The 282,992-nt window shown below is 43.7% G+C and overlaps 4 protein-coding genes and 1 non-coding gene across 12 annotated transcripts; 2 read left to right on the forward strand and 3 right to left on the reverse strand.

Moving 5' to 3' along the window:
- Positions 1–17,125: 17,125 nt before the first annotated feature.
- MORF4L1 (mortality factor 4 like 1) lies at positions 17,126–47,715 on the reverse strand. Of its 6 annotated transcripts, none has more exons than XM_040414352.1 (14): positions 47,590–47,708; positions 44,542–44,673; positions 41,821–41,867; positions 40,021–40,130; positions 39,186–39,253; positions 35,777–35,863; positions 33,003–33,083; positions 32,354–32,379; positions 32,170–32,258; positions 29,345–29,446; positions 25,421–25,509; positions 24,825–24,997; positions 19,982–20,066; positions 17,127–18,578 (listed from the first exon to the last, which is right to left on the reverse strand). In XM_040414352.1, the coding sequence occupies exons 7-14, from the start codon at positions 33,059–33,061 to the stop codon at positions 18,494–18,496; spliced, it is 708 nt and encodes a 235-aa protein (XP_040270286.1). In that variant the 5' UTR covers positions 33,062–33,083; positions 35,777–35,863; positions 39,186–39,253; positions 40,021–40,130; positions 41,821–41,867; positions 44,542–44,673; positions 47,590–47,708; the 3' UTR covers positions 17,127–18,493. The 6 variants fall into 6 exon arrangements, with proteins under 6 accessions (XP_040270285.1, XP_040270286.1, XP_040270287.1 ...); XM_040414353.1 differs by having other exon boundaries at positions 44,514–44,673; XM_040414354.1 differs by lacking the exon at positions 40,021–40,130 and having other exon boundaries at positions 44,514–44,673.
- Positions 47,716–48,095: 380 nt separating this feature from the next.
- TRNAK-CUU lies at positions 48,096–48,168 on the reverse strand. Its single transcript has one exon. It is a non-coding gene; the product is annotated as a tRNA-Lys (tRNA).
- A 6,714-nt stretch (positions 48,169–54,882) lies between these two features.
- Positions 54,883–133,371, forward strand: ADAMTS7 (ADAM metallopeptidase with thrombospondin type 1 motif 7). 2 transcript variants are annotated; one of them, XM_040414356.1, is made up of 24 exons: positions 54,884–55,298; positions 68,844–69,199; positions 69,629–69,779; positions 70,731–70,936; positions 71,197–71,280; positions 71,593–71,717; positions 71,904–72,053; positions 72,499–72,642; positions 77,226–77,370; positions 77,569–77,661; positions 79,223–79,368; positions 99,950–100,119; positions 100,654–100,787; positions 101,126–101,246; positions 102,792–103,036; positions 103,497–103,638; positions 104,707–104,833; positions 104,954–105,167; positions 105,324–106,763; positions 108,789–108,941; positions 109,559–109,732; positions 109,828–109,974; positions 110,203–110,362; positions 131,805–133,371. In XM_040414356.1, exons 1-24 carry the CDS (start codon positions 55,238–55,240, stop codon positions 131,966–131,968), a joined length of 5,052 nt encoding a protein of 1,683 aa, XP_040270290.1. In that variant the 5' UTR covers positions 54,884–55,237; the 3' UTR covers positions 131,969–133,371. The 2 variants fall into 2 exon arrangements, with proteins under 2 accessions (XP_040270291.1, XP_040270290.1); XM_040414357.1 differs by lacking the exon at positions 110,203–110,362 and having other exon boundaries at positions 54,883–55,298.
- Positions 133,372–139,604: 6,233 nt separating this feature from the next.
- Positions 139,605–170,825, reverse strand: CIAO2A (cytosolic iron-sulfur assembly component 2A). The gene is made up of 5 exons (XM_040414360.1): positions 170,677–170,825; positions 167,586–167,750; positions 144,170–144,219; positions 142,616–142,661; positions 139,605–139,981 (listed from the first exon to the last, which is right to left on the reverse strand). Exons 1-5 carry the CDS (start codon positions 170,765–170,767, stop codon positions 139,884–139,886), a joined length of 450 nt encoding a protein of 149 aa, XP_040270294.1. The 5' UTR covers positions 170,768–170,825; the 3' UTR covers positions 139,605–139,883.
- A 16-nt stretch (positions 170,826–170,841) lies between these two features.
- SPG11 (SPG11 vesicle trafficking associated, spatacsin) lies at positions 170,842–242,852 on the forward strand. 2 transcript variants are annotated; one of them, XM_040414358.1, is made up of 41 exons: positions 170,842–170,945; positions 181,088–181,302; positions 181,639–181,826; positions 182,688–182,915; positions 183,020–183,194; positions 183,271–183,369; positions 185,099–185,454; positions 195,176–195,321; positions 195,397–195,514; positions 196,763–196,918; positions 198,751–198,911; positions 199,028–199,204; positions 204,866–204,937; positions 205,009–205,142; positions 205,225–205,385; positions 209,570–209,783; positions 211,891–212,073; positions 212,471–212,574; positions 212,661–212,806; positions 212,898–213,062; positions 213,859–213,925; positions 213,997–214,162; positions 214,449–214,657; positions 215,020–215,122; positions 219,739–219,883; positions 219,966–220,202; positions 221,773–221,970; positions 222,130–222,237; positions 222,332–222,497; positions 222,581–222,795; positions 224,291–225,008; positions 225,265–225,398; positions 225,496–225,694; positions 225,768–225,905; positions 236,780–236,913; positions 236,999–237,106; positions 238,234–238,402; positions 238,613–238,701; positions 239,562–239,717; positions 240,307–240,458; positions 242,144–242,852. In XM_040414358.1, the coding sequence occupies exons 2-41, from the start codon at positions 181,115–181,117 to the stop codon at positions 242,322–242,324; spliced, it is 6,963 nt and encodes a 2,320-aa protein (XP_040270292.1). In that variant the 5' UTR covers positions 170,842–170,945; positions 181,088–181,114; the 3' UTR covers positions 242,325–242,852. The 2 variants fall into 2 exon arrangements, with proteins under 2 accessions (XP_040270292.1, XP_040270293.1); XM_040414359.1 differs by having other exon boundaries at positions 170,845–170,946; positions 181,095–181,302; positions 242,144–242,324.
- Positions 242,853–282,992: the final 40,140 nt, after the last annotated feature.

Raw genomic sequence — 282,992 nt, forward strand, 5'->3', positions numbered from 1 at the left:
GCCTGCCAGCGGCGATCGTTCGCTGGCAGGCTGGAGATGCGATTTTAACCCCTAACCGGTATATTAGACGCTGTTTTGATAACAGCGTCTAATATACCTGCTACCTGGTCCTCTGGTGGTCCCCTTTGCTTGGATCGACCACCAGAGGACACAGGCAGCTCTGTAATAAGTAGCACCAAACACCACTACACTACACCCCCCGCTGTCACTTATTAACCCCTTATTCACCCCTGATCACCCCATATAGACTCCCTGATCACCTCCCTGTCATTCATCACCCCCCTGTCATTCATCACCCCCTTGTAAGGCTCCATTCAGACATCCGTATGTTTTTTACAGATCCACTGATACATGGATCGGATCCGCAAAACACATACGGACATCTGAATGGAGCCGTACAGGGGGGTGATCAATGATGGGGGTGATCACCCCATATAGACTCCCTGATCACCCCCCTGTCAGGCTCCATTCGGACATCCGTATGTTTTTTACGGATCCACAGATACATGGATCGGATCCGCAAAACACGTACGGACATCTGAATGGAGTCTTACAGGGGGGTGATCAATGACGGGGGTGATCACCCCATATAGACTCCCTGATCACCCCCCTGTCATTGATCCCCCCCCCCTGTAAGGCTTCAGACATTTTTTTGGCCCAAGTTAGCGGAAATTATTTTTTTTTTCTCTTACAAAGTCTCATATTCCACTAACTTGTGTCAAAAAATAAAGTCTTACATGAACTCACCATACCCCTCACGGAATCCAAATGCGTAAAAAATTTTGGACATTTATATTCCAGACTTCTTCTCACGCTTTAGGGCCCCTAAAATGCCAGGGCAGTATAAATACCCCACATGTGACCCCATTTCGGAAAGTAGACACCCCAAGGTATTCGCTGAGGGGCATATTGAGTCCATGAAAGATTGAAATTTTTGTCCCAAGTTAGCGGAAAAAACTAAAAAAAAAATCAATTTCCGCTAACTTGTGGCAAAAAAAAATAAATTCTATGAACTCGTCATCCCCCTCATTGAATACCTTGGGGTGTCTTCTTTCCAAAATGGGGTCACATGTGGGGTATTTATACTGCCCTGGCATTTTAGGCCCTAAAGCGTGAGAAGAAGCCTGGGATCCAAATGTCTAAAAATGCCCTCCTAAAAGGAATGTGGGCCCCTTTGCGCATCTAGGCTGCAAAAAAGTGTCACATGTGGTATTGCCGTACTCCGGAGAAGTTGGGCAATGTGTTTTGGGGTGTCATTTTACATATACCCATGCTGGGTGAGATAAATATCTTGGTCAAATGCCAACTTTGTATAAAAAAATGGGAAAAGTTGTCTTTTGCCAAGATATTTCTCTCACCCAGCATGGGTATATGTAAAATGACACCCCAAAACACATTGCCCAACTTCTCCTGAGTACGGCGATACCACATGTGACTTTTTTGCAGCCTAGGTGGGCAAAGGGGCCCACATTCCAAAGAGCACCTTTCGGATTTCACCGGCCATTTTTTACAGATTTTGATTTCAAACTACTTCCCATACATTAGGGCCCCTAGAATGCCAGGGCAGTATAACTACCCCACAAGTGACCCCATTTTGGAAAGAAGACACCCCAAGGTATTTCGTGATGGGCATAGTGAGTTCATGGAAGTTTCTATTTTTTGTCACAAGTTAGTGGAATATGAGACTTTGTAAGAAAAAAAAAAATCATAATTTTCCGCTAACTTGTGACAAAAAATAAAAAGTTCTATGAACTCACTATGCCCATCATCGAATACCTTAGGGTGTCTACTTTCCGAAATGGGGTCATTTGTGGGGTGTTTGTACTGTCTGGCCATTGTAGAACCTCAGGAAACATGACAGGTGCTCAGAAAGTCAGAGCTGCTTCAAAAAGCGGAAATTCACATTTTTGTACCATAGTTGGTAAACACTATAACTTTTACCCAAACCATTTTTTTTTTTATCAAAGACATGTAGAACAATAAATTGAGAAAAATTTATATATGGATGCCGTTTTTTTTTGCAAAATTTTACAACTGAAAGTGAAAAATTTCATTTTTTTGCAAAAAAAAATATTTAAATTTTGATTAATAACAAAAAAAGTAAAAATGTCAGCAGCAATGAAATACCACCAAATGAAAGCTCTATTAGCGAGAAGAAAAGGAGGTAAAATTCATTTGGGTGGTAAGTTGCATGACCGAGCAATAAATCGTGAAAGTAGTGTAGTGCAGAAGTGTAAAAAGTGGCCTGGTCATTAAGGGTGTTTAAGCTAGGGGGGCTGAGGTGGTTAAGGGGTTAAAGAGGATCTGTCACCAGGATCAACCCTATTAAACCAGACATACTGGCTGGTAGGGCTCACCATGCAGATTAAAACTATACCTTTCTTTTGTTTGTACAATACGTAGCTGCAGAGAGATCTGCATTTTTATTCATATGCGAATGAGCAATTGGAGCACCAGGAGGCAGGGCTGAATCATCTGAGCACTGCTCTACACGCACATCAGGCTGAGGGTAGAGCCCTGTCCAAGAGCTGTGTGCTAGCAATATGATATCACTATATACTATAGCTTTGCCACACAGAGCTGCTCAGAAAGCTAATATACAGTGCGGAACAGAAGTATTTGAACACCCTGCGATTTTGCAAGTTCTCCCACTTAGAAATCATGGCGGGGTCTGAAATTCACATTGTAGGTACAGAATAAAAAAATAAAATACAATTCAGGAAATCACATTGTATGATTTTACTTGTCTTGCACTGCTGAACATAAGTATTTGAACAACTGAGAAACAGCAAGCATTCTGGCTCTCAAAGACCTGTTACTGTGCCTTTAAAAAGTCCACCTCTACTCCACTCATTAATCTAACTTAGTAGCATCTGTCTGAGCTCTTTAAAGACACCTGTCCACCCCACAGTCAGTTGCCAACTACTACCATGGGCAAGACCAAAGAGCTGTCAAAAGACACCAGAGAAAAATTGTGGACCTCCACAAGGCTGGAAAGGGCTATTGCCAAGCAGCTTGGTGAAAATAGATCAACTATAGATCAAGCAATTGTTAGAAAACGGAAGAGGCTAAAGACTACTGTCAGTCTCCCTCGGATTGCGGCTCCATGCAAAGATCTCACCTCGTGGGGTATCACTGATAAGAAAGGTGAGGAATCAGCCCAGAACTACAAGGGAGGAGCTGGTCAATGACATGGAGAGCTGGGACCGGTTTCAAATCATGCATTGCACGGAAGGTTCCCCTTCTCAAGTCATCACATGTCCAGGCCGTCTGAAGTTTGCCAATGACCATCTGGATGATCCAGAGGAGGCATGGGAGAAAGTCATGTGGTCAGATCAGACCAAAGTAGAACTTTTTGGTCTAAACTTCACTCATCGTTTTTGGAGGAAAAAGAAGGATGAGTTGCATCCCAAGAACACCATCCCTACTGTGAAGCATGGGGGTGGTAACATGCTTTGGGGGTGCTTTTCGGCAAAGGGGACAGGACAACTGCACTGTATTAAGGAGAGGATGAATGGGGCCATTTATTGTGAGATTGAGCAACAACCTCCTTCCCTCAGTCAGAGCATTGAAGATGGGTCGTGGCTGGGTCTTCCAACATGACAACAACCCGAAGCACACAGCCAGGATAACCAAGGAGTGGCTCCGTAAGAAGCATATCAAGGTTCTGGAGTGGCCTAGCCAGTCTCCAGACCTAAATCCAATAGAACATCTTTGGAGGGAGCTGAAACTCCATGTTGCTCAGAGACAGCCCCAAAACCTGACAGATCTAGAGATCTGTGTGGAGGAGTGGGCCAAAATCCCTGTTGCAGTGTGTGCAAACCTGGTCAAGAACTACAGGAAACGTTTGACCTTTGTAATTGCAAACAAAGGCTTCTGTACCAAATAATAACACCGATTTTCTCAGGTGTTCAAAAACGTATGTTTAGGAGTGCAAGACAAAAAAAAACTATTTATCAACTTTCTAAAAAACAAAAAAAAAAAAAAAACACAATTTTTAAGTCTCTGCCAAGATTCAAACCCGGGATCTCTACATGCAAAACCAATTACTCAACCACCAAGTTATAGCATTAACACTTAAAGGGGTATTATCAACACGCTGTTTCATACTTACCTGCTCCTGGCGCGCTGTCCACTTCCTGGTTTCGGCACTCAGCAGGGGGCGGGCTCCATCTTGATTGAAGTCTTCTCCTAGCCGCGCGCTGGACTGAACGCGCCCTGGTGACTTCTTCCTGGCAATTATACTATACTGGCCAGGAAGAAAATTACCATAGCGCATGCACGGCCTCGGCGTGCGCTTTCGGGACTGCGCACGGCTGGCCGGGAGAAGAGAAAAAGTCGTCTGCGCAAGTGCGGCCACCGCGATTCCCGAGAAGAGCGGTGGCCGTAACCAGGGAAGACAACAGTCAGGTAAGTATATGTTTATTTTCTTCTAAGGGGTGGGAATTAGTTAATTAAATATATTTAGAAAAATGATCACTGTTAGGCTACTTTCACACTTGCGCTTGATCGGATCCGTTCTGAACGGATCCGATCATATTAACCACTTCAGCCCCCAGTGCTTAAACACCCTGAAAGACCAGGCCACTTTTTACACTTCTGACCTACACTATTTTCACCATTTATTGCTCGGTCATGCAACTTACCACCCAAATGAATTTTACCTCCTTTTCTTCTCACTAATAGAGCTTTCATTTGGTGGTATTTCTTTGCTGCTGACATTTTTACTTTTTTTGTTATTAATCGAAATTTAACGATTTTTTTTGCAAAAAAATGACATTTTTCACTTTCAGTTGTCAAATTTTGCAAAAAAAAACTACATCCATATATAAATTTTGCTCTAAATTTATTGTTCTACATGTCTTTGATAAAAAAAAAATGTTTGGGTAAAAAAAAAATGGTTTGGGTAAAAGTTATAGCGTTTACAAACTATGGTACAAAAATGTGAATTTCCGCTTTTTGAAGCAGCTCTGACTTTCTGAGCACCTGTCATGTTTCCTGAGGTTCTACAATGCCCAGACAGTACAAACACCCCACAAATGACCCCATTTCGGAAAGTACACACCCTAAGGTATTCGCTGATGGGCATAGTGAGTTCATAGAACTTTTTATTTTTTGTCACAAGTTAGCGGAAAATGATGATTTTTTTTTTTTTTTTTTCTTACAAAGTCTCATATTCCACTAACTTGTGACAAAAAATAAAAAGTTCTATGAACTCACTATGCCCATCAGCGAATACCTTGGGGTCTCTTCTTTCCAAAATGGGGTCACTTGTGGGGTAGTTATACTGCCCTGGCATTCTAGGGGCCCAAATGTGTGGTAAGGAGTTTGAAATCAAATTCTGTAAAAAATGACCTGTGAAATCCGAAAGGTGCTCTTTGGAATATGGGCCCCTTTTCCCACCTAGGCTGCAAAAAAGTGTCACACATCTGGTATCTCCGTACTCAGGAGAAGGTGGGGAATGTGTTTTGGGGTGTCTTTTTACATATACCCATGCTGGGTGAGATAAATATCTTGGTCAAATGCCAACTTTGTATAAAAAAATGGGAAAAGTTGTCTTTTGCCAAGATATTTCTCTCACCCAGCAGGGGTATATGTAAAATGACACCCCAAAACACATTCCCCACCTTCTCCTGAGTACGGAGATACCAGATGTGTGACACTTTTTTGCAGCCTAGGTGGGCAAAGGGGCCCATATTCCAAAGAGCACCTTTCGGATTTCACAGGTCATTTTTTACAGAATTTGATTTCAAACTCCTTACCACACATTTGGGCCCCTAGAATGCCAGGGCAGTATAACTACCCCACAAGTGACCCCATTTTGGAAAGAAGAGACCCCAAGGTATTCGGTGATGGGCATAGTGAGTTCATGGAAGTTTTTATTTTTTGTCACAAGTTAGTGGAATATGAGACTTTGTATGAAAAAAAAAAAAAAAAAAAAAAAAATCAGCATTTTCCACTAACTTGTGACAAAAAATAAAAAATTCTAGGAACTCGCCATGCCCCTCACGGAATACCTTGGGGTGTCTTCTTTCCAAAATGGGGTCACTTGTGGGGTAGTTATACTGCCCTGGCATTTTCCAGGGGCCCTAATGTGTGGTAAGTAGGTAAATGACCTGTGAAATCCTAAAGGTGCTCTTTGGAATATGGGCCCCTTTGCCCACCTAGGCTGCAAAAAAGTGTCACACATGTGGTATCGCCGTATTCAGGAGAAGTTGGGGAATGTGTTTTGGGGTGTCATTTTACATATACCCTTGCTGGGTGAGAGAAATATCTTGGCAAAAGACAACTTTTCCCATTTTTTTATACAAAGTTGGCATTTGACCAAGATATTTATCTCACCCAGCATGGGTATATGTAAAATGACACCCCAAAACACATTGCCCAACTTCTCCTGAGTACGGCGATACCAGATGTGTGACACTTTTTTGCAGCCTAGATGCGCAAAGGTGCCCAAATTCCTTTTAGGAGGGCATTTTTAGATATTTGGATACCAGACTTCTTCTCACGCTTTGGGGCCCCTAGAATGCCAGGGCAGTATAAATACCCCACATGTGACCCCATTTTGGAAAGAAGACACCCCAAGGTATTCAATGAGGGGCATGGCGAGTTCATAGAAATTTATTTTTTTTGGCACAAGTTAGCGGAAATTGATATTTTTAATTTTTTTCTCACAAAGTCTCCCGTTCCGCTAACTTGGGACAAAAATTTCAATCTTTCATGGACTCAATATGCCCCTCACGGAATACCTGGGGGTGTCTTCTTTCCGAAATGGGGTCACATGTGGGGTATTTATACTGCCCTGGCATTCTAGGGGCCCTAAAGCGTGAGAAGAAGTCTGGAATATAAATGTCTAAAAATTTTTACGCATTTGGTTTCCGTGAGGGGTATGGTGAGTTCATGTGAGATTTTATTTTTTGACACAAGTTAGTGGAATATGAGACTTTGTAAGAAAAAAAAAAATAATTCCGCTAACTTGGGCCAAAAAAATGTCTGAATGGAGCCTTACAGGGGGGTGATCAATGACAGGGGGGTGATCAATGACAGGGGGGTGATCAATGACAGGGGGGGTGATCAATGACAGGGGGGGTGATCAATGACAGGGGGTTGATCAATGACAGGGGGGTGATCAATGACAGGGGGTTGATCAGGGAGTCTATATGGGGTGATCACCACAGTCATTGATCACGCCCCTGTAAGGCTTCATTCAGACGTCCGGATGCGTTTTGCGGATCGGATCCATCTATCAGTGCATCCGTAAAAATCATGCGGACATCTGAATGGAGCTTTACAGGGGGGTGATCAGGGAGTCTATATGGGGTGATCACCACAGTCATTGATCATGCCCCTGTAAGGCTTCATTCAGACGTCCGGATGCGTTTTGCGGATCGGATCCATCTATCAGTGCATCCGTAAAAATCATGCGGACATCTGAATGGAGCTTTACAGGGGGGTGATCAGGGAGTCTATATGGGGTGATCACCACAGTCATTGATCATGCCCCTGTAAGGCTTCATTCAGACGTCCGGATGCGTTTTGCGGATCGGATCCATCTATCAGTGCATCCGTAAAAATCATGCGGACATCTGAATGGAGCTTTACAGGGGGGTGATCAGGGAGTCTATATGGGGTGATCACCACAGTCATTGATCATGCCCCTGTAAGGCTTCATTCAGACGTCCGGATGCGTTTTGCGGATCCGATCCATCTATCAGTGGATCCGTAAAAATCATGCGGACGTCTGAATGGAGCTTTACAGGGGGTTGATCAATGACAGGGGTGTAATCAATGACAGGGGGGGTGATCAGGGAGTCTATATGGGGTGATAACCACAGTCATTGATCACGCCCCTGTAAGGCTCCATTCAGACGTCCGGATGCATTTTGCGGATCCGATCCATCTATCAGTGGATCCGTAAAAATCATGCGGACATCTGAATGGAGCTTTACAGGGGGGTGATCAATGACAGGGGGGTAATCAATGACAGGGGGGTGATCAGGGAGTCTATATGGGGTGATCAGGGGTGATCAGGGGCTAATAAGGGGTTAATAAGTGACGGGGGGGGGTGTAGTGTAGTGTAGTGGTGCTTGGTGGGACTTTACTGAGCTACCTGTGTCCTCTGGTGGTCGATCCAAACAAATGGGACCACCAGAGGACCAGGTAGCAGGTATATTAGACGCTGTTATCAAAACAGCGTCTAATATACCTGTTAGGGGTTAAAAAAAACACATCTCCAGCCTGCCAGCGAACGATCGCCGCTGGCAGGCTGGAGATCAACTCTCTTACCTTCCGTTCCTGTGAGCGCGCGCGCCTGTGTGCGCGCGTTCACAGGAAATCTCGCCCATCGCGAGATGACGCATATATGCGTGACTCTGCGGAGGGCTGCCACCTCCGGAACGCGATCCTGCGTTAGGCGGTCCGGAGGTGGTTAATGCAGACGGAGGCTCCGTTCAGTACGGATCCGTCTGCATTAATAACTTAGAAAAATTTCTAAGTGCGAAAGTAGCCTGAGCGGATCCGTTCAGACTTTCAATGTAAAGTCAATGGGGGACGGATCCGCTTGAAGATTGAGCCATATGGTGTCATCTTCAAGCGGATCCGTTCCCATTGACTTACATTGTAAGTCTGGACGGATCCGCACGCCTCCGCACGGCCAGGCGGACACCCGAACGCTGCAAGCAGCGTTCAGCTGTCCGCCTGGCCGTGCGGAGGCGAGCGGAGCGGAGGCTGAACGCCGCCAGACTGATGCAGTCTGAGCGGATCCGCATCCATTCAGACTGCATCAGGGCTGGACGGAAGCGTTCTGCTCCGCTCGTGAGCCCCTTCAAACGGAGCTCACGAGCGGACAGCAGAACGCTAGTGTGAAAGTAGCCTAAAATCATTAACAGATTTAACAGTGATCATTTTTCAAAATATATTTAATGCCAGTTTGTCCTATGCTTATAAGCCAGTGCTTTAACATTTCGCACCCCCGCGCGACTGTAAATAGTATCATTTGTCTCTAAAATTGTTATAAGTACACCTCTGCATAACACTGTATCCTTATTAACGTATAAGAGAATAAAAAAGAAAGAAATGTGGATCTGACGGACACTTATGGGGGGGGATCTGTGGATGACGGACACTTATGGGGGGGGATCTGTGGATGACGGACACTTATGGGGGGGATCTGTGGATCGACACACACTTATGGGGGGGGATCTGTGGATCGGACACACACTTATGGGGGGGGATCTGTGGATCGGACACACACTTATGGGGGGGGATCTGTGGATCGGACACACACTTATGGGGGGGGATCTGTGGATCGGACACACACTTATGGGGGGGGATCTGTGGATCGGACACACACTTATGGGGGGGGATCTGTGGATCGGACACACACTTATGGGGGGGGATCTGTGGATCGGACACACACTTATGGGGGGGGATCTGTGGATCGGACACACACTTATGGGGGGGGATCTGTGGATCGGACACACACTTATGGGGGGGGATCTGTGGATCGGACACACACTTATGGGGGGGGTTCTGTGGATCGGACACACACTTATGGGGGGGGATCTGTGGATCGGACACACACTTATGGGGGGGGATCTGTGGATCGGACACACACTTATGGGGGGGGATCTGTGGATCGGACACACACTTATGGGGGGGGGATCTGTGGATCGGACACACACTTATGGGGGGGGGATCTGTGGATCGGACACACACTTATGGGGGGGGGGATCTGTGGATCGGACACACACTTATGGGGGGGGGATCTGTGGATCGGACACACACTTAGGGGGGGGATCTGTGGATCGGACACACACTTATGGGGGGGGATCTGTGGATCGGACACACACTTATGGGGGGGGATCTGTGGATCGGACACACACTTATGGGGGGGGGTCTGTGGATCGGACACACACTTATGGGGGGGGATCTGTGGATCGGACACACACTTATGGGGGGGGATCTGTGGATCGGACACACACTTATGGGGGGGGATCTGTGGATCGGACACACACTTATGGGGGGGGGATCTGTGGATCGGACACACACTTATGGGGGGGGATCTGTGGATCGGACACACACTTATGGGGGGGGATCTGTGGATCGGACACACACTTATGGGGGGGGATCTGTGGCTGGCACTGTTACAGGGGGATCTGTGGCTGGCACAGTTACAGGGGGATCTGTGGCTGGCACAGTTACAGGGGGATCTGTGGCTGGCACAGTTACAGGGGGATCTGTGGCTGGCACAGTTACAGGGGGATCTGTGGCTGGCACAGTTACAGGGGGATCTGTGGCTGGCACAGTTACAGGGGGATCTGTGGCTGGCACAGTTACAGGGGGATCTGTGGCTGGCACAGTTACAGGGGGATCTGTGGCTGGCACTGTTACAGGGGGATCTGTGGCTGGCACTGTTACAGGGGGATCTGTGGCTGGCACTGTTACAGGGGGATCTGTGGCTGGCACTGTTACAGGGGGATCTGTGGCTGGCACTGTTACAGGGGGATCTGTGGCTGGCACTGTTACAGGGGGATCTGTGGCTGGCACTGTTACAGGGGGATCTGTGGCTGGCACTGTTACAGGGGGATCTGTGGCTGGCACTGTTACAGGGGGATCTGTGGCTGGCACTGTTACAGGGGGATCTGTGGCTGGCACTGTTACAGGGGGATCTGTGGCTGGCACTGTTACAGGGGGATCTGTGGCTGGCACTGTTACAGGGGGATCTGTGGCTGGCACTGTTACAGGGGGATCTGTGGCTGGCACTGTTACAGGGGGATCTGTGGCTGGCACTGTTACAGGGGGATCTGTGGCTGGCACTGTTACAGGGGGATCTGTGGCTGGCACTGTTACAGGGGGATCTGTGGCTGGCACTGTTACAGGGGGATCTGTGGCTGGCACTGTTACAGGGGGATCTGTGGCTGGCACTGTTACAGGGGGATCTGTGGCTGGCACTGTTACAGGGGGATCTGTGGCTGGCACTGTTACAGGGGGATCTGTGGCTGGCACTGTTACAGGGGGATCTGTGGCTGGCACTGTTACAGGGGGATCTGTGGCTGGCACTGTTACAGGGGGATCTGTGGCTGGCACTGTTACAGGGGGATCTGTGGCTGGCACTGTTACAGGGGGATCTGTGGCTGGCACTGTTACGGGGGGATCTGTGGCTGGCACTGTTACAGGGGGATCTGTGGCTGGCACTGTTACAGGGGGATCTGTGGCTGGCACTGTTACAGGGGGATCTGTGGCTGGCACTGTTACAGGGGGATCTGTGGCTGGCACTGTTACAGGGGGATCTGTGGCTGGCACTGTTACAGGGGGATCTGTGGCTGGCACTGTTACAGGGGGATCTGTGGCTGGCACTGTTACAGGGGGATCTGTGGCTGGCACTGTTACAGGGGGATCTGTGGCTGGCACTGTTACAGGGGGATCTGTGGCTGGCACTGTTATATATGTGCCATCCACAGACCCCCCACCCCATAATAGTGCCATCCACAGTGCCCCCCCCAGCCCATAACAGTGCCATCCACAGACCCCCACCCCTTAACTGTGCCATCCACAGATTCCTTGTGCCCGCCGCCACCGTTTAAAGTTATTAAACATGACCCCCTCACTCCTAATAGTACCGTATATCTGAATTTCTTCTGTATAATGCCTGCCGGGCGTCCCTCAGTGACGTCACTTGTCTGCGCCGCCTGCTTCATTCATAAAGCAGGCGGCGCAGGCACGTGACATCACTGACGGACGCACCGGCCGCCCGGCCTGCATTATACAGAAGAAATTTGCACACCCCAAAGGCCAGCCCTGAACGAGCCCCCCTTTACGGAGCCTGGCGCGCCCCACTATTTGAGAAGCACTGCTTATAAGCTAACACATATTACCGATGCGTTTCTAATCACATATTGTGCCTGTGAATAAAGCAGTAATATGTAGATTAGCTTTCTGAGCAGATCTCAGTGTGGTGAGGCTATAGTACATGGAATATATGATATTGCTAGCACACAGATCTGCCCTCAGCATGTCTAGCCCTGTCAATCAATGGGAGGGGGCATGTGCAGAACACAGGGGGTGTTACAAGGCAGTGCTCAGACTATTCAGCCCCGCCTCAGAGTGCTTTAAATTCTAATTTGCATATGAATAACAAACGCAGATATCTTTGCAGCTGTTTATCGTACAGACAAAAAAAAAAAAAAAAAAAAAAAAAAAAAAAAGGTACAGTTTTAATCAGCATGATCAGCCCTACCAGCTAGAATGATTGGTTTAATAGGGTTGATCCTGGTGACAGGGCCTCTTTAAATATGGCATCCGCTCTGGAGCAGAGCAAGCGCCATAGCCGCCGGGTGCCTGCTGTTTCATACTGCAGACAATGTCCGCGATCGACCTTACTGCTAACATTGGACATTTAACCCCTCAGATGAGAGGGCTAAAACCCAGAAGCACTCATTTCCAGGTAATGGCTCTTTCACACTTGCGTTCTTTTCTTTCGGCATAGAGTTCCGTCGTCGGGGCTCTATGCCGGAAGAATCCTGATCAGGATTATCCTAATGCATTCTGAATGTAGAGAAATCCGTTCAGGATGCATCAGGATGTCTTCAGTTCCGGAACGGAACGTTTTTTGGCCGCAGAAAATACTGCAGTATGCTGCGCTTTTTGCTCCGGTCAAAAATTCTGAACACTTGCCGCAAGGCCGGATCCGGAATTAATGCCCATTGAAAGGCATTGATCCGGATCCGGCCTTAAGCTAAACATCGTTTCGGCGCATTGCCGGATCAGACGTTTAGCTTTTTCAGAGTGGTTACCATGGCTGCCGGGACGCTAAAGTCCTGGCAGCCATGGTAAAGTATAGTGGGGAGCGGGGGAGCAGTATACTTACCGTCCGTGCGGCTCCCCGGGCGCTCCAGAGTGACGTCAGGGCGCCCCACGCGCATGGGTGACGTGATCACATGGACACGTCATCCATGCGCATGGGGCGCTCTGACGTCATTCTGGAGCGCCCGGGGAGCCGCACGGACTGTAAGTATACTGCTCCCCCGCTCCCCACTACTACTATGGCAGCCAGGACTTTAATAGCGTCCTGGGTGCCATAGTAACACTGAACGCATTTTGAAGACGCATCCGTCTTCAAATGCTTTCAGTTCACTTGCGTTTTTCCGGATCCGGCGTGTAATTCCGGCAAATGGAGTACACGCCGGATCCGGACAACGCAAGTGTGAAAGAGCCCTAAGGAATGCCTTCCGGGGTGGAGATCAGGGAAGACATTCATTCATACTAGTGAGCGTGAGCCTGTAATAGGCCTCCAGGTGGCAGCACTGAATGGTAACAGTGATTTCTGTATAGAATAATGGAGCAAATACCATTATTCTATACAAATTGCCGTCTGATGATTATAAGTTGGGGTCCAATTGGGGACCTAACAAAAATTAAAAGTTTTGAAAAATATTAAAATTTTAATCATCCTCCCCCCCAAAAAAATATATACAGTGGGGGAAATAATTATTTGACCCCTCACTGATTTTGTAAGTTTGTCCAATGACAAAGAAATGAAAAGTCTCAGAACAGTATCATTTCAATGGTAGGTTTATTGTAACAGTGGCAGATAGCACATCAAAAGGAAAATCGAAAAAATAACTTTAAATAAAAGATAGCAACTGATTTGCATTTCATTGAGTGAAATAAGTATTTGAACCCTCTAACAAAAAAAGACTTAATACTTGGTGGAAAAACCCTTGTTTGCAAGCACAGAGGTCAAACGTTTCTTGTAATTGATGACCAAGTTTGCGCACATTTTAGGAGGAATGTTGGTCCACTCCTCTTTGCAGATCATCTCTAAATCCCTAAGGTTTCGAGGCTGTCTCTGTGCAACTCTGAGCTTGAGCTCCCTCCATAGGTTTTCGATTGGATTAAGGTCCGGAGACTGACTAGGCCACTCCATGACCTTAATGTGCTTCTTCTTGAGCCACTCCTTTGTTGCCTTTGCTGTATGTTTTGGGTCATTGTCGTGCTGGAACACCTATCCACGACCCATTTTCAGTTTCCTGGCAGAGGGAAGGAGGTTGTCGCTCAGGATTTCACGATACATGGCTCCGTCCATTTTCCCGTTTATGCGAATAAGTTGTCCTGTGCCCTTAGCAGAAAAACACCCCCAAAGCAAAATGTTTCCACCCCCATGCTTGACGGTGGGGACGGTGTTTTGGGGGTCATAGGCAGCATTTTTCTTCCTCCAAACACAGCGAGTTGAGTTAATGCCAAAGAGCTCTATTTTGGTCTCATCAGACCACAGCACCTTCTCCCAGTCACTCTCTGAATCATTCACGTGTTCATTGTCAAACTTCAGACGGGCCTGCACATGTGCCTTCCTGAGCAGGGGGACCTTGCGAGCCCTGCAGGATTTTAATCCATTGCGGTGTAATGTGTTTCCAATGGTTTTCTTGGTGACTGTGGTCCCTGCTAATTTGAGGTCATTAACTAACTCCTCCCGTGTAGTTCTAGGATGCTTTTTCACCTTTCTCAGAACCATTGACACCCCACGAGGTGAGATCTTGCGTGGAGCCCCAGAGCGAGGTCGATTGATGGTCATTTTGTGCTCCTTCCATTTTCGAACAATCGCACCAACAGTTGTCACCTTCTCTCCCAGCTTCTTGCTAATGGTTTTGTAGCCCATTCCAGCCTTGTGCAGGTCTACAATTTTGTCTCTGACATCCTTGGACAGCTCTTTGGTCTTTCCTATGTTGGAGAGTTTGGAGTCTGCTTGATTGATCGATTCTGTGGACAGGTGTCTTTTATACAGGTGACTAGTTAAGACAGGTGTCCTTAATGAGGGTGACTAATTGAGTAGAAGTGTCTAACCACTCTGTGGGAGCCAGAACTCTTAATGGTTGGTAGGGGTTCAAATACTTATTTCACTCAATGAAATGCAAATCAGTTGCTATCTTTTATTTAAAGTTATTTTTTCGATTTTCCTTTTGATGTGCTATCTGCCACTGTTACAATAAACCTACCATTGAAATGATACTGTTCTGAGACTTTTCATTTCTTTGTCATTGGACAAACTTACAAAATCAGTGAGGGGTCAAATAATTATTTCCCCCACTGTATATATCATGGGCACTGCCATGTGTTTAAACTACTATTAAAATATATTTAAAAAAAATCCTTTTCTGTGAATGTGGTGAGTTATAGGAGTCAGAATAACAGCAGACAAGAAAAAAAATATACATTTTCAAAAGTTTATATTTTTTTGAATTAAAAACACAAGAAAAACTATACCTGGAAACAGGGATGGACTGGGACAATGAAGTGGCCCTGGACTTCAGCCAGACCGGCCCACTTTATTTTTCCCCAAACACACAAAAAAGGGGTTATGTCTCTTCAGCAAGTGGCATTTATCTTGTAGAGAAAGTTAATACAAGGCACTTACTAATGTATTGTGATTGTCCATATTGCTTCCTTTGCTGGCGGGAGTCATTTTTCCATCACATTATGCACTGCTCGTTTCCATGGTTTTGACCACCCTGTAATCCAGCAGCGGTGGTCATGCTTGCACACTATAGGAGTAGCCGGGATTGTGGGAGTGCACATAGTTTGGTGCTTTTTTCGACCACCAATGCTGGATTACAGGGAGGTCGTAACCATGATGACGAGCCATGTATAATGTGCTGGGAGACATTTTGTCTCTATGGCACTATCTGCCCTAATAGTGATACAGTGCCCACATAGAGCACAATAGTGCCCTCCTATTCACAGAAAAATAGCGCATTTGTACCCATATAGTACCTACCTAGGTGCATAGAAAGTGCCATACTTTGGCTCTATGTCGGCACTGTATGACTGTGGCCAAAGTACTGTAGGTTTTCACTTTAGGTAGGTACTGTATGGCACCATAAGCAAGAAATACACCACTTATCTGTGCATAACATGGCGCTATCTGAGCACTGTATGACCGTGGGAAGACCTGGGCATACTATGCTCAGATAAGTTGTGTATTTAGTGTCTACAGTGCCCACAAAGTGCCATATCATACCTACCTAGAGCTAAAACGTGGGCAGAAAGTGCCATACTTTGCCTATAATTATACTCTGTCTACACAAGTATGGCGCTTTCCGAGTATGGGTTCTATATGGCACTATGTGGGCACGACAGGCACTAAATGCGCCATTTATCTGTGGATAGTATGGCACTATCTGCCCACAATCATACAGTGCCCACATAGAACCAAATATCGCCGTACCCACACTATTATATGGCAGTGCCCAGAGCGCCATATGTTGACTATGTGGGCAGATAGTGCCCTACTATGCCCAGATAAATAGTGCCCTTAGTGACTGCAGTGCCACACTGTACCCACCTAGAGCCAATCTGTGCACAGAAAGTGCCATACTTTGTCCACAGTGACAAAGTGCCCTTTCTGTGCACAGTCTGGCTCCAGGTAGGTATTCTACTACACGTGGGGGCACAGCGCTAATCTCTTTAGTAAAGAGTTTTTACTACCTTACATTCAGCTCCCGCCTCCAGTAACAAGTGCGGGCGGCAGCGCTCACTCACTGACGTCACGCGCCTGCGCCGCCTAGTGGGAGGAGCAGGCGTGTGACGTCAGTGAGTGAGCGCCGCCCCCACACTGCCTGCTGTTACTGGAGCTTTACCCCCCTGATGGTGGCCCTGGCCGGCCCATAATTCGATCGGCCCACCGGGATTCTCCCGGTACTCCCGATGGCCAGTCCATCGCTGCCTGGAAAATGAAAAGCACAAGTCACTTTTACCGCATAGTGAACGCCGTAAAAACAAAACCCATAAAATTGTGGCAGAATTTTTTTCTAATCCCATCTCCATTATAATTTTCTTTTCCAGCTTCCCTCTACATTGTATGCCATATTAAACGGTGGCATTAGAAAGTACAACTTGTTCCGCAAAAAACAAGCCCTCATGTGAGCGGAAAAATAAAAAAAAGTTATGGCTTCGGGAAGACTGAGTGAAAAAATGAAAAATGCAAAAACAGAAAATCGCAGCGTCAGGATAGGGGTTAAAGCTCTCCATAGGTGTTCCTGTATTCTGTCCCAGGCTGGAGCTGGTTTCTCAGGATGCTGTCATGGGCACCCCCCTCCCCTCCCTTTAAAATTGCATATTTGGATTAAGACTAGGACACACCAAATTAATAACAGCACCTTTATTTTATAGAACCTCTTTTGTACACATTTTTAAAGCAATACATAAAACAACTCATGCATAAAAAATGTGATTAACCACTGAACATATCACATGCCGCCAAAAAAGTGACAAATCTCTTGCTGGCATTTGTGTTGCTACGGAGGAGAATGAATGACACCCCATGGAATGATGAAGAATAAAAGCTTGATGTGACTGCTGCCTAACAATGACAATAGTCAGCCAAGACTACCATTCTTCAGGATGACAAAGTCCCCCCCCCCCCCATCCATTTTCAATAATGAATATTTAATCCACTAGAATAGTTTGTACGAAGACCTTGAGGTTAGTTTTACCAAACCTTAAGTATTACCAACCAGGTGATTTCTGCATAAACTGGACATTGGTCTAATCTTCTGCCGATCTGAAGGCAAGAACATGTAAGAAAATCCAACCAAACCTTGATTTCAGCTGCACAAAACTGTAGAAATAACACCCCGAGAAAAGGACAAGCAATTGCTCTTCTATCACAAAGATGGCCAACTTACCAACTTCAGGAACACACTTCTAGAAGGTGACCAGCATGAGTCAACAGGTCTCCTTAGAAAAAAATAAAATAAAAATGGCTCTCATCTTGTTTAACAGCCACTGCCAGCCCTTTGGTTAAAACCAGGATATAGAGAGTTTTTAATCTAGCGATTCCCCATGTTCTGTACAGAGCGCGTTTTTCTTACTTTAAATGTAGAACTTTGCCAAGAACAGCAGTACTTCTATCCAAGAGATTTTTCAATGACAGACTGCAGTAATACAAAAGGATATCAACTGAAGTGCTAAAAATATAATACAAGTTGATAGCTATAATCCTCATAGTGGACTTAAGCAATACAAAATGTGAAGGATGTGAAATGTCAGTCATGAAACACTATTTTAATATGCAAATAAAATAAAACGAGGACAGAACACTTGTTTTCCGATGAGGACATTTGCTTCATGGCTGGTAAGTATGGCCAGGTTTGGACGGGAGCGGTCGAGCAGAAGAGTACATAAAGACAAGATGAACAAGTCAATCTCTGACGTACTGCAAGCAGCATATTAGGAAACTGGGCCCATTTCTGTGTAGCAGTATTCTTTAGCCACACATCCCCAATGAGTCTAGAACAGGAGACACCACCGGTATTCAGTCTTCAGCAGTTACTGCCACACAAAGACAATGGTATTCAGTCTCCCCTTAAAATCCATAAGATCACCCAAAAGTTCAAGCGTACATGTTCATTCATCAGTCACTTGCACAATGTAACACTCAAGAATGATCTGGTAAGGAATCCTTGGACACTCTGAGAGGAACAGATCGAAGTTTAAACTATACAGCCTTTCTGTGGTATTCAGGTGGTGCAACCTCGTAGTCGCTGGCACTGAAGAGAGTGGTGGAATTTTTTGCCAAATATCTGGAATTTGGAAAGAAATGAAGTTAAGCAGCATGAATGTTAAACAAAAAAATTATGTACACAACAGTAGTCAGCTAAAAGGGGTTGTCCCACAAATATTCTAGTTTTCAAACCAGCACCTGGATATGAATACTTTCGTAATTGCATGCAATTAAAAATTTAGCATAGCCACTGAGCTATTCAACAATAAAATCTCTGTATAGCACCACCTGCTGTTTTTATTTTTTTTATTTCTTTGACCGGCTCACTGAGATGGCCGCACATGCTCAGTTTCATTCTTCAACTGCCTCCTGAGCTGTGATAGGTAGAGCACAGACACGCCCCCTGAGCTGCAGCAGAGAAGACACTCCCCCTGAGCTGTCAGCTTGATATAAATCTAGCAGAGCAATGACTGGGGAGATCTCTGGATCCATGTGAGGTGCAAGACCTGGTTCTAGCTTTGTTAGAAAAAAGGTTGTCCTGTACTAAATTAGGTCTTTCACATTAGTCATGGGATAACCCCTTTAAGCCTGGGTTCAGGTTCACACCTTCTGCTAAGCATTCCACCAGGGCATATGTTTGAATACCTGAAAATGGTATTAAAGGGGTTGTCCAGCATTATACAAGAAATGCCCCGTCTTCAGGATAGGCCATTACCATCTGAATGGCTGGGGTGCGACACCCGCTGTTTCAGTGTAACGCCGGTGCTTGAAGCTGGCACCGAAACTACACCGCTCTATAAATTCTGTAGTAGACTGTAGTTCTGGTACAGTTAATTGCTGGGGTGCTGGAATATCTGTCCCCCTCAGTGGATCTTTTAAACTTTAATGATGCAAAATGTTTGATATACTATGCTATTCTGTCCTGAGAAAAAGGACAGAAACTGTTCAGAGTTTAATCTTTTGGATTCTGTTTGACATATTAAAAAGCTAACTGATCAGCTGCAGGACATGTCTGAATACAGTTTGGTATTACACCATAATGCTAGGAAAACAAAGGGACCGAGGTATCTTCAGCATGTAGTCGGCACAGCAGCTTTTCTGGTGATTTTACTCTTAGGCAGGACCACCCAGGGGAGAGAAGTATCAAGTGGGCCGAGTTTCGACACCTAATCCTTTTATTCTCCTGGCAGATGAGCCGCCACCAGAGTTGTCCTGCAGCTGCTTTCCTCTCTCCGCATAGAAAACATACATGTCTGGCAGAGGGCATGTATCTATGGAGGAGGTGGGAGACAGCTATCATAGGTGTATGGGCACCTTTAGGTTCATGGAATGCTGGCAGCGAGCAATATGCCATCACTTCTGTGTGAAAAGCCCTTTTAATATTAGGCCACTGTAACTGACTAAATATATTAAAGAGAAATATATGGAACAGGATTTATATGGTCACAGGTACTACATTTACAATGAGATAACATTACTTACTTCAGAAAGTCATGTAAATAGTTCAGAAGCAAAGCCAGGCTTTTCTCATCCAAGGGAGTGTAGGATAACATGGCTCCAATACGAACTGAAATATAGAAGTATTATTAGCAATAATGGTGAGGAAATCCATGTGCACATTTATAGTATATTACACTTTTCTATGTGCTGAAGACTATCCACTTCAGTCTATATGGTATATGTCTGCACAAGCCCAACTGATCAGGACACTCTTAAAAGGAGTACTACATGACTAGTAGTGCTGCCACCGACACCTGAACACTAATTTGTATGTCCACACTCACGCCTGTTCCCCCTTAAACTGGAATACACAGAAAGGACTTGTCCTGGAGTCTTCTATTATGTCCACATGCTAGGCGACCTCTCACTGTATATCAGGGCTACAAGTGCACAACAGGGGGAACAGCAGCGAGTATGGAGATACAAGTTAGGCTACTTTCACACTGGCGTTTTGGCTTTCCGTTGGCGAGATCCGTTCAGGGCTCTCACGTGCGGTCCAAAACGGATCAGTTTTGTCCTATTGCATTCTGAATGGAAAAGGATCCGCTCAGAATGCATCAGTTTGCCTCCGATAAGTCTCCATTCCGCTTTGGAGGCTGCTTGCAGCGTTTTGGTGTCCGTCTGACAAAACTGAGCTAAACGGATCCGTCCTGGCAGACAGTGCAAGTCAATGGGGACGGATCAGTTTTCTCTGACACTAGAAAACGGATCCGTCCCCCATTGACCTAATACAACCGGATCTGTTCATGACAGATGCATGCTGTTGTATTATAGTAACTGAAGCGTTTTTGCAGATCCCTGACTGATCCGCAAAAAACTCTAGTGTGAAAGTAGCCTTAGAGATCTGGAGTTGTGCCAGCAGTACTATTGAGTAAACTATTTCACTTAAAGAGGACCTGTCGCCTCTCCTGACATGGCGGTTTTTAGTAACTAGTTGCATTCCTCATGTACTGTACTAATTTTTGAACACCTTTTCTTATGATCCTTTTCTTATGATGGTCGTTCCATTCTTTTATTATTCCTCCTGGCAGCATGGATTGGATAGTGTCAGCCTGTAGGTACACCCCCCCCCCCCCCCCCCCCCCCCACCAACAGGTAACACCCATCTGGACATTAATTCCAAACTAATGGTAAATCATTTATAACCGTCCATAGCAGGAATAATAACGGAATGGCACTTCATAGAGTCATAAGAATAGATGTTCCAGAATTATTACATGGGGAATGCAAGTAGTTTCTAATAGACATTTCATGCTGCTATAACCACAGGCAACATGAAATAGCAACATATTCCTTGATGACACTGAACTGTGTGTTACTATGAAGCACTGCACTTTTTAAGACGTTTCAGAGAAGTTTTCACAGGGTGGCTCCACTCCAGCTAGACTAAGCCTGAAAGTAGAGTCTATCCCAATTAGTGTGTAGGAGAGATCTGTAAATTAACCTGGAGGAGAAGCCGGAGGGGAGCAGCAGTGCTTTACTCCTGTGGTTAGTACTAACTGAACCATCATTATTTAACCCCTCCATTGCCAAGGATGTATGTAATATGAATGGACTTAAAACGCTTAGAATATTAGGGTAGATCCCGATACAATAAAGATTAGAATATTGAGCCTGGTATCACCTGAAAGCCAAGTACCGTATTTTTCACCCCATAAGACGCACTCCCCCCCCCCCCCCCCCAAAAAAAAATGGGAGGAAAATGCCCCTGCATCTTATGGGGCAAATGCTGACCAGTTTAACATCGCTGGCTGCGATGTGCGAGCGGAGGAGTGACTGGGAGGAGGAGCTGGGGGCCAACAATTGCAGCGGGGCGGTGCAGTCACTGTACTATAGCCCCGCCGCTCCAGTGCTGCACAAATATAAAATGTATTATTCAATTAAAAAGTTATTAAACATGCCCCCCTCACTCCTAATAGTACCGTATATCCTAATAGTTTCTGTACAATGCCGGCAGGCAGGCCCGGCGGGTGGCAGCGTAACTCCCTGATGTCACGTGCCTGGACACGCCTACTTTATGAATGAAGCAGGTGGCGCAGGGAAGTGACGTCACTAAGGGCTCTTTCACACTTGCGTTATTGTCTTCCGGCATAGAGTTCCGTCGTCGGGGCTCTATGCCGGAAGAATCCTGATCAGGATTATCCTAATGCATTCTGAATGGAGAGAAATCCGTTCAGGATGCATAAGGATGTCTTCAGTTCCGGAACGGAACGTTTGTTGGCCGGAGAAAATACCGCAGCATGCTGTGCTTTTTGCTCCGCCCAAAAATCCGGAACACTTGCCGCAAGGCCGGATCCGGAATTAATGCCCATTGAAAGGCATTGATCCGGATCCGGCCTTAAGCTAAACGTCGTTTCGGCGCATTGCCGGAGCCGACATTTAGCTTTTTCAGAGTGGTTACCATGGCTGCCGGGACGCTAAAGTCCTGACAGCCATGGTAAAGTGTAGCGGGGGAGCAGCATACTTACCGTCTGTGCGGCTCCCCGGGCGCTCCAGAGTGACGTCAGGGCGCCCCAAGCGCATGGATCACGTGATCGCATGAATCACGTCATCCATGCGCATGGGGCGCTCTGACGTCATTCTGGAGCGCCCCGGGAGCCGCACGGACTGTAAGTATACCGCTCCCCTGCTCCCCGCTCCTACTATGGCAACCAGGACTTTAATAGCGTCCTGGGTGCCATAGTAACACTGAAAGCATTTGGAAGACGGTTCAGTCTTCAAATGCTTTCAGTACACTTGCGTTTTTCCGGATCCGGCGGGCACCTCCGGCAACGGAAGTGCATGCCGGATCCCAACAACGCAAGTGTGAAAGAGGCCTAAGTGACGCGTCGGCCGCCCGGCCTGCCTGCAGGCATTGTACAGAAGCTATTAGGATATACGGTACTATTAGGAGTGAGGGGGGCATGTTTTATAACTTAATTGAATAATACATTTTATATTTGTATACTCGGGGGGAGCGGAGTGGGGGGGGTTGGGGGGGGGGGGGGGGACATGGAATCTGTGGATAACATCCGCGGATGGCACAGTTATGGGGTGGGGGGTCTGTGGATGGCACATATATAACAGTGTCCGCGTCATCCACAGATCCCCCCCATAACAGTGTCCGTCATCCACAGATCCCCCCCATAACAGTGTCCGTCATCCACAGATCCCCAGTAATAGTGCCATCCACAGACCACCATTAGTTCCAAAAGCACACCTTTTGGTTAAAAATATTTTTTTTCTTATTTTCATCCCCAAAAACCTAGGTGCGTCTTATGGGTCGGTGCGTCTTATAGGGCGAAAAATACGGTACAATATTTGGGGTGCAGCTCTCTGAAGTCAGGGAGCAGTTTTACATCCTGGTCCAGTGTGTGTAACGGGAGAGAAGTAGGCAATACCAGGACACCGTACGACCCACTGTACGGCCTCCAGTGACCCGTGGTGGGTAAGGAACCCAAACTGTTCTTCAGGTTATTGGCTCCCTTAGGCTACTTTCACACTAACTTTTCTATTTTATTGAGATGAGTCATAGGATCTCAATACCGGAGGAAACGCTTCAGTTTTGTCCTTATTCATTGTCAATGGGGACAAGATGTAACTGAACAGAACGGAATGCTGTAAAAAGCGTTGCGTTCCCATACCGGAGAGCAAACCGCAGCCGGATCCAGCAAGACCGCTAGTGTGAAAGTAGCCTTACAAAAGTATATGGGGAAGATTTATGAAGAGGAGTGCTTTCTGCTCCTGCCTTGATATGACCTGCGTGTTAATGAAGATAAATTTGTTGCAGTGGCTGGTCATGCCCCCTTCCCCACCCTTGACACGCCCCCTTTAAGTTAATTATTATTATTTATTATTAAGTCAAAACTGCAACTTTTTAACACCACTTTTCAGATGCACAGGGAACATTTTTCCACTGCATGACTACAGCATCAGGATCATGGACATTTGTGGCCTGTTTAGTTCTGGTGCATATAGACATAAGTGACATGTATAAACAGTGCACATTTTGTACTTTGGGGGAGGTTGTGCATCTTAGGCTCTGTTTGGGTATGACATTTTCCCACAAATATATTTTGTGCATTAGTTTCAAAATGTTATGAAAATGGCATAAAAAGTGGCAAAAGTGGCTATGAGCATAAAGTCCAGAAATGTTCACATTGTGCAAGAGGTTTGCCAAAAGAATTAAAATTGCCCTGGCAGGAAAACAGTTAAGGCATTCTGTAAATGTTCTACTTTAAAAGGCTTCTTTCCCAGCTATTAGATTCCTTTTGCCTTTTTGTTCAGAGAAGTTAAAGGGGTTGTCTCAGCAAATGCCATTTATCATGTAGAGAAAGTTAATACAAGGCACTTACTAATGTAATGTGATTGTCCATATTGCCTCCTTTGCTGGCTGGATTCACTTTTTCATCACATTATACAATGCTCATATCCAGGGGTTATGACCACCCTGTAAATCCAGTGGTGGCCGTGCTTGCTAAATACTGGAAAAAGCGCCGGCCTCTCTGGTGGCTGGGACCATTGGAACACACACAGTCACACATGCGCAGCTGCTCCCGTCCTGGCCACCTTATATCTGAATTACAGCGGTGGTCATAATCCCTGCAAAGAAGCCGCGTGTAATACAACAAATTTAATCACGCCAGCAAAGGAGGCAATATGGACAACCACAATACATTAGTAAGTGCCTTGTATTAACTTTATCTACATAAATGCCATTAATGCCAAATGCATTGAAGTGAGACCACCTCTTTAAAAAAACAATATTGCTAAAAAAAAAAAAAAAAAATGTGGTAAAACAATACAGAGCTGAAGCAGCTGATAGAGGATATATGTATGAACTTACCAAACAGACGCAACAGATGAGGTGCACCATAAACTTGGGACATGGGGGCATCAGGATGGTCCGCTAAGATGTCTGCATACTGAGGCCGTTCAAACTTGTATAGGAGCTGTGTACCCAGCATCACATTGAAGTATTCCTTAATACCAGCGACCACTTCATTCACTGCATATTCCCTGCAAAATATGCTCAAGTCACAGAAAGCACAAGCTGAACATAACACCTCAATACCTACTATACCTCCCTCTTTTTTGGGTCATCAGTTTTAGGGTCCATCACACGTCTGTAATTTGGGTCCGCATCTGTTCAGCAATTTGCTGAACAGGTGCGGACCCATTCACTTTCAAATCTGGCTGGAACGGATGCGGATCCGCATTGCAGACCAGAAAAGGTATTTTCAATTATAATGTCAGCGATGTGTGGTCCACAAATTGCGGTTCGCACATTGCCGGTGTCAGTGTTTTGTGGATCCACAATTAGCGGATCCGCAAAACATATAGGGACGTGTGAATGGACCCTTAGATAAAAAGGTGTGCCTTAAGGACTAAATGCCTTGGAGCTGTAATCCATACAATCCAACATCACACATCAGAACTTACTTGTTGTCTGTGTTTCCCCGGGATTTTTTATATGTAGCATATTCTTCCAGGATGGTCTCCACAGTTTTTTTGGCAGGAAGGTTAAAAAGCTAGAAAATAAGAAGTTAATGAACGCCATGCATTTTAATCCAGCACCCTGTTTCTAAAAGCTTTTGGTCAGCAATTGCAAAGGGAGCTGCAAGAAGCAGATCTTGATGATTTGTGTGCCAAGTGCATTCAGAACATTCTTCAACCATTAATAACCTCACTGATAGCATGCCAAGGAATACTCTACTTGATACTGAATAAAATCAAGAGGTTTTAAATATTGTTGCCATTATTATAATTTGCTTATCATTAGCATGTCTATTGATCCATTTCCATAATTCCACGACTTTCTTGGAGTTGCAATTTTAATGTTGAGAAGTGTGTGTGTTTGTGGGCTATCCCATTTTGCATGGCTTCATTTATCGTGTACACAATTGGAATAAAGTAGCATATTATCTACAATAAAACTCCCTGGTTTAAAGGCTATGTACACCATTGGGCCAATTTCTGTTATTACAAATTTTGGGCTAGGTCTTTTTTTATTGGTCTTTATTAAAAATATTGAGCTGTTCTGTCACGAAGGGTTAACTGGTTGTCTAGCAGTGTAAACCTTATTTCTAAATTACTAAAAGGTCACACACGTATTTAAAGAGGACCTTTCACCGATTATTACCCTATGAACTAACTATACAGACATGTAGAGCGGCACCCGGGGATCTCCCTGCACCTCGCTCTGTTCTCCTGCTATGTCCTCAGATATCTCCGTTCCCTAAGTTATAGTAGGCAGGGTCTGCCCTTGTTCTGCTCTAGCGCTGGCCAATCGCATTGCAGAGCTCACAGCCTGGGAGAAAATAACCTCCCAGGCTGTGAGCTCTGCGCTGCGATTGGCCAGCGCTAGAGCAGAACAAGGGCAGACTCCGCCTACCATAACTTAGGGACTGGTATCTCCGCCTACCATAACTTAGTGAGCGGAGATACCGGAGGGCATAGCAGGAGAACGGAGCAGCGCCCGGAGATAATAGTAAGTGCAGTGAGATCCCTGGGCGCCGCTCTACATGTCTGTATAGTTAGTTCATAGTGTAATAATCGGTGAAAGGTCCTCTTTAAGCCACATTCCCACCAGTAAGATCAGAACTGAGCTATAATCATTGTTTATCAGGTCAGAGTGCAAAGAAAAGGAGCCCAGGCAGGAACAGAGTGAAAATTCAGATTCTGCTACTAGATAAACTGAAGGCTGCACAAAAACAGTGGATCAACATTTTTAATAAAGACTAATTGCAAAAATGATTTTTAGCTCAAAATGAGTACAAGGCAACAAGGAATAAAATTGCCCCCCTAAGGTGTTACTAGCCTTTAAAGTAGAAATAAAGAGGCAAACACATTTACGCAAGTCTGCCAAGCACCTCAAATATAACAAATGATTTCATGGGATTCTGACTTCTATGAGAAACTTAAAGTGTAAATGTCATTCTTTATTTTTGTAATGTATGGGGCAGTGATTCTGACAATTTTTGTAGTATAGTTTTAATTACTGAAATCATACATTTCTATTAGAAAATTAGCTGTAAAGTGGCCCATTTTGAGCCTTAGCAACACTCCTTTGTCTTCTGTTTACATAACTGTGGAGACTTGCTTAACCCCTTCAGGACCCTGCCATTTTTTCGCAAATCTGACCAGTGTCACTTTATGTGGTGATAACTTTAAAATGCTTTTACTTATCCAAGCCATTCTGACAGTTTTCTCGTCACGTATTGTACTTCATGAGATTGGTAAAATTGAGTCAAAATTTTTTAATTTTTATTTATAAATTAGCAAATTTCAACATTTCAATTTCTCTACTTTTATAATAAATAGTAATAGCTCCAAAAATAGTAATTACTTTACATTCCCCATATGTCTACTTCATGTTTGGATCATTTTGCGAATGCCATTTTATTTTTTGGGAACGTTAGAAGGTGTAGAAATTTAGAAGCAAATCTTGACATTTTTCAGAAAATTTCTAAAACCCACTTTTTCTGGACCAGTTCAGGTCTGAAGTCACTTTGTGAGGCTTACATAATAGAAACCACACAAAATCGACCCCATTTTACAAACTACACCCTCAAGGTATTCAAAACTGATTTTACAAACTTTGTTAACCCTTTAGGTGTTCCACAAGAATTAATGGAAAAGAGATACAATTTCAAAATTTCCCTTTTTTGGCAGATTTTCCATTTGAATCCATTTTTTCCAGTTACAAAGCAAGGGTTAACAGCCAAACAAAACTCAATATTTATGTCCCTGATTCTGTAGTTTACAGAAACACCCCATATGTGGTCGTAAACTGCTGTTAGAAACTCCAAAAAAGTGACTCCATTTTGGAAACTACGGGATAAGGTGGCAGTTTTGTTGGTACTATTTTAGGGTACATATGATTTTTGGTTGCTCTATATTGCACTTTTTGTGAGGCAAGATAACAAGAAATAGCTGTTCTGGCACAGTTTTTATTTTTTGTTATTTACAACATTCATCTGACAGGTAAAATCATGTGCTATTTTTATAGAGCAGGTTGTCACGGACGCAACAATACCAAATATGACTTTTTAATTGTTTGTTTCAGTTTTACATAAAGCATTTAAAAATTTTTTTTTAGTGTCTCCACATTCTGAAAGCCGTAGTTTTATTTATTTTTTGGGCGACTCTTGTGCAGGGGCTAATTTTTTTCAGGATGAGATGACGATGATTTGTACTATTATAGGGTGCATATGACTTTTTGATCGCTTGCTATTACACTTTTTGTGATGTAAGGTGACAAAAAAAATTGCTTTTTTTTTTTTTACACACTTTTTATTTTTTACGTTATTCACCTAAGGGGTTAGGTCATATTTTTATAGAGCAGGTTCTCACGGGCACGGCGATACCTAATAGGTCTAATTTTTAAAAAAAAAATCTTTTTACATTTAACATAATATAAGTATTTTTGAAACATAAAAAATCATGTTTTAGTGTCTCCATAGGCTGATAGCCATAGTTTTTTTATATTTTTGGGGCGATTGTCTTGGGCAAGGGCTCATTTTTTGCGGGATAAGGTGATGGTTAGATTGGTACTATTTTTTTACTTCAAAAAATTAATTTTTTTTTGTAAAACTCTTTTTTTTACTTTTTTCACTTTATTTTTTGTCCCCCTATGGGACAGGGTCTGATCCATTTCAATACAGCACAATACATCTGTATTGTACTGTATTGAACTGTCAGTGTGACACTGTAAAGACGCAAACCGTTGCCTAGGAGACCCAGCCCTGGGGCTGGATCTCCTGGGCTTCCGTAGCTGGCAGTCCCGATGCCTGTTCAAGGCATCGGGGCTGCCATAGCAACCCTGGGTTGCCCGTCCCCGCAGCACGGGGACCCGATGGGGATGTACAAGCTGCCGCAAACCCCTTGTATGCTGCGGTCACGCTGACAACGGCATACAGGGGGTTAATTCACCGGCATCAGTGTTTTCACCGATGCTGGCAGATACAGCAGGGGCCCGGCTGTCAGTATAAGCCGGGCCCCTGCTGCTAATCACGGCAGCAGTTGTGGGGCAGCGCGTTAACCCTAGGACGAGAATGCTCGTCCTAGTGCGTTAAGTACCTGCAAGTTAGGACGAGCATTCTCGTCCAAGGTCCTGAACGTGTTAACACTGACTTATGTAAACAGAAGACAGAGGAGCGTTGCCAAGGCTCAAAATGGGCCACTTTACAGCAATTTTTCTGATAGAAATGTACGATTTCAGTAATTAAAAGTATACTACAAAAATGGTCAGTATCACTGCATCAATACATAACACAAATAAAAAAATAAAAAGTTACGCTTTAACTTCTTGTAACACAGACTTCAGTAGAAAAGTCCGGAAAAAAATGGAAATGTAGGGCCTACCTGTTTCTGTCTTGTTATGAGATCCCAGTCATCAACAAGCCATGGTTTTAACTCTTCAGGAATCTTTACTTTAACTTCAACTCTGTTCATAAAAGTTTCTTCCTATGGATAAGTATAAGGATCTTTAAGGTTTTAAACACCACTGAAGCCATTTTCTTAAAATCAATTTAGATTTGTTTTGGACCAAGTTTTTTTTTTGTCATAACTTATTAAAAATATAGCCTCTATGTTTTACAGCACAAAGCAGCTTAGCCCCTTAAAGGGGTTGTCCGGCTTTCCCATATTGATGTTCTATCCTCAGGATAGGTCATCAATATCAGATTGTGGGGTCTGACTCCCGACGATCAGCTGTTTGAAGGGACTACAACACTTGTGCAAGAGCTGTCTTCTCTTCACTCTTTACCTGCACGCCTTTGATATTGCAGCGGTTGTGCAGTGTGATTACAGCTGATCTGTCCCATTCACTTGAAATCATCGGAAGACCAGACAACCCATTTAATGCAAGATGATGTACGCCATTGGCAGCTAAGGAATGTATGGAACAGGATCACAAGCTCAGCTTGCTCCACACCGGCTGGGTGCTTGCTGTGTAACACGGCTACATGGGGCCGGGTTCAAAGATTACTGGGATATGAGTGATTTAAAACCCTTGGGTGCCACAGTCATAGCGGCTGCGGCATCTGGACACTTAGACAGTGGGAGGTGGTCTCCTCCCTCCTCTGAAATTGTGAGGGTCTAATGGTTGCTATGGCAGCCAAGGCACAAAGGCCTGCAGCAGGCAAGGTTCAAGAGGAAGCCAGTAAAAATCCCATAGACTGAAATAGAATAATATTGCAGGCTATGGTATCAGCCATCAGAGAATAGTCGCATGTTGTAGCCACTGAAGAGGACTAAATATTTACAATATATATAACAAATCTAAAAAAACTATTCAAAATTAGCAAAAATAGATCACATCTAAAATGGTTTGAACTAGGGGTGCACCGAAATTCCGGCAGCCGAAAATATCGGCCGAAAATGCACCTAATCCAATTCGGCCGATATGGTTACATATCGGCCGAAAATATGGGGTGTGGGATTTGTCACCCACCATCTGCGGGCGGGCGGTTTACTTTGTCACTGCATCTTTATTTTACCTTACAATCGTGAGGCTCCAGTAACTAACAACTCTGCAGGCAGAGCGGAGGCCGGCGTAATGTCACTTACTCACGTGACGCGCCTGCTCCGCCTCCTTCATTCATAAAGTGGGCGGAGCAGGTGCGTCACGTGAGTAAGTGACGTTACGCCGCCCACCGCTCTGCCTGCAGAGTTGTTACTGGAGCGTCACGATTGTAAGGTAAAATAAAGATGCAGTGAGTGATGCTGTGAGCAGCAGGGCCGGGGCTGTTATGGGTAGGGGGATCGGTCTATGGCACTGCTATGGGGAGGGGGGATCTGTGCACTGTTATGGGGAAAGGGATCTGTGCACTGTTATGGGGAAAGGGATCTGTGCACTGTTATGGGGAAAGGGATCTGTGCACTGTTATGCCCATCCCCTTTCCATAACAGCGCCACCCACAGATCCCCCTCTCCATAACAGCGCCACCCACAGATCCCCCTCTCCATAACAGCGCCACCCACAGATCCCCCTCTCCATAACAGCGCCACCCACAGATCCCCCTCTCCATAACAGCGCCACCCACAGATCCCCCTCTCCATAACAGCGCCACCCACAGATCCCCCTCTCCATAACAGCGCCACCCACAGATCCCCCTCTCCATAACAGCGCCACCCACAGATCCCCCTCTCCATAACAGCGCCACCCACAGATCCCCCTCTCCATAACAGCGCCACCCACAGATGAATTTCATTCATGAAAAAGAATTATTAATAAAATCATTTAAAAAAAAAGTATTTTAAAAGTATTTGGGCAAAAAGGCAGTTTCGGTTTTCGGTCAAGGGCATCCTGAATTTTCGGTTTCGGACCAGAATTTTCATTTCGGTGCACCCCTAGTTTGAACTATTAAAATAAATAAAAAATTATCCTGCAGTGAACGCAGTAAGGCTCCATTCACACGTCCGCAAAATGTGTCCGCCTCCGTTCCGCAATTTCTCTATGGGGACGGCACACAGTGTGCTGTCTGCAGCCGCAAAAAGATAGAGCATGTCCTATTCTTGTCCGCAGTTTCCGGACAAGAATAGGCATTTCTATGGGGGTGACGGGCTGGTGTGTTGCGGACCCGCAATTTGCGGGTCCGCAACACACCACGGACGTGTCAATGTAGCCTAAAGGAAAACAAAATAAAGTGCAATGCAATAGTTTTTGGACACCTTGCTCCCCCCAAAAAACTGAATAGAAAGTGATCAAAAAGCTGTATATGCTCCCAAATAGTACCAATAAAAACCACACGTCACCCCACAGAAAACAAGCCTTCACACAGCTGAATATATTTATAAAAAAAACTATGGCGAAGCCAAAGGTTTAACATAAAATAAATATGGCATCGCCATAATCGTACTCTCCAACAGAACATGGTAGTCAAATCTCTGTAAAAACAAAATCCCCCAAGAAAGGCAGAATTTCCAATTTATGATAAGCAAATCACAACTCAGCTGTGCTTTGTCATAAATGAACATAGAAGAGATAGGCCATTAGAGAGGACAAATCCTCACCCTTCCCTTTGGTATCCGTCCTGGCACACAGAACTGTGTGGCTACATTCCAATGACATTTCCTATTAAATCATCCTACCCTGCGAGTTTTTAGCCTACAGCTGGTGTGAATGAAACACACACATCCGGACCACCGCACTTTACTTAGAAGCAAAGTTGCACACAGGAACTTACACTCTCTACCGTTGGATCCACTCGGGCCCGTTTCTTTCGTGGTGGTTGAGGAGCATCGCTGGTGCTGCTACCCTCACCACTACCAGGGGCTGTAGAGAAATCACAAGTAAGCAAATAAGCCAAGGACAGAGGGAAGGTGAGGTGGTCAAGGCACATCAACGACGAAAGCAAACAGAAAAATTACCTTTTTGTTTGTTCTTTTTTGTTTTCCTAAAACACAAAATAGCTTGAATTAGAACATCTCTCAGGGGAAGGAAGGTACGAATGGAATACATCATGAGAAAATGAAAGATTTCTTTATGCGACTATCCATATATAAAATTAAAAAAAATATTGAAATACTGCAGTTTTCACAGAGGACAACACAGCAGAGACAACAAGGTAATACGTCTTAGGCCTCATGCACACAATTCTTTTTGCAGTCCATAAATTGCGGATCTGCAAAATGCGGATGCAGCTCATTGTTTGGCCTCAATGGGTCCGTAGTCTGCATTTTTTTGATATATTCTATATTTTTGCGGAACAGACATACAGATGATCCATGTGCTTTCTGAACCTTTATGTCCATGGAGACTACATACATTAGCCACATCCCCCCTCTCTGTACTTCATGTCTCCTCCAACTAGCTAGGAGCATATGCTACATGATTCTGGTCTAAATTTTTGACTAATGACACAGCAACTGCAAAACTTATCTGGGAAAAATTGGTAAAACTAATTCTTGGTGAATCTTCTCGATTTTATAAAATAACATGCTGATCAATGTTTTTACGTCATTTCAGAACATTTTAGTGTTTTCAGGAGTCTGTAGCAGAAATAGATAAGCCACTTACACTTCTACATTCTTCTGTTGAAGTGCAGCAGTCTTCTTTCCTGGAGCGGCTGCTCTCATCTTCCCCTCTGCATACTGATCCCTGCAGAAAGGGTCACACATTAGCAATAACATTTCATTTTTTTTTCTCTTTGGAAGTCAGCAAATGCCAGTCCTTCAAGCTGTTACCATGGAATTGTAAGTTAAAACTGTTTGTCCTGGAATACAACAAAAATTATTCGGACAAACGTGGTGTCCTACAATAAAAGGGACGTTGTGCTTATAAAGTAATATCTGGCCATTGCTCTCAGGTTTGGAAATGCTACCAACGTGTGATGGAAGCTCATCTATGTCTGATTTTTGCAGATTGCATCTGTTGTACAAAAATCTGTAGCAAAATCTGGATGTAACAGACAACCACTTAATCATATTTAACCTCCTAAGGACCAGGCTTATTTTCGCCTGCAGGACACAAGATGTTTCCGTTTTCCTCTGCATCACTGCCTTCCGAGAGCCATCACATTACCTTTTTGCAGATATTGCTGTATGGGTGTACTTTTTAGGTTGTGTGTCTTTTTGTGTAATTTTTTTTTTTTTTTATAAAATGTTGTATTTAAAGAGGCTGTGCAGGAGTTTTATACTGATGACCCATCCGCAGGATAGATCATCAATATCTGATCTGCAGTGGTCTGACACCCGGCACCCCCGCCAATCATCTGTTTGAAGAGGAAGCAGTGCTAGAGGAAGTAGCGTTCGCAAGGAGCCTGGGGTGCCGACCCCTGCCAATCATCAATAGGAGTCATAAATATAAAACCCCTACACAACCCCTTTAACTTAAAGGCTATGTACGCCTTTGTGGACAATTTTTATTTATTATTATTGCATTGCACTTTCAATTTTTTAAATTGGTCTTTATTAACAGTATGGAATCGTTTTTTGTGTATGTAGCCGAGATGCTCTACTAGCTGCCTGTGTATTTTTTGCCTTTTCCGTCATCTGAGGAGCAGACAGACTTCTTATCTCTACTCTACCCTCATTATAGCTCAATCCTTATCTTAAGAATGTGGCTTAAAGGGGTTCTGCACTTTGTTTAAACTGATGATCTATCCTCTGGATATATCAGCTTCTGATCGGCGGGGATCCGACACCCCCGCCGATCAGCTGTTTGAGAAGGCAGCGGCGCGGCCTTCTCACAGTTTACCGCGGGCCGAGTGACGTCACGACTTGTATCAACTAGTGTGGGCGGGGCTAAGCTCCATTCAAGGAAACGGAGCTTAGCCGCGCCCAGGCCAGTGATACTAGTCGTGACGTCACTGGGCCAGCGGTAAGCAGTGAGAAGGCCGCGGCACTGCTGGAGCGCCGCTGCCTTCTCAAACAGCTGATCGGTCGGACCCCCACAGAGCAAATGCTGATCTATCCAGAGGTTAGATCAGTTAAAACAAACGGCAGAACGCCTTTAAATAAGTGTTTATGACCTCTTAGTAGTTTAGAGAAGAGGGTTATTAGATGGCACAAAGTGAAAGTGAAAGCATCAGTCACACAGCTAGAAAAACAGTTAAAGGGGTTGTCTCACTTCAGTAAGTTGCATTTATCATGTTGATAAAGTTAATACAAGTCACTTACTAATGTATTGTGATGACCCATATTGTCTCCTTTGCTGTCTGGATTCATTTTTCCATCAAATTATACACTGTTGGTTTCCATGGTTACGACCACTCTGCAATCCATCAGTGGTGGTCGTGTTTGCACATTATAGGAAAAAGAGTCAGCCTCTCTGGTGGCCGGGCCCATGGGAGCGCACATAGGCTAGTGTTTTTTCCTATATTGTGCAAGCATGACCATCACTGATGGATTGCAGGGTGGTCTGTAACCATGGAAACGAGCAGTGTATAATGTAATGGAAAAATGAGTCCAGCCAGTAAAGGAAGCTATATGGACAATCACAATAAATTAGTAAGTGCCTTGTATTAACTTTATCTACATGATAAATGCAACTTAAGTGAGACAACCCCTTTAACCCTTTGTGAAAGAACAGCTCAATATTTTTAATAAAGGCCAATTGAAAATAAGATTTTTAGCCAAAAAAATGAGTGAAATGCAATCAAACTAAAATTGCCTCCAAAGGTGTACATAGCTTTTAAGAGGAATGTGCAGAAACTCAATTCAGACACGATTTTTTATCCCGTAGTTCTCAGAACACCTAAAATTACATTTTACATTTACTGTACAGGTTTTATTTCCCAGGAATGTCCCAACACGTCTTAGTACAGTGCTCTGGTGGCCTTTGTGAGGCAAGCATTGTAATTAAAGGGGTAAAAGTTCTCTCTATCCACAGGTTAGGGGCTAACTATTAGATCACAAGAATGGGGGCCCCGTAACCCCCACAGCTCCCCTGAAATGACCAAAGCAGCAATATTTTCTATGGCAGTTCTGGAGACTGGTGAACGCTGTACTCAGCTAGCTTCAGAACTCCTATAGAAATAAATGAAGCAGCAGTGCGCATGTGCGACTGACCACTCCAGTCATTTCAGGGGAGCTGTGGTGGGTACCGAGTCCCCGTTCTCATGATCAGTGGGGGTCCCAGCGGTAGGACCCTCATTGATCTAATAGTTAGCACCTACTCTATGGATAGGGGATAACTTACCAAGCAGAACACCCCTTTAGTGTGACACCAGTGTTATTGCCACAGTTTTTCTCCATTACAGAAGCAGAGCAAAGCAATGTGTAGAAACAGAAATAAAGCATCCTCAGGTTCCAATAAAACATAAAATGTGTGTTTCCAGGCAGACAACTTACTGATTAGCTTTCTGAAGTTCTTTTTGTTTTTGCAGATTAGTGTCCACGTATTTGAGTACCCTACTCTCTGGTACCCACTCATCCCAGCTGCAAGAAAAGAAAAAAAAAAAAAAAAAAGAAATAGAAGAACGAACCATCACCATTGTGACCATATTTCTTGTTTAGCAATGAAATCCATTTTCAGCCAACAGATAATCTGTTAATGATGATGAGATGCATGAACCATGTTACACAGTTACCCCAGAATTTCAGATAACCCCTGGCAGTGAAAGGGGTTTCGGGACAATATTCACTCTTGAGGTGCAAAAATAAAGCCTGAAATAAATTATAAAATAAAGAAATATTATGCCCCACACCCATCTATTTTCTGAAAGCAGACACCTAGCACATTTTGAAAAGGTGTTGGCTGAACAATCACTTGACTGCCGATTGTCTAAGGTTGTAAAAAATGTAATAGCAAAAATCTGCCTGCATCCACCTAAAGAAAGCTGAAGTCATGGCCACTATGGGGCTCAATTCCACCTAATTTGCAGTTCACCGCAGCAAGATCCATCCCTGGTAACAGACGGCTGAGAGGAAGTGGCGGCGTGCCAGAGCTAGCAGAGACCGAAAAGAACTGCTTCCACACAGCTTCTGAACAGGACAGGAGCCTCCTGTGTGTCTAAGTGTGATCTAAACCCCCCTATCTGTTCTGTGAGCTGAAAACAAACAGTGGGGAATAATTGAAAGGATGTTACAGCAGAAAAGTGTTGGCAGATTTCAAAAAAGGCAGACACCCCCTGATTCTGAGTGAAATGCATCTAGCTGTGCAGCTGAAACAGGGAAAAATGGCTGAAAAACACAGCTGGTAACCATTGGGTCTCCCTCCGATCTCCTTCCCATTTTTTCACCTCTTAATACAATACTTATAACTGAATTTTGTTCCCAACAATAATATTCTGCATGTACATATGTGACCAAGTGCAATATATATATAAATAAATAAAACACGTATCCATGTGTGTGTGTGTATGTATGTATGTATGTATGTATGTATGTATGTATGTATGTTCCGCGATCACTCAAAAACGCAACCATCGATTTCAACGAAACTTGATATACACATCCCTTGCTACCTGGAAAGAAATCTTGGGGGGGGTCCCGGCTCTCTAGGACGTACCGTTCCTGAGATATTCCTAAAAAATGACCTGCATTAGCCAATACAAGCCTGCAAGTCTTGCTCTTCATATCCCAACTGCCATACACAGTGTCACATGACCCTCATCAGCCAATAGAGGCTTGCAGGCCCTTAGTCTACACATACACAGTTTTACTCCAGGTTTCCATAACAACCCAGCCATTTTTCTTCACTGCTGTAGGTCAGCTTTAGGCTAGGGCTACACGACGACAATAAGTCACACGACACATAGGGCACAACTACACGGCTACATGTGTCGCGCAACATTTTTTTAAATTATAGTCTATGGTGTTGCACTGCGATACGTGACATGCTGCGACCGACGCGACAGTCACAGAAAAATCCATCTTGGATGGATTTTTTTGCGACTGTCGTGTCGCAATCGCAGTGCGAAACCATGACCTATCATAAAAATTGTTGTTGAGACAAGATGTCACATGACATGTCGTCATGTAGCCCTAGCATTAAGGGGGCAGGGCGCTGTGGAGGTCACTGTTAAAGGGGCGGGGTGCTGTACAGTTCATTGTTATGGGGGATACTGTCGATATGTTTTAACGACACACACAAACCTTAAATGAAATATACCTGTGCAAAGCAGGGTCCTTCTGCTATTTATGTATATACTGTAAAGTGGGTTTCATCAGATTACCAAGATCTATTGGGTTCAGGATCATCTGCATTGTCAGAAAGTATTAAGACTACATTCACAACTCCAGTAACTTGATCCAGCATGCGACTGTTTTTGTCCGGCCAAAACCTGGCACTTATGCCAGAAAGCGACTGGATCACATTAAAGTCTATGGGGTCCGTCGGTGAGTGGCAGTATACGGCAATGCTGGATCCAGTGAACTCTGGTAGACTGTCTGTCGGCACAGCCTGCAGAATCAGATTACCGGAGATGTCAACGTGGCTAAGGAAAGAGAATTCTCCCTGTTTAGTTATCTAGGTTACATTCACATTTTTATTCCTTCTTTTTAGTCAGGTTTCATGCTGTTTGAAGTAGTGCAGCTATCCAAGTAAAATGTCAGAAACTGGACAAAACGATTAAAGTGGTTTTCCAGGCTTTTAATATTGATGACCTATCCTTAGGATAGGCCATCAAAATCAGATCAGTGGGGGGCCAACTCCCGGCAACCCCGCCAATCGGCCGTATGAAGGAAAGGCAAGCACCGTGCGTGCCTACTATCTCTTGTCTCTCTTCCTGCTTGCTGCTATGTCTATGGCAAGCAAGAAAAGAGAAAGGAGATGGCAGACACGCTCTCTCTTCATACAGCTGATCGACGGGGGTGCCTGACCCACCGCCGATCTCATATTGATGACCTATACTGAGGATAGGTCATCAATAATAAAATCCTGGAAAACCCCTTTAAAGAGGACCTTTCATACGATTTTATTAAGGGAGATATATACCTGTACTTGCGGGGTACCCCCCGCTGATGCTGCTACCCTTCTTGATTTTTTTAAAATATGCCTCGCCAGATTTCTTCCGCTCAGTATGCTAATACTGAGCATCGGAACAGGGAGGAGGAGACGCCAGGGTTGCTCAATGGGCGTCTCCTTCTCCCTGGCTGTAGCACTGTCCAATCGCAGCGCAGAGCGTCACAGTCAGGGAGAAGGTGAGTTTTATTTTTTCCCTGGCTGTGACGCTCTCTGCTGGGATTTGACCGCACTACAGCCAGGGAGAAGGAGACGGCCATTGAGAAACCCTGGCGTCTCCTCCTCCCTGTTCCGATACTCAGTATTAGCATACTGAGTGGGAGAAATCCGGCGGGGCATAGGAGGCATTTTTTTTTTTAAATCAAGCAGGGTTGCAACATCAGCAGGGGGTACCCCACAAGAACAGATATATATCTCCCTTAATAATAAAAAAATAATCACATGAAAGGTCCTCTTTAAGGGCTCATGCACACAACCGTGATCTGACTGAACGGACCCAAACTGACTATCATAGTAATTTAAGTTTCCTCAGTATATCTATTGTAGTGACATCATTTGAGTAGACTTCAATAGCCCTGCTGACTATCAAAAATTACTATAATACAGTCGCTTGGGGTCAGGGGAGCCGCGGCAGACACAGACTGCAGGTCAGCATCAAATTACAGAACGGATCCAACATGGCTCCTGTAACAAACAGAATCCACGACAGAGCAGCGTCTGTTTGAAGGAGCACAAAATGTATCACAAGAAATCTTATCCCCCCCCCCCCAATATCACACATTTACATCAACTTACTTCTTATTCCACCCGCTGTAGTGAATGAAGTACTTCACCTGCTTGTCCTTAATGGCAACTTTGACACACTGCAGAAACAGACTCAGGATTACATTCACAGTTCATGGAATACAACATTTCATTAATTCAGAGCTTCACTGCCATTCATTTTAACCTGTCATTAAGGTGGAGATTAAACGATGAGATGCATTATTTACCAATAAGTATTAATACTGGGGAGCAGCAATCAGCAGACTAAGGCCGAATGCACACGGCCGTGTTCCGCGGCCGAGAGCGGTCCGTGGAATACCGGGCTGGATTCCTGCTCAGGAGCGGAACACGGCCGTGTGCATTCGGCCTAAGTTATAGAAAACAAGAACATCTTCAAGGGGTATTTAGGCAAAAAGACATTTATCGCACATTTATGGGGTATGGCACATCCATAGATCACAAGCTGAAAGGGTACATTGTCCCCCCCATTGCTCAGCACATCTGCTCATACCCTATACTGAAGGGTGCTGCTCTGCAGACTGTCTATGTTCCTCCAGGTCAAACAGAAGGACCTCATTCTCATGGTCTGTGAGAAGCGCAGCAGTCGGGGCACCCACTACTAGATAATTAATGGTATAATCCATGGCTGTGACATAGCATTTTGTTGGAATACCCCTTTTAACGTAGACTGAAATCCATTTTATAGCAGGGTGTGTGAAATCCTGACCTCCGGGAGCCAACCTTTCAGGACATACTCCGCATGAACGCCTAATACAATTTTTTCCCCACTAACCCTGTTCAGAGAGGAACTGAAAAAAATAATAAAAATGAATACTTAAATCATGTAAGAGACAACTATTCATACCTGTGGAAGGGATAAATGGGTAGTAAATACTGACTTAAATCAGTTCTGCTATCTCAACTTTTGCTGACTGGGGCCTTCTATGATTATCTCTGAAAGGAGCCAGTACCGAGCTGCATACACCAAGAGCAAAGAAAAAAGAACTATGAACACAAGACACATCACTAACATTATCCAGTTTACAGAGCATGAGCAAACAAAATGCTGGATGCTATACATGATCCTATTAGGACAGGCTCACACTGGGCAGCGAAGATACCGACCCCAGGTCAATCAAATGCAAAAACTGGAGCTGTTTAAAGGGGGATTCAGAATGAAGGAATAGTGATAAAAGAGGCAATACTCACAGTAGCCAGTGGTAATGTTCTGGACTGCTGCAGCCAATCACTGGCCTCCGCTGTCTTGTGCCATATACTGCTAGTGACTGGCTGCAGCAGTCACGTCATCACTGCCACCATGTAAATAAAGACCAGCAGGGAGGACTGGAGCATGCCACTGGTGAAAACACCTTTTTATCTGGATTCCTAGCAGTGATTATGGTAAGTCTTTAAATAATTTGGAAAACACCTTTAAGAGACACACTGTCATAACACTAGTTATTTATTGCCTCACATGGTGCAGTGCCACATAATGACCCTTTTAGAACAAGTACTAGATAATGCAGGAGGTGAGGGGCTGGTGTCTGACACCTGCGCTGACAGAAATCCCAATTAACAGTACATGCCTCCTGTGTGTTGGCCACCTCATCCGTTTTCTACATCTCACACGCTCCAGATGCAGGCGTGTATGTACATTTATTGGGAGGCTGAGAATTGCAAACCATCGACAGTAGAGTGCATCTAGAAACGATGTGTCACCATTTATATACTACAGGCTACTTTATAAGATCCTCAGGAATATGCCTCCAACAACCCCCTTCATTGGGGAGCTCATTTCTAGCGCACAATGGCTGTTGCAGGTCCTAACACGCAAGCACTTTGCGTCCTAACGTTACTTTCACACTTGCATTGTGCTGTCCAGTTTTGAGATCTCAAATCCGCAGCACAACGCTTCAGTTTTGTCCCCATTCATTGTTAACGGGGACAAAACTGAACAAACCGGAACAGAGTGCGCCAGAATGCATTCCGTTCCCGTTTGTTGCATTCCCGCGACGGACACAAAATTGCTGCAAGCAGCGTATTTGTGTCCAGCTTGGGATACAGAACAAGATGGATCCGGCACCAAAAAACATGTAAGTCAATGGTGCCAGATTATTATTTTTTTTTTTGGGACACAGACGCAGCCGGCTGTGTTATTTGAATGGAGACGTTTTGCTGTGGTTTTGAGATCCCATGCCGGACCTCAGAACCGTACGGCATAAACACAGATGTGAAAGTAGCTTAACATAATGATGTGACTGATGAAATAGCAGGTCGCAGACTAATTGCATACATATTCTTAACACATTCATATCCATCTCCAGTTGAAGTCCTGATCTTCATGTGGCTCCCAGTCTATTTCTCACCAACAATGGGGGGGGGGGGGGAGAGAGAAAGCATGGAGGCAATGGGCCTCATGCATATCTGTGAAGGGTCACCTCTCCTTTTGGCAATAATTCAATCACTTTATTTTAGTACATAGAGGAGGAAATGAAATCTGACTGGTTGCTGGCCATAGATACTGAAGAAGCAAAGTGAAAGCATGTGTCTTCACTGACGAGAAACCGAAAATACCCAGAAAACATTTAAGGACAATACAGTTTTTAAGATTTGCAATATGTAGCCAAGAAGAATTGTAAGAAAAGAGGTAGAAGAAGTGACGTACCTTAGCTTCATACAGAAGAGGCCCATGAAAGCACAAGACACGCTCACCTGCAACATGAACACAGTCAGGAATAAACCTCAGACATGGAAGAGTTTATAGACAGTATAGAAAATAGACATCACCTTCTATGACCTATACTAGCAGTTTACTACATATTATATTGCAGGTCAGGCTATAAAAATGTCCCCCATATGGCGCAGGGAGTAGGGTATTCACTGTGAGGGGCATATGGGGGACATTTTTATAGTATTGGATAATCCCGTTAGGCCCTTACAGAATCTGGACCACTGCTATACACTGTTACTACTAAACAGTCTGGAAAAATAACCGCAGTCTAGTTGCTATAAGCAGCACGGACTTCACATTTTCTTTTGCCTCACATACGGTAATTAAAAGAAAGGTACAAAAAAAGACTCCATTCACAGATACAGGGAGTAGCTGGTTTACAGCATATAGGGACAGTATATAGTATACATCAGCTACCGGACTGCAAAAATCTGCCTGGCGTCTGGTTAGTTACTCAGCACACCGGGGATACAGGAGAATTCTTCACAGTCAGCACTGATCAGTGTCAATATAGCAGGAGGGCAGAGCAAGCAGGACATATGTTAATATAGGAGCCAGCAGGGAGGGAAAAGAATTAACCCCAGCCGTCTGCACAGTGAGCGCTGATCTGAACGGTGTAGACAGACATGCCTTAGCTACGCTCAGTCAGAGAGCTGTTAAGAGACATTTCAGGGCAAGTTCTCTCAGATAAATAAGTCACTAAATAAAGTATATTAAGAAAAATGTCCCCCATCGCTGTCCCTACACATTAGAAGAAAGATGCCACTAAGTGTCACTTTACTCTAGTAAAACTTTTGAGGTCATGACTATGCAAGCATTTTGACAGGGAGGTCACTTGTGACAGATTCCCTGTAATGGTTTTGAACTGTGGAGGGTCCGGTTGCTGGGACCCCCATTGATTGCTAAAATAAGGAGAAAAACGCTCTCACTGCAGGAGACAGCTCCTCTTCCACCTCGTTCTAGTAATCAGTGGGGGTGTCAGCACTCAGACCCCCAACAATCTAAATTATTGACAGGTCACTATGACAAATGTTTTACTGAAGTACAAGTGTCTAGTGTGCAAAAGCAGTACAGCAAACTACGGTGTGCATTTAGTATCCCTGTAATTGTCCTGAGCAGCAGAATAACACTGACAGGTCATTTATACCTCACAGTGAACACCTAAAAACAACCCCCTCCCTACCTCCAAATAAATGGGTAATAGGCGCCCGGGATAGGGGAATAAGTTGCTGTCATAAGACAACCCCTTTAAGGGGTTAAATATTTCCTATTCTGTGTCTACAGCTGCTGTGCGTCTCCATGGCAACAGCCATCAATCCCTGTGCAGTCTGATCCTGCACTAACATACATCTGCTTGGTAAGCAATAAGATTACGGCTGTACATTGCTGCCCAGCGAGCTCTGGAGATAGCAGAATTGTGAATACAGAATATTAGGATCAGTATACAATGTGGTGCTGCACCCGGATTACTTTACGTTATTCACACTTTTCAAACAAGATGTCGGGCAGGCTGTGTCCCCTTGAAAGTACGCAAACCACTGATCCACAAAACATGGACACCGGCCGTGTGCATGTCCGTCTATAGAAATATCCTATCCTTGTTTGCAGACAAGTACATGATCGGTTTTATTTTTTTGCAAGACTGCAAAATCCCAACCACAGTGCAAACACCGCAAAACCGCACATCTGTACATGCAACTAAAGGAGTAATAGATGGACTGATCCTCAGCAACCAGAACAATGGGGGGACCTGGAGAGGGCTGCACCCCCCTCACTGGTTTACAGGCAGCAGTGGACAGACCGCACATTATAGTTCCATTCATCTGGGGACCAACATGGTTGCAATCCCCAGCTCTCCGACCCTTTTCACCTGCAGATCGCTTATTTCATTACTAAAAGTCAACAAAATGGCGTGTGTGAACACAGCCTCAGGGCTCTTTCATGCAGCCGTGTTACGCCTCGGTTTTGTACAGAGCCACGTACGTCAGGCCTCTACTCCGATGTCACACACATCTGGCCGTACACAGCATCGTCTGTATGAGGAGCAGCCTGTAGTACGCAGGGCACTGACAGAATACAGGCAGCCATATATAACACCTCCATGACTGAACGGCCATTATCATAAAGAACTATTCCAATAACACTATTAAAGAGCTGCTATATAGTAAAGCATTGTCCAGCCTTCTTTTAAATGATGGCCAGTCCTAAGGATCGGCCATCACTAGCAACCGTCCCCAAAAGTTGGGGCTGGAAATAAACTACACTGCCAATGCTGTAGGTAGGTAGTAGGGGTAGTGATGTCCACTACGATGCCGACAGCGCGGTATATTTCCTGCACCGACTTCTGGTGACGGAGCTACACAGAACAGCTGATCGTCGGGGGGTGACAGGTTCCAGACCCTCCGCCCGCTGGTCAGCTAGTGATGGCTTATCCTCACGATAGGCCATCACTTAAAGGCTGGAAAACCCCTTTAAAATCTCTAATGTAATAGTCAAACCTCCCAACTACCAGAGGTGCCCCTACAAAACGCAAGATTTTCAAAGGCTGCATTGTGCAGGTAGTTTGTAGTCCTGTTCGCACACCACCCCAATAGCCAAATATTAAGCAGTTGTGCTGCTTTAAATACCTTCACGGTGATTCAGTTTCCATCATACCTATTCTCCCTTCTCTTCCAAGATGCCCATTATAGAATCCACAAGTTGCTCCAGGCGCTTTTATGCTGTAGATGTGGCTGTCCAACAGTCCTCGCAGCTACTGACATGCCAGGTTTTCAGGTCAAAACACACCTAAACATATTACTAAATTATACACACGGCACTAGTCATTGGGAAAGACATTAATAGCATTCATAACGTCAAACACTGGCAAGTCATTTGCCCTGGGGGACTGATGTGGACAGCCCGTGCCCTGTATCATTGGTATATACCCAAGTAAGGCCTCATGCACACCACCGGATTTTGAATCAGTGGCCGATCCTTTGCAGATTGCACATGGATCCATTCATCTCTATGGGTCCGCAAAAAAAAAAAAAAAAAAAAAAAAAAGACCACGCGGATGTCATCCGTGTGCGGGCAGCATCCACATGTCTGTTCTGTAAATTATAGGACATGTCCTATTCTGGTCCGCAAAATGTAGTATACAGACCTATTGGGGTCAGCAGTGCAGATGGCACACAGACAGTATCCGTATTCTGCAGATCCGTGGTTTGCAGACTGCAAAATACTTAAGGTCGTGTGCATGAGGCCTAACACAGCGCCTGAAGTCAAAGAGTGGACGCGTTTCCTGCCTGCTTACTAATGGCTCACCCCGCTTCCTACATGGAGAGATATTTGATATATTTTAGAATATTTTGCCAAGCAAAGGAATGTCCACTGGCTGTAAGTAATTCACGTGTTCACACTGGCTTCATGGTTTAGTCATCCATGACGGATAACAAATGCGTTTTCTGCCAGGTTTCCCTTGCTTTTTTAAGGTTATACTAGTATAGCCATAAAAATGGAAACCTAATGAACCCATAATGCCGATTTGAGCTACTTTCACATCTACGTTTTCCCTTTCCGTTCTTGAGATCTGTCATAGGATCTCAATAGCGGAGGAAAACGCTTCCGTTTTGTCCCTATTCATTGTCAATGGGGACAAAACTAAACGGAATGCACCGGAAATCATTAAGTTCCGCTTGGTTGCGTCCCCATCTCGGACGGCGTTTTTCTGTCCGCCATGTGGTGCGGAGCAAGACGGAGCTGTCATGACACACAATGTAAGTCAATGGGGGCGGATCCATTTTGTCGGACACAAAAGAAAACGGATCCGTCCCCCATTGACTTACAATGGTTTTAGAGACGGATCCGTCATGGCCATTTCAGAGATAATACAACAGGGGCCGTTCATATCGGATGCAGACGGTTGTATTATCATGACAGAAGAGTTTTTGCTGATCCATGACGGACCCATCAAAAACCGGAAAATAACTGATCCGTCTTATTGTGAGCATCAGTTGTCATCAGTCATTTTTGACAGGAGAAAAAGTACTAGCATGGCTGTATAGCACATGGGTCAGAACATTTATCGGGCCTGGTATAATAAGTATTAGGAAGTAAGGCAATGCAGAAGAATACCACTGGCCACGGTCCATACGTGTCTTACCTTTAGTAGTACCCACATGCCTTGTTCCTCCCTAAATACATAAGGCCATACTGGACCTTCCCCGGCACAATAACCTTTGGATTTATTTTTCTTCTCTTTTTGCAATCAGAACAGTCATTTCTTACACTGCTCTGAAAAAAATGTAGTTATTATCCTTCTTGTGAGAAACTGATGAAACCAGTGCAGATGTTAGACAGCACAGAAATGTTAACACTACTCACCTCTTCTTCCCCCCGGTGATCCAGTACAGACCCTCCAGCGGTCCTCCAGGTAACCTCTTACAAGCAGCCAGCATGTGACCGCTGCAGCCAATCAATGGTAATAGGCCTCATGCACAGGACCGTGTCCGTTTTGTGGTCCTAAACACAGATACCAGCTGTGTGCGCCCTGCACTTTACCCTTCAGCACTTTTGGAGAAATGTCTTTTTTTGTCCGCAATACGGAACAGGACGTGTTTTTTTTTTTTTTTGTGAAGCCGCGGAAGGGCCCTACGGATGCAGACACGCACATCTTTGGCGACTATTGAAATAGATGGGTCCGCATCCGATCTGCAAAAAAAAAATGCAGATCGGATGAGGACAAAAAAATATATATGGTTGTGTGCATGAGGCCTTACTGCCATGATGGTTCTTATCGTTGAATGGTGCTGACCGCTTGTGAGCCACGACCAGGAGGACCACCAGAGCTTCGGTGCTGGATCCCTGGGGAAAGAAGAGGCGACTAGTGGTTATTTTGTGTTTTATCATTCTCTCACAAAGTAGATAACCTCTAAGGGGTTGTCCAGGATTCTTATTCTGATCGCCCATCGATGTCTGATCGGTGGGGGTCCGACACCATGCTGTCCTGAAGGAGCTCCGGCCATTGTGCAGTTGACAAAGCTGCTCCTGTTCACTTCAGTAACCAGCTCCACAATGGCCGCAGCGGTGGAGTCCCACCAATCAGATACTGATGGACAAACCCTTTAAGGCTTTTCTGTGGTCTCTAGTAAAGTACACATATACCTCCCCAAGACGCATACACGGTCTATCTACACCTTCAAAGCCTGAACCCTACTGCCGCCCTGCATGTCCCCAAAAACACAGCATCTTTAGGGTTAATTATATGACATTACTAATCATCGCTTCACGGTGTGGTGACATCAGAAGGTCCTTTACGGCGCCTGAAAATGGGAGAGGAGCAGCTGCCATGTATCTGTAGCAGCCGCTTTTCTCCTGCCACAACAAAGGATCACCCATGTTGTACTCCAGCATGTTTGATCCTCAGCTGCCCAAATTCTGCCATCAAGCGTGCCCTGCTGCCACCGAACACATACAGACATGTGGGCAGATTGGAGGAGTGAGGCCCATAGGACCTCTGAGGTAAAGCCCGGTCCCGGCGGGCGCTGCTGATACCTCACACAGCTGGCCGTGCACACGAGCAGCTCTCACCCCAAACGCCCCCTTTCCAAGGCGCGCCAGGCTGCCCCCTGCTCACCCCGGCGCTGTGGCGCCCCCACTCCTACTTACTGAACATGACTTTTTTTTTTTTTTTTTTGACCGCCGTCACTAACAGTCGCTTACCCTCTTGAAATTTAGGCCTTGGGTCCTGCTTCGGCGCCATTTATAACGTCCGCGGCTCCCGGGAACGGATCCGCCGCATCTACACACCGCGCGGGCCCGCACGTCACGGCACCCAACGCGCATGCGCAAAGGGCAGTCGTCCGGCTCGGCGCCGAGGCTCATGGGAGTTGCAGTTCTGAAGCTTTCCCGCCATCTAAATAAAGCCTCCACCCTGCTGTACTGTTTTAAATGGGGAGAACCTCAGTAAATGGTTATGGTGTGGAAAATAGATGTTTATTCCCGACTGCTGGAAGTCATATTGAATTAAGCGTTTGCCTAGAAGTGCGCTACTGAGTTCTGGTCGGGTTTATAGGGTTAGTCTTGCATATCTTATTGAAGTAAATAGGGTATCGTCTAAAAAAACTAAAAACAAACCTCACATGCTGCATGACAGAAACATTATGTAGTTGGGACGTTATTTTATTAAAATTAATTAATTAATTCTGACAGGGAAAAAAAAAATTCACCGCCCAACGTGGGGCTCGAACCCACGACCCTGAGATTAAGAGTCTCATGCTCTACCGACTGAGCTAGCCGGGCTGCTGTGTTACCTCATCACATCTAGCTGCCAAGAATCTATAATGCTTGACTAAAATAAAGTCCATGTTATAATAAAGAGCAGATTAAACATTATCTTGTCCTTGGAATATATCCATGCCATGTGTTAGAAAGTGTTAACATAAAATTAAAGGGGTTGGAATTGAAAAAGGGAAAGTGCAAAAAAAATAAATGAGCTTAGTTTACATGGCTGCAGTGGTCCCGTGTCTGTGAGCTGTAGTCCCTCATTTAAAATGCATTATAATCAATTAGGGATGAGGTGAGGGTCACTAATAAGGGAATGTCTCCACTGTCAAAGGTTAAATTGCTGAATTAGCATACATTCTCTATAACCTTAGGCTACATGCACACGTAAAGGCTCCGTGCCCGTGCTGCGGACCGCAAATTGTGGTCCGCAATGCACGGGCACAGACCGTGGGGCAGCCGCATGCGGATCGCAGACCCATTCACTTGCATGCGCTACTTTTTTGCGGTGCGGAGGGACGCCCACAAACACCACGGAAGCACTCCATAGTGCTTCCGTGGGGTTCCGATCCGTGCCTCCGTTGCGCATCTCCGTGATTGTGGACCCATTGTGATGCGGAATGCGCACGGCCGGTGCCCGTGTATTGCGGACACGCTGTATGCGTTCCGCAATACGGCCACGGGGGGCAGACGGTCGTGTGCATGTAGCCTTAAAGGGATGTCTTAGAACTAACGTTTATCACCCTCCCACAATATAGGTGATAAATGTCGGATCGCGGGACCACCGCTGGGAGGTTGGTAATCACTAGACCAGGGTTCCTCAGCCCCCCATTCCTCCTCACTGCACGACCACAGCAAGGGGAAGTTTGAATGTAGTATCGGTCTGCGGTCGTACGTTGAGGAGGAATAGGGGGCTTTGGACTAGTGATTGGTAGGTGGTCCCAGTAGTGGGACCTCGAGCAATGAGACACCGGAGAAGCCTTTGGTGCTTTTACTCTGAGGAGTCACTGTGAAACCATATCTTTAGGCATCCTCACAAATCTGGACTCATTTATTTTATTTTTATATTTTTTATTTATCTGGACACTTTTTTTTTATAAATATACAGTATATTATCTCTTTTTTCATTCTCCTACAAATAATAGAATTCGATAGTGACCTTACTAACTAGAAGATGCAGACAGCATTTTAACCACTGTTGCCATGACAGCCTTTAGAAGGACTATAGAAGCGAGTCTTAACCCTAAGGGGTTATGTTGTGGATCCCCACCTATTAGATAGTGCTGGTCTATCCTGCGGATAAGCCATCACTTGTAAAGGAGTAGACAAACCCTTTAAAGGGGTTTTCCGGTACTTTATTTATGGGCCTATAGTCAGGGCATCATTGGACAGGGATTCAGGGAAAGATGACTTAGAGCTAAATTAGCGCTATTGCGATTTAATTCTCAGAGTCTGTGGGGTCCCAGACGCTGGACCACCTCTGCCATCAAGTGATACCATATCCTAGTGATGTGCTTCATGACATAGGCGTGCCCCAATAATTATGTTTATACTTATATAGCCTGTTCATCAGAAGTCAAGAGGGGAACTTACCATATTTTTGGACTATACAACACACTTTTCTTTCCCCAAAAGTAAGGGGAAAATGACAGCACGTCCTATAGTCCGAAGTGCTAATGACCACTTCCAGTATGGAAGCGGTCATCAGTATGCAGGAGGCTCGTAGGCCCCGCTCTGCACTGTTTCCTGCCCTGTGCACGTAAGCATGCTGTGCAACATCAGGTGAGTGGCAGCGCTGTCCGGAGGAAATTAGGTATGTTTATTTTTATTTTTTTCTAATGTCTGATCTGATACTGATGGGATCTGATCTGAAGCTAATGGGGGTCTGATTTGAGACTGATGGGGTCCAATGTGAGGCTCATGGGGTCTGATTTGAGGCGGATTGGGTCTGATCTGAGGCTGAGGGGGGGTCTGATCTGAGGCTGAGGGGGGGTCTGATCTGAGGCTGATGGGGGTCTGATCTGAGGCTGATATGGGTCTGATATGAGGCTCATGAGGGTCTGATCTGAAGCTCATGAGTGTTTGATCTGAGACGGATGAGGGTCTGATCTGAGGCTCATAGGGGTCTGCTCTGAGGTCGATGGGGGTCTGATCTGAGGCTGATGGGTTCCAATCTGATGCTGATGGCGGTCTGATCTGAGGCTGATGGGGGTCTGATTTGAGGCTGATGGGGTCCAATCTGAGGCTCATGGGGTCTGATCTGAAGTTGATGGGGGTCTGATCTGAGGCTGATGGGGGTCTGATATGAGGCTTTTAAAGTCATTTTCCATGCCAGTGTTACCCAGTGTTTTACAGTTTAGTATGTACTAGTGATATGTATGTTTCCTTCCCATGTGCATAACCTTACATTTGTCAGTGTTAAACCTCATCTGCCACTTCTCTGCCCAAGCCTCCAATCTATCCAGATCCCTCTGTAGCAGTATACTGTCCTCTTCCATGTCAAATACTTTACACAGTTTAGTGTCATCTGCAAAAATTGATACTTTACTGTTTAAGCCTTCTACAAGATAATTAATAAATATATTGATAAAAATAGGGCCCAATACTGACCCCTGAGGTACTCCACTAGTGACGGTGACCCAATCTGAGTGTGTACCGTTAATAACCACCCTCTGTTTTCTATCATTGAGCCAGTTACTTACCCACATACAGACGTTTTCTCCCAGTCCGAGCATTCTCATGTTATATACTAAACTTTAGAGTTGGACTAGCTCCCCAGAGGATCATCCAGTGGCCAGACTTTGATACTGAAAATTGGTCCAGGAGAAATAAAAATATTTGGAGTTGGCTTTGAAGCTAATCACCTGCTATTAAGGTCTATTTCTTAGATTGAAAACGTATTATATTGTACTGATGACATAACAGTTGGTTGCCAAGAATAATTTCTTTTGATGGGTTGAAGGAAACCAAGTCCGACACGGCAAACCTTTTCTACGTTATAGTATCAAATGCTGGCAAAATCAATATATATCACATCCAATGACTCACCCTGGTCCAGTCCATCATATAAATTGATCAGATTAACTTTACAGGATGGATCCCACATCAACCTGTGCTGACACAAAGTTACATACTTATTTTTTATTGAGATACTCCAGGATGGTTCCTCTTAGAAAACCGTTAGGATCCTCCATTGCAGATTCTGGCAAAAATGCAGGACAAAATAACAATGCGTGCAGTGTCATTTTGTCCGATTTGCTATCGGTGTCAGTATACGCTGCATCTGGCACAAAGATATACTAAAAAACATGATGCCTTGATCGTTTGCGTTTTCAACTGCATCCAAAATCAACTCCAATGGGGGCAGCACTCTCAATCTTCAAGCAAAAATAGTATCTTTATTCACCCAATGCACAAACAACATTTAGTCCCTGCATGAGTGACCAGAAGAAGACGCCAAGATGTGGATGTTGAGCCACAGACCCCGGGTTACCAGCTCGTTGACCAGAAAAGCAGCTGGATGACTGAGCCACAAACCCTGGGCCACCAGTCTTTAGCCAGGGTACCAGCCTTCTGAGAGAGAGAGGGACGGCTAGCTCAGGTCTTTCCTCAGTATGAAACCTTCTTCTGCCAAGGTTGCTATTACACCAAACCCAGCCACTGCACTAGGAGAGGACCTACCACTCCCAGCAGATGCCAATTATGTTTGGTTGTGTCATCTCAGACATTGGTGGCATATCTCTAGGATATGCCACCAATGTCAGATAGGTGCAAGGCCCACCTCTGAGACCCGCACTTATCTCCAGTACAAGCCCCTCAAAAGTGAGGAGGAGAGTTCAGTGCTCACGTAACCATTTTTGAAAGTCCCATAGAAGTGAATACAGAGCGCACTGTGCATGCACGGCTTCTTCTCCATTCATCATTATAGGACTGCGTGAAATAGCCGAGCCGTGAACGGAGGGTGGCTTCACTTGCACAGTGCACCCTCACTCACTTTCAGTGGCCCATAGATCAAGGTGGGACCCGCACCTATCTGATATTGGTGGCATATCCTAACAATTTGCCACCAATGTTTGAGATAACAAAACCCCTTTAAGTATAAGAAAAAAAATCTGATTCAGATGTTTAGGGACATTTATGTCTATTCTGTGTAATGACCACATTATATACCAGTACTTATCTGGGAAATGCTGCTAACTGGCCTGATGGACATACACTCAGGGCTGCTATGTTTAATTTCACAAAAGGCAAACTTTTTGTGGCGCTCCTAGTTTCACATACCACAGTCTCCAAGGAAAACTATGTCCGCACAGAAATCTCAATGATCCTACCCAGCCATGCAGAAACCCTGGTAACAATGCATGTACCACTTGACTCCCTGGAGAGATAGTAATCCTAAAGAGACAAAGAGCGAGCGCTCTAAGGGAAGAAGGAATTTACAAATCACCACTGTGACCCTATAGTCTGCACCAGCATTTATTACATATAAGAAGAATAACCTGGACCCATTTTAAAAACTGGTGCTAAAATAATCTATAAATCACTTATAGCAATTGACATTACTGCTGTGGCAGGATTAACGTGATGGGGATAAAGTGTATATCCATAGGTGACAACATTTTGTTGACTGTCCCCCATTCATTGGCCATTGAAGCAGATGAATCAAATGGATTTTCAGAAATTTCTGCAACAAATGCCATGTGTGATATATATATATATATATATATATATATACATAACTACATGTTCTGTATTCCGCATTGGGATGTGCTGTGACTGACCCCCTTTTTCTTTGCAGTTTGTACTGGAGTTGTGGCTGACTCCATTTAGTCTTGCACCCCTGGCCAGCCTGTCTGCCCCATAGGCTGATTTTAATTAGTGTAAGTATAAGACTACATGCACACGAACGTGGTTTGTTTCCGTGTCCGTTCCGTTTTTTTTGCGGATAGAATGCAGACCCATTCAATTCAATGGGTCTGCAAAAAATGTGTGCTGTCCGCATCAGTATGTCCGTTCCGTAGCCCCGCAAAAAAAATAGAACATGTCCTATTCTTGTCCGTTTTATGCATTGTTACAATGGATCCGCAAAAAAAACAAAAACGGATGGCATACGGATGTCATCCTTTTTTTTTGCGGATCCGCAATTTGCAGACCGCAAAACACATACGGTCGTGTGCATGTAGCCTAAAGCTGTAGCCTGCTCTCCCTGCACTCACTGGAAGCCTTTTGGCAACAGGAGAGGTATAGAGTGGACTTTCATTGCATTCATTGGAGGCCATCTGGCACCAAGAGAGGTATGGAGTGGGCTCGGCATGCATGTTGGTACTTGCATTCCCTGGATTTAATGGAGGCCATTTTGGCACCAAAAATGACATAAAGCAGAGTGGGCCCAGCATGCATGTGGAACCTGCACTCCCTGAATTTTATGGTGGCTGTTATGGCACATAACAGGTAGAATTTAGTGTTAGGTTCCCGCCTTACAGAGATCGACATTTGGCAGACGGGCCCAAATAATTTTGTACAAAATGTATTTGCCAATAATCTCAAATTTACTAAATAAGTGTAGCATTAGCATCAGAATACTTTTTTGTACTTTATTTGGTTTGCAGAGTGCTGTTGCATTATATATTTTTTTCTATGTCTTTCCAGCGAGCGGGCAGCGCGCACCTGCGCATTGGGATGTGCCGACTGAACCCTTTTTTCTTTACATGTTCTGTATGTCCTATAGCTACGGGCAGGCATGGCCAACCTGTGGCTCTCCAGCTTTTGTAAAACTACAACTCCCACCATGCCCTGCTGTAGGCTGATAGCTGTAGGTAGCCTGGGCATGCTGGGAGTTGTAGTTTTGCAACAGCTGGAGAGCCTCAGGTTGGCCATCCCTGAGCTACGCTATTGATCTAAAAATCATAATAGCTGTAGAAACAAAGGGTTGACCAATGAGACTGTAAGGCTATGGCCATACGGTGCGCCCGGGCCGCAGTGACAACACGGTCACCTTTCAGCCGAGTACAAGCCACTGCAAGCTCAGATTAATTTATTAGCACAGCACTGGTTTAGTCTGTCTTCCGGGTATGGCTACATGGCGACTGTCGCAGCCACGGATCGCAGGGGCATCACAATGCAGCGGTAATCCCATAGAAATGAATGGGTCGCTGCGCATCTCGCATGTTTGCTGCAATCACAATACGCGATACGGCTGGATTTTTTGAGAATCACATGTTGCATTTGTGCAGTAGTATAGTGTGGTGTGAATGCCCTGTAGAAATCAGTGTACGTTTATGTTCAGTTAGATTAGAATGGGAATGCACTGTGCAAGGGGTAGCTTTCAATGGTGGAGAGTAGATTATGGTCTAAAATGTATTTTTAAAGCAACAGAGACCACAGATTTGTTTCCGATGCCATCACCAGATGGCAGCACAGTGCAAGACTGCTGCATCTGTCAGGTTCTGTGGGTGTACTACTGACCTTTCCAAAAAGTGAGAAAATAAGAAGATCAGCTAGTAACTTGATATTCATATTAATGAGCTGGAGGTATCAGCGTCTATGGTAACAGATAAAGAGTTAATGCATGGTATAAAAAAATTCCTAGTATTCACACAAGGACTGTCTAAGGGGGCGGCCGAGAGGGACAGATGAAAGACAAGGAAAGCACAGAGAGTGTGGGAAGGACAAGGGATAAGAGGCAGTGCAAGAGGAGGGGAGATTGGGTGCAGGAGGAGGGTCTGTGAACTTGAGAGCCCTAGACAAGAAACAGATGACAAGAGACAAAAGAGTTGGAGAATCTCCTGGATGTTGGATACATTGTGTCACCAGAGGACAGAGCAGATACTTAGATGTATGGCTCCATGAGACAGGGAACCAGCAAGAAATGAGCCCTCCCATTGTCCACTACAAACATCACCCTAACAAAGAGCACATGTAGACATAGAAGACCACAAAGGGCAGTAAACATTCCAGCACAGACACATAGGTACACACAATTCACACACACCATATACTGGAGCCCTCTCCTACCTCCTGGACCACTACACTAGCATGCTGCCCCAAAGCCTCCAATGATAAAGCCACCACAACCTGCAGTCTCAAGATGTGGCTCCTACTGATTCTTCTATGCTCTGCTGTACAAGAGGTCACCCCACTGATTTCAGGTCAGTATTTTTTTTTCTCATATAGGTAAAACTGGTAAAACTGATATTGATTACTCCTGCAGGACTTTTTTTTATTTATTTATTTTTAAATCTTGGAGCGTCAGCTTTGCTGACAAGAATGAGAAAGTCTTGGGTCTCAATGCTAACAGAAACTAGATCCATGTTATTAAGAGAAATGGAATAATGAGGAGTAATAGTAATTGTAAGAGTGATTGTTATAGGAAGGGTTAAGCGTCAGCAGGGTCTCCTTGTATATCATAGCTCTGCCCACACTCTGCTAGGGACTGTACTCACTTAACCCCATAAGCTATCATCGCCTGCAGAAAGCCAGGCTTTGGTCTTGCTTGACAGTACAAAAATGACAAAAAGTAAAAAAAAATATTGGAAGACTGTCCTCCAAACTGCAATTCTGTCAACCTTACACTTTGGTAATAAGTTATGATTGATGTTCTCCTGTAAGTTATCTGAACATCTGAAAAGGAAGCTCCCACCATGTGAAAAAATGTTTGATTTTTTTTCTTTCCCAACATTTTTTGTGCAAAAATTGTTCCAATCATTGTAAAAGATCCATACGTGTACACTTAGCTCATCTGACCATGGATCACGTTACTGTGTGTACGTCCAGCCATACACTTAGACACTTACAATGCTGATGAAGCTTCAGGATCGACTGTACTTATCCACTCAAGAACAAGGAAACCCCACTGAGTCATCTCATGGATTGGCTTTTGCTCCTGTGAACTAAGTATAACATGTTAGGAGTTATACTTCAACAATAGTCGGAGCACTATAAATCGTATAAGCACAACTTAATTTATGAATGGTAATCGTCTTATCACTACTGTTCTGCAGTTGGACCATGTTGTAATTGATAACGTCTTGGTAGTAGTCTGCATTACATCATTCTGTATGTACAGAACACCTGTAAATGTTATTACAGAAGACATAAATGTGTGTATAGTATAGCACGTCATAGTATTCCAGGTGCTGTGAGGTATATATCCAGTGTTATATATGCTAGTCTTGTACTCTCTTACCGCTGGTAGTAGCTTTTTACTACTTAACAACATACCTACAGGGGCCATCTGCATTTTTAGGGAATACCCTGCTATTGGTTAAAGCCAAAACCTGCATCCTTCTCACTGCAGAGATAGTTATATAGTTAATACTGTTGAAAAAAAGACGTACTGTACGTCCATCAAGTTCAACCAAGGGATAGGTGGGGACGCGAATCCCAAAAGGAATTGAGACTCAGATTTCTACATGTTTTCATAAGCATTAATGTTTTTTACTCTTAAGAATTCGTCTAAACCCTTTTTGAAACTGTCTACTGTTCCTGCTGTGACCATGTCCTGAGGAACTCTATTCCACAGCTTCACAGTTCTTACAGTAAAGAAGCTTTGACTCTTCTGGAGACTGAACTTTTTCCTCTCCAGTCGGAGGCAGTGCCCTCTTGTCTTTTGAGAGCATTTTACATGGAACAGCTTTTCACCGTATTTTTTGTATGGCCCATTTATATATATATGTATAGGTTAATAATGTCCCCCCTTAGAGGTCTCTTCTCAAGACTAAATAAATTCAATTCTTTTAATCTTTCTTTATAACTAAGACCCTCCATTCCCCTTATCAGTTTAGTCGCTCTCCTCTGTATTTTTCCAGCTCCAGGGCATCCTTTCTAAGGTGAGCTATATATTCCAGATGAGGCCGCACCAACGCTTTGTAAAGTGGTAATATCACATCCCTGCCCCGCGAGTCCATGCCTCGTTTAATGCATGACAATATCCTGGTGGCTTTAGAAGCAGCTGATTGACATTGTATGCTGTTATTTAATCTACCACCCACAAGGACACCCAAATCCTTCTCTATAAGTGACTCTCCCAGTGTTACATCACCTAGGACAGTGGTGGCGAACCTATGGTACGTGTGCCAGAGGCGGCACTCAGAGCCCTCTCTGTGGGCACCCACACCATGGAAAAAGTCTATGGTGTTCCAATATTAATACAGTATACAGCACCCCACACTATACAGCACCCCACACTATACAGTATACAGCACCCCACAGTATATAGTAGAGCACTATAGCACCCCACAGTATACAGCACCTCACAGTATACAGTAGAGCAGTATAGCACCCCACAATATACAGCACCCCACAATATACAGCACCTCACAGCATACAGTATACAGCACCCCACAGTATACAGCACAGTATAGCACCCTATAGTATACAGCACCCCACAGTATGCAGTATAGCACCCCACAGTATACAGCACCCCACACTATACAGTACCCCACACTATACAGTATACAGCACCCCACAGTATATAGTAGAACACTATAGCACCCCACAGTATACAGCACCTCACAGTATACAGTAGAGCAGTATAGCACCCCACAATATACAGCACCTCACAGTATACAGCACCCCAAACTATACACTATACAGCACCCCACACTATACAGCCCCCCACAATATACAGCACCCCACAGTATACAGCACCCCACAGTAGAGCAGTATAGCACCCCACAATATACAGCACCCCACAGTATACAGTAGAGCAGTATGGCACCCCACAATATACAGCACCTCCCGGTATACAGCACCTTACAGTATACAGTATACAGACCCCCACACTATACAGCCCCCCACAATATACAGCACCCCACAGTATACAGCACCCCACAGTAGAGCAGTATAGCACCACACAATATACAGCACCCCACAGTATACAGTAGATCAGTATAGCACCCCACAGTATACAGCACCCCACAGTATACAGCACCCCACAGTATACAGCACCCCAAAATATACAGCCCCCCACAGTATAAAGCACCCCACAATATACAGTATACAGCACCCCACAGTATACAGCACCCCACAGTATACAACACCCCACAGTATACAGCACCCCACAGTATACAGTAGAGCAGTATAGCACACCAGCATATACAGCACCCCACAGTATACAGCACCCACAGTATACAGTATAGCAGTATAGCACCCCACAGTATACAGCACCCCACAGTATACCCTGTCTGTCCTCCTAATAATAGAGTCCCCTACCACTATACAGCCCCCCACAATATACAGCACCCCACAGTATACAGTAGAGCAGTATGGCACCCCACAATATACAGCACCTCACGGTATACAGCACCTTACGGTATACAGTATACGGCACCCCACACTATACAGCCCCCCACAATATACAGCACCCCACAGTATATAGCACCCCACAGTAGAGCAGTATAGCACCCCACAATATACAGCACCCCACAGTATACAGTAGATCAGTATAGCACCCCACAGTATACAGCACCCCAAAATATACAGCCCCCCACAGTATAAAGCACCCTACAATATACAGTATACAGCCCCCCACAGTATACAGCACCCCACAGTATACAACACCCACAGTATACAGCACCCCACAGTATACAGTAGAGCAGTATAGCACACCAGCATATACAGCACCCCACAGTATACAGCACCCACAGTATACAGTATAGCAGTATAGCACCCCACAGTATACAGCACCCCACAGTATACCCTGTCTGTCCTCCTAATAATAGAGTCCCCTACCACCAGCATCTGCCTGATCTTTGCTGCACTCCTTTTCCCATCCTTCCTGCAGTGGTCATTCTTCTGGTTGCTAGGAGAAATTCCCTGCTGCAGTGTTGCTGGCCCTGGGCTTTCATCCCTAATATCAGCCAAACAGGCATCCATTGATTATTGTGGACCCCCCCCCACACACACACACACACTTCAAAAAGTGGAATAAAGCGTTTCTAGCCATTAAACCGTTACAGGAGGGTTGGCAAGCTGAAATAACTTTGTATAAATTGGACAACGCCTTTAAAATGAAGCTTCACTTTTGCAGCCAGTTACCATGTATTAGTAGTAGTCTTACTACAATGATGTCCTACTTTGGTTACTACCTACTTAATAGTCACACATCCAGTCCTAAGTTAAAGTGGTTTTCCTTGGACTCTGTCCAAAATGCTTCTCACTATAATAACCTGAAGAACTTTTCACATTTCCATGCTGTCTCTCTTTGGGTCACCTCCTACATCTCTGCTTTTTTGAGAGCATATCGTCCATAGGGAAAGTACTGTGTGATAAAAATGGCAATATCCATCCCAAGTTGGATGAGGTAAGGTGCAGAGAATGACTTCATATCTATAATAATCACCTCAAGGTTTCACCTGAGGTGACATTACTTGCTTCAAAGATGATGCATGTCTGAAGGCAACACCCTGTGTTGTCACAATGTTAGGGCTCATGCACATAAACGTTTTTTGCGTTCCGTATACAGGCCGTATTTTGATTCCATATACGGAACCATTCATTTCAATGGGTCCGCAAAAGATGCGGACAGCACTCTGTGTGCTGTCCGCATTCGTTGCTCCGTTCCGTGGCCCCCGCAAAAATTACGAGGCATGTCCTATTCTTGTCCATTTTGCGGACAAGAATAGGCATTTCTATAATGGGCCTCCTGTTCTATTCTGAAAATTGCGGAAGACACGGGCGGCATCCGTTTTTTGCGGATCCGCAATTTGCGGACCACAAAAACGTCACGGTTGTGTGCATGAGCCCTTAGTATGACAAAAATGTAAAGTGAGTGTCTACAAGTCTCAGACAGAGATGTAACTTGAAGCTCCTAGGTCCTTGTGTAATATCTGTGACTTGTGCCATTTATAAAACTGGTATCTACTTTGGTCCTGCTGAGGCACCAGGGCTGAGTACAGTAGCCATCTCTGCACTCCCTGGTTTGAAGGATAGCTGTCAACCTGTTTCCATCTAGCTATGCGGGTGTAAAATCACAGATACTAGGATGCCATGATAACAAAATTGATCATGAATGTACAGAGCCTCCAGACCAAGGCTGCAAGGCTACCTGCACTGTTTGGATGAAATTCACTGCTACCATAGTTGCCAACAGTCCCGAATTTGAAGAGAATTTTCCTAATTTTAAGAGACAGTCCCAGCAAACACCAGGCTGTTTCAGGCCAAAAATGGTTGGGCTATTTGTAAAACCCATCCATAAGTGGAATTCACGGTTGGGTTTGGGCCTGGGGTGTTCCTGGGTCAGGGCTTACATGTCCTGGATTCACCAACTACAATGTTGGTAAGTATGCCCCTACTTTTATCCAACTTTTTTATTTTGTTTTTGAGTCACACTGAGCTATCAGTAAAGTGGTCATCAAAACAAAGTTAATGAAAATTTCACTTGACCGCCATGGTCATGCAAGTTCATGATGGCTTGAGTTGCCGTTTCTGGTACTCTTTACATTGCAGTTGCTTTAGGTCACGCACTCTGAAGCTCCTATGTAACTTGGACTTGCTACCTACCTCTCTCTTCAGCTCTGATCAAAGGACAGAATGACATGCCCTGATACCGCCATTAGGAAAAGCTCCTATATGCAGCACCAAATAGCAATGCATACGGTTGCTCCAAGAGTCTGGATTTTATTTTGTTTTTTACTACTGACAGATGATACGTCCTGTAGATCTGGCTGATGTATAGGTAGTAATAAAATAGTACATGGTTATCACCAAGAGCGTACACCCATACAGCATGACTGCAAATATAAGACTCTTTGTTGTCCTCTTCTGTCATAGTAACATAGTACATAAGGCCGAAAAAAGACATTTGTCCATCCAGTTCGGCCTGTTATCCTGCAAGTTGATCCAGAGGAAGGCAAAAAAAAAAAAACCCTGTGTGGGAGAAGCCAATTTTCCCCACTTTAGGGGAATAAAAAATTCCTTCCCGACTCCAATCAGGTTACTTTCTGGGAAACCTGGGTAACCACCAAGATATCCTGCATTGCACTTCTTCTAGGATTTCCAGGTTATTAAAGAGACACTCTGGGAAAATGTTTCATCTTTTTCCCTGTTTGTAGCAGGCATTGGGTAAATCGCAATGCAGGTAATGTCCTTGCCCATGGTATCATCTTCAGCTTTGTTCCTCAGTGATGGCCGCACTGACTTTCTAAGTGATATAGTGTCTTCAGGGTAGACTGGAAGTCAGCCTCTCTATGCATTCCTGTAACATTCACATTGAGCGTCTCATAGGAATGCATGAAGAGACTCACTTTCGGTCCTCACTGAAAACACTGTATTATTCAGAGTCACAGGGTTGTCACTGGTCAGGTGGCACCATTGAGGCACGGAACTGAGGATGCTGATACTTTGGGAAGAAAGTGCTCCACAAGAACATTACCTGCACTTCCATTTAAGCGATGTCCGTTACAAATGGAGGAAAATATAAAACTTTTTCCTGGAGTGTCCTTTTAAGTATCTGCTTTCAGGTGGCCATAATAGAGGTACATTTTAGAATCTGTATTATGGTCACAACAGCTGAACCTGTGGTTCTGCTCAGCAACCTGTACATGTTGCCCGTATAAACCAATGGGCATATAGAACATTCAGTATCTAAAGCAGGCAGCAGCGCACATTTTCTTCTTCATCATCATCGTTTTCAGATGGTTCTTCTCTATCTCTGTTAGTTTGGACTACTATACCATTCTTTTGTATTTCTGCAAATATCTCTACAGTAGAAATGTGGGAATATGGAGTCAGCCAAAGAGATTATCAAAAAAGGTTTGCAGGTGGTGATGCCCAATGCTATTGCGAGATCTTTGTATGAGGGATCTTTCAGTATATTGCTCCAGTATGGCTGGATGTGTACAAAAGCTGGTTGTTCACAGTGGTGGGAGGGATTATGAAAAAATGCGGAGGTCAGCTGCAATAGTAATACAAGCAAAGACTGTCGAAATCTTTCAGTAGAATTTTCTGACTAATCTAAAAACGTTTAAGGATATTGGCGAATATGAGCAGAACCTTGCATAGTTACAATCTCAAAATGACAATCGACCAGTGTTTAGGGTTGAGTTATACTTGCGGAGTCTTAACATTACTTTTAGTCATCATATATAGGGTTCAGGCATATGGCATTGTCTGCTCTAGGGCTCTGTCTGGACCTGTAGACACTCGGTGGTTCAACAAGGTGCAGTTTTAACTCTGTATGAAGTCAGAGGCACATACAGGTACAGAATATTTCCACGTGCATATGCCTTTAAAGGGGCTTTCTGGGATTTTTGTATTTAGGGTCTAGGCTCAGGATAGGCCATCCATATCTGATTGTCAGTGGTCTGAAACCCTGCATCCTGCCGGTCAGCTGTTGAGCAGTAGCTCAGTTTTCAAAAGTTGGCGCTGGAACTACACATCTCCATCCATTGTGTAGTGGACACAGCTGGTTACTGCAACACTGCTCCCATTCACTTCAATGGGAGCAGTTCTGTCCGCTACACAATGGACATAGCTGTGTAGTTCCTGTACCAACTTCTGACACGGGAGCTACCCTGAACCAGCTAATCGGCAGAGTAATAGGGTGCCAGACCCTCACTGATCAGATATTGAGGTCCTATTCTGAGGAAAGCCCATCAATATTACAATCCATCCAATACCATTTTATTCTTTATTATGTGGACTTTTGATGTGTTCTTCTGTATAAGTCTACTGTAAAAGGGTCTGCTGGCTTCCAGCCCAAAAATATGTTTTACAACCTGTTGCTTTTGGCTCCTTACATGAACTAGTTCATCCCAAAATAATTGTCTTAAAGTCCTTTTGAAGATGTCTGCTTATTGACACTGATTAACATCCACCCCATGCTGGTAGGTTCATGTACAGTCATTGAAGAGCATATAAAAATAATCAAACCGAAAATCTGTTTCTTTCCAGGAATTTGAGGGCTCAGTGGTCAGGGCTGGTGCCGTGAAGCTCTGGTGTCTTGGGTTCAAATCTGCATGGAGTTTGTATGTTCTCCACATGTTTGCATGTATTTCCTTGCAGTACCAAAAACTTACTTATAGGTTATTAGGCCCTCACTTGCTTGAGATAAGGAATTTAGATTGTGATCTGCACTAGATATGATGATTGATGAGAGAGATAACAATCTCCGTATAGCACTGTGGAATTTGTTTGTGCAACTGAAATAAATGAGAATTATTTTTTTCTCAATAAAAACTATTGTTAAAAAAAATTATAATTCAATCTTTGTGTAGAACCTACAACAACAGACTTCAACCTGATATCTATAGATTAAAGGGATTGTGCAATGGTTTAATATTGATGACAACCCTTTAATTTAGGTGTTTGTGTTGTAAACCCTAGGTAGGTAGGTGGCCCTCATCATCACTTATGTACAAATCACATATTGAATTGTCCACACTTTTGCTAGTATTTTTATTTTCTTTCACTTTGGAGCTTCATCTTGTATTCAGTAGTATGCTGCAGTTGGGAATGTCTCCCAGTAATATCTCCATGCATGTATCTATAAGCTGAAAAAAATTATATAATATACTTTATGTAGAACTATGGCCCCCAAGCCAAGATCTCTGGGTCTACCACTATATGGACAGCTCATGTTTATTCCATATTCTCTCTCGTAGAGCTGACTCTAGGGAGAAGCCTACCTAAATGGGTCTCTGTGTGAAGGAAAACTGGCTTAGCTGTCCAAGCTGACCAATCAGATTCCAACTCTAATTTTCCAAAGGAGCTCTGGAAAATAAAGGGTGGACAAAAGCTATCAATCTTTACAGCCATGGTCTCATAAAAGCTTAGGCCTGTTTCACACTTGCGTTTTGATTTCCTGTTTTAAGATTCAGCAGAGGATCTCAAAACCGGACCAAAACGGTTCCATTTGATGTTAATACATCCGGATGCATTCATTCCGTTAGGATGAGGTTGTGTTACATCAAAACGGAACAAACCGTATCGGGCACTAAAATCATTGAAAGTCAGTGGGTGACAGATCCAGTTTTTTCAGAACTGAAAAAAAACACTTTGATTTTACATTGATTTTGCTGCTGTATCCGGTTTATTCTGTTTCGCAGACCGGACACCAAACCGCAGCTTGCAGCGGTTTTGTGTCCAGTCAAAAAACGCAACAAAACGGAACACATCCTGATCACTTTTGTCTCCATTGACAATGAATGGAAAATGAAAAGGGAACCGTTTTGGCCTGGTTTTGAGATCCTTTTCTGGATCTCAAAACCGGAATGCCACAACGCAAGTGTGAAACAGGCCGAATTAGCAAATACCAGCAATCCCATATTGATAAAACTCCTTGCATTGGCAATAAAGTCAGTTTCCACTGCCAGGAACATTAGGCACGCTACTATTCATGAAACCAATAAGCTATAAATCTGCATATGTGACTTCTTATAATGTTAGCATTATATTCCGGATATAACTGAATCTTAGATCATCCGTGTATCTTCCTCGGATTTAAAACTACAGAACGAGCAAATATAGTAAATGTAGTTTAGTAATTCCTGTATAGATCATCAAATAGATCAAATTAAAAGTCCTCACATCTGAAGGATCTGTACTACCTAAGGCTTCATGCACACGACCGTTCCATTTTTTGCCTTCCGCAATTTACGGAACAGGTGGCCCATTGTAAAACGGACAAGAATAGGACATGCTATTTTTTTTTGTGGGGACACAGAACGGAGCAAAGGATGCGGACAGCACACTGAGTGCTGTCCGCATCTTTTGCGGCCCCATTGAAGTGAATGGGTCCGCACCCGAGCCGCAAAAACTGCGGCTCGGATGCGGACCCGAAAAACGGTCGTGTGCATGAGGGCCTGAGACTAGTCCAGGGATGCACATTGCTTCTGTATAATGCATTTTCCTTGTTTGTTATGGCTTATTTCTAGCAGTCCACACGTGGGTCCTAGATGTAGACGTCAGCTGGTTCCTGTCAGTCCAGCTGGGAGACAGCTGTACATGGGACTTGGATTGCTGTGGACAGTGGAGTGCTAATTAGTGCCAGAGGGGGAAGGGACGACCTAACATTGCAGTCCTGCAGGTTCCCAGAGATGGGAATACATAGACTACAAAAGACTGCTGGCTGCATTTTTTTTTTTCTTTTTACAAAGCTTCTCCTGGGAAAAAAATAGGAAAAAAAGATCACGGGATTTATTAAGGGAAAAACTGCATTATTCATATTGTGCGAATAGCAGTGGTTTTGAATCCTGGCCTAGATCGCACATAGCCACAGGACGGACATTACATAAAGTGAGGAAGCCCCAGTAATCTCCTCTTGTCATGAGTCATAGAAAATAGTTTTCGACAATCCCAGGGAGAACATAGAACAGCTTCTTTTTGCCAAGAATAATAGCTTTTTTTGTTTTTTAATTAAATCATTTTTATTCATTTACAAACATACATAAAAAAAAAAGTAAAACAACTTATATTTTCAAACCTATTTTTCCCCCCTTTACTTGACCCACCCTTGAGAGATAGGGGGAGGGAGAGAGAAAAAAAATATTACCTCTCTATCTTATTATTCAACCAAAAATTCCATACACTAAAAAAACAATCCTTTACCCCTATTATTATAGATTATCCTCTCTATCTTAAAGAGAACCTGTCACCTGGATTTTGTGTATAGAGCTGAGGACATCGGTTTCTAGATGGCAGCTAGCACATCCACAATCCCCATAGCTCTGTGTGCTTTTATTGTGTCAAAAAAACGATTTGATACATATGCAAATTAACCTGAGATGAGTCCTGTATGTGAGATGAGTCAGGGACAGGACTCATCTCAATTTAATTTGCATATATATCAAATAGTTTTTTTGACACAATAAAAGCACACAGAGCTATGGGGACTGGGTATTGCGGATGTGTTAGCGGCCATCTAGCAACCCATGTCCTCAGCTCTATACACAAAATCCCGGTGACAGGTTCCCTTTAATCATATTACTCCGCGCAACAATGATTTTGCTACTGAGAGAAAGACATGTGATTTATACTAAAATGAGCGCGCTGAATCCAAATATGAACTCGGAATTTGCCTGACACATCTAGATTTTAACCTCCCCTTAAGGACCCTGGGATTTTCCATTTTTGCATTTTCGTTTTTCACTCTCCGCCTTCCCATAGTCCTAACTTTTTATTTTTCTATTTACATAGCCTTATGAGGGCTTATTGTTTGTGGGACAAGTTGTACTTTCTAATGGCACCATTTACTGTTGCATACAATGTAGTAGGAAGCGGGAAAATTAGGTAGAATTGGGGAAAAAACGTGATTCTGATAAAGGTTTTTATTTCTATTTTTTTTACACTGTACACTATGCAGTAAAATTGACCTGTTATCTTCATTCTCCAGGTCAGTACGGTTCCAACGATACCACACTTGTATAATTTTTCTTGCGTTTTAATACTGGAAAAAAAAAATGTAAACCTTTGACGAAAAAATATATATTTTAGAACCATATTCTGACCCTATAACTTTTTTGTAGTTATGTGTACGGGGCTGTGTGAGGGCTCGATTTTTGCGGGACGATCTGTTCTTTTCAGTGATACCAATTTGAAGTGTGTACGACTTTTTGATCACTTAAAAAAATATATATATTGGGTAGTTGAAGTGCCCAAAAAATGGCAAATTGGCTGTTTTTATTTTTTTTCCCGTTACGCTATTTGCCATTAATATTGTTATATTTTAATAGTATGAGCATTTTCAGAGCTGAACCCGGACATACCTCAATTTTCACCCAGGTAGCAGCCCCCCCTGACTTGAGCATCGGAGCAGTTCATGCTCCGATGCTCTCCTTTGCCCTGCGCTAAATCACGCAGGGCAAACGCATTTTCAGGAGTTCCGGTGACGAACCTGGCTCTCCATGGGGCTGCCAGGAAGCCCGGTGACGTCACCGGCACTGATGGGCGGGCTTTAGGGCTGCCCTAGCCAGTAAAACAGCTAGAGCGGCGCTAAAGCCCGCCCATCAGTGCCGGTGACGTCACCGAACACACTGCCGGGCGGAAGCTTTCGCCCGGCAGTGTGTTGTTGTAAGCAAAAGAGCCCGTGCCCTGCGCGATATAGCGCAGGACAAAGGAGCCCATCGGATCATGAGATGCTCTGATGCTAGCATCAGGGGGGCTGCCTGGGTGAAAATATGGAACCCGGACAACCCCTTTAAAGGAAGCTTGTCACATTGAAAATTCAGTACAAACTGCAGGCAGCATGTTATACAAGATAGAACATGAGGAGCCGAGCAGTGTGATACATAGCTTTGTAAGACTTAACTGGAAATTGATTCATTTAATGAGGAGCTGTAGCCTCTCCTGACTGGTTTAGTAAATAAGTGTATTCCATATGCAACAACACTGGGGCATTATTCTTATGACTCTATGTTGTGTCATTCTTCTTCTATTCTTGCTGGATGTGTATGGATAAAGATACAGATGAGAGTTACGAGTTTGGGTTGGGTCCCTGCACAGTCTGACATTGTCCAGTGTCAGACTGTGCAGAATTTGGGGGGTACTATCTCTCCTTGTGGAGAAAGGGCCTTAATCGGCGTGAGGAGACTTATAGGCCATACATTCTGGGAAGAAAGGGATTCAAATGAGCTCATTTTTTAGAGGCAGAGCTTGTTAAGAGCTCATTTGCATCCCTTTCTTCCCAGAATTCCAGAGGAGCATGTATGATCTATAAGTCTCCTCATGCCAATTAAGGTGCTCTTTCTCCAAGGAGAGAGAGTACCCCCCCTACCCCCCAAAATCCTGACCTAGGCCTCTCAACCAAGTTAAGCCAGTACTCTCTGCTCTGCACTGATGAGGGCCAATCACCCTGAAACAGCTGTCTGCAAATTAAATGCTGGCTTATTTATTATCCAAGTCATGTCTCAAGGCCTATTTAAATGGGCAAACATTGACCTATAGGATAGCTGCCTTACATCTGGTGGCATCAGAGGCAGAGCTTGTTAAGAGCTCATTTGCATTATTTTCTTCCCAGACTGTGCAGGGGATCACATACCCAACTGGTACCACCCATCTATAACTTTATCCATAAGCTTCTAGAAGGAATAAGAGAAGAACGGCACAATATAAAATCATAAGATACAATTCTCCAGAATTGTTAATGCATGGGGAATGCAAGTAGCTACTAAAAAAGTCCGGTCAAGAGAGGTGATATGTCCTCTTGAAACCCCAACACTTTATATGCTTCGGAGTCCAGTGGGTGGTCCTACTTAAAGCTATCTCGGTATGCACACTTATACAGGGCACCCATTGGACACCTAAGCATAGAGAAGCCAGGGATTTTTATGAATGAAGTTGTACCAATCTTTCCCACAAATCCATATCTCACTCTACTCAGCTCCTCCTGTTCTAGTGTATAACAAGCTATCTGCAGACTGTACACGGGTGACAGGGTTACCAAATTCACACCCAGTGTCTGATGTCTGGTGTACAAATGAATTAGGTTGAATATTATCTAATTCGTCTGGTTTTCATCATATGAAAGATAGGTATTGATCAGATGCTCTCCAAACACCTCAAAGAATAAATGAGGAAATGGTCTTTTCAATCGCTGCCAAAAATACATTTTAGAGATATTGAATGAATATCTGAATGCAATATGGTAACCCAACGCCATCCTTTACCAACCCCATACAGTATTGTAATATCACAAGGGGGCATTACACAGAAACTGAATATGAGTATAATGAGCGACTCAACTTTTGTCTTCTCAGATATTCCTCTCAGCTTTTCCCTGGATGCAGACATTGTGCATCCTGTCCGAGTAGATGAACATGGTAGTTTCCTAACCTATGACCTAACTCCCCGCAATCTACAGAAGAGGGGACTTTCTTCAAGCACTAGCTCCTCTACCTATTATGAGATCAAATACAAAGGAGTTGAATTGACCTTCAACCTTAGTCAGAACCACCAGCTGCTGGCCCCAGGCTTTGTGAGTGAGTGGCGTAATGGAGGCATCCGGGAATCAAGAATTGTTAGTCGGCCTTCAAGCTCATGCCATATGCAGGGTGAAGTACAGACCCATCATCAACATGTTGGAAATGCTGCTATCAGTATCTGCAGTGGTCTGGTAAGTGGAGAACCACTAGATTCATTACTACATGTGGTCATTGAAGCATTTTTCCCCTCAAATATTTAGAATATATTAGCAGAATGTGAAGTTCTGGTACATAACATCTCATTGTTCGTTATGTCCCAGGGTGAATGGGATTTGGTGTGTCTGATGAGGGTTTCCCAGGTGTGCAGAATTTGACTTGTGTGAGGGATGTCTAATCCCAGGTGTGCAAGGTCAGACAAAGTGTTTGAGGGCTGAGTTGCCAGGTGTTCTGGGCCTGACACATTTAAACATCTGTTTGTGTTGTCTTGTCACCGATCAGACGTAAAGATCTATCTTTGCCTCCAGGTTAGAATTTTATATTAGTCGATTACCACAATGACCAGCAACATATTTATCTTTCCACTTAACTTTTTTTTTTTTCATCTTATACTTTTCCACAAGAGAGGCGTCTTCCAGTTGGAACATGAAGATTTCCTGATAGAACCAATGACTACCGTAGAGCCCTCTTTGGAAAAAGGACTACCTCATCGGATCTACCGGCGTCATTTAGTTGAGGATCCGCAGTCAGGGTACAGTAGCTGTGGTGTTAAGGGTAAGTCTATTTCAAATTCTCCTCACTTTTTCACAGAACTTCATGCCCAATTAATCTAATGATCTACTGTGATATTTTCTTATCTGTACTTTAAATTGGGATTTCTGGACAGGAGTCAGTCACCAGGAAATTCACTATTAAATCAGGCACAGAGACTTGTAGAGCTAGCTCAGCTGAATGTAATGATAGAGTTAGAGATTTGTTGCTTCATTCTGGAGAAAAAGTACTTTTAATCCATATGCAAATGAGCAGTTAAGTGCACAGAGGGCATTCCCAAGCCTCTTTGTGCACCCTTTCTCCTCCTGCCAGCCCCTACCCCTCTTTCTTGGTTGACAGGACCAGACAAGATAACTATGCAGGAACCTCGCCCTGTCAATCAAGAAAGAGAGGGGGGTGTGGAAGGAGAAAGCAGGAGGAGCAAGGATGCACAGAGTGTATTGGGCCCACCCATGGTGCACTTAACTGCTCATTTGCATATGTATTGAACATATGTATAGTACTTTTTCTTAAGAATGAAGCAGTGGTTCACCAAGCTAATCTAGCCCTGCAAGGTATTGTGCCTGGTTTAACAGTGAATTTCCTGGTGACAGACTCCCTCTTAGGGTGCATTCACACGCCCGTGCTCATTTTGCATATCACACCGGACGTGTGCACCCCGCATCGCGTGTCGACACATTGACTTCAATAGGTCTATGAGCTGCCAGATGCAGCCAAAGATAGGAGAAAAACGGGCATGGCCGTCAAATGTTCATACAGGGACATAGCTGCAGGAGAAGCGGCTGCTTTGGGGCCCGTTCAAATATTTGCTGTGGGGCCCAGTCAACTGTAGTTACGGCACTGTGTTCATGTGAATGCATCCCAATTCTCAGTATGCTTTTCAATATATGTTAATGTGAGACTTGCAGTTTATAGGAAAATGCTGAACACAGATTTACATCTATATTTTGATAGAGCATCCAGATTCCCATGATAAGTGGGAGAGGAGAAGGGAGCGCTGGGAACAGTCAAAGGCACGAGAGAGAATAGAGCGACTTATATCTCGGAGATCCATTAGCAAGGAGAAGTGGGTGGAAACCCTAGTTGTGGCTGACTCCAAGATGGTGGAATATCATGGAAAAAACAGTGTAGAGAACTACGTACTGACTATTATGAATATGGTGAGAAAGGATGAATATATGTTCGTATTACATTAAGAAGACTACTCCCTTATCCAGACCAGATTTTCTGTGACAGATATAAGTACTATGCATACTGGTCATCTCTATTTTTCTATGCAGTTTTGGGTGGTCATGTTAAAGAGGTTTCACTGTATCTCATACATAGCCCTGGCACCTGGCATCGTCCCCTATTGCTTATTCCATTCTTTTTTTATATATCTTATACATATATCCCTATTGATTTTGATTTTTTAATATAGGTAGCTGGACTTTTCCATGATGCCAGTATTGGGAACAGGATAAACATCGTTGTTGTTCGCTTGATCCTACTGGAGAGTGATGAGGTAACAAGGAGAGGCATCCTATTGACATGCAACCACCTTTGGGGCTGTGGAACAAGAGAATAAAGGGAGGTAAACATCAGAGAGATTAGAGTAGTTGAGTAGCTGCAAGAATGTGCAGGATGGAAGGGTATAAATTGGTTTGACTGAGGGAATGAGTTAAAGGCTGAATGTACTGTATCTAATGAAAGTACATAGAGAAACCTGTAGAATGACTAAGGCTGAAATATGTTTGTCATAAGTGCAGGAGAGGTGAGAAGGAGAGCTTGGCTGGTCTTCCTATTTTTAATATGTCATGGTCTTCTCATCTCTAAGGAGGAGCTGAAGGTTTCACATCACGCTGACAACTCTCTGCGCAGCTTTTGCAAGTGGCAGAAGGCCATGAACATGAAAAGTGAAGAGCATGCTTTACATCATGATGTTGCCGTTCTTCTTACCAGGTCATCGAATATATAGACCATCTAGATCAAGTAACTCCACTTTTCACAACACAGTGGCCATCAGTCTCAGGCCACGTAACACAGCACAAACAAACCCTACACACCCTATAATCTCACTCAGTAAACCTGCAATACTTATACAGCATATCCATAAATACTTATGCATTAACTTTTTTTTAATTGCAGACGAGACATCTGTGCTTCCATGAATCGTCCATGTGAGACTCTAGGTCTTTCCCATGTGTCTGGAATGTGCCAACCTCACCGCAGTTGTAATATAAATGAAGACACAGGTCTTCCAACAGCCTTTACTGTCACTCATGAATTAGGACACGGGTAAAATTTTATTTAGATTTTTGACAATAAAGACTTACATGTTACATGTCTGGTTGCATCTTCATTCATAACATCAGCTTTGCCAATGTTAGACAGAACATATCTTCAGTTAGCAATGTCAGTGGTGTCATACAGGGGCGGATTGGCTATAGACCTTAGAGGGAAATTTTCCGGTTGGCCGATGCCCAACCAGTGGAAGTTTTCCGGATGTATTTTGTGATGTACTGTGGTATTTGGCTCTGTTGGGGTGGTATAATGTGCCACAATATGGTATTGTTGGCCCTGCCTTCCATCAATTTGGACCCGACTACAAAACGGGGCCACTTCTAGTATTTTTTCAAGGGCCACTTTAAGTTCCTAGTCCTCCCCTGATGTCATATGTATAAAAACTGTAAACTGCACCTTTTTGTCTCCCTTGAATAACTTTTATTCCTCTTTGGCCTAGTTTTGGGGTACAACATGATGGCGTTGGGAATGATTGTGAACCCAAAGGAAAGAGACCTCATATCATGTCACCACAATTATTGTATGACACGTCTCCGCTAACCTGGTCACGCTGCAGCCGAGACTACATCACTCGCTTCTTGGAGTAAGTTTCAGAAACTGTTACATGAATGTTCCTCTATATCAGGGATCAACAACCTCCGGCATTCCAGCTATTGTGAAACTACAACTCCCAGCATGCTCCACTAATTTCAATGGGAGTTCTGAGAACAGCCAAGCAAGTGTGCATGCTGGGAGTTGCAGTTTCACCACTCCGGGAGAGCCGAAGCTGGCTGACCCCTGCTGTATATCTTCATATCATGTAATATTGTTTTCCTTCCTTTGCCTTACCGATTTTTTTATATTTTTTTTTTACCACACACTGATGGGATCAGTCTTCAAATCACTGTTTTCTTTGAAAGAATAGCTGCATTCCATGACAAATTTTAGTAGATGTTAGTTTGTTAGTGTATGAATGATGATTTTGTTAGTTTGTGAACTAGGGTGATTTCATATGTGCTGTTTTTATGCAGTTTTTTTTACACAATTGTAATTTAATAGTCAGAAAAAGTCAATTAGCCAGAGTGGAAAATGGCTACAAAGACTGTCTCTATTTGGAGGACTCAACACATATGTGTTTTAACATGGGCAACCCCAGTGCCCCTGTGGTATCAGTGGCGTAGCATGCAAAAATAAATTTGGGTAAGATTTATCATATGCTTTAAACCAGAAACCTGAACTTACAAGTCACAAGTTTTGGTGCATGCATTATTTGTGCTAAATTTGATCCTTTTTACCTTTTTCCGATGCTGCGTTACATTCCTGAAAAATGGGTGGAGCATGGGTGGGGCCTAATGGGAGCGGAATGGCCTCTACCAGATGCCCAGCAAATTTACTAGGACTTACACCAGAAACTGGCATAAATTATAGCACAATACTATTCCAGCACCTAGCTGTTGTAGATTTGACTTTCTGGCACAAAGAGTGCCAGGGATGCGCCTAATTTATTTAGAGGAGAATTAAGTGCATCTCATTCCAATTCCAAGGGGATCAAGACTGGCATACTGGCATAGGAAAGACCAGTCTTAATAAAGCTCCCTTGTATTTTGAAGCGTTAAAGTACTGGTGACCCCGGAAGAACTTTCTGAAATGCGTAGGGTCATTTGAAATAATCAGCTAGAGGGGGAATCATTCGGATAATCTCTTCTCTCTGCTCATAGGATATTGTAATACCTTTAAATATTTATAAGGTCTATTTCAGTTCCCTATGGCTTTTTCAGTGAATTTCATCTGTATTCCCACACTATAAGACGCACTCTTTTGCCCAAAAAATCTGGATAAAAGTTTACTGCGTCTTATAATGTGATGATTGACTTCAACACTTCCCCTGCAGTTTCTACCTGTACTATAAGTGTATCACAGGCCGTTGCCATTGTCACTATGCAGCACAGCACAACCTGTGGTTCTCCGGGGGAGTGTTGAAGGTAATGGGGGAACTCTCACTCCTGCAGCTAGTCAAGATCAATCTCTCAGACCAGGCCCGGTCTGTTTCCTACACATATATACTGGATGTCATGCCACTGTATATACTGTCACTGTATATAATGTAATTGTATAATATTGTAATTGACAATAAAGTCTTTTAGTCCTCCTCCTGGGTGGGCCCCTTCTGAGTTCAGGCCTTGCAGCAGCCACTTCCCCCTGCTTCCATTATAGCTACGCCCCTGGACATGGTGACTTTGGAGGCTCTAATATGACAAGTCACGTGGGTTTTAAACAACCGGGGGACATAAGGCACCAGTAAAAAATTGCTATATGAAAAGACAGGTGACCCATTCTCATGTAGAAATAGTATTATTATGCTACAACAAACACGTGCAACTGAGGGGGCCCTGTATTGCAGCAATATTTTTTTTCTTATTTTCCTTCATCTAAAACATAGGTTAATCCAGTGCTTCTTATAGTATGGCAATATGGTATACATTTTTTTTTTCTCTCTCTTTTTTCTTCATTTACTTTGTCCAGGAATGCAAACATTTAGAGCTTCATGACTTACTGATTTTACTTTTACAAAGCTGGAACATAATTTTGCTGTACCTGCCAATGTGAAGGTCTATATAGTATGAAGGTTAATTATCTACTACTTGCTTGTACGGCTTCACACATTAACGCTTAGTGTTCTACGTGGTATGTAGGTTATGTGGTCCATTAGTTACATGACAGTGGTCTCCTATATGTGTAATATTTAACTAACAAGGTTGCTGACTCCTTCCATGTAGCTGAGCTGAACACAGAACGTGAATATATTTATTCATTTTATTCATTTGATTATATATAGCAGGCATGCTCAACCTGCGTCCCTCCAGCTGTTGTAAAACTACAACTCCCACAATGCCCTGCTGTAGGCTGTTCGAGCATGCTGGGAGTTGTAGTTTTGCAACAGCTGGAGGGCCGCAGGTTGAGCATGCCTGATATATAGGAATTTCATTCATTCTGTAATTATAATCTATAAGACAGTGTCTATAAATCTGATCATCATTTTTACATTATTATATATCATTCCATATCGTCCAACATCTCCAATTAACACTTTTGTCATCTGTTTAGTCTACAGTATGTACCCACTTGTAGTTGGTTTGATTAACTAAGGTTGACTTAAGAAATTATGGAATTGACCTAAAGTTGGTTATATGTGATTAGGAACCCAAGGGAAAAACCTTGACCATGTACTACATGAAGAAGCCCCTACAGGCTTAAAGGTCAAAGAAACCACTTCAGAATAAAGGTGTCATCCAAAATTTTGCAAGCAATGGCCTATCCTCAGGATAGACCATCAATATCTGATTAGCGAGGCTCCGAGACCCTGCACTCCCACCGCTGTTTTGTGGTGGATCCAAAACCGGAACTACTCAACACTGAACATTGTACATTGGGAGCAGCGCTGCCATAACCATCTTCATCCATTACACGTGGATGGAGCTGTGTATTTCCAGTGCCAAAATTACTGCAGAACAGCTGATCAGTGGAGGTGCGAGTTGTTGGCCTATCCTTGGTATATACCATCACTTGTAAATTCCTGGACAACTCATTTAGCTTCTATGAAGATATTTAATGTTCCCGTTCAGCAAACAGTTGTGACCCTATGTGATTATGCTCATTAGGACATTCACAGCTGCAGAGCTATATTTCTGTTCTCCAGGATGTGAACCAAACAATTCAGCTTATTTTCGGATGATTTCCAGCCATATGCTTTTTAATTTTATCTGACTTTTACATGGACATAATAAATCTTTTGCAAACAGCCTACGCACCCCTGAAAACAGGCCGGACAATAGCTGTCCCTGCTTCTCTCCACTCTGACTCCCTCCAACTTGCTTCCTCTAAAGTTTCCAAACACAAACAAGAAGATCAGCCACTTCCTGCCACATCACAATCACAGATAACCATGAAATATGGCCTGGAAAAATAAAGATCACTATGATAGAAAGTGCACACTGTGTCAAGATGCTGAGGGGTTAATCCTCCGCCTTGTGCAGTCACTCATCGGCCCTTTTTTCCATATGCTTGTTGAGTTGTACATTCGTATAGCGACTGAAGCTGACAAAGACATCCAGGTGACCATTATTGAAATTAATGGGGATATCCCTTGATTAATATAATAAATGATGGACATCATATAGCATGGCAACCTCTTTCTAACAAAGTTAGAACCAGCCCTGCACCTCACATGGACCCAGAGATCTCCCCATTCATTGTTTCAATTGCTTTGCTAGATTTATTTTAAGCTGGTAGATCAGGGGGTGTGTCCTTTCTCAGGAGGAGTGTCCTTTCTACTGCAGTGGCAGTTGAACGGTAGAACTGAGTATGTGCATCCACCTCAGGAGATGGACAGAGAAATTAGAAAAACAACAAACAGCAGGTGGCGCTATACAGATACATTTTATTGAATAACTCAGTGGCTATACTAAATTTTTTTATTACATGCAATTACAAAAGTATTCAGATCCAGATGCAGGTTTGAAAAATGTAGAATATGTTTTATGGGACAACCCCTTTAAGCTTTGGAGTCATCTTTAGTGCAGTGGAATTACTTTAGCCAATGTGTGAGACATCTTCTAGCTTGCCCTCCCAATTGGATATTAAATTTTTCTCCAGGAGCTTCCTTTCCAGATCCTGGCAAAAAAAAAAAAAAAGCCAAGACAACATACAGCAGTATTTTGTCCAGCGGAAACCATAACTGAAACCCGATGGATCCGAGTATAGTCAATGTGATCCATCAGGCGCTGTTGATGTCTGGCATTGTCTGGATCCAGAACTTTAGTTTTTTTTTGTTTTGTTTTTCAGTTCTTATAATGGAGCAGAATGGAAAAGTGTCAATGCTGTGAAACTAGCATAACCAAAAAACAAGCTTTTTATATCAATATTCTTCAACTTTCGTTCTCAAGTTCCCTTAATATGTTGTGGACTACTTTAGATTTGCACAGGTTATGAAATTAGTGCATCAGTCTTCACCACAGTTGTTTTCTGGGAAGATCCTTTGAACATGACCTCTGGGAGGTATTTGATAAATGGTGTGTAGTAGCCACCATAGATTATGAGATGTGCACTTTGTAGTCATTAAGTGTGATGCTGTCCTGTATTTATATGTTCTGTAATAATTTTTGTGTCTTTGTGAATTTATTTTAATAGCCGTGGATGGGGTCTTTGCCTGGATGATCCACCTAGTAAAGAGTTCCTAGATTTTCCTTCTGTGCCCCCAGGAGTCCTGTATGATGTTGGACACCAGTGCCGATTACAATATGGATCTGTTTCCACCTTCTGCCAAGACATTGATGTAAGTCAGTTGTCTATAATCAGCTGATAAATTATTTGGGAATATAGTATTCATCTCATACGGCCTCATTCATTGATACAACTTCACAATGTAACCTGCATCACCAGTTAGGGTTGCATCCAAAAATGATAAACAGTTGTTTTTGATGCCCTGATTAAAAGCCATCTCATGCATATTGTCGATACTTCCCTCTTACAGAATGTGTGTAACTCACTCTGGTGCTCTGTGGGAACCACATGTCACTCTAAGCTGGACGCTGCCGTGGATGGAACCATCTGTGGTGATAATAAGGTAGGAAGTAGACACATAGACACAAAGAGAAAACCAATTTTTATCTCTCAGTGGAAAGAATAAAAGTGCAAAGTCTATACTCAACATCTATGACTCCAAATCAGGGTTTAGTGGAACATTGGGTTTCCTAGGAACCTGGCGTGTATAGTATTTACAGTATATGTATAGTTATATACACCATCTATAGTTATGACCCTGCCTGGAAGACAGTATCAGCAAGAGCTGTCTCCTCACAAGAGGCATGGCATAGTTTTAGGGATTCCAAGAGTTGGGAATTATGTCTATATGCAGTATCAAAACATATCAGGGGATCAAAATTTTTTGATGGGAAATATATTCCTGGAGCATGAGAAAATGTAAAAAAAAATTGAAGAATGTACCTATTGGTACGGCAATTGGTGTGGAACCACTGCATCAACCGACAGACTTGGCTTTGGGCTAAACCTAAGGGTGTTATCCAGGCAGTCCCTTGGTTTTCACCCTTTAACACCTATACAGGGATCTGGACTTCGCTGCAGGGACGAAAACAGGCCACTACCTCCTGGAGTAGTTTTCTGTGTGGTTGACAGCTGACCCACGTGGGGGTCAGAGACACCGGTGCAGAGCACCAAGGGATAAGGCAAAATCATAGTCAGGGACAGGCCAAGGTTAGGGCAGTGTATGAGCAATAAATGGTCCGAGTAAGGGCAGGCAGCGAATGGTCAATAGTATACAGAGGTCAGGCACAGGTAGGGTCAGACAGCAGAGGTTCAGAATCAGAAAATCAGGCAAAAGTCTGTTCATGGGCAGACAAACAGATACAGCACACTTTTGAAGGAACTAGCAAGCTAGGTAACCTATTGTTCAGGCACCTTCCCATAGTGTAAGGTGCCTTAAAGGGGTTCTACAGTTTGTTTTAAATGATGATCTATCCTCAGGATAGATCATCAGCATCTGAACGGCGGGGGTCCCCCGCGATCAGCTGTTTGAGAAGGCACCAGCGCCCTACCGCAGGCCCAGTGACGCCACGACTAGTCTGGGTGCGGCTAAGCTCTGTTCACTTGAATGGAGCCTAGCCCCGCCCAGACCATTTGATACTTGTTATGACATCACTGGGCCAGCGGTAAACAGTGAGAAGGCCGCGGCGCTGCTGGAGCGCCGCTGCCTTCTCAAACAGCTGATCGGCGGGGGTCCCGGATGTCGGACCCCCGCCCGTCAGATGCTGATGATCTATCCTGAGGATAGATCATCATTTAAAACAAACTGTAGAACCCCTTTAAGGCACCTTACACTATGGGAAGGTGCCTGAACAATAGGTTACCTAGCTTGCTAGTTCCTTCAAAAGTGTGCTGTATATCAACCCCTTTAAGTACCAAAAGATGACCAGTGTGAATTGGGTTGCATGCACTGGTCCTCGTTCTACATGCAAGGAAGCAGGCTTTGTGCGATTGAGATTTGCTTCATGGCTGTGATAACCCCATCAGGTCTGAGGGACATATTCCTCTAAACTGCATGTAGTGACAATTGTAGATGGTGTGATGACTGTTTGTTTTTGATAAATTTTTATCTGTTTGGTTTGCAGTGGTGCTTTGGTGGTGATTGCATCCCAGTTGGACAACGGCCTTCTGCTGTGGATGGAGCATGGGGATCCTGGAGTTCATGGTCATCCTGTACAAGAAGTTGTGGTGCTGGTGTACAGAGTGCGGAGCGGCACTGCAGTAGTCCATCGTATGTAACACACGTGCGCTGTGTTAATGTTACCTGTCATTTTTTATATTATTATTACTGGTATTGAGAGTGATAGTTGGGTCACAATATAGTGAATCTCTTCAGGAGTTTCCTAGCATAGGATCACATAAGCTATAAAACCCTACTAAAAGCCAACTTGTGTGAATGCGAAGCAACTCTGAACAAAAATATGTAATTACATTATTAGATTATTCCCAAGATCCTAATGGCTATGTAAACTGTTGGGGGCAATTTTTTTTATTATTGCGTTGTACTCATTTTGAGCAAAAATCCTTTTTTCAATTGGTCTGTATTTAAAATTTGGAGCCCTTTTCTCTGTGCAGTTTCTCTAGTAGCAGGCTCTGAATTTTCACTCTGTTCCGTCAGGCAGCTCAGCTGAAAGCTCCTTATCTCTGCTGTATGACAATCTAAACACTCATTATAGCTCAGTTCTTATCTTACTAATAAGAATGTGGCTTAAATAAGTGTTTATGACCTCTTAGTAATTTAGAGATAAGGGTGAAAGTGGAAGTATGATTCTCGCAGCTAGACAAACAGTTAACCCTTTGTGACAGAACAGCTCAATATTTTTAATAAAGACCAATTGAAAAAATGAGTAAAATAGAATCATACAAAAAATTGCCCCCGAAGGTGTACATACTATAGGTATAGCAGCCATAGCATAGGGGCCCAGAGACTGTGGGGGGCCGATTCAGGTGCAAGAACATTGTACCGTTTTGTTGGAGATAACAATATGGTGGCTTTTTGCTATAATGTCGTTTTTCTGATAATGGTGTCATTATACAGAGCTATAATGTTTGCCACTTAGGCCTCATGAACACGACGGTAAGCGTTTTGTGGACCACAAACCGCAGACCCGCAAAACACGGATAACGTCTGTGTGTTTCTCGCACTTTCCTGTTACACATGTCCTTCACTGTTGTAGAAATGCCAAGAATAGGACATGTTCTATACTTTTGCGGAGCGGACATTCGGATGCGGGAAGCACACAGAAATTAATGGATCCCCAAAAAATGCAGATAGGATTCACAAAAAAATACGGTCGTGTGCATGAGGCCTAATGCTGCTGTTTTAATTTTTTTTACACTAGGTGGTGGGGTCCCCCTCGTATTTTGCTATGGGGCCCTATGAATTATAGTAACGCCCCTGTCTAGTTTGCATCCATTTTATATCTTGACAAGTAACCGATTTGATTGTACAACAGTAACAAGTGTATAATTTTTATCTTTAATTGTGACAACCACCTTGACATTAATGAGGTGGAGGAGAGGTTGTCAGTATCAGATACTTCATTTAAGAAGAATCTCCTTCATGAAACCATGCTTATTTCTGGCATTGACTGTACTATAGGCTTCGATGGTTTGCTGTGTGTTATGTCTGTGTCCGTGTTTATCAGTTACTCACAGAATTATGACTTGTTTTTTTTTTTATATAAAGTTGGCACTCTTTATTATCATGTTCTTCTTTTAGGTATAAAATTCTATGAGGATTAATTTCTTATTACATGTTTATTCCAGTCCTAACTTTGTGTTTTTAAACCCCCTGCATGGACATGAATTTAAAGCATTTTTTCCCAGAGACTGTAATGTTGATGGCCTATCCTTATGATAGGCTATTAATATCTGATTGATGGGGTTCCCACTCTCAGCCCTCCCACTAATCAATTGAATGACGTGGCTGTGGTGCTCCACTAATACGTCCTCTAAAGCTACATTCATGTGACCATATTTTGGGTAAAAAAGTTATAGAACATGTCTATTCTTCTCCATTTTGCAGGGATTTCAATAATAGGGGCTGCGGAAAGTGCGGGATGTACACTGCTGGTATCCATATTTTGCGGATCCCAAGTTTGTGGGCCGCAAAATGGATATAGTCATGTGAATGTGGCTTTAAAGGGGGTTTCTGGTTTTGTCAACATCCTTTAAAGTAATCATTTATGAAAGTAGCTGTAATTTTGTAACACATTTCTTTTACCTTTTATTGCCTGTTCTGGGCTGTAGTCACATGACCTTGTCCATGCAGGTCTTTCTTATTTCCTGTGATGTTATGTCCATGGGCGGAGCAGTGATAGGGGAGTGTCTATGTAACTAGCTAGTGGGAGGAGCTATAAACTAGCTGGGTGTTAGGGGCAGTGATAGGGCAGTGTCTATGTAACTAGCTGGTGGGAGGAGCAATAAACTAGCTGGGTGTTGTTAGGGGCAGTGCTGGAGCTGTGGCAGAGAAAGGAGAAGTGCATCATGGGTTTGGTTTGATACAGCAACCGGAAGTGCTACATACAGGATGGAGACAAACCAGAGGGATATGTTTACATGGGGAAAATGGGTCAGGAAAGTCCAAATTGAAATACAAAAACATGGGGAAGTGTGTGAGGTAGTGAACTACATGATCTGCTGAAACCATAGCAATTCCAGAAAACCCATTTAAGGCTACTTTCACATCTGCGTTTTTTTGACAATGAATGGGGACAAAACTGAAGCGTTTTTCCCCCGCTATTGAGATCCTATGATGGATCTCAATAGCGGAAAGCGCAAGTGTGATGTGTGAAGTGTGAAGTTCTTGCCTATACACCGCTTCGTGCATTTGGTAGTGTCTGCAGCTCAGTCTCATTCTCTTGGATATGCAAATCACAGCAACAACGAAATGCTGGTATGGGGTCCTCACTAATGAAAAAATTATGGTCTATTGTAATGACAAGCTATCAGTCAATAATCAATCCTTGTGTTCATGTTAAAGGGGTTGTCCAGGTGTTTGATATGGATCAATAACTGATCAGTGGGGTCCAACTCCCAGCAGCGAGATCGTGGCACTCCATGAGCTCTGTGGTCTCTTCTTAGACCAGTGACGTCATGCATGTTCATCTGTTCAAGTGAATGAGACTGAGCTGAGATACCAAGCACAGCTGCTATCCCATGTATGGCACTGTGCTTGGTGAGCTGCAAGCAGACCGCGGTGCTCACCGGTGTGCCGTGGCCTCTTGAAACAGCTGATTGGCAGTTGGCAGGGGAGTCAGACCACCATACATCAGGTATTGATGACCTATGCAGAGGGTTGGTCAGTATTAAACACCCAGAAAACCCCTTCATTGGCGGCAGCTGGAACTGGGGTGGACTGGTCAGTAAATAATATAACACTTGCTTTTGTGCTCACTGACTTGGACACAAGGTGTCCAAATTCAGCAGATGGTATATCCATACTCAAAGTTTATTTTCAACAGAATGTCCCATGATTTTTTATTATAACGACAGTAGTAATATTGAATAGTTGCCAAGCCAGTGGCTAAAATAATTGTGATGAAGGAGCCTCCATCTTGACTTTCATCTGTAGATGGCGAGCTCTTGACGGTTCTCCTGTTATTTGCATTGATCTTTATTTCAGTCTTGAGGACATATGTTTTTTCAGTAAACGCTCACAGTATCAGTTGTCTCCTTCATCTAGAAATCAATAGGGTTTGACTTAGAAAACATTTGTAAAGGAGCACAATGGAAAGTTTCTGGTATTATCGTTTCCTTAGAAAACAGTACCAATTATTAAATCACAGCTAGAAAAAATGTACAGAAATTCAACAGCTGATATGTAGGTGAAATATTATTTTTGGTGCAAAGACTGTTGAGAATTCTATAAGTTGCCTTAGGATTCATAAGTTGAGGAGAGACAAAGAAAAAGTCTTGGATGTAACAGCTTAAAGGAGTTGGGATTGACACACTGATGGCTATTCCATCACGATGAGATAGGTGGGAGTCCGATACCCAGCCCCCCCTTACCGATCAGTGGCAGCTCCAGGAAGTAAACAGTGTATGGAACCAGTTCTTATGTACTGGAGATCAGCTTCCATTAATTTGGATAGGAACATCAGCTGCAGTTCCCGAGACCTATCCTATGGATAGGTCATTAATATATTGGTTCTGGAAAACTCCATTCAATATAAACTCAGATTTAGATTTAGACCAGACCCATCTGGCTCTCCATCTCCCCAAAGCTTTACTCACCTAAATTTCACCATTTCAGAGCTTAGCTACTGTCCCCTACTAGTCCATGGCTGAAGCCTGTACTGCCCATGATAACTGAGTGGTACTGGCATGATACTTTTGGCAGATGGCATAGGAAATGTTGGAGTGTTGCCTAAACATAAATTTTCATTAGACTTTAAAGCAGTAGAGGAAGCATGTATATTTTGTGCAGAACAGAGCTAGTGTAGAGCTGTAGGGACGAGGCAAGTTGGAGAGGGCTTTGTAAATGGATTCTTTGGAAAATGGGCAGACAAAAGAACTGTGGATCTGTTGCTATATTATTATTATTATTATTTGTTTGAAAGCGTCATTAATTCCATGGCGAAGGGGTTACACATACATAATATAAAAATACAAGAAACTAAAAAAGTAGTTGTCTTACTTTGGCAAATGGCATTTATTATGTAGAAGAAGTTAATACAAGGCATTTACTAATGTATTGTGATTGTCCATATTGCTTCCTTTTCTGTTTTTCCATTACATTATACACTGCTCATTCCATGGTTATGACCACCCTGTAATCCATCAGTGGTGGCCGTGCTTGCACACTATAAGAAAAATCACCAGTCTACGGGCAGTGCCACGGTCCTGGTTATTTCTAGATATCTTGACAACATCTGACATTCAACATCAAAATCTTCTTTTATTCAAAAGGAAAAACATCATAAGGAAATAGTGCCCAGAAATCAAACAATGCAGCTTCAATTCTTGGTAATACATGCAGGGGACTAGAAAAGAATGGACTCATTTAGGATTCGTCAGACTCACAGGGGCTCACTGACCCTCTCACAGAAGCAGTAGCATCATATCTTGCTTTAGACAAGAAATGAGCCTTTGCAGATGTTTAGATGGCAGAAAGTATAAAAATTGCTGGAGAGGATGCAGCCTCCACATTGAGCCCTGGAGCTGCCTTTAATAACAGAGGAAAACAGATGTTGGCAATCGAACTGTTTAATTTTTACAGCAGATGCTTTTCTGCAATTTACTTTGAACGTTTATTTATTTATTTAAAATTTTATTAAGGAAAAGTACAAATACACACGTTGACAATAGAATCACATAAATCCACATAGGTGATATGATCACAATATTTGCCATTTTGTCTACTTTTCACTAAATAAACATTTTACATTGTATCATTACATGTTCTGCAATTAATAAAGAAAAAGTGAATGTTCGTTATCTTTTATTCCCCAATTTTTGCTTTTCTATATAACTCCCCAAACCCAAATACAATTGAAACTTATTAACATATCCCAACCTGCTCCATGAATGATTGTCAGGATTTTCTATGTTCTGTGCATTCCCAGTCTATTGTAGATCACTCATCTTAGCCTATTCTACTGGGAGTAATTTCCCCAGAGTTCCCTTCATCTGTTCTTCAAAATACCACCTGGTTTCTTGAAAGGGTACCATCAGCTCCCTTATTTATTCATATGACATAAAATAAACAATACATTTCTTCCATTTTTTGAAAAAACTTTGGTCGCATTTTCTTTATGTTGGACTGTATCTAGTCTATCGATAAGATGTGTTTCATGGTTCCTATTATTTCCTCAAGGGTAGGAGAAGTAGGATATAGCCAGTGTCTCAGTATATTTTTCTTAACAGATAATAAAAAAAGATGAACCCCTTTGATACCTATCACCTTTGTAGAGCCTCCCCTGGGATCTATGGGTATATAATGAAAAACACATTGTTGTGGGGAGGGTTGTAGTTCTAAGTTCCATATCTTTTTGATATATTTCGCGGCCTCTTCCCAAAGGTGAGTTAAGTTAGGGCATTTCCATATCCCATGTATCAGATTAGCCTTCTGTAGGTGGCATTTTGGACACCATCTAAGGTAATGTGCCGGAGCATCTCTGTACGAGAGGTCAAAGGCATATGTGGCCTTGTGCATTAATCTGAATAGCATTTCTCTCCAAGTCTCACTATTAATAGCTTGTCTTACTCTCTCCATACCTGCCCTAATCTTGGCTGTCAAAGAGTCATCCCCTAATTCCCTTTCCCATTTCCTAAATACCTTACCACTGAGTGGGATTGAGTATGTGCTCTGGATTCTTCTATACAGAACAGATAGTGAGCCTACCTCCCCTCCTCGTCCCACTAAGATCTCAAACAGTACCAATCTCTCTGAGTCCCCCAGTGTATCTGCCTGTGCTGTACAGTATGATATTATTTGTCTGTATGGTAGGAAGTGGGACAGCAGGAGCTGGAATTTTTTTAAAATTCTTGCCACGAAAGTATCTCAGTTCCAGAGGTTGACAATATCTGCTTTACTTTATTAATACCTTTTTTTCTCCATTTACCATACATCTTGGATTGTCTCCCTGGCGGGAAGGCTGGTAGGGACCACAATGGCATATATGGTGTAATATACATGGGTAGCTTGTAGAGTTACCTGACCCACCTCCAAGCCGCTGTTGTATTTTTTATCAATATATAATTTTTGACCGATGGTGGAGTGTCTCTAATTCTGGTGTGTAAGCGCGCCACCAGATCCCAAGGGGCCGCTAGCTCTTTCTCTAGTTGTGTATTTGAAAAATGTGACGTATCCCAAAACCAGTCTCTGACATGATTAAAAAGGGCTGCCATGTTATAATTCCGAATATTGGGTAGCTGGAGTCCTCCCTCCCATTTTGTTAAGCACAGTTTTTCATAGGCTATTCTAGGCCTCTTCTTTTTCCATAAGAAGGATGTAAAGGCCTTTTGCAGTCTATTTATATCTATGTGTTTAATTAGTAAAGGTATTGTCTGCATAGGGTAAAGCAGCCTAGCAAAACTAACCATTTTTAGGAGGTGAGCTATACCAAAGAGAGAGAGTGGCAAGTTGGACCATCTCTCCAGTTCTAGTTCTATTTTCTTAATTCATGTTGCATAGTTCAACGTGTATAGGGTGGTCGTTTGTTTACCTATTTTGATGCCCAAATACGTCAAATGATGTGACATCACCTCTACCCTATGGGCTATTGAGAATTGAGGTACTGGTTCCTGGAGGTTTAACAGTTGGCTTTTGCTTACATTGATCCTATATCCAGTGGCCTCCCCATAATAAAGCAGGATTTCTAGAACTTTTCCTAGGTGTTCATTTGGGGAATTTAAGAACAGCAGGATATAGTCTGCAAAGCAGGTAAGTTTTACCTCCCTGTGACCCACTTTTATACCGCAAAATGTATCTGAATGAATCAGAAAGCAAACTAATGGTTCCAAGGCCAAATTAAAAAGAAGGGGAGAAAGGGGGCAACCTTGTCTGGTGCCTTTATAGAGGTTGAAGGGTTCAGACAAAAAACCTGGGACACTCACTCTTGCCTTGGGCCTTCTATACATACTCTTCAAAACAGATCTGAATGGACCCTGTATCCAAGCCACTCCCAATTGACATTATCGAAAGCCTTTTCTGCGTCTATTGATAGGAAGGCTGGGTGACCTTTTTTGTCCTGGTTGTGACTAATATAGTCTTGAACTGATAGCACCGTTCTTATATTTGTTACTGCTGCTCTCCCCTTGGTAAACCCTACTTGATGTGAGCCTATAAGATCTGTCATGTAGCTTGCAAGCCTATTTTCCATCAATTTTGACAGGATCTTTAAGTCTTGATTAATTAATGAAATTGGTCTATAGGAACTGGTTAAGGTTAAATCCTTGCCTGATTTGGGAATGACCTTTATATGGGCCATGTTACCGGAGGGCATTATATCCCCTGCTTGTAGGCAGGAATAAAAAATGGATACTAGGGTCGTGGTCACTTCTGTAACTAATGCTTTGAAAAATTCGGCCGGATATCCGTCCAGTCTTGGCGCTTTTCCATTGCTTAGCAACTTGATAGTTTTTTGTACCTCATCCTCTGTTATCTGGGTATTTAGAAGTGTCAGCATTTCTTCCGATGCCTGAGGCAAATTTACTTTAGCCAAGAGTTCCTCTGCTCTAGAGATATCACATTGACCTTGGTGGTATAATTTTGCATAGTATCTCCCAAAGCAATTTGTTAGGCTTTTTGGGTTATTCACCTTTTCCCCGGTCTCACTAAGTATGACATTGATCCAAGAACAGCATTCCCATGGTTTTGTGAGATTTACTAGCAATTTTCCTGCTTTATTGCCAAACTTAAACAGTTCTGCTGATTTTTGGTCTAGGAACATTTTATTTTTTTGTTCCAAATAATGATCATATGTGTGTTCCACCGTTACCCATTTAGTCTTGTTTAGGTCTGTAGGGTTCGCTAAGAAGGCTGTGTATGCATATCGTACTTCGTCTGTAGCTTGTCTATATTGGGTTTGTACTTTTTATCTTTTTTGCCAGGGTATATGAGATTATATTCCCCCTTATTACTGCCTTTGCGGTCTCCCAAAATAGGACATGTTCATCTTTAAGGTTCATATTATTCTCAGAAAATTCCCTCTTCATCAGTGGCCAAATAACTAGGTAGACGCTATATATAGTCAGCTCGCCCTGGGCACATTCTCTGCTATGTGTATGGCTACTGGGGCATGATCTGATATAACCATATCTGTTATTACTGACATGTCTGTTCTCCGCAGTAGTTGCGATGAGGCTAAGACATAGTCCAACCTCGACCGGGATTGTTGAGCATGGGAGTAGTGTGTGAACTCTCTTTCCGTCGGATTAAAGACTCTCCATACATCTGTAAGATTTGGGGACTCTAAGAAAGGCTCGAGAGTGTATCCTCTTGAATGCTTTATATGTGAATCCCTTCTGTGGTGGCGGCGGTCTTCCTGCACATCTAGTACTACATTCCGCCACTAGTATCTGTCCCATTTCCTCCTGCAAGATTGCTGTCTCCAGATCTCCAAAGAAGGCAACCTGAGACGAGGCCCATATACATTGAATATAGTGAGCTGCCCTGCATCCGTTTCCATTTTTATCCCCTGTAAGCGTCCCTTACCATCCTGATCTACTCAAATGATTTTATGATATAAACGTCTAATGACAAGCATCAAGACTCCCGCCTTCCTACCGTCTGAGGGAGACCCGAATTATTACACCACCCACAGGCGTTTCATGCACCAGAAATAGGCCTCCTCCAGGTGTGTCTCCTGCAACAGTGCAATATCTGTATTTAATCTCCTAAGGTGAGGAAGGATCATTATTATTTTTTGTGGGGCTCTCAGGCGTTTCACATTCCACGTCACTATTTTCATGGTCTAATATTAATGTGTAATATACATAGAGACCCACCCGGAGGACCCTGACACCTCCCAAATGGAACCTTCTATTCAATAACATTGCATCCATGGAGCTTAACAAAACATAAAACTGTTCCCTTCCTCCCTCCCTCCCCCCAAACCCCATTAACCTGCCTCCCCTGTCTAGGTTTTGGCAACCAGCATTTCACCTGTTTGGACTTTTTTCGTACATTTCTGGCTAGAGTCGCTGACATCTTTAGTTCCAGAATAACTCATTAATTTCACAATAACTTTTTATCTATCTCTCCTTAAAACTCAGGTGTTTTCTATTCTGTTGCCCAGTATCCCAACAGAACCCTCCTCTAAGGCTAAAAATCAGTCTCGCATACAAGAGGTATATGACATATATATAAATTATATATCTTATTACTCTCCTCTCCTCCCTTCATATACCACGTCGGGTAGAGTCCATCCTTACCCCTTGGAACTTAGTGTGGCTTCAGATCTGTAGCTGTCGATTGAATCCAAGACTTATTTTCCTCAGTCCCATTCCTGACTCGATGCTGGATTGGGCTCTAGTCTAGGCGCGTTGGGGGAGGAACCGCGGGATCGTTTACGAGATGTCCTTTGTTGGTGTCCACCTCTCGTGAAATGTGTCCCCTGGATGGTCTTTCCACATTGTTGCCTCTGTTGTCGGATTTCCCCTCCGATGCTGCCATTGCTTCTTTAGGTGATAAATATGTGTCTATGGTTCCATCTTGTCTGAATACTCTTAGAACCGCAGGATATATCAACGCAAATTTTATTTTCTCCCTTACCAGCTGTGTACATATGGAGGAGAAAGCTCTTCTCTTTCTGGCCACTTCCGCTGAATAATCTCCAAAGAGTAAGATCTTGTGTCCCCTCACTTTAAGCGGCTGAGTTTTGTGCCTGTATCTGATCAAGAGGGATTCTTTCTCAGCATAATTAAGATATTTAACAATCATGGGTCTTGGCCTCTGCATGGGCTCTTATTTGTGTGATACTGCCATAGGACCAATTCTGTGGGCTCTTTCCACTATCATTGGGCTCTGGATTCCCAAGGCCTGTGGCAGTTTCGCTGCGCATATTTGACTAAGCTGGTTTGGGGGTATCGTCTCTGGTAGGCCCAAAATCCTAAGATTGTTCCTTCGTGAGCGGTTTTCTAAATCCTCCACTTTATCTCTTAGGGCTTGATTCGTCTTGAGAGTTTCCCCCTCTCTAGCTCATCCTCTATTAGTCCCACTGTTCCAGTTCTTGGATTTGCGCTGAGGGCTGCGCCACCTCACCTTGGATTTGTTTCAGAGAAGAGGCTGCCCATTTACCCCTGAAGAAGCCAGAACACTGGCGAAACATGTCGGGGGGCAGTTGTAGTTTTTAAATGCTGTCACTACTCCACTGTTAAGAGGCAAATAGTAGTCCGGCTGGATTACTTTGATATCTCTGGTGTAATAATGAGTTGGCACACAGGAGTCAAGCTGTGTGCTAAGTCTGCATGCAGTGTTAGTTGCCAAACCATACGTCTAATCTGTCCAGTGGGCTGTCATCTCAAGCCTCCCACTACCCCATATGGGTGTCTGACAATCTGACAAATTTGGCGAAAACACCGCAGACGTGGTTAGGCAGGAATCTGCCTCCATTGTTATAAGGGCTAGAGATTGTGCACATCTCTTTGCCCCCTTCCATTTGACCAACAAATACATTTACCAGTGGAGTGATGACTGTGTTTTTAATGTCTTTGTAGCTTTTTTGTTTCTTTGTCTGTGATTAAACAAGTAGTGCATCACGCACACATCTAGTGTTAGGTTTTAATAATCATCGCAATAAAAGTGAAGTTTTAATTTTGCACCTGGGTCAAGATAGGTTCTATTGCCTGTTTAGGCATTTGTAAATAAACTTATATCCTTAAAGAGTAACTAAACTTTTTTTAAAACTTTTTAAAGTCCCAGATGCCTTAAAATCATTTTTTCTAATATACTTTATTACATGATTTTGCCTTTTTACTGAAGCAATTGGTGCCCAAAGTCCTGATTTCTACAACGCTTTAAACTCACGATATTTGCACATTGCTGACTTCTCAGCTGTGCTCGGAGTATAGATTCCATATGCACACCGTTCACAGTGCAAGGAATCTGTACTCCATACACAGGACCGATTTCTTTAGTAAAAAGGCAAAATCTGTTAAAAAAATTTAATATATTAGAAAAATAATCTTTAGGGAATTTGGGACATTTAAAAAAATGTACTCTTTAAGGGGTTTTCCCTTTTAAGAACGCAATTTCAGATTTAGTTTAATATATGGTAAGTATCAAAAAACATCCTGGCACAGTTTCTGAAAAAGAAACAGAAAACTAATAAATAGATGCACTAATATAGTAATCTAAATATACAGACCAAATAAAATAATGTTACATTCAATACCTAATTAACGGTTGAGGCTTCACAGTGTATAATATACTGTGTATGTGTGTGTATATATATATATATATATATGGTATGGCGGGACATGAGACATGAAACCACAACTCCTGAGGAAGTGGTTGTTATTTCTTAAAATGATGGGAAATGAAGAACTGCAGTTCATTGGTCAGAAATGTAATTTAAAGTAATTGAAAATATGATTCCAGATACGGACACTATTGTGCTTAACATCTGCACACAATTAAGAAGAATTAGATCTGTGATATAGGGTTTATTCTCCCACAGAGCTTTTCCCAGGATATTAAAGCCATGATGTGACTCACTGACTTTACATACTGGGTCTCAGCCTGGTATAGGACCTGAATATGGTTTGTTTTGTCAGGTGTAAGATTAGTAGATTAGTGTACCCTATCATATTTATTCTTCTTCAGCATCCATGACATAGTCATCAGATTTTTCTACAGAGGACATAAAGTATTACATGGTGGTCCGGATAATGCATGGACACCCGGGGTCCTCCAGAGATAGCTATGCTCTATGTGTGTAACCACCTTTTTCTTGGCTTTATGGATGGAGATCCTGAAAGAGGAATTCCCCTCTAAGTGTATCTTCATACGTGCCAATGATAATGAGATTTCAATGAGGATCCACTGCAGAAATCGCATTACAGAAGCCAGATTGTCATCACATTTGACTAGGGCAGGGGTGCACAACCCGTGGCCCAGGAGCCACATGCGGCCCCATTGTGTACGGCCCCCCACCTTCTGGTCACAGACATGTTTGTGTCTGGTCAGTGCTCACATGTATTTATATGTCAGGTAGAAGAGCACCACATACACAGGTAAGTACTAATGGTGCACCATGTGGCCATCTCTGACACTCACATATATTGGCACAATTGGGGCCTTCTGATCCCTGTGTGGAGAAGTGGTGCAGAGGTGACCATTCATGAGTGCAGCTGTTTTTAGAGTGTTTTTTCTTAATAGGTGGGAGTCCTGGAGGTAGAGCCACCTATCAGACCTGCCAAAGAAGGGGTTGTCCCATTACAAAAACGTATCCCCTTACACAGACTTACCTCAGCTTAAAAGAAAAAAGTTTTTTTCTTTTAAAAGCTGCCGTTCCAAAAACAGGGAGTAGGTCCGTTCCCCCTATAAAATCTGAACAGTACACAGAAAAGTATGGGTTCGCGCTAAATGTCTCTTAGATAGCGGATTGTTCACAAGCAGTTACTCTTCCAGAGGCCGTTCCTTTTTAATCCCTGGATTCCGACCTCTTCAGTCACTTAACCAACCGGCAGCAGAAACCTATTTTTGTCCAGGATAATTACTTGCAACATCACATATACAATTAGTATCTCTGCCCGACCCGGGTTTCGCTACCAGCTTCGTCTGGGGCGTCATCATTTTTCCTTCATTGGGGCGGTATTTATTATCCCACCCCCTAAACACATGTTCCTCTTTAGTTATCCACCCCTTTCTAGCTCCAGGGTTGGATTTTTAAAATACCTTGTGTATTATTCATTAATACCAACAAAATCCACATATATTTAAATCATGAATAAATATAAAACATCACAAAATATACATCCTGTTTCTCTAAAACTCATATATCAACATCATTAGTTTATTAACTATCTATCCATAAAACACCAATAAAATCTTTTACTTTATCTAGATTCCAACTTCTACACAGAAATAATTTATTGTTTTCCCGCTCCATATTTTTATTTGTTATTTCATTAAAGGGATAGCACTTGATCACGGAGGTTTACCGTGTTCTCCCTAATGGGGAATCACTTCGTAAGCCCCTTTGTGCTGAATATATACCAATAAGAGATCTCCTATTAGGGGAAATACGGTTTCGGCTGCAGGTTGGTTCAGTTGTAAGAAACAGTCATGTAATGTCTCTAAGTTTCATTATCCTGTTAAAATTTAATGTAAAATGCCTGCAGTATTCGTTTGGTCAGTAGATGGCAGCATAGGACCAATTTGCATTGGAGTTTACCATAGAGAACGTGTATTACTGTGATACTAGTTCTTTAAGGCAGCAGCTAAGTGTTGAAATGACACGCCCCTTGTGATGTCATCCTGCCTCAGTGTGAGCAGGAAGAAGGAGGAAGAGAGACTGGAACTGCAGCTGCCGCCATATTGGCAAGATAGAAAACAAGTTCTGTGTTGTGTAAGACGTGTGTGGAGATACTAAAGGACTTCCCTGTGCAGCCAAGCTGTGTGAACTTTGGTCTAGAGACGGATGGAGTACAAAGAAACCGTGCATCTAGTGAAGCTAAGCTAAAAAGGACTGTGTGCAGCAACTAACCTGTGGAGCCGACATTGGGCTGTGTGGATTGCCCCAAACAGTAAAGAGACTCACAGTGCTGTCGAGGTACCGGACAGTAACTGTAATAATCCTGGATTATATTCAATTGGTTTCCGGCCTGCTGAGGAGGACTTCTTTGTTGCGGATCCTGCGCTGGTTAAAGGAAAAGGACGACATCGGGCCCCACCGTGCACTTCTACAAACTGTAAGCGGTCTACTTGGACCACTGGGATAAGGGGGGTGCGCACCCGCTTGAAAGTTAGGGTCAGTTAGGAACAGTTTCTGGGACTATTATTTCTTAGTGTCCGCACTGCGAATACGGACACAACAAAGGTGAAAATTGTTGCAGTGTTTAACTTGTATTGTTTATACTGTTTTGAAGATTTTGCTTGTCTTTACCTCTGTACCTTCACTGTTAACCTGCTTTTAGTAATTTATAGTAAATGCAATTTTCTTAATCTTGACTTCTGCGTACGCACTTTTTTCTGGTGGCGGAGTCAAATCACCTGCCTTGCTCTCGGTTCACACAGTGACTGAAGAGGTTTGAAGCCAGGGATTAAAAAGGAAGGGCCTCTGGAAAAGTAACTGCTTGTGAACAATCCTCTATCTGAGAGACATTTAGCACGGACACAGACTTTCCTCAGACTTTATGAGGTTAACAAAATGGGTCTTTTTCCCCACAATGGATCTGAAATGCAGTACCAGACACAACCCATGGCAAGGGTGGCGCTGTTTGTATAAAAAAAAGTATGTAATTTTTATGTAATCTGAGACTCCTTCAATAATCCATTAAATTAACCCTTGTGCTCACATGTTTGTACATACATAGTTTTGAGCAGAAAGTGAAGAAGCGGCGTATGGCCATTTTCTCTAATACCCAAATAAAATAATTATTAGCACGTGAATCTGATACCAGGCAAGGATCGTTCGGCGTAAACCCCATCTGTGATGAGAGGTGAATTTATTTGGTCTGTGATGTGCTATTATTATTTATGGTGATGAGTGAATAAGATGTCTTCTGTAAGGGTACTTTCACACCAGCATTTAAGTTTTTCGGTATTGAGTTTCAGTATAGGGGCTCAATACCGGAAAAAAACACTTCAGTTTTGCCCCCGCAACATGTTGTGTTTTGCTTTCCGTCCTGGGATGCGGAGCAAGACGGATCCGTCAGACTCATGACCCCCAATACAAGTCAATGGGAACGGATCCGTTTTCTCTGCCACAATCGAAAACGGATCCGTCTCCCATTGACTTTCAATAAAGTTAATGACGGATCCGTCTTAGTAATGTTAAAAATAATACAACCGGATCCGTTCATAACGGATGCAGATGGTTGTATTATCAGTAACGGAAGCGTTTTTGCTGAACCCTGTCGGATCCAGCAAAAACGCTGGTGTGAAAGTAGCCTAAGCGGTAACGGTTTATTGGGTGTAGCTCTCCTTAAGGATTGGAAAAAATGCCTCCATGACTCATTTCTGGCTTGGTAATGTAATTTTTTTAATTTTTTTATTAAGACTAAGGACAGGAAAACATGAAGGTTCTGAAAGCAGCCACTGAGATATAAAAAAAATATTTAAATCATTTATTCTTATTTTACTGTTTTATTGGAAAAATACAGAGTGAAAGTAAACTACAACATCCAATTGTTATTTAGCTTCTTCCGCCTAATAAATTTAGGATTCAGGTTACACAAGCATGACGACAATAAAAATAAAAGATTATGATAGTATGAGTAGTGGAGAAAAAAAGGATCTAAATTTTTTTCTAGAAATAGTGCCACCTCTGTCCAGTGTGTGGTATTGCAGCTCAGCAAGTGATGGTATATCCTAACAATAGGTCATAGCTTGTTTGAGGCAAAACCCCTTTCATCAATGATCTATTTAGGGATGGCAGTATGTTACTACAGGTCTATCGATCTTGTCAGATTGTGACCAAAGGATGCCACAAGCATTAAAGGGGTTCTCTTTATATTGAAGGCCTATCCTCATAATAAGCAATCAGTATCTGATTGGTGGGGGTCAGCGGCGGATTGGCCATAGACCCTACAGGGAAATTTCCCGGTGGCCTGATGCCCAGGGGGCCACTCATACCCTCCTGATGGCCGCAGGCCAGGTACATAATGATCTGATGCTCAACAGCCGCAAGTGTCCTCCTGAACTTAACTGTATTACCGTCCTCATGATGGTGATACAGTTGAATACTGTGGTTGGGGTGGTGGTATTTTGTGCTGCCCCGTCGTATTTGGTTCTGCTTGGGCTGTATTCTGTGCTGCACTATGGTATTACAGGCCTCGCCTACTTCTGTTGTCCCCGCCTACTTGTTTTGTCTTCTGTTAATTTGGAGCCACTTTTAGTTTTTTTCCCAGGGTACCTTAAAGTTCCCAATCCGCCCCTGGTGGGGTCCAACACTCTTCACCCCCTGCAGATCAGCTGTTCTCCAGTAGCTCCAGCACCAGAACTACACAGCTCCATCCACTGAGTACTTGACAGAGCTGGTTGCTGCAACTCTACTCCCATTAAAATGAATGAAAGCAGCGCTGCAGTAACCAGCTCCATCCACTGCACAATGGATGGCGCTGTGTAGTTCTGGTGCTGGAGTTACTGCGGAACAGCTGATTGGCTGAGGTGCCGGGTCAGACCCCCACCGATCTGATACTCATTGCCTATTCTGAGGATAGGCCTCAATACCTCAGTACCAGAGAACCCCTTTAATGTCTTCTCCTACCCAAAGGTTCTTTCAGAAAGTTGTAATGGTCCCACAATACTCTATGCTCTGTTCAGTAGACCGCAGGAGATCCAGGGATCGTAGCCATACAGCTTCCTTCACACACAAAGTTTTATGTGGCGTTTTTGTTCTGATTTGTAAATGACATGTTTGTTTTGGTGGGTGTTTTTTTTAGACATTTTTGAAATGCATTTTTTTTTCCGGGCATTTGTTTCCTATAAAGAAAAAAGCATGAAATAGGTCATACCTAAAGCATGGCAAAAATGACTCAGACCTTCAAATTGCACCAAAAGTGAGGAAAATGACACAAAAGTCTAAACTCTTTCTGTTTGTATTGCATTTTATGTGTCCCTATTGAATTTCAGCTAACATCTGGCCACAGTGTTGTTTTTTTAAGTGAGGAAAACATCAGGAAAAATGCTAAGTGCTCGTCTTTCCTAAAATGAGGCCAACCTAATACAAACACTAAAATACACCAGAATTATAGCCTGAAATGACATGTGACCTTGTGACCACTGTGTTTTTTGTTTTTTTTTCAAATCTTTTTTTAGTAATGTTTCTTGTAAATGAGCCTTTAGATACAAATAAAGCACTGGTTAACCTGACATTGACATCACCAGTTGCGCCAGAAGTTGTCTGTATTTTCTTTTTTTCAAATCTTGTTTTTATTATCAAAGTTTTATTTATATTGTTTGTACTTTTAATGGTTTTTGTTGTAGTTTGCCGCAATTATGTATTTAAAGCGTAAAGTTAAAGGAGTTTTCTGGGCTCCAGATATTGATGACCTATCCGCAGGCGAGGTCATCAATATAAGATCGGATAGGGGCCAGCACCCCACACCCCCACTGATCAGCTTCTACCTGCAGCCACCAGCACTACTACCTTGAACAGCTCCGCTAAGTGTAGCGGTAGCCAGGGGCGTAACTACCTAAACAGCAGACCATGCGACTGCTATGGGGCCCAGGGCAAGAGGGGGCCCAGTGTTAGTTGGGATTACCTCCTCTTCTACTGGAGGTGAAAACTTGGTCAGGACTCTACCCTCTAATGGAACAAGTTTTTAGCAAATGAGGCAGTGGAAAAATGGCCCAAGGGTCATTGAAAGGGGTTTAGGCAGAAACTCTTCTGTCCTGTGTGGGTGGCCTGGTTTGATCTTCGCTATGGGCCCTTACTTCTCTATGTACGCCACTGGCGACAGCTCTGCTCCTCTTCACTTGAATTGTAGCTGAGCTGCAGTACCCAGCACGGCCACTACATTGTGAATGGAGCTGTGCCTCCTGCTCCATTACAAGTAGTAGTTCTAGCACTGGGGGCTGCAGAGTATAGCTGATCAGCCGGACCCCAACTGATCTGATATTGATGGCCTATCCTCGATATCTGAAGCCTTTAATACCCCTTTAAAGAATGCTACAACTGTACTTTATTACTGTATTATAAAGATCAAAGGATGAAGAAATATATTTGGTGTCGTGAGTTTGCACTGCATTGTGCCACTAGTTGACATGAGAGCTATGAGATATATCATTGTGTTTTATGTCACCGAACAGTGGAAATGACAGCCTAATTTCGCCTGAAGCTGCTTTTCGGCATCATGCGTTATAATTGCATCCGGTTGCTTGCTGTCAAAACGACACTGTGCTCTATTATTCAATGACACCATCTTCCATGAATGTGCCAAGATGCGCCTTGAAAGCTGCTATTGTTTGGGTGAATGTGGGCTTCATCAGACGAGTCATTAGCGAGGAGGAACGAGAGACGCTCTGTGTTCTGCTGATTAGCAAAGTGAAAAAGCGAGAACTGATTGTGAGAACTGAGTGGTAGGAGAATGATGAAAGGTCTCATATCTGGGTATCTATGTAATGTACATGGACACGGGGCGTGTGTGTGCATGTCACACCAAGGACCGAACGTGGCAGACAGGAACATGCAATGAGGACTGAATGAGAGTCAGATCTGCCTCTTGTAGGGGACATTTCATGTACTCCAGTTTGTATATTTTTCTATTTATATAAAGAACTGTGTTTGTCTATGTTATGGAGAGGAGAGATTAATATTACGTCTATTATAAACAGAGCCATCTGTATTGTATATTTCCAGCATTAACATAGGAGGACTGCGTGTTGTATGTGGGTGTCCGCTATGTAAAAGCTGTCCCGCTGCCAGTTGGCATGCCTCGATCCTCCTCACTTCACATGTTTTGCATGTTATCTCTGTGATGGAGCGTACAGCTTCCCGGTGGACACCTCCAGTGCCGCTCACTCTGGGCTCAACAAAGGATTGGACCAGAAACATCCAGCATGGACTATCCACTTGACCTATCTACTGGTTATCGCTCGGTAGGGCGGTGCGGACTGGCCATAGACCCTATATGGGACAATTAATGATCTGATGCTTTCAGCTAGGGTTGAACAAATCGAACTTCGGATCATAGAGCCAAAGTCGATTAGTTAAAAACGTTGTTTCTAATGCTGTTTCCGTGTACAGCATTAAAATGTATGTGTTCCGTGTAGGAAAACGTCACCTTAGCCGAAGTTGTGCGAGACTTCGGTAAATGACTTTGGTATTCCTATCTGCGTATTTAAAAACATTTTAAAATAGGAATCCGAAGTCGGCTCCGGTACCGAGGCACCCGCGAGTACCAAAGCCGACTTCGGATTCCTATTTTAAAATGTTTTTAAATACGCAGATAGGAATACCAAAGTAATCTACCGAAGCCTCATGCAACTTCGGCCAAGACAAAGTTTTCCTACATGGAACACATACATTTTAATGCTATACGGAAACTATGATCAATGATCCGAAGCTGGATTTGCTGAACCCTACTCTCAGCATTAATTAATGCTAGGAGCAAGGTGCCCTCCTGAATTCAGCTGTATCACTGCCCTCAGTATGGTGATGGGGCGGGATTTTATGCTGCACTGTGGTATTTGGTTCTGCTAGAGCGGTATTTATTGCTGCACTACAGGATTGCTGACCCCGTCTACTTCTGTTGATCCTGCCTCCTTGTGGCCTCTGTTGGCCCTGCCTTCTGTCAATTTGGACCCACCTAACAACATAGTTTTTTTTTTCGAGGGCCACTTTAAGTTCCCAGCCCACCCCTGTTGGTAGGATCTGCTGGCCCCAGTACACATTTATCTGCAGCTTTCTGGGATCTGCTCATGAAGCCATACACTAAGTAGCTTTAGGCTTGTTTTTCTACCATATTACAACTACACCAGGACCCCTTGTGGTTTTCCTGAACCAAACCCCGATCACTACATATGGTGCTCTAAGCTTGGTTCCATTGGACCATATGAGGGGGGGGGGTCTATGACATAAACTCCCCCTAGTGGTGACTGTAGGAATACGAAATTGTATTATTTAACTATGCAAGGGATTTGGAGCTCTGCAATTGCAGACAAAGAATGTTAGGTTTAAAAATGTGACATATTTATCAAGCAACATGCAACATTTGATAAAATTTGGCGCAAACAACGCCAACACAGACTCAAGGAAAACTGACTTCAAAAGTTAACCATGATAAATCCCCCCTTCTTTCTGCTTTTGGAAAGTGTCTGAATGTGTATATCAGGATGATGCATGCTATTTCTGTGGCCACTAGATAACTGGAGATGTTGAGCAGATCATGAACACTTATGTTCAAATGAGTCCACTTACATGAGACATATAAATCAGAAAAAGGATGCATTTGTTGCTGAATGTACAGACTACCCACTCTAGTTCTGCTCTTCTTAAAGGGATTTCTAGTAAAAAGTTTAATATACTGCAAAAATAAAGTTAAACTACTACTAATCATCATCTACCCTGCCTTTATCATTTGGAATTTGTGGTGGCATAGGGACAACGAGCTGCAATGATAGGTGTCAACAGCATAGTATTTGTGTACTTTTGCAATTGTGTTGGGATTTATGCTATGATTTTTTTGTTCATAAGGCCAAGATATGGAGGAAAATACTGTTTAGGAGAAAGGAAAAGATACCGTGTGTGCAACGTTCTGCCCTGTACTCGAGGAGTCCCTTCTTTCAGACACCAGCAGTGCTCCATGTTTGATTCAGTTCCTTACAAAGGAAAACTGCATCGCTGGAGCCCAGTGTCAATGAACAGTAAGTAAAAGCATGGACATTACTCCATTTTGTATTCTGTAGGACCTTGCTTTTCTTTTATCAGGACCAGTTTCACTAATGCAGGAAACAGGCCGGATCCCAGCCAGGTCCCATTATAGTCAGTGGCCTGGCGGTGCTCCGGCCCTTTCCAGCTATGACGAATGTGCTGTTCCTCTGCCAGAAGATCTTAATGCCAGTAATGCCTTACACACTTATATCAAGGAAAATGGAGAACTTGTAGAAACGGGCCTTAATATTAGAAGGAGATCTAAAGTAGAAAGACAAATAGGGAAAAGAAAGGAAAAACATATACTGGGAAGGGGGAAGGGCAGCACGACCACCAAAAGTAGAAGTGGAGGAGAAAAATAAGAAAGGAAAAAAAAGGGGGAAGAAGATTTCTCCAAAGAAAATCTCAGAGGTCAGTGGCTCAGAGTTAGTGGCAGAGCTAGCCAACCAAGGGCCCCAGATCTTATCAAATTTTCCAGGACACACAGGGACAATTGTTATTTCTCTGATATCTCTTTTTCTAAACAGTTAATCCATGTGAACTTCACTGCCAGTCAGACACTGGGTACTTTGCCGAGAAGCTGCGAGACGCAGTATTTGATGGAACACCATGTTTTGAGGGGAACACAAGCCGAGATATGTGCATTAATGGCATTTGTAAGGTATGGCTTATGTAGGACATCGTATATCATTCCTATCTTCCTACCTTCTCCCTTCTTATTGTTACTTCTATAGTCGGATGATATAACTGTCTTCATTGTTATGAGGTCACCTCATATTTTATGGAAGAATTGGTGAATTCGTGTAGCATTTCTTAATTATAAATCAATATTTCTGCTGCAAATATGTCATTTATATATATGGCTTGAACCAGCTTGATAATGAGATGGAGGTAACCTGGTATACCAATGTCTGAAGACCTCTAAATCTGCCTCATTTACAAGTTTTGTCAGGCAAGCTGCCACTAAGATATGTTCTTGTCGCGTATCTTTGAATACAGAACATTGGCTGTGACTATGAGATTGACTCTAATGCAGTGGAGGATCGTTGTGGTGTTTGCCATGGGGACTCTTCTTCGTGTCACACTGTGCACAAAACATTTGACGGTAGTGATGGACTTGGTGAGTTTCTCCTGAGGAGAGCAGAAACTGTGATGAAGTTTTTGTGGTGATGTGTTTTCTATGTTTTTGTACGTTTTGAAAAGCTTTCTTATCATACTTTTGCGATCATGGGAAAAGCTATTGCATGTACTTACCTGCAGTTTAATTGCGGACCTCCATCACCTTTAAAGGGGTATTTCAATGGGGCTGAGCAGTGTCTAGGCCATGTAACTATGAATGTGTTGTCACTGGTCTCGGCAAAGCTGCAAGAAGGCAGCTGTTCTCTGGGGGTCCAGGTGTCAGACTCCCATGAATCAGATACTGAGGACCTATCAAGAGAATAATTCATCAGTTAGAAAAAAAATATCTCAGAAAACCCCTTTAATAAGAGTGAATTGGACTTTAGTCAATTTGGGAAGTTGCCTGTATTTAATAGAGAGAGAGACTAAGAGATAGCTACTATACAGTCTCCTTTCTCATATACTGCCTTGGAAAGATTGTGTGTGTATTTGTAGAGACTGTCTCCATATCGCCTTGTATCCAACACCTGCATTGATGTCACCATTGCATTACCTGCACCCATGAGGGAGTCCTGCCTTGCACCTATCTATCTAAAATCAAGGACACCCCACTTAACACCATGCAGGAGCCCCAGAAAGTCCAGGATGTGGCCTGGGGGAAGAAAGAGTTTTCATCTCTATTCATTTCACGGCCCCATTGAGTGTGGCAGCTAGGACAGCCATTGTACACCACTACCACTCCAATCAGTGCCACAACTACCACTCCCCTCCTCCCGGCTCTCCCATATGGGTCGATTCAAGTGGGTACCACCAGCATCACACCAGCCTCAACTTTAAAGCAAGATGGTTTCAACATAACATCAGGATTATTTCTTGTTGCAGACCCTTCAAAGCTTCTGAGCCTTGTGTAGAGGTTAGAATGAAATTTCCAAAATACGTGGAAATCCTGGTGGAATATCTGTAGTCTGTAAGAGAACTACAACTTGTGGGAGTGATGCTGTGTAGTAGTCTACTGAACCACACGGACGGTAGATTACCTCATAGCTTATTAGGGTTTTCACTTTCTTCTGGACCAACCAAGGTCTTAACTAGGTCTTCACTTGACAGGGATTTATTTTCACTTTTATGCTATTACTGATTATTATCGAAAACACCTAATGAAATATCCAAGGAGTGACAACTTCTTAGACACTGTCTGTGGTGCATTTAGCGTCCGATGATTTAGGCGTCGTTCACATCACCATTTAGCATTTTGTCCTTCTGTTTCATCATAAAAACATAAAAAGGAAATGCAAGCAAAAACAGTGGTGCCTGATGAACTCCATTGATCATAATTTCATTGGGGCCCTTTGGGTTTCTGACATAGTGTCCGAAATTTGACATTTGTGGCCCTATTTTGTCCAGCCTTTGTGACAGCCTCCAATGCAGATATGAACTTCACAATCAATGAAGTGCTTACCGTAAATATCGCCAATAAGAATTGCTTAATCAACTCCTGGAATCATGACACATGTTCTGTTCTTTTAAAGCATAAGTTTTTTTACAGGCTATGTTGACATTGGTCTGATCCCACCGGGTGCTCGTGAAATCCAGATTGAGGAGGTAGCAGAGGCTGGAAACTTCTTGGCATTGCGTAGTGAAGATCCAGAGAGATATTTCCTAAATGGCAGATGGACAATTCAGTGGAATGGAAATTATAAAGCTGCAGGGACAACCTTCACCTATACTCGCACTGGGAATCTGGAAAACCTGACTGCACCTGGACCAACATATGAACCTGTGTGGATACAGGTAATATGGTCAGCAACATTTATGTCCATATTTTATTATATATTTGTATTCAAAAAGCCAGTTTAATGGATGACCTTTTAATAATTTAGGATTTCTTCCTAACAACCTTTTTATGAAATAAGATCTGCTAAGCTTGACTAAATATCCACATGTGTGGTGATCTTATAAAAGTCGCTTTATTCATATGTATGTATGTAAGGTACCTTGAGGTTCTCAGCACTAGAGGTATGGGAGTAATGATCATGGGGATGAACTTCTTTCAGGACAGCATGGAGGTCACCCCATCTAAGAAACTACAGTCAGCCTTCCCCCAGCTGATGACAGGGAAATGTTGACCACATGTTAAAACTATCGATAAAAAGTATGCAACAATAAAACACACAAAGTACAATATACAGGAACACCCATCATATATTCCCACCATTCACAGATTAACTTGATTGTTATATTGTGGTTTTAGCTCCTCTTCCAGGAGAAGAATCCTGGGGTGCGGTACCAGTATACCATCAAGAGGGATCTAGACAGCAGCAATGAGATTCAGCCACCAGATTTTTCATGGAGATACGGCTCATGGTCCGAATGCTCTGCCACATGTGGCACTGGTAAGAGGATATAACAGTAGAAATGCATGAAGTTACAGGGGTTGACCCACAAGAAATTTCTATATCTTTAAAAACAGCATTTAGTATAGCTACCGAGTTATTCTATACAATGTATCAGTGTAGCACCAACTGCTGGGTATTGTTTTCCTCATCTCTCTGTCCACCTCAGTTCCATCCTTCAGCCGCCACCAGCCATATCTACTGTTAGAGGCTGCGACAGTTATGGTACAGCCCCGCAGTCAGGTTTCTGCATGCAGTTTTGGAAGCCAAAATCAGGAGTGCATCATAAAGGGAGAGAAAGTATAAATAACAGATATGACTTTTTCTTTTTTTTAATCCATTCCTGGTTTTGGGTTCCAAAACTGCATCAAGAAATATGACTGGGTGGCCATGCCCTTACGGGGAGCGACTGCTTCAGAAAGGACACATCCCCTAAGCTGTGATAGGTAGAAAATCACAGCAGAAAGGGCATGCCCTCTGAGCTGCCAGCTTGAAATAAACCTAGCAGAGCAATTGGAGCAATGACAGAGGACATCTTTGGTTACAGGGCTGGTTCTAGCTTTGCTAGAAAGAGATTGTCATGCACTATATAATGTCTAAATTTTAATTTTTCACATTAATCATGAGACAAACCCTACAACCTGTAGCAACCAATTGAATAGTTTTGCATTTCTAGTGTACTGTTGACACATGAACAGACTTATGGGCAACCTTTTTACTATTTATCAGTATCTTTCTTGATATGTCCTAAGGTGTGTTTCTTTCTGTTACCTTTGTGCCCCTCAGGGAGCTGTGCATGGCACCACGCAGAGTTCTCATGGCTCCATACTGCAGAGCCCTATACACTCTATGTGCTGCCATATAGTGCCTTATTACAGCAATGCCTCTTTATGAAATCAGAGACATGTGAAGGCACAGAATGGCCCCATAAAAATTGGAGCTTATATGAATTCGTAAAAAGGGGCATGTGCATGAGCCCCTCAAGAACTTGAGCGTTACCCTTACTTGCAGCATGCTGTTTGCCCTGTAGAGATATCTGTGTAAGTGTCATTTATATTTTTATGTCAGGGGTGCAGAGGCAGCTAGTGCACTGTGTGGAAAAATTTGCCGGTCTTGTGGAGGAACGATATTGTGATTCATTGACAAGACCAGATGACAGACAGAGGAACTGCAATGAGGAGCCTTGTCCTCCACGGTGACTTATTCTTTACTAATAGTTTCTGATCCATTCTGTAATTACTAGTAATCAATTACACTGGTCTTCTCATTTCATAAAAAAAAAAGGCTAAAATGCAAACCACATGTTATTTCCCAGATGGTGGGTGGGAGAGTGGCAGCAGTGCTCTATAACTTGTGGCACTGGTGGTGTCCAGAAGAGAACTGTCTTATGTATTCAACGTGTGGGACTGGATGAACAGCGTGCATTGCTACCGGCAGACTGTCAGCACCTTCCTAAACCCGAATCCAGGATTACCTGCAACCACCGTGAACCTTGCCCTGCTGTCTGGCATCATGGAAACTGGAGCCAGGTGAGGTGTCAGGACATAAAAACAATGTCCCAAGACCAGCACAATGGAGGGATCCAGCATAATACATGTATTTCCTTCTTTATCAGTCAATTAGAAAGTAAGCTTGACTAATAAAAGTTATTCATGATGTATTTATTCTGTTTTTATGTCACCTAGTGCTCTGTCTCATGTGGTGATGGGTTCCAGTATCGAGATGTATATTGTGATAACAACCTTGAAGGTGGTGCCTGTTTTCCCTCAAATCGTCCCATAAGCAAACGAGTATGTGTGATGCCATTATGTATACATGGTTTTAACCCAGTTGACTGGACTGGAAGTGGAGGGTCCAGCAAAGAGGTTTTCAATGAAATTTTTCCAGGCCTCCCAAGATCTTCTAATGGCAACCAACATTCCTTGGAGGACAACTCCATTTTTGAAGGAGACTTTTCTAATGTTGGAGATGGCAGTCAGGAAAAGGTTGGGAGGGCAGTTGTTGATGACTTCTATTATGATTATAACTTTATTAATTTTCATGAGGATTTGAGTTATGACCCAGTAGATGACAATAGTTTTAATGAGGAAGAGGAAGAATTAGAGCCAGAATACCTTCCAACACGTGTCACTCATCTGGGAACAGGAAATGAAGAACAGGGTGCTGAAAATATCTGGTCCACAGAGAACCCAAATAGTCATTTCACTACAAGATCGAGTGAGAACTGGAAGACGTCAGTAAACCCTGATATATTGACAGATGTCCAAACCGATGTAAATGTATCTGATCGAACAACTACAGCTACAAAAAAATCTTTCTTAATGGAACAATACACAACTGTGTCCAGTGATCAGGAAAGACATACCAGCCATGGTTCAAAACATCAAGATCATTTGGTACCAACAGATGACTTTCCAGATGAAACCTCAGCTTCAACACAGTCCATGATCAAAAGCTTTCCAGAAAGTATTACACATTCAACTCTACCTCATCTTAATACACAAGAGCCTACAGGTGCACCAGAAACAGTTACTTCATTCTCATCGCCTGGTACTGCTTCTCATTTTGTAATTTTAGATACTACACGAAGGCAAGCACACTACTCATCTACTTCTTTACCAGATCCAGTTTACAAAATGTCACAAAATCCAGTCACACCAGAACTATTTAATACATTTACAGACCAAATATTAGAGAATGTTAAATTAACCCAAACAGCTCTTCCATTTGATCAAGAGAAACACAGTTTCCAAAAATATAATGTTGCACTAACTACTACTCCACTGGATTCAGATTTTTCTAATTTTTCATGGACTTCTCAAATGTCAACTTCAGCTGATCCTGTACTCACTATAAAGTCTACTTTGGATGAAAGGTATGACTACACAATATCTAATGGTCCAAAAGTTACCGAATCTTCACCCAAGATGACAACCCCAGCCCTAATAGACATTCTGACATCTGTCACGGCACATGTTCCGAACCATTATACTGAAGGAAACACTTATCCTCATCTCAAGGAGGAAGCAACAGGAACATCTCTCACACCTCAGTACAATCACTCTTCATCACATGGAGGTGACAAACTACTGAGAAGTCACTGGGAAGTTGGAAACTGGAGTGAGGTAATGCTTTTTTTATCAAATAGATTTTATTAACATTTTATGTTACATATATTTATAACAAAAGTAGTGAACCCCCCCGCCCCCCCTTCATACATTCCCTGGTATAGCTCTCCCAGAAAAATATAAATACATACACTAAGGTATTTGCAACATAAAAATGAATATATCAAAAATGTATTATCCCACATCCTAAAATATAAATCCTACAGATACTATACTATAAGGAGCATATTCTAAAACACATCAGTCTTTACAATCTGCAAGGTTTCAAGAGTCAGATATTAAAGTAAGGTACAAATAATACTATTACACCACCTTATGTATATCAGGTAAGGAATCTTAAAGGGGTTGTGCCACAAGAAATATTCAATATTTTTTAAACCAGCAGCTGGATCTGAATAATATTGTAATCGCATGTAGTTAAAAATTTAGTATAGCCAGTGAGCTATTCAATAAAATGTAGCTGAATAGCGCCACCTGTTGTTTGTTCTTTTCCTCATTTCTTGTCCACTTCCCTGAGTTGGTCGCATGCACTCAGTTTAAATCTTCAGCTGTCACCAGCTCTATCTTCTGTTAGAAGCTGTGGTAGTTACAGGGAAAGAGCTTCGGCAGAAAGGATATGCCCCCTGATCTGTGATAGGAAGAGAGCTGCAGCAGAAAGGACATGCCTCTTGAGCTGCCAGCCTGAAATAAATCTCTCTCTTTGTTAGAAAGAGATTATCATATACTATATGATGTCTGATTTAAATGTTTTCATTAATCATGGCATAACCCATTTAAGGGCAAAGTTCTGCCCAGTAGATCTGGGTCAGAGCCATGGAGCCCATATTTTTTTATATATACGTGGGAAGCCTCCTTCAAGATACCCCTTTTTAAAAAAATAAAATAAATAAATAAATAAATAAATATATATATATATATATATATATATATATATATATATATACACACACATATATACCCTGCTGGTGAGACATTGGAGAGCCAATGTAAGAAGATTGGTGGCTTATGTCCCTTGAGATCAAATGGACAGAGCATGTTATAATTCAACATAACTCTTCAGGATGTCGAAGGAGAGTTGCGACACCTCCATACACATTAGATAGTTGTCTGGTCCTGCCAAAGTTGGTGGGTTCGGTCGACGGTCATATAATGTATATGGCCACCTGAAAAGAAAACAAACAGGAGTTCTTTCGGTGGTCTCCTTTGGAATCAGAAGGCTGGAGCCAGTACAGACTTGCACTATTCCACATATGTACAGTAGGCTTTTCCTTGGAATAAACATAATTATCCTGGAATAAACATACAATTTGGCCAAGTCATTAAAAATGTTAATCCCAGACAGTAGTCACTTGAGGTTGGAGCAAACCATTTCATGTCCCGGAAATGTCAGCAGTCTTGTTTGCAAAATTGGGTTGACAATGTTTTCAGATTTTGAAGTGGAGAAAAACTGATAATGTTGTGTAAAGATGAAGCTACATTATGAGTTGTGAGCGAGCAGAAGTTTTACACTAATGGATTTAAAGAGGTTGTCCCACGAAAAATATTCTACAGTTTTCAAACCAGCACCTGGATCTGAATACTTTTGTAATTGCATGTTATTAAAAATTTAGCATAGCCACTGAGTTATTCAATAAAATGTATCTATATAGCGCCACCTGCTGTTTGTTTTTTTCTTATTTTATTGTCCTGCTCACTGAGAAGGCCACACATGCTCAGCTCAACTGCCTCCTGAGCTGTGATAGGAAGAGTACAGACACGCCCACTTAGCTGCAGCAGAATAGACACTCCCCCTGAGCTGTCAGCTTAAAATAAATGTAGCAGAACAATGAATGTGGAGATCTCTGGATCCATGTGAGGTACAGGGCTAGTTCTAGCTTTGTTAGAAAAAGATTGCCGTGTACTATATGATGACTTATTTTTATTTTTTACATTGGTCATGGGATAATCCCTTTAATGCAAAAATTTTATTCTAAATGGATGGAAATGTTTCATTACAATCTGTACTGTGTCTGTGGTTTGTAGTGCTCCACGTCCTGTGGTCTTGGTGCAATGTGGCGTACAGTTCTATGCAAAGAAGATGACAAGGGCACATGTGATATGAATACTAAGCCAGCTCCTGCTCGACGCTGCTATCTACGGCCTTGTGCATCCTGGACAGTTGGGAACTGGAGCAAGGTAACCAACACAACTATCAACTAAGGCATTTTCACCAAGAAGTGATTGATTTGCACTAATATTGTGCAATTTCATGGATGCACCAGACAATTGGTGTGCCTGGCCCTCTGAGCAATCATATGTCTCAACATTTCAGCTCCCCCTCCCCTCTCACAGCATGTAGTCTCAGAGTAAAAAAAGAGAATCTGCAGCCACATCCCTCTGCCATGTTCTCAATTTACTGTATTACTGGAGATGGATTTTACCCCTGTACTGACCCCTGATATATTTATACATAGTTATTAAATCTCCCCTCAGTCATCTTTTTTCTAAAGTAAATAACCCTAATTTTGATAATCTTCCCGGGTACTGTAGTCCACCCAGTCCAGCTATCACTTTAGTTGACCTCCTCTGAACCCTCTCCAGCTCTGTTATGTCTGCCTTGTTCACAGGAGCCCAGAACTGTACACAGTACTCCATGATTTGTAAAGTGGCAGGACTATGTTTCTTTTATTAACATTATTTTGTGGTGTGTTTGGTACAAATTCATGACTGATTTTTTATGTCGTTTTTTTTTTTTTGCTTTACATACTTTTTGGAAAAATCATTCATTCAGAAAATCACATTTATTTCTACAGTGCTCAAGTAGTTGTGGGACTGGAGCCCGGGTAAGAGATGTCCAATGTGTAGACATGCGGGACAAGAGAAAGCTGAGACCTTTCCATTGTCAGAGTACTGTCTACAAGCCACGGATCCAGGTGGTTTGTCATGAGAAGAAGTGTATGGAGTGGTATGTTTCGTCTTGGAGGGAGGTAAGTACTTGGGGTAAGAATAAAGATAGATATACAGTACATCTCACCACAGATCACTGTGTGACACTAAACATTATATTTATCTGTCCATTCAGTGTTCAGAGGAGTGCGGTGGGGGCATGCAGCAAAGGCTGGTCACGTGTCCCCAGACTGGTCGCTGTGATGAAAGTCTGAAGCCCAACAGCACCCGTTCTTGTAATGATCATCCTTGTACTACATGGGCTGTAGGGCCCTGGGGGCAGGTAAGTGGCACAAAATTTTTTAGCCCTTTCTTTTTGGATGGGGAGGTCAACAAAGCATTGGACTGCTGATGTCTTACTTCTCCATATTAATCTTTTATCAAAAGGCTGCTGTACTAACCAGCTTCTTCCAAGATAAATTGCATTTGGGGGGCGTTTATGTTCCCCATCACAGTTCTTTTACTCTTTCTTTTGCTGTTTGGGCTGTCTTCACGCTTTGGCTGCATACAGTGCACAGCTTCCTGCGGAGGGGGTATCCAGCGTCGTCAGGTGAAATGTGTGAACAAAAGAACGGAGGCTGCTGAAGAAGATAATAATCTGTGCGACCACGAACCATGGCCTGAAAACCTCCAGAAATGTAACCCACAGGACTGCCAGCAAAACAATGCCAGTAAGTTTCTCTTAAGCTCCATATCTAACAATCAGGTTTGGTATGCTTTATTTTCCCCGACTAACAAGTATATTCCTGAGCAGGTTCAAAACTAATGCATAAAGCTGCTATTGATGACAGTAATGAGTGCACATTAGTGTATGGTAGAAGGAGCAATCCTTTGAGGGTTTCTGGGACTTACTGTAGATATTGATTACCTTTCCTTGGACCCCCCACCGATCTGATAGGATCTGACACCTGGCACCCCTATCAATTATTGTTTCTGGCAGCTGGTGGCAACAGAAATTATACAGTCGATGGAAGGCCCTGTCGTCTGTGTAGTTTCCGGCGCAGGCATACTGCATACTGCAACATAACTGCCATTCACTTGAATTGGAGAGGAAGTTGTAATTGCACTGCACCGCAACTACAATCTAGACTGTGTGCGGTAAACATGGAAGAGGATGCAGCACTCTCACGAGCGTCTCGGCCTCTTCAAACAGCTTATATTCAGGGGTGTCAGGAGTCAGATCCCCGCTGATTTGATATTGATGACCTATCCTGAGAAGTGAGCGGACCCCACTGGCTTATGTATACCCCCTCCCATAAGTAGGGGGTTCTGAGTAAGTTTGAAGACATTCCTGGTAAATATGGTCCTCCATGGTGCGGGACATTGAGGAACCACCTCAAATAACTCAGAATACCTTAAGGGAGTATTTGAAAATGGATCTTCCTAACTAGACAACCCCTTTAAAGTTGAATTCTTCATTTTAGGTCAGACATTATAAGACAAACTCAAACATTGCTCTGCCATTAGTATCGTTGGTGTAACATTGTTTTGTGAATGCAATTGTTTTCTGCGTAAGGTATTAGTAATAAAGGTAGGAAATCATCAAAATGGCTAGAAAAACTTGATTTTTTGGGGGGGGGGAATAATAAATAATAGCATTAGAGACTAAGAGTTGAAATTACAGCAACAAAAAGTATTAAAACACTGAGACTGAGGAATTTTAATAGTTGCAAAATATCACAATATTTCCTAACAAAAATCATCAGTATTGTAACAGATGCAGAGCTGGCCAGCTGGCGTCTGAATTACTCCTAAATTGGCAATACCGTTCTGCCAATGTTTCCCAGCCAAAGTGCGACGAGACATGTTCCTGTTGCGACAATCTCTGGCATCACAGTCACTTCTAATTTAGCCATAGAGTAGACCAACGATTCCCAGACAACGTGGCCTGTGGATATATCTGTGTCATCACATCAGCCTGGATGTATCACAATAATATCTGGGTAAAATACCATTGAAAGAAAAAAGATTTGTCCCAAGTTAAAAGCTGATAAAACTGGGAATCGCCATCATATAAAGAAGTTGTCTGGCAGAGCTGTAGGGTGTGCAGTGGTTGTATCAGGGCCCAGGTACTTGTGGGGGCGCCACTGCCAAGTAATAGACCAGACATATAAAGACGAATAGTGGAGTTGTGATGGTGCTCGTTATAACTCAGTGATATAATAGTTGTTATGAATGCTTCAGTTTCATAATGTATAGACCCCACACAGAGTAAAGTCATTATAAACATATCGACCTTTTACTGGGGCCTAAGGGCTTAACGCCATACCTCTTCATTAGGGAATTATAGTATGTACAAAACTACGCTTAAACAAGCAAATGTAGCAAAGGGTAGTATAATATAACTTAACGTAGTAAACCTTCCCTTATTAAAATATAACCTTTAATATATTTATCTAAAAAAACTAAAGAATACCCCTAGATACACAAAGCGTCTAATATTCAGACATATAGATATTAACCATAGGATTATCTCTGCCAGATATTTTAACTGTGGTGGGACAACGTGTGTTGTCCTTCTTACTCACGATTTGAAGTCTCAAGCCTCATAGAGAAGAGGATCAGCGGTGTAGGTTTTACTGGACACGATAACCTCACTGTCCCTATTAGATCACTCACCTATCCCTGCCTACAGGCAGAGCACTCACCCCGAAAGGGGCGACCCCACCTCTCAGTGGATAAGCCCTTTCTGATATCTATTGATGCCCTATCTGAAAATTGAGGTATATGTCCCAGAGAAAAAAATAGTAAAAAACGTGTGGCAAATAATCCTAGTTAGAAAAAACTGAAAAATCCTCAGAGTGTTGAAAAAATTCTCCTCCAAAGAATTGCCATTTGAACAAGGGTGACGCCTCACCTTTGTTCAAGGGATGCGTCACCTTGGTTTAAATGACAATCCTTTGGAGGAGATTCTTTGCAACACTCTGAGGATTTTTCATATTTTTTCTAACTGATTATTTGCCACATATTTTTTACTATTTTTTTCTCTGGGACATATACCTCATTTTTCAAATAGGGCATCAATAGATATCAGAGAGGTGGGGTCTCCCCTTTCAGGGAGGGTGCTCTGCCTGTAAGCAGTAGCTGAGTGATCTAATAGGGACAGTGAGGTTATCGTGTCCAGTAAAACCTACACCGCTGATCCTCTTCTCTATGAGGCTTGAGACTTCAAATCGTGAATTTGTCCCACCACAGTTAAAATGTCTGGCAAAGATAATCTTATGGTTAATATCTATATGTCTGAATATTAGACGCTTTGTGTATCTAGTGGTATTCTTTTTTTTTTTTTTTTTTGATAAATATATTAAAGGTTATATATTAATAAGGGAAGGTTTTCTTTGAGGAAATATTATAGTATGTCAATGAGGGAAGGGGGGGGTCTTCTGAGCCAGAGTCTCCCTCTACCAGTGCAAAACAAAACGATTAATAGGGGTAAAAAAGACAATGTGTTTCGATCTTCATCAGCCACTATATAAAATAGGTCTAGGTATAATTATATATAGGCGGTGAAGACTATGAAGTCTATGAAGGCCCTGGAGAATAAATTCCATTCGGAGCCAATCGCTTACCATTAGGGTCTTGCAGTATCTTTGATTTAAAACCTGTTAGACTTTATTGATGATATAGACCATGGCCCTAATAATAATTTTCTCTGGTGGGCCCAAGGAAACCCAGTCCTAGTATCCGGTATAATTGTAAAATGACAACTAGAACCTCAAATTAAAACATGCATCCTCAGAATACCAGAAGATGGAAGCAGTAAGATGAGCTTGTCTATAAATATGCTTCCAGCTTCACATCTTATGGTATTATGAGGCTGCATGTTTGGATTCAAAGTTCTGCTTGTCCTTTTACAATTCTGATACTTGGCCTTTCTGTGCACCTCCTCAAGTGCTCAAGTGTTTGTTGCTTCTATCTGCTATTTGTCCAAGCAGGATGTCTCATATCTTGCTTTTTGCTCCAAACCCTTACTATACAGGGTGGGCCATTTATATGGATACACCTTAATAAAATGGGAATGGTTGGTGATATTAACTTCCTGTTTGTGGCACATTAGTATATGTGAGGGGGGAAAATTTTCAAGATGGGTGGTGACCATGGCGGCCATTTTGAAGTCGGACATTTTGAATCCAACTTTTGTTTTTTCAATAGGAAGAGGGTCATGTGACACATCAAACTTATTGGGAATTTCACAAGAAAAACAATGGTGTGCTTGGTTTTAACGTAACTTTATTCTTTCATGAGTTATTTACAAGTTTCTGACCACTTACAAAATGTGTTCAATGTGCTGCCCATTGTGTTGGATTGTCAATGCAACCCTTTTCTCCCACTCTTCACACACTGATAGCAACACCGCAGAAGAAATGCTAGAACAGGCTTCCAGTATTCGTAGTTTCAGGTGCTGCACATCTCGTATCATCTGAAGGCAATCGTCTATGCTGTGAAGATACGAGATGTGCAGCACCTGAAACTACGGATACTGGAAGCCCGTGCTAGCATTTCTCCTGCGGTGTTGCTATCAGTGTGTGAAGAGTGGGAGAAGAGGGTTGCATTGACAATCCAACACAATGGGCAGCACATTGAACACATTTTATAAGTGGTCAGAAACTTGTAAATAACTCATGAAAGAATAAAGTTACGTTAAAACCAAGCACACCATTGTTTTTCTTGTGAAATTCCCAATAAGTTTGATGTGTCACATGACCCTCTTCCTATTGAAAAAACAAAAGTTGGATTCAAAATGTCCGACTTCAAAATGGCCGCCATGGTCACCACCCATCTTGAAAAGTTTCCCCCCTCACATATACTAATGTGCCACAAACAGGAAGTTAATATCACCAACCATTCCCATTTTATTAAGGTGTATCCATATAAATGGCCCACCCTGTATATCTGTAAATATATTTTTTATTGTACAATTTTTGTGAATACTGGCTAGCTCCATATTATTATTATTAGATGTGATTTTCTTTTTTTATGTTTTTTTTTAAATAAATTATGCTTATGGTTATGGAGTCAAAGGGCATTCTCCCTTTTGGCATCTATATATATATATATATATATATATATATATATATATACACACTGCGTGCAGAATTATTAGGCAAATGAGTATTTTGACCACATCATCCTCTTTATGCATGTTGTCTTACTCCAAGCTGTATAGGCTCGAAAGCCTACTACCAATTAAGCATATTAGGTGATGTGCATCTCTGTAATGAGAAGGGGTGTGGTCTAATGATATCAACACCCTATATCAGGTGTGCATAATTATTAGGCAATAATCCTTTCCTTTGGCAAAATGGGTCAAAAGAAGGACTTGACAGGCTCAGAAAAGTCAAAAATAGTGAGATATCTTGCAGAGGGCTGCAGCACTCTTAAAATTGCAAAGCTTCTGAAGCGTGATCATCGAACAATCAAGCGTTTCATTCAAAATAGTCAACAGGGTCGCAAGAAGCGTGTGGAAAAACCAAGGCGCAAAATAACTGCCCATGAACTGAGAAAAGTCAAGCGTGCAGCTGCCAAGATGCCACTTGCCACCAGTTTGGCCATATTTCAGAGCTGCAACATCACTGGAGTGCCCAAAAGCACAAGGTGTGCAATACTCAGAGACATGGCCAAGGTAAGAAAGGCTGAAAGACGACCACCACTGAACAAGACACACAAGCTGAAACGTCAAGACTGGGCCAAGAAATATCTCAAGACTGATTTTTCTAAGGTTTTATGGACTGATGAAATGAGAGTGAGTCTTGATGGGCCAGTGGCTGGATTGGTAAAGGGCAGAGAGCTCCAGTCCGACTCAGACGCCAGCAAGGTGGAGGTGGAGTACTGGTTTGGGCTGGTATCATCAAAGATGAGCTTGTGGGGCCTTTTCGGGTTGAGGATGGAGTCAAGCTCAACTCCCAGTCCTACTGCCAGTTTCTGGAAGACACCTTCTTCAAGCAGTGGTACAGGAAAAAGTCTGCATCCTTCAAGAAAAACATGATTTTCATGCAGGACAATGCTCCATCACACGCGTCCAAGTACTCCACAGCGTGGCTGGCAAGAAAGGGTATAAAAGAAGAAAATCTAATGACATGGCCTCCTTGTTCACCTGATCTGAACCCCATTGAGAACCTGTGGTCCATCATCAAATGTGAGATTTACAAGGAGGGAAAACAGTACACCTCTCTGAACAGTGTCTGGGAGGCTGTGGTTGCTGCTGCACGCAATGTTGATGGTGAACAGATCAAAACACTGACAGAATCCATGGATGGCAGGCTTTTGAGTGTCCTTGCAAAGAAAGGTGGCTATATTGGTCACTGATTTGTTTTTGTTTTGTTTTTGAATGTCAGAAATGTATATTTGTGAATGTTGAGATGTTATATTGGTTTCACTGGTAAAAATAAATAATTGAAATGGGTATATATTTGTTTTTTGTTAAGTTGCCTAATAATTATGCACAGTAATAGTCACCTGCACACACAGATATCCCCCTAAAATAGCTAAAACTAAAAACAAACTAAAAACTACTTCCAAAAATATTCAGCTTTGATATTAATGAGTTTTTTGGGTTCATTGAGAACATGGTTGTTGTTCAATAATAAAATTAATCCTCAAAAATACAACTTGCCTAATAATTCTGCACTCCCTGTATATATATATATATATATATATATATATATATATATATAATTACCTGTATTCAATATCTGGCCTTGTATTTTGTCCTAATGAACTTACTTTTAATTCACTTCTACCAATCAGCAGGCAATCTCTTGCCTTTTTTTATTTTTGTTAGACACCATTGCCACTGGCGTTCTCAGGACGTCCACCTCAGGACTTCCTTCTTCTACACCAGTGTTGTGCCTGTGTCCGCTCCCTTCTTTTGGATTCCTGTCACTGGTTGATCGCACTATTTGGTCCTGTGTTCTTCTCTCCACCATCAGCTAGAGCAGTAACCATCAATAGCAGGAGTTTTTGGGCTTTATCACACCACTTTTTTTTGTTTTAGGTACTAAATCAGTTTTTTAGAGAAGCCTAATCCGCAATTTTGAATTTTTTTTTACTGATCCAATTTTACAATTTTGACCTGTGACTGGTTGAATTTTTGGTCAAGGGGTATGTCAGTGGGAGGACAGTCATATTTCTTAATTGTAAAATTGAGTAAGATGTCGCACTAAGAACACTCAAACGACACCAGGTGCTCCTGTAAATTGAGGCCACTCACTCAATTTAGAAAAGCATATACGTATATAGGTGAACAGGGCACTCAAGGATAGCTGCGACCGTGTATTTAAGGCAAAGATGAGCTTTATTGATAATATAAATATATTTGATGCATAAAACAATCAAGAATGCAGTAGAATAAATAGGTTATTAACAAATAAATATAATGAATATTCGACAGAGCAAAGGCTATTATTCGATTAATCAGCAAATATTCAATAGTCCAATATTGTAAATCTTGGATCCAATGATTGTGAACATCCAAAGACTTGTTTGCAATAAGTCTATTCGTTTTTTACTTTCATATTGAGACAACAGTCATATGCTTTGCAGTTATTCAAATAGTCGCGGCGGCGTCCCGCCAAAGCGACGTGAATGGCAGCAACTCACTGCTGAAAAGCTTGCAAGCGAATTAAGTCCATTACCTTTGTATCGACCAAGTGTTCGTCCGAAATAATCACAAGAGCCTTCAAGTGTACTTACTCCCAGGATCTGCCTTTAGATATTTGTAGCAGTATTCAATCAGGAGATTAAAGCCGGCTCTCTGTTCGGTTATGGTCGATTTAATGGTAAGGTAGGTTTTTCAGTACAAAGATGGGGTGTAGCACCAGACGCGTTTCGGGGTCCAACCCCTTCCTCAGTGATACCACTGAGGAAGGGGTTGGACCCCGAAACGCGTCTGGTGCTACACCCCATCTTTGTACTGAAAAACCTACCTTACCATTAAATCGACCATAACCGAACAGAGAGCCGGCTTTAATCTCCTGATTGAATACTGCTACAAATATCTAAAGGCAGATCCTGGGAGTAAGTACACTTGAAGGCTCTTGTGATTATTTCGGACGAACACTTGGTCGATACAAAGGTAATGGACTTAATTCGCTTGCAAGCTTTTCAGCAGTGAGTTGCTGCCATTCACTTCGCTTTGGCGGGACGCCGCCGCGACTATTTGAATAACTGCAAAGCATATGACTGTTGTCTCAATATGAAAGTAAAAAACGAATAGACTTATTGCAAACAAGTCTTTGGATGTTCACAATCATTGGATCCAAGATTTACAATATTGGACTATTGAATATTTGCTGATTAATCGAATAATAGCCTTTGCTCTGTCGAATATTCATAATATTTATTTGTTAATAACCTATTTATTCTACTGCATTCTTGATTGTTTTATGCATCAAATATATTTATATTATCAATAAAGCTCATCTTTGCCTTAAATACACGGTCGCAGCTATCCTTGAGTGCCCTGTTCACCTATATACGTATATTTCTTAATTGTTTTATTTTTTTTAATGGATCAGTTAAACTGATTGCACACAATATCATTTTTACAGTTTAAAGGGTTTCTGTCACAAGAATTAACCCTATTAAGCTAGCTGACATTAGTGACGTGCTAATGTCAGCTAAACCTAACTCGCCTATTCCTGAAATCTCGTGCCGTTCAGTATTCGGCGCAGGTGCGGTGAGGAAGCTGCTAGCCTGCTAGAGTCTTTCCCTCACCGCGCCTGCGCCGAATGCTGAACGGCACGAGATTTCACCAGAGCACAGGGCTGGCAGACAGATATGAGCGCTGCCTGGCCCCGTCAATCAGGACTAGGAGGGAGGCGACAAAGGTGGGAGAACGGAGCCTCTAGAACCAGGAACAACCCCCCCCCCCCTCTGCTCCTAGAGGTTAATTAGCATATTATAAAAGTTAGATTTCTGGCGTAACGGGGGCATAGATAAAAGTAGGAATAGGCTAGTTAGGTTTAGCTGACATTAGCACATCACTAATGTCAGCTAGCTTAATAGGGTTAAATCTGATGACAGAATCCCTTTAAATGATCGTCCTATTACTTGTGATTGACTTTTTTTTCCAGATTGCAATTGAAAGTACCACACCAGTTTTAAAAAACTGACAAGAACACAAAATAGACAAAACGGATGCACTTTTGACATCACCTTTCTTCTATGAAGCCTATGTATCAGTTAAACCGATCAGTTCTTTGAGTAAAAACCTGGTCAATTTAAGTGAAACTAAAAACGTGGTGTGAAAGAACCCCAAGGGTTTAGAGGTTCACAGCCATCCATTGGAAACAATGGCATCCTGCAGTGCTCGCTATAACATCTCTTCACCGTCGTTCCCAACAAGAGGATATCCTGTGATCAACTGGTCTCAGGAGAGTCTATAAACTCAGACTGGTTTGCTCAAACCACACAATCCTTTTAAAGTGACCCTATCGCCCCATCTGGGAGCAGAAAGTGCCATCAGATGGGTTCAAGGGGTCACTCAGATGACGTTTTAAATGAAGTATGGTTGTCACATGAGAGATAATTATGCCGCTATCACAAAAATGGAAACAAACACTCTGCACTTAGCTTAACCAGACTCAAAATGTGCAGGGATACTGGTGCTAGACTGACATGTAAGTAGATCACGTGTAGCGTGCGTGAGCTGTATATTTTCCACATCTGATAACTACAAATACTTTTCGGCAGTTCGGCATGATAAATCTCCAGAGCACCTATATAAATAGCTGAAATGCTGGCTTAATAAGACTTGGCACAGAACTGTGAACAAGATAGCTTTATATAGCGGCCATAAAAAAACGGAGATCCCACAACTGCCATGTAGATTTATCTGTGTGAAATAATAACACATTGAACCATGTCACTACATACGCTGTAGATGTACACTGCTTAAAGAGAAGGTACACTTTTGCAACCATTTGATTTATTGTTCCAAAGCATCTAAGAAGAAATGGCAAATCTCCTTCATTTTGTGTCTACAGCTTCTTTGCAGTCCTATATGTTTCCATGGGAACAGACTACAAAAAGAAACCTTGTGTAGTCTGAACCTGCAGTCACCCTATCTTTTGTATGTCCCCAGATTCTGGGCATGACTATGCAAAAGTAGCAATCACACCTGGGCCCTGAGGTGGTCACTCTGCCATATAGGAAGACACCGGTCTTACTCGTATAAATGGCATATGATAAATTGGGGAGCACTGTTACAGATTTTGAATTACAAACAGCCAGAAGAAATACCAGGTCACCGGCTACACTGATGGTTTAAATAGATCTCCAGTTTCAGGACTCTCGTGTGGACAGACGGCTTGATCAGAAATTATTTATTGTACATGTAAAATCATATGTAAAGGCAATGCCTTTCAACATCACTGAGATGCCTTCGTCAGGCATAATGCACAATGCCTTGTAAGGCCCAATACCATTCTTAAAGGGGCTGTCGGGGTTCAGAGCTGAACCCAGACATATCCCCATCTTCACCCTCTGATATGAGCATCGGAGCATTTCATGATAGATCCTCTCCCTTGCCATGCGCAATTCAAAGTTTTTTTCTGGAGATCCATGGGTAAGCTAGGCGGAGGCTTCTGCCTAGCAGTGAGCCCGGTGACATCACCAGCAGTAATGGGCAGGCTTTAGCGCTGCACTAGCCTGTAAAATGGCTAGGGCAGTGCTAAAGCCTGACCATCAGTGCCGGTGATGTCACCGGCAACACTGCAAGGCGGGAGCCTCTGCCTAACAGTGTAAAAAAATATAAACAAACAGCCCTTGCCCTGCGCGATGCAGCGCAGGCAAGAGAGAGCATTGGAGCAGTTCATATCAGAGGGCCTGCCTGGGTGAAAACGGGGATATGACCTGGTTCAGCTCTGAACCCGCACAACCCCTTTAATCTAGTGCTAAGGGTCACATTGATGTCACAAACATTAAAACAGATCCAAGAGCAAATACCAACCATAATCAACCATCAATGCAATAAAAATGAAGCGCTGGTTCATGTCTTGGTGGTACAGTAGGAATACAGTGTGAAACAGACACATAGTAACAAGAACGCACCGACACTTTTTCACAACATGTAGCCATTTCTAGTGATGAACGAATTAATTTGTATAATTTGAATTACCGGTAGTTTAAAAAATCAGCCTCCCTGAACAGCGAGGGTCTGGCCCCACTGCTCAAGAGAATCCCCCCCTGGATTGACAGAGCCAGACATTTTGCCTTGCCCTGTCAATCTTGCTCCGAGAAACCGAGCAAGCACATAGCATTTGCTGCTGCTACCTAAGCATCGCAGATGCCGACTGAGTACCTGGAGGTGTAGGGTGCATGCATATTTGGCATTTGGGCTGCTCAAATAGCAGAAGCAGAACCTCTGTGCTTGCGCTGCCACTTGGCACGGGTGCAAGATTGACAGGGCCGGGCAAAATGTCGGGGCCTGTCAATCAAGGGATGGGGGTAGGGGAGTCTCTTGAGCAGCGGGAACAGCTTCTCACTGCTGATTTTTTATTTTTTTATTTGATTCATATGAATTGATTTGCTCATCACTAGTCATTGGCCATTAGTTAATTTTGAGAATTTGTCAGGTATTTTTAATAGTAATGCTTTAGCTATTTGATGTTGGATCTGTTTTGATGATTGTGACATCAACGTGACCTTTGACATCGTCCTTAAAACGCCTGTAGCTGATGAAGTGTGCATTAAAGGGGTTGTATCTACTGTATGTTAAATGTTATTTTAATGTTTTTCAGCAGTTACTTTAGTCATTCACTTTCTGTTACAAAATGCTCATTCTTGTGAGTTATTCTCTTTACTTCACTATCATGGTTCCCCCTGGTGTTTAATCTGTATAGTAATGTTCATGTCCACCTACTGAGATGGATGAGCATGCCCCTTGAGCTGTCAGCTTGATATAAATCTAGTAGAGCAATGAATGGGGAGATCTCTGGATCCATGTGAGATCGGCAGGTTTGATATGATAATAATCAATTAATGGCTCTGTATAAAAAACACAAATTAATTTATTTTATAATGCACCATATATAAAAACACAAATATTCCAATGTCTCTAATAGAGAACCATAAGAAGATACCATAAAAAATAACATAAAAAATAATTGTTCCAGTGCGAAGCTCACGCACTATATATAATAAAATATAAAATGGTGCGTGAGCTCCGCACTGGAACAGATAGAGGGACCGGGACTATATATTATTCCATGATAGTGATTATATGTACAATTATTTTTTATGTCTTTATGATAGTTTTATGTTTTTTTTTTATGGTATCTTATTATGCTTCTCTATTAGAGACATTGGGATATTTGTGTTTTTATATATGGTGCATTATAAAATAAATTGATTAGTGTTTTTTATACAGAGCTGGTCATTAATTAATTATTACAGTATAATAGCTAGGTGGTGTAGCAGGCTGGGCTATATTCCAATGAGCTCCCCTATTTATATTTTATTTGCAGGTTCTATATGATGTCCGATTTTCTATTTTCATTTTTTACATCAATAATGGCATAAACACTCAAAGACATCTGAGCGATGTCAAAAGGCGTAACTTTAATGTATGATGTTATATGTACAATAAATTATTTATGATCAAGCCATACAGCCAGACGAGATTCTAGAAATTGGAAATCCATATAAGCTGTCAGCGCCCAGTTACCAGGTATTTCTTCTGGCTGTTTATATTCTCCCCTCCCATTAAGCAGGGGCTGATGTGGAGTAGCGATGATCCGTTTTTTACCCAGCACTATACATGAAGCTTACCATAGAGGTTGGTGCTTATTAGAGCTTAGTGAATCGATTCATAAGAATCGATTGTCTCATCAAGCAGAGTTCAACAGAGTGCAACAGGGTGTCCCCAAAGCTGAGCATGCTCCCCTGCTGCTTGATTGACAGGGCCAAAGATCTTGGCCCGCTCCTGACAATATTGCGCCTTTGTCGTTGCTCTGAGATTGGTACAAGATTGTCCGGCCCTGTCAATCAAGCAGCAGGGGGGCATTCTCAGCTTCGTGGACACCCCGTCACAGGTGCAGACCTCTGATTGATGAGACAAATCTATTCTTAGGAATCGATTCACTCATCTTTAGTGCACATATATATGATATTTGAGCATTTACCATACTATACTAGGAAGCGACCCTGCATTGTTCTCATACATTTAGGCTCCAGAACTTCAAGTCAGATTTGTAGTTGAAGCTCTTTTTTTTTTCTGATACAGCGCGCCAAATCACTTACATAGGTATACGGTTAAATTACAAACCTCTGCATGTTTATTTGAGCTTACCGTTCTTCTGATTTGTCAGAGGAACTGAAAATGAAAAAAAATAAAAAGATCCATTATTTTGAGCATCAGTTGTGCTCAGTTTGCATCAGTTTTTGTCAGTTCTGTCAATTATTGTGAACCAAAAACCAGTAGAAATAAAGTATAACGGTAAGATCTGCACCTGTTTTGTGTTTGGGACATGTACCTAGTTTTGGCTCACAATAAGGGCTCATACACAACGACTGTATATATTTTGCGGTCCGCAAAAAACGGATCTGCAAAAAATACGGATGACGTCCGTGTGCATGCCGTATTTTGCGGAACGGAACAGCTGGATCTTAATAGAACAGTCCTATCCTTGTCCGTAAGGCAGACAATAATAGAACATGTTCTATGTTTTTGCTGAACGGACATATAGACCCATTGAAAGGAATGGTATTGCATATGGTCTGCAAAAAAAACGGAACGGATACGGAAAGAAAATACGTTTGTGTGCATGAGCCCTAACTGATCGAAATAACTGACCAAATAACTGAAGTGTGAACTCAGCCTTATTTTTGACGGAAGAAAAAGTACTGAGTGCAGGACTTTTTCTCCCATCAAAAAAAACTGATGTCTGACCGAACTGACAAAAACTGATGCAAACTGAGTACAACTGATTCTCAAAATAACGGATCAATAAAAAAAAATATATATTCTATTCTTATGATGGATCAGAAGAACAGTAAGCTCAAAGCAGATGTGAATTTGCCCTAAGGGTCTATTCACTCGGTGCCCGTATTGCAGAATGCAAATGGCGGTTCCGCAACATAGCGCTTCCGTGGGTTTTTTGGTTCCCCACTGCAAAAGATAGGACATGTCCTATTTTTTGCCATATATTGTGGAAAGCAGAGCCATTCAAGTGAATAGGTCCGCGCCTCAACATAGGATTCACGCGGCCGATGCCTGTGCATTGTGGACCACAACTGGCTTATGTTCATGTGAATAGACGCTAACATGAGGTCTGGAGAAGTTATTTGGGAATTGTGTCATGAGCAATTACCTGTTAGTAAGCTTAATCACTGCCAATGTGAGAGGAGACATTTACTGTACCATGTTAGTGCCAGGAAGCGTGGTTGTCTCAGAAATTCCCTTTGTGGTTATATCTTATGCCCTTAGGAGCTAAACTAGAGACTATAGACTAGTGATTGTTAGTGAGATGAACAAGACGGGGGGGGGATATAGATTCCCACGGTTCCCTTCCCTTCCTCTGCTGATTCTTCTATATTCAGGATTTATATACAGTGCAATTCCCTAACAGTTTTTCTATATTCAGGAACTGCATACAGTGTAATAGCCTAATACTGCAGTGTATAATCATGTGGTATTTCCACTTTAAATGAATCCAAAGACTGTAGCTTTATGGAAAAAATCCAGACATACAATACTGCTGAGAGTCCTAATCAGTGGGCCATAATGGAGTAGGCAGAAGGTGACCTGAGGATACATAATGGATTGTGTGGGCTCTGTGACAATGCTTGGAGCACTATGGACTGCTCATAAAAGCCCTTCTTTCTGAACTTAGCAATTCAAATATTTAAGCAGCAAACCAAGGCAAAATGGAGATGGCTATATTCTCTGGTTTTGCTGCTGCTTAAGTGCCCAATACCAGGGTATAGTTAATGTTTATACCTGAATAGCTAACACATTACCTGTGACTTACGTTCTTGCGGCTCCGGATTACTTGGTCGATAAAAAGGACACACTCCCCTTCTAAATAAGTAACCATATGTCCCCATTTTTGAAAAGAAAGTGGGACAACAGCAGCGACATGCATAGCGCGCCACGGCACCTTTTTTATTTTACTATACCTCTGCCCAGTGCCTACTTGTATATGCCCCATCCCACTCAGTCCCCTCCTTAGGGTACTTTCACACTTGCGGCAGAGGATTCCAGCAGGCAATTCCGTCGCCGGAACTGCCTGCCGGATCTGGAAATCCGGACGCAAACGGATGCATTTGTGAGACGGCTCCGGATGAGGATCCGTCTGACAAATGCATTGCAATACCGGATCCGTCTTTCCGGTTGTCATCCGGAAAAACGGATCCAGTATTTATTTTTTTTATCATTTTTAAAGGTCTGCGCATGCGCAGATTGGGAAATCCGGTTTTCCGGAACACTTAGTACCGGATCTGGCATGCTGCGGTATTTTCTCCGGCCAAAAAGCTTAAGAGGGACTGCATTAGGATAAAACTGATCATTTTTTTCCGGTATTGTGCCCCTAGGACGGGACTCAATACCGGAAAAGAAAAACGGCTAGTGTGAAAGTACCCTTACTGCCTCCACTCTGTGGGAAGGTGCCTGAGCAATAGGTTCTAGTTTGCTAGTTTCATGTTAAGGTGTGCTGTGTTTGTTTGCCTGTTCCATGTACCTGACTTGCTTTGACCTCAGCCTGTCAATCGGATTGCCTGCTCTGACCTCGGCCTGTCCCCAACTGCGGTTGTTGCATGCAGGCCTGGACTGGACCACAGGGGGAACAGGTGAATCCCCTGGTGGACCCCTGTACATGCGCTGCTACCTCTCCAAACAGCTGATCCAACTCTCAGCAACCCCCCCCCCCCCCAATTAGTCCCCAGAAGGATAGGTCATCAATATTGTGTACTGCACAACTCCTTTAAGGACCTTTCATGTATGGTCATCAAGATGTTAATTAATAAATGATATCTAAAATAAGAGTAAACTTGTTTGCAAATATTTATTTTCACATTTCTGGAATCAGTACAACATTTTATTAATAGTCCAAATAGATTAAATAACCTTTGTTCACAAGGGACTTTTTCACAAACTGTTAGAAGATTGTCCAAAACTCTCTTGGTGGAATCTTTTCATCATTAGGATTTAAATAAAAAATAAAAAACAAAGTCTAACATAACTCAACAGGGTTAACTTAAAGGGGTTGTCTCACTTCAGCAAACGACATGAAGTGAGACAACGCATTTAAAGCGGTATTCCATGTGATTAGAGATGTACTTGTTGTAATTATTGAGACCTATATAATATTATGTTGAAATATATTTATCTACTTATTGTTACACGGTGGGTGTGGACCCACTATTGTTTGGAGCTACTCCCAAAGGCTTTAACTAAGCTGGTGCCCAAAGTACCCTTGGGTATCCGGCTATTGGCTGGTGAAGATCGGGGTGCACAGATTGACCCTTTAAGAGCTAGAGGATGCGCGTTTATGCCCTACAGGCAGCTAAAGTAGTGCTGGTAGTAGGCAAGCTGCAGCTTGCAAGAAGAGACATCGGCTACTCTTGGCCTGCCAAGAAGGAGGAGCCCAGAAGGTCAGAGCCACCGGCAAACAGGAGCGGAGTGGCCGGTAACTGAGCAGTGGCTGTGCCTGTCTATGAGAGTGGGGCGGCAGCATAACAATTATTTAGACATTTCCAACCGTAAAAGAAAGCCAAGCCTCTGATGCCACCAGATGTAAGGTAGCGATCATATAAGTCAATGTTCAACCTTTTATATAGGCCTTTGAACATAAAGAAGCCAACACCACGTCTGCAGACAGCTGTTTCAGGGTGACTGCCCCTCATCAATGCAGAGCAGAGAAAACTGGTTTCATTGTGTGAAAGGCCTTGGTCAGGATTCAGGGGAAAAAGTTCTCCTTATGTAGAGCACCTAATGGAAAATGGCACCCAGAAAAATGTTTGAAATTCATGGTGTTTTTCTTTTTACAAGTGTTAAAAATGCGCTGAAAAATGTGTATTAAGGAGGCCTAAGACCATTTTTACTTAGATGCATTAAAGAAGCACTCACACAAAAAATATTATTCTCTGACCTGTTAGTAAGGTACACGATGTAAACTGTAGTGATCATCTTACCAGTGACTGTATTTGTAAGTTATAACCTCCCTTCTGATCATCAGCTGTGTCATACGACTGACACTCTGATCCCCAAATGACACAGGACATGAGACTGACATTGAGGCTCCCACATGGAATACATGGAGATCCTGTTCACACATAAGATGCTGTGTTATTTGGAGAGTCTGAGTTTTGGTCACATGACACAGCTGAGGATCAGAAGGGAGGTTATAACTCACAAATACAGTCACTGGTTAGAAGTACAGTTTACATCATGTACCTTTCTAACAGGTCAGAGAGTAAAAATGTTGTGGGACACATGAGAGCCTTAAGAGTTTTTGTGGGAGTGCTTCTCTAGGGTCCATTCACACGTCCGTAATTTGGGTCCGCATTCGTTCCGCAATTTGCGTACCTATTCACTTTCAATGGGGCTGGAACAGATGCGAATCCGCATTTTTAGGATCCGCATCTGCATTTTTGAGATCCGCAATTCCGTTGCTGAAAAAAATAGAAGATGTCCTATTCTTGTCCGCAATTGCGGACCAGAAAAGGCATTTTCTATTATAGTGTCTGTGATTGCGGATCGCACATTGCAGGTGTCCGTGTTTTGCAGATCCGCAAAACACTTACGGACGTGTGAATGGACCCTAAAAAACAGGAGGCACGGTTCTTCTGTCCTGGTAGTTTTCAGTGTTTGTTTAGAATGAGAGCTGTCTCAGTTTTTTTATTTCCATTAATACTAGAGGAAAACAGCGTAAAGGGATTGAAACCTTTGAAGACTCTTCATGTAAACTTCAGAATCCCAGCACAGGAAATATATCCGCTCCTGTTCACACTTTGTAGGCACGGCACTTCCAGTTTCCTGGATATTCTGTCTTATAAATGGCTTTGTGCGGTCTACTGGCTATCAGGGGATGTGTGGATGGCTCTCCTTGGAACTGTTAAACTGTGACTTAAATACATTTACAGATTGGTTATTATCAAGAGTCACAACAAGAAGGAAACAGACTATGACAAAAATGAAATTATAGGTCACAGTTAGGCCTAGGTTGTGGTAATTTATTTTGTAGCCGAGCTCAAGGGCTCTTATTGTAACGTAAGTAGACAGACTTACAGCATGAAAAACTCTACTGAGTGCTGCACCCCTTTGTTCACACATGGTAGATTTGTTGCAGAAATTTTAGCCATTTCAGAAAATCCATTTCATCCATCTGAATATAACACTGAACATTATAATGTTTTCTAATAGCTCTTATTAACCATTAATAAATAGCCACAATTAATATTGCTTCGATCATTCTCAAGCTCTATGTCATTGCCCAACACCTACTGTACAGCTGTATGATGTCTAGTCATTTCAGTTTTAAATAAACTCAGTCCTATGCAAAGCTGGTCATAAGTATAAAGTGTACCACAAATGAAAATAAATAAATAGATAACAGTGTCTTTGATCCTCATGTGCAGTAAGGCTCCTTTCACATCACCGTTTCTCCTTTCCGTTCTCCGGCTCCGTTAAGGAGCAGGAGAACGGAAAGGACAGATTCTGCAGATAACTGAGACCTAACTGAGCGTAACGGAGCCTAAAGACCCCATAGACTATAATGGGGTCCGTTCGGTGTCCGCTCAGATCATGATTTTTGAGCGGAGATGAAAGTCCTGCATGCATCATGTTCTGAGCGGACACCGAACAGACCCCATTATAGTCTATGGGGTCTTTAGGCTCCGTTACGCTCAGTTAGGCCTCAGTTATCTGCAGAATCCGTCCTTTCCATTCTCCTGCTCCTCAACGGAGCCGGAGAACGGAAAGGAGAAACGGTTATGTGAAAGGAGCCTAACTCTGTGAAGGCTTGCCCTTCAAGCCATTTATGCTGAATACCTCCCTTTCCTAATTCACAAACATTGAGTTATAATTGTCATGTTACATACCGTATACTGTGGAGCTGCATTCTGGTCCTGGACACTGTTTCTACAAGCTCACATAACAGTTCTTCCACCTTCTCTCACCCAATCTGCTTCAATCAGTGTTGATGCTGCTGTGATCACAGGACTTCATTTACTAGCAAGCTTTCCCTACAGACAGCTTGTAATTCCCTGTTTTAGTAAGATATTCGAGCTATTCTAGTTCTCACCATAGAGGAAATATATGGTTGCAGTAATTCAAGTCTCATCCTACTCTGCCCCATATGGGAGTGTGAATCCTATGACAAGTATATAAAACTAAACAGCATAGAGCACTTATGATTTAATTCTAGATTAGAAACTTGAGTTTACACATGGAGGTGCATCTCTTAAAAGTCTTTTAAACATGTCACTAGAAGTACTCATATTCAGTAAAGGATTTGTCCCAAGATTCAAACATGACCTAGCCACAGGATAGGCAAGAAAGTGCATGATTGGTAGGGTCTGATTGCTGGCACCCCTCCAAACATGAGAATGGGGGTTCTGTGTGGCTCTATATGAATAGAGTGGTGGTCAAGCATGTGCACTGCTGGTCCATTCATCTCCAAGGGACTGATGGAGGTGGCGGTACTTGACTTTAGCAGTCACATGAATATGATGGGAGCAGTGAAAGGGGGAAACAGGACCTCTGTTCTAGTGATCAGCAGTGATCCCAGCAGTCAGACCCCCACTGATCAGACACTTGTCACCTGTTCTGTAGATTGGTCCTGAATCTTAGGACAAACCCTTTAACAAGCTAAATACTGTCAGTTGTTGATTATAATCATATTTTTATTGCAGATATTTTTCGTCTGTCCTTCTCTTTGGCCTTTCTTTCAGTTTATCTCTCATTACGTGAGTAGGAGTAGTTAAAACCCATAGACATTCCTATCTAAAACGAAACCCTGTTACTTCACTACTAGACCATGAAAACATAAACTCCTTCATGGGTCTTTAAATACCACATGTGTAACTTTAGGAAACTTTACAGAACCAAATCCACTGTCTGGGCAGTCATAGCTGGAAGGCATGATCAACAAAGTACATTTGTATGTTTGTAGAAGTTACATTCACAAAAAGAGCCAAATGTGCCAAAAGAAAGCAGGGTGAGAGACCCTGGGGCCGACCGTCCGAGACTGCTAATCGATGTCAAATGCATCTCTTAAAGTGACAGTAATATCAAACTAAATGTCTTCACTCAATAGATTATATCAGAGATTTGCATAATCATAGTTTTTCTATATTTTCTTTAAAAACAACGCAATACAACAACATAGGGAAAACCTCATGAGGAAGTTATTTTTGTAGTACTATATATACATATATAACACCTACAAAGAAAAATTAGCCATCCCATACCCATAGCGTAATATAATACAGTCTTTATTATTATAGTTAAAATTATATGATACAAGGATAAGTAGCAGAAAAAGCACCATCGCTGGAACCCACAATACCATATGGGAAAATAGTCAAAAGGGTAAATAGTAACTTAGTAAAAAATATCGAACGGGCAAGGTGCATATATTGTTGGTCAGTAATTACAAATGGAGGTCCGCAAGAGACATTAAATGAACCACACAGTTCTTAGCAAATATGAGAACGTAACACCGACTTACCCCTTGGTATGTGTGAGCAGAGATGGTTCCACCTCGATGTGCATGTGATTATCTCTAATTTGTCTTTCACCATTGACATTTGAGATGTACTTAAGATGTAGTTTGGTCAGGGGCGTAGCTATAGGGGGTGCAGAGGTAGCAGTCGCTACCGGGCCCAGGAGCCTGAGGGGACCCAACGACCCTTGTGCCACATAAGAAGACACACAACGCACTGAGGGAAGGGGGGCCCAAGCTGAACTCTTGCACCAGGGCCCATAAGCCGCTAGCTACGCCCCTGGTTTAACCCGAATGTACCCCTGACAAATTAATAAGGGCACAGTCATGGGTGTAACTACCAGGATTGTAGCCAACAACTAAAGGGGTCCATATCCATTGTGAAGTAAGGTGCAGTTTAGTGATCACCGCTGCTGTATCCATTATCATTCTGCTACAGCATCACTCTTTGCATTATTCCAGTGTTGTGACATTACTATGTGCATGTGAATTCATATTGTACTATGTACCATATTTGTACTATGACATCATTACATATGATGTCAGCATGTCTATGATGATATGGTTTGACTGGTATGCATTATTCATGTGCTCTGATGTGAAATTGCAATATTTTTCTAATGTTACATCATTGTTGGCATGATTCTTTTGCTGAAAACTTACTGTGTAGATTATTTTATACTGTGACATCACAGTGTGAATTATCTCTAAATGGCAACATCACTGTGTGCACGATTTAAGAGTTGCAACTTCATTGAGTAGATTATCCTTGTGCTGTGACATCACTGTGCACATCATCACTATGCTTTGATATTACTGTGTAAATTATTATTTTATTGGGACATCACTGTGGGCATGATTCCTGTGTTGTACCTCACTGAGTCAATCCTCATTTACAATGACAGGGATGGCCAACCTGCGGTTCTCCAGCTGTTGTAAAACTACAATTCCCACCAGGCCCTGCTGCAGGCAGTCTGGGTATGCTGGGAGTTGTAGTTTTGCAACAGCTGGAGAGCCGTACGTTGGCCATGCCTGTATTATAACATCATCTACTGCTGAAAGTAGTTCTGGTGAGGCAGGGATCCATTCTAGGTTGAGCACTGGGGCCCCATGGATATTTGCCGCAGGGGATAGTATCTTTTAAAATGATGCTGTAAAGCAAGACCATCCCTTTGTGATCCACCGAAGGCCAGAGACTGCGTTCTGTGATACCACAACCAAGGAGTAAACATGGATGCGTTGATGTTTGGGTTCCTGGGTTTCATAAGCAAAATCACAGGCTCCATTATTATTAGTCACGAAATGGCTGCAGCGAATACACTGGGCATCATGGGATACATGCTTGCGTCTTTAATTGCGCCACTATTTTCTGCTGTATGCACGAATCATGTTATTGATAACCCATGCTTCCCTTCCCCTCATTCACAACATGTCATCTCTCTCACAGGTCTTCAGTGCACCCGTGACCGTCTCACCTTCAGCTTCTGCCGGACATTGAGAATCCTAGGCCGTTGTTCCCTGTCTACAGTCCAAGCTCAATGCTGCCAGACTTGCCAGTCTCATATTCAAAGCTCTCGTGATCTCAGTAATCAACGGGTGTCCCGGAGGTGAGGATGATGGCCATGTCTCTAATCTCAGGGACCAAATGACTGTACGATACTGGGTTGTCTTAATCTCTGCTGAAGGTCCGTCGATTTTTCTGCTCTCTAAAAGGGACAGAGGAGAGCTTCATTGCATCTAGGAATGGTTTAACTTTTTGTTTCCAGTGTCTTAACCAGAAATCCCATCCAAAAATACAGTCTTTGGATTTTTGGTGCTAATGGTCTGCAAGTGACTTCTTATGAAACTGTTGATGATTCACTGGCTGGCCAGTGGAGGAATCGTATGCTCCTTATAAATTCAGCTTCTTGGTGCTGTAGGTTCCTTATCAATTAGAAGAAACTATAATATAATCTATAATAATGTTGCATCCAAAAGACAAGAGCAAGTCCATGTCCACTTTTGTGGTCTATACTATTTACTTCTGTAGCATTGTGCACTGTTCATGGTGTGGACTTTTACCACATAAACCAATCGGTGATTAAACCGTCTGAAAGGAAGAGTAAAATGTGCGACAAGGACTGCTGAAAGTGAAGATCTTTATGATGACCAACGCAAAAAGTCTTCCACCAGCCAGGTGTTCATAAAGCTGCAACTGTCTACATTATGGGACCACTTCTGAACCATCCTCAGCCATATGGACATGTGGTGCTGCCCAACTGGACCAGGAACTGGCCTCATAGTCACATAAACCTCTGTCATACTGGAAATTGTGACCTTACTGATTATAGAAAAACAGGTCATACTAGTCTATTTGGCACTGAAGAGCTGAGGGCATTACGCATAAAGATCCTAGATAGCCAAGTAGAACAACCATGGCTGAGGATATCAATACTTGGAGGTTGTCAGCACACTAAATGACCAATTGTCAGACGTACTAGTCCAGATATGTCTATAGCTGCATGAACCACACTGGAAATTGGTGCTATAATTATGGACTACTCACTATAAGCATCCTTTATAAAGAAGACTAGCTTGGTGAAGAGATTCCCTTGCGTAATGGATTTTTTACCCAGTAAGTGTCATGTCCTATTTTCAATACACATTTTGTATGCCAATTAAAAATAAAATTGTCAGTGTATTCCTGTCTGTTGTAAATACATACACCGTTGGTTACCATATTTATCCGGAAATAGTGCTTACGTCTAATGTAAAACTGGGTAATAATAATAGGTCTGTTCTGCGAGTGGATGTGGAGCTTGACCAATTATTTAGGTTAGATAAATGCATAAAAGTAAGTTGCAGTCTCTGCTGGGTCCATAAGTCATCTTTTCTTATAGGGGCTCATGCACATGGTCGCAGCTGTTTTTGCGGTTCACAAACTGCCGATCCACAAAACATAGATACTGTATGTGTGTCTTTCGCGTTTTGCGGAACAGAACACCCGACCCCTTAATAGAACAGTCTTATCCTTTTCCATATTTTTGCAGATGTCACAGAATGGACATACAGATGCAAACAGATTATGGAGTGCTGTCCGCGTTTTCTGCGGCCCCATTGAAGTGAATGGGTCCACATCCGACCCACAAAAAATGCAGATCGAATGCGGACAAAAATATATTTGTGTGCATGGGCCCTAACTCTGTGTTGTGCTGTTCCTCCGTTATTCCTCCTGAATAATTATAAATTAATTGACAACTGGGTATTACCATTCGCCTGATTGGACAGAGTGACTGTGTGCTGGGACACCCCCAAATTGTCAATTATAGGGTTTGCCTGAGTGTTTAACCACTTCCCGCATTATCACATACATGTACATGCATGTAATAACGCGTAAGGGGTTGTATAGAGCGGGCTGCTGCAGTGAGCCTGCTCCATATTTGGCGGGTGCTGGCTGTATAATCCAGCAGGCAACCGGCAGCACTGATGGAGAATGGTGCTCACGCAGAATCCGTCATTTAACACCTGCGATACCGCCAACAAAAGCGATTGTGGCATCTGTTCGGTAAGGGATGCGGCTTATGACAGCCTGGGGCCTGCTGAGGCTTCCCAGGGCTGACATGGTAATCTGCCTTCTAAGCTGTGCACGAGGCATAGTTCAGCAGAATCCTATTCACCCTACTAGCCCTCTAAAAGGGTTAAAGTTTAAATCGCCCCCCTTTCCCAATTTTACATATAAAAATAAACATATTAGGTAATGCTGCATCCGAAAATGTCTGAACTATTATAGTTTTCGTGTGTGGTGTATGCCGTAACGGAAAAAAAAATTGCCATTTTTTTGTGACCTTGTCCCACCAGAAAAATTTATAAAAAAATCATAGATACCACAAAAATTTTGCCAATAAAAATTACAGTTTGTTCCGCAAAAAAGTTTGTTCCGCAAAAGCTTAGTGGATAGAAATTTTAAAAAGTTATGGCTGTCAGAAAATGGCGATGCAAAGGAATTTTTGTTTGGTATTGCTGTAATGGTATTGACTCGCAGAATAAGGCCTCATGCACACGGCCGTTCCGTGCAATGGGGACCGCAATTGCGGTCCCCAATGCACGGGCAACATCCGTGCAGCGGGCCAGACCCATTCAACTTGAAAGGGTCCGTGGTCTGTCCGCACTGCAAAAAAATATAACATGTCATATTTATTTGCGGTGCGAAAAAAGGGAAAGAAACATCACGGAAGCACTCCGTAGTGCTTCCGGTGTTCCGTTCCGTGACTCCGTAATTGCGGATCCATTCAAGTGAACGGCCGTGTGCATGAGGCCTAAGAATGTCATATGATATCATTTTTAGTGCGCAATAAACACCATAATGTCAAAACCCAAAGAATCTTGACTGAATTTTTTCCCCGTTTTCCAATACAAGACATGATAAATTAAAGGGTGCCATTAAAAAATGCAACTTGTCCTGCAAATAACGTGAACGGAAAACTAAAAAAAAGTTATGGCTCTTGGAACGTGGGGAGGAAAAATGCAAAAACAAAAAATAACCTCACTTTAGAATGGTACATCACAGCATTCAGCGACGTTCGGCACTCCAGCTGCTGTGAAACTACAATTCCCAGCATGCTCTATTCATGTCTATGGGAGTGATGAGAAGAGCAGAGCATTTATGGCACAATGCAGAGATTATAGAATGCTCTAAAACAGAGATGCCAGGAGCGGTGACAAGTGCTCTTTAAGTGCAATCACCTGAGGGTGAGACTGGCTGCATGTGGCAACCAATGGCACATTTGCTGCACGCTCATAAGAACATTGGTGGCCAAGGGTGGGCCTGGCATGGCTGCATGCTACCAGCTGCACGGTGGGGTCGCACGATTAAGGCCCCTTTCACACAAGCGAGTCTTTTTTTTCATGCATCATCGCTGCTTTAAGTGAAAATCGCAGAGGGTTCTATATTCTGCGTTTTTCACCCAACCCTGGTGCCATCGAAGTGAATAGGGCTTCCGTGAAAAATGCATTGAATCCAGCGTTTTCCACTGACGGCTGCTAGGAGATGTTTAGAATTCTATAATAATATATCATGAAAAACATATCAAAACTGAAAACGGAACTACTGTATGCAATCGCAGACAAAAGTGACTGCACTAGCGTGCAAAACCTTCCGTTTTTTTGCTGATTAGATCCAGTCACAATCTGTATGGTTCGTGTGAAAGGCGCCTAATGCTTATTTTTTTGTAGTGGAGTTAGGCCTTAGGCTACGTTCACATATGCAGAGGAGCTTACTGTATCCAGCCTGACTACAAAGGGATCCAAGGGTGAACCGGCTGAAAGCAGGCATTTGTGTCGGAAACGGGCCGGATCACTGTCGGATCCCATTATAGTCAACGGGGATGTGATGGCGCACAGCGGTGTCCAGCTATGCTGGATATGGTAAAATACGGGTACTCTTTTCCTCTGCTAGAACAGAGTTTATGCTGCATATGTGAAATTATGGAAAACACTTCAAATTGTAGATTTCTCCCCAAATAAAAGTTAATGAAATGTTACACATTCTTTCTGTGTCATTGCCTTGTGGTTTGCAAGATCTCTGCTTGCAGTCGCCTAACAGGGCTCAAGCCACAGATTTGATTGCTGTACCGTAAGAGTACATTCACATACGGCAGATTTGTTGCATACATTTCTGTGACTGTCCACTACATCTGTATAGGGCTTGTAGAAATCCATGCAGCGGTTGCAGAATTAACCCCATTAGGATTTATGGAAGTGAATTTTTACTTGCAGAAATGTATGCAACGAATCCCCCATGTGTGCATCACATGAACAGGACAGAATTCCGTCCTCTGGGAGTAAACAATAAAGGTTGCTACTGAATGACAGCAAGCAGTGATATTAAAAATGGTGAGGAACTGATGCATGATGGATATTGGAAAAATATAACTGTTGCATTATGAAAAGTCTTTCACACGAACGATACAGATTGTGCCAGGATCTGTTCAGGACAAAAACGGAAGGTTTTGCGCGCAAGTTCAGTTAATTTTGTCTGCAATTGCGTTCAGTGTTTCAGTTTTTTCTGCGCGGGTGCAATCAGTTTTTGATGCGTTTTTTCACAAAAAAATTGAAGAATTACAAACTACCGGGAACACTTATTAAAACTGGCGTTTTAGACGCCGGTCTTAATAAAGTCCTAAACTGGTAGAGGCGCTAGCCTGTCCATAACTTCGGCGCATCCACCGCTGCTTCTAAATGTAAGACAGCTTCCTAGTTGCCTTAGGCCTATTGCACACGACCGTACGGCTTTTTCAGTATTTTGCGGTCTGCAAAAAAGGGATCCGCCAAAAATATGGATGACGTCCGTGTGCATTCCGATTTTTGCGGAACAGAACAGCTGGCCCCTGATAGAACAGTACTATCCTTGTTCGTTATGTGGACAATAATAGGACATGTTCTATCTTTGAACGGAACGGAATGCATACGGAGTACATTTCGTTTTTTTGGCGGACACTTTGAAATGAATGGTTCCGTATACGGGATGCAAACGGAAAAACAAAAAGGTTCGTGTGCATGAGGCCTTACATTTAGACCTTTTTCTACACCTGAAACAGGCGTAGGAAATGGTAAATGTGGTGGGCCCATCTCCTTCCCCGCCCACAATTTTAGACGTGGCATGAACAGGGTGAAGTTGCAGATAGTGGTGCAACTAACCGTTGCGCCACTATCTGCGTCTGAAATACGCCTAATTTAGGTGTATTTCAGCATAGTAAATGCCCCCCTACATCTCCTAGCAACTGTCAGTGAAAACATATTGCTTCTGGATTGCATCCAGATGTCTTCCGTTTTTCACTGAAGCCCCATTCTCTTCTATGGAACAAGAGCTGCGTAAAAAACTCAAATATAGAACATGCTGCGATTTTTCTGAATGCAGAAATTATGTGTGAAAAACAACGCTCATATGCACAGACCCATTGAAATGAATGCATCAGTATTCAGGCCGGATGCTATACGTTTGCTTAACGCATCGGAAAACTCGCTTGTGCTAAAGAGGGCTAATACTCATTAGCTTAGAGTACCCCTTTAATGTAGATATATTATAGATTTTTGAATTTAATCTTCACTCCTGGCTTTATCACCCAGAACAAGAACCCAGGCTTCCATCACAAATAGTTGCACAGCATAAAAAAATTAATAAATTGGAGCATTTCATCAAGGGTATAGTGACATGGCGACTTTGGGTGCGACACGTGTCGTGCGCCCATGTATCACAGTGTAGCCGGGCAGCCATGGGAATTAATGGAGTTGCAGCGTGACTCGTACGTTTGCAGCGTCATGCAAATAGCAAAAAATCCAGCACCCAAAATCTCTGTGTAGCTGTACCCTAAATGTGGAACGGCCGCGTCCTTCTCGAAGGCCATTTTCAGAGGACAATACAGTTGTGGCATGAAGATAATCTGCATGCAGAAAAATTACCTTTGAACGGTCACATAATTTCTAAATAGTGACTTATGGTGTAATGATTCTGTTTACCATTTAAATCCCGGAAATTCGGATATTATAAAACCCATTGTTATTACAGGATGTTCTTTCCAAAGGAGTGAATAATCATTTCTGTTTTGCACCGACATGATCTCTGTATTATTCTAATCTCTGCTCTTCTTGTGTGTTGGGTGTGTGATGGGACCCCGGCCAGAAGTGAGGTTCTGCACCACAGCTGGGACACAGGATGATCCCTCCTGGATTCTCAGAGGAGCAGGGCTCAGCACTCCACACACAATAGGTGTATTTATAGTTTTACAAAGCTCCGGCCTAGTCGGATGTGCAAAAATATATGGAAAAAAATAAAGAAACAAAGGACAGAGTCCCATATGAGCCGACGGGCCTTCCTCGCTTCCTCATAAACACGGCGTTTTTTCATCCACCTCATTCTGTCTCTAGAAGTTCATTCTACAAAGGCTCAACTGTTTAACGAGCCTTTCATCGACTTGTGCAGCAGAAAAGCTGGAGCACATACGCAAAGTATTCCAGTGATCCAGCACGACTACTTATGGTTTAGAATGACACCATGATGAAGTGAACCCATTATCTACAGAGGAACAAGGACAGCTGTGAGTTTAGTGGGACCTGCACCTCCAAAACTAGCAAAAGAGGGTCCTTCAGACCTGCACCATCATATTTGTCTAACAGTTCATTTTTTTTATGTGGTATTTTAGTCAGAAAGGGTGCGACAGTCTTGTGAAGAGAACCCCATTTCGTGGATGCCATAAAGGAGGGTGCCTCACTGACGACCCCTCATCATGAGTGAGAGTGAAGAGCCGCTGCAAAGAGTGTCTCTTGCTGTCAGACCCTGTTTATCCAGACTTTGGTGGTGACCACTAGAACCCTCCTCCAGATCATGAAATCAAAGTAAAATTATGTCTGCAACTATTTGTACAGCAACCTGGGCCCATAAAATGTTTTGTACCAATACCAACCAAACCACAACATAAATGAAATGCCTGCTTGTAGCTAGTGTACATTTCAGTCATTATTGACACCATTTACTATTCCAAGAGGTGGCAGCCTGGTGGCTTCACTGCAGCAAAGGCCAGATACCTGGAAAGCGGGTTAAAGGATGAAAACCAGAGGACCATCAGGATAATTCCCTTAGGTCTAGCCCAATATGATGCTGTGAGTACGGGTTACAGGTTTATCAGTGCGGGTAAACCACAACTTAGTCCTCTACAAGTAAAGTGAATGAGATTGAATAAATTTTGTGTCCACTTTGCAGATCTTCTGCACACTAACCTGCACCTGTGTGCAGTCACCCTTAAAGTGCAGAGTAGAGGTTTCCCAAAAATATTGTCCCATGTTATTTTATAAGAATCCCTAGCACAGCTCAAACCCATGACAATGATAAACCTTGGATCATAGGTCACATCTCATATAATAACCCTGTGTACAGGTGCTCCAATCCACTGCAAGCTACAACATTCTGTTCCCACAATGATCTCCTGCTTGGACCATGAACCTACAAAATTGGAGACTGACCTACTTTAGTTGATTTACAGATTCTTAACCTCAAACCAACCCATCTCACCCCCACCTTTGTAAACTAATATTGTGGCCAGAGGTCAGAACCCCACTGACAAGTGTCAGAGTTCCTTACGGGTCATTGCACAGGTCACTTGCTGAATACACAGCTCCTGTTCTCTAGAGGGTTGAGCAAACTGGTGGTTGTAAGACCGGACTGAAAAGTGATGTGTTCATATATGTGATGACTGGCTCCGTCAATAAGACACACTCATGTAAAACAGATTTATTCAGGACTTCTGAACATAATTAGCACTCCTGACATCCTTCCCGCTTTATTAGGTAAGCACACCATATACTAGTCCATGTATGGTGGCTTCAGCAATCCATGAGAACATGACATCCCAGAGCCCAGCACTCCATGAGTGAGCAAATCAATTTGTATAGCCCATATATTGCACATCCAGTAGTATCGTCTCCATGAAGGGATGGCATTGTCCGTGTCCCCTGTTTCAGATCTTCATATACTCCACAATGTGCGCACCTCCAACTAATCCGGTTCTGTAACGCACTGCTCCACTATCTCTCGTAGATTTGGGTTCTCCATGGCTGCAGACACTCGTTCCTTATCGTTTATCTGTTTATTAACTTTTGGATAAAATATGAGGAAAGGTGTAAAGTTAAAGAGGTCCACTTTCTAAATATAAATGGCATAGGCCCTAACATTAAAAGTCATGTCATCAGAAGTCTCCAAAAATTGTGTGTTCTCCACCCAATCTATAATATGCAATGCGGGATGAGGGAGCAAATGAACACTGTGGAGGAGAGATGGACCTGGGGGTTACATGACAGAATAGATGACCTCACATACATAAGCTAGTGCTTGCATGGCGCTTATGAATGTCTGCGCAAGCAGGATACGTTATGGACACAGCAGTCACATGATGCATCATGTGATCATCAACGCAATCACTGGGCCACGATTGTTCGCATGCTCAATCGTCAGTATGATCAAGCAAGGAAGCTCAATTTTTGATGACATCTTTGAGTATATTCACACATGGCAGTTTTTTCTGCAAAAATTTGTGACAAATGTCATCTGAACGGGTTTGTATTCAGCACAAGCACATGGATTTCGGGAAAACCTCATTCGGATAAATAAGACAGTCGTGTGTGTGGAAAAATATCTGTCGTGTGTGACAGGTCCTGCTGTGAGAATGGAAGCAATGGCTCCTTAAAGGTGGTTTCACATGGCCAGAATATGGTCCCCTTTTATTATTAAAGGATAACTGTCACATTTAGACCCTAATTTCAATTTTCATATATGTAGTTACTAATAACATGATATTCCAGAATCAGTTACTATTAGACTGACTTACCCCATATTTAATAAGATTCAGCCCTTAGCAACCAGTCTGCATAAAAATGTAATTTCACTATTCAGTTAAGATGGCCGCCACTGCCCTCACCCTGAGGCTAATCCCGCCTGCCCTCACTAGCCAGTAACAATAGCCCCCCAAAAGTGTCAGTAACCAAAGCCCTCCCCCTAAAGGGTTAATCTCCTGCAGCACAAAGGGGTCCTCTTACCACATGTTGCTTTCATTTATACACTGAGCAGACGGCAGATCTCCCTTCCCTGCTCTGCGCTGCTTCAACTCTGCATTCTCCAGCTCAGCTGAGTGAGGGAGCGTCTGCCAAGCGCAGGGACAGGGAGAAGTGCACACAGCCCAGGCACTGTTATCAGCTGCTGGGGAGGACCTGGCTTTAATCATTTACTTACAGTCCCTGGCTGTCTGTAATCTGACCTTGCACGCAGCCTGCTTCTGCGTCCTCCGTCCTTGATTTTAAGCAGAGGTAAAAGTAGGCAGTAGAATTAAGGGGTAATTGAATACACAGTGAAAAGTTTAAATAGGGCCACCAAGGAGATATTAATCACCACAATCCAATACTCCAAAAAAAAATAAAAAATATGACAGTTATCCTTTAAGTATGATTCACACGCTCGTTCAGGGAAACATGGTCCGTATATCGGCTGCATCTCCCAGACCCGAACTGACTGCACCGTAGTAATTTATGATACAGTCAGTTCCTATCTGATTGCGGATCTATTTTACTGTACTCACATTATCATGTCATGACAGACCCTCGATCAGACAGGAACTGACTGTGTCATAAATTACTATGATGCAGTCAGTTTTGGTAAGGGGAGCCGGAGTCAGACCGAGAGGTGCGGCCGACACATGGACTGCGTTTCCCGGACCAAGCACCATCGTGTGAATCAGCCCTTAGAATTAGAGTTTCATTACTCAGATCTCACTCTGTGCTTAGTTCATGGAGTTTAAAGTCTGGTTCAGTAGCGAGGCAGGCCACATATACTAATCTCTAGACAGCATTAACTTACACAGTCTAAATGTACGCTAAGATTTATAACAGTGGCTGAAGCTGGATAATAAATCTACTGCAGGGATAGACACTTTTCTCAAAGTTGTAAATTGCATCTCAGGCCACAATCATTTCTAGTGAAGCCATGACCCCTTGGAGAACTTGGTGCGGTGGGTTTTTCTAACACTAGATACTTTACAAGGCCTGTATGATTAGTACATGGGGGGGGGGGGCGTGGGGTTGAGGAGCTTTGGTTGAATTGTTTGCGCTGGGCTGAGCTTCCGTCGGATGCAGCAATTCATAGTTTTTTAGGGGTGGTAGAGTGGTGTGCGGCAAAACTGGACATGCACAATTTGCTGCAGTTTTTGCCTGCGTGGCTTGTACAAGACAGGCACGTTAAACAAGGCACACAGACATTAAAACCGGATGTGGTTTTGTCTAGTATATGGCTCTGTGCATCCTTACATTCTGGAAGAAGCAGGGGTCTCTGTGTGAGATGTTGCTGATCAGCATTGTGCGCTCTGTAGAGCCGTCATTTTTCACATGTGCAGATGAAGCAGAAGATAACATCTCGGCTGGTAAGCAGGTTGCTTCGTGCTCCGTCATGATTTTTTTCCTATTACCGCAGTGTGAATGGGTTGTTAGGATTGTGTTTTCTACCTTTCTACATAAAGCACCTTGAACTCTGTATTAGAGCAAATAGATCAATAAATCAGCATCCGGCCAACTTTTTTTTCTTTAACTAGACTTTAAACTCCAGTATTCAGGAACCATATATAGCTGATAGAAAACTATGGGGAAAAGTAACCTATATACACGGTGTACAGCCCCCTCAGTACAGAGCCCCCCTTCTCCTAAGCTCATATTCGAACTTCATTGGCAAAAGAAACATGAACTTACTATCCTCCTCCGTTGAGTGCGTCCCTTCGGAAATATAAATCTCCAGCTGAAATAGAAGAAGGACATGAACTCACCCACTGCAGGAGAGTGTGGGATCAAAGAAGCAGAACATGATGGCAGGTATAGCTCTGGCACAATGTACGACATTGTTTGCAAATGGATTATGTGACACTAGATTCCTTCAAAAACCACTGTAAAACTGCAGGTTAGGACTTTACCACAGCATCTGGAAGAGTTAGGAATGCTGACAACTTGCCAGATATCCCTGAGGTCCCAACTATGATGCCAGAACGGTGGGGGTGCGAAGCCGGGATTTGCAATTTATTCTTCTTGTCTTGCAATGTGCTTAATCCATCAGCATTTAAATGGTTAAAAGTGCTTGGTGCAGGGATGGCATGTCACGCCAACTGGAATTTCCATTACATTATGAGAATACACTGCCATCTGGTGGACAACTGGTGCAATTGCAGCCATTTCGTAAGCAGTTTTTATTGTGATCCACGTTTTTTGAGACCGCAAGTCATTGCAAGTTTAAATGGGGTATGACCGGATCCTTTACTAAACGGAGGAATGTAATAGTATATGGGATAACATACCCTCACCCAGTAGTGACTATGTAATGCCTCTCATCTCTGTATAAGCACCAGACTGATGGTAGACTATAATGGGGAACATTCATTAAGACCAGCGTTTTACACACTGGTAATATTTATCCCCCAGCTGGAGTCAGATGTGACAATTATTAAAGACGCACATCTTAAAAATTTGGGTAAATCTGTGCAGGTTCATGCACCGGAACAGAAATATATACCAAAAAGGGAGCTGGTGTAGATTCCATACATAAGCTATGCTGGTTTCCCAGCATAGATTATAAGGCCCATTCACACGACCATAGGGTCGCCGCGCCCGCGTTGCGGACCACAAGCCTAGTGTCCGCAAAACACAGGAACCGGCCATGTGAACTTGCGCATTATGATGTAGACCCATTGAATTGAATAGGTCGACGATCCGCAAGGCATAGCAGAAGATAGGACAGGACACTATCTTTTTGGATTGGAGGCACGGACCCAGAAGCCCACGAAAGAGAGGACATGTAATATCTTTTGCCGTTCAAGTCAATGGGTCCATGATCTGCAGAGTTCTCGTTGCCTGTGTTTTGTGGACCTGTGGTCCGCAACACAGGCACGACAGCCCTACAGTCATTTGAATGGGGCCTAATAAATGTGCTGGGCTGGCTATGTCTACGTCCCCCAATCTTTCTACAGACATCATTTGGAAATTTCACATTGAGGCCTGGCCCTGCCGATCATAATATATGGCATAGGCTAGCATTCCACTATACGTTGAGAATACCCCTTTAAGGCCTGTTGTCTTTTACACTGCTCTGTCTGGTACTCTGACAAATACCCAATTAATTTAAGAGGATTTTTCACAGGGGGTACAGGTGGCAGGAGATGGAGCCATACTGATCAATAGCGCATTACCCCTTCTTACTATTAAGAAGTCAATATCCTTCTAAGTGTCCAGAATGGAGGTAGCAGACAAATTTCTTACCTTGTGCTTGAAGGATAAACACCTCTGCAGCTTGACTCTTAAGCAAAGACCTGTATGTTAGAATACACACAATATTCCCGTTATTTAGTAATAGGTGAGAAGCCGGGTCTACATCTGTACATTGTACACAAGGCATATAGCAGAACATGTATCGTAAGTGGTGCAAATACAGATGAAGCACTGGTAAACGTGACACTCATGGCACATGCACCTGCAGCAGATGTTCTCTTGGCTTTTATAGTGCTAAGTCTCAATTTAAAGTTTTCCGCAATTGCTAGGCTATGCCACCTCCGAGATCCGCACCTGATCTCTAGAGCGGGCCCCTAAGGTGAACAAGTGTGCACGGCGCATGCACAACCACCCTCCATTCACTTCGCTGAAAATAGCAGAGCGCCATCTTGGCTATTATTGGAACAACCATAGAGGTGAATAAATAGGTGGCGCTGCATGTATGGTGCACGCTCGGTTCTCTTCTATGGGAGTTCTGGATATAGCAAAACATGCTTGTTGCTCTATTTTTGGAACTCCCATAGAAGTGAACAGAGAGCACACCATGTATGAGTGATGTGCTCTCCTATGCTTTGGGGACCCCATTCTAGAGATAGGTTCCTACCTCTAACATCCTAGTGATATGCCACCAATGTGTGAGATGGGACAACCCCCACACCAAAATTAAAGGAGTTTCTCTGAGATTTTAAAAAAGATTACCAATACTCAGGGTAGGTCATCAGTATCTGATTGGTGGCGATCCGACACATCGGACCGTGGCTGATCAGCTGTTTGGGAAGTCCTGTGAGCGCTGCGTCCATCTCTGTGCTTACCAGTGAATGGGGCTGAGCGCAATGCGAAGCACAGCCGCTATACAATGTACAGTGCTGTGCTTGGTAAGCACGGAGAAGGCCGCGGCCCTCACAGGAGCGCCGCTGCCTTCTCAAACAGCTGATCGGCATGGGTTCCTGTTTTTGGTCAATTAGGATTACCATAATTTTTATTATTTGCCAAATGCCAGAATAATGAGAGGGGATGTTTTAAGGCATTTTTATTAGTTTCTGCAATGTCAAAAGTTTACATACACTAAGATTACTATGCCTTTAAACAATTCTGGACTGCCCATGTGATGATGTCATGTGTGTGGAAGCTTCTTGTAACGGGGCGCCGAAGGCGCACTCGGTCTCCCATTGCTATCTGGGACTGCTCCTAGGTCTGCCTTGAGCGCCGAGCTGATCACTCGGTGCTCGACTTGTCTGTCTGTCGGTCATGTGACGCTGGCCAAGTCACATGACCCTCACTCCCCACTATAAATACAGGCGGCCTGCTGGCTACAGGTTTTCGTCCTATAGACTGTGTACTTTAAGGCCTCTTGACACCTCTTCTGCCAGCTCCCTGTACCTTGACGCTACCTCTCGGATTTTGATCTCGGCTTGTTTACGGATTTGTCTTTGCCTCTTCCCTTGTTCTGAGGTGACCTCCTGGACTGACCTCGGCTAGTTGACCCGCCTCGCCTTCCGATTTTGTTCTACCTCTTGTCTGCTTATTGTTACTTTTCAGTGGCTGTCCTCTTCCCTGCCGTCTCTTTCTCTCTGCTTGCACTTAGTAGGTTAGGGACTGTCACCCAGTTGCGCTCCGTCACCTAGGGCGGGTGGTGCAAGTAGGCAGGGACAGGGGACCGGGTGGCAGCTCAGGGGGTGCACCTCCGCTCTATTTTGATTCCCGTGACTCTACCCGTGACACTTCCGTTAGGTTTGTTGGCAACATCTGAGTTAATTAGAGACACACCTGTGGATGTATTTAAATGCACACCTGAAACACACTGCTTCTTTGTGTAGCATCATGGGAAAGTCTAAAGAAATCAGCCAAGATATCAGGAAGAGAATTGTGGACTTGCACAAGTCTGGCTCAACCTTGGGTGCAATTTCTAGATACCTGAAGGTGCCTCGTTCATTTGTACAAACAATTATACGCAAGTACAAATAAGATGGTAATGATACAGCCATCATACCGTTCAGAAAGGAGACGGGTTCTGTGTCCCAGAGATGAACGTGTTTTGGTCCGACATGTGCATATCAACCCAAGAACAAAAGCAAAAGACCTTGTTAAGATGATGGCGGAAGCTGGTAAGATTGTGTCAGTATCCACAGTGAAACGAGTACTGTATCAACATGGGCTAAAAGGCCAGGAAGAAGCCATTCCTCCAAAAGCCAGATTAATGTTTGCAAATGCACACAGGAACAAAGACCTACATTTTTGGAGACATGTCCTGTGGTCTGACGAAAATAAAAATTAAGATTACTCTTGCCGGTAATTGGATTTTCCTGAACCCACGACAGCGCCACGAGAGAGAGAGAGAGGCTCCTCCCACACAGACAGGAAACCTGAAGTACAAAAAGGCAGACGCTCTCCTCCCACCTCAGTATTTCTTTCCAAAGATGAGAGGAAACGCCGCCCCAAACTTATTGTAACTACATATTGTTTATTTTTTTTGCAACACCCAACACGTGTACCAACCAACAACATAACAGGGATGGGAAATAAGGGTGTTGTTGTGGGTTCAGGAAAATCCAATTACCGGTAAGAGTAATCTTAATTTTTATTTTCGTCAGGTTAGGTCAGAAGACGAGTCTAACTGTAAACAGTAATGTTTGAAAAAGGTAGTCGGAGAAGACCACACAGCCGCTTTACAGATATCCTCAATATATACAGCAGCCCTTTCAACCCAAGATGTGGATATAGCCCTAGTAAAGTGAGCCCTAAGGTCTTCAGGGGGAGACTTCCCTGATTAAGAATAAGCCAATGACAGTACCGATGTAATCCATCTGGCCAAAGTATTCTTTGATGCCGCCTGGCCTTTTCTTTTCCCCTAAAAAACAAACATCGAGGAAGACCTCCTCCCGTATTTAGTCTTGGACAAATACTGAATCACCTTCTAACATCAAGACAATGGTAGGATTCTTCCCTCTCAGAAGATTTTGACTCATAAAAAGTTGGAAGTACAATCGTCTGGGACCTGTGAAACCTGGAAGCTACCTTAGGAAGGAATGCTGGATCCGGCTGAATGATCACCCTATCCTCTAATATGGTAGTATAAGGAGGCTTTATGGAAATACAGTGAAGTTCACCAATCCTACGGGCCGATGTTAGAGCCACTAAGAGGCATAGCTTAAAGGATAAGAACCTGACCGAAATCTCTTCAATAGGCTCAAAGGGAGGTTTTGTTAGGGCATTCAGGACTAAGTTTAAATCCCAAGGAGCTACCCTCGGTGAAAAATGCAGGGAAGACCGGGAGATGGACCTAAAAAACCTGGATCTGATGATATATTTTCATTAAATAGAGCCGGGAGTGCCGAAACCTGGACCTTCAAGGTGCTAGGAAATAAACCTAACTGTGTGGGGATGTCCCTAAAATCTAGATCAGCAAAACTAAGGAGTTTCCTCCAGATTCTGTCACTTTCTTCCTACATTTCAAGAGGGTATTAATTAAGTCTGAGGAGAACCCTCTTTTGGCAAGCAGGAACCTCTCAAATTCCATGCCGTCAGATGGAGGCTCTTTATCTGCGGATGAAAAATTGGCCCTTGAGACAGAAGGTCATGAACTTCTGAAAGGACCCACGGATCTGTCACAACATTTTCCTTAGCCAAGTAAACCATGTCCTCCTGGGCCAGAATGGAGCTATCAAGATCACCCGAGCACGATCCTCCCTTATCTTCTGCAATATATATAATTAGTATGCACTCACCATCTGGATTTCATATAAAGCTAATTTTAATATATATTTATTGAGTTGATAAATGAAAAGGAATAATAATATTGAGTATAATGATAAAATGGTAGTGATAAAATATTAGTGATAAAAATATTATTATTAGAACACACAGTTTAAATACATACCATATAGTAAGACAATAGGCGCGTTTCAAGGTGACCTCACCTCTTCATCAGTGGCATTGAATGGAAACTCAAACTACTTACTCTTTATATAGTGTCGATGGTTGCATCGAAAACCTGGTTATTCAGAGTATTATAAAGGGTAGGGAATCTTACATGTCATTTTTCTTTTACAAATAGCAGCATGTTTCGAACTACAAAATGCATATTGTTTCTTCCAAATGTGATTGGAACAACTTTCCACTGTATATATATTCAAAAAATAGCCTGAAAAATTCCAAAAAGGCAAAAAACGCATCTGCGTTTTTATTGTGTTTTTTCTTAAAAATGCGTTTTATGGTATTTTCAGGTCCTAGTCTTATATTGACCATGCTCTACATGCTTCACATGGCTATGTATATATACACTTGAACTTTCTTTCATAGTTATGTGTAACGCACCTAGTTGATCAGTTAGGATCTCAACTGCGGAAGCAATGGACATGCACTATTATCCCACTGCCCTTGTTCTTGGCTGTGGGATTCGCAGTTACTCAGTATGTACCCCAGGCGTCTCTCTCAGTCTTGGGCGGAGAGTTTGGGGTAACAAAATCATTTACCGCTATCCATCTATTTAGTATTACTGCTGGAGAGGAAGGTCTCCCAGTATTACAGGAGTCACAAGTTAGTATAAGCTTGTGCACAGTTCAGAGTTAGTATCTAGTATGCAATAGGTTCAGGGTTAGTATATAGCATGTCCTCAGTTTAGTATATTGTATGCCATAGGTTCAGAGCATGTCCACAGTTTAGTATATAGTATGCAGTAGGTTCAGAACATGTCCACAGTTTAGTATATAGTATGCAGTAGTTTCAGAACATGTCCACAGTTTAGTATATAGTATGCAGTAGGTTCAGAGTTAGTATAGCATGTCCACAGTTTAGTATATAGTATGCAGTAGGTTCAGAGTTGGTTTGGGAGTATCGTCTCACACCAGTCAGGAACCACCCCACTCAGAGTTCCAGGACATTAATCAGAGCAGGTAACAGGCATATACTTGCGGTTAGTTGGTCCTGGCTAGGAAGCCAGCAGTGGGGAAGCCAGTGGCAAGAAGGTAGACAGTCCTTCACGCTGTTGTTAGGGATCCAGGTCTGGATATGTGGACAGAGTCCTCAGATGCAGTGGAGCTAGCAGGGTGCGCACTCCATTAGTGGAACACCCTGCTTAGCACCTGTCTTCTATTTAAGGGCCGGACGGTAAGTGGGCGGAGTCACAGGAGGGCCCAGCAGCCACTGCGTTCCACGCTGGAGCGCAAGCCAGCGTAACAACACAGGCGGTCGCTGCGTTCCACGCTGGAACGCAAGCCAGCGTATCATCGCAGACGGCCGGTGCGTTCCACGCTGGAGCGCAAGTCAGCGTATCGTCACAGGGAGCCGCTGTGATCCAGGCTGTACTGTTACAGTACCCCCCCCTTAAGGGACCCCTCCGGGGTACCCCACTAGGAGAGGGTCGGTTGGGAAATCTTCTATGGAACAATCTTTGGAGTCTGGGAGCATGAACGTTTTGCACATCTTCCCAAGAGTCATCCTGGGGACCATACCCCTTCCATCTAATGAGATACTGGATCTTCCCCAGTCTTCTTCTGGAATCAATGAGCTGCTCAACTTCAAATTCTTCTTCTCCTTGGACCTCTATCGGAGGCAAGGGTCGAGGATCACTTGATGGGAACGGCTTAGATCTAAACGGCTTCAGTAGTGACACGTGGAATGTGGGATGTACCTGTAATCGTGGAGGAAGGGTGAGTCTCACCGTGTTGGGGTTAATAATCCTTTCTATCGGAAAAGGACCCAGGAATTGTCTTCCCAATTTCTTGGAAGGTACCCCCAACCGAAGGTTTTTTGTTGATAACCAAACCGAGTCCCCGACCTGGTAGGGAGGACTTTCTCTCCTACGACGGTCGTAGTAACACTTCTGTCTTTCTTTTGCCCGTTGAAGGTTGTCTTTTAGCGTCTTAAGGGTAGTTTGCAAAGTGGTCAGATAATCGTCTGTGGCTGGAACGTTTGTGGGAAGGCTGGTTTGAGGAAGAGACCTAGGGTGAAATCCGTAATTAGCAAAGAATGGAGTATGTAATGTGGAGGAATTCGTAGAATTATTATAGGCGAATTCAGCGAGAGGAAGTAGGCCCTCCCAGTCATCCTGGAGAAATGAGCAGTGACATCTGAGATACTGTTCCAGACACTGATTCACCCTTTCAGTCTGCCCATTAGTTTGGGGGTGATAGGCGGTAGACATTCTGTGGTCGATTTGAAGTCTGGAACAAAGTGCTCTCCAGAATTTGGATACGAATTGCGAACCCCTGTCTGATATGACCTGGCTAGGAATTCCATGTAACTTAATAATATTAGACAGGAATACCACGGCCGTTTCCTTGGAGGAGGGTAACTTCTTGAGGGGCACGAAGTGTGCCATCTTAGTCAGCAAATCCACTACCACCATGATGGTGTTGTTTCCTCTGGAAAGGGGAAGTTCAACTATGAAATCCATCGAGACCCATTCCCAGGGTCTGTTGGCGATGGGAAGATTCAATAGGAGACCATAAGGTCGGTTTCTGTCAGTTTTACATGAGGCACAGGTCTCGCACGTGGAAACGTATTCCTCAATTTGTTTGGTCATCTTTGGCCACCAGAAGTTCCTGCGTATCAGGGTTGTGGTTTTAGCAATGCCGGGATGTCCCGCGAGGGGTAAATCATGGCAAAGTTTGATCACCTTATTGGTGAGGGAGGGTGGTATGTACAGTTGGCTGTCCTTGTAAAGGAGACCCTGTTGGTTCTGCGAAAGACCAGGGGGGGGTATTAGCATGGTCATTAATTAGAGCATCCTTGAGCTGGGTTTCCAACGTTATGGTGGCAAGGACGAGTTTCTTCGGTGGAATGATCCATGTGGGGGCCGTGTCTGAGGTGCGAATTTCAGCCAGTCGTGACAAGGCGTCGGCCTTCCCATTTTTTGAGCCTGGTCGGTATGCAATTTGGAAGTTAAACCTGTCAAAAAAAAAACTCCACCGTACTTGACGGCCTGATAATGTTTTATTGGTTTTCAGGTATTGTAGATTTCGGTGATCCGTATAAATTGTGATGGGGTGTATTGATCCTTCAAGTAAATGCCTCCAATTTTCCAGGGAGCACTTTATGGCGAGGAGTTCCTTTTCGCCTATGGGGTAATTGAATTCGGCGGTATTTAGCGTCCGGGAGTAGAACCCGATAGGATGTAACGGAGTTGAAAAAGAGCTTCGCTGGGACAGAACAGCTCCTATGGCTGCCTGGGATGCGTCTACTTCCAGCACGTAGTGATGGTTCGGATTTGGGAGAGTCAGTATCGGTGCCGTAGTGAACCTGTTCTTTAATAACTCAAACGCTGATTGGGAGTCCTTGGACCAAACGAACTTCGTGTTGACACTAGTTAAGCGGGTTAGTGGTTTAGTGGTAGCGGAGAAATCTTTAATGAATTTCCTATAGTAGTTTGAGAACCCCAGGAACCGTTGAAGAGCTTTCCTGGAATCCGGAATCGGCCAATTTTGGATGCAAGTGATTTTTGAGGGATCCATCTGGATACCTTTGGGTGAAATTATGTATCCGAGGAAGGGAAGAGAGGTAGTCTCGAATACACATTTTTCCTGTTTGACGTATAAGCGATGAACACTTAACCGTGCGAGAACCCAACGGACATGTTTCCTGTTATGGTGTAAGTTATCGGAATACACTAGTATATCATCAAGATAGATGATTACACATACGTCCAGTAGATCCCTAAAGAGGTCGTTAATAAAATTTTGGAATGTGGCAGGGGCGTTGCACAACCCGAAGGGCATCACTGTATACTCGAAGAGACCATACCGAGTGCGGAAAGCTGTCTTCCATTCATCACCTTTTCTGATCCTAATTAAGTTGTATGCGCCTCTCAAATCCAGCTTGGTGTAGATTGTTGCTGTTTGTAATCTTTCTATGAGTTCGGATATTAGTGGCAAGGGGTACCGATTTTTGATTGTTACTTTGTTCAAGGCTCTGTAATCTATAATGGGCCTTAGGCTTGAGTCTTTGTTTCTCACAAAGAACATCCCTGCTGCTGCCGGGGAGGTTGAAGGCTGAATAAAACCTTTTCATAAGTTCTCTTCTAGGTACTGTTTGAGGTGAATAAGTTCTGGTTGTGCCAATGGATAAATTCTACCCGTGGGTATCTCACTACCCGGCAGCAAGTCTATGGGGCAATCGTAAGATCTATGGGGCGGAAGAGATTCCGCCTTCTTTGCGCTGAATACCTCAGCAAAGTCTGCGTATTGGCTGGGGACCTGGTTCACTCCCACGTGCATGAGAGATTTGAGAGGAAAGCAGGTCTCCATACAATAAGGTGACGTAAACTGAACTGTCCCCTGTTTCCATAGGAGGGTTGGCTGGTGTATTTGCAACCATGGCAACCCAAGAATCACGGGAAACAATGGAAAGTGTATGATATCAAAGGATAAGAATTCTGTGTGGTTATTTTCACATGTCACCATGAGGGGTTGAGTCTGACTGTGGATAGGACTAGAAGTGGTACCGTCAATGAGATATCGTCAATGAGATATCGGAACGTTTTTTCTCATGTGGGGAATTTTATTTCGCTCAACCAGATGCATATCAATAAAATTCCCCGAAGCTCCCGTGTCCACCATGGCTTCAACGATAATCCGGTTTTGGTCCCACTGTAAGGTGAGAGACGTGTATATGTAACCACCAGTACTATTATTTGTACTGCCTAAGGTACAAGACATGCCGCTCTTACCTTCGCACTTCTTACGTATCGCGGGGCATCCGTCAACGGTATGGTCAGCAGACGCACAATATAAACAGAGGTTGAGGTTACGTCTCCTGGCTTTCTCTCTCTCGGTCAGAGGACCTCGGATCGCCCCAATCTCCATCATCTCTACAGCAGGACCCTGGCTGGACGGTCTTGGGTTGGGTGTGAAGCCTGAGACTCTCTCGGCTCTGCGTTCCCTCAGCCGTCTGTCAATGGTGGTGGCCTTCTGCATCAAGGCATTAAGTGTAAGTGGTAATTCTCCTCGGGCTAATTCGTCCTTCAGGGCCTCGGAAAGACCTAGGCGAAACTGATTCCTAAGGGTGAGGTCATTCCATTCAGTCTCCCGGGCCCAGCGAGTGTATTCCGCAATAAAGTCCTCTACAGGTCGTCTCCCTTGTTTAAGGCTGCGTATAGCGGTCTCAGCGGTCAGCTGTTTACTATGGTCCTCGTAGAGAAGGGCCATTTTTTCAAGGAACATCAGGACTGGGTCTTCTTTTTCTAAATAAGTATTGGCCCATGCTCTGGGCTCCCCCCTGAGGTATGAGATCATGGTAAGTACTTTTGTTCTGTCAGTTGGGTAAGTCCGGTGCTGCAGCTCAAACATTAGTTTGCACGCGTTCAGGAAATCCCTGAACTGCCTTCGGTCACCCGCGAATATCTCAGGTGGGCTGACCTTGGGTTCTGGTTCATCACGGGGGTGTCCTGGCCCCTGAGTGACAAGTTGCCGTATTGCCTGGTTTTCTAGCTGGAGATGTTGTATAGTCACATTGAGGGTCTCCACCCTCTTAGTGAGGGTGACGAGGTGACCTGCAACCTCCGCTGGATCCATGTGGGTTCCACTAATATGTAACGCACCTAGTTGATCAGTTAGGATCTCAACTGCGGAGGCAATGGCCATGCACTATTATCCCACTGCCCTTGTTCTTGGCTGTAGGATTCGCGGTTACTCAGTATGTACCCCAGGCGTCTCTCTCAGTCTTGGGCGGAGAGTTTGGGGTAACAAAATCATTTACCGCTATCCATCTATTTAGTATTACTGCTGGAGAGGAAGGTCTCCCAGTATTACAGGAGTCACAAGTTAGTATAAGCTTGTGCACAGTTCAGAGTTAGTATCTAGTATGCAATAGGTTCAGGGTTAGTATATAGCATGTCCTCAGTTTAGTATATTGTATGCCATAGGTTCAGAGCATGTCCACAGTTTAGTATATAGTATGCAGTAGGTTCAGAACATGTCCACAGTTTAGTATATAGTATGCAGTAGGTTCAGAACATGTCCACAGTTTAGTATATAGTATGCAGTAGGTTCAGAGTTCGTATAGCATGTCCACAGTTTAGTATATAGTATGCAGTAGTTTCAGAACATGTCCACAGTTTAGTATATAGTATGCAGTAGGTTCAGAGTTAGTATAGCATGTCCACAGTTTAGTATATAGTATGCAGTAGGTTCAGATTTAGTATAGCATGTCCACAGTTTAGTATATAGTATGCAGTAGGTTCAGAGTTGGTTTGGGAGTATCGTCTCACACCAGTCAGGAACCACCCCACTCAGAGTTCCAGGACATTAATCAGAGCAGGTAACAGGCATATACTTGCGGTTAGTTGGTCCTGGCTAGGAAGCCAGCAGTGGGGAAGCCAGTGGCAAGAAGGTAGACAGTCCTTCACGCTGTTGTTAGGGATCCAGGTCTGGATATGTGGACAGAGTCCTCAGATGCAGTGGAGCTAGCAGGGTGCGCACTCCATTAGTGGAACACCCTGCTTAGCACCTGTCTTCTATTTAAGGGCCGGACGGTAAGTGGGCGGAGTCACAGGAGGGCCCAGCAGCCACTGCGTTCCACGCTGGAGCGCAAGCCAGCGTAACAACACAGGCGGTCGCTGCATTCCACGCTGGAACGCAAGCCAGCGTATCATCGCAGACGGCCGGTGCGTTCCACGCTGGAGCGCAAGTCAGCGTATCGTCAAAGGGAGCCGCTGTGATCCAGGCTGTACTGTTACATTATGTCTCCAAATAATTGGTCCTTAACAATACAATATAATAATATAAAACTATAGCTCAAGAAAGTTCAAGTGTATATATACATAGCCAGGTGAAGCATGTAAGAGTAAGTAGTTTGAGTTTCCATTCAATGCAACTGATGAAGAGGTGAGGTCACCTTGAAACGCGTCTGGCAGGCTAAGGAAACCGAACTACTGAACATATATCCTGCAGGATCCAAAAGTGCACATCCGAAAAAGTTAAATTCGAAAAGAATATCCTCATTTGTCTTCAGTCTACACTTGCAGTCAAAATCACGTGATTACAGAACACCACGTGGGACGCCGACATTCGAGCGCAACTAAAAAGCACTACGAAAGAAAAGAGACAGAGGAAAAAGCAGCCCTCGGTTGAGTGAGTAGCTGTACTGCAGGTGGGACGCCCCTGCAGTAAGCAACACCAAAGTCTTTCAGTAAGTAGAGACAATCGAATATATAAACATCATCTGCAAGTAAAATCGTATATAATTCGAAGGGTTTATCGAGAAGTCCCATACCTCTCGATTAATCCACTCTGCTATACCATTGAATTAAAAGACACAGTCTTCATTGCTACACGTATAGCATATCTGGAAGATGTTATATACCTTTATACAAGAATAACTACAAGTGCAATAACGATCATATATACAAAAATACCGGACTCACCATTGGCGTACTATATGGATCTTAACATCATATTGTTTCTCATCGCATTGTTTCTTAATTAATTTCCACCAGCAAGGAATCCTCACTTGACTTTTATTAGATTTTTTATTCGAATTCTACCAAGACTTTATTTTTACAATTTGCACAATTTTTCACTATAATTTTATCAACCAATTTATGCATTCTGTAATTGCCATTTTATAATCGATACTATATTGTTTTACTTATTGTCTTACTATATGGTACGTATTTAAGCGGTGTGTTCTATAAATAATATTTTTATCACTACAATTTTATCATTATACTCAATATTATTATTCCTTTTCATTTATCAACTCAATAAATATCTATTAAAATTAGCTTTATATGAAATCCAGATGGTGAGTGCCTGCTAATTATATATATTTTCAATATATTTAAAGTTAAGCGATTAGGTGAATCACTTTTGGCAGAGCACCATCACCACGGTGACAAGAGGGGTGAGCCACTATATTGCAAAGCATACCTATCTTCTGTAATACCCTGGGAATTAAGGGAAAAGGAGGGAGGCATACCCCAGAGGAAAATTCCAACTCTGAAAGAAGGCATCCAAACCACGGGGGGATCCCTCTGGAGATAGAGAAAAGAAATTCCTTACATTCTTGTTTTGACTAGTAGCAAAAAGATCTATTGAAGGAGTCCCCCAACTGTCTGTAATTCTATTGAACATTTCCTGGCTTAGACTCCACTCTCCCTGGGAAATGACGACTTAAAAAATCTGCCTGGATATTTTCCGAGCCATTGATGTGAATCGCTGAAATTGAGCTACAATTCTCTTCTGCTAAATGAAGAATCTCTCTAGTCATGAACATCAGACTTCTGCTCCTGGTACCTCTTTGTTTGCTTATATAAGAGACTACCATGTCGTTGTCTGACATGATTCTGAGATGCCTGTTTGAGATTAACGGGAGAGTTTTCAATATTGCAAACTTCCCTGCCATAAGTTCTTTCATATTTGAGAAGGCAGACTTCTGACTGCCCCTCCAGAAGTCTTGAACTAAAAGATCTAGAATATGAGCCCCCCAACCCTAAGGGCTTGCATCAGTAGTTAGACATAGAATATCTTTCCTTGTCCAGGGAGCCCCCTGGGATAGATTGTCTTCTGTCAACCACCACCTTAGATCCTCTAGTCTAGGGTATTATCTGGAATGACTAAGCTTGTTTCTAAGGGATTTTCCTAAGCTGTCAACAGGGCCGGTGCTATAATAAGGCAGACCAAGCGGCTACCTTAGGGCGCAGAAAAATGTAACTTTTTATGGGGCGAATACTAATGAAGCGCTTCCATTTTGGAAGCGCTTCATTAGTACCGGAGGACCGGGAAGCGGTGAAGGATCTGTACTCACTGCTTCCTGGTCCTCCGCTCGGCTGTCTGCTGTAAAGGGCTGCGCACCATGTGACCTCAATGTGCGCAGCCTTCGCAGCTGACAGCCGAGAACTAGGAAGAAGAGAGAGAGCGCTGGTGGTGAGGAGCGGCGGCGTCCAGGAGCAGGAGAGCTAAGTTTATTTTTTTTTATTTGCGCTGATGGCTGACATGGTAGGGCATGACGGCTGACATGGTAGGGCATGACGGCTGACATGGTAGGGCATGACGGCTGACATGGTAGGGCATGACGGCTGACATGGTAGGGCATGACGGCTGACATGGTAGGGCATGACGGCTGACATGGTAGGGCATGACGGCTGACATGGTAGGGCATGACGGCTGACATGGTAGGGCATGACGGCTGACATGGTAGGGCATGACGGCTGACATGGTAGGGCATGACGGCTGACATGGTAGGGCATGACGGCTGACATGGTAGGGCATGACGGCTGACATGGTAGGGCATGACGGCTGACATGGTGGGGGGCCGATGGCTGACATGGGGGCATGATGGCTGACATGGGGGCATGATGGCTGACATGGGGGCATGATGGCTGACATGGGGGCATGATGGCTGACATGGGGGCATGATGGCTGACATGGGGGCATGATGGCTGACATGGGGGCATGATGGCTGACATGGGGGCATGATGGCTGACATGGGGGCATGATGGCTGACATGGTAGGGCATGATGGCTGACATGGTGGGGGGCCGATGGCTGACATGGGGGCATGATGGCTGACATGGGGGCATGATGGCTGACATGGGGGCATGATGGCTGACATGGGGGCATGATGGCTGACATGGTAGGGCATGATGGCTGACATGGTAGGGCATGATGGCTGACATGGTAGGGCATGATGGCTGACATGGTAGGGCATGATGGCTGACATGGTAGGGCATGATGGCTGACATGGTGGGGGGCCGATGGCTGACATGGGGGCATGATGGCTGACATGGGGGCATGATGGCTGACATGGGGGCATGATGGCTGACATGGGGGCATGATGGCTGACATGGGGGCATGATGGCTGACATGGGGGCATGATGGCTGACATGGGGGCATGATGGCTGACATGGGGGCATGATGGCTGACATGGGGGCATGATGGCTGACATGGGGGCATGATGGCTGACATGGGGGCATGATGGCTGACATGGGGGCATGATGGCTGACATGGGGGCATGATGGCTGACATGGGGGCATGATGGCTGACATGGGGGCATGATGGCTGACATGGGGGCATGATGGCTGACATGGGGGCATGATGGCTGACATGGGGGCATGATGGCTGACATGGGGGCATGATGGCTGACATGGGGGCATGATGGCTGACATGGGGGCATGATGGCTGACATGGGGGCATGATGGCTGACATGGGGGCATGATCTGAGGCATTAGAGGTCTGAACTGAGGTCTGATTAACATTGGGGGTCTGATTGCTGGTCTGACCTGAGGTGCAATGGAAAATATATTTTTCTTATTATTCTCCTCTAAAAATTAGGTGCGTCTTATGGGCCAGTACGTCATAGAGGGCGAAAAATACAAATCTCAAACCAGCGATTGTCTGAAGCAGAGAGAAGATACCAGGACCACACAGAGGAAAAGCCAGCTGCTGCAGATGGGACCAGGGCCAGGTGAGCTGCGAGGGGGGGAGGGGGGGGGGGGAAACAAAATGTAGCTTCGCTTGTGTTGGCAAAAATCCTTGCACCGGTCCTGGCTGTCAACAAATCCGACTGCAGACTTCTAAAATGGAATTGGGCCCAAACCACAGCGGAAATACATGATGTCAAGCTTCCCAGAATCGACATACCTTTTCTAAAAGATATTCTTGGGTACTGGCTTAGGTTTAGTATCTTGTCTTTTACTTTCAGAATTTTTTCCTCCGTCACCAAACACCTCTCACTCTCAAATCCAGCAGTAATCCAAGAAAATGTTGACTCTGCGAGGGTTCTGTTCTTGATTTTACCTTGTTCAGGATCTATCTATCACCTCCTGTACTGCCCTCCTGCAGACTTCCCGGGAATCTCCTACTATCAGAAATAGGGTTGTTTCGATACCAAAATTTTGATTCGGTTTCAATACCATAAAAAAGTATTGGGATACCATTCGGTACCACGAGAAAAAAAATAAAACACCAAAAAAAGCTGCGTGCATTCCGCATTTTATGGAACTTCCGGCCCATAATAGAACAGTCCGAACCGATTTTTTGGGGGGACAAGGTGACTAAAGAAAAATGTCGAATCGCTGATTTTTTTCTGTTACGGCGTTCACAGCATAGGACATTTTTTTTATATTTTAATAGTTTGGACTTTTCGGACGTGGCGATATGAAATATGTTTATTTATTTGATGTTTATATATTTTATATGTAAAATTGAGAAAGGGGGTGATTTATACTTAATGTTATTATAATTTTTTTACTTTTTATTTAATAACTATTTCCCCTCTTAGGGGCCAGAACCTGGGATCTTTTAATCTCTTGTCCTATTCACCATAATAGAGCTCTATTAGGGTGAATAGGACTTCACATTGTCCCTGCTGCCAAGTGCATAGTGCACACAGCAGCAGGGAGCTGACCATGGCAGCCAGGGCTTCAGTAGCATCCAGGCTGCCATGGTAACCGATCAGAGCCCCAGGATTACACTGCTGGGGCTCCGATCAGAAGCTGCCACTGCACCACCAATGAGGAGGAGGGGAGGGGACCCTGTGGCCACTGCCACCAATGATTTTAATACTGGGGGGGGGGGGGGGGCGTACTGCTCCACTAATGATTTTAATACTGGGGGGAGGGTGCACTGCGCCACCAATGATAGTTAAAGGGTTTCTATCACTTCATATCACATATTTAGGTGTCAGACACTAGCGATCCGCTAGTGTCTGCTCTAACAAACCATCCTAATATGATAGGTTTTGGGGCAGCCGTTTTGCTAAAATAACAACTTATATCTATATGCTAATGAGCCTCTAGGTGCAATGGGGGCGTCATTAGCACCTAGAGGCTCCGTCTACCTTCCTAAACTGCCGCCGCCCAGTGCGTCCCTCCAGCCCGCCCATCTCCTGCTGAAGCGATCCTCTCCGTGCGCGTCTCTGTTCTGCGCATGCGCAGTGAATGTCTGACCGCTTCCCTGCTCAGACATCTCCACTGCGCCTGCGCCGATGACATCATAGTGCTCCGAGGAACAGGCGCAGTGGAGATGTCTGAGCAGGGAAGCGGTCAGACATTCACTGCGCATGCGCAGAACAGAGACGCGCACGGAGAGGATCGCTTCAGCAGGAGATGGGCGGGCTGGAGGGACGCACTGGGCGGCGGCAGTTTAGGAAGGTAGACGGAGCCTCTAGGTGCTAATGACGCCCCCATAGCACCTAGAGGGTCATTAGCATATAGATATAAGTTGTTATTTTAGCAAAACGGCTGCCCCAAAACCTATCATATTAGGATGGTTTGTTAGAGCAGACACTAGCGGATCGCTAGTGTCTGACACCTAAATATGTGATATGAAGTGATAGAAACCCTTTAACATTTAATACAGGAGGCGGGTGCGGCACCTGAGGGGTTAACTGCCGCTGATCGCAGCTCCCCTCCAGCACCCGCCTCCTGGATTTGAATTAAACGTTAACTTTCATTGGTGGCGCAGTGCACCCGCCCCTCTCTCCTCATTGGTGGCAGCGGCACAGGGGGAGAGAGAGTGCTTCCTTCTCCCCTGTGCTGCTGAGGAGAACACGGAGCGCACTGCGCTCCATGTTCTCTGATACAAGACTGCGCAATAGAAAATTCGATACCTGAAACAACCCTAATCAGAAAGTCGTCCAGATAAGGAATAAAGAGAATATCTTTCTCTCTGATATGTGCTGCCGTTTCCGAGATCACCTTTGTAAATACTCTCGGTGCCATTGAGAGCCCAAAGGGAACGGCTCCACCGCTACTCGGAGATACTTTTGATAGTCCTGATGAATAGGGACATGAAAGTAGGCATATTTTAAGTCCAGTACTGCCATTAAACAGTTGGGATAGAGCAGGTTTATTGCTGATTTTACGATCTCCATCCTGAATCTTTTTAAGAGTAAGAATCCATTTTACTTTTTTAAATTTATAATTGTTCTGAAGGTACAGTCAGTTTTATTTTCACCAGAAAGAGGGGAGAATAAAGGCCTTCTCCCTCCTGTACCCCTGGAACTGGAATCAAGACCTCTTTTTTTTTTAACAATTCCAACACTATAGAACAGTTTCTTTCTCCAACAATCTTTGTGACTACAAACCTTGCAGGAGGAGGCCTATGGTATCCAAAATCTATGAACTGTTTGAAATGTCTTGCCACGCCGGAAGAAAACTGGTTAACCTTCCTCCTACAGGAATCCTGGCATCATTGTTGGTCTCCTGATTTTTTCTTATCACCAAAGGACTGGCCAAAGAAAAACCCTCTCCTTTGTGACCTAAATTTGGAATCCTTGTCTTTTTTGTCTCCCTCTCTATTACCTCGAAAGGAACGGTGAAATCTTCCCCTAGTAGGGTAACTCTGAATTGGGAATTTCCTTTTCTTATTAGCAGCCTTTTCTAAAAGCTCATCTAAAGCGGGACCAAAGAGATATTCCCCTTCACAAGGGACAGCGTGCAACCTTTTATTGGAAAGAAGGTCTCCATTCCAACCTTTCAGCCACAAAGCCCTAGGGGCAGAGTTAGCGGGAGCTGAAGACCTAGCAGCAAGCCTCATAGAATCTAAAGAAGCATCCGCTAAGAAGTCAGTCGCTTTCCTTATAGTGGGCAGCCCTGTCAGAATTTCTTCCCTAGGACATCTAATCTTTATCTGGTCTTCTACTTCAGAAAGCCAGACAATTAAGGAGCGGGCTGTACAAGTGGATGCTATAGAGCTGGCATCCTCAAACTGCGGCCCTCCATCTGTTGTAAAACTACAACTCCCACAATGCCCTGCTGTAGGCTGATACCTGTAGGCTGTTCGGGCATGCTGGGAGTTGTAGTTTTGCAACAACTGGAGGGCCACAGTTTGAGGATGCCTGCTATAGAGGGTCTAAAGGAGGATGTAGAAGCCTCCAAGGCACCCTTTAAAAACCCATCTGCTTTTTTGCCTAAGGGGTCCTTAAGGGAGCCCATATCTTTAAAGGGGTTTAAAGGGGAGACATGACCTCTTAGTTACTTTAGAAACAGCTACATCTATTTTAGGAGCTTTGTTCCAAGGGGCACAATCTGTTTCAGAAAAGGGGTATTTTCTTTTTATATTTTTTGAAATATACACGCTCTTACTGGGATTATTCCACTCTCCCTTAATTAAAGACGCTATATACTTATGGACCGGAAAACATCTCTGATGCCTAATTTCAAACATCATATCCTGCACAGATTTCGGCTCTTTTGAATCTTCAATTCCCATGGTCGATTTTATTGCTTTTAATAATCGGTCAATATCTTTTACTGGAAAAAAGGGCTTTCCAATCTCTTTTTCCTCTTCCCCAGAAGAAAAAGATGATACATCAGAACCCGGATCTTCCACTGAACAAACCTGCTCCTGTTCTGAATCAGAGGAATCCACCAACTCCATCTGCTGACTTCTCTTGGATCTCTGCTCCTTCGGACCTACAGATTTTTTCAAAGAGGAGCTGACCTCAGACCTGACTAACATCTGAAGGTTCTTATAAAAGGATGGCGATTCCTCCGTCACTGTCTTGTTGATGCAAATCTTACATAACTTCTTCATATATTCAGAAGATAAAGGGCATCTACATAGGGCACACTCCTTATTCTTCTTTTTAGATAAGACTTTCTTAGGTTTACCCTTTAATATAGACTATTTAGTGAGAAAAAATATGGCCAGAGGCCAAATCCGGGATGTAGACAGGAAACCCGCCAAAAGATATCTCATATGTTCATTCCCATATGAACTGCTGGCAGCTACATTCGGGTTGTGCGCCTTTTAAGAGCCTTCCCTGACGTCATCACTGAGCGTGCCGCACACATCTGGCACTTGCGTTCCAGGACTCACTCAGGGACGTCTTCCGCTTCCTGTTAAGCCACTCAGGTTTCTGGAAGCTACTGCTCCTCTCCTGGGCCTTGTAACTGAATGCCTAAAGGTGCGCAGCAACGCCACCAAGCATGTATGCCCCATAGTGCTTCCAAGCCCTCCACACCAGCTATTGTGCCTCAGCGCACATAACATGCCGCCATCTCCAGAGCAGGACTGCAGATAATTGGGGCACCCAAGGGAGAAGCCACAGAAAACTTCAGGCTTCCCTCCAGAGACAGGAAACCATACTGAGGTGGAAGTAGAACCTCCGCCTTTTTGTACTTCAGGTTTTCTGTCTGTGGGGGCGGAGCCTCTCTCTCACGGTGCTGTCGTGGGTGAAGGGAAAATTTTACTTTTTGGCCATAATGAGCATCGTTACGTTTGGAGGAAAAAGGGAGAAGCTTGAATGCCTAAGAACACCATCCCAACTGTGAAACTTGGGGGTGGCAGCATCATGTTGTGGGGTTGTTTTGCTGCAGGAGGGACTGGTGCCCTTCACAAAATAGATGGCATCATGAGGAAAGAAGATTATGTGGAAATACTGAAGCAACATCTCAAGACATCGGTCAGGAAGTTAAAGCTTGGGCGGAATGGGTCTTCCAAATAGACAATGACCCGAGGCATACTGCCAAACTGGTTACAAAGCGGCTTAACCTCTTAAGGACACATGACTACCGGTACGTCATGATGTCCTGGTACTTAAGGACACATGACGTACCGGTACATCATGTGTTGTTCCGATCACTGCCGCCCGGCCTGCAGTGATCGGAACCCGGTGCCTGCTCAATCATTGAGCAGGCACCTAGGCTAAATGCGCGGGGGGGTCCCGTGACCCCCCCATGTCGGCGATCGCGGCAAACCGCAGGTCAATTCAGACCTGCAGTTTGCTGCGATTTCTGCAGTTTCTGGTCCCCGCGGTCCCTGACCGCGGGGATCAGAAACTTTATATTCCTAAAATAACGTTTTATTAAACCCCCCTGCACCCCCGAATGATTTTATGGTGGCGGGAGGTGCAGGGGGAGGGTTGCGGGCAGTGTGGGCGGTGCGGGCGGTGCTGCAGGCGGGATCGCGATCCCCCGCCCGCCTCCCCTTGTATAATCGTTGGTTTCTAGTGGGTATACCAGGGTGCCAGCACATTGCTGGCACCCTGGTATAAACGGCTGACATCTGCGATGCGATGTCAGCCGTTTAACCCTTTCCATACAGCGGTCCGTACGGACCGCCGTATGGAAAAGGTTAACAGCGCAGGGAGCTCCCTCCCTCTCCCATCGGGGGGCTGCTGTGCCTTTGCAGCCTCCCGATGGGGAGGGAGAGAGCCCCCAGACAGCCCCCCGACAGATCCCCTCCTTACCCTTCCCCGTCTGCGCAGTTCTGGCCAGTACTGAGCAGACGGGGAAGGTTCCCATGGCAACAGGACGCCTCTCAGGCGTCCTGCTGTCCATGGTGCTGAACAGATCTGTGCTAAAAGGCATAGATCTGTTCAGACAAGTGTAAAATACAGTGCAGTACAATATATATTGTACTGTACTGTATTATACAGACATCAGACCCACTGGATCTTCAAGAACCAAGTGGGTCTGGGTCAAAAAAAAAAGTGAATAAAAGTGAAAAAAAAAGTAAAAATCAAAAAAAACACATTTATCACTGATTAAAAATGAAAAAAATAAAATTCCCTACACATGTTTGGTATCGCTGCGTCCGTAACGACCTGATCTATAAAACGGTCATGTTACTTTACCCGAACGGTGAACGCCATAAAAATAAAAAATAAAAAACTATGATGAAATTGAAATTTTGCCCACCTTACTTCCCAAAAAAGGTAATAAAAGTGATCAAAAAAGTCGCATGTACGCCAAAATTGTAACAATTAAACCGTCATCTCATCCCGCAAAAATCATACCCTACCCAAGATAATCGCCCAAAAACTGAAAAAACTATGGCTCTTAGACTATGGAAACACTAAAACATGATTTTTTTTTGTTTCAAAAATGAAATCATTGTGTAAAACTTACATAAATAAAAAAAAAGTATACATATTAGGTATCGCCGCGTCCGTATCGACCGGCTCTATAAAAATATCACATGATCTAACCCCTCAGATGACCACCGTAAAAAAATAAAAACGGTGTAAAAAAAGCAATTTTTTGTCATCTTACGTCACAAAAAGTGTAATAGCAAGCAATCAAAAAGTCATATGCACCCCAAAATAGATGCCAATCAAACCGTCATCTCATCCCGCAAAAAATGAGACCCTACTTAAGATAATCGCCCAAAAACTGAAAAAAACTATGGCTCTTAGACTATGGAGACACTAAAACATTTTTTTGTTTTAAAAATGAAATCATTGTGTAAAACTTACATAAATAAAAAAAATTGTATACATATTAGGTATCGCCGCGTCCGTGACAACCTGCTCTATAAAATTACCACATGATCTAACCTGTCAGATGAATGTTGTAAATAACAAAAAATAAAAACGTGCCAAAAAATCAATTTCTTGTTACCATGCCGCACAAAAAGTGTAATATAGAGCAACCAAAAATCATATGTACCCTAAACTAGTACCAACAAAACTGCCAACCTATCCCGTAGTTTCTAAAATGGGGTCACTTTTTTGGAGTTTCTACTCTAGGGGTGCATCAGGGGGGCTTCAAATGGGACATGGTGTAAAAAAAAAAAACTGTCCAGCAAAACCTGCCTTCCAAAAACTGTATGGCATTCCTTTCCTTCTGCGCCCTGCCGTGTGACCGTACAGCTGTTTACGACCACATATGGGGTGTTTCTGTAAACTACAGAATCAGAGCCATAAATGTTGAGTTTTGTTTGGCTGTTAACCCTTGCTTTGTAACTGGAAAAAAAATATTAAAATGGAAAATCTGCCAAAAAAGTGAAATTTTGAAATTGTATCTCTATTTTCCATTAAATCTTGTGCAACACCTAAAGGGTTAACAAAGTTTGTAAAATCAGTTTTGAATACCTTGAGGGGTGTAGTTTCTTAGATGGGGTCACTTTTAGGGAGTTTCTCCTCTAGGGGTGCATCAGGGGGGCTTCAAATGGGACATGGTATAAATAAACCAGTCCCTAAAAATCAGCCTTCCAAAAACCAAACGGCGCGCCTTTCACTCTACGCCCCGCTGTGTGGCCGTACAGTAGTTTACGGCCACATATTGGGTGTTTCTGTAAACGGCAGAGTCAGGGCAATAAAGATACAGTCTTGTTTGGCTGTTAACCCTTGGTTTGTTAGTGGAAAAAATGGGTTAAAATGAAAAATTAGACAAAAAAATGAAATTCTCAAATTTTCTCCCCATTTGCCAATAACTCTTGTGCAACACCTAAAGGGTTAACAACGTATGCAAAATCAGTTTTGAATACCTTGAGGGGTGTAGTTTCTTAGATGGGGTCATTTTTGGGTGGTTTCTATTATGTAAGCCTCGCAAAGTGACTTGAGACCTGAACTGGTCCCTAAAAATTGAGTTTTTGTAAATTTATGAAAAATTTCAAGATTTGCTTCTAAACTTCTAAGCCTTATAACATCCCCAAAAAATAAAATATCATTCCCAAAACAATTCAAACATGAAGTGGACATATGGGGAATGTAAAGTCATCACAATTTTTGGGGGTATTACTATGTATTACAGAAGTAGAGAAACTGAAACTTTGAAATTTGCAAATTTTTCCAAATTTTTGTTAAATTAGGTATTTTTTGGTGCAAAAAAAATAATTTTTTTGACTTCATTTTACCAGTGTCATGAAGTACAATATGTGACGAAAAAACAATCTCAGAACGGCCTGGATAAGTCAAAGCGTTTTAAAGTTATCAGCACTTAAAGGGACTCTGGTCAGATTTGCAAAAAATGGCCTGGTCCTAAGGTGTAAAAAGGCTGTGTCCTTAAGGGGTTAAGGATAACAAAGTCAATGTTTTGGAGTGGCCATCACAAAGCCCTGATCCCAATCCTATTGAAAATCTATGGCCAAAGCTGAAAAGGCAGGTGTGAGCAAGGCGACCAACAAACATGGTTCAGTTACAACGGTTTTATCAGGAGGAATGGGCCCAAATTCCGACCAACTATTGTGAGAAGCTTGTGGAAGGATATCCAAAACGTTTGACCCAAGTCATACAGTTTAAGGGCAATAGTACCAAATATTAATAAAATGTATGTAAACTTTTGACTTTGCAGAAAGTAATAAAAATGCCTTAAAACATTCTCTCTCTTATTATTCTGGCATTTGGCAAATAATAATAATTATGGTAATCCTAATTGACCAAAAACAGGAAAGGTTTATTCTGATTACGTCAGATATTGAGAAAAACATGCACATGTGTCTTGTTATATAGTGTATGTAAACTTTTGGTTTTAACTGTATGTAGGGGTCTCACCATTTGTGTACAGGGGGCATGTATGTACGGGGCCCAACTGCCTCCCTACTAACAGATTGCTATGAGTTTCATAGCTCACAATTACTGTGGATTTTAGACATGACGGCCTGTGTTTTTCCTATGTGGAGATATTTGAGAGTACAGGGCCTATGTACTGCTCTTGCACAGGTGCCCACTGCTGTCTGTGTCCACCCCTAGACATATCACAGATATGACAGGATCGGCAGAATCCACATTGGGTTTTTTCTTACCGATAAGCGTGGCCAGGGAGCAGTGGGGGACGGTGGGTGTGAACCTGATGATCACCAGGAAGCATTCCTCATCCAGATCCTCTACGGTCACACAGCTCTCGGACACAACCTCCAGGTCTTCTAATGTGCTCGGCTTCTCCGGATCCCGAATACTCCGGATTATATCTGAGGGAATAATAAGAACACCGTTTTTATAACAAGACACCGTAACAACCACCTACTACATGTACGGATGGATCATGCACATGTACGGCCCAGCAGGCAGCTATAGATCGCGACATCTGGGCCTGGAGGCCATGAAGCAGATACCTATAGCATTTCATTAGGCTCCATTCAGACATCCGTATGAATGGTCCGGATCCGTTCCGCAATTATGCAGAACCATTCATTTTCAACGGGGCTGGAAAAGATGTGTGCTGTCCGCATCCGCACTTCCGTTCCGCGGCTCCGCAAAAAAATAGAATAGGCAATAGCGGACAAGAATAGGCATTTTCTATTATAGTGCCGGCCATGTGCACATGGCTGGTGTCAGTGTTTTGCGGATCCTCAGGACAGGTCATCAATATAAGATCCTCAATATGAAATCAGCAGGGGTGAAGTTCTGGAGAGCGTCGCGGCCTCCTCGCAGCTTACCAAGTACAGCGCCATCCATTGTATAGTGGCTGTGTTTGGAATGGTCGCTCAGCCCCATTCACTTGAATGGTACTGCACTGTGACTAGGCCATGTGACCAATCGATGTGTCGTTACTGGCTTAGGAAAAGGCCTTAGCACTCATGGAGCAGGCTCTTAGAACAGCTGATCGGCGGGGGTAGCGGGAGTTGGACCCCCACCAATCAGATATTGATGACCTATCCTGAGGAGAGGACATCAATATCAAGATCCCGGAGAACTCCTTTAAACAGTACCTGTCTCCTTTCCTATTTTAGTAAATATGTATTCCCCGTGAAATAACAATTCTTATAATTCTGCATTCTTACGTTCCTCTGTTATTCCTCCTGGCCATGTATAAATAAGATTAGAACTGGGTGTTACCATTCCCCTTGTCAACTGGTTGTCTTTTATACAGTTGGACACAGTGCTGATAGTATCCGACTGTACAGAGGGCCAAGCTATTGACTAGGGGAATGATAACCTACAGCTGACAATGTATTCATATATTTCCGGGGGGAATAAAAGAGGAGTGGAAGAATCAAGAGTTGTAAGATACTCCATTGTTATTATTTCTTGGGGATTGTGTTCCTAAACCTGACAAGTCGGTGACAGCTCCTTCTAGGTATTAGGCCCCCTGCACACGAACGTGTGCACCCCGTGGTCGTGCTGGCCGTGGGGCAGCCGCAGCGGATCGCGGACCCATTCACTTGAATAGGTCCGCGATCCAGCCGTTCCGCAAAAAGATAGGACATGTTCTATCTTTTTGCGGAACGGAAGTACGGGACGAAACCCCACAGAAGCACTCCGTTCCGTACCATTCCGCATCTCCGGACCCATTCAAGTGAATGGGTCCGCATCCTTGATGCGGAATGCCCACGGAACGGCACCCGTGTATTGTGAGTCCGCAATACGGCAACAGAGTGCACACGTTTGTGTGCAGGGGGCCTTAGATGTGATTTAAGGTTCAGCTTGTGTCTGGGTCAGATCCAGTCTCATAACCATACTTAGGCTACTTTCACACTAGCGGCACGGACCTCCGGCAGGCTGTTCTGTCGGGTGAACAGCCTGTTGGATCCGTCCTGCCGCTAGTGACCGTGTGCCCCCGGACTGCCGCTCCGTCCCCATTGACTATAATGGGGGCGGGGCGGAGTTCCAGCAGAGGCACTGCAGCGCACAGCGAGAGGCTTCCGGAATAAATGTCAGACATGTAGTCGTTTTATTCCGGCAGCCTCTCGCCGTGCCTTGCCGGAACCCCGCCCCAATTATAGTCAATGGGGCCGGAGCGGCAGTCCAGGGGCACACGGTCACTAGCGGCAGGACGGATCCAACAGGCTGTTCACCCGACAGAACAGCCTGCCGGAGGTCCGTGCCGCTAGTGTGAAAGTAGCCTTACCAGCAGTGCTGCCCGGATCCAGTAGGTTTTCTGTGCCTGCTACTCCTTGTATTAACTGGCAGGGGGCATGTACTGGGCAGATCACAGCATCGGTTCCAGTATTTACTGAGAACACCCTTCACACTTTTAGAACTTCTGACCCTAAGGCTCCATTCACACGTCCGCATCCGTTCCGCAATTTTGCGGAACGGGTGTGGACCCATTCATTTTCTATGGGGACGGAATGGATGCGGACAGCACACAGTGTGCTGTCAGTATCCGCATTTGCGGAGCGCGGCCCCGATCTTCAGGTCCGCAGCTCCGCAAAAGATAGAACATGTCCTATTCTTGTCTGCAGCTTGCGGACAAGAATAGGCATTTCTATAGGGGTGCCGGGCGGATGTGTTGCGGATCCGCAATTTGCAGGTTCGCAACACACCACGGACGTGTGAATGGAGAATAACATTCACACGACCGTATCCGTTTTGCATTTAGCGGATCAGCACATCCCGCACTTTGTTAGAACTGTCTATTCTTGTCTGCAGAACGGACAAGTTTAGGACATCTTTTGCGGCCCCTTTGAAAAATGTGGAATCGAATGCGTAGTACCGAAAATACAGTCGTGTGAATGGACCCTTAGGTCAAGGAGGATTCTGATGAAAGGTTTCGGCGCCGATTTGGTCCTGGATCTGCACAGATACCCCCTGTCATTGTCTTCAGTGGGAGGCTGCACGGGGGTTCGTTTAAGACCGCGCCAAGAATATCCAGGTTCATTCTTAGTGCGGTTACCGCGCAGACCCCTCGAAGGAGTCTGCTCATTCACCAAAGCAAATCCTCAGTGTGAACATACCCTAACAGCCACACATCAACCCATATGCTCTGTCATCTGCATGACTCTTGTTACAGTGAAACTACAACTCCCAGCATGCCCTGCAGGTAGATTGGGAGTGGTAGTTTCCCCACATCTACAGGGTATAGCAGAAGTGGACATGAGCCCCCCCACACAGGCAGGTTCCTATAGCACAGGTCACATGACCCCCCTCGTACACACACAGCACAGCGGTTACCATACACTTCCAGGGCGCGCTCCTCCATGACCCGGGTACGTCCCTTGGATCCCCCGCGGAGAGCTGACAGCAACCCGGACAGCAACTCCATACCAACTCCGCCCGCCCGGTGACGTCACGTGCCCTGTTACCCAACCACTAGCGGCTGGTGACGTCACCGTTCCGCCTGACCTGTTCCGTCACGTGATCTGCAGGCAAGATGGCGGTGCCCGGGGCATATCAGGAACCACTGTAAATAAGAAGAAAGTGGAGAATGTTGAGTGACAGAAGGTAAGTGACCCGAGCGCCTGGCCTGTCACGGAGGAGTGATGGAAGTCTGATATAGTAGGTTATTCCTGTAATCTCAGTGTGACAGGGCACTCTGAGACTTGTAGTTCCAGATCAGGGAAGAATTTACCCTCCTGCTATCCATAGTCAGCAGGGAAAACCGCGACCAATCAGATTTCAGTTCTCATATTTCGGAGACCCTTCAGAAAATGAAAACAGCAACTTGATTGGTTTTTTTGCACAGTTTTTCCTTCTGTTACATTTGGTCATTCTCCTCCCAAAGATTTGAAGGGGGGTTTCAGTTTCATCCTATTCGAATGTTAGACAGTTTTTTGGTACACCTTGGGGGAGATTTATCAAAACTGGTGCACAGAAAAACTGGCTTATTTGCTCATAGCAACTAAAGACTCAATAGAAACAGTGATTGTATGATAGGCTGCGATGGTGAATTATTACAGTGTATGGCAGGAATCCAAAACCTTCAGCACTCCAGCTGTTTGTGAAACTACAACTCCCAGCATGCTCTTTTCTCTTCTATGGGATTTCTGAGAACCAGCTGAGCGAGTGAACATGCTGGGAGTTGTAGTTTCACAACAGTTGGAGTGCCGAAGGTTGCTGAATCCTGGTCTGTGGTATACCCGATGTAATGCTGGCATTATTAAATGGGTTGTGCAGGCAGTATATATTGGTGGCCTATCATCAGGTCATCAAAAGTGAGTATTATAAATAAGTATTCCATGGGGGATTGAGGGCAGAATTATGGGGAAAACTGGATATTTTATTTTAGCACAAGGCCGCAACATAACCAAATGTGAAAAAGTAAAAGGGTCTGAAGACTTTCCAAATGCATTGTGTGTGTGTGTGTGTGTGTGTGTATATGTGTGTATATATATATATATATATATATATATATATATATATATATACATATGAGAGAGATACAGTGCCTTGCAAAAGTATTCACCCCCTTGACTTTTTTCGTATTTTCAGATTAACAAAACATTGAACTTAAGGCTGTAATGTAACAAAATACGAAAAAAGTCAAGGGGGTGAATACTTTTGCAAGGTACTGTAGGTATGTGTGTATATATATATATATATGTGACACAGTGAGGGGAATGGTCTGGGAAAACAGGTGAGGAGGGGGGGATGGTGTTGAAATTGGCATTTGGCACTAGTATATTATAAATTTACTACCAACTAAGGGCTTTATTAATTTATAATTTACCGTACATTTATAATATACTAGTGCCAAATGCAAATTTCCACCACCTCAGTGGCTACCAACTAATATAATATATATTATAATATATAAAGTATCGGTATAAATTATCGGCTATCGGCCTGAAATTTTACTGATTATCGGTATTGGCTGTAAAAAATCAATATCGGTCGATTATTTTTATATATATATATATATATATATATATATATATATATACAGTACAGACCAAAAGTTTGGACACACCTTCTCATTCAAAGAGTTTTCTTTATTTTCATGACTATGAAGGCATCAAAACTATGAATTAACACATGTGGAATTATATACATAACAAACAAGTGTGAAACAACTGAAAATATGTCATATTCTAGGTTCTTCAAAGTAGCCACCTTTTGCTTTGATTACTGCTTTGCACACTCTTGGCATTCTTTTGATCAGCTTCAAGAGGTAGTCCCCTGAAATGGTTTTCACTTCACAGGTGTGCCCTGTCAGGTTTAATAAGTGGGATTTCTTGCCTTATAAATGGGGTTGGGACCATCAGTTGCATTGAGGAGAAGTCAGGTGGATACACAGCTGATAGTCCTACTGAATAGACTGTTAGAATTTGTATTATGGAAGAATAAAGCAGCTAAGTAAAGAAAAACGAGTGGCCATCATTACTTAAGACTGGACATTTACATAAGAAAGTAAGGGCTATTTGACCATGAAGGAGAGTGATGGGGTGCTGCGCCAGATGACCTGGCCTCCACAGCCACCGGACCTGAACCCAATCGAGATGGTTTGGGGTGAGCTGGACCGCAGAGTGAAGGCAAAAGGGCCAACAAGTGCTAAGCATCTCTGGGAACTCCTTCAAGGCTGTTGGAAGACCATTTCAGGGGACTACCTCTTGAAGCTCATCAAGAGAATGCCAAGAGTGTGCAAAGCAGTAATCAAAGCAAAAGGTGGCTACTTTGAAGAACCTAGAATATGACATATTTTCAGTTGTTTCACACTTGTTTGTTATCTATATAATTCCACATGTGTTAATTCATAGTTTTGATGCCTTCATAGTCATGAAAATAAAGAAAACTCTTTGAATGAGAAGGTGTGTCCAAACTTTTGGTCTGTACTGTGTGTGTGTGTGTGTATATATATATATATATATATATATATATATATATATATATGTGTATATGTGTGTGTGTAAAAAATGTGAAGTCCTTCATTCACCCATGCAACATTTCAGTCCACTTTCTGGGACCGTTCTGAACGGTTGAGAACGGTCCCAGAAAGTGAACTGAAACGTTGCATGGGTGAATGAAGGACTTCACATTTTTCACCTATTGGAAGAGCTGCAGTCTTTATCTTTTTTTGTATGCTTTGACAGTTGGTCGCGTCCAAACTGCGGGGACTCCGGCTACGGTTTGTGCTGCCTTGGATTTTTCCATATATAATATATATTAGGGCTGCACGATATATCGCAAAAATAATCGAATCGCGATAATCGGCAAATGCGATAAGGCAATTCGGCCGACCCGAAAATGCCGCGATTATATACAGTCAGGTCCATAAATATTGGGACATTGACACAATTCTAATTTTTTGGGCTCTATACACCACCACAATGGATTTGAAATGAAACGAACAAGATGCGCTTTAACTGCAGACTGTCAGCCTTAATTTGAGTGTATTTACATCCAAATCAGGTGAACGGTGTAGGAATTACAACAGTTTGCATATGTGCCTCCCACCAAAAGTAATGGGACAGAATAATAATCATAAATCAAACTTTCACCTTTTAATACTTGGTTGCAAATCCTTTGCAGTCAATTACAGCCTGAAGTCTGGAACGCATAGACATCACCAGACGCTGGGTTTCATCACTGGTGATGCTCTGCCAGGCCTCTACTGCAACTGTCTTCAGTTCCTGCTTGTTCTTGGGGCATTTTCCCTTCAGTTTTGTCTTCAGCAAGTTAAATGCATGCTCAATCGGATTCAGGTCAGGCGATTGACTTGGCCATTGCAGAACATTCCACTTCTTTCCCTTAAAAAACTCTTTGGTTGCTTTTGCAGTATGCTTTGGGTCATTGTCCATCTGCACTGTGAAGCGCCGTCCAATGAGTTCTGAAGCATTTGGCTGAATATGAGCAGATAATATTGCCAGAAACACTTCAGAATTCATCCTGCTGCTTTTGTCAGCAGTCACATCATCAATAAATACAAGAGAACCAGTTCCATTGGCAGCCAAACATGCTCACACTATGATACTACCACCACCATGCTTCACTGATGAGGTGGTATGCTTAGGATCATGAGCAGTTCCTTTCCTTCTCCATACTCTTCTCTTCCCATCACTCTGGTACAAGTTGATCTTGGTCTCATCTGTCGATAGGATGTTGTTCCAGAACTGTGAAGGCTTTTTTAGATGTCGTTTGGCAAACTCTAATCTGGCCTTCCTGTTTTTGAGGCTCACCAATGGTTTACATCTTGTGGCGAACCCTCTGTATTCACTCTGGTGAAGTCTTCTCTTGATTGTTGACTTTGACACATATACAACTACCTCCTGGAGAGTGTTCTTGATCTGGCCAACTGTTATGAAGGGTGTTTTCTTCACCAGGGAAAGAATTCTTCGGTCATCCACCAGTTTTTTCTGTGGTCTTGTGGATCTTTTGGTGTTGCTGAGCTCACCGGTGCGTTCCTTCTTTTTAAGAATGTTCCAAACAGTTGTTTTGGCCAGGCCTAATGTTTTTGCTATCTCTCTGATGGGTTTTTTTTTTTTTTTTTTTTGTTTTTTCAGCCTAATGATGGCTTGCTTCACTGATAGTGACAGCTCTTTGGATCTCATCTTGAGAGTTGACAGCAACAGATTCCAAATGCAAATAGCACACTTGAAATGAACTCTGGATTTTTTATCTGCTCATTGTAATTGGGATAATGAGGGAATAACAGACACCTGACCATGGAACAGCTGAGAAGCCAACTGTCCCATTACTTTTGGTCCCTTAACAAGTGGGAGGCACATATGGAAAATTTTGTAATTCCTACATCGTTCACCTGATTTGGATGTAAATACCCTCAAATTAAAGCTGACACTCTGCAGTTAAAGCACATCTTGTTCGTTTCATTTCAAATCCATTGTGGTGGTGTATAGAGCCAAAAATGTTAGAATTGTGTCGATGTCCCAATTTTTATGGACCTGACTGTATGAAGGGGCCCCTATTGATAAAGTGTCCTCTCTCCTATTGATAAAATGGCCAGCCTCTGTACTTACTTTCACGATGAATGCACTGCAGCGAGCGAGGCGGCCGGCCGGCGCGTGACTGACGTCACTTAGTCACGCTCCTGCATCCTGAATTAAGTGGGAGGAGCATGACAGTGAGGTCAGTCACGCGCTGGCCGGCTCGCTCTCTGCCGCTCTCTGCAGTGTATTCATAGTGAAAGTATATTCATAGTGATGCTATATGTGTGTCTTATGCTGGCCCCCCTCATGGCCCCATGTGTCATAGCACACATCCCCTATAACAGGGCCATCCACAGATCCACCCCATAACAGCGTCATCCACAGGTCCCCCATAACAGTGTCCTCCGCAGATCCCCCATAACAGTGTCCTCCGCAGATCCCCCATAACAGTGTCCTCCGCAGATCCCCCATAACAGTGTCCTCCGCAGATCCCCCATAAGTGTCCTCCGCAGATCCCCCATAACAGTGTCCTCCGCAGATCCCCCATAACAGTGTCCTCCGCAGATCCCCCATAACAGTGTCCTCCGCAGATCCCCCATAACAGTGTCCTCCGCAGTAGGGATCGACCGATTATCGGTTTGGCCGATATTATCGGCCGATATTGAGGATTTTGAACGTTATCGGTATCGGCATCTATTTTGCCAATATATCGATAACATATTGGGAACACAGATCGCGCTGCTCTCAGCGCGTTCTGTGTTCCCTTCGCAGCACAGGGGAGAAGGAAGCAGTGTCTCCTCCCCCTGTGCTGCTGCTGCTGCTGCCGCCAATAGCAGGAGAGGAGACAAGAGGAGGGGAGGGGCTGTGGCCGCTGCGCCACCAATGAAGATAAGTCTTTCATTCATTCATATACAGGAGGCGGGAGCTGGCTGCAGAATCACATAGCCGGCTCCCGACCTCTATGAGCGATAGCTGCGGTCGGCGGTAGTTAACTCCTCAGGTGCCGTGGATCGCAGCTACCGCTCATAGAGGTCGGGAGCCGGCTATGTGATTCTGCAGCCAGCTCCCGCCTCCTGTATATGAATGATTGAGAGACTTATCTTCATTGGTGGCGCAGTGCGCCCCCCCCCCCCCCAAGCCCCCCAGTATTAATCATTGGTGGCGCAGTGCGCCCCCACCCCAATCCCGGCCAATAGTAAAAACATTGGTGGCGCAGTGCGCCCCCCCCCCCCCACCCAGTATTACTCATTGGTGGCAGTGGCCACAGGATCCCCTCTCCCCTGCTCCTCTGATCGGAGCCCCAGCTGTGTAAGCCTGGGGCTCCGATCGGTTACCATGGCAGCCAGGACACTATTGAAGCCCTGGCTGCTATGTTCAGCTCCATGCTGCTGTGTGCACAAATCACAGAGCAGCAGGGACAGTGTGAGATCCTATTCCCCCTGATAGAGATCTATCAGGGGGAATAGGACAAGGGTTCTAGTCCCTAAGGGGGCTAAAAGTTAGTAAAAAAAAAAAAAAAACACAAAAATATTAAGTATAAATGAAAAAGACTTATAAAAAAAAAATACACATTAACAATAAACAAAAAAATACACATTAACAATAAACATATTAATTTTCAGCAGATTTGTGTAGGAATTTTTTTTTTTTCTCAAAAATGAAAATTCCCAGAATATCGGTATAAATTATCGGCCTGAAAGTTCACAAATTATCGGTATCGGCCCTAAAAAATCAATATCGGTCGATCCCTACTCCGCAGATCCCCCATAACAGTGTCCTCCGCAGATCCCCCATAACAGTGTCCTCTGCAGATCCCCCATAACAGTGTCCTCCGCAGATCCCCCATAACAGTGTCCTCCGCAGATCCCCCATAACAGTGTCCTCCGCAGATCCCCCACATAACAGCGTCCTCCAAAGATCCCCCACATAACAGCGTCCTCCAAAGATCCCCCACATAACAGCGTCTTCCTCAGATCCCCCACATAACAGCGTCCTCCTCAGATCCCCCACATAACAGCGTCCTCCTCAGATCCCCCACATAACAGCGTCCTCCTCAGATCCCCCACATAACAGCGTCCTCCGCAGATCCCCCATAACAGTGTCCTCCGCAGATCCCCCATAACAGTGTCCTCCGCAGATCCCCCATAACAGTGTCCTCCGCAGATCCCCCATAACAGTGTCCTCCGCAGATCCCCCATAACAGTGTCCTCCGCAGATCCCCCACATAACAGCGTCCTCCAAAGATCCCCCACATAACAGCGTCCTCCAAAGATCCCCCACATAACAGCGTCCTCCACAGATCCCCCACATAACAGCGTCCTCCTCAGATCCCCCACATAACAGCGTCCTCCTCAGATCCCCCACATAACAGCGTCCTCCTCAGATCCCCCACATAACAGCGTCCTCCTCAGATCCCCCACATAACAGCGTCCTCCTCAGATCCCCCACATAACAGCGTCTTCCTCAGATCCCCCACATAACAGCGTCCTCCTCAGATCCCCCACATAACAGCGTCCTCCTCAGATCCCCCACATAACAGCGTCCTCCTCAGATCCCCCACATAACAGCGTCCTCCTCAGATCCCCCACATAACAGCGTCCTCCTCAGATCCCCCACATAACAGCGTCCCCCTCAGATCCCCCACATAACAGCGTCCTCCTCAGATCCCCCACATAACAGCGTCCTCCTCAGATCCCCCACATAACAGCGTCCTCCTCAGATCCCCCACATAACAGCGTCCTCCTCAGATCCCCCACATAACAGCGTCCTCCTCAGATCCCCCACATAACAGCGTCCTCCTCAGATCCCCCACATAACAGCGTCCTCCTCAGATCCCCCACATAACAGCGTCCTCCTCAGATCCCCCACATAACAGCGTCCTCCTCAGATCCCCCACATAACAGCGTCCTCCTCAGATCCCCCACATAACAGCGTCCTCCTCAGATCCCCCACATAACAGCGTCCTCCTCAGATCCCCCACATAACAGCGTCCTCCTCAGATCCCCCACATAACAGCGTCCTCCTCAGATCCCCCACATAACAGCGTCCTCCTCAGATCCCCCACATAACAGCGTCCTCCTCAGATCCCCCACATAACAGCGTCCTCCTCAGATCCCCCACATAACAGCGTCCTCCTCAGATCCCCCACATAACAGCGTCCTCCACAGATCCCCCACATAACAGCGCCCTCCACAGATCCCCCACATAACAGCGCCCTCCACAGATCCCCCACATAACAGCGCCATCCACAGATCCCCCACATAACAGCGCCATCCACAGATCCCCCACATAACAGCGCCATCCACAGATCCCCCATAACAGTGCCATACCCAGCCGCGTCAGCGGCTCATATGGGAAAATCCAAGCAAATAGACCTCTAGCACAATTCCCTTAAAATATCGCATCGCATATCGTTATTGCGATTTTTAGGGCCGTAATTGCAATCACACAAAATTCCCATATCGTGCAGCCCTAATATATATATATATATATATATATATATATATATATATATATATATATATATAAAAGCGGTCCACAACCATTTCACCTTACTTGGAGTGCTATATATATATACAGGTGAAACACGAAAAATTTGAATATTGTGCAAAGTTCATTTATTTCAGTAATGCAACTTAAAATGTGAAACTAACATATGAGATAGACTCATTACATGCAAAGGGAGATATGCCAAGCCTTTATTTCTTATAATTTGGATGATTATGGCTTACAGCTTATGAAAACCCCAAAGTCACAATTTTGAGGTACCCTTTGCTCAGGGGCTATGGATTAATTAGCTGACTAGAGTGTGACACTTTGAGCCTAGAATATTGAACCTTTTCACAAAATGCTAATTTTAAGCTGCATTAATGCAATTCCTTTTAATTTGGATTACTGAAATAAATGGACTTTTGCACGATATTCAAATTTTTCGAGTTTCACCTGTATATAAACTGTATTTCTTGTATACAGTGGGATGCGAAAGTTTGGGCAACCTTGTTAATCGTCATGATTTTCCTGTATAAATCGTTGGTTGTTACGATAAAAAATATCAGTTAAATATATCATATAGGAGACACACACAGTGATATTTGAGAAGTGAAATGAAGTTTATTGGATTTACAGAAAGTGTGCTATAATTGTTTAAACAAAATTAGGCAGGTGCATAAATTTGGGCACCACAAAAAATAAATGAAATCAATATTTAGTAGATCCTCCTTTTGCAGAAATTACAGCCTCTAAACGCTTCCTGTAGGTTCCAATGAGAGTCTGGATTCTGGTTGAAGGTATTTTGTACCATTCCTCTTTACAAAACATCTTTAGTTCATTCAGGTTTGATGGCTTCCGAGCATGGACAGCTCTCTTTAAGTCACACCACAGATTTTGAATTATATTCAGGTCTGGGGACTGAGATGGCCATTCCAGAACGTTGTACTTGTTCCTCTGCATAAATGCCTTAGTGGATTTTGAGCAGTGTTTAGGGTCGTTGTCTTGTTGAAAGATCCAGCCCCGGCGCAGCTTCAACTTTGTCACTGATTCCTGGACATTGGTCTCCAGAATCTGCTGACACTGAGTGGAATCCATGCGTCCCTCAACTTTGACAAGATTCCCAGTCCCTGCACTGGCCACACAGCCCTACAGCATGATGGAACCACCACCATATTTTACTGTAGGTAGCAGGTGTTTTTCTTGGAATGCTGTGTTCTTTTTCCTCCATGCATAACGCCCCTTGTTATGGCCAAATAACTCAATTTTAGTTTCATCAGTCCACAGCACCTTATTCCAAAATGAAGCTGGCTTGTCCAAATGTGCTTTAGCCCACCTCAAGTGGCACTTTTTGTGCTGTGGGCTGAGAAAAGGCTTCCTCTGCATCACTCTCGCATATAGCATCTCCTTGTGTAAAGAGCGCCAAATGGTTGAACGATGCACAGTGACTCCATCTGCAGCAAGATGATGTTGTAGGTCTTTGGTGCTGGTCTGTGGGTTGACTCTGACTGTTCTCACCATTCGTCGCTTCTGTCTATCCGAGATTTTTCTTGGTCTGCCAATTCGAGCCTTAACTTGAACTGAGCCTGTGGTCTTCCATTTCCTCAATATGTTCCTAACTGTGGAAACAGACAGCTGAAATCTCTGAGACAGCTTTCTGTATCCTTCCCCTAAACCATGATGGTGAACAATCTTTGTCTTCAGGTCATTTGAGAGTTGTTTTGAGACCCCCGTGTTGCTACTCTTCAGAGAAAATTAAAAGAGGAGGGAAACTTACAATTGACCCCCTTAAATACTCTTTCTCATAATTGGATTCACCTGTGTATGTAGGTCAGGGGTCACTGAGCTTACCAAGCCAATTTGAGTTCTGATAATTAGTTCTAAAGGTTTTGGAATCAATAAAATGACAACAGTGCCCAAATTTATGCACCTGCCTAATTTTGTTTAAACAATTATAGCACACTTTCTGTAAATCCAATAAACTTCATTTCATTCTCAAATATCACTGGGTGTGTCTCCTATATGATATATTTAACGGACATTTTTTATCATAACAACCAACGATTTATACAGGAAAATCATGACGATTAACAAGGTTGCCCAAACTTTCGCATCCCACTGTATGTGTGTGTGTGTGTGTGTGTGTGTATATATATATATATATATATATCTGTTAAAAAATAATAAAAGCAGGTATGCATATACTGTACATAGTAACATAAATATTGCTTAATATAAATTATTCTACATCTATAACGTTGATTGGATTTTGCTCCGTTTTAGATTGACGTCTCAGCGGTAAAATGGAACTAAGTGTTCTTCTGGATCCTTCTATAACTTTACAAGACTGGACTGAGCTGCCTCTAAAGGTGTCCTTGACCAGACTCAAAAACCTGACCTTATGTAGCCTTCTGCCGGACAGAAGCCTCTGCCTCACTATCTTCACCTCTAGAACAAGGGCTCGTACACAGCTGGATGGACCCTTCACTCAGTAAGACCACCTACTTAGATTTCATTGATGATACTTGATACTTTGGCATTGGAAAAACATTTTATTGTATGAATATGAGCAGACAACCCTTTAAAATGTTGACTGTATGACTACAGCATGAACCATGGATAAACTAATCATGGAGTAGAGGGATTTTTGTGTTGTGCATCTTATACAGGAGTTGCATTATCGTCTGTGTCTTGATTTACCTGTGTACGTCACTTTTCTTCAATATGAACCCCCAGCAGACATGACATCTGCATGTAGAATTACTGGATCTGCTCTCACCTGTATGATTACTGCTCTCAGTTATAACCTGGAATGCCTTTGTCACAGATTTCTGTGGGAAGATGAGAACCATAATGAGACTGCACTGGACCAGAACCCACTTGTCTTGACTCTTGGTCAGAACAATGATATATGTGTCTATGAAGTGTCTACTGAGGATGGGCAGGTGACATTGGCTACTCTCTGTCTCTGTGATGAAGACACCTTGAGGCAGCTCTGTGCAGAGAATCATGTTTGTGAGTATGGGTCCTCACTATATTGTGAGATTGGGCTCTCGCTGGATTGCATGTGTCCTCACTAGATTGCAGGTGCAAACGGGGAACTTAAAGTGACCCTGGAAAATAAACTAAAAGTTGTCCCATGTTTTAGGCAGGTCCAAACTGACAGAAGGCAGGGCAACACAAGTAGACGAGGCCAACAATACCATGTTATAAAAATAATTTAATATTTAAATACTACCCTAGCAGAACCAAATATCACAGCGCAGCACAAATTACCTCCCTAGAAACAGTCCCTCTCTGGTGGCCAGCACCAGCTGCCACATTCCATCTTCTTCCAGTTGCCTCAGGATGACAATACAGTTGAGTTGAGGAGTCAGGATGGCACCTGCGGCCACCGGCCAAGTGCATAAGTTAATTGAAACTCCCAGCATTAATTAGCCCTGGGAGCGTCAGATCATTACTTACCTGTCTGGTGGCTGTGAGTGGGAACCGGACGGTTCTCTGGGAAGTTTCCCTGTAGGGTCTATGGCCAGTCCACCCCTGCTAGATTGTGAGTACGGGCTCTCACTGGATTGCATGTGTCCTCACTAAATTGTGAGTATGGGTCCTCACTACAATTGACCTATAGTTTTAAGGAAGTTTTATATGAACCTTAAAGGTTAACGTTTGTTTTATAAAAACCTTTGACTTAGTGTGGTGGCATGTCAGAAATTTTGATGGGTGGGGGGTTTGGTTGCTGAGATCCCCACTAATTTTTAGAAGTGAAAGAGCTAAGAAAGGAAGGAACACTTCCTTCTCGACAATCGTCTGCTGAGTTGAGCAGTGTAACGAGTTCCTAACTAATCAGTGATTAACTTGAATGTTCCCTTTTCTCAGGTGTTCCTTCCTTGTTCTCGGTTCTTCTCCTGTCTCTTCATGGTGATGACATATTCATTTTGCTCAGCAGTAGTGTCTTTGTACATCTTTGCTACTCTGGCAAGGACCAGAAGCCAAACCTTGTGTCTTGTTTCTGTCTGGACCTGGACCCGGAGACTACAGAACACATCTCCGATGCATGTCTCAGGCATGAAATCCTGTTTCTTCTGAACACTTCAGGGCTCATTTGTATCCTTCATTAAAGCTGTTTCTCCCTTGCGGGCCATCTAATCACATTTCTAATGTATTATGAAACATGTTAGTGGTTTTGATTCTTTGACTTGACCCCTCAGATGTTTTTGACACCCTTGATGGGTCGTTAGTGGCTGACATTGAACTTCCCACATGGGCTGACATTGATACAGCAGAAAAACTGAAAAGTATACGCGTGTCTTCAAACCTAGATCTCATCGTTGTCTCCTCTGAAAGATCTTGCTTTCTTCCCTTGAGGTTAAGTGAAAATCTCAGGTTAGTCTGTATTCCATAAAATATGTGGAAACAAAGTAACTGGGAAATGTACTGAATGACTGCTCTTCTTTTGCAGAGAGAACATCAATCTGGCACTACAGAAATGGCGTAACGAGCGGCACTCAAGGATATCATTCTTTAAGGAGACTCAAGGACATGATTTTCAAATGGACAGGTGACTCAACCTTATATATTTCATGGTAATGTTAAAGGGTTTCTGTCATCAAAAAATTAGTTATGTAGCTGGCTGACATTAGCGATGTGCTAATGTCAGCAGTACATAGCTGTGTAACTTTTATCTGCCTACATGCCGCCGTTCGCCCAGAAAACAAACTTTTAAAATATGAAAATGAGCCTCTAGGTGCCATTGGGCCGTTGCTGCAGCACCTAGAGGCTCCGTCTCCTCACCGTTCGGCACGCCCATTTTGCTTGGCTGGACATCTCTGCTCTGCGCTTTGAAAGTAAAATCCTGTGCCTGCGCCGTCTCGTTTAGTGTTCGGCGCAGGCGCAGTAAGTGAAGGACGCTCGCCTTCTGCCGTCTGTCTTCACTTCCGGGGAGCTCTTTGAAGTATTCGACGCAGGCGCAGTGAGGAAGCCAGCAGCAGACGAGCGTCCTTCACTCACTGCGCCTGCGCCGAATACTAAACGGGACGGCGCAGGATTTTACTTTTAAAGCGCAGAGCAGAGATGTCCATCAAAGCAAAATGGGCGTGCCGAACGGTGAGGAGACGGAGCCTCTAGGTGCTGCAGTGATGCCCCAATAGCACCTAGATAGAAATACCCCTTTTAAAGTAACATCTACAATAGTCGAAATGCATGTGCAGGGTCGTATATATGTTAAGGATGAAGGCATCATATGAGCAATTGTACTTTTCTAAGGGGGTTGTGGCGATAGGTACAACAACTAATCGAGCTTTTTTGTACATTGCCTCCTCGGGTAACTGCAGCCAATGGTCCTGTTGGTTCCGGTGACCCAGACCAAAAGGAAACGGTGGACAGTGGAGAGGAAAACCCAGACCTTTGCTGGCCCTGTCTTCAAGGAGTGGAGCTTTTGTGTTTCAGTTCAGTGATAAATATATTATTGTTGAGTTTCAGTCATGTTTTGAGACCAGAATGGCCACTTCCTCAAGTAAATACAACATTATCAGTCTGGTCCCAAAATGCATTTAAAGGGTTTTTATGAGACTTTAGTACTGATGACCTATCTTCAGGATTGGTCATCAGTATCTGATCGGTGGGGGTCTGACACCTGGGATCCCTGCCGATCAACTGTTTGAGAAGACACCAGGGCTTGCAGTAGTCCTGGAAAACCCTTTTAAGCTTCACCAGTAAAATATTTATCACTGAACTGAAACACAAAAGCTCCGCTCCTTGAAGACCTCGCCTGCAAAGGCCTAGTGCGTCTACACCCTATAATTGAGAGCTGTTTATTCATTACCCTGCTGCAGTTAGCTTCTTTATGAGACAGCTCCTCAGGATAGGTGATACGTTTCTGATAACTGAGAACCTCCTCTGATCATGAGATTTGGGGTCCTGTGCTCATGCTTCATTAAAAGTTTATGGAGCTGACAGGGATAGTAGAGCACTGTACTCGGCTATCTGTCAGTCCCATAAGCTTTGAATGGAGCATCAGCGCCCATGTGCGACCACCACTTTATTCACATGTGTGACCTCCATTCTCGTGATCAGTGGGGCTTGGCTCCCCTGTAATCAGACACGTATCACCTTTATTACCAAATTGTAATGGAATATTTCACGTAAGGGTTCCTTTTGTCTAATACTATATTTCACATAAAGACACGATTCTTTCTCAGAATATGCTTGGATGCCTCACAGACCTGTATGTGCTCCATTTGTTACTTGCATTCAGGAATAATCTCGCTGTTAATTTCTTCTCTGTGAAGGTCATGGGATGGCACATTATTGTCACTGCTCTACAAGACCAAGAGCAGCCCAGGCTTTCCTGTGTGCCACCAGACTGCTAGTTTACAGCTCAGAAATTCGTCCTCTGGAGCAGCATTTAGATGGACAGTATTTGGAGGAGGTTGGGTGAAAGTCCTGAAAGATAATATTGAGGATCCTTTCAGTCTTCACATATGGTCTGTGACCTCCTATAGCATGTTGTTCTATGTTCTGCAAAGAGATGGGTATACCACCCTGATACACTGGGACATGGATACACCGGGCGTTAATTACCATGCTCTGGGAAAAGCTTTGTGTGTTTATTCTCCAGATGATGAAGCTCCTTTGGTGATCACAGGTAAGCTAAGCCAAGTGGGAAGGATTAGATAAAATATTCAAATGCTTCCATTTTTGCACCCTTCCCCTGACTTGAAATAGCTCTGGTTAAGTAGCTCTATGTAGTGCAGAGTAGGCTGTCTTATTTACTGTTTTATCTTAATTCCTTCCCCTTCAGATATGGTTTTTCTGAGGAATCCTACATTTATCATCATGCCTGGCTTTGCAGAGACAGAGGGTGTGGAGCCTCACCACTGCACTGCTCTGTGTCTTCTGAGGGCAGCCATGACAGATTAGTGATAGAGCTGCTATCCCCAAAACACAGCAGGGTCACCATGTTTTCCTGTGTGATATAGCTTCAGCCTGTCTGCCCTGTCATCTGTCTCTCTCCTTTTAGCTCTTACATGCTGGAGGCAGGGAGACCCGTGTGAAGCTACATATCCTAGAACTACATTGAAGAGTCAGCACACACACATAGTACAGGCAGTATGAGTCAGGAGGTTTAGCCTTCTTTCCCTAACGCCTCCACACCACCACTGATAGGAGCTTGATCCCGCCTCCCAGGGACAGGAAACAACAGCGGAAGCCAAAATAAAAAGACACCTCCTCCAACCTACTCCAGTTGTTGTTTCCTGTCCCTCAGGATGGGTGGAAGCCTTGTCAGTACGCTGATTCTGATGCGCTCAGCCTAAGGATCCTTCCCCTTTTTTTGGGAGGGCTGAGCAGGGGACAGAGCCTCTGGGTGGAGCGTGGGCTCTCCTTCTCTGTCCCTAGGAGTAAGTCCCGCGCTGGGCGTTCCGGGCTGTACCTACCTCTGGGTAGAGGGGATCGACGCCTCGCGCGTCTTGAAGGAGGAATCCTCTGTGGACAGGATGATTTCTGTGACGCGCCGCATTGCCCTTCCTCGGCGCACTTCCGGCAGTGGCTGACGTTACCCAAGGGTAGTGACCATGAGGAAGCGTGGCGTGCACTCAGAGCTAGCATGTGTGCGGAGCCAATAGGAGCAGGGCGCTGAGGTAAAATATGGCTCTGCTTTCCCTGGGAAGGAATGCTGTGGCAAGGATCCAGACCTGCTGATCCCTGCAAAGATGTCATCAGCTGATGCTGACGCCCCACGCAGACCTGCTGCTCCCTGCAAGGCCCTTAGCCCGGTAAGTGACCTCCTCCATTTTGGGTTGATGGATGTTTTTTTCCTATCCCATGATCATCACCCGGGTGCTGGTGTGGGTCTAGTTCTAATATAATGTATATATTCTTTAGTTGAGACCAACTATCCAACACCACCATGTCAAGGTATTCTCGGACAATGCGACGACGGTGGCATATCTAAACCATCAAGGAGGGACACGAAGCAAATCCTTGACTGCTGTCTCAAAAGGAATATTCAGGTGGGGAGAGGAGAACCTAAAGTCCCTTTCAGCGGTTCACTTAAAAAGAAAAGAAAATATTTTTGCGGATTTTCTCAGCAGACAGTCTCTCAGAGAAGGAGAATGGTCGTTAAATCAGAAGGTCTTCAGTCAGATCACCGACATGTGGGGGCTTCCGGTATTGGATCTGTTTGCAACAAGACAGAACAGGAAGGTAGAAAAATTGTATTCCATCTGTGATGGACCGCCTGGTACCCCAACTGTGTACCTCCGTCAGAAAACAGCTTTTTCTCCGCTGAAACCCGAATTCCAGTGTCCTCGGCCCAAACCTGCCTAATAATTGGACAGAGCCAATATATGAGGACAGAAAGCTAAACTCCTCAATCATCAGGCAACACCAATGTTGAAGAATAAATCAAGAACTGACTTTATTGAAGACTAACTCAGTATACAGGGTGGGCCATTTATATGGATACACCTTAATAAAATGGGAATGGTTGGTGATATTAACTTCCTGTTTGTGGCACATTAGTATATGTGAGGGGGGAAACTTTTCAAGATGGGTGGTGACCATGGCGGTTATTTTGAAGTCGGCCATTTTGAATCCAACTTTTGTTTTTTCAATAGGAAGAGGGTCATTTGACACATCAAACTTATTGGGAATTTCACAAGAAAAACAATGGTGTGCTTGGTTTTAACATAACTTTATTCTTTCATGAGTTATTTACAAGTTTCTGACCACTTACAAAATGTGTTCAATGTGCTGCCCATTGTGTTAGATTGTCAATGCAACCCTTTTCTCCCACTCTTCACACACTGATAGCAACACCGCAGGAGAAATGCTAGCACAGGCTTCCAGTATCCGTAGTTTCAGGTGCTGCACATCTCGTATCATCTGAAGGCAATCGTCTATGCTGTGAAGATACGAGATGTGCAGCACCTGAAATTACGGATACTGGAAGCCTGTGCTAGCATTTCTCCTGCGGTGTTGCTATCAGTGTGTGAAGAGTGGGAGAAGAGGGTTGCATTGACAATCCAACACAATGGGCTGCACATTGAACACATTTTATAAGTGGTCAGAAACTTGTAAATAACTCATGAAAGAATAAAGTTACGTTAAAACCAAGCACACCATTGTATTTCTTGTGAAATTCCCAATAAGTTTGATGTGTCACATGACCCTCTTCCTATTGAAAAAACAAAAGTTGGATTCAAAATGGCTGACTTCAAAATGGCCGCCATGGTCACCACCCATCTTGAAAAGTTTCCCCCCTCACATATACTAATGTGCCACAAACAGGAAGTTAATATCACCAACCATTCCCATTTTATTAAGGTGTATCCATATAAATGGCCCACCCTGTATATACAGTTCAAGAAGTCTAACAACATAACTTAATCAAACATGAACAGCATGCAGACAGACATCCCCCTCCCCAGTGTCTTAATGAAAGAATTGGGAGAAAGAAGACAGGTGATAGGATTATCTCCTGAGTGTATCACAGGGTGATCTACTCCTCTATACCGGAATTGGCTATTCCTAGAGTCAGCTATCTTAATCCCATCACTAACACAATAGAACAAAGGGACAAATAAACTAACACATTCATTGGGAGTCTCAGTGCAGAGTTAACCCCCTTTGTGTTGCTGGATTCACACCCTGCACTTTTAATGGGCAGCAGGAAAGATGTGGCCTATAACTCCACACATAAATCAGGGTTAATAGTTCCTTGTAACCCCAAGAGGTCTGAAGGGGGTCTCCATAGTTCTGGGTCCATAGTCTGTAGAAGGGGGCTAGCAATCAGGCTTCTCCAGCAACCCCAGTGACGGTTCAGTCCGTCACATTTCTCCCGTCCCAACAGTAGTCGGACAAGATAAATCCAAAACCTCTTTCAACTGGTTCGCTTGACTCTGCTGCAGGAGAGTGATGCCACCCACGTCATCTCCTGGGTAAACACACTGCCGCTGGGGAGAGAGGTCGGCTACCTCTTCTCCCTGGGTCTCAATCTGCCGCTGGGCTGAGGGGTCGGCTACCTCTTCTCCCTGGGTCTCCATCTGCCGCTGGGCTGAGAGGTCGGCTACCTCTTCTCCCTGGAACGCCCTCTGCCACTGGGGAGAGAGGTCAGCTACCTCTTCTCCCTGGGTTTCCATCTGCCGCTGGGGGGAGAGGTCAGCGACCTCTTCGCCCTGGGTCTCCATCTGACGCTGGAACAGAGGTTGGCTACCTCTTCTCCCTGGAATGCCCTCTGCCGCTGGGGAGAGAGATCAGCTACCTCTTCTCCCTGGGTTTCCATCTGCAGTTGGGTAGAGAGGTCAGCTACCCTCTCTCCCGGGAACTCCATCTGCCATTGGGGAGAGAGGCTATATTCCTCCTCTTCCTGGAACCCCAGGGCTGTACCAGGTGCTGGGCAGAGGCTTGTGGCACTCTGCCCTGTTGTAGCGCCTCACCTGGGGACTCAGTGAGCTTTACAACCTCCACAGAAAAGTCAATTAAATCCACAGTCTCTGAGCATATGGCTTCCACTGGGTCTGAGACACTCTGCTGGATGCATCCTAGCAGCTCCTTGTATGCCTTTCCCAGTAGCCATTCTTGTTTTATCACGTACTCCAAATCAGCTCTCAGCTCTGAAACTCTCTCCAAACCAAGCAAGCCTTCCCGGTATGCAAAAAGGTCCTCCAGGGCAGAGTCCCCCTTATCCCCAACCTCAAACATATCCACCAGGGTGTCCCACAACAGTCCAGGGTCATCAAAGTTGTAGCCCTCTGGATATTCAGCTGCAAATCCTGGCTGTGTTTGTTCTGCATACCAACGCAGGGCACGATACCATTCATCCAGCTTTACCTCTCGCTGAACCAACTTGGGCAAATCAGCCACCCAATGCTCCTGAGACTGCTCTCGCAGGATACCCATTCGCAGGCCCATCTGATCTTGGACCCTTTGTTCTGGAAATGGTTGAAACCGGCCCTGGTGTGGCTTGGTAATATTCCATAGAGCTGTCCGTGCCATCTGCCTGAGGGCGAAGTAGTCTTCCATAGACAGACCCTTTTTTCCCTTTGGACAGATGATCCACAACCATTTGGAGTACTCCACTGCCAGGGTCATGGCTGCTTGAGTCAGTTCTCCTCATTTGGCTGAGAAATAAATCCCGGTGGTGGTTAGGACTGCTCCGTAGGGAGGAAGCAAATCCCACTGCTGCAACTAATTGTGACGAACCGCCTGGTACCCCGACTGGATACCTCCGTCAGAAAACAGCTTCCCCTCCGCTGGAACCCAAATTCCAGTGTCCTCAGCTCAAACCTGCCTTAATTGGACAGAGCCAATATATGAGGACAGAACACTAGACTCCTCAATCATCAGGCAACACCAATGTTGAAGAGTAAATCAAGAACTGACTTTATTGAAGACCAACTTAGTATATATACAGTTCAAGAAGTCTAACAACATAACTCAATCAAACATGAACAGCATGCAGACCGACATCCCCTCCCCAGTGTCTTAATTAAAGAATAGGGAGAGAGGAGACACATGTGATGGGATTATCTCCTGAGTGCATCATAGGGTTATCTACTCCTCTACACAGGAGTCGGCTACTCCTAGAGTCAGCTATCTTAATCCCATCACTAACACAGTAGAACAAAGGTGTCACGGGGTAGAGTCGCGGGTATAAAGATAGAGCGGAGGTTCACCCCCTGAGCTGCCACCCGGTCCCCTGTCCCTGCCTACTTGCACCACCCGCCCTAGGTGACGGGGCGCAACTGGGCGACAGTCCCTGACCTGAGTAAATGCAAGCAAAGAGATAGAGACAGCAGGGAAGCGGACAGCCAATGAGAGGTAGCACTATAGCGGACAGAGAGGTGGAACAAGCAATGTACCACCAAAAACGGAAGGGCGAGGCGGGTCAACTAGCCGGGGTCAGTCCAGGAGGTCACGTCAGTACAAGAGAAGAGGCAAAGACAAAATCCAAAAGCAAGCCGAGGTCAAAATCCGAGAGGTAGCGTCAAGGTTCAGGGAGCAGGCAGAAGAGGTGTCAGGAAGCAGATCAAGGGTCAAATCCAAAGGTAAGCTAAATAACAATAATAATACACAGCCTAAAAGACCAAAATCACAGGCAACCTGTAGCCAGCAGGTTGCCTGTATTTATAGTGGGGAGTGAGGGTCATGTGACGTGGCCAGCGTCACATGACCGACAGACAAACAAGTCGAGCACCGAGTGATCAGCTCGGCGCTCAAGGCAGACCTAGGAGCAGGGAGCCTCCCAGCTAGCAAAAGCCGCCCTGGGAATGAGGCTGAACACAGATCCTCGCTCCCGAAGCTAAGCAGCAGGTTTGCGGCTGATGGGAGACCGAGTGCGCCTTCCGCGCCCCGTTACAGTACCCCCCTTACGAGGGGCCACCGGACCCAAGCCATTGGGTACAAATCTCCCAGGATGCTCATCATGAAACTTCTTGATAAGCCTCGGGGCGTGGATCTTAGTAGCTGGGACCCAAGATCTCTCCTTCGGGTCCATAGCCTTTCCAGTGGACCAGGTATTGAAAGGAGTTCCTAACCTTTCTAACATCAATAATTCCAGAGATGATGAATTCCTCCTGACCTTCAACCTCCTCAGGTGGAGGAGTTTTTTTAACCGGAACCACTGGTAACACATATCTCTTAAGCAACAACTTATGAAACACATCATGAATACGAAAGGAGTCGGGTAGCTTAAGTCTAAAGGACACTGGGTTAACAACTTCAATAATATTGTATGGTCCAATGAAACGCGGAGAGAATTTCCTAGAACACTGTTTCAAAGCAAGATTCTTAGTCGACAAACACACCTTATCGCCGAGTACAAAATTTACCCCCTTGGAATGTATTTTATTGGCATGTTTACACTGGGTTTCCTGGGCCTTTTCCAGGTTCGTTTGAACCTGTGCCCAGACTGTGCACAGTCTAGAGGTAAAAGAATCTGCCTGCGGGTTGAGTGAGGATACAGAGGGACTAGAACAAAAGCGAGGATGCAAACCACTGATACGAATTCTGCCAACGGGAGGTATCTCACCCATAAGAGTTGGTTATGTGATACATAGCACCTTAGAAAAAGCTCCACTGCCTGATTTACCGTTCCGTCTGCCCGTTGGTCTGTGGATAGAAAGCAGACGAAAAGGATAAAGAGATGTCGCATCTTCGACAAAAAGCCCCCCAGAAACAAACTGAACGCCTCTATCAGAGACGATATTTTCAGGGACCCTATGCAGACGTACCACATGTTCAATGAACAAGGATGCTAAGGTCTTCGCATCAGGAAGCTTACTTAAAGGAACAAAGTGCACCATCTTGCTAAAACGGTCAACCACTACCCACACCACTGATTTCCCCTCAGAAGTGGGCAGATCAGAAATTAAATCCATGGAAATGTGAGACCATGGCTTGCAGGGAATGGGTAGTGGTTGTAGTTCACCAGCGGGAACTGTTCTCAGGGTCTTAGACCTGGCACAAACATTGCAAGCCAAAACATAAGACCGTACATCCTTAGACAAAGTGGGCCACCAGAAAGACCTCCGCAGCAATTCCTTAGTGGCAGCAATACCTGGATGACCAGAGAGCACGGAGTCATGACATTCACCCAATAATTGAAAACGAAAGCACTCAGGAACAAATAACTTATCTGCCGGTGTTTGTGGAGGAGCAAGTTGCTGAGCCCGTTGAATCTCAGACGAAAGATCCACAGAAATTGCTGCCACAAAGATGCTTGCCGGCAAGATGGGTTCCAGGGGGGTGTCAGGAGGTTGGACGGCATTAAAACTCTGCCTTAATATTTTTACTACCTGGTCTGAAAGTAACAGAAAAATTCAAACGAGTAAAAAACAGGGCCCATCTGGCTTGTCGATTTAAGGCGTTTGGCCGCCTCAAGAAACACTAAGTTCTTATGATCGGTGAGGACAGTAATACGGTGTCTAGCCCCTTCTAAAAAATGCCTCCATTCCTCAAATGCCCATTTTATGGCAGTAATTCGCGGTTTCCAATATCGTAATTTCTCTCCGAAGGAGACCCTGGGAATGAGGCTGAACACAGATCCTCGCTCCCGAAGCTAAGCAGCAGGTCTGCGGCTGATGGGAGACCGAGTGCGCCTTTGGCGCCCTGTTACAAAAGGGACAAATAAACTAACACATTCATTGGGAGTCTCAGTGTAGAGTTAACCCTTTTTGTGTTGCAGGATTCACACCCTGCACCTTTAATGGGCAATAGGAAGTATGTGGCCTATAACTCCACACATAAATCAGGGTTAATAGTTCCTTGTAACCCCAAGAGGTCTGAGGGGGGTCTCCATAGTTCTGGGTCCATAGTCAGTAGGAAGTAGGCTAGCCCTCAGGCTTCTCCAGCAGCCCCAGTGACAGTTCAGTTCGTCACATTATCAGCCCCAAGGAAAATCTAAATCAGATAGATGCTCTTTCCCTGCCATGGCCCAGAGGTCTTCTCTACGCATTTCCACCATTCTCTCTGATTGCAAGGACTTTGATGAATATACGGGAAGAAGATGCACAAGTTATAATGATTGGCCCCTAGGCCCTTTTGGACAAAAAGGTCTTGGTTCCCGCTGCTTCAAAATCTGGCAACAAGGGAACCCTGTTTTTTGCCTCAGATTCCGGACCTCCTTCATCAGGGTCCGGCCCTTTATCCCAACATACAACATCTAAACTTAGCGGCTTGGAGAATGAACGGATCTTGTTAAAAGAAAAGTATTTTTTTTTGAGGCTGTCATATCGACCTTGCTACATAGTAGAAAGCAGATCAATTCAAAAATGTATCTGCAAACTTGGAAAGCCTTTCTGTTATTTGCGGGTGACGGTTGGGATCCTCAGAGTAGTTTGAACGTGAGCCTGAGTTCTTGCAAGCAGGATTTGATAAGGGGCTCAGAACCAGTTCCCTAAAAGTTCAAGTGTCGGCCCTTAGTGCTTTTTTGGACATCGGGTTGGCAGAAATCCCCTAGTTGGGAGATTCCTTAAAGGTGCAAGCAGGCTGCGTCCTTCCTTTTTTGTTAAAGTTCCTCCCTGGGATCTAAACCTGGTCCTCTCTGCCCTAATGTCCATGCCCTTTAAGCCAGTTTCAGAGATATCCCTAAGATTATTAATGCTGAAAACCACCTTTTCTTATCGCTATAACCCCAGCTAGGAGGGTGGGGGAGATCCAGGCCCTTTCATGTAAGCAGCCTTACCTCACTGTTTTGGTTGATATGGTAATTTTTTGACTCTACTCTGCTTTCCTACCGAAGGTCTTCTCGGTGTTTCATTGCCAGCAGGAAATAGTTTCACCATCCTATTGCTCTTCTCCTGCTTCAGATCAGGAAAGAATGTTTCATCATCTAGACGTCAGGCATTCTCTTTTACAGTACCTTGAGGCTACAGATTCCTTTAGAAAGTCTGATCATTTCCTTGTCCAGTTTCAAGGAAAAAATAGGGGTCTTGGAGCATCTAAGGCTTCAATAGCCAGATGGATAAAACAAACCATCATCCTGTGTTATAAAGAGAAAAAGGTTTCTCTCCCCTTAGGGTTGAAGGCCCATTCCACTAGGGCCCTGTCCACCTCTTGGGCGGAAAGGGGATCTGCTTCTGTGGATCAGAAACAGTATGTAGGTCTGCCACATGGTCCAACCCCATGACCTTCTTCAGGCATTATAAACATGATGTTATGGCTAACCAGGATTTGGCTTTTGGACGTAAAGTCCTTTCAGCTGTAGCCCCTCCCTGAAAATCTCCTATCAGTGCCGGTGTGGAGGCGTTAGGTAAAGATAACAATTACTCTTACTGGTAATTTGATTTCCCGTAGCCTCCACAATGGCACTGGGGTCCTCCCCCCCAACAAAAAAAAGAAGTGTTCTTTTGTATATATAGACGTTTCACATATATAGTTGTGGGTCCTATTCACAGTTTATTTATATGATATTCTTTTGTTATAAATTATATTCGGTTCTCTGTTATTAACTGGAGGAGGTGTCTTTTTTTTATTTTGGCTTCCGCTGTTGTTTCCTATCTCTGGGAGGCGGGATCAAGCTCCTATCAGTGCCGTTGTGGAGGCTACGGGAAATCAAATTACCGGTTAGAGTAATTGTCATCTTTTCCTCTGGATGTAGAGGATGCCCTCTTGTCATGGCCTAAGTTTAGGAAGACATTGTACATTGTACAATAATTAGATCTCCTCTAAGCAGTATTTTCCAGACCACACATATCCAAGTTTTGATACTCTGTCTTAGTACTGCAATCCACCCATTCATTTAATTACCTTGGTCGCCCTCCTCCAAGCCCGCTGTAGTTCCGCTATATTTTTCTTATACACAGATGCCCAGAACTGTGCACAATAGAATAAGCCTTTCCTTTCTCTGCATTTTTTCCCATCAGATCGAGGTCTTTCTCTTGTCCTTTTTTCGGTGACACAAAATGAGTTCCTGACCCGGTTAATGATTCATGGCAGTGCCAGTACTGCGGATACTCTGTGCCACCTAAATAATTGGGGGCGCTGTTCTGTACCCATTCACACACTGGAGGTAAATAGACTCTCTTCCCTTTCTCTTCTTTTTCTGGGATAGATTTCTTTGCTAAATGTTTCTTTCTTCTTACAGGCCGGCTTGGACAACAGGCAGTTGGATACAGTTGACTTTTTCCTAAAGAGTAAAGAAAGTATCCTGAGCTCTTTAACCTCTGAGGACGGTGCCATTCATTCTGAGGTCTACCTCTGCAGTAAGCACGCTGACAATATTAAAGGGATTTTCAGACTTTTTTTTTTTTTACTGATAACCTATCTTCAGGATAGGTCATCAGTATCTGATTGGTTGGAGTTTGACACCCGGGACCCCCGCCGATCAGCTGTTTGAGAAAGCCATGGCGCTCACCGGAGTTCTTGTTAGTGCCACAACCTTCTCTCAGCTCACCAAGTACAGCACCGTACGTTTGATAGTGTTGTGCTTGGTATTGCAACTCAGCCCGTTCACTTCAATGGGGCTGAGCTGCACCTAGGCCACGTGACTGATGAACGTGTCTTCACTATCCTAGGCTAAGCTGCGAGAAGGCCTTCTCAAACAGCTGATGAGTGGGGGTCCCAGGTATCGGATCCCCACCAATCAGATACTGATAACTTATCTAGAGGATAAGTCATTAGTATAAAAAAAAGTCAGAAATCCCCTTTAATCAATTTGTTTCTTTGTTGGAATTTATCATTTTAGTTAACTTTAGTTTAATTAGATGTAAGTCTGTAGAAGAGAAATTACGTGTTTGTTGTTTTGTCAATGTAGTTTGTTTAGTTTTTAAACTTTTTTCTGGGGACATACACTTCCTTCCTACATCGGGAGCTACTATGGTTTATGTTCTTCTGCAGTCTGTGGTCCTATAGGCCACAACTTTACTGATCTCAGCATGGTATAGTAGCACACTGTTTTCAGCCTCTAAACAAACCTCACCCCTGAGCTGCCAAGACTCCTGTCTCACCGAGCAGCTATTTCCTCGAACCAGGAGCAGAAGAGGAGTAAGGTGTGGAGGACCTTTCTGGATAGACATTCCTAGATCCAGAGGGAGCAGAGGACAGTGGTGTGGAGTTCCTTTCTAGGTGGGCTTTCCTAGAGCAAGAGGGAGCAGAGGACGCTCACTGGGCTTCCTTTGCTTCTATTCACCCAGTCACCAGGAACTTCTCCTCCTTCTCCTTGTCTGTTTAGACTTTGCAACAAGTGTGTGTGCGTTAAGGCAGCTGCAGTAAATGAGAATAAATTATCAGAAAAGTCTTATTACAGTTGCCAGGAAGTCATTGCATGCAGCCCCTTCCCCCAGAATCCACAGGAGAGACACAGAAAACCATTATTGTTTCTAATTATGTTAATATTACATTATTTCTAAGTTACATCCTGATTTCCATTCATTATTCTGTTTGTTGTATTTCTGCGTATACACTGTTCTCGTCCTTGGCTTTATCTCGCCCTCTCCTATATTTCCCCCCAGATGTGCAGGATCTTGTTCCAGCTCTGGATCTGCTCTCCTCTTACATCCATGGCACAGATCAGGAGGCTCAAAGTAAACACTTCTCCGAGCAACTCTTGCAGCTCACGCTCCGCTTCCTCAATGCTCAGTTGCTGACACTCTGCAATTTGCAGTCTGGTATGTTCTCCTATATGTATGTATGTGTATATATATATTTTTACTAGCAGGGTGACTACAAACAGCCTGTGCCTTTTCTCAGACATCCTATAAGATTTCATATTTAATGACTTATTTTTTGTTTCTCTTACCTTATGGAGCGCCATCATATTCCATAGTGCTGTACAGAGATAGTCACCATTCACACCTTTAAGGCTCTTTCACACGAGCGAGTTTTCCATCCAGATGTGTAAAAAATGCATAGCATCCGGACTGAATCATGATCCATTAATTTCAATGTTTTTCACACATTATTTCTGCGTTCAGGAAAAATCGCAGCATGTTCTATATTGTGCGTTTTTCATGCAGCTCCGGCTCCATAGAAGTGAATGACTTTTGTGTGAAAAACGGATGTCATCCGGATGCAATGTGTTTTTTAATTGATGGTTCCTAGACAATGTAGATATTTATTCTTCAGTTTTTCTTCATGCACATGAAAAACACATGAAATCCGGTAGAAAAAACGCACACACTGAATGCAATCACAGAAAAAAGTAATAGAACTGCGTGCAAAAGCATCCATTTTTCCCTGACCAAATCCTAACACAATCCATATCGTTTGTGAAAAAGAGGCTTTAAAGGTGTTTTCCAGGCTCCTGATATTGATGACGTATCCTCAGGATAGGTCATTAATGTCCGATCAGTGAGGGTCTGACACACAACATTCCCACCAAACAGTTGAACTAGCACGGTGAATGGAACAGGAAGCACCGCTCCGTTCACAGTGTAGTCGCTGCGCCAGGTTACTGCAGCTCGACTTTCCTTTCCTTCAGTGGCAGAGAGCTGCAGTTACCTGGCACGGCCACTACACTGTGAAGGGAGCTGTGGTTCCTGTTCCATTCACAGTGCTAGTTCCTGTACTGGAGGCTGCAAGGAAAAACTGATTGTTAGGGAGGTGGGGTGTCATACCCTCACCAATTGGATACTAATTACCTATCCTGAGGATGGGAAACCCCTTTAACTTTTTAACATATAATGCTGTACATTTACAGGCCCCAGGCTGTCATAGCAACCAGTCGGAGTCCCACAATTTTACAGCCATCTCCCTCTGTCTAACCTTGTGCTGATTTTACTATTTATTTCAGTATATGAGGGGTTAAATGACCAGGATCAGAGTTATCTCCAATCCCTTTCATTGCAGCTGGGTGTCTGCTGTATTACACAGCTGGTTCCCGCCGCTTATGGAATGGGCTAAGCTCATGATATATTTATCGTAGGTTATTAAAGGGGTATTCTGGTTATATTAAGTTATCTGCTATCCACAAGATTCCCACAGATAATGAGAACAAGGGTCCCGTACGCGGTGTAGCCCCCTGAAATGAATGGAGCAGCTAGACAGTTATGTGCACAGCTGCTTCATTCATTTCTAAGAGTGTCCCACTCTTTCCCCACTTATCATTCTCCTTTCAACCTCCCCGTCCTTCTGCTTAAACTGTTCACTCACTGATAAAAATCCATCTCCAGAGAGGAGACAGATTGTCAGCTTCACTGACAGATCAGATTACAAGATGCCCATTTTAGTTTATTGACAGGGAGGGGATTAGGAGATTAGCTGCTATGATGTCTCCCATAGACAGCACAAACAAAGAAGAGAAGATCCTGATCACCTATCTCTCTGTAGCACACAGAAGCAGCATGGAGGACATTATACAGGAGTATTGACACTAGGAAACATTACCAGAATTGGGAGGAAATAGATTTTATTATGACAAGGTGATAAAAGTCTTATAATAGTATCTGTGTCAGAAAAGTGTACATTATATTTTGGTGTGCTGCTTTTTTTTCTTGCACAGAGCCAGACCCTGGCTTAGAACAATGTGTGGGAATATTGACTGGTTACATTACTAAGCTTCGACCTTTCATGAAGAAGTTTCAGCAGCAGCAGCCACCGGTTCCTTTGATGCCCCCACATGCTGGGAGAAGACATGGAGCGTGGGAGAACATGACTGTGGAGGTAAAGTGACTGTGAAACAATATTAAACTAGATGGAATATTTAGACAGCTTACTTGGATGTTTTGTTGTTTCGTCTGGTACTTCTTATGTTATATTTCATTATTCTCTTTTTAAAGAATATGATTTCAGATGCCATCCTGACAAACTGCATCCCTGAAGCCCAAACCTTCTTGCGAGAACAAGGACATCACCTATCTAGCTTGACTTGGTTAAAAAGAGAAGGCCTGAAACTGGTTTACAGATGTCTACTAGAGTGCTCTGTATCAGAGGCCTGCCAGCTTCTCCAGAACATGGTGAGTAATGGTTCACAGTTGTCTCATATAAATCCCGTGCCTGGAGTTGGAGGCTATTCTTTATATATTTTTTATTTTCATTTTTACAGCAAATATAGAAAGATACAGAATGTAAAATTACAATAAACCAATGACATGCTACAAGATAATACAATACTCATCTATCTCAATGCAGTTTTGATTCTCAGGTATATTAGAACAAAGATTTAGAAGAAGAACAGAGAGTTTGTGGGATGGGAAGGGGGGAGGGATAGTGGGCCGTGTTAGAAGACTACTTCCTACCTTAGTCTGCATACAAGTCTTTCCCCCGAATGGGGACAGGTAAGGGAGCAGTGCCTTTTTTCTAGTTCTGCCTTTGAAGAACCTTCCATGGAGAAACGGTGCAATATATGCTTTCTGGCGAAAGGTGGTGTCTAGGGTCTGAACACTCCAGATACTAATAAATGGTAAATAGGGGACCTCGAACAAGCTCTTAGAAGGAGCTAACAATGTCTCGCCACGGCTGCCAAACTCTGAGAAACCTGTCATGAGTTCTGTTGATCCAACTTGACATTTCCTCAAATTGGCAGATCTGGTTAATCTTGGAGATCCATTCCTGCAAAGAGGGTGGTCGTGTATCTATCCAGTGCAAAGGGATTAATGCTCTCGCTGCTGCTATTAAATGCGCATTAAGATCCTTTTTAGAAGGATTGTAAATCTTTCTTGGCCGAGCCAGGACTATTGTGTCAAGAGAGATTTGAAAATCAGGGTTAGATACCCGTCTGATCGCATCCTGTGTGAATCCCAGAAAGTGCGAATCCCAGAGCAAGTTCACGAGATAGGTGACAGTGAACCCCCTCATCTCCAAAAGTGTTTTGAGCTAGTTAGACCTCTATTGTACAAAAACTTGGGTGTCCTCTCCACCTGGAGAGGAGTTTGTAGTGACCCTCTTGGAGACATACACAAGGTGAGAAGTCATGGGATGACGCTAGTATTCTCCTTGTCTCTTTCTCTGTCAATACCCTATCTAATTTCTTCTCCCACTCAATCATGAAAGGTGCCTTAAGTGAGTACAGAGCAGAGACCTTCTTATGTTTTAGTATAGTAGAGGTAATGAGTTTTTCAAAAGCGGTGAGCGGTCTCTGTAACACGTTTCCTCAAAGCCCTTTGACATACCGTTTGAAAGATAGAGACATAAAAAAGGAGGGTGACTGTCTAAGGAAGGTAGGAAAAATGTCCGATGAAGGGACCTTCCATTCCAAGAGGAGCTCCCCCACTGTGGTGGAGGAGAGGGGCAAGCACACATACGAATAGGTCTCTGGAGAGACCTTTATGAGATCCGAGAGCAAACTGGCTGGCATCAACAGGGAAGGACCCAGGGGGAGTTTATGAACGGTGAGCCACGTTGCCCACAAACCCTTCAGCAAAGGGTCACATTCCTCTGATGTAGAACGGCTCTGATCCGGAAGCCAGGAATATTTATGAAAAGAGGGGCCGATGCTATGCGCCGCCAATGCAGCTACATCAGACTGTCTTCTCGGTTCCACCAGTTCCAGCCACCTGTTCAACAGAATTGCGTTATAATACGTGAGAACATCTGGTAGGCCTAAGCCACCTTCCTTTCGACGTCTAACCAAGATGCTATAGGCGATGCGGGATCTCCTCCCTCCCATAAACAGCGTGAGAACATGCGCTTAACATCAGCAAAAAACTTGAAAGGTAAGTATATCTGTAAGCTTTCAGTACATTTTTACGTCCCATCCAAGACAGAAACGGGATGTCATACCTTTGTATTAATCGCTTCACTGAATCTAACAGGGGAACATAGTTAGTGGAGTATAAATCTACTAAGGATCTTGGGATCTGTATTCCCAAATATATAAAGGGCCACTTTGTCCAGGAAAATGGCGAAAGGGATTGCAAGCGTGTGGCTTCCTCCCTAGACAGTGTGATATTTAGTAGTTACTACTTGATGGGGTTCACCTTAGGCTTCTTGCACACGACCGTATGGCTTTTTCAGTATTTTGCCGTCCGCAAAAAACGGATCCGTAAATATATATATTTTTTTGTGCAGTCTTTCTATGGTAGCTGATGACGTTCGTGTGCATTCCGTTTTTCGCGGAACGGAACAGCTGGCCCCTGATAGAACAGTACTATAGTTGTCCTTTATGCGGACAATTATAGGATTAGTACATATTCTATCTTTAAACGGAAAAACGGAAATCCTGAAACAGAATGCATACATTCAGGTTTTTTTTGCGGACCCATTGAAATGAATGGTTCCGTATACGGACCGTATACAGAACGCAAAAAACGGAACAGATTTTCTTTTTTCGTGTGCAAGAGGCCTGTCCGCCAAATTCCCGAAGCTTTTTGTCTAAGACCTTCAGCCCAGTCTGTGGGTTGGTGACAAGAAACAATAGATTGTCCGCAAAGGCCGGGCATTTCAAGTCTCTTTCTCCATATTGAATGCCTGTAATTTCATTCTCTTGCCTAATTGATTGAATCAGTGTTTCTGTCACTAAGATAAACAGGGAAGGAGAGAGAGGGCAACCCTGCCTCGTCCTGTTGGAGATCTTGAAAATGGGCGACAACATGCCATTGACTCATAATCTAGCTTGTGGTTGCCCATTCAGAGTGAGGATAGCCGAAATTAAAGCATCTGGTTGAATTTATGTAAGGCAATTCTCATAAAAACCCAATTAAGGGTCCATTCACACATCCGCAATTTCGTTCCGCATTTTGCTTAACGGAATTGCGGACCCATTCATTTCTATGGGGCAGCACGATGTGCTGTCCGGATCCGTAATTGCGGACCCACACTTCCGGGTCCGCAATTCCGTTCCCAAAAAAAATATGTGGACAAGATTAGGCATTTTCGATTAAGTACCGTCCATGTGCGGTCCGCAAAATGCGGAACGCACATCGCCGATGTCTGTGTTTTGCGGATCCGTGGATCCGCAAAAAAAAAACACGGACATGTGAATGGACCCTAACTCTATCAAATGCCTTTACGTCATCAGTACCTAAGAGTACTAGAGGGATCTTTCTACTTTGTGCCATATGAATAGAAGGAAATATACGGTGAGCATTGTCCCTGCCTTCCCTACCCTTTAGAAATCCAGATTGTTCACATCCGATGAGTAAGTGTAGCACAGAACCCAGTCTGATAGCTAAAATTTTGCCCATATCTTCATGTCAATGTTCAAGAGCGAGATAGGCCTGTAACTACCACAGCTCAGTGGGTCCTTCCCCTCCTTGGGTATGAGAGTGACACATGATTTCTGTGTCTGTCGAGGAAGGGCCTCGCCTTGCATCAGTCTGTTCCATACCTCCGTAAAATAGGGAAGTAATACATCCTGAAATTTCCTGTAATATATAAGTGGGAATCTGTCTGGGCCTGAACTCTTCCCAACTGTGGATGGCAGCCTTCACCTCCTCCTGAGTGATCGGTCTGATCAAATGGGCAGCCATCTCCGATGAGAGAGAAGGTAAGCTAAGTGAGTTAAGAAATATAGAAGTTTTTTCCGTTTTAAGTAGGGTCTCTTCCTGTCCCTCCCCCTGATTAAGACCGAATAAAACTCTTGAAAATACACGGGGTACGGTCCGCCATACACGGGGTACGGTCCGATATTGTTATATTTCCTATCTTGGCAAAACTACTCAGAAGGAGGAGAGAGGTAGACGTTAGTATATAGTCCAGGCGCTGAAAAGAAAGGTGTGGATTGAAGTAGAACGAGTAATCTTTGGTCGCGGGGTTAAGATGTCTCCAGATATCAGTAAGATGGAGCTCTTGGAACTTCTTATGTAGCTTATTAATATAACCCTGAGAGATGTGTGTTTTTGCAGAAGAGGAGTCAAAAGGAGGATTGAGTACTAAATTAAGGTCTGCTCCCACCACAACCGACCCTTAAAGGGTTTTTCTCATCTCAGAAAATGGGGGCATATCGCTCGGATATGCCCCTATTGTCTTATAGGTGCGGGTCCCTTCTATGGGAGAGGCGGGGATTAGCGCTTGCTGGTGGACGGCCCCCGGGAAATCTGGGGTTCTCCAGCCACAGCGCTCCCTGCTCCGTTCTCGATATAGGTGCGAGTCCCAGTGGTGGGACCCGCACCTATCAGACAATGGGGGCATATCCTAGCGATATGCCCCCATTGTCTAAGATGGGAATACCCCTTTAAGCATAAGCAAAAAGCTTCAGGGTATCTAGTGGGACACCCCCTTTAAGCAAAGACGGTATTGAATAGACCATTTTAGGCTCTGAATAAATCTCTAATGTACAATGTATAAGTCTATAGCTGTCATTAAAGGACTTGCCTCACCACAGACATTGGCATTTCACTAGCACTGATAACTAGCGCCACTGCCACTTTATTCTAGTGAACGCCAGGGGTCACAATGGTCTTATACTCGCCGATTGAGCTTTGGTAGCATGTTCTACCAGTATGCCACCAATGTCTGTAGTGAACCAACAACGTTAATATTTATTGAAGCAAGACAGGTGAGGATAGGATGTTATGTCCCCAACAACTGTAGAGCAGTGATGCACAATTGTGTTTTGCAATTATTGACCTTTTTCCCCTCAATCCTATTGGTGACATAGGCCAAACAACTGAAAATAAGATCAGCCTGTCCCAAATTGTGGCACTGTTTTATTCGGCTAATGTAGCTAAAAAGCAGCAGTGTTTATATTAAAGCTACTGGTGCTAGTTTATGAGGCTCTGGTATCTGCTGTGGCTTTTCTCTTTGCCAGAGAGATCAGAATTGCAGGTAGTTCAACCTGGCTATGCTTAAAGTGGTTATCTCTCTAGTTAAAGTAAAAAATTAAAATCAGATATCATAAAATACATGAAAATCTCTTTCTAACAAAGCCCAGTCCTGTACCTCACATGGATCCAGAGATCTCCCCAGTCATTGCTCTGCTAGATTTATATCAAGCTGTCTATTCTGCTGGAGCTCAGGGGGCGTGTCTTTTCTGCTGGAGCTCAGGGGGCGTGTCTTTTCTGCTGGAGCTCAGGGGGCGTGTCTTTTCTGCTGCAGCTCAGGGGGCGTGTCTTTTCTGCTGCAGCTCAGGGGGCGTGTCTTTTCTGCTGCAGCTCAGGGGGCGTGTCTTTTCTGCTGCAGCTCAGGGGGCGTGTCTTTTCTGCTGCAGCTCAGGGGGCGTGTCTTTTCTGCTGCAGCTCAGGGGGCGTGTCTTTTCTGCTGCAGCTCAGGGGGCGTGTCTTTTCTGCTGGAGCTCAGGGGGCGTGTCTTTTCTGCTGGAGCTCAGGGGGCGTGTCTTTTCTGCTGGAGCTTAGGGGGCGTGTCTTTTCTGCTGCAGCTCAGGGGGCGTGTCTTTTCTGCTGCAGCTCAGGGGGTGTGTCTTTTTTCTGCTGGAGCTCTCTCCCTATCACAACATGAAACTGAGCATGTGCGGCCATCTCAGTGAGCCGGACAAAGAGATAAGAAAAAACAAACAGCAGGTGGCGCTATACAGATAGATTTCATTGAATAACTCAGTGGCTAGCCTAAATTTTTAATTACATGCAATTACATAAGTATTCAGATCCAGGTGCTGGTTTGAAAACTGTAGAATATTTTTCATGGGACAAGGTCTTTATCAGATTTGTATACAGCTATGTGTGTGTATGTATATATGTATATATGTATATGTATAATTTTTATAAATATATTTATTCCAGGGCTATTCCATATGGGATGAACTTCATCGTATATGTCTGCACACTTCAGATCTCGGAGTACGGACACTATTGGTGGGTATGCGTTACTGCTGCTTTGCCAGTTTGAGCGTGAGGATGGCTGACCTGAATCTGTCTCCTTGTAGGTTGACCTGCTGCAGAAAGAAGGACTTTTCTCAGAACAGCAACAACAAGCGATCCATACGGTGTGCCAACTTGAGAAACTGTATTGTAACACGTGCCGGACCAGCGAGGAGAAGAAAAATGTGCTTATCGCTAGGTAATATCCATGTGCTGCCGTATTGTACAGTATTGTCAGCAACATCTACTGTGATCTACCTACTGTATGATCTCTATTCTAGACCTTCATGGAGAATCTGTGCTAAGTCTCAGGAGGTGAAGAAATTGCAAGATGCTCTGACTGCTGTAAGAGATGAGCCACAGACTTTACTTCTTCATTGGGCTAAGGACTGGGACTGTGAGACACAAGAGTCACTTTTGCTGCCTTGGAGGAAAAACACAGGTGAGAGAGACTTTATTACAGCAAGGTTATACAGTTACCAATGTTTCAATGCTGGTTACATTATAGCTGTATACAAATCTGATAAATGAAGGGTTGTCTGGTTTAGAAAATACAGTGTCAAGAAATGCACAGTTCATAGAGAAGTTCCTGACCCAGGACTCTCATATAAAACAAGCGGCTAAAAAGACTCTTATGGTCTGGTCACCTGGCATATATCCTTGAATTATACAAAAGCAAAAACAAATAATGCAACAGCAGTCTGCAAGCACAAATGGCAAAGTAAATACAATAGTGCCATTATAAAAAAATGTACTAATGCTAACGCTACGTTATAAATGTGAGATTCTTGGAAATGCATTTTGTACAAAATGATTTGTCTGTCCACCAGCGTCAAGGCGATCTCTAGGACAGCAACCTTCACTAAATACTACCTCCGCTTGTGCCATACTGGCCTCCATTAACCCCTTCCCAACCAGCGCTGTAATAGTACGTCTCTGGCCGGGTCTTTAAAGATGGCGCCCGCTCCTGAGCGCTGCGGGCGCCATATCCGCGGGTGGCCGCCTGCTTTAAATAGCAGACACCCGCGGCTCATGTCCACAACCGGCAGTAATGCCGATCGCGGACATTTAACCCCTCAGATGCCGTGGTCAATCCTGACCAGGGCATCTGAGCGTGCTAAAAACCGAAAGCGCGCACTTCCGGTTATGCTCCGGCTCCCCCATGCGGGGATCGGAGGAGCCGGAGCTTGTGTGCAGCAGCCCCTGTCTTTGTGAATGACAGGAGGCTGCTGCATAGTATTTCCTATGGGGCCCTTGCCTGTAATAGGGCTCCATAGGAAAGTAGTAAAATCATTATATATTCAAATGCAAGTGCTTTGGAGTCTATAATAATTGCAATCTAATGATTGCATGTTATAGTTCCCTATGGGAACTATAAAAAAGTGCAAAAAAAAGTGCAAAAAATTAAATAAAAATTCAAATCACCCCACTTTTCCCAAAATAAAAATAAAAGAACGAAAAAAATTTAAAAAATACACATAATGAGAGTCGCAATGTGCGAAAACGCCCATAGTATAAAAATATATTCCCCATATGGCAGTAAAACGGAAAAAAGCGTCCAAATGGCCGATTCGCCGTTTTTGGTCGCTTCATTTTCTAAAAAAAAAAGAAATATATAGTGATTAAAAAGTCATACACACCCCATAAGGGTATCAATGAAAAGTTCAGATGGCCCCGCAAAAATTAGCCCCCATACAGCTCCGTACACATAATTACAAAAAAGTTATAGGGGGTCAAAATATGGTGACAGTCACTGATTATTTTCCCCCTTTTTAATTTTTTTTATCAAAACGCAAGAAAAACTATACATATGAGGTATCGCCGGATTCGTACTGTCCTGTAGAATAAAAGTAACCGGTAAGTTTTATCGTACATCGAGCGTCATAAATAAATTAAAAAAACGTAAATCTGTGGTGGAATTGCTTTTTTTTTTTTTGCAATTTCACCTATTTGGAATTTTTTCCCCCGCTTCCCACTACATCATATGCAATATTAAATGGTGGCGTTCGAAAGTACAACTTGTCCCGCGGAAATCAATCCCTCATACGGCTATGTGAACAGACAAATAAAAAAATTATGGCTCTGGGAAGGCAGGGAGCGCGAAACAAAAAACGCAAAAGATAAAAAACCTCCGGGGCTGAAAGGGTTAAATTCAGGGAATGCAGGTCCCATAGGTTGATTTTAATTAGTGCAAGTATAGAGCTGTAGCCTCCTCTCCCTGCACTTATTGGAGGCCATTTGGCACCAGGAGAGGTATAGAGTGGGCTCAGCATGCATGTGGAGCCTGCATTCCGTGAATTTAATGGAGGCCATTGTGGCGCCAAAAGAGGTAAAATACAGTGTGGGCTTAGCATCCATGTGGACCTTGCATTCTCTGAATTGAATGGAGGCCAGTATGGCACCAGTGGAGGTAGTATTTAGTGTAGGTTCCTGTCCTAAAGAGATTGCCTTAACGCTGGCAGAGAGGCACAAATCATTTTGTACAAAATGTATTTGCCAAGAATCTAACGTTTATAACGTAGCATTAGCATTAGTACATTTTCTATAGTGAGTATGGCACTATTGTATTCGTGTTAGCGAAGTGCTGTTGCATTGTATGTTTTTGCTTTTGTGCTTCCAGCCATTGCGACGTGCACCTGCGCACTGGGATGTGCTGACTAACGCCCTTTTTGTTCTTTGCAGCTTGACTTATACAGATAGCTTATTGATTTCAGGTGTTTAATGCTTTGTGGCACTGTAAAGGGAATGATCTCTTGCTGCCACATTGCTGAGGGCACCAGGAGGTGGACACCCTGCGATTCAGTTAAATGGTCACTGTACTTTCAACTGCATAAATCAGTAGTGCAGGTGACTATAAGAGACTTGTCCATGAAGTATGACACCTACAGACCCTGGTCGGTCAGGGTGAAGGAACAAGCTTACGCCAGCCTGAGATTTTCCCTTTCTCTGGAGAGCTGGTTGGTATTCCTCATTGGGTGGCCACGCACATGCTCTAGTTTCCGGTGGCGGAACTGAGGATGCAGGAGCCTTCTGAGCTGGGCAGAAGTACCTCCCAGTTTGAAACTAACTGGCTTTGTGCGCGGAGAGCGGGTACTTCTGGTGACATCAGTTGGCACACATGACTGGCTTGACCGGTGACATGCTGCTTGTGACCACATCACCACTGAATCTAGTCATTGGCTGGAGTGGCGCATGTGACCACGGCAGTGACCAGCCGGATGTCAACAATACAGAACCAGAAGATGGAGACATCTGGGGCAGTGCAGAGGAACTGAGCGACGTGGAGCAGGTAAGTATGAACCTTCTGTTTCAGAGGACATGGTGCAGGCACTTGATAAAAAATAATTATTACCAGAAAACCCCTTTAAACAAGTCAGCTTTCGACAAAATAGGAGGTCAGTGGGGACGCCGGACATAGAGTTACTTGTGACCAGAGAAAACAGAAAAGTATGGTGCTTCCTCTCCCTCAACCCAAGGGAATCCCCTTATGGAGTAGATGCCTTTCTCTTCAATTGGGATTCTAGTCTTCCCCGATGTCTCACATTCCCGCAGTTCTGAAGAAGATCCAGGGGGACCATGTGAAAGTCACACTGATTGCTCCCTTCTGGCCCAAGGGAATCAGTTTTTCTGGCTAAGGGGGATGTCAGTCTCAGATCCCTAACTTACAGAGTAACTCTCATGCTGTGTAAACCAATAAAGCATATGGAGAGGCTCTGCCTTTTATTCTGTAGGTTTGTTTTCTGTCCCTGGGACGGATCCTTTCTCTGTTGGTGCTGTTGTGTGTTCTGGAAAATACAATTACCAGTAAGTGTGATTATCATTTTCTCCCTCCTCCTAAACTAACATTCTCTATTGAATCTGCCTTGAGAAACAAGTTGGAATACTAGCTCACGAAGGATCAGATCACACACTACCTATCGAATTCTATGGAAAGGGGACGGGTGAGTGAGCTGTTAGATGGAGAAAAAGGCATTTTTCTCTGACAAGATTTATTACAAAGTTTCTTATAGTCACCAGTGCTATTGATTTATGCAAAGTTTAAAGTTGGGGAACACGTCTGAATAAAAGGATACTCTAAAGAAAACAACCCGTTAAAGCCCTTAGTCCACTGGCGATGTACAGTGTCATGACATTGATGACCTATTCTCAGAATAGGTCATCAATATCAGATACAACTGGCAAACCCTCCAGTCAGCTGTTTGAAGAGGTCGTGCCAGTCTTGCAAGTGCTGCACCCTCTTACTTTCACACTGTCTAGATTGTAGCAGCAGTGCAGTGTAATTACTGCTTCTTCTCCCATGCAAGTGAACTGCCGAGGAAGCTTTAATTACACTGCACTGCTGCTACAGTCTAGATGGCATGCAGGTAAACATTGAAAAGGACGCAGCACTTACCTGAGCGCCATGGCCTCTTCAGATAGCTGATCAGCAGGGTTGCCGGGTGTTGACCCCCGCCATTCCGATACTGCACAACTCCTTTTAAGCTTAAAAATGTTGGTGTAACTGCAGTCATCACCCTTATACACCGTTCATGCAGCTTTGGACTATCGCTTGACACCTTTTGTAAAACCTAGCAGATAAGTGTAAGTAACACCCATATATTTGCATATTTATTTCTGTTTTTGCAGACATGTCTGCTATCGCACCCAAAATCCTTTGGCGCCACTTGACTATGTGGCATGATTGGACACAGGTTGCCTCTTGGATTGAAAGCATTGGACTGCCCCAGGAAAAGGGAGATATAGAGCGCCCCCTCTGGCCTCTCATCAGTCCAACAGTCATTGATACGAATACCTTATGTTGCAGCTACATGAGGCAGAAAATACTGGATGAGTTATCAAGGTTTGTACAGAAGTGATTGGATGTAGAACTATACTTCACGCTATACTAGGCCAGGAGTGCAAAAACCTGTGGCCCCAGGGGCCACATGCAGCTTGCAATGCCGTTATGTGCAGCCCCCAACCAGATTATTTTTTGTCTGATTGTCGCTCACATATATTTTCCATATTAATAAGAAGAAGACTGGCGCGTAGTGGTGCGCTGCGTTGTCATTTCTGGCACCCACATGTATTGATATCCCTGTGTGGTACTCCAAAAAGGAGTAGATGTGGTGCATAGGTGGGCATGCAGCTATCTTAATTACAGTTTTGGAAAATGTGGAAAACATTCTGCTGTTTCTCCCAATAAGTGGGAGTCCTGGAGGTGGAGCCGCCAAGTGTCAGACATGCCATTTAAAGGGTAACTGTCATGTTTTCATCAAAAAATCTATTCTAGCCAGTTCTCTGAGGCCAAAACTGCTTTCCCTCACTTTACATACATGCTTGCTGTAGCCAGCAGCTTCCTGCCAGCCAATATGATTGGATTACTGAGCCTCCACACTCTGAAGCCTAATGCAGGCATGCAGTGTGAAGGACCACCCCTCTGTCTTCTGTTTACACTAAAGGGAAGACAGACAAGCCACAGCAACGGTCTTTTAAGGGAGCAGTGGAAAGGGACAGAGGACATTAATGAAAGCTGTTGTTATAAGGTAATTACAGATCTTTTGACAATCATTGACAGACTAACTCCGGTATACATACCTAGCTCTAAAAAACTAGCAAATAAATAAAAATATGACAGTTACCCTTTAAAGGGGTTCTGCAGTTTTTTAAACTGATGATCGGCAGGGGTCTGACCCCCGGGACCTCCGTCGATCAGTCTTTGAGAAGGCAGAGGCGCTAGCAGTAGTGAACGGAGCTTAGCCCCGTCCAGGCCAGTGATACTAGTCGTGATGTGACTGGGCCTGCGGTAAGCAGCGAGAAGGCCACTGCGCTACTGCCAGCGCCTCAGCCTTCTCAAACAGCTGATCGCGGGGGTCCCGGGTGTCAGACCCCCGCCGATCAGATGCTGATGATCTATCCAGAGGATAGATCATTAGTTTAAAAAAACTGCAGAACCCCTTTAAGGGGCTATCCCATTACAACTGGTCCCCTATCCACAGATTCTAAATGTAAGACAGATTCCTTGCTGTCTTACATTTAGACCATTGTCCTTACTCTTGCTCGGTGAGTACAAATGATGAGACAGGCCTTCCTTGCCGTCCCCGCCCAAGCCACACTCTCTTTTTTTAAACCTGGCGTGAGGGGGGAATAAGTCTCAGACTCTGCCGCAAAATGGCGTCCGACAGAATCTGAGCAGATATACGCCACAAAAGTGGCATATATAGGTTCGTAAATGATCCCCTAAGTGTCTAATCGGCTGGTTCCCAACTGCTGGGGTTTCTGCCAATCATGGAGGCATGCGTGCTGTTGCTCCATTCAGCACTTGTACTTGGCTATCTCACGTGGTTCTGTACAGCTGAATGTAACGTGGACACGCAGGTTTGTCTGCTGCTCCAATCAAACACAGGAACATGACCCACATTATCGTGACCGTCCGGGACCCCTGCTGATCTGACACTTATCCCCCTGTGGATAGGGGATAAGTTGTTGTAATGGGACATCCTTTTTTGTCTCACATGGTAATACCCCTTAAATTTTATTGCGGCTCTTGGGAATCGGGGGCCCTTGGGTTCAGCTGTGGCGATGACTCTGTTCTTCATTTCTGTGAGGCTGCTGAACAGGCAGTACATACCATCTAGTGGTGGGTGAATATGTGGTAACACTTATTTTATGTTTTAAAGTGAATGTGTCATCAGAAAATGACCTATTTTAAAAAAAATCAAGTCTTTATTTTAAAAATATTTTTTTTAAATGTAAATATTTAATTTTCCATTCCACTATCTGTATTTGAAAATAATTCTTCCTAGTAATAGGCACCACTTCTTGGTCTGTGCAGATCACTTCCCGCCATCATCTCTTTGTCATCAGAGGCAGTATTAAATATCTGTGTCCATGTATTAGTGTCATTAAAGATTGCAATGTGCTCTCTAATTCTTATGGAGGAAAATGATAATTTGCTTGTTTTGCAGGATGAACATTTTTATTCCCTCTGAAGTGGAAGATTTTGAGCTCCTTGTGGAACGCTTGGCCATTAGTGGGAGACTGATGGAACTCACTACTTCAAAGAGTCCAGATGTTCATAACAGCTTTGTAGTCTTATGTGTTGAGCGTGGACTCCAGTACATGCTGTACAGTTATCTAGATTGTCACAGGTATTGACTAGAAATGTCATTATTTGTATTGTGTTGTCACAGTATGGGCAGCACAATGGTTAGCACTGGCGCCTTGCAGCGCTGGGGTCCTAGGTTCAAATCTGACCAAGGTCACCATCTGCATGGAGTTTGTATGTTCTCCCTGTGTTTGTCTGTGGTTCCTCCGGGTTCTCCGGTTTCCTCCCACACTCCAAAGACATACTGGTAGGGAACTTAGATTGTGAGCTCCACTGGGGACAGTAAGTGATGATAATGTCTGTAAAGCACTGTGGAATAAGTCAGTGCTGTACAAGTGAGTAAAGTAATAAATATCCACATATACTTGCTTTTTATGGTCCACAGATCGAATGCATGCATGTACTTATGATGCAGCTTTCTTGTGACTTGATATTCACAGATTGAATCCAGAAACGTGCTCTGCTTTGGCCAAGACAACCTTACATGAGACGTACCCATGGTTTGGGTTTTTGGTGCATATTCGACAAGTTTGTGACAATACAGGTAAGACAAATGTTCTACAACTCTAGTGATGGTAGGGTATCCACCACGTTGCTTTATGCCTAAAGCTTACATTTCCCCACCGTTAGATGCTGATCGGATGTTCCAGGCCAGCCTGTCCAACGCCCATATGCTGATGCCTGGTTGCCAGCCAAGTGTAAACAATATGCTCCTGGATGGGCATACTCTCCTTGCTCTTGCGACAATCATGTATGCTCCTGGAGGAATTGATGGGGTAATTAATTTAATCATTGCATATTCCTGCCTTCTTTGAAGTATTACTTACTTAACTTCACTTTTTAATGTTGCTTGATTCTTCATGACAGGTATTGAAGCAGTGTGAGGAGCCAAGCCTTTGCCAATGGAATGTAGACCTTCCATTATTAAAGATGGCACTGACCCCCTACCCCAAGCTCAGAGCAGCTCTCTTCTCCCAGCACCCGTCTAACGCTGGATCACCTCCTGACATTACTCTTTACCATCTTCTGCAGGTACGGTGCACATCCTATAGAAGGCATCGGGTATTTATGCTGTATACATGAGTTATGGCCTTAGTATGGCTCAGAAAACCATTTTCAGATACTCATTTTCAGGGAGTTCTGGATTAATGGAAGGGGGTGGGCTCCAACCATTTTCAGATACTCATTTTCAGGGAGTTCTGGATTAATGGAAGGGGGTGGGCTCCTTTTAGGATTTTATTAGCTAGAACTACAAAGAGTGATTCTTGTTAACTAAGACAACCTCCTTTTCAAGATCAGCCGACCTCCAGGTTTCTCTAACCTCTGGTGATCAACTATTATTCACTGGGGAAGCCATGTCTGGCTGGCCATGTAGTGCATGGATAGGCCGGGTCCTCCAGTGCTGGGGCAGCTTGTAAATAGCAGCTCTCCATTATGAGCCACCTCTGTGACATTTATATTCTCTAATAAAGCATATGGACAGAGTTTAGGGGTAGCGAAGCAAGCCTATTCAGGACCTGATATAGTCTTACCTGATCATAGAGACGGAAACATGTCGCTTGTGGTACAGTAAAAATCAAACTAAATATAAGGCATTGATGATATATATGACTAAACAGAAACTTGCAAAAATGTGTGTTTGAATTGTCGCTTAGCATCTGACACCATTACTAGTTCTCCACGTTCTTGTGGCTCTGATGGTGACAGTCATATTACTGGAGACTTCTTCAGACACCAAAAGAGGATGATAGTTCCTGGGACTGGAGACTGATTGAAAGCATTGGAGTGATAACAAGTGTTTGCTTTTTTTATTTTATTATTATTCTAGGCCCTTTCACCCTTCCATCCTGCGCATTTCTTCACATGGCAGCCAACAAATTCTCTGGCAGCAAGTGGTAAGTAACCTGGCACATGACAAACAAAGGCACTCGACCCATTGGCACTGTTAACACGCTTTCTTTTACAGACACCAGTTCGGCGCTTCCACACTGCTCCTGTCCTAAACTGGTGAAAGATCTGTCAGTAGTGGAGCAGCTGGATACATTCTTCTATATACGCAGTGGCCGGCCATCCATTGCCTTTTCCTTTTTTCTTGTGCATCATCTTCTGAAAAGCAAAGTTCCCAAGCAGCTGTAAGTCCAGAGTTCCCCTAGGATCTAGACCTCTTTGTGCACTTTACTTCCTTTGCTCATTTTATTATATTCCCATTACATGACTTAATCCCGCATTCTGACATTGTTACACCTCTCTTACAACATAAAGGGTTTGTACCAAGATATAAACATATTCCTTATCCACAGGATAAGGGTAAGCATCTGATCGGTGGGAGTCAGACTCTGGGACCACCACCGATCACGAGAACTAGGGCCCTCCTTACTTTTTGTTTTATAACCCCTTTTTCATTATTTTCTGTTTCAGAATTCATCAGGTTGCAGAAGATGTGTACTCACTAGCCTTGTCATGCTTTCATGTCCCCGTTGTCATTTCCTCCTGCGTTTGCTTCCTTGAGCTACTTGGTCTTAGTAGTTACAAGCTTCGTGTGGATGTAAATGTGGCCAACGTCCTCCTACGGCACAGTTCATCTCTCCAGGAGGAGTCGGGACACAAATTCCACATAAAAGCATTAGGTATGATGATATTTTTTTTTATTAATACTGTTTTACGTGGCATGTTACTACTGATAATTAAAAGGGTTATCCCTTTTAAGTTAATGAAATCATACATGAAAATCTCTTTCTAACAAAGCTAGAACCAGCCCTGTACCTCACATGGGTCCAGAGATCTCCACATTCACTGCACATGGGTGACGTCAGTGTGCTGTCCATAAAAACGAATGGGTCTGTGTGTAGAAATACGGTCATGTGCATGAGGCCTTACATGTATAGGCAACATGGTCACAAATACAGAAAGTCATATGTTAATGATGATCGCCTTTTTATAGGTATCTTATGCAGTATATAATAAAAAATAAGCCTGTTTAATTTTTCAGCTCAGAGGCTGTCAAAACTAGTGGAAAATGAAGTAGAGGCTGCAAAAGATCTTTTACTAAGCTTAGAAGACGTGGTGGATGCAACTTTGCAGCAGGATGACAGGTATGATATGTCTATACAGCCCTGGAAACAAGGGTTTATGGGTGTTAGTAAGAATAGGTTCATGGCACTATCATCAGAAAGCAGTTTGTTTTCTTTTTCTTTAAGTTATTACATTGGATTTAATTCTATTTTTTATTAAAGGTTTAATGTAATATAAAACAGCACAAAGCATAGAAATAGTGTAAACACACAAGAGACACAACCAGGTGCCCCCTAAAATATACACAATAAATAATAAAATATGACATGGTGTAAATGAGGAAGAAAAAAGGAGGAAAGAGAGGAAAAAAAGAGCATAGTGTGTATAATATAAAGAAGACAGATGTCTTGGATTAAACTAGAGTGGGGCAGTTACAATGGAAAAAAAAAAAAAAGTGAAAGTATGCTGATAATTATAAAAATAAAAAGAGCATTACAGTCAAAGGAATGCTAATTACAGAAAATGTGTTCACTTCATCTCCTCTTTTCCATTGATCCTATAATGTCTCATATTACAATTAAAGGGAACCTGTCATGTTGAACACGTCTGAGCTGCAGGCAGCATGTTATAGAGCAGGAGGAGCTGAGCAGATCGATGTATAGTGTTATAGGAAAAGATTCCGTAAAACTTGTAATTTATACATTTATATTCTTGCTCATTCTTGGCTTAGAAGTCCAGGAGGCGGAGCTATCAGTGATTGACAGCTATCTCTGTATACACAGCCGTAGAGGGAAGGCTGTCAATCACTGATAGGTCCGCCTCCTCGGCTTCAACGTCCAGAATGAAGAGACATTTAAATGTATAATATACAGTTTATACTGAATCTTTTCCTATAAAACTACACATCACTCTGCTCAGCTCCTCCTGCTCTAGAACATGCCGCCTGAAGCTTACATTGCATTTTCATGGTGACAGGCTCCCTCTAAGTCTTTATCCGTATATCTTGAGTTAAAAATCGGTCTGCAACCCTCAATTCAATCAGAGCAGGCAGGAACAAGTGATCATTTTACCCGATGAACCAGCGTTTACTCATTCATCGAGTAACATCGACATCGGCAGATAATTGCTAACGAATGTTCCTATGAAGGCTGGTTAGCGATTATATGGCCAATTCTTGACCTGTATAAAGGGGCCTTTAGTTACCAGAGCACTCCTTTTAAATTCAGTGCAAGCAACAGTACCCCAGAGGCCACCCTCCCACAAAGCCCACGGTGCTTTATCTTCTAGTTTTACACTATAAGCACCTGTTGTTGCTGCCAACTATATCCTAGCGCTGGACATCTGGCAGCACGCCATCATTGCTTTTAGAGACCTAATTGATCTGCTGTGCCAAGAAGTAGCTGTCCAGCGCCTGACGAGATACTTACAACCAGGGTATTGAAACGTGTTGAGCACGATAGCTTACTAAACATGATAGCCTCCTAGTAAATACTATTATACAATGGGAAATAGCAGAATCTTCAAATAAACTAAACAATGACTGTGCTGGCTGGAGATACATTGTATCTGTACCTATAAGCACGGATTCCTGCCCACTTATCATCATACATTGTATATAGTTGGCAGCAACAACAGGTGCTTATAGTGGGAAACTAGATGATAAAGCATTGTGTGCTGAAGCAGTCTTTGTGGAAATCAGGGTAGGCTGCATCTGGGGTATTGTCACTTGTACTGAATTCAAAGGGGTTGTCCAGGTTCAGAGCTGAACCCGGACATATCCCCATCTTCATCCCTCCGGCCCCCCTGATATGAGCATCAGAGCATTTCATGCTCTCCCTTGCCCTGTTTTGAATCATGCAGGGCAAGGGCTTTTTCTGGAGGCATACCAGGCTCTCCATGGGTAAGCTAGGCGTAGGCTTATGCCTAGCAGGGAACACAGTGACGTCACCAGCACTAATGGGCAGACTGTAGTGCTGCCCTAGCCTTTAAAACAGGGCAGTGCTAAAGCCTGCCCATCAGAGCCCATCAGAGCATAACACTGCTAGGCGAAAGCCTCTGCCTAGCAGTGTAAAAATGTAAACAAAAAAGCCCTTGCCCTGTGCAATACAGCACAAGGGAGAGCCTCGGAACATGAAATGATGATGAAATGCTCCGATGCTCATGTCAGAGGGGCTGAGTGGGGGAAGAAGGGGATATGTCCGGGTTCAGCTCTGAACCTGGACAACCCTTTTAAAGGCAGTGCCTTGGTGACTAATTGATAGCACATAGATAAGTGTTAGTTACTGCAGGGAATTAGTTACCTGCCTAGCACTACTGAGCAGCCCTGTATCTCATCTGTCTGCTCTGATTGAATTAAGAGTGGTAGCCCAAAAGATATATATACAGTACAGACCAAAAGCTTGGACTCACCTTCTCATTCAAAGAGTTTTCTTTATTTTCATGACTATGAAGGCATCAAAACTATGAATTAACACATGTGGAATTATATACATAACAAACAAGTGTGAAACAACTGAAAATATGTCATATTCTAGGTTCTTCAAAGTAGCCACCTTTTGCTTTGATTACTGCTTTGCACACTCTTGGCATTCTCTTGATGAGCTTCAAGAGGTAGTCCCCTGAAATGGTCTTCCAACAGTCTTGAAGGAGTTCCCAGAGATGCTTAGCACTTGTTGGCCCTTTTGCCTTCACTCTGCGGTCCAGCTCACCCCAAACCATCTCGATTGGGTTCAGGTCCGGTGACTGTGGAGGCCAGGTCATCTGGCGCAGCACCCCATCACTCTCCTTCATGGTCAAATAGCCCTTACTTTCAAAGTTTTCCCAATTTTTCGGCTGACTGACCTTCATTTCTTAAAGTAATGATGGCCACTCGTTTTTCTTTACTTAGCTGCTTTTTTCTTGCCATAATGCAAATTCTAACAGTCTATTCAGTAGGACTATCAGCTGTGTATCCACCTGACTTCTCCTCAACGCAACTGATGGTCCCAACCCCATTTATAAGGCAAGAAATCCCACTTATTAAACCTGACAGGGCACACCTGTGAAGTGAAAACCATTTCAGGGGACTACCTCTTGAAGCTCATCAAGAGAATGCCAAGAGTGTGCAAAGCAGTAATCAAAGCAAAAGGTGGCTACTTTGAAGAACCTAGAATATGACATATTTTCAGTTGTTTCACACTTGTGTTAATTCATAGTTTTGATGCCTTCAGTTTGAATCTACAATTTTCATAGTCATGAAAATAAAGAAAACTCTTTGAATGAGAAGGTGTGTCCAAACTTTTGGTCTGTACTGTGTATATATACATATACTAATAAAGCCTTTTTTGTTTTATTTAACCTTCCAGTCTAGGCAGTGAGTGTGAGATAATCTGAGATGGAAACAGTTTGATTTGAAACCATGATACTTATATTACAATTAACAATGAGAAATCTATAAAGAAATGTTCTCTCTGGGTCCCAGAAGATCAGCGTTCCCCTCCTCCTGCTCCTCACTGTCCTTTGACAAGCTGTAAGACAAGTGACTGAAGCAGGATCCTTCCTCCTCTTCCCTGCCTGCAGTAAAACAAAAAGATCATAAAGTCCCATCTCCTCGGTCAGCTTTCATTTGCTCACTTTGCCTCCTTTGTGGGTTTGAGTCATTTTTTCATCACATTATACACTGCTCATATCCAGGGGTTTACGACCAATCCAGTAGCTGTGGTTGAGCTTGAACACTATAGGAAGAAGCACCGGCCAATGTGCACTCCCACGGTCCCAGCAACCAGAAAGGCTGGCAGCTTGGCACCTTTTTGTATAGTGTGCAAGCACAGCCACCGCTGTTGGATTACAGGGTGGTTATAACCCCTGGAAACGAGCAGTGTATAATGTGATAAAAAAATGTATCGAGCCAGCAAAGGAGGTAATATGGACAATCACAATACATTAGTAAGTGGCTTGTTGTAGCTTTCTCTACATGATAAATACCATTTGCTGAAGTGAGAGAACCCCTTTAAAGATTTAAAAGATCAGCAGGAGATTAAACCCTGTGTTCTCTGCAGGATTTCCACAATACCATGTCAGAAAAACAGCTGTCTGCAGATGAGATGCTGGCTTATTTATTATCCAAGTCATGTCTCTAGGCCTATTCAAAGGGTCAAACATTGACTTATAGGATAGCTGCCTTACATCTGGTGGCATCAGAGACAAAGCTTGTTTAGAGATTATTTGCATCCCTTCTTCCCAGAATCATTCAGAAAATGCTGAACACAGTGGAATCATGATGATCTCTTGTAAGTTGTCCCCTATGTAACTGCAGCCACTAACTGGCCCAGCAGTATATATTGCTGCAGTGGTCATGTGTGGTTACAGCTATGTCACAGTGTACCTATGTAAACACAGACCGGAGGTGAGGACAAGCACGGCGGGGGACCGGTAACCCATTCTACCCATTTTTCTGAAAAATAAACAAACAAACAAAAAAACTATCCCACCAGACAACCGCATTAACCATCAAGAATCGGGGCCAGATTAATCTATAGGTGGCCTCAGAAAAGGAACACCAGTGTATGGGATAATTTCCATCTAAATATGCTGTACACTGTGTAGTAATGTATAAGTGATGTACTGTGACATTGGGGATTGACCAGGGGAAGGCTGTGCAGTCATTCTTAGGGAGAGTGAGAGGTATTTGATCATGAGTTGACTCTTCTTCCTGCAGTCCACTTCCTCCTCACAGTCTATGGGTCACAGTGGTTCAGTTCTGTCTCCTCCATGATATTCCTATGAGCACCAGCTATTTGAGGTACTGTGCACAGAGACAAGACTGGCTGCAGCTGCTGGTTCATACAAACAGCCCAGAACAGGTCAGTTCCCTCACACCCAGCTTCCTCCTTCTTTCTCTCCAGTCTTCTGCTGAGTTTTTACCTATATTGTCTTACTCTCCAGGTCTTCTATGTCTTGGATGATTTGAATCCAGTTCTGTGTAGTCATATCTCCTTGGCGTTACAAGACAAAGTCTCCAGTGATTGCTCCTTGCAAAGAATTGTCAGTGACACAACCTGGGATAGTCTCCACCATGTGCTGCTGAAATGCCTTAGTATGGAAGAACCAGGACAGATGCTTCTGAAGGAGTGTATGAGATGGAGAGTGCCACTATTCAGTGCTCTGGCTGCTTCTACACAGGTGCGTGCTGTAGATGGTACTGAAACATTCACCGGCTCACAACTTCAAATCAAAACCCATCAGTAGCACTATGTCAGCAAGAAAGGTGTAAGCATTCAGGTACCAGCTTGTGTTCTTGCTTGGCCACCCCTGGGGCCCCATGTGTTCTTGGCCAGCCCAGGGGCCCCATGTGTCCTTGGCCACCCCAGGGGCCCCATGTGTCCTTGGCCACCCCAGGGGCCCCATGTGTCCTTGGCCACCCCAGGGGCCCTATGTGGCCTTGGCTACCCCAGGGGCCCCATGTGGCCTTGGCCAGTCAAGTGTGTGATACTTTTTATAACTCTCTTAGGGAACGTGTCCATGAAGCAGTTATGGAATGCTCAAAGGGGTTGTCTTGTCTGATCAGCACCATATCTAAATGTGGACCTGTTAGCAATCAGCTCATCTACCAGTTTCTGGCAACTGGAGTGGTCCCTAAAGCAAGGAAGATGTTGTAGTTATTATGTGGCTCTCCTGAAGCAATGTTAGAGCTTTACCTAAGTACACACTGATGAAAGAAGCTAGGAGCTCTGACCATTGTCCCCTCCATCATGCATGGCAGAGTGATTCTGCAGCATAACAGCTCCCATCTTTTCCCAAAGCCTGTTCCTCAGCAAACTCCCTCAGCTCTCCACTGCTTTTGCAGTAATTTATTTTATTTTTTTACAAGTTACCTTTCCATTCACCCAACATGTTCATGACGAATTACATTAATGAAATAGGTGTAAGCCCAACCTGCAATTACCCAAACAACCTAGAAGTTTTAGGTCCCCTGTACAGTAATGTGCTTGGCTCATCCACCAGCCAATCGCCTTCCCATCCTGGTGCATGCATTGAACGTTTCCAGCATGTACGCTCTATTGCCTCCACTCTACTTAGGTATTAAGGTATGATATATGACCCTACAGACCTCCAGGGATTTTAAAAATAATCCCTTTTTTTTTTTGTCTTGGACCATCTGGAATTTTTAGCCTAACCCCTTCTCTGCTCTAGACCACCAGGGATACTGGCATTAACCCCCTTCTTTTTCCTAGGCCACCAGGGAGTAGTTTGACTGGTTTTCTTACCTAGACCACAAAATATAGTGTATTAACCCCTTTTGTGCCTGGAATGCACCAGGAATGCAACTAATAACCCCTTCGCTGGCCTAGACCACCAAGATTGGTGTCATTACATTTTTTTCTGACCTAGACCACCTGGAATGCTGATAATAACCCTCTGCCCTAGAGCACCAGGGAACCTGGCAGCAACCTCTTCTGTTCTTTAGATCACCATGTGTACAGACATTAACCACATCAGTGCCATAGGTCACAAGGGTGGCTGATGTTAACCCTTTACTCTGCATAGACCCCAGGAACTTTACCATAAACCCATTATATATCTTGCCCCGCTCACGAGTTAAAAATGCTTAGTGGTAATATTTGGGGAGGTTGACACATGCATACTGAATCTATGATTAACACCTAGTATAATGAAGCTGATGCTCTAACTGCTGCTTTCTGTCGCTGGCCTAGCTCTTCAACTTACGAATGTATCTTCTTCTGCTAATTAGGATGCAGACCCCATCTCGTGTCTATGTGCCTGGATCGTGACTTCCGTGGATGCTGCTACTTATACAGAGATCACGCAGACAATGTCTGATTCTGTTGATCATAAGTGGAGCCTGGAAGATCTGGTGCAGATTTGGGATATTCTCCTGGCAAGGGCGGATAGCGGCACACTGGAGAAAGCCTTCAGCATATTTATGGAGGTACTTCTTGATGAGAGATGGGCAAGTGAGTGGCATAGAAAGCAGGGATTGGGACAACATTATAAACCATGTAATCAAGATGAAGAAATCCTCGTAATCTCCCTCCATGAGTAAAATGTCATACAGGTATATGACACTGCTCCGTTTGCTGTCTTATAGGACTGCCCTTTGCTGATCCTGCTTGAAATGTATGAGCTTTGTCTGCATCACAAGAATTACACACAGGCCGAGCATAAAGTAGTGGAATTCCAGGGCAGGATGACGAGTGTGAGCAATCTACATTATGTCGTTTCTATCTATGTACTGTGCTCCATGCTTTTTGCCTAGGTGGATAGTATATAAAATGCACCCTATCTTACAGCTCCAGTCTACCGATTGCTCCCACCCCGCTCCGATCCCTGTCTTGTGGCTTCACGCCCGGGCTTCTCATCTACTCCAGCTTCTTCTTCTCCAGAGCCGGACTCCATATGAGTTACAGAAAGTTTTGCAGTTTCTTTGTGATAGCGGCAGCCATAACATCTGTGAAGGTAAGTGCAGTATGTGTTTATATGTGTATTAAATATTAAGCCAAGTGTTACTAAAGATGGAATCTTTATTCTTAATCTTGTAGGAATGGATATTCACAAACTGAATGCTCTCTACCAAATCCTGGACGGTTATCCTGTTGTCATTAGGAAGCAGCTTATAGAAGACTACAGCCCCGCCGCGCTCCAGGTGGAGTGTCAGAGACTGCTGCAGACTCTGCTGGAAGGAGCTCACTTCGCTTTGGCTCATCAAGTAGCTGAACTTGCAGATCTGCCCACTGACAATCTGGTTATAGAAGAGGTAAATGATTCTGGGCATCAATACATCCTATGTGCTGTGACCGCCTTGTACGTCACTGTTGTAAAGGTCTATCTTGTGCCGTTTTCGTTTACATGACATGTATAGCCAGCACACTGTCTCTGAAGCCTTGTCCGATTTTCAGACTGCAAAAAACAAATCCTTGAAAAATGCATAGCGTCTGTTGGCATTCTGTTTTATTTCTCACTCCCATTGATAGAAATGGCTATTGTCATCCGCAAAAAAAGGATGAAATTGGGGCCTATGGTATGATTCTTGGATCGGGCACACAGATCCGTGAACAAAAAAAAAATTACTTATATAGGTTAGCATGCCATCTGTTTTCAAAAACAGCAAACAGCAGAATAATACAGATGTGAGCATGAACTGATATCGGATATCTTGCAGATGGTTGTCAAACGGCATCTGTCAGCAGATTTGTACCTATGACACTGGCTGACCTGTTACATGTGCACTTGGCAGCTGAAGACATCACATTGCTGAGAAAAATGATGTTTTGCTATATGCAAATGAGCCTCTAGGAGCAATGGGGGTGTTGCCGTTACACCTAGAGGCTCTGCTCTCTACAACTGCTGCACCCTCTGCACTTTGATTGACAGGACCAGGCAGTGAAAACGTGATCAAGCATGCCTGGCCCTGTCAAAGCGCAAAGGGCGCTGCAGTTGCACAGAGAGCTAAATACTAATTTCCTTTCCAACGCCTACCAGCGCCATTCTCTCATGCTAACTGACTTCGTATCACAACACTAACAGGCAGGGATTTGAAGGCTTCCGAAAAAAATGCTCATTTCAGTCTCTCTAATACTAGTTGCGTCATTCAGTCAGCTCCCCCTAGAGGTGACTGCATGCAGCTAAAATAAAAAAAGGGTAGATTTGAAGGAGGACTAATGAGTAGTGGGACCCATTCAGAACATTGCTAATTAGGACCCATGATTTATGTGTATGCCCTTTCTGCTGCAATATGTTAGGGATTCCAAGTTACTGATGTTTTAGAGCAGCACCAAAGAGGTTTGGTTGTTACTGAGCTTTTACAATACTTTTGATATGTCATAGCGACATATCAAAGGTTTTAATTGTGGGGGTCTGAGTGCTGAGATCCCCACCGATCGCTAGAACGAGGAGAGAGAAGCCCTTACACAGAGTGCTCTCACTCCTTACTGCAGGAAACTGGCTCAATAGAAAACCTATAGGGCCATCACGATTCCCTCTCCTGTAGCGAGGAGAGAGAGCGTGGTATGTAAAGGACTTCTCTCTCCTCGTTCTAGCGATCGGTGGGGCCCTCAGCACTGGGACTTCTAACAATTATATGTTAATCAACATATTTCACTATGATATATGAAATTATTTTTGAAATTTGATGGTCTCTTCAGGCCTTAGCTCATTTACATCAAATAATGTTATATTTGGACATGTTAGAAGATACATGTGGAAGGAGTGCCTCATCAGAATGTGTTTTTTTTTTTTTTTTTTTTGTATAGGTGCTACAAGACCAAAGCCTTCTTCGAGAGATGGGGCAATGGGGGTGCCCACAGAGCCGAGCACAGTATTGGCGGAAGTGTCATGTGACTTTTTGCAGCAAACAGCTGTCCCCTGTAGTGGCATCCAACTTCTTTCAATCTCAAGCCTCCCATCACGCAGCCACTGGCACCCTCCTATTAGAGCAGATGGAGGCACTGGCAGAACAAGAGCTGTTGTTCACACTTGCAGGGCACTGGCTCTCTCTTCATGAATGCTCTTCTCTGAGGACATTAGAAGAATTAGAACAGCAGATCTGGAAGTATCGCATCGAGCGAGAAACACTAAATAGATCTGGTGGATCTCGCCTACTGTCCTCTCTTTCCGGTTTTACTAAGTTTGCCTCAGAATTTTCATTTTCTGGTCTGGCTGCACTCAACTCTTTTCAGCTTCTCGACATCTTCAGTCTTCCTCCACTACATGGTGATAAAAATGCAAACTCCCGCGTACTGTGTGGTCTGATAGACCGGCTACTAGATGACAGTAAGGTACATGAAGCCAGCCGTGTTTGCAGGTACTTCCAGCTCTCCCATCGTGATGTATGGATTGTGCTGAGCTGCCGGGCTCTGGCATCTGGAGAAATGACAATGCATCAACTGCCTCCAGATATCCAGGATATCATTACTGAGGGCAAAGACGTACAAGAGAACACATGGAACCGGAGAAGGAGATTGCAAAGTTGTGAGTGAAACATATATTTTTAATGCAATCCTTCCCGTCCACCACATCCAAGTAAAATTGCAGGGTGCCATACATGTATTAAATTCTTGCTTCTACCTAATAAAGTCCTAAAGACATATTTTCAAAATTTTCCACCCATCTGCTTTGGGTATGTCCATAAAGGGGCTGCCTAGATAATCTTTAGTTTGGGTGGTCCTCCCATATGGTAAATTATCTGATCTGACCTTTTGCTTAACTTTCATTCTTTTGTCTATAGCATCCAGTGTGGACTCCACATCTTCTCAGACTCCCACTAACCCTGTTGTCACATATCTGGAGGTCCTGAAGGATGCTTGTTCACATGGAAAGACTTTCTGCAGACAGCTGCTGTGTATGTATGAGCTGAGTCAGGTATGTGAAAGCCTATACGTCCGTTAGTAAACGTGTGAGGCTGCACTTTTCTGCACCAAAACCCACTTTGTATTTGCCTGTTGGTTCTACATTTTAGGATCTTGGATGTTCCTTCTCAGAAGTATCATCCCGAGATCCAAGAGAAGTTTTGGTTACCTTGTTGTCCAGCTTTCGTCCTGAGCTTTGTGACCGAGCACAAGCAGTCATCACTTCACATGGACTTTCCCCTGAGACTGTAGCCCATATTGTTGCTGAAGGAAGCCTGAAGATATGGAGGACACTAAACAAGGAAGGAGGTTGGTGCTGGACTCAAGAGATGGCGTCATGAAAGGTTGTCCATCACTGTTAATAATCTGTGTATGTATGCAGGTCAGTTTGAGGTATATAACCTCTCTGAGAACAGATCCAACTTTCTTCAGCTTGCAAAGCTGTGTCCTGATCCGACTCTTGTGGGGTTATATTTACTGGATCATCTAGAGACTGTTCCACTTACTGAGCTTCATTGTGGTAAGTATCTGGTCTTCCTATATACTATATCTCTCCTGAACGGCATTTGGGGACACAGCACCATGGGTATATGCCCAGCTGCCACTAGGAGGCTGACACTAGAAAGGAAAAGTGTTGGCTCCACCCAGATGGGCTATACCCTCTGCTCAGACACTAAACTAACCAGTTTTAGTCTGTCCATAGGAGGCAGACATGAACTGCTCTGTTTTTATCACAGGTCTTGCTGCTTTTTATTTTTAATTTTTAATTGATTTTGATTTTCTTTCTCCGCAGGCTTCTGCCTGCTGCAGGATGGGGCTTCATCGTGGACTTCACTTTAGTAGTTCCCCTGCGGGCGAGTACTATTGTACCTCGCCGGTCACCCAGTCCCCCATTTCTGCATCTGCAGTGGCATGCCGGCAATCCCACCTCGGTGCGAGATTGCTGAAGGGGTGACCCTGCGGCGCCTGAAGACGTCGGACGGTAAGTATTCTCCCCTCCGTCCTGTCCCATGGGGTCTCCAGGGTTAGTTCCCTCTTCTGGCCAGGGGATGGGCCCCTGGGCTCCCTTCTCCTCCCTGGCCACCCATCCTCCTTCCCGGCCTTACCTTCTACTTTAGTCCCCGGCTTCTGTCGGGACTAGGCCTCATTTTCTCTGGCCTGTCCTCAGGTCCCAGGTGCTCTTTTTGCTCAGTTTTTCCACTCCCTGGGCTTCGCTTCATCTCAGGAGCTCCCCCGACCTGTTTTTTCCTTCCCGGAGGGCCCGCGGTTCCTACCCGCAGACGGCGCACCTTTCCAGGCACTTCATTATATGAGACCCTGGCTTTTACCTAGTCTAGGCCGCAGGAGGAGTCCATTACTGTGGTTTGTCCCTCCTCAGGTAGATCCACATGTGGCCTGTCTGGCTAAGGCCACCGCCCTTCCTTTGGTCTGCTATATGTCCCGCCTTTGCTGCGTCATGGGTGGCAAAGGCCTGCATGGTCTGGGCCAAACAGCTTGTTCGGTCCCTGCCCCCGGATTCTACTCAGGGGGAGCTCCATCTACTTGCCTCTCATGTTCTCCAGGCATCCCGGTATCTGTGTGATGTTTCCCTGAAATCGGCATGCCGCGCTAGCAGAGTGGCCACTAACTCTGTGGCCATCTGCAAACGATCTGGCTTAATGGTTGGGTAGCGGATGCCGCCTCCAAAAAGGCGCTCATATCTCTCCTCTTCCTGGGTAGTAGGCTTTTTGGGAAGCGCTTGGAAGAGCTTATTTCTGAGGCCACGGGTGGGAAAAGTTCTCTCCTGCCCCAGAACTGTCCCCGCCGCCACCGTCGTCCTATGCCTACCTTTTTTTCAGGCCATTCATTCCCTTCACGCGCAGGGAGTAATTGTTCCTGTCCCGACCTCGGAATGTTTTCAGGGGTTTTACTCGAACCTCTTCACTGTTCCCAAGATGGACGGTTCTCTTCGCCCTATTTTGGATCTAAAGACACTCAATCATTTTGTCCGAGTTCGTCATTTCCGCACGGAGTCCCTCAGGTCGGTGATTGCTTTCCTCGAGGTGGGCGAGTTTCTGTCGTCCATTGAGATCCGGGATGCTTATCTGCATGTCCCCATAGCTCTGTCATATGAAAGGTACAGTCATGTGAAAAAATTAGGACACCCTTTGAAAGCATGTGGTTTTTTGTAACATTTTTAATAAATGGTTATTTCATCTCCGTTTCAACAATACAGAGAGATTAAAGTAATCCAACTAAACAAAGAAAACTGAAGAAAAGTCTTTTCAAGATCTTCTGTAAATGTCATTCTACAAAAATGCCTATTCTAACTGAGGAAAAAGATAGGACACCCTCACGTATTCCCTCTTAAATTGGCTCAGATCTCACACAGGTATATCACACCAGGTGCACATAATTAGTAGATCGTTACTCTGCATGTTGAATGAGGCTTGCCCTATTTAAACCTCAGACATTTAGTTTGGTGTGCTCCTGACTGTTGAAGTGAGAGTGAGCACCATGGTGAGAGCAAAAGAGCTGTCAGAGGACTTCAGAAAAAAGATTGTAGCAGCCTATGAGTCTGGGAAGGGATTTAAAAAGATCTCAAAAGATTTTGAAATCAGCCATTCCACTGTCCGGAAGATAGTCTACAAGTGGAGGGCTTTCAAAACAACTGCCAACATGCCCAGGACTGGTCGCCCCAGCAAGTTCACCCCAAGAGCAGACCGCAAGATGCTAAAAGAGGTCTCCAAAAACCCTAAAGTGTCATCTCGAGAACTACAGCAGGCTCTGGCTACTGTTGATGTAGAAGTACATGCCTCTACAATCAGAAAGAGACTGTACAAGTTTAACTTGCATGGGAGGTGTGCAAGGAGGAAACCTTTGCTTTCCAAGAGAAACATCGAGGCCAGACTGACATTTGCCAGAGATAAAGTTGACAAAGACCAGGACTTCTGGAATAATGTTCTTTGGACAGATGAGTCCAAAATTGAATTATTTGGACACAACAGCAGAGGACATGTTTGGCGTAAACCAAACACAGCATTCCAAGAAAAGAACCTCATACCAACTGTGAAGCATGGAGGTGGAAGTGTCATGGTTTGGGGCTGCTTTGCTGCAGCAGGACCTGGTCAGCTCACCATCATAGAATCCACGATGAATTCTACTGTGTATCAGAAGGTGCTTGAAGAACATGTGAGACCATCAGTTAGAAAATTAAAGCTGAAGCGGAACTGGACCATGCAACATGACAATGACCCAAAACATACTAGTAAATCAACCAAAGATTGGCTGAAAAAGAAGAAATGGAGAGTCCTGGAATGGCCAAGTCAAAGTCCAGATTTGAATCCCATTGAGATGCTGTGGGGTGACTTGAAAAGGGCTGTACGTGCAAGAAACCCCTCAAACATCTCACAGCTGAAAAAGTTCTGCATTGAGGAGTGGGGTAAAATTTCCTCAGACCGATGTCGAAGACTGGTAGATGGCTACAAGAACCGTCTCACTGCAGTTATTTCAGCCAAAGGAGGTAACACTCGCTATTAGGGGCAAGGGTGTCCTATCTTTTTCCTCAGTTAGAATAGGCATTTTTGTAGAATGACATTTACAGAAGATCTTGAAAAGACTTTTCTTCAGTTTTCTTTGTTTAGTCGGATTACTTTAATCTCTCTGTATTGTTGAAACGGAGATGAAATAACCATTTATTAAAAATGTTACAAAAAACCACATGCTTTCAAAGGGTGTCCTAATTTTTTCACATGACTGTACCTTCGCCTGGCGTCTGCCCCGAGGGTCTTTACAAAGGTGTTGGCTCACCTCGTCGCACTTCTCCATGCTAGGGGAGTTGCAGTCATACCCTACCTGGACGATCTTCTGGTGAAAGCTTCGTCCCGGGAGGACAACCTGTACAGCCTCCAGTCCGGGGTGGCTCGTCTTCGCGAGCCGTCTCCTCTGTCCATCAGGGCGTGCATGCGTGTTCTGGGCCGGATGGTTGCTGCCTTCGAGGCAATTCCTTATGCCCAATTTCACACCCGTTCCTTCAGCTCTCTATTCTGGCCAGGTGGAACAAGTCTCCGTCAGGCCTCCATCGCCCGATTTGCCTTTCCCCTCAGGTCCGCTGGGACTTGCGTTGGTGGCTGAACCCCCGAACCGTCTCCCTCGGCAGATCCTTCCTCCTCCCCCCGTTGGCAGGTGATCTCCACCGATGCCAGCCTGGGGGCTGCCATCGGGTCTTTCACAGCCCAGGGTCAGTGGTCAATACAGGAGAGCTCCCTGCAGATCAATATCCTGGAGCTCAGGGCCATTTACTTAGCTCTCTCGTGTTGGACTCCCCTCCTCCGCGGTCATCCTGTCCAGATGTAGACAGACAACTCCACTGCGGTGGCATATTTGAACCACCAGGGGGGCACCAAAAGCATGGCGGTCCTAAAGAAAGCCTCTCACATCCTGCGGTGGGCAGAGGGACATGTTCCCGCTCTCTCCGCTGTCCACACCTCCGGAGTCGAGAATTGGATAGCCGACTTCCTCAGTCGCCAACGTCTCGACCTGGGCGAGTGGTCTCTCCATCCAAAGGTTTTTCAACAGCTCTGTCAGCGTTGGGGAATCCCAGACATGGATCTTTTCGCCTCCCTTCTGACTCACAAACTTCTGCTTTTCGTCGCCAGGTCTCGGGATCCTCAGGCTCTTGCGGTAGACGCCTTGGTGCTTCGGTGGTCCCAATTCAGTCACCTGTACCTCTTCCTCCCCTTCCGCTTCTTCCTCAGGTACTCAAACGCCTCAAATTGGCTTGGGTCCCAGCCATTTTGGTGGCTTCAGACTGGCCCCACAGAGTGTGGTACGCAGATCTTGTCTTCCTGCTCGCCAACGCTCCATGGTGGCTACCACTGCGTCCACGGCGTGGCTGTTGAAGCCGTGGTCCTAAAGTTCCGCGGCCTCTCCGAGTCAGTCATCCAAACTATGCTTCATTCACGTAAACCCCAGTTGGCCAGGATTTACCATCGTACCTGGAAGGCTTATTTTGCCTGGTGTGAATTTGGCGAGGTTCACCCTCTCCTTTTTTCCGTCCTTAGGAGTCTTGCCTTTCTTCAGGCAGGCCCTGAGAAAGATCTCCGCCTGGCCTCCCTCAAAGGCCAGATCTCAGCCTTGTCTGTTCTTTTCCAAAGGCTTTGAGGAAAAAGCAATCAAAGGGTAGGAACCCGTGGAGCGCCACAGACTATCAGTGCAGAAAGGGTTAATTGGAACAGATGAAAGTGAGGGCTCATGACCTCACAAACAGGAAGTCCTGCTCCCTCTCATGCCTTCAATCAAAAAAAACATATCTACATAAAAAAAATATTATTTTTCCCCTGTCATTATAAACAAATTCAAAATCCCTTACAAATGTCCGTGATCTGGATACGGATCCTGAATGACAGGAAGCCCAATGGTGTAGGGTGTTGCATGTCCTTTGTTTGGAGCGCATGAATGCGCATCCGGTATGTATGTGGAACGCACCAAAACATATTTCCGGTGTTAAGAACGCGTAGATGTCTGTTGCGCGTGCGCGAAACCAAAATCTATTGCGCATGCGCGAAACGAAAGTAGTATAGGTGAATGCAAAGTTAAAAAAATATAATGGAAATAGGTGGGTGGGAGGATGCACGCATGCGCTGTGTGCGATAAAAGCGCACGCATGTGCTGTATGATTGTGGCGCACGCAGGTGCTGTGCGCCAACATTAACTGGAAAGTGCGGAGCACGTACGAGGGCCGGAAGGGGCTGTGCCCTGCGTTCCACAGAGAGTCTGTGGAGCGCAGGCGGAAGGGGAGGGCCTGGAGGAAGTGGATGCCTACGTTTGGTTAGACAGTGTGCGTTCCACATAGAGTATGTGACCTCCATATTCAAATTTCCAATGATAAAATTACCACAAGTGCAAGTGCAAGTTTCTTGAGCTTTATCTTGCACTACCCCCCCTGGTGAAGCGAGTACAACTAAAACAGCCGTCAGTGTTGTCATTTTGATTTTATGTATTTTATTGATACCTCTTTTATTGATCCAGTTTTATCTGCTCTATTTTTAATTACTATATGTAAGACCATTGAGTATAACTCTGACTTGACTTCCTTTTTTGATACATCTACTCAGTCATCACCTACGTGGTTAAAGAACTCACTTTCATCTGTTCCAATTAACCCTTTCTGCACTGATAGTCTGTGGCGCTCCACGGGTTCCTACCCTTTGATTGCTTTTTCCTCAAAACCTGATATCACAGGCAGCCTCAACTCTGAGGCTAGCTTCTTCTATGGTGTGAGCTGCCTAAAAACCTATCAAACTTTCTACCTGGAACCCTTCATTTTTTCTATAGCAACTTGTCCCTTGGCGCTCTTCCTCCTAATCTTTCTTTACGAATCAGGGCTAATTTACAGCCCTTGGTTCTGTTTTGAGTATTTTTACTCTAACGCTCCTTTTTTCTTTCTACGTGCAAAACCTACCAGCTATCCTTTATGGATAAACCGGATGGAGCATTAGGAGCTGACTCGGGACATCAATACCTACATAAAGACTTACCAGATCTGGCCTTCAGAGTATGCCGAGAAGTAAAGGGGCTCAATTTCCTGAGTAACCCAGAGGATTTGAACTCTTGGGAACACTAATTAATGAAGATAGATTATCCTAAAGACGACGGCAAAAGAGAACTGCAGCCTACAGGTGCAAATAGAACTCTGTCCAAAGATCTGAAAGACCTCATTCATCACGAGATAGACAGACAGTTTTTTTTTTTTTCTTCACCTGTACCTAAAACTGAGAATAATACCCAGGGGACTTCGGATAAACTTCAAACCAGTATTCCTAAATGATGAATCATTTACTACCAATTGGTATAATCATGTGGATGGGTGCTCAAAGTCCCTTATATACCTCCTTATAAACAAATGGCAAAATACGTCGAAGGGACTCAGAACCATCATCTCTCGATCCACCCACACGGGAACCCTCATCCTCCCCCCCCCCAGACATTTCTTCAGAAGGCTAGAATACATGGAAGTGAGAAAAAAGTGTAAGAAACTTTTACGAGATGTGCGAGATTATCACACTGATCAGATTAGAAAATGGCAATATAATTCACACTTCCTCCATGGAAACATGGAAGGTAAAGATGGCACCAGACATATAACAAGGGAACCAGTCACCAATGGGACGAAATTCATACCTCCACTCATGGGTAAGATTCAAAGTAGAACCTTCTACAGAAGCCAAACAATAGCTAGGAACCCCTTCAATACAAACAATATAGTTTCAGGACCTGACACCCGATCGGAAGCCATATACACATCGAGAAAAGGATCAACTCGCCCCAATCCACAAAATAAATACCATATGGGACCACCAATAGAACGCACAACCCATCATAAGGCCCAAGTCCATGTAAAACAGGATTTTAACTCCTCTAGACAAATTGTATCAATGCCACAGGCCATTAGAAATTTGATTAAAAATCCATCCGAAACAGTACCTCCCCCAGCATCCCACAATCACTCTACATCACCTGTCACCCTGTGTGAGACAATGAATCTGAATCCACTGGGAGTTTGTCGATCTACAGATCTACTCGATGACCCGTTATTGGAACGGACATCAGGAACTGAAAAAACGAGAAATCCATCAGGTCCGTATACCATTCAAAAGTCTGTTCCCACTCACCCCCCTGACAGTCCAGGGTTGCTCTCTAACCTCAAGGGAGATCACCCCCTAGAAGGGACCATTTTTCATACACCGACACAAGACCATCAACATCTCTATGCTCAGACACAAGAATCCCCACTAGCTGACGAACAGGAAGAATCTACTTCTCCAGCCAATTGTTTGGAGAACATATCTACATATAGTAATGATTTCCTTAGTCCAGAACCGTTTTTGGCTCTTCCCACAAATCTTTCAGATAGATCCATACACACAGGGACCCCAATAGGAGGGAGGCCAGTCCTCTCCAGCATCCAGTTATTATCCCCATTCCTACCCCAAACCTCCATGACCGAACCAAATCCTTTTCGAAATCATCGCTTATAGCGGAATCTCAAGATCACCCAATTCTTCAGCCCCATAGATCCCACTCCCCGCAAAAACAAAAGGCCAATATCCGACGAAGGGGATGTAGATGGGGGAAACGACACAAAACCAGAAAACAAAAAATCCAGGACAAATATACTCCATTAGATAATCTGCCATCAACTGAACCCCCACTTAAGGAAATGGGGATCTTTAATCTTTCCAATCAGACCCTAAATGAACATGTAATCAATGTTTTAGCAAAAGGCTTATCCTTCTGCCCCACAAAAGGGCCCGATATGTTCGAACTTTTTGTCAACCTAAATCAATATATCAGTAAATTGACACTCAAAAGACACTTTCAGATAAAAGAACTAACAGGTTCCATTTATGAAAATAAAAACCCTAACACCTTAATGGGGGAAGGAGATGAGGAGGAAAATGTAGACAAACTGATCGAGGATCTATTTGAAAATCCTGTTGAGACCCAATTCAAACCATGATCCACTTTCTATCCGCTTGAACATAGAGGTCCTTTCCTAGATATCTTCTATAATCTCGTCCTTAGGGACCTAAAAACTCTAACAGATTCAAGCCAAACAGAAAACAAGTTACACCATAACCTTACCTCACTACAGAGAGAAGCCATTAGTTCACTCAAGTCTAATAACAAAATAGTAATAAAAAATGCAGATAAGGGGGGGGTATAGTGATCATGAATTCCGAGGACTACAATAAGGAAGCCCTACGGATATTGTCGGACCCTAACTACTATACACCACTTACATACGACCCAACGGTACTATTCTCACTTATAGGTAAAGAAGAGAAGGTCAAAAACAAAAAAGAAACCCAGTTCCTTAAAGTCAACTTTCCATCCATCCCATATTTTTATATCTTACCGAAGATCCATAAATCTCTAAACAACCCCCCAGGACGTCCCATCATTTCAGGAATCGACTCCATCACTTCAAATTTATCCGCCTATGTCGATTCTAGACTACAAAGATATGTTAGACACCTCCCCTTGTATCTTAGGGACTCAAGTCATTTAATTATGTTACTTCAAAACATCAATTGGGAACCAGGTTTCCTTTGGGTCACGTTGGATGTATCAGCGTTATACAGTAACATCAAACATGAGTTAGGTATAAGAGCAGTTGAAGGGTTTTTAATGGAGGATCAATATTTACCAACAACACAAAGAAATTTTATTCTCAATTCTATTAAATTCATTATAACACATAACTATTTTAAATATAGAAACATTTTTTATCTTCAAAATTGTGGTACGGCGATGGGGACCAAGTTCGCCCCATCATACGCAAACTTATTCATGGGGGCTTTTGAGCAGCATGTGGGCCTCCTTGGACATGAGCATATAGTGTTCTACAAAAGATTTATCGATGACATTATTTTTATTTGGAGAGGGGGTCCATCATTATTATCTACGTTCATCGATAATCTCAACCACAATAACTGGAACCTGACATTCACTTCACATTTTGATATACAAAACAAGCAGTCTCTAGTCTTTGTGGTTACTTATCGGCACTGCAGATCCACCAAGCGTCGTGGGTAAAGCTCGCTTCACAGTCAAAGTTCCAGAAAATGTTGATCGCGCTGCCTTATGAGTGTAGAGTTCCAATCTCAGACCCTTCTTTCCAATGTTCAGGTTAATCCACCTTGTAGCCAAACAATCGGTAACCAGAGGCTGGTGCACTCACGTACAACAGCACCCTAGAGGGAAGTTATAGCACAAATAGTGAAGTTCCACCAGGTAGTTCCGCAACCAACAGGTTTTATTGTACTTACAAAATATCATAAAATTCAAGCCTAAAATCAAATTGCTTTCATCAGAGATCCACCCAACCCGGGTTTCGCCAGTCCAGCTTCGGGGTCATGATGAAAGCAATTTGATTTTAGGCTTAAATTTTATGATATTTTGCAATCCACGGGTTCCTACCCTTTGATTGCTTTTTCCTCAAAACCTGATATCACGGGCAGCCTCGACTCTGAGGCCAGCTTCTTCTATGGTGTGAGCTGCCTAAAAACCTATCAAACTTTCTACCTGGAACCCTTAATTTTTTCTATAGCACCTTGTCCCTTGGCACTCTTCCTCCTAATCTTTCTTTACGAATCAGGGCTAATCTACAGCCCTTGGTTCTGTTTTGAGTATTTTTACTCTAACGCTCCTTTTTTCTTTCTACATGCTTTTCCAAAGGCCCTTGGCTTCTCGTTCCAAAGTGAAAACCTTCCTTCAGGGGGTGGCTCATCGCGTCCCTCCATTCCGTTCTCCAGTGGAACCATGGGATTTGAATCTGGTCTTAGATGCCCTTCAGTCCTCTCCCTTCGACCCCTTGAAGGAGATCTCCCTGTCTTACGTCTCTCTTAAGGTTGCCTTTTTAGTTGCGATTACCTCCATTCGCAGAGTCTCTGAGCTGGTGGCGCTCTCTTGCCGGTCTCCCTTTTGGGTTTTTCTCCAGGACAAGGTTGTCCTGCGCCCAACCCCTCTCATCCCAGAGAGCAGTCTCTCCACTGCCTGGATGTGGTTCAGGCGCTCTGGCTGTATCTCCAGCTAACGGAGTATCGTCGATCTGACTCTCTCTTTTTTGTCCCTGAGTGCTCAAGTAAGGGTTTACAAGCCTCCAAAGTTGCCATCTCCCGTTGGATTCAGTCGGCTGTCAAGGAAGCCTATGTAGCGAAGGGTCATAATTCCCTTTTCGGTTGACCGCTCTCTCCTCTAGGGCGGTTGGGGCATCCTGGGCTGTCCGGCATCTGGCCTCTGCCTTTCAGGTCTGCAAGGCCGCCACCTGGGCATCAGTTCACACCTTCTCCAAGTTTTACCACATCCATTCCTTGGCCTCTGCCAATGCCAGTTTGGGTCACAAGGTTCTGCAAGCGGCTGTGCGCTAGGTTTTTCGCATGGCTGTTTCTTCCCACCCTCGGGGACTGCTTTGGGATGTTTCATGGTGCTGTGTCCCCAATGCCATTCACGAGAAAAATTTATTTTTCTGCTTGCCATTGAATCATTTTCTTATTGGATGCATTGGGGGACACAGATCCCACCCTTGTTGTTTTTTCTCTTCGTTAGGTTACCGGGTTTCCCAGGACTCTTTCTGGTTTAGGACATGTTGGCTTCACTTTTCACTCTAGAGTTTGGTGCTGCTACTGCTTTAGTACCAACTGGTTAGTTTACTGTCTGTGCAGAGGGTATAGTCCATCTGGGTGGAGCCAACACTTTTCCTTTCTAGTGGCAGCTGGGCATATACCCATGGTGCTGTGTCCCCAAATGCAGAAAAGGATTTTAAGGTAAAAACAAAAATCTATTTTTTATATTTGTTCCTTTGTCTTGTCAGCTGTCCTGGAGTCTCATGGTATCTTTTTGTTGCTTTAGTAATTGAAATCCTTATCTCTGCTCATGATTGCTTCAGTCTGACATGCCACCTAGAAGGGATAGGGCGCGTCCTCCAAGCATGTCGCAACCTGACGGAGATGCATTTAGCTCCCAACCAGGAGTATAGCCTAATGGTATGTCAGCTCCCTTTACATTCTGTTGTCTCCATTACTAGATTGCGTTACTTACTAGTTTTTTTTTCTCTTATTGTTCATTTAGGTTAGACTCCTGTCAGGGATTGGTCGATATAATGATATGGTTTATGTCTTTGATATCTTACACAAAAACCAGCATTTTGAGGTTTTGCTAAGGAAACAGCTTGATACGGTGGGTATGACACCGACAGTATGACTAGCGTGATAATTAAATGGGTTGTCTCACTTCAGCTAATGGCATTTATTATGTAGAGAAAGTCAATGCAAGGCACTAACTTACGTATTATTACCATCCGTATTGCTTCCTTTGCTGGCTGGATTCATTTTTCCATCACATTATACACTGCTCTTTTGCAGAGGTCACAGCCACCACTGCAGTGCAGATACAAGGTGGCCAGGACAGAAGTTGCTGCACATGCGCGACTATGCAGGCTGGCTCTTTTTCTTATAGCATGCAAGCTCGGCCACCAGTGAGGCCAGCGTTTTTTCCTACAGTGTACAAGCACGACCACAGCTGCTGAATTGCAGGGTGGTCGTAACCCCTGGATACAAGCAGTGTATAATGTGTTGGAAAAATGAATACAGTCAGCAAAGGAGACAATATGGACAATCATAATACATTAGTAAGTGCCTTGTATTAACTTCCTCTACATAATAAATGACATTTGCTGAATTGAGACACCCCTTTAACAAATGCTGATACGTGGTTCCATCTTAAAGGGATTGTCTCATGTATTTATTTTTATTAATTAGATGGTCCGAAGGTGAATTACATGTTTGTTTTATTTTATAATATTGTAGTTATTATTTTAAAAACCTTCCCTAGGGGCTGCCATGTTGAAAACACACACTTTAAAGGGGTTATCCGAGACTAACAAATGCTCCCCCGTATGTCGGGCTCCTCACACTAATTCTACTTACCTGGTACCTGCACCGCCGCAGCTGCTTCTTCTCCCTGTGCGCGGATAAAAACATTCGGTGTTGGGGGGGCAGCCGATGGCAGGCGGGGACGAGCCTCCCTAGCGTCACCCGCAATGCTGGGGAGGCTCGTCCCCTTTACTTCCTGCCATTGGCTGCTCCCCACGACACCGGATGTTTTCATCCGCGCACGGGGAGAAGCAGCTGCAGCGGTTCTGGTACCAGGAGCGGTGCGGAGAGCCAGGTAAGTAGATTCAGTGTGAGGGGCCCGGACATATGGGGGAGCATTAACTACATACAATACTACATGAATAAAAACCTGATTTAAATAACATGTCATTATCTGATGGCACATTGCCTTTATCTGTGATGTGCGTTTAGAAGGGCGGATTGCAGACTGCACTTTTGGAATATATTAAGCGATGTCACCCAGGTGACAGCGAGAAGCACAATATGACTGCACTCTGCTTCAGTCTACATCGGGATATTGGCCACAACCACGAGCATGCAGCAAAAATCCAGCTCAGATTGATCCAGTCTAAGCCTTGGGGTAAGTGAGCCGAGATTTCATATACCTTATATGTGCTTTGCTTGAAGTGAATACATTCTGTGTACAGAGCTGTGGAATATGTTGGGGCTATTAATAGGTAATAATATATGAAATACCGTAATAAGTGTTTTATTTTTTTTGGGAGATGCCTAAATAGATGTGTTCTGACCATTACGTGTTAATGTATTTGCCATGTGCTGTGTTCTGCAGAATATTGGATGTCTGACCAGGGAGAGCTGAGATCTTCTATTATGAAGGCCCTCACTCTGCTGATTGATGCTGCTGAGAGTTATTCGAAGGTAAGCAGATTACAGCCTGATGTAACTGGGTTTTTTCTTGTGTTTTTTTTGTGGCCATTTTTCATGCATTTTTTTTAGGCCAAACCCCAGAAGTGGATTCAAAAGGAATAGGAAATATAAGGGATGAACTTGCTTTTCTATCCTGCTGGATGCTCTCCTGGCATTGACTTCAAAAACTGCCACAAAAACAGTTTAAGCCATTTTTGAAACCTCCCTTTTAAGAATTGTTCACATGCCGCTTGTATGGAATTGAGCTAAACCACAAACGGACAACCGCTGCAACTTCCAGCAGTGTCCATCCAGACATGTTCCACACAGATGTAGACAGCACACAGATGACACTGCTGGAAGTTGCGGCGATTATCCATTCGTGGTTTAGATCCATTCTGTACAAGCCAGAAGACACTGCATAGAAATAAATGGGTCCGCATGTGATCCACAAAAAATGCGGATCAGGCACAGACCAGAACTACAATAAGGAGCATAAGCCCTTAGGGAGAGGACAGGAAAGAAAATGGCGTGAAGCATGGTTATATTGTGGGTCTTTGTGACAGAAGGGCAATATCTGAGTTGACGTAGGGAATAAAGAGTAAGGAATGAAACGGGAGAAAAAAAAGCCAGGAGAAGGAGATCTACTGTGCTTTGTAAAATAGATGGTTGCGTTCAAGGAGGACAGAGTACCTACAGGACAGAGAAGTATTCCTCTTCCTCCACTTCATTTCTTTGTAGACACATTGACGCCATCCTGATGAGGACAGTCTTCCTTCACTTCGACATGCAGAAATACTTCCTTAAAACCCAATGAAACAGTGCACATAATTTAACAAAGAAACCTATGTTCTGATTTTCCTTGTCTCCAGGATTCTTGTGTTCGCCAGTCACTACGATGTGCCCGCCTCACCCGTCTTTTGACCCTACAACTTCATTTGTTGAACAATGGCCACCAAACGAAGCTGATTAACCTGGAAAGAGAGAACTTGATGGAGCCCATATTAGCACTTCCAAGATTTTACCAGGTGTGTGCATGCTTCCTATAAGGGTCTAACATCATACATCACAAGACAACTCTGTCATCTTCAGTCTTGTGTTTCATATGGTCATATCAGATTGTTGGAGAATGTGTCAGAAATTCCATGGCATGACCAGGGATTCCCTTTCCAGTATTTCCTTTTAGTAGAAAAGCATATACTATGACATTAACAAACCTACTTTGTAGAAATTGGCCAACAGGCACCTGAATACAGAATGTGCTTCTACCTTTAATGAGTGCAGGTCCTCTATATTAATTTTGCGAAGTGTGTCAGCTGTATTGAAGACCATCACCCTTATAACCACATAGACCCAAACTCTAGGAGATGAAGGATCTACTATAGCAAATACTTTCCCTGTTTGTAATTTAAGGGGTTTCTGACCTTGTAAGATTCTGGATTCCCTGACAGATGTGCACTGGACCATTGGATTTACCTGACCGAGATACTACACATTGGATGGAGCTTTCTGCTCTTTGTTTTTTCCGCAGCAGGGATAATGGGTCATCAATATCTGGAACCCCTGTTAATATCTGTTTATCTTGCCTTCATCCTCGTGTTCCCATCTTTTTATTAGGCTGTTATTGTTACTGAAGCATATGATCTGCAGCCAGACTGGCCAGACGTCTTGTATAGCAAAGTTATTGTTGGAGGCGATTTTCAGTACCTAGAAGAGTTCAAGCAGCGTCAGCTTCTCAGCAGTGGAGTGTTCGAGCAGTTGTCAAACAAGTAAGACAGAAGTTTAAGATCAAATGGGGACAGGGTGCAGTTGTTACAGGCACCTTATAGAGGAATGATAGGCTGACTACACTGGACATGCAGAGAATAATCTTTGACTTCCTATTGGAGAGGGTGTCCTTAAAAAAAAACCTGTCATTCTTCCCCTAAAACCATCACCATTGCATTATACTTCTGTTGAGTATAGCTTTAGCAATGTGCTGATGTAAAAAACGTCCGCTTTATCATTTGCTATAAAAGTTTGTTATACTGTGCTAACCGTATGCTTATTATCTCTAAATAGTCATCTAGGTGATGCCGTTCTTGTGAATAAGTCATGCAGTCTGAGATGCAGTCACACCCAGTGAGGCTTGGTTGATTTTCCTACGTCATTATAGGCCATGCTGAAATCTATTGTGTTTAGGTTCCCAGGCATATGTACTTGCCTTACCTTTGTCTGCACACTGCAAAAGCACTGGATGTCAAAAAAATTGTGAATCAGTGCCTGCGCAGCGCACTGGGGAAGCCGAGGCATATACACCTCACTTCACTGTGCATGACTGGAACCAGCATGGGCTCCTCATGACATAGGATGCTCTTTGGAACATCAGTCAAGTCTCAATGTCTACATCAGTCAAGTCTACATTATTAGCATATTTTGCAGTGATTAGCATATAGTGTGTATAGTATTATAATGTAATTTTATGGCAAAATAATAAATCAGACAGTTATGGCGATAAAGCTGTTCAACAGCACCACAACGCTATGGTGGTGGGTTTAGGAGAAGAAAACCAAGTCAGCTGATATCTTATGACCCATCTGAGATGATAGAGCGAGAGAAGCTGAGCCATGCGATATGATCTGGAGCAGGATTAGACTGAAAAACTAAAGCAGTCCTGGCAGAACTCCGAGGAGAGGAGTGTGTATATGTATTATGTGTGGGCAGAGTAATGAGGACTCTCTCCTAGGAGTCAGGATTTACTCAGAAATCATACTCCAAATCACATCAACATCTCTTCCTCTATCACATTCAGGCCCCATTCACACGTCCGCAAAAGGGTCTGCACCTGTTCCGCAATTTTGCGGAACGGGTGCGGACCTATTCATTCTCTATGGGCCCGGACGTGAAGCAGAGAGCACACTATGTGCTCGCCGCTTTCGCATTTGCGGAGCGCGGCCCCGAACTTCCGGTCCGCAAAAGATAGAACATGTCCTATTCTTGTCCGCAGCTGCGGACAAGAATAGGCATTTCAATAGGGGGTGCTGGGTGGGTGTGTTGCGGATCCGAAATTTGCGGGTCTGCAACACACCACGGACGTGTGAATGGACCCTTAGATGCAGCATAGATCACCTGACAGGTTCACGTTCAAGAATATCTTGGCATACTACACTTTATTCTTGATCATACACGTTTTCCTAATTATCCTGGAGCAGTATCATGATTTTCCTATTCATTAAGTGAAGATAATTATAATAGGCCCTGTGCCCAACACTCTTTGGGCGTCGCACCATCCAGTGTGCAGTAGCGTCTTTCCACGTCCAATATCGGGTAGGGCGGGAGATCTTAGGCGGAGATATAAAGTATAAGGCAATAAGATTAATTATGAGTAACATTTAGTACAATTGCTTCCTTCACGGTTTAGACCGTTTGCTGAGTGAACTCTTCATAATCTACGTGAAATCTTGTCCATTTTCAGATGCAAACTGAACCCTCCTGGGTCCACTGGACTACAGAACCTGAAGCGAGTGATCTCTTACTGTGAGGACATCAACACACGTTATAAACTGGCTATTGAAAACAAATTCTACGACATTACTGATGTCCTGATGAGAGACTCGCAGACACGATGCTGCTTGACAGATATGCTGTCTCGATAAAGGTCCTGAACAGGATAGCACACCTCAGAATCATGCTGAACAAGCAGCAGTTTGCATATTTTTTACTAGACTTCTACGTGTCAGACAGAAACCTGTGGAATTACAGCCGCCTCTAGCAACTTTTTTGGGAAAGAAGGAACAAATATGTGTTTCGGGAAACTTGAAAGTTTTTTTTTTGTTCAAATAGTCTACTAGACTAAGCGACAATAGTAGCACTATCTGTATGTGCTGTTATCATACTGCTGCACTGTATTCCACTTTATGCTGATTTTGCACTAAAGACTTGCTTACAGAAGCAGATTTAGACAAGTATTTCCCTCAAATTTTTTGCCAAAATGGAACTGCATCTGAAATGGAGGTAGTTAATAGAGGCACCGGTCCGGTCAACCACTCATCCCTCCCTCTTCCATTAAAAGGGTCATCCCATGACAACCTCTTTCTAACAAAGCTAGAACCAGCCCTGTACCTCACATGGATCCAGAGATCTCCACATTCATTGCTCAACTTTTTCTGCTAGAGAGTGTGTCCTTTCTGGCAGCTGAAGGATGGTTCTGAGCATGTGCTTCTGTCTCTGTGAGCAGGACAGAGAAATTAGAAAAAGAGCTAACAGCAGGAGGTGCTGTGCGGATAGAGTTCATTGAATAAGTAGCTATACAAAATGTTTTATTACATGCAATCGAAGTATTCAGATCCAGCTGCTGGTTTGAAAATGTAGAATATTTTTCATGCGACAACCCCTTTAAACTATAGGTATGAAACCATAACACAATTTTGTTCTATATGCCATGTATATGACATTTGGGCTGGCGCTACAAATGAAAGTGAATGGGGGTCACACTGTGATCCAACCCAACCCTGCTAAATTTGTTGTCATAGGCATGGCAACTTGTGGGCCGCAACCCAACCCCATTCACTTTTGTTACAATTCAGGGTGCGGTACACTGCAGTCTTTGGTCACGTGATATGTAGGCCCCCCAGCCTGATTATTAATCATTTGATGGAGCTAAGATGAGCAAAATTTTCTAGCTTATTAAAACTTTATTAATGTTGCTTCTTTTTGTTGTTTTATTATTTGTAAGAGTTAGGGCTCATTCACACGACCATACAAATTAGTCCGCATCCGTTCCAAAATTTTACGGAACGGGTGTGGACCCATTCATTTCAATGAAGCCACAAAAGATCCATAGTTCCTTTCTGCGGTCCCGCAAAAATATAGAGCATGTCTTATTCTTCTCCGCAAATAGGCATTTTCTTTGATAGTGGCGGCCATGTGCGGTCCGCAAATCCTATAATGCCTCCTTTGCTGGCTGTATTCATTTTTCCATTGCATTATACACTGCTTGTTTCCATGGTTACGATGACCCTGCAATCCATCAGTGGTGGTCGCGCTTGCACACTATAGGAAAAAGCGCCTCTTTGGTAGCCGGGACAGTGGGAGCGCACATAGGCTGGTGCTTTTTCTGTTTCAATAATTTTTATTGGCTTTTCAACATGTTAATGTACATTGTATAGGTGTATTCAAAATGCAATAGCAAATCAGTCAGTTTATACAGACAAACAATTGCAGTTTCAAAATGTAAACACAATAAAACCACAATATCAACAAAATGCACAGAATACCGTCCTGAAGCCACAGCCTGTGTAGTTGAGTATTCAATGTTTACATGGAGGGTGTGTTGTCCACAGTTGCCATATTTTATCCACTTTGGTTTTGTGAAATACACTGTAGAAAAGTAGTTTTTCATATTAAAGGGAACCTGTCATCTCCAACAAACATCCCAAGCTGGCAGCAGTACCTGAGAGTAGCCAGCAGCGTGTTTGTAACCATCATTTTCTTCCTGCAGGCAGATGAAGCAAAAGCTGTAAAAACGATCTTTAATCCCCTGCCCGATGCGCTTCTCTAGTCAGGCTTGAAATCACGGGGGCAGCGGCCTCCTTGCTTCAAGTCGCGGTAACCGCGCCCCCTTCCCCGCCCCTTCGCTGTGACTGACAGCGCTTATGCACAACAGTTCGGCTGGCTTTGCCGAACTGCCGGCTGTCAGTCACAGCGAAGGGGCGGGGAAGGGGGCGTGGTTACCGTGACTTGAAGCAAGAAGGCTGCTGCCCCCGTGACTTCAAGCCTGACAAGAGAAGCGCATCGGGCAGGGGATTAAAGATCGTTTTTACAGCTTTTGCTTCAACTACCTGCAGGAAGAAAATGATGGTTACAAACACGCTGCTGGCTACTCTCAGGTACTGCTGCCAGCTTGGGATGTTTTTTGGAGGTGACAGGTTCCCTTTAAGTGTCGCCACCACCTCCTTTTTAATCTGGGGGTTTCTGCTCCTTCCAGTGCTGCACCACCACAAATTTCGCAATTACTAAAACATAATCTACTATAGTTCAGGCTGATACAGGAAAAGAGTCTATTTCCAAAAAAGGAGAGCCAAACCTGAAGAAGGTTCCACTCTAATGCAATACCTCAGATAGTAAAGAGAATACCGTATTCCAGTAGGGAAGGAGGACGGGGCATGACCACAGGGTGTGGTAGAGCGTTCGTCTGTGACCACAGAGTCGCCAGCAATAAGGTGAGGAGTTTGGAAAGATAGCATGTAACCTATTGGGTGTATAGTACCAGCACAGAAGCGTTTTCATAGCTGTCTCATAGTGGGTTGTACACCTAAATGTTCGGGAGAAAAAGAGAATGGCCCTACTCCAGGTTTCAGTTGTAAACTCCTGACCCATCTTCTTTTCCCAAGTCATGATAGGAGACTGCGATAGAATATCATGGATCGGTCTCAATATTTTAGCACTGGTAGAGGTGATTTTAAAAAGAGCTATGATATCGGTATTGAAAGAGGGAGGAGTCTTATTTAAACATGTGAGCAGATGTCTCATCCACAAATATTTGTAAAAGTCCCTATGTGGAATTCCATAAGTCACGTGCAAATCCATAAAGGACCGCAGCGTCCCTTGGGAGTACAAGTGTTGGACTGAGTCTATTCCTCTATGTGTCCAGTCGAATAAAGATATGTTGTCTAGTAATATTTCCAAAGATTCCAAAGGGGCTACGGTTATGCATTCCCGTGATGGTTTACCCACAGAAGAGTGGAATTTACACCTTAGGTCTATGGAGTGCTGTACTATGTGCGACCTACCAGGATTCATGTTTGGATCCAACACAGAGCTAATCAGTAAGCCTCTAAGATCTTGGGCTGGAGTTAAACTTTGTTCTATGTGAACCCAATGTTTGTCTGTGGTTCTTGCTCAAACAATCCCTCAAAATGGAGAGGTTGGTAGTCCCATTCCTCCCCTTCCTCGCTTCCGGGTCATCCAGGTGTATGAAAATCTAGGTTTCAACTTCCACGAGGCAGCACTCCGCAATGGCCGCATCTTAAGCGAGCTCTGGCCCCAACGCTCCAAGAAAGCTGCCCCACGATCTCCCTGTCAGTTATTGAAGGCAGTCATGGTCCGGATAGGGATTGGACAAGGGTGTGATACTCCTAGCCAGGCTATCCTATACCCCTGGAAGCCCCAGAGACCACTCTTACTACTGCGGCCTGCGCTGACCCGCCCGATATTAGCTTGTGGTGGTAGCGATTGTCAGAAGCCGATCACAACACTTGTCATCCAGCGCTGCTGTGCCTGTGCAAATACAAGGCTGCTGCTTCCCTCCAGCTGTGCCACTGGTCAGGGTGAGCTTAAGGGGCTACATGGCTACATATTTGATACAGTTGAAAAAAGACAAGTTCATCAAGTTCAACCAAGTGATAGGTGGGGACGCGAATCCCAGAAGGAAATGAAACTAAGATTTCTATACATTTTCATAAGCACTAATGTTGTTTACTTTTAAGAATTCATCTAAACCCTTTTAAAAACTGTCCACTGTTCCTGCTGTGACCACGTCCTAAGGAAGTCTATTCCACAGATTCACAGTTCTTACAGTAAAGAAGTTTTTTTTTTTATTATCAATCTTTATTTAGTTTTCTCAAAGATGACAAGAATTACATTAGTAAATCGGTAACAAAGCCAACTAGGTCACAGTAACTAGCATTGACAAGGAATATTAGCAGTTACAATGTGGTTATTAACACTACAGTAAGAACTACAGAGCAACTTTTACCATTGGAAGGGAGGGGGGTGGGAGGTGGGGAGGTAGCAGGAACACATCGATCTTAATGCAACTGCATGGAGGTGTGTTTGTTGTTGAGGGGGGCGGATTCATGTCTAGCCAGTGGAGCGGAATGAGTAGTTTAGCTGCCGCAATAAGGCTAATAAGGCTAATGAGGCTAAGTCATGTTTAGAGGCCGGGCATGTCTCATCTGGGAGGTTAAGAAGCACCAGTGTGGGGGAGAGTGAGATATCAGAGCTACATCTCTGATTTATAGCCTCTTCTTTCTCTGTCCAGTATGTAGAGATAGGTGGACAATGCCACCATATGTGTATTTGAGAACCTAATTCAGAGTGACCTCTCCAACATTCTGTGGTGTTAGCGGGGTGTATTTTGTGCAGTACATCTGGTGTTTTATACCACCTAGTTAATAAGAGTTTTCTTGTATGCAAATACATCTGGAAGGACCGTGAGAGGGGCTTAAAATCTGGGACAGTTCATGCCCTGAAAAGGATCTATCGAGATCTTTTTTCCATTTTAGTATATACTGTATGCAGGTTTTGTTGGGGCGTTGTTTTCCAGAACCTTTTTATATATGTAAGCTATTTTGCCCTTGCGAGGTAAGTCCGTCATGGCCATGGTTTCAAACCATGTTGGTCTGTGGTCGCTCTTTATCTTTGACAGTAACTAATCTTAAAAAAATGTACATAATGTGAGGAGGTCCAATGTTTTGCTAAATGTTTGTTATGTAGTTCAGATAGAGTAGGGATCTTTCTTCTTTGTAAAAGGTCTCCCACTGGTATTTCACCTAGGCCCCTCCACACACCCATATCGTCAGAGTAGTACGGATCCATCACAAGGATGTGGGCATAAATAGAGAGGGGTCATGCCACAACTGTAGAGACGAACTTAAAGTTTTCCAGTTGTGGAACATCCCCTTTAAGGAGTTAGGAACAGAGTTAAGATACAGGTGTGTAGGGTTATGTGTATGCCACAGTTGGGCACGATCTGTAGTTGAGATATTGGCTGATGCAAGGTGGCAGCCTAGTTTTTTGTCGGTATAGAAGAGTACTTCTGTATGAAGTCTAAGTTGTATAGCTTTATAGAAACTCTTTATGTCTGGTAGACCAAAGCCTCCATTTTGTTTTGGTTGACATAGGGTAGAGTAAGAGATTCTGGGGTTGTTTTGTTTCCATATGAATTGGGAGAATAATCTACGTGTGGCCAGGAGAAAACTATCGGGTAGTAATATGGGTACCGTTTGTAAAGTATAAAGCAGTTTAGGGGCGATTGTAAGTCTTGACTAAGTTTTTACTACCTATCCAAGACATGTATGCTATCAAACCCGGAAGGAGGCCATTTTAGATTTAGTATTCACAAATGGGAATTTGGTATCTGATATTTCTGTAGGGGAAAGCTTGGGATCTAGTGATCACCAGTCAGTGTGGTTTACTATAAGTACAGTGACTGAGTCACACCACACAAAAACAAAAGTTTTAGATTTTAGAAAAACTGACTTTTCTAAAATTATATTAGTGGTATACGAGTCCCTATCAGATTGGAACAGTTTCATTGGAGTCCAGGAGAAATGGGACTACTTAAAAGTGGCACTATTGAAGGCAACTGAAAATTGCATTAGGCTTGTCAGTAAAAGCAAAAAAAGGAAGAGACCACTGTGGTACTCAGCAGAAGTGGCCAAAATCATTAAAAACAAAAAGATAGCATTTAGGAATTATAAAAAAAATAAAAAAAAATAACTAGGATGACAAGCAAATTTATAAGATTAGGCAGAGAGAGGCCAAACAAATTATAAGAGCTTCTAAAGCACAGGCAGAAGAGAAATTAGCTCAGTCAGGGAAAAAAGGCGATAAGACATTCTTCAGATACATAAATGATAAAGGAATCTAAAACAAGGAATTACAAAATTAAAAACAAAAGGAAGGTATATGGAAGAAGATAAAGAACTAGCTGACTGCCTTGATGAATACTTCTGTTCAGTTTTTACAAAGGAAAATGAAGGAAAAGGACCTCAGTTAGGAAAGAAGACTAATGAATCTTTTGCTGCATGTGTCTTTACAGAGGAAGAGGTTCTAAGTCAGCTGTCTAAAATTAATACAAATAAGTCACAGGGGCCTGATGGGATACACCCAAAACTATTAAAAGAGCTCAGCAGTAAACTAGCAAAACCATTTAACCAGATTTATTTAACCAATCACTGGCAACAGGAGTCGTCCCAGAAGATTGGAAATTAGCAAATGTTGTGCCCATTCACAAGAAAGGTAGTAGGGAGGAATCAGTCAACTATAGGCCAGTAAGCCTGACATCAGTAGTGGGGAAATTAATGGAAACCATACTTAAGGAGAGGATTGTGGAACATCTAAAATCCCATGGATTGAAAGATGAAAAACAGCATGGGTTTACTTCAGGGAGATCATGTCAAAATAATAGATGGCGGAGGTGCAGTATACATCGCTTATCTAGACTTTAGTAAGGCTTTTGATACTGTCCCACATCGAAGGCTTATCAATAAATTGCAGTCTTTGGGCTTGGACTCCCATATTGTTGAATGGATTAGGCAGTGGCTGAGGGACAGACAACAGAGGGTTGTAGTCAATGGAGTATATTCAGACCATGGTCTTGTTACCAGTGGGGTACCTCAGGGATCTGTTCTGGGACCCATCTTGTTTAATATCTTTATTAGTGATATTGCAGAAGGCCTCGATGGTAAGGTGTGTCTTTTTGCTGATGACACAAAGATTTGTAACAGGGTTGATGTTCCTGGAGGGATACACCAAATGGAAAAGGATTTAGGAAAACTAGAGGAATGGTCAAAAATCTGGCAACTAAAATTTAATGTTGATAAGTGCAAGATAATGCAATGATAGTGATACAGTCCTAACCTCAGTATCTGAGGAAAGGGATTTAGGGCTGATTATTTCAGAAGACTTAAAGGTAGGCAGACAATGTGATAGAGAAGCAGGAAATGCTAGCAGAATGCTTGGGTGTATAGGGAGAGGCATTACCAGTAGAAAGAGGGAGGTGCTCATGCCGCTCTACAGAGCACTAGTGAGACCTCATTTGGAGTATTGTGCGCAGTACTGGAGACCATATCTCCAGAAGGTTATTGATACTTTGGAGAAGAGCTACTAAACTGGTACATGGATTGCAGGATAAAACTTACCAGGAAAGATTAAAGGACCTTAACATGTATAGCTTGGAAGAAAGACGAGAAAGAGGGGATATGATAGAAACCTTTAAATACATAAAGGGAATCAACAAGGTAAAAGAGGAGAGAATATTTAAAAGAAGAAAAACTGCTACAAGAGGACATAGTTTTAAATTAGAGGGGCAAAGGTTTAAAAGTAATATCAGGAAGTATTACTTTACTGAGAGAGTAGTGGATGCATGGAATAGCCTTCCTGCAGAAGTGGTAGCTGCAAATACAGTGAAGGAGTTTAAGCATGCATGGGATAGGCATAAGGCCATCCTTTATATAAGATAGGGCCAGGGACTATTCATAGTATTCAGTATATTGGGCAGACTAGATGGGCCAAATGGTTCTTATCTGCCGACACATTCTATGTTTCTATGTCCAGCTTAGATAGTTGAGATTTAATATCTGATAAAAGTGGTGGATTATTAAGTTGGAACAGCAGACCGGGATCCTTGGGGATTTGTATCCCAAGATAATTTATTGAGGTTGGTTCCCACGTGAAGGGGAAGAACTGTGCCAGCGTCAGAATTTCCTCCTTCGGGATATTTATACCCTGCGATGTGCATTTAGACAAATTGATTTTGAATTGGATAGGTGCCCAAACTTATCTAGTAAAGAGATCAATGAGGGAAAAGCTTTACTGGGGTCGGTGAGGAAGAGTAACATATCATCCGCAAACGCTGCCACGTGATGTGTGACTCTATTCACAGTTAGGCCTTTAATGGAGGTGTCTAGTCGAATGCCTTGAATAAGTGTTTCTAAGCACAGAATGAAGAGTGCAGGCGATAACGGGCAGCCTTGTCTTGTACCGTTTCGGATAATAAAGCCTGGAGAGAAGGTGCCATTTACTGTTACTTTGGCATAGGGGGCTGAGTATATTGACATTATTGCAGCTATAAATTCAGGGGGGAAGCCAAATGTATGGAGCGTTAATTTCATAAAGCCCCAATCAACTCTTTCAAAAGCCTCCGTACTGAGCAAGCCTAATTTGGATTTGCTTCTGACAGAGTATTCTACTGCTTGGATAACTCTAAAGGTGCTATCCCTGCATTCTCTTCCTCCCACAAAGCCTGTTTGCTCCGGGGATACCAAAGTGTGCAGCAGTGGCGATATTCTGGCAGCTAAAACCTTGACCCACAGTTTAGTGTCTGAATTTAATAATGATATGGGTCTGTAACTCGAGGTTAGTTCATGATCTTTACCTGATTTAGGAATGACTACTATGTGTGCTTCTAAAGCTTGCTTAGCTATAAGCTTGCCATTAAGCAAGTAGTTAAAATATTGAACAAGCCTGGGGCCCAATACATGAAAGAATTTCTTGTAGTACACTATAGGGAAACCATCTGGCCCTGGGCTTTTACCTGGAGGGATGCTTTTTATTACTTGTCTTATCTCTTGAAGATAGGAGCTGAGTCAAGTGTGCTTGCTTGCAAAGAAGGCAAGTTTAGGGAGGACAAAAATTGGCTAGTAAAGTTTTGCTTCTCTTCCAAATTCTTTAAAGGTTTATTTGGTTTAAGGTTATAGAGCTCCTGCTAAAAGGATGAGAACGCATTAGCTATGTCAGAGGTGTACCATCTTTGGTCTTTATGTGTGTAACATGGGATTGTTCACAGAGTTTTTTAACCAATGCGGACATAATTTTATTACCGCTATCACCATGGGCGTAGTATTTGTGTTTGATCCTAAGGTAATTTCGTGCTGCTTTCATGTTTAAAAGGTCTTTGAGGGAGGATCTAAGTTTGGAAAAAGCTACTAGGTCATTGGGGGCTAAAGATTTCTTATGTTTGTGTTTTAATTGGACTATCTGATTTAATAGTGATGATATCTGGAGCATCCTAATCCTCTTCAAGTGTGAACCTAATGCTATAAATTCCCCTCACAGATTTATGAGCTTCCCAAATGGACGCCGAGGAAATATCTGAAGAAACAGGAGCGTGATCAGAAACTGTTATACAATGGATATCCGCATCAACAATCTTAGGGAGGCACCAGAGATAATCTAATCTCTGATATGATCTATGAGCATTAGAGTAGAATGTGCAATCTTTGCATTCAGCGTGTTTAGAGCGCCAGACATCACTAACAGCCAGAGATTGCAGCTGCTGTGAGATTCCTTTTAGCGCTCTGGTTGAGATTGCAGATTTCTGTTTTAAGGAATCAAGTAAAGGATTCAGAGTGAGATTCAGGTCCCCTCCTATTATCAGGGTGCCTGAGGTGAACATAGAGAGTGTATTCAACACACCTTTTATCCATTTAACTGTGCTTTTGTTGGGAGCATATAGGTTGCAAATGGTAAATTCAGAGTTGTTTACTAAACCTTTAAGCAACAGGTACCTTCCTTCCGGATCCACTAGGTCTCCAGTTTTTACAAAGGGAACCCTCTTATGGATACCTATGCTGACCCCTTTCGTGGCCTTTTGTTCATTGTTTGAGTGATACCAGTGCTAAAATTGAGAATGGGAGAGATTTGGTACCTTATTCTTCCTGAAGTGTGTTTCCTGCAACATTACAATATCGGCATTAGCTTTCCTTAATATTTGAAAAACCCTGCTCCTCTTTACTGGTGAGTGGCAGCCGTTAACATTAAAGGAAGCAAATTTAAGGTGGCGAGCAACCATAGTAATGGTGTAACTTGTAGGTAAGTAATGATATTGAAAGTTGTGACCTTTGAAACCAGAACAAAGAAATAAACACAGTGAACCTTAAGACAAAAGGCTCTATGTAGAGCGGGGGTTGGGGGAGGTATACACATCAATGTGTAGCCTAATCGGACAAGCTCCGATTTGTACAAGCCCTAGTATAAGGTTAACAAATTACTGTAGAACTATAATAACGAGGTAAGGATACCTCACCTTAAATGTGCCTCTCTATATCCCATTTTTTTATGGGATACAAGGGATGCGTAGGTATACGCAAAGGGACAATCACAACTAGTCCCTAAAAACGTGGGCTAAAGCCCTTTTGCAGAAAGGATATAAAGTTCCCTGGAATCAGGTTGCAGCCATGATGGCATTTCTCTTTGGTCTTGTGGTCTTCTGCTTTTTGGCTGTTGACCATGGCGAGGAATTCGTCAGGGAAGGAAGCTTCTCAACGTCTGCTGGTAGAGGGAGCCATGAGGGTATCTCCAACGGGGGTATCTGCAGGGTGTCCCAAACTTGCTGAAGGTCATCTGGGGTGCGGATCAGCAGGCGTCTGTTTCCCGAGGTGACAAGAAGCCCAAATGGAAAAAGCCACTTACATTCAGGTCCATAAATATTGGGACATCGACACAATTCTAACATTTTTGGCTCTATACACCACCGCAATGGATTTGAAATAAAACAAACAAGATGTGCTTTACCTGCAGACTGTCAGCTTTAATTTGAGGGTATTTACATCCAAATCAGGTGAACGGTGTAGTAATTACAACAGTTTGCATATGTGCCTCCCACTTGTTAAGGAACCAAAAGTAATGGGACACAATAATAATCATGAATCAAATTTTCACTTTTTAATACTTGGTTGCAAATCCTTTGCAGTCAATTACAGCCTGAAGTCTGGAACGCATAGACATTACCATACGCTGGGTTTCATCCCTGGTGATGCTCTGCCAGGCCTCTACTGCCACTGTCTTCAGTTCCTGCTTGTTCTTGGGGCATTTTCCCTTCAGTTTTGTCTTCAGCAAGTGAAATGCATGCTCAATCGGATTCAGGTCAGGTGATTGACTTGGCCATTGCATAACATTCCACTTCTTTCCCTTAAAAAACTCTTTGGTTGCTTTTGCAGTATGCTTTGGGTCATTGTCCATCTGCACTGTGAACCGCCGTCCAATGAGTTCTGAAGCATTTGGCTGAATATGAGCAGATAATATTGCCCCAAACACTTCAGAATTCATCCTGCTGCTTTTGTCAGCAGTCACATCATCAATAAATACAAGAGAACCAGTTCCATTGGCAGCCATACATGCCCACGCCATGACACTACCACCACCATGCTTCACTGATGAGGTGGTATGCTTAGGATCATGAGCAGTTCTTTTCCTTCTCCATACTCTTCTCTTCCCACCACTCTGGTACTAGTTGATCTTGGTCTCATCTGTCCATAGGATGTTGTTCCAGAACTGTGAAGGCTTTTTTAGATGTTGTTTGGCAAACTCTAATCTGGCCTTCCTGTTTTTGAGGCTCACCAATGGTTTACATCTTGTGGTGAACCCTCTGTATTCCCTCTGGTGAAGTCTTCTCTTGATTGTTGACTTTAACACACATACACCTACCTCCTGGAGAGTGTTCTTGATCTGGCCAACTGTTGTAAAGGGTGTTTTCTTCACCAGGGAAAGAATTCTTCGGTCATCCACCACAGTTGTTTTCCGTGGTCTTCCGGGTCTTTTGGTGTTGCTGAGCTCACCGGTGCGTTCCATCTTTTTAAGAATGTTCCAAACAGTTGTTTTGGCCATGCCTAATGTTTTTGCTATCTCTCTCATGGGTTTGTTCTGTTTTTTTCAGCCTTATGATGGCTTGCTTCACTGATAGTGACAGCTCTTTGGATCTCATCTTGAGAGTTGACAGCAACAGATTCCAAATGCAAATAGCACACTTGAAATGAACTCTGGACCTTTTATCTGCTCATTAGCTCATTATAATTGGGATAATGAGGGAATAACACACACCTGGCCATGGAACAGTTGAGAAGTCAATTGCCCCATTACTTTTGGTTCCTTAACAAGTGGGAGGCACATATGCAAACTGTTGTAATTCCTACACCGTTCACCTGATTTGGATGTAAATACCCTCAAATTAAAGCTGACCGTCTGCAGTTAAAGCAGATCTAGTTTGTTTCATTTCAAATCCATTGTGGTGGTGTATAGAGCCAAAAATCTTAGAATTGTGCTGATGTCCCAATATTTATGGACCTGACTGTATATGGTATTTTTGATGCCCTCAGTGTGTCTGTGAGGGGCTTCAGGACTCTCCTCTTTTGTAGAGTTGATGGGGCTAGATCCTGGTAGATCTGTACCCTGGAGCCCTCTAGCACCATCTATTTAGCCTCTCTGGCTTTTTGCAGTATTGCCTCAGTGTCTCTGAAGCTTAAAAGCCCACAGATAATGTCTCTGGGATTTTCAGAAGGCATTTGCTTTGGACGAAGCTCTTTGTGTACACGCTCTATTACAACAGCTCCTGCACGTTCTGCCCCCAGCAGCATGGAAAATAGTTTGCCCGTGATTAGAAACAGGTCTTCCTACTGAGAGCATTCTGGCAACCCTCTGATCCTTATATTCCTCCTTTGGCTCCTGTTCTCCTGGTCTTCCAAGAGTAATAAGGAGTTGGATAGAGCAGCTCCATAGTTTTGCAGAGAGTTTTTAACTGCAGTGTTAAAGACAAGAATAGGAAAAATACGTACCTGGGATTTTACTTTTCTTGAGTCCGGAGGCAGCACACCATGGGTTAACTCGACCTCGATAGCTACTTGGACCGCCCACCTAAGTAAAACAATCAAAGATTAATTAGTTCATTAGCCAGTACCTATATACCCGGTCCTCTCCAGCATCCCCTTGTGTTTAAAAAAATAGATTCAGACAAAAAATTCATGCTAAGGAACAGATCTTTATTTGGGAGGGTATACATGTGCTGCCTCCGGACTCAAGGAAAGTAAAATCCCAGGTACGTATTTTTCCTTTCCCTCTTCGTCCTCCGGCAGCACACCATGGGATTTTCATAGATCACAAGGGGGGGGGGGAATCAAACTGCAAAACTGCATTTAACACACTAGTGCCGAAGGCTGAGCTTTTAGCATTGATGTCCAGCCGATAGTGCTTGACAAGGGTGAGAGATGAGGACCAGGACGCAGCGTTACAGATGTCTTGAATAGAGACCTGCGCTGTTTCCGTCCAGGAGACCGCAGTAGCTCTTGTTGAATGTGCTCTTAGAGGGAACAGAGCAGAGAGACCTTCTAATTCATACGCTTCCATAATCGTAGACTTTATCCACCTAGCCAGGGTGTCTTTAGATGGTTGTTGACCCTTCTTTGATCCTGAAAATGACACAAATAGGCTTTCTGCATTTCTGAAATCTGCTGTTCTTTCCAAATAGATCTCAATGGCTCTTTTAACATCTAGAGTATGTAAAAGCTCCTCCTGTTCGTTAGCAGGATCAGGAACGAACACTGGTAGGAAAGCCTCTCTATTCACATTGTCCGTGGAAGAGATTTTCGGTATAAAGGAGGGCATGGTACGTAACAATACACCGTCAGGAAGAAATCTTAAATAGGGATATCTTGAGGATAAAGCTTGTAGCTCTCCTAGGCGCTTTGCTGAGGTGATAGCCACCAAGAACAGAACTTTGTATTACAGCCACTTAAGATCTGTATCTTGAAGGGGTTCAAAAGGTGGAGACAACAATTTCCTAAGTACCAGGGAGAGATCCCAGACCGGAACAGGTTCTCTTATGGTTGGCTACAGTTTCCTTATGGCCTTGAAGAATCTGGATATGAGAGGGTGATTAAGAAATTTATTTTCTGTCATCACATTGATCGCTGTCATGTGAGCCCTCAAAGTGTTGGGTTTGAATCCCTTCTGGAACCCCTCTTGGAAGAATTGTAAAATGGATTTAACTGTAACCTCTGGATAGTTAGATTCCGCTGACCAGGTTACAAATTTTTTCCAGATCCTCGCATATTTTCTATTAGTGGAATCTTTGCGTGAGCATAGCAGAATATAAATCACTGATTCCGTCAGACCTTCCCGTTCTAGTCTGGTTCTCTCAGTCTCCAGGCTGTAAGGTGTAGCCTGTCCAGATGTTGATGGTACAGGCCGTTCTGAAGTAGCAAGTTGGGAACTAGAGGTAGCTTCCAGTATTCTCTCTTCGAAATCTGAAGCAGAAGAGGGAACCTGGATCTTCTGGGCCAGAATCGGGCTATTAGGATGGCTTGAGGTCTCTCCAGCAGGATCTTCCTCAGAACCCTCAGGATGAGAGGAACAGGTGGGAAGAGATAGACGAATAGGTGCTTCCAACTGATGAAGAACGCATCTACAGTTGTGTTCAAAATGATTCAACCCCCACTGAAATTGAGTGTTTTGGCCAGTTTGACATTGATTTTGATCATTTCAGTCATCTTGTTTACAATTAAATCAAAGAGGCACTTGTAAGTCAGACAAATATAACATAACATTTATAATGAAATAACCACAAATGTCTTTTCTGTGCTCACATCATTATCAGTTTTATTCAACCCCCAAGTGACATTCAATCTTAGTACTTAGTACAACATCCTTTTCCAGTTATAACAGCTTTTAAACGTGAAGCATAGCTTGACACAAGTGTCTTGCAGCGATCTACGGGTATCTTCGCCCATTCTTCATGGGCAAAAGCCTCCAGTTCAGTCACATTCCTAGGCTTGCACGCTGCAACTGCTTTCTTTAAGTCCCACCAGAGGTTCTCAATCGGATTTAAGTCTGGTGACTGCTATGGCCACTTCAAAATGTTCCAGCCTTTAATCTGCAACCATGCTCTAGTGGACTTGGAGGTATGCTTGGGATCATTGTCCTGTTGAAAGGTCCAACGTCTCCCAAGCCTCAGGTTTGTGACGGACTGCATCACATTTTCATCCAATATCTCCTGGTACTGAAGAGAATTCATGGTACCTTGCACACGCTGAAGCTTCCCTGTACCTGTAGAAGCAAAACAGCCCCAAAGCATGATTGACCCCCCCGCCATGCTTCACAGTAGGCAAGGTGTTCTTTTCTTCATAGGCCTTGTTCTTTCTCCTCCAAACATAGCGTTGATCCAAGGGCCCAAACAGTTCTAATTTTGTTTCATCAGTCCACAGAACACTATCCCAAAACTTTTGTGGTTTGTCCACATGACTTTTGGCATACTGCAGTCGACTCTTCTTATTCTTTGGAGACAGCAAGGGGGTGCGCCTGGGAGTTCTGGCATGGAAACATAGAAACATAGAATGTGTCGGCAGATAAGAACCATTTGGCCCATCTAGTCTGCCCAATATATCTGAATACTATGGATAGCCCCTGGCCCTATCTTATATGAAGGATGGCCTTATGCCTATCCCATGCATGCTTAAACCCCTTCACTGTATTTGCAGCTACCACTTCTGCAGGAAGGCTATTCCATGCATCCACTACTCTCTCAGTAAAGTAATACTTCCTTATATTACTTTTAAACCTTTGCCCCTCTAATTTAAAACTGTGTCCTCTTGTGGTAGTTTTTCTTCTTTTAAATATGCTCTCCTCCTTTACCGAGTTGATTCCCTTTATGTATTTAAAAGTTTCTATCATATCCCCTCTGTCTCTTCTTTCTTCCAAGCTATACATGTTAAGGTCCTTTAACCTTTCCTGGTAAGTTTTATCCTGCAATCCATGTACTAGTTTAGTAGCTCTTCTCTGAACTCTCTCTAGAGTATCTATATCCTTCTGGAGATATGGCCTCCAGTACTGCGCACAATACTCCAAGTGAGGTCTCACCAGTGTTCTGTACAGCGGCATAAGCACTTCACTCTTTCTACTGCTTATACCTCTCCCTATACATCCAAGCATTCTGCTGGCATTTCGTGCTGCCCTATTACATTGTCTTCCCACCTTTAAGTCTTCTGAAATAATTACTCCTAAATCCCTTTCCTCAGATACTGAGGTCAGGACTGTGTCAAATATTCTATATTCTGCCCTTGGGTTTTTACGCCCTAGGTGCATTATCTTGCACTTATCCACATTAAATTTCAGTTGCCAGAGTTCTGACCATTCTTCTAGTTTTCCTAAATCCTTTTCCATTTGGCGTTTCCCTCCAGGAACATCAACCCTGTTACATATCTTTGTGTCATCAGCAAAAAGACAAACCTTCCCATCGAGGCCTTTTGCAATATCACTTATGAAGATATTAAACAAAATTGGTCCCAGTACAGATCCCTGTGGAACCCCACTGGTAACATGACCTTGTTTTGAATGTTCTCCATTGACTACAACCCTCTGTCGAAGTCAGCATCTTCTTTCTGCCATGACCAGGTAGCGTTTCAACAGTGCCCTTTGCCTTGAATTTGCGAATGATGCTTCCTATGGTGTCTCTTGGTATGTTTAACATCTTTGCAATCTTCTTATAGCCATTGCCCTTCCTGTGAAGAGAAATCCCCTCTTCTCTTGTCTTCCTGGACCATTCTCTTGACTTCACCATGTTTGTAAACACACCAGTAAATGTCTAGAAGGAGCTGAGTATCACAGTCCTTTTAAATCTGCCTAATTGGTGCTTATTATGCTTGATTGCTGCTCCTTGACATCCACAGGTGTTTTCAATACCTGATCGAAAACACTTGAATGAACCTCTGTTCTTAAGAGTGGTAGTCTTTAAGGGGTTGAATAATTGTGTCAATGAAGAAATCACAAAAAAAACATTTAATACTGTATTACAAAAACAATTGATGTCATTTTAGTTGCATTTGGTTCTTTAAAAAGTCCTTGTAAGATTTCATTCTGAACACAATTACAAATGTACACTAAATTCCCTAAAACCCTTTACAGCATTGGGGGTTGAATAATTTTGAACACAACTGTACTACTGTGGGCCGATCCATCCTGTTTAGGGAGCAGTAGTTGGTCAATTTCCTGTTTTTCTTGGATGCCATGAGATCCCAATCCGGACATCCCCATCTGTTTACAATTTGTTGAAAAATAACAGGATTCAATTCCCATTCTGAATGACTGATCTTCCTCCGACTCAGGAGATCCGCTCGAGTATTCAAGCAACCTTTTATATGCGTCGCTCTTAACTCTGAGAGATGCACTTCTGCCCAAAAGAATATCTCCTTGCATAGATTCAGGAGCACAGTATTCCTTGTACCTCCTTGCTTGTTCAGGTAAAACACCGCTGGAAGATTGTCTGAACGAATCATCACATATTTTCCTTTGATAAATGCCTGGAAGTGGAGCAGGGCTAAAAATATTGTTTTCAGCTCTCTGTAGTTTGAAGAGCGTTTCCTCTGATGCATCAACCATTCTCCTTGGATCCATTTGTCCTGAAGGTGTGCTCCCCAACCACTGCTGGAGGCATCCGTAGTGATTTCCACCGAAGCTCTGAATTGAAACACCTTCCCCCGGGAGAGGTTTCTGGACGAAAGCCACCACTTTAGACTCTGTAAAGTTGAGGTTCTTATGTTCACTCTCGCCTTCAGATTGTGCCGAGTGTGATGCCAGGTTCTCAACATATCCTGCTGAAGATCTCTGGCGTGTATCAAGGCCCATGGTACCGCATCTGATGTCGCTGTCATATGGCCTAAAGTCTTCATAACCCTGCGGACAGTGGGAGAACGTAGGGTCATTAGGGTCTTTATTTCTTTCTTCAAGACCTCTATTCTTGTTGGAGTTAGGTATAGCATCATGGAGTCTGTATTTATTAGGAGACCCAGGAACTTCTTGGAAGTGGAGGGAATGATGTCCGACTTCTTCCAGTTTATTAAGAAGCCCAGGGATTGAAGAAGCTCTATTGCTGTCTTGAGATGGACTTGCAGGATGCCTCTGGAATCTGCTGCAATAGGCCAATCGTCCAGGTAGGGAAAGACGTGAATTCCCTGGAGGCGCAGTTCTGCTGCTATGACGACCGCCATCTTCGTAAACACTCTCGGTGCAGAACACAGACCAAATGGAAGTGCCTTGAACTGATAGTGAAGGGTTCTTCCCTTGACCTGGATTGCCACCCTCAGGAATCTCCTTGCTGAACTCTTTATAGGTATATGGAGGTATGCGTCCTTGAGATCCAAGGACCCCAGGAACTAATTCTGTTTGAGTACTGCTGTGATGGATCTTATTGTTTCCATCTTGAAGTGGATCTTTTTCATGTGGTGGTTCAGGTATCTTAGATCTATAATCAGCCTGTTTCCCCTGTCTGATTTGGGGACAGCGAAAATTCTGGAGTATACACCTTTCCCTTTTTGACAGTAAGGTACTGGTTCTAGAGCACCCTTTTCCAGAAATTCTTGCAGAAGATGGAAGAGAAGCTGATTCCTTTAGTTTAAGACGAATCGATCTCGAGGAGACCGGCAGAATTCTAAATCGTATCCCTCCTTTACTATCTGGAGAGACCAGATGTCTGACGTTATTCGTTTCCATTCTGAATAGAAATGGGACAATCGGCCTCCTACTTGACTTTTGGCGTCAGAATTCGGTTTTGGACTGTTTGGAGTCTTCAGATTTTTTCTTATAACCCTCTGTACTAGGCCTATTGCTTGATCTTCCTCTGTGGGGACGTCCTCTGAAGCTGGATCTTCTATAATCCTGGCCCTTATAGAGATGAAAAAACATAGTTTTTTCTCTTCTTTTAACTTGAGGGAAGTTGAGGACCTTATCTTCAGTATTGGACTCCAGGAGTTTGTCTAAATGGGAGCCAAATAGCTTGCCGGGCTCGAAGGGCAAGGAACACAAGTTGCTCTTAGATGCAGGATCACCAGACCACAACTTCAGCCATGTGGCTCTTCTTACAGAGTTGGCCAGGGCCATATTCTTTGCCGTCAATCTCAAAGAGTCAACAGGGAAATCACATAAGAATTCCGCCGCCAGCTTTAGAGTCGGTAATTGTTGGAGAAATTAGTCTCTGGAAACTCCATCCTCAATGTCCCTTCCTAGATGACTCAGCCAAACACGCAGCGCACGTGCCACAGGGACAGCGGCCATAGCTGCTTTGTTCAGGGAGGCCATATATGTATGAAGCCTCTTCAGGAGGCCATCCGCCTTCTTATCCATAGGGTCCTTTAGTAAAGACGAGTCATCGCTGGGAAAGAAGGACTTCTTTGCAAGCCTTGTAACGGAAGGATCTACTCTAGCAGGGGCCTCCCAGCTTGTGGATTCAGCCGGATCAGTCTTATATGCAGCCCTGAATCTGGATCCCAGATTGATCTTCCCGATAGGATGTTCCCATTCCTTGTGCATGATGGAGTTCAGCACTGGATGGCTGGGAAAAACCGTAGCCTTCTTTTTAGGGAAGTAGAACAGGTTCTCTTCATTCTGCTCAGAGGGTTTCTCTTTCTTGGACTCCATAATGTTTTTGACCTCTTTAATTAGGAGGTTAGCGTCATTTTTATTAAACAAGAAGTTGTCTTCCAATACCGGCAATTCTGAATCCAATTCTGACGATACTTCTCCTTCAGACCGGGAAGATTGATCAGATGAAGCAGGAGAGACATAACGCTTTGTCTTCTGCGTCTTCTTATTAGACTTCTCTAAAAAAGCCTTGAGTAAGGACATCAGTTTTCTGGTATCTAAATCCGACACTTCTTCAGAATGAGAGCAGTTCTTGCAAACGTTAGACGAAGCGTCATCCGGAAGCGGCTGGATACAAGAAATGCATAAAACCTGTTTCTTAGGTTTTTTTGCGGACCTTAAAGGGGAGCCTTCCAAGCAGTCAACGCACATGTCCTCCAAACACTTATCAGGGAGCGGTTGTTCACATGAGTGGCACAGCCTGTGTTTGGTCTTTCTAGACCTCTTACTGCTGGAGCTGGACATCTGCAAAAGAAATAAAACATAGTCTTTAAAATTGCAGGGGAAGAAGGTTGCCTGACACAGGACAGGCAAAATACCTTAAAATCGCAAAAGCTCGGCTGCCAGGCACAAGGGCAGTGAGCTAGAAGCTTACCTAGCTTAAATAATAAAAATTTGGCGCCTAAAACCGGAACTTCCTGTGACGTCAGACGCCCAGCGTCTGCGTTCCACATGGTGCGTTCCACCGCACCGGAAGTTAGGGACAAGACTTCCGGTCCCTCGCTACTGCCGGCGCGCCGCTGCAATGGAGGAAAAAACACCAGGGACCATACATGGCGTACAAGAAGAAAAACCAACAACCGGGTGGGCAAACGTCCAGCTGGCCATACGTCTACCGGCCAGTCAGCTGAAGGACAAAGAAAAAACACAAGGGGATGCTGGAGAGGACCTGCTATATAGGTACTGGCTAATGAACTAATTAATCTTTGATTGTTTTAACTAGGTGGGCGGTCCAAGTAGCTATCGAGGTCGAGTTAACCCATGGTGTGCTGCCGGAGGACGAAGAGGGAAATCTTGAAGGTCAGTATTCGGCCGAGCACTCGGATGTGCCGAGCATAGCGATGCTCGAGCCGAACAGCAATTCGGTCGAGCATGCTCGCTCAACACTATTTATAAATTCTAACAGAATGTGAAGAGCTGTTCATATAGCTATTTTAGGACTTGGCCAGGCTATTTTTAGACATACACCGACGTGTTTGTGAACAGCTGTCACAGGGCTGAAAAGGGGCGTGGCACCTGTCACTTTTGAGTTTGACGAAATATGTCCCCTCTGACTGCGCGTTCCTACGTGCTGTAAAACACTCAACAAGGAGAAACCAATGCTTCCCTATCGGCATGGTTCTCACCTGGGCGTTTTACAGCGCGTACGATCGCGCTGTAAAACGCCCAACGCCCCAAGAAGTTCAGGAGCTTCTTTGGGGCGTAGTGTCGCGTACATAGACTTCCCCGTACATAGACTTCTGGGAACGCGGGACAATGGGCGTTCGCTTGTCTCCGTGGCGCGATTGTAAACGCCCGTACAATCGCGCATACAGAGCGTACATTCAGTACGCTCTGGTGTGAACCCAGCGTAACTACTAATGGTATATATGCTTGCAAGTATGTCACACGTACAGTAGCGCAAGTTTTGTAAGTGTATGCGTAAATAAAGTACACAGAATGTCAGAAGATGCGCACACGTTAAACAGGAGGTATAGCGCAAGTAATGTCGTTGTCACCAGCGGCTAATAAAAAAATACACTGAATTAATGTCACTGATATTTAGGATACATAAACGTTATACTGGAGATGTAGCACAGGTAATGTCGCTGCCAGTAGCTAACGGACAAATATGTAGTAAATTTGCCGCACTAATATTAAAGTGTCACTGCCTAATAAGCGGTTTAAAATAAAATAATAAATCTTTATTAGAAATTCTAGTATAAAAGGGCAAAACAATTGTTTCTCTTATTACAGAGATAGGCAATAGTAGGATGTGACTGTATGGAAAGTGGGATACAGCATATATTACCCAATTTCCAACACACGGTCACAACACTACTGAGGGATAACTATATTTGAAAGGACCCCCACCTGTGTGATATATATTGCTCTATTACACAGTGTATTGTGACCGGTGCATTCCCACACCAAATTAGCGGTCATGGGCAGGTGTGTATAACGGTAACCACCTGTCCCAATATGCGCATAGTATAAACTGAAAACCAGTGCTGAACAGAGCAATCCCTTATTAATTACGGGGGGATTTCACTGCTGGTCCAGTATATCTACTGTGCCTTCCCACTGAAAAGGGTAAAGCCTCCCACAAGCGGTATTGATAAGCCACTATGAGGGGGCCCTAAACCTAGGAGACAATAGTATGCTTAGGCTCCAAAGTAACAAAAAACAGTGGGATGCAGCACAGTGAGATGCTGTCATATGATCTATCCTAGGCCACCAGCAGCAAAAAAATTAGACTGAATGTCACTGATATTTCGGATACACAAACGTTATACAGGAGGTGTAGTGCAGGTAATGTAACTGTCCGCAGCGGACACCGTCTACGGAAAAAGTACATTGAATGTCACAGATATTTTTAGGCTGCGCACAAGTTAGAGAGGAGATGTAGCGCAGATAATGTCGCTGTCTGCAGCGGCCAAACAATTGCAAGCTATTTAGCGCAGGTTACACTAAAAATATATATTGCTGCCACACACAATAGTCCTTAAAAGGACTTTTGGGTCTATAACAAGTATAAAAACGAAAATATTCCTATTTCACTTCCTACACTATCTCTCCCTTCTACAGTATATAGCACCCGATGACGCATTCCGGCCAGCCAATCACTGTAATGCCAGTAGCCAACATGGTTACGGCATTACAGTGAATGGTAGTACTTACCTGCATGTTTATTGGATGTGTAGCGGGGAGGAGACTCGAGCATTGCGCTTGAGCACACACGGTATTCGGCCGAACACCGCGATGTGCCGAGCATCACGATGCTCGAGAAAAATTATTGTTCGGCCGAGAATGCTCGCCCAACACTAGTAGCCAGATATTGAGAGTCACGGACAGTTGGTTTACTTGTTCTCAGCCCCATAACAGACAGCACGAGTGAGGGAAGCGTTTGTAACAGCGCTAAGCAACATGAGGGTGCTGTTACTTAGCTTCAGTCTGTGTCTCTCCTCATCTGGCCGCACTGATTACATAGAGAGACGCTGCTGCCAAATTAGAGAGGCAAGCGTCTATGTCTCATCTATGTATTTTTGTGGCTGGGTCTGAGCACCTATCTCCTTAGGGAAATTATTTGGAGCGACCTTACTATATGCTGTCTTCCCCCTTTTTTATCAAAAAGAAAAAAGGGAAAAATATACTTTTTTTTACAAAAGAGTGGCTTCATACATTGGATATTGATAACATAGGTTGTTCAGGCTTGGTACTGTCATTTATTATACATTTTCTAAGGAGTTGATGATATAATTTTTAAAGACTTTTTTGTTTTCATTTCAGTGTCTAAACTAGTTAATGTGAGTTTAATTGGATTGTGAGATTAATAGAATTACAGTGGTATCACGTTTATGTGTGTATATATTATATATAATGTTTATAACAACTTTTCTTTTGAAAAAAAAATTATGCTGTCATAGAATGAGAATTATCAGGACCATTCTCTTTCTGTATACCAGGAAACAACATGGCAGCTATAATGTCCAGATATCACAGATTATGCAGACAACATGGCCTCTAGAATACAGTGATGTCACAGTCCGAGGAGCAGCACATGGCACATACATGTGCCAGTCACATGGCCTCTAGAATACAGTGATGTCACAGTGATGCAGTGTTCCGGTCCTTCATTGTGACATCATCATTCTGAAGGTGTTTCTGCTCTGCTCACGCTGATATCGTTGCCATTTTGAGTTGACGCGTCTGCTGACACTTTCATTGGCTCCAAAACATTTTAGGATTTTTGGATCTACATTTTCGGATTTTCTATCCGCTTTTAGTCCTCAAGCACTTTACCACCTGTGCTTGGACTCCTTTTTTATTTGGGGGCTTCTTATTGTCCCAATTTCGTCCACCTCTTTCTAGTTGACAGTGGACCATGAGTCACCTACTAAATCAAGGTAAGGTTCTACAAAGTGGGATGCGCTTCCCTGGGGTGAATCTAATAACTGGGAGTTTCATCGTCCTGCACTTTGCCGCTTGTCGATGACAGTAATTGGATCTACAGCAGAAAGTCACATTTAGGAACAGTTTTGGGTTTTGTTGAAGGTTTCTTTCTTAGTAATTACTGCATCAATGATTTTCTTTTAGACGATGACCTTATTCCTCTGAGATTAAGGTCTCGGACTATAGAAAGAAGAAGACCGCACCAAAGAGGGCAGAATGAAGAAGCCCGAGTGCCTCTCCAGGGAAGAAGAGGACGCCGCCAACGGCAAGATCCTCCACGGCGTGGCAGAGTGGAGGAAAACAGGCAGCGGAGTCGATCGCCATTATCTCGATCACCGGCTGGACCCTCCCGACCATCAGGAGTGGCCATTGCCGGGCCAAGCAGCAGGCCTATGGTTGGTGTAGCCTCCCAGACCACAACCAATCCATTGGAAGGGAGAGCTTCTTCTGTTCCTGTGCCAGCTGCTCCTGAGCCCGGCCCTAGTCAGCCAGTGCCACAGCAGGGTACGCAGAATAGCAGACCTCCAGTCTCGCCCTTTTATCCAGGACGATGAGATAACATCTTGTACCATCTGTATGGAGGAATTTACCATCAGAGAGCCAGTAACACCGCTTCCCTGCTCCCATCTATACCATCGTGACTGCATATCTCTTTGGCTCAGTTGCGACCCTAGATGCCCCTTATGTAGGAGACATTGCTTCAGATGAAACAACAAGTATAACATCAAGTAGCTTGGATTGCGGCCCAGGTAGGAGGTCCATACGTACAACACATTTATAGTAGTCATAAAATCAGTCTTTCTAGTAATTATTTCATGTTTTGCTTCACTTTTAACCCACTGAAGATTTATTTCTATATTTGTCTCCCTTCAGTTTACCACCACTGACCTGACACCAACAAGAAAGACCCTGCTCCCCGTTCCATCTACAACCTATGGTAAGAAGTCCTCTCTAGCATCTTCATCTGTCTGATGTTTTCTCACTCACTTTACTGATTATTGATGTGTTTCATATCATGTTGTATTTTAAATTCAGGGTCCAAGACTAGAACCATCTAAGGAGCCGCCAAAAATGTCCTGTTACCATCAGCAGGACATTCTCCACCAGAATAGACATCTGCAGTGCCTGCTCATGAGGCTGACCCTCCAGTGCTGCTGTCCTTTTCCATTTATATGTCTTGGCCAAGACGGCAGTATCACTGGATTTGCCATCGTTCCAGACTATCTGACCAATATTCTTCAGAGCAAATAAAACATTTCTGCTTTTACTTCATCCTTTCACTAACTAATGGTTTTTATTTATAGTTTAGTTACTGAAAACTGTAATCAAAATGTAATGTTAACACCTTATTGATCACTGATATGTTATTTTAAGGCTGTCATTAAAGGGGTTATCCGATTTATGGAAAAAAAAAAAAAAACTTATAAAACTCATCAGGACCTACATATACATTAGTTAAGGGGAACCTGTCACCGGGAAAAGATATAAAGAAATGCAGCCGCAGAAGACAGAAACTTCCTATAGATATAAGTATTTTAACTCATTTATTTTTACAGGACAGTTTCCATGATTTTGTTGAGACTATATGGATGGATGGATTGGAGTTCCTGCATCCAGAAGGGTCTCGATAGGCCATGTTTCAGATATTTCTTCTTTGTTGTTGGTTCACTCAATCGTGCAGTTCTTGAGTGCTTCTGCCTGTGTATTGTATTGCAGCCCACACTTACATTCTATGAGATAGGTAACAGCATGATTTCCTGTACTCGTAATCTGGAATCTGCTGGTTGTGACATTAGACTGGAATCCTGAACCATTGTGTTTGATCTTTTTTTTTTATCAACTATGTTTTTATTATTTTAGAATCCAAAATACCATAACACATCCAGTTACAGTTACACCTCTCATGAGGCGGTAAACATCATTGAATGAAAAATGACATTCCAGCAAGTAATATGAGACCAGCATTACTTCATACTGGTAGTTACAATCACTTTACATTATAATCATCAGCATATTTAAATGGAATAACAGGCTGATAATTCTGAAAACTTGGTGCATATTAGTGATCTAGTGAGAGAAGTGGAAAATAAGAAATAAGAATAGACCAAAAAAGGTAGTAGAAGAAGAAGATAATGGAAAAGGGAAAAGGGAAAAGGGGGGAGGGGGGGATGGGTAAGTGGGGATGTTTCCAGGAGTGGCTCATGAAACTGATCCGCTCACAACTTGTGAGTTCTTACAATATGATGATCCCAACCATGGAGACCAAGTATTGAGAAACTTATGATGTAAACGACATGATCTACTGGACATCTCCTTGAACCTACAGATTTGATGTAATTTCTCAAACCATTCTACAGTAGTGGGGGGATCATTACTATGCCACCTAAGGGGAATTAGTGACTTAGCTGCAGCTAGGAGGTGAGTGATCAAGGATGAAGAGGACTGACGAACATCCAGCGGAGAACAGCCCAATAAAACCAAAGATGGTGTTAACGTAATCTGTGTTTTCAAGATATCTCTTATTATCTTCTCTACTTCAGACCAGTAGGGATAATCGCGCAGTTCCACCAAATATGGGTATGCGTACCTACTTGCGAGTTGCATCTCCAGCACATGTTAGTAGTAGAGAGACCGTGTGTGTGAAGAAACTCAGGGGTTTTATACCAACGAGCAAGAACTTTGTAATGAGATTCTTGCAAGCGTATACATCTTGAGTAACCATGGGAATTCTGAAGGATCTGGTTAACTTCTAGTTTAGAGAAGCAAAGGTCCAACTCTTTTTCCCAGGAAGCAATGAACCCAGGGTTACTCAAATGTTTCACACTTCTCACTATAGTCAACATTTTCGAGAGTTTATTGGATCTGGGTGTCGGGGATGATAACTCTATTTTAAACTCGGTAAGCTCTCTAAAATGAAATTTACCTTTTATAAAATCCATGCAGCATCTGTTAAAGTGCGAGATGTGGAGAAACGTGAGCGTGAAATTTGGAAGCAACGCTTGCAGTTGTGGACGGCTGGGAATCCCTCCGCTCGGGAATAGATTTGAAACTGAAATATGTGATAACTGGTCCCACATGGGTTTAAAGGTCAGTGACTCCCTACCAACAACCACAGGTATTAGGCTAGAGGGCAGTAATGGTGAAGTCTCAGGCGCCAAGAAAGATGACATTGAGGTCCAAGTGTTAACAGCACCTTTAAAAAACAAGTTAATGTCAGACGGATTATATGTAATACGCGTTCTGGGTGGGATCCATAAGTCCCGTATTAAATCACCTTTGTATGCCTTAGCCGACCACCTAGATATATTATGTGGATCAAAAAGGGCAGTTAAGTTGATCCATCTTCTCAGCTGGATCGCTTTGTATAATGTTTGTACATCTGATAGACCAATACCTCCTCTACTAACAGGTCTGGTCAGTAATTCATGCGCCAACCGAGGACGCTTCTGTTTCCACAAATAACGCGAGAAAATTGACCTTATCCTAGTGAAGAAGATTTGTGGCAAAGCTATTGGAAGCATCTGTAGTTTATATAGGATCTTGGGAAGCACATATGTTTGGATGACATTTTTCCTACCAATCCATGATATCAGAGGAATATTATAATCTGTGAGAATTTTTTGAGTCTCTAAAAGAAGTGGGCGGAAGTTCAAGTCATATATTTTATGTATGGAGGAGGGAATATGTACACCTAGATATTTGAGGGAAGACTGGGCCCAGATAAAGGGCGAAGCTTTCCTAACTCTCAATAAACTTTGTTTTGTAAGGGAAATATTTAGTAATTCTGATTTTGTGATGTTCACTTTAAAATTGGACACTTCCCCAAAATCTCCGAACAGCTTCACCAGACAGGGCAGCCCCGACTCTGGATCTGATAATAGAAACAAGAGGTCGTCTGCAAAGGCTAGCATTTTCAAATCTCCCTCTGGTGTAGAAAAACCCTTAATGTGCAGGTGCTGTCTTACTTTTTGTAATAAAGTTTCCATCACCAGGACAAAAAGCGTCGGGGAGAGAGGGCAGCCCTGCCTGGTGCCATTCGTTATCTCAAACGGGAGTGACAAGTAATCGTTCACCAATAAAGAGGCCGATGGCTGGGAATAGAGCGAAAAGATCGCTTCTATGAAAGCAGATGGGAAACCAAACTTTAAGAGTGTAGAATGCATGAAGAGCCAGTTAACTCTGTCAAAGGCCTTCTCGGCGTCTACTCCGAGAAGGACCAGTGACCTATTTTCAGCATGTGCCTGATGTATAGCTGTGAGTAATTTAGTCGTATTGGTCCTCCCCTCCCTGCCCGGGACAAAACCTGATTGCTCCTCACCAACTAAATGGGGTAAAAGCTTCTTTATTCTTAAGGACAAGAGCTCAGCCCATATTTTCAAGTCTAGATTTAGAAGTGATATGGGTCTGTAGCTACCACACTCTTCTGGATTTTTCCCTTCTTTAGCTATAAGGGTAATGTGTGCGACTGCTTAGGCAGAGGATCTCCTCTAAAAAGCGAGGAACAGCATTCTAAGAGATGGGGTGTAAGTAAGTCTTGGAACTTTTTGTAGTAAAGCAAGGGAAGCCCATCTGGACTCGGACTTTTTCCCGGGGGGAAGGAGGCGAGGACCACTGACAATTCTTTCTGTGTGATAGGGGTAATCATTGCTTGATCTAACTGTGGTAGGGATACATCTCTTAAAAAACTATCAATTAAAACTTGTTTTTGGTCTTTACCATGCGTGCTATCAGTTCTGTCTATGTTGTATAGCGCTGAGTAAAACTTGTGAAAAGCCTCAGCCATCTCTGGGATGGATGAAGTTAGTTTCCCTTTGTGGTCTCTAATCCCATGAATATGTTGTTTGGCTCTTTCTTTTTTAAGCAGTGTAGACATGAGTTTCCCTCCTTTATTGCCATGGGCATATACCTTATGTCTGAAATGTAAGTAAGCTTTAGCGGATTTATTCTGCAAATAAGTGAGGAGTCTTTCTCTTAAAATTCTGAGTTTTCCTTGTGTTTCAAGTAAGCTATATTTCTTGTGCTCTTTTTCTAAAATGGTGATTTGTTCTAATAAGTCGTCAATGACTTTTTGCCTTTCCTTCTTTAGTTTGGAACCCCATGAGATGAAGAGTCCCCTGACAAAAGCCTTGTGTGTTTCCCACACTACTGGAGGCTTGGGGCCTGAATGTTTGTTTTGATCAAAGAAGACAGAGATTTGCGCTTGTATATCTAAAAATGCTTCATTGTTTTCTAAAATCTGCTCATTAAGCCTCCATCTCCATGTTGTGGGGTTAGCATTGGTTAGCGTAAGGGAAAAGTAAACCGGTGCGTGGTCTGATATTGTTATGACCGAAATACCTGTGGCTGTTACACGTGGTAGCAGGGAAGTATGTACCATCAAATAATCTAACCTTTGATGCGAGTTATGCACTTGGGAGAAGTATGAATATTCCCGAGCGGAGGGGTTCTGCAGCCGCCAGATGTCTGAAAGGGAAAGTTCAGAGAGTTTAGATCTCAATTTTGCTAAGGCACGTTGTGAAACACTAGATTTAGAGGTTGAGGAGTCAAGTGCAGGATTCAATGTGACGTTCAGGTCTCCTCCTAATATGATTGGTCCATCTGCAAACAGGTTGAGCTTATCTAAAGCTTCTAACAGCCAGGGCACTTGAGCGTGATTGGGCACATATAGATTCGCTAAGGTAATCTTGGTAGCATATATTTGAGCTCTCAGAAATAAAATCCTCCCCTCTAGGTCTGTGTATTGTTGTAGTATCTTAATAGGGATAGATCTGTGAACTGCTATAGAGACTCCCTTAGAAGCTGAGGAAGCATGACATGAGTGGTACCAATTTGGGAATTGTTTAGAGGGTAATTTGGGAATTTTGTTCTCCTTAAAATGGGTCTCTTGTATAAAAAGAATAGAGGCTTTAAGTTTCCTGAGGATGTCCAATACATGATGTCTCTTATTTGGGCTATTTAAGCCCCTCACATTGAAAGTAGCACATCTAATTTCACACATACTCCTCGAGGTCTCTTCTTTGACAGGAAGGGAACGAGTTTAGGATAGGAAAAGGGAAGGAAAAGAAACAAAACGAAAGAAAAGAAGAAAAGGAAAGTAAAGGTGATATAAGTAAAGAGAGAGAAAAACAAAAGAGTTTTAAGGCTATGAAGCCAATTAAATGATGAGTTGGTAACTCAAGGGTGGGGGAGTGAGAAAAGTGTTCAATATATGAACAAGTCTTGACCTGTGGTGTACATACACATAACACTATGTATAGTATAAGTAGCAGATCGCCAATAATTTTGAACCTTGACCAGAATATCAACTGCGCTTCTGAGGGGGGGGGATATAGGGAATATAAAGGGGAGGGTTAAGCTGGTTGCTTATGATGGTTATGGGTTAGGATGCATTAACCTTCACAATATTATCATTCTCTTGAGTTGACCTTGCACTTGTGAATCTTATACATTCTAGTCTACAAAAATCCTATCAGATTGATGTTAAGTAAGACATCTTAGATGGAATTGGGAAGAACAGGGAAAGAGGGAGGGGAGGGAGGGAAGAGAGGTGGGGGGGAGGGGTGTAAAAAGCAAAAGTTATGGTTTTCAATACGTGAGACCAAAAAAAGGGTGGATAACATATTGTCAACTAGAGATATGATGATTCATCCTCCCCATCTGGAGCAGTAACCATAAGCTTATCTCAAAGATCATTTCCAACCAGCCATAATCTCAGAACACAATCCAAGGCCAGAGGATGGGGGAGATGAAACAACGCATCACATGTATACTGTATATTAGACATAGAAAACAAGATCACTTCACCCCCACAGTTATATCACTAATTAAGTTACTCAGAGCTGTTGTCTTCCAATCTTATGTGTGTGGGAGAGTCCAGCATTTTTAGTAGACATCTTGAAGCTTTATATGACCTAAAAATAAAAATATAAGAAAGAAAAGAAATTTAAAGGAAGGGGGGGGGGAGAAAGGAGGGGGGGGGAGGGGAGAGAGAAGGTCAAGATGAACAATGAGGGTGAAAACTAATTAAAACTAACGCTATAAGACATAACTTAAGGCACAAGAAAAAGTTGAAAAGTCGCCAAGGAGTGAGTTGAAAACTCGTTCAAGCAGTATTTCTTGATGGCGAATTAAACAGGTTCACTTGCGGTGAGTGCGGCTTTAAGTCGCCGGTGACGATCAGATTGCAGATGTCTCATCCGATCACATCTCAGGAACAATCCAAAAGATTAAGTCCCCAGAGTCAACGATGAGGCGAGCTGGTAGCAATTGAAGATCTTTTTGTTCTTTGAGGCTTAGGCCGAGTGAGAGTGTGCCACTCCTCTGTTTGTGGCAATGGAGGCAAGCGAACTAAATCTGCTGCAGGCGACCAGGACGGTATCGCTATTGGTTCTATGTCCAGTACAGACCATGCGGTTTCCAAGTCAGCTGGATTTTTTATAACGACCCGCTTGTCATTCTTAATTATAGAGATACCAAAAGGGAATAACCATGCATATTGTAGGTTTTTTGCTCTCAGCTTATCTAATAACGGACGCATTAGACGTCTTTTTTGGAGAGTCGAAGGAGCAATGTCCTGGTATAGGGATATCTCAACCCCTTCATAGGATGTCGGGCTTTTTTCCCTGGCCGAGTGAAGAATCGCAGCTGTGTCCACATAGGATAACAGGCCACATATAACATCACGCGGTGGGTCACTGGGCTTTGGTCTCGGTCGGAGGGCCCTATGTATCCGCTCAATTACAATCATATTGGCGCGTTCCTGACCTAGGAGACCAGCAAATAACTCCTGCGCCACTTTTTGGAGCGCTTCACCTGCCCATGACTCCGGTAGGCCTTTAATCCTAATATTTTTTCGCCGGCTTCTATTTTCTTGATCTTCGATCAGTGTGTATGCCGAGTTTACATGGGCCTCCAATTGATCCGTTCTGGCTGCCAACCCTGAAGCATGGGCAGTAAGCTCTGAACACGTCGATTCTAGGGCCTCCGTCCGGAACCCAAGGGCATGTAAGTCCGACTTAATATCAGCCAAATCATCTCTTACCGGTCTCAGTTCCTGAGTTAAAGCTTTCTTCAGCACTGCCGCTGTGAGCGCTTCATCTGGAGTATGTTCTTCCTCACTACTAGAGTGTTGTTCCTCCTCAGATTCTCGCAGCTCATTTGGCTCCGGCGCCATCTTGGCCTGTGAAGCGGGAGAATTTGTGTGCCTCTTTGCAAACAGTTTCGTGACCGCCGCTTGGTTCATTTTCGGTCTGGCAGATCCTTCACCTTCTCTCGGTTGATATCTTCCTATTTTGCCCATATTTTAGGCGATTTAGTGAGCTTATTTCAATGTTAATGTAAGTACGTGGCAGGAGAGAGCTCTCTCAGGCTGCCATCCAGTCCGCGGTCAAGCTCCGCCCCCCCCATTGTGTTTGATCATTTGACAGCATAAACCATGGATGATTTTGCAATGAGTAATTTGTCTCTGGAAACTCCATCCTCAATGTCCCTTCCTAGATGACTCAGCCAAACACTCAGCGCACGTGACACAGGGACAGCGGCCATAGCTGCTTTGTTCAGGGAGGCCATATATGTATGAAGCCTCTTCAGGAGGCCATCCGCCTTCTTATCCATAGGGTTCTTTAGTAAAGACGAGTCATCGCTGGGAAAGAAGGACTTCTTTGCAAGCCTTGTAACCGAAGGATCTACTCTAGCAGGGGTCTCCCAGCTTGTGGATTCAGCCGGATCAGTCTTATATGCAGCCCTGAATCTGGATCCCAGATTGTTCCCATTCCTTGTGCATGATGGAGTTCAGCACTGGATGGCTGGGAAAAACCGTAGCCTTCTTTTTAGGGAAGTAGAACAGGTTCTCTTCATTCTGCTCAGAGGGTTTCTCTTTCTTGGACTCCATAATGTTTTTGACCTCTTTAATTAGGAGGTTAGCGTCATTTTTATTAAACAAGAAGTTGTCTTGCAATACCGGCAACTCTGAATCCGATTCTGACGATACTTCTCCTTCAGACCGGGAAGATTGATCAGATGAAGCAGGAGAGACATAACGCATTGTCTTCTGCGTCTTCTTATTAGACTTCTCTAAAAAAAAGCCTTGAGTAAGGACATCAGTTTTCTGGTATCTGAATCCGACACTTCTTCAGAATGAGAGCAGTTCTTGCAAACGTTAGACGAAGCGTCATCCGGAAGCGGCTGGATACAAGAAATGCATAAAACCTGTTTCTTAGTTTTTTTTGCGGACCTTAAAGGGGAGCCTTCCAAGCAGTCAACGCACATGTCCTCCAAACACTTATCAGGGAGGGGTTGTTCACATGAGTGGCACAGCCTGTGTTTGGTCTTTCTAGACCTCTTACTGCTGGAGCTGGACATCTGCAAAAGAAATAAAACATAGTCTTTAAAATTGCAGGGGAAGAAGGTTGCCTGACACAGGACAGGCAAAATACCTTAAAATCGCAAAAGCTCGGCTGCAAGGCACAAGGGCAGTGAGCTAGAAGCTTACCTAGCTTAAATAATTAAAATTTGGCGCCTAAAACCGGAACTTCCTGTGATGTCAGACGCCCAGCGTCTGCGCTCCACATGGTGCGCTCCTCCGCACCGGAAGTTAGGGACAAGACTTCCGGTCCCTCGCTACTGCCGGCGCGCCGCTGCAATGGAGGAAAAAACACCAGGGACCATACATGGCGTACAAGAAGAAAAACCAACAACCGGGTGGGCAAACGTCCAGCTGGCCATACGTCTACCGGCCAGTCAGCTGAAGGACAAAGAAAAAACACAAGGGGATGCTGGAGAGGACCTGCTATATAGGTACTGGCTAATGAACTAATTAATCTTTGATTGTTTTAACTAGGTGGGCGGTCCAAGTAGCTATCGAGGTCGAGTTAACCCATGGTGTGCTGCCGGAGGACGAAGAGGGAAATCTTGAAGGTCAGTATTCAGCCGAGCACTCGGATGTGCCGAGCATAGCGATGCTCGAGCCGAACAGCAATTCGGTCGAGCATGCTCGCTCAACACTATTTATAAATTCTAACAGAATGTGAAGAGCTGTTCATATAGCTATTTTAGGACTTGGCCAGGCTATTTTTAGACATACACCGACGTGTTTGTGAACAGCTGTCACAGGGCTGAAAAGGGGCGTGGCACCTGTCACTTTTGAGTTTGACGAAATATGTCCCCTCTGACTGCCAGTTCAGACCTGAGCATTTTACAGCGCGTTCCTACGTGCTGTAAAACACTCAACAAGGAGAAACCAATGCTTCCCTATCGGCATGGTTCTCACCTGGGCGTTTTACAGTGCGTACGATCGCGCTGTAAAACGCCCAACGCCCCAAGAAGTTCAGGAGCTTCTTTGGGGCGTAGTGTCGCGCGTTCCCGTACATAGACTTCTGGGAACGCGCGACAATGGGCGTTCGCTTGTCTCCGTGGCGCGATTGTAAACGCCCGTACAATCGCGCATATAGAACGTACGTTCAGTACGCTCTGGTGTGAACCCAGCGTAACTACTAATGGTATATATGATTGCAAGTATGTCACACGTACAGTAGCGCAAGTTTTGTAAGTGTATGCGTAAATAAAGTACACAGAATGTCAGAGGATGCGCACACGTTAAACAGGAGGTATAGCGCAAGTAATGTCGTTGTCACCAGCGGCTAATAAAAAATTACACTGAATTAATGTCACTGATATTTAGGATACATAAACTTTATACTGGAGATGTAGCACAGGTAATGTCGCTGCCAGTAGCTAACGGACAAATATGTAGTAAATTTGCCGCACTAATATTAAAGTGTCACTGCCTGATAAGCGGTTTAAAATAAAATAATAAATCTTTATTAGAAATTCTAGTATAAAAGGGCAAAACAATTGTTTCTCTTATTACAGAGATAGGCAACAGTAGGATGTGACTGTATGGAAAGTGGGATACAGCATATATTACCCAATTTCCAATACCACGGTCACAACACTACTGAGGGATAACTATATTTGAAAGGACCCCCAACTGTGTGATATACACTCACCTAAAGAATTATTAGGAACACCTGTTCTATTTCTCATTAATGCAATTATCTAGTCAACCAATCACATGACAGTTGCTTAAATGCATTTAGGGGTGGGGTCCTGGTTAGGATAATCTGCTGAACTCCAAACTGAATGTCAGAATGGGAAAGAAAGGTGATTTAAGCAAATTTGAGCGTGGCATGGTTGTTGGTGCCAGACGGGCCGGTCTGAGTATTTCACAATCTGCTCAGTTACTGGGATTTTCACGCACAACCATTTCTAGGGTTTACAAAGAATGGTGTGAAAAGGGAAAAACATCCAGTATGTGGCAGTCCTGTGGGCAAAAATGTCTTGTGGATGCTAGAGGTCAGAGGAGAATGGTCCGACTGATTCAAGCTGATAGAAGAGCAATGTTGACTGAAATAATCACTCGTTACAACCGAGGTATGCAGCAAAGCATTTGTGAAGCCACAACACGCACAACCTTGAGGCGGATGGGCTACAACAGCAGAAGACCCCACTGGGTACCACTCATCTCCACTACAAATAGGAAAAAGAGGCTACAATTTGCAAGAGCTCACCAAAATTGGACTGTTGAAGACTGGAAAAATGTTGCCTGGTCTGATGAGTCTCGATTTCTGTTGAGACATTCAAATGGTAGAGTCCGAATTTGGCGTAAACAGAATGAGAACATGTATCCATCTTCTGATAGCTACTTTCAGCAGGATAATGCAACATGTCACAAAGCTCGAATCATTTCAAATTGGTTTCTTGAACATGACAATGAGTTCACTGTACTAAAATGGCCCCCACAGTCACCAGATCTCAACCCAATAGAGCATCTTTGGGATGTGGTGGAACGGGAGCTTCGTGCCCTGGATGTGCATCCCTCAAATCTCCATCAACTGCAAGATGCTATCCTATCAATATGGGCCAACATTTCTAAAGAATGCTATCAGTACCTTGTTGAATCAATGCCACGTAGAATTAAGGCAGTTCTGAAGGCAAAAGGGGGTCCAACACCGTATTAGTATGGTGTTCCTAATAATTCTTTAGGTGAGTGTATATGGCTCTATTACACAGTGTATTGTGACCGGTGCATTCCCACACCAAATTAGCGGTCATGGGCAGGTGTGTATAACGGTAACCACCTGTCCCAATATGCGCATAGTATAAACTGAAAACCAGTGCTGAACAGAGCAATCCCTTATTAATTACGGGGGGATTTCACTGCTGGTCCAGTATATCTACTGTGCCTTCCCACTGAAAAGGGTAAAGCCTCCCACAAGCGGTATTGATAAGCCACTATGAGGGGGCCCTAAACCTAGGAGACAATAGTATGCTTAGGCTCCAAAGTAACAAAAAACAGTGGGATGCAGCACAGTGAGATGCTGTCATATGATCTATCCTAGGCCACCAGCAGCAAAAAAATTAGACTGAATGTCACTGATATTTCGGATACACAAACGTTATACAGGAGGTGTAGTGCAGGTAATGTAACTGTCCGCAGCGGACACCGTCTACGGAAAAAGTACATTGAATGTCACAGATATTTTTAGGCTGCGCACAAGTTAGAGAGGAGATATAGCGCAGATAATGTCGCTGTCTGCAGCGGCCAAACAATTGCAAGCTATTTAGCGCAGGTTACACTAAAAATATATATTGCTGCCACACACAATAGTCCTTAAAAGGACTTTTGGGTCTATAACAAGTATAAAAACAAAAATATTCCTATTTCACTCCCTACACTATCTCTCCCTTCTACAGTATATAGCACCCAATGACGCATTCCGGCAAGCCAATCACTGTAATGCCAGTAGCCAACATGGTTACGGCATTACAGTGAATGGTAGTACTTACCTGCATGTTTATTGGATGTGTAGCGGGGAGGAGACTCGAGCATTGCGCTCGAGCACACACGGTATTCGGCCGAACACCGCGATGTGCCGAGCATCACGATGCTCGAGAAAAATTATTGTTCGGCCGAGAATGCTCGCCCAACACTAGTAGCCAGATATTGAGAGTCACGGACAGTTGGTTTACTTGTTCTCAGCCCCATAACAGACAGCACGAGTGAGGGAAGCGTTTGTAACAGCGCTAAGCAACATGAGGGTGCTGTTACTTAGCTTCAGTCTGTGTCTCTCCTCATCTGGCCGCACTGATTACATAGAGAGACGCTGCTGCCTAATAAGAGAGGCAAGCGTCTATGTCTCATCTATGTATTTTTGTGGCTGGGTCTGAGCACCTATCTCCTTAGGGAAATTATTTGGAGCGACCTTACTATATGCTGTCTTCCCCCTTTTTTATCAAAAAGAAAAAAGGGAAAAATATATATTTTTACAAAAGAGTGGCTTCATACATTGGATATTGATAACATAGGTTGTTCAGGCTTGGTACTGTCATTTATTATTAATTTTCTAAGGAGAGGGTTTCCTTTTACTTTTTAGTTGATGATATAATTATTAAAGACTTTTTTGTTTTCATTTCAGTGTCTAAACTAGTTAATGTGAGTTTAATTGGATTGTGAGATTAATAGAATTACAGTGGTATCACGTTTATGTGTGTATATATTATATATAATGTTTATAACAACTTTTCTTTTGAAAAAAAAAATTATGCTGCCATAGAATGAGAATTATCAGGACCATTCTCTTTCTGTATACCAGGAAACAACATGGCAGCTATAATGTCCAGATATCACAGATTATGCAGACAACATGGCCTCTAGAATACAGTGATGTCACAGTCCAAGGAGCAGCACATGGCACATACATGTGCCAGTCACATGGCCTCTAGAATACAGTGATGTCACAGTGATGCAGTGTTCCGGTCCTTCATTGTGACATCATCATTCTGAAGGTGTTTCTGCTCTGCTCACGCTGATATCGTTGCCATTTTGAGTTGACGCGTCTGCTGACACTTTCATTGGCTCCAAAACATTTTAGGATTTTTGGATCTACATTTTCGGATTTTCTATCTGCTTTTAGTCCTCAAGCACTTTACCACCTGTGCTTGGACTCCTTTTTTATTTGGGGGCTTCTTATTGTCCCAATTTCGTCCACCTCTTTCTAGTTGACAGTGGACCATGAGTCACCTACTAAATCAAGGTAAGGTTCTACAAAGTGGGATGCGCTTCCCTGGGGTGAATCTAATAAATGGGAGTTTCATCGCCCTGCACTTTGCCGCTTGTCGATGACAGTAATTGGATCTACAGCAGAAAATCACATTTAGGAACAGTTTTGGGTTTTGTTGAAGGTTTCTTTCTTAGTAATTACTGCATCAATGATTTTCTTTTAGACGATGACCTTATTCCTCTGAGATTAAGGTCTCGGACTATAGAAAGAAGAAGACCGCACCAAAGAGGGCAGAATGAAGAAGCCCGAGTGCCTCTCCAGGGAAGAAGCGGACGCCGCCAACGGCAAGATCCTCCACGGCGTGGCAGAGTGGAGGAAAACAGGCAGCGGAGTCGATCGCCATTATCGCGATCACCGGCTGGACCCTCCCGACCATCAGGAGTGGCCATTGCCGGGCCAAGCCGCAGGCCTATGGTTGGTGTAGCCTCCCAGACCACAACCAATCCATTGGAAGGGAGAGCTTCTTCTGTTCCTGTGCCAGCTGCTCCTGAGCCCGGCCCTAGTCAGCCAGTGCCACAGCACCAACCACCACCACAAATAAGGGTGCAGAGCAGGGTACGCAGAATAGCAGACCTCCAGTCTCGCCCTTTTATCCAGGACGATGAGATAACATCTTGTACCATATGTATGGAGGAATTTACCATCAGAGAGCCAGTAACACCGCTTCCCTGCTCCCATCTATACCATCGTGACTGCATATCTCTTTGGCTCAGTTGCGACCCTAGATGCCCCTTATGTAGGAGACATTGCTTCAGATGAAACAACAAGTATAACATCAAGTAGCTTGGATTGCGGCCCAGGTAGGAGGTCCATACGTACAACACATTTATAGTAGTCATAAAATCAGTCTTTCTAGTAATTATTTCATGTTTTGCTTCACTTTTAACCCACTGAAGATTTATTTCTATATTTGTCTCCCTTCAGTTTACCACCACTGACCTGACACCAACAAGAAAGACCCTGCTCCCCGTTCCATCTACAACCTATGGTAAGAAGTCCTCTCTAGCATCTTCATCTGTCTGGATTGCAGCAGAGATCATTGAAAGTTAAGTGTTTGTATTCTCGTACTTGCATTTAAACTTGATTTTTTTTTTTTTTTTTTTTTTTCTCTGCTTAATTAAGGCGAGTGCCTGGGGCAACCAGGTGCTATAAATTGAGCCACTTATACTCTTCAGAGCCTGCTCTTTCTGAGGCTTGCTCTACTAAGTGGCTTCTTATTAAGTGGAGTTAAAAAACCAGGAGTTCTAGAGCTGTGTGTGGTTTTGTGGGAGTGATTGCAGGTGGCTGAGTGTGGATTGCAGCAGAGATCATTGAAAGTTAAGTGTTTGTATTCTCGTACTTGCATTTAAACTTGATTTTTTTTTTTTTTTTTTTTTTTTTTCTCTGCTTAATTAAGGCGAGTGCCTGGGGCAACCAGGTGCTATAAATTGAGCCACTTATACTCTTCAGAGCCTGCTCTTTCTGAGGCTTGCTCTACTAAGTGGCTTCTTATTAAGTGGAGTTAAAAAACCAGGAGTTCTAGAGCTGTGTGTGGTTTTGTGGGAGTGATTGCAGGTGGCTGAGTGTGGATTGCAGCAGAGATCATTGAAAGTTAAGTGTTTGTATTCTCGTACTTGCATTTAAACTTGATTTTTTTTTTTTTTTTTTTTTTTTTTTTTTTTTTTCTCTGCTTAATTAAGGCGAGTGCCTGGGGCAACCAGGTGCTATAAATTGAGCCACTTATACTCTTCAGAGCCTGCTCTTTCTGAGGCTTGCTCTACTAAGTGGCTTCTTATTAAGTGGAGTTAAAAAACCAGGAGTTCTAGAGCTGTGTGTGGTTTTGTGGGAGTGATTGCAGGTGGCTGAGTGTGGATTGCAGCAGAGATCATTGAAAGTTAAGTGTTTGTATTCTCGTACTTGCATTTAAATTTTTTTTTTTTTTTTTTTTTTTTTTTTCTCTGCTTAATTAAGGCGAGTGCCTGGGGCAACCAGGTGCTATAAATTGAGCCACTTATACTCTTCAGAGCCTGCTCTTTCTGAGGCTTGCTCTACTAAGTGGCTTCTTATTAAGTGGAGTTAAAAAACCAGGAGTTCTAGAGCTGTGTGTGGTTTTGTGGGAGTGATTGCAGGTGGCTGAGTGTGGATTGCAGCAGAGATCATTGAAAGTTAAGTGTTTGTATTCTCGTGCTTGCATTTAAACTTGATTTTTTTTTTTTTTTTTTTTTTCTGCTTAATTAAGGCGAGTGCCTGGGGCAACCAGGTGCTATAAATTGAGCCACTTATACTCTTCAGAGCCTGCTCTTTCTGAGGCTTGCTCTACTAAGTGGCTTCTTATTAAGTGGAGTTAAAAAACCAGGAGTTCTAGAGCTGTGTGTGGTTTTGTGGGAGTGATTGCAGGTGGCTGAGTGTGGATTGCAGCAGAGATCATTGAAAGTTAAGTGTTTGTATTCTCGTACTTGCATTTAAACTTGATTTTTTTTTTTTTTTTTTTTCTCTGCTTAATTAAGGCGAGTGCCTGGGGCAACCAGGTGCTATAAATTGAGCCACTTATACTCTTCAGAGCCTGCTCTTTCTGAGGCTTGCTCTACTAAGTGGCTTCTTATTAAGTGGAGTTAAAAAACCAGGAGTTCTAGAGCTGTGTGTGGTTTTGTGGGAGTGATTGCAGGTGGCTGAGTGTGGATTGCAGCAGAGATCATTGAAAGTTAAGTGTTTGTATTCTCGTACTTGCATTTAAACTTGATTTTTTTTTTTTTTTTTTTTTTCTCTGCTTAATTAAGGCGAGTGCCTGGGGCAACCAGGTGCTATAAATTGAGCCACTTATACTCTTCAGAGCCTGCTCTTTCTTAGGCTTGCTCTACTAAGTGGCTTCTTATTAAGTGGAGTTAAAAAACCAGGAGTTCTAGAGCTGTGTGTGGTTTTGTGGGAGTGATTGCAGGTGGCTGAGTGTGGATTGCAGCAGAGATCATTGAAAGTTAAGTGTTTGTATTCTCGTACTTGCATTTAAACTTGATTTTTTTTTTTTTTTTTTTTTTTCTCTGCTTAATTAAGGCGAGTGCCTGGGGCAACCAGGTGCTATAAATTGAGCCACTTATACTCTTCAGAGCCTGC

This window comes from Bufo bufo, chromosome 1 (genome assembly GCF_905171765.1).
Source record: "Bufo bufo chromosome 1, aBufBuf1.1, whole genome shotgun sequence".
NCBI lineage: Eukaryota > Metazoa > Chordata > Amphibia > Anura > Bufonidae > Bufo > Bufo bufo.

Bases quoted from the DNA above. Each gene is read 5' to 3' on its own strand.
- ADAMTS7 (XM_040414356.1), top strand. From the start codon at position 55,238: ATGTGGCTCCTACTGATTCTTCTATGCTCTGCTGTACAAGAGGTCACC. The intron at 71,281-71,592 runs GTAACAAGGAGA...CTCATCTCTAAG, and splicing joins TCCTACTGGAGAGTGATGAG to GAGGAGCTGAAGGTTTCACA. The intron at 101,247-102,791 runs GTGAGTTTCTCC...GTTTTTTTACAG, and splicing joins TGACGGTAGTGATGGACTTG to GCTATGTTGACATTGGTCTG.
- SPG11 (XM_040414358.1), top strand. From the start codon at position 181,115: ATGGAACTAAGTGTTCTTCTGGATCCTTCTATAACTTTACAAGACTGG. The intron at 181,303-181,638 runs GTAAGACCACCT...CCTTTGTCACAG, and splicing joins CTGGATGGACCCTTCACTCA to ATTTCTGTGGGAAGATGAGA. The intron at 222,238-222,331 runs GTGAGCAATCTA...CCTATCTTACAG, and splicing joins TCCAGGGCAGGATGACGAGT to CTCCAGTCTACCGATTGCTC.
- MORF4L1 (XM_040414350.1), bottom strand. From the start codon at position 47,629: ATGGCGCCGAAGCAGGACCCAAGGCCTAAATTTCAAGAGG. The intron at 39,254-41,820 runs GTACGTCACTTC...CTGTTTCTGCAG, and splicing joins CTCTTCTGTATGAAGCTAAG to TGTGTCAAAGTTGCCATTAA. The intron at 20,067-24,824 runs GTAAGTTCATAC...TCTATATTTCAG, and splicing joins TCATCTGTTGCGTCTGTTTG to TTCGTATTGGAGCCATGTTA.
- CIAO2A (XM_040414360.1), bottom strand. From the start codon at position 170,767: ATGGAGTTGCTGTCCGGGTTGCTGTCAGCTCTCCGCGGGGGATCCAAG. The intron at 167,751-170,676 runs GTAACCGCTGTG...TTATTCCCTCAG, and splicing joins GCGCGCCCTGGAAGTGTATG to ATATAATCCGGAGTATTCGG. The intron at 142,662-144,169 runs GTAAGAAATTTG...CTTCTATTTCAG, and splicing joins GTTTATCCTTCAAGCACAAG to CTGGAGATTTATATTTCCGA.